This window comes from Rhyacophila brunnea, unplaced genomic scaffold (genome assembly GCF_057557595.1).
Source record: "Rhyacophila brunnea isolate RB1 unplaced genomic scaffold, BYU_Rbru_1.0 scaffold_11, whole genome shotgun sequence".
NCBI classification, from domain to species: Eukaryota; Metazoa; Arthropoda; class Insecta; order Trichoptera; family Rhyacophilidae; genus Rhyacophila; species Rhyacophila brunnea.
Window position 1 is genome coordinate 3,956,576 of NW_028232763.1, and position 288,358 is coordinate 4,244,933.

General features: G+C 32.0%; 1 protein-coding gene across 1 annotated transcript; it reads left to right on the forward strand.

Annotated features, from left to right (window-relative positions):
• The first annotated feature begins 31,307 nt into the window (after positions 1 to 31,307).
• LOC147078292 (pyrokinin-1 receptor-like) lies at positions 31,308 to 213,232 on the forward strand. Its single transcript, XM_085958275.1, has 2 exons — positions 31,308 to 32,293; positions 212,938 to 213,232. Exons 1-2 carry the CDS (start codon positions 31,426 to 31,428, stop codon positions 213,171 to 213,173), a joined length of 1,104 nt encoding a protein of 367 aa, XP_085814401.1. The 5' UTR covers positions 31,308 to 31,425; the 3' UTR covers positions 213,174 to 213,232.
• Positions 213,233 to 288,358: the final 75,126 nt, after the last annotated feature.

Below are 288,358 nucleotides of genomic sequence, written 5' to 3' on the forward strand. Positions count from 1 at the left end.
CGCACCCGTTGTCTTGGAGGTAACTTGAGATAACTGGCGTTATTTATTTTAATCACGGTTGACTGTTGGTCGTCCTGATTTGCGACAATATCTGGGGATTTGAGGTAGGTGGGAAAAAGCGACCATAATCGGCCCAATCATTAAATTTTAATAATATACCTGACCACAAAATGATATGTAATAATTAGGGCCCGGATTTATATGCTAGTGCATGTTTTGTTAAGGTGTATGCACAGCTATGAGAGTTGCACAGAAATCTGTTTTGAAAGACACAGAATCCAAAAATAAAATTATATTGTGCATATAAATGCATATTTGAGACGTTAGAGCATATTTGAGACATTAGTGCATATTTCATAAATAAATGCATATTTTAGAGCTTTTGAATGTATAATTTTAGTTTTTTTTAATTATTTTATCGAACTGTAACTAAGTTAGGAAGGAAGATAGTTTAGATGCACTTGCATTTTTAATGCCATCTCCGAGCTGTGGATTTATCAGTGGAAAAAGTGAAGTCAACTTGGGCACTATTATTTAAAGTTTGCCCAAGTGGACGTTGAGAGGTAGTTTTCCGCATATATACAAAATACTGACAGATACCTATGCGAAAATTTTAATGCCACAGCATAATATTGAAAAAAATAATGGAATTTTTTTTCGGGCAAAAAACAGAAAATAGTATTTAGTAATAGTTAAGTGTGTCGTTTTTGTTTTTTTAGTTATGTTTGGTTTACATTGCATTTATTATTCAATTATTTATAGGTACTTGTGAAAAAACTATTTTGAAAACTGTAATTGATTAAATTTATATTCTTTTTTGTGTTTTTTGTTCTAATATCGTATTATGTTGAAAAATTATTAACTAGTTATTCGATTTTTTGTCAGTAATATTGGGTAAAGTGGGTATTTACAATTTTTTCCCACAAAAAATGACAATTTTTAACTGCATATTTCTTCGGTTTTAGTGCATATTTTATTGATTTTAAGTGCATAAGTGCATGTATATAACCATGTTTTTTGTTGCATACAAATCCGGGCCCTAGTAATAATAAGATGAGATCTTGTAACAAATTCTCATTTTGTAGCGCTTTTATAATAATTGTAAGCTTATCTTTGACTGTATTTCTTTTTCTTTTAAATGTTTAAGATATGTATTTATTAATTAAAATACTTTAAAATGTAAATTCTGAAAAAAAAATCTCAAATTGCAAGCTTAGTATTTCGTATTTTTCCGCTAGATGCCTTTTGTAGGTGGAGTATTAATTAATCACCTTTTGTCGCTTGCAGTTTGCTAAAAACTGCTAATGTATCAAATACTAATATAATGTTATACCAAAGTGAATAAACCATGAATATTCGTTTTATGAAACATATTACGAGTATATATTTTTTTCTTTGAACAATGACACGTTTTAATAATATTAACAGATTTGAATATTTAAAAAATATATTGTTTTTATGACATCTTCTTGCATACATCCGAATACACAATTATAAGTGTATTCCTTTGAGTTTTTTTAGAATTGAATTTGTTAAAGCGAAACGAAAAAAATATGTGTAACATATTCTATCTTAAAGGCAGAGAGATAAAATAAAATTCGCGACATTTTATCCAATATTTTATCGCGATTTGGCACATAGCATGACGTTTCTTTTGCAAAGCATACGGGAGCTGTACATATTATAGTGATATTTGTATCAAATTTATAGATAATTTATTACTTAATATTCATTGAAATAGAACAAAACATGTTATGTAAAAAGTTTTACTATGACATTAAAATGTCACATTTTAGATACGTTTTTCCAATATTTTTATACGGCGTAGTAGGGTAGATGTTACATTTAAAAAAATTGAAATGAAGCCAATCCAGATGTGATTATGTGGTTAAATGTTCCGCATATCAGTGGCAAAGTTTCCATACTAATTGACTGTTTAAAGCCTACCTTCGTAAGAAAAATAATTTTAGTTGCATATTGATAAAATATAAATTTAATAAATAATTTAATTTGGCAATGACATCTGTCATATATGTAGGAATGTATTATACAGATTGCAGAACAGTCTGCAAAGGTTAAAAAATATATCAGAGCGCGCCATTTGTCTTAACATAAATAAATATCAGATTATTCGTCAAGGAATGTTTATGTTTTTTCATATGGATTTTACGTCACGTGACCTCAGTCAGTCTATCGTACTGTATGAAATATGGTAGGCTGTTATCGCAGAGCCTAAAATCTTTGCGCATCATATTGTTGTCATGACTGCAGCAGCAGCTAATTAGACCATTTAAAAAATAGCCTCTATGGCATTTACCCTCATCCAATATAGATTTTTTTTAATTAATAAAATGTAACGATTTCTAGTGTGTATACATTTTTATGAAAATACGTAATTTAAACTCATCGCTCAATTTCATGTCATCTGTGAGTTTTTTTTAAATTTCATCGAATTAATGTATCGTTGTCGTTGGTGTGTACCTACTTATTCATTAGTAGCAATATCGTATCTTATTATTTCCCGTAAGCATGCCTGACAAATGTGCTCGTTTTCTTAGATCTCCACAGCCTACCTCTTTCCAAAAGTCACTCTTCGCCACTGCCGCATGTAATAACTAATAACGTTCAATGTGGATCGTGACTGAGTCACATTATTCCATAATCAAACTTCGGAATAAGTGTGTACAGAGCAGATCGGCAAATTGGGGAACTGCAATATTAAATGTTTAGTTTTTTCGACACTATGGATTCCAAGTGAAATCAATAAATTTGATCTTTATACGTCATTTTATATATTTATTGTCCTTTTTATTTTATCACCAATAGTGTATTTTTATATACCGTCATAAATCTTAAATGCATAATTAATCTACTTTTAAAGTATAATATTATTATGTACTATCAAAAATATCACAGATCTTTATAACTTACACTAAGAGAGATTTATAAACATAATTAGGAAACCGAAGTAGGTAAACTCTAGTAACTTCCTTATTATTTTGAAACTGGGCCCACCGAGCCAAAACCGATACCCATTAGAGATGTCATCGTTCCTGACGGTTGATTAACAATGTAAATTATATTATTATGATAGGTATTTTTTTACTTTTATGGTTTCGCACCTTATACATTTTGGCATAAGCCTGCTCGAATATTTTGAAAAAAATAGTGCAGTGATACTTTATTTTCAGATTATAAATTATATTAAAATTTAGTTGCATTATATTTCGACGACTAGATATGCGTAGGAGTCTTCGATATGAGGGTCGATAGTGCTGTAGATGAAAGATGATCGTGGTTATTCATGATGATGGAGGAGTGAGAGTTTATTTATGGTTAAATAAGTACAAAGGTACAATTTGTACAATAATATAAATAAACTGACAGCACATGGACTGAGATAGTAACGGAACAGGTACTTAGGTTTGAGTGAAGAGACCGATGAATTATTATTCGTTATTTATACAATCAACAAAATATCTTCCCATTTTAATTTAGGAAATAACTATACTAATCAAGTCAGCTACTTACTGTCATTTGCGTCGATGGATATACGAGTAGCTGACTATTATATAAAATGAAACGCTTAGTTTCAAAAGGCCCTAAAACGGTATTTTTTGAGTTAGATATGTATTTAGATGGATATTTTTGTTACCTATATGATGGCCAAAGATTGAGCTTTAAAAAACGCCAAAAACCATCAATATGTATGATCAAAAATCAGGGTAAATTTCAAAACCCGCTAAAATGGTTGGGTGTGCTTTTAAAATACCCCTAAAATGGATAGACAAAATACTCTTTAGAATGTAACGAATTAAAAAATAAATACATACAGTTCTCAGATTTAATAGATATGAGTTTTCTCATTTTTCTCAGAACTACCAAAAATCGTTTTCGGTGCTTTTGAAACTAGGCGCTTCAAATATAGATATCGCGGAAATAACCTAACTTGACACTACGGAAATGCATATTAAAGAATTCGTAATTGCAGTACACTATTTAATATCGCCGATCAATCTGCTTACACATGTAATGAGTTGTTTATCGCCATATAGGTAACTAGGATCTCGGAACTAACAGGGGTACTAATTTATGATTTGATAAACTTAACCCTGAATCTAACCATGAAAACCTTCAACTTGTAAAAATGATTACTTTATAATAAATTGGCATAAAACAACGAATAATATCTTAATGCTATTTGCAGGAATTACACCCAGTACGTAATAATAATTATGCACCGCATTTGAATATTCAGTGGTTTTCGGCAATTTGTGTTCTGAATATTGCAGTTGTAGAAAGATATTCTAATTTGATGCTGTAGGATGCAAGTAATAGTCTACGTTTAAGTGCAAAGTTCGTTTTAATTAAAATTTTACAACTGAAAAAAAAGCTTCTCAGGCGCTTAATTGAATAAGACCTCAAAGGCATACAACGTTACGTTGCAAGACATAAAAGGCTTTCAAAAATACCACAAAGTGAATTAATTGTTTCCGTCTCAGTTATTTTTAATTACTTGCTGTACTTACCTGTTAATAATGTTTTTTTATCGAGATTTTGTATGTTTATTTAAATGTAGGTATGTAGAGAAAAATTACATAAATTGATTGGTAACCTAAATCCGTTTTTTACAACCGAGGGCTAGATTGAGCTTCAGAAGGAAAAGCTTCTTGAGAAGAGGTCTTCATGTAGCAGTGTATTGAAACAGACTTATGCAAAATTTTTAACAGGATTGTTTGTTTTATTTTAACAAAAGTCGAAAAAATCGGAAGACAGCTAAATGCTAAGATTAATTTATCAAAGCGTTAAAACTGTTGCGAGTACCTACCAAAAATCAGTAGGATACAGGGAACTCAGATTTCTTTTCTGTGGTAGGATACCTTTTCTATGTAAAACTTAACGACAATTATTATTTTATTTTAGAATAAAATATGAATTCTTATTCCATCGAGCGGCGTATTAAGAAAAAGATTTTGTATTGTACGTATATGTACATCTGTGGTATTTTCAAATTATGTAAAAAAATTATATTAATAAACTATTTATTTTATTCAACGAATATTTTGTGGTTATAGGTTGATGTCCGGTCGGATTTCATATTTTTTTTTCGAAAAAAAGATTTTTCTAGTGGTTATGAGATGTTTTACAATTATGTATGTTATATATATATTATATAAACAGAGAAGAGAGGTGCATGTTGGGCATCACGCGAAAGGACCGTAAGAGGAACGAATGGGTAAGGAAGCAGACAAGAGTACGCGATGTAATAGACGTTGCCAAACAGCTGAAATGGAGATGGGCGGGGCACATTGATCGCCGAAAGGACGGCCGCTGGACAAATGCCGTCATCCAGTGGTACCCAAGGGGTACGAAACGGCTACAGGGTCGCCCTAAAAGCTGCTGGATTGACGAACTAGTAAAGTTCGGCGGAAATACGTGGCAGCGAACGACAAAGGACCGGGAGAATTGGAGAAAGCTAGGAGAGGCCTTCATCCAGCAGTGGATTGACCCCTGCTGATTATGATATAAACACAATGGCAACTAGCGTAACGTAGCATTGAAATATGCATGTTGGCCATAACGTGGAGAGATATAAACGTCACTATTAATGCAATAGCAATGTACTGATAACGACGTTCGGAAAGTGGACAACCGCTGATAAAAAACCGTCATATAGTGATACCCAAGAGGTGCTTTGAAATCCGTTGGATAGATAAACTCATAAAGTTTGGTAAATGTACGTGGCAGAAAAGAATTATAAGTATGGGCGGACTTTCATCGAGTAGTGATGTAAAATATGTAATATAAATACAATAATGTCAAAAAATTACGTATTTTTAATAGAGCCAAGTTATCAATATCAATATTCAGGATTCATCATGCGACAATCCAAACCATTCAAGAATCCAAATGTATTACGCACACTCTACGTCTCATTAGTGCGTAGCATTCTTGAATATGGGTCGATTATCTGGTGTCTTTATGAGGTTTCCTATAAGCTTTTTTAGAACGCGCCCAGAAGAAATTTATTCGATGTCTTTATTTTAAGACATTTAACTATTTTCCTTTCGATAATTCGTCAGATGATTATTTTCCGACTGCCTTCCTACAGGGCATGCTTACTTTTCACTATCGTGAATCTCGTCGGTCTCTTCTGCTCTTGAAACACTTTTGCCTGTTATCGGGAGGGATGGTTTCCAATCCTGGTGTCCTTATGAATTTGAATTTACATGCGCCTGTCAATTACCTACGTGGTTGCAGCCATGATTTATTTTGGATTGGAACCGTTTCCTCGTGTCAAGCCTATCAGGCACCATTAGCGATGGGTGCAAGATTAGTAAATGCGCTCCCTAAAAACATAGACATTTTCAATGATGTACTTTGCATTTTGTTTTTGAAACTGTATTTTACAACGTTTTTCTTCGGTAGTATTCTTATTTGTCCGATACAAATCTTGCAATCGATTTTAACTAACTTCCTGACTAGCTAGACATTTGAAACTTTTAGAATATATCAGAACACGATACCAATGCATTTTTTAAAATACTTTTAGCCATCTTTAAGTAGGACTGAAATAATTTTTAGGATTTTAGGATAATTTAATAGGACAGAAAATTTAAAAACGTTGTATATAAAAAGTTCTTTTTATCTTGTAATTATTTCTGTATAAAATTGTATGTTTTTTGTTTTCAAAATTTATATTTGTCTGTTAAATTGTACTTAAGTATGTTTTGATTTTAAATTTTTTTTTGTTATTATTATTGTTATTATATTTTTTTCTATATTCTCTTCTTCTCTCCTGTGAGGGTAATGTTTGACTTGTAATGTAAATCTCATGTTGTGTACGTCTTGAATTTAGATTTGTTATATCCACAATATTTTGTATTCTTAAATAAATATATAAATACCTAAACAAAAACACTGACATAAAAATATTATACCTCATACAAAATAATACATATCAGTTAAAAATGGATGGCTTCGATGATAATATTAGTCTGATAAATCGATTGGAGTTAATTAGATTACAAAATTTGCATTTCTGATGCCCGCAATTAGAATTTGATCACGTTTAAAATTCTCAGAAAATTCATTTTAATAACCGCACTGTCACAAACTTTTGAAAGCTTCAGTGTCAAAAGCTATCGTTTAAATACTTTACAATGATCATCATTAATATTATAATAATAATATTTCCAAGAAAGTCTCAAAATGAGGTTAACTTTTCGGCATTAATTATATTAAATTGTCCTAATTACTTCAAAGTAATAGTTATAAATCTATTATAATAGCCGATACGATATTCGAATCTTTGACATTCAGATTATAACAATTTTCAACGAACAAAGAAAATAATGAAATTAAATACACCCTACATCAGGGATAGCGAACCTATGGCATGCGAGATGATTTTGCATGGCACGCGAATGTTTCATTTTAAAAAGAAAAGAAATTACTGTTTTATATATTATACCTACCTGTTTAAAAAATGTTTTTTTATAAAAAAGTTTTACAAATAAATATATACTTACTTAAGTACTAAGTACTTATATATAATATTAATAAATAATGACGATATAGCCATGCATATTTTCTTCGGTTTTTCATCTTATGTTTACCAATGGATGCGCAAACGGAAACATGCATAAATGCCAAATCGCATTGTATATAAAATATCAGACAAATCCTTTTCAATATAATCATTACGTTTAATGTCATTACACAATTGCATAGGTCGGTCCTTAGAATCGAGCAATTAAAAATAAAAACATTCAATCAACAAACCCTATGAATTTAATTATCGGCAGTCATTCAAATAATTTATTTTGACTCAAACATAATAATATCTAAAAATGAAAAACCGTTCAGTGATGAAGAATATAATATGAAAGAAGAGTGGTTTAAAAGCTTCCACGATCTCTTAGAGAATTTTGAGAACAAGACAAAATTATTTAAATAATAAAAGATATGGCTTCGGCTAGAAATACGGAGAAAGATAGAATATCACGAACGTAATTGTATTTTTTAAACTTTTTAATGGAATTCTAAAAAACTGTATTTTAAGAAAACTTTTAAAAACTTTTTTTCGCCATGAAAAACTCCTTGGCACGTCAGACAGTCGAAAAATATTATTTGGGAAATTTTGGCACGCGTTAGTAAAAAGGTTCGCCATCCCTGTCCTACATAAAACATCTAAATGTATCTTATTAGACTATATGGGTGATTTAACGGAAATTTTATTTTGGAAAAATCCGTTAATTTTTTATTTTAAATTTAATTTTTATTAACATAATAAATTTTGATCACCACTTTGCATATCTAAGCACACAATATAATTATCATTTTTAATCTATTTGGTCAATTATAACTAGAAAACTTCTTGACCAAACTTGCACAGATTAAAGACTACATTGTTGATACAAATTGAGCTTGAAATGTCAAAAAATCAAAAAAAAAAATTTTATCAAAAATATTACACCAAGTATATAAGGTGGTAATACAGTAGCGGAGGTACGGTGAGGTGAGGTGTGAAGAGATGGGCGCACGCCAATGATTTGAAGATAGCTTGAGTTAAGTTGAAACAAAAACAATAAACATCGAATCACGAGTAGGTAAAGTGGTTAAATAGCAGCGGCGGAGTTGTCAAGTGCCGGTAGAAAGATGGGCGCCCAGATGCAAACGTTGTCTTCAATCTTATTTTTTAATTTTGTACATATTCCTACCTTTTATTTCCATGTTTCATGCTTCCGAAGTCGCGGAATATGGCTAGTAATTAATATGATAAGATTTGCTTGAGTAACATTCAATTCAATGCGGAATGTCTGGAACTCAGAGTTGGACTTGCTTCTAAGAATGTCACCTGTTTTTTACCACCGCCTGTATTCTGATGATTTACGTTACCGAATTGTGGCTACTCCAATGAAAGCCCAGCGCAATCGAATACTGAAAATAGATGCTCACAATGGATACAAGGTGTGTGGAGCATCATTATTTAAGAGCCTACTTCAGTGAAACGGCAAATAATTTTCAACTATAGGTGCAACGAAATTTTAGACTTGCTGGCAATCGAAGAGCAAAAGTCGAGCAGTGAACACGTCAATTTGTTTTGTGATGGCGACGGGGTAATTAATTCTTAAATCGTGTAAAGATGACTAAAAAACGTTACCTATTTACTTGAAAAAAAATATGTCAATGAATATATTATTATTATTATTAATAGAATAATAAATATAACATTAAATGGACGCATGTTGACTTTTTATGACAAAATATGTTTTGTTCTGAACGCGTCATTTGCACAATCTTCGCGTCGCGTAATCACGGTCGTTTTAGACCGTGCCCCAGCTGAAGTATAGCCTTAAAAAGAATGAATTGAAAATGAAATATATAAAATAATTAAAAAAATGTATACGCATTCCCGTGCATAGAGAACAATACATTACAATAGGACGAATCTCTGCACGGGAGAATATGAAATATGATGGCGGGCCGAGCAGCCTATTGTTATCCTAATATGCCAACTTTGATACAAGCTCAGCCACGTACTATGGACGATTCATGATAGTCTCAACCTCATCTAACTTTTCATTTATCCAACCCGATTCCGGTGCTCTATAAAATATGGTTACATGTAAGTTGTACGCATGCAGTTCATCGTATGACACTTATTCGTGCGTATCGTCTCGTTCGTATCGTATCAGATCAGATCAGCGCGATAGCTTCAACAAGCCTAGGTGCGTCGGCTGTCTTGCAGTAACTTGAGGTAACGAAATGTTATTCAATCACGGTCAACTGATGACCCGTAATTGCAGGTTGCCTGGTCTTGTGACAATAATAAGGGATTTGGAGGTAGGTGGGAAGAAAGAAATGAGGGCCACCACAATTATTGGCCCAACTAAATACATAATGCCATCATTAGGAATATGATGAAACTCGATTTATATTAATCCCATCCCATATTAAGTACCAATAATTATTCCATATTGTAACATAATTGGACTGAAAGTCCTATAATAATGTTAATATGATGAATACTTACCTACATACAAGACTAATACTCATATGTAAAGAATGTAGTTAAATGAGGGTTAATGACTTTACCTACGTCGGACTTATAACTTTGGTGGTGCTCCTGCCGACCACGCTCCCACATCCACCTGCCTTTGCAACCTTCCGGTGTAGAGCATGAGATTCTTTTTCTCAAAGGGAGTGGATCCTGCCGCTATTCAGAGCAGCTAAACCCACGCCGGGAAGCATCTCCCATGGCGTGGGTTCCCAGACTCTCATGGAGTCTGGAGTTAGGCTTGCATGCTTCATCTAACATTTAAGGTACCTCCGTCGAACATGGTGGACGCCAGCAAGCTTTTCTTTGGGAGGGAAACAGCTGCAAAAGACCATGTGTTTGATGGGAATTTAGGTTGATAATTGAAAGAAGCATACTGTTAGATCGCTGTGACGCGGCAACATTTAATGCAAGAAATTGGTCCAGCGATGATATACAAAAGTTTATAAAGAAGATAAATGGACGGAGACCCTCATATGAGTATCTCCGTCACCAGCAATGAATCCTACCCTACACAACACATGATGATAATGATGACAATGATGAATACATATTTACATGGTTCCGCCATGCGGTGGCATGACGGAGATGACAGAGTTCTCCTCGTAAGTCCTCCCTTTACCACGTCCTTGGGTACACTTTCTGGGTAATCATACCACAGGCACTTCTCACTAAAGGGCACGGGTATGCGAATATCTCCACCATTTTCATGCGTGGCGGTCCGCGCAACCGTAAATAGCAGAAAGATAACGAAACAACCGATCGGCTCGGCACCTTGCAGTGTTGCCATATTTTAAAAGTGGAATTATAGTACAGAGCCTCCAAAATTATAGTATTTGGAAATAAAATATAGTACGCGTTGTCATCTGTTGAAAATGAAAATTTTCCCAATTTTTCATAGTCGGCTCGTTTTTATTAGGAAAAATATTTCGCCGCGGGCCGCAGGTTCCCGATTTTTCGTGGTCGGCTTGTTTTTTTTGGGAAAAATTTCGCCGCGGGCCGCAGATTTCCAAATTTTCGAAGACCACTCGATTGCGAAATGGCAAATGCAGAATTATAGTACTTTTATATAAAATTATAGTACGATTTTCTAAATTATAGTATTTTGGGCGTACTATACCTATTTTATATCGTACATAGTACGCGGACCAAAATTATAGTACAAATACTATAATTATAGTACGGTTGGCAACACTGGCACCTTGCCACCGCCCCCGCGTCCCTCCCCCCTTCACCGGTCCGGCCGTCGATCCGTAAAGGCCAGTCGTGTTTCTTAGTGGCGTTGAATGTTGCCAGTTGAGAAACTAAATTTATTGGATTCTCTGTAGGTGACGAGCTTCCTCGTTACAATATAAATAATATATTACTTAAGTAGGTACTTAAAAATATGAATAGGATTATACCGCTGTATTGAGTACAGTTTTATTTTTACTAAAAAAATAAATGTTTACCAAATTATAATCCGAATTATAAATAAATATGAAATTTAATATCTAAATTTACATTTAAAATTGCTCAATAAAAATAATTAATTCGATGTCTTCTTTTTGTTTACAATATTTCACAGCTTTGTATTTTATTAAACTAGATATTCAATTTAAAAGAAAATTGTTAATTTCCACTAGAGGATTAGTTGACAATTTTGCAAGGCTAATTTTCTTGTCATCAATATTCATAGAAAAAATTATCATAGTTTCGTAATATTTTATTGGTTTGTTTTTGCAAAAAGGGGTTCCAAGCTTGTAAAAACTTAATCATAAACAATATTTTTATAAATGTAAATGTAAGAATACTTGATAACAGAGTTCATATTATTATCACTGATTGTCTACGATAATTATTTGTTATCATACATCCACATTGTTGTCTTTTTTAAAACTATCGCGTGCGCCCACTATAACGTGTGGCCGGCGAGGGTTGGCCTTATTATACTAAATGTAGGAGTCAGTCAGTGCGGTATTCATACTGTTATGTCATTTAAGGAGGAAAGCAAACGCAACAGGTAGCTTAGGTTTACAGGAACCTGATGTAGTTTGATGATGTTATCCTTCCTTCGTCTCCTTACCAATGACTGGACTTCTGTGCAACTCCTAAGTAGTATTCACAGCTGTTACGTTTAAATATCGTCGTCTTGAAGGTGATTGTCAGGTGGTTTACCTTGAAGGATGTATTTAGACTAGATGGCGAGAAGATGATCGGGAAAGAATAAGCTTTAACGAAAGATAAAATATTAAAGTTCATTCAACGAAATGCGAGTACATCTACAGCGGATAACATATTATACGCGTTACAAAGATTTTAAATTAATAGACGATAAGCGCGAGGTACGTGTCCCTTTTTAAACATTTTTAGTAATATCATTTTAATTAGTTTATGTATGATATCCGGCGTAGCTCATAGTCCAATGACCATTTGATGCGCTACACTTGTGTATTATCAAGTAAAAATATTCTGTAGGTACTGTATCATATTACATGGCTATTCTCATTAACACTTATAAACATGCAGTTTTGCAGGTATAACCTACTCTGAAACTTTGGATGTTGTAAAACAATTTGAAGGATGCAAAGAGGTCATACATATTATAACAACTTATATATTTTATTTTAGTTAGTTCTCCGTGCTCCTCTCACTTCTGGGTACTAACATTAAATAACTCAATTTAAACTCACTTCAAAACACACTTGAGAGCTTATTCTGAGACATTCTCAGACATAACACACTGCTGATGCTCATTAAAACACAGAGCTTGGCGAATCGAGATCGATTGCGATACATGTTGGGTTGGTTTGGTGGGTATATCTTCATTAGGGAATCCAATCCCGGGATCCCGAATCCCGGGATCCCGGAATCCCGAGCTATTTTCGATACCTATGAATCCCGGGATTGGTAAACATAATCCCGGGATTTCGGGATTGATTTTTGTCTTGATTGATTGATTGATTGATCAATTTTTATGGAAAATAAAATAAAAGCGAAATATAACAGAAAAAATACTTTTGATAAAAAATAACTACATTAGAAATAAACTGAGTTTGAATGAAGTTTGATCTATACCCATGTGTAGGTTGCCGATTCATTTTATTTTTTTCACATAAATTATTAAAAATGGAAAGATTGGAAAAAAACAATGCTCTGCACTTTTAACAAAGTAATTCCACCATGATATCATACGTTTTACAGCAGTTTCATATTTGGCTGACTAATTAGATTTATAAAGCGGAAAGGCCATAAGTACGCCATGATTATTTCCTTTACTATTTTAAATCTCGCTAATCCATTTATTAAGTCTTTACTATCAGAAACAGCAATCTCCTATTAAATTTACATTATTATTTATATTACAATATTATTTACTCCAATAAACTTGTGTATTTCCAAGATTGAACGTAAATAATAAATGTCTTAAATAGTATAAATTATACTAGATTTATTTTTGACCGATTTTATCAATGTTATTTGTAAATATAAAAATGTTATATTAACAATTGAAAAGATGCCAATCCCGGGACCAGTCCCGGGATCCCGGGATTGTCAAATTGTAATCCCGAAATCCCGGGATCAGAATTTTGGCTCGGGATTGGATTCCCTAATCTTCATGTGTCGCGGTCGAGATGATTTTGTATGCACAAAGCTCTATAGTATTGACACATTTTGTGTCCTAGATAGATGAAGTACCCACATCTTAGTTTGTTCTACCAAATTGCATAGCTGTATATATTTATCTTATTACAATATTTTACCTCTAAATCTTGTTAATAATACATAATTATTTGGAAACACCTCTAAAACACACTGGAAAATTTAGAAAAATATGAAGCTGGATAGGATTCAACCCTGCGCAAGTTGGATTTCAGTCAATGTACGTTACAAATTAAAGAAAAGACTACAAAATCATCATGAAATATGTTAGTTTCTTTTTTAAATTTGAGATTTACATGAATTTTTGTTTATCTATATGCTCTCATTTACCATTATTTCAAAAACAGCATATAACATGATTGAGTTAAAAAGGTGTTAAAGTTTATTTGATTCTAACAAAAAAAATCTTTCTACAAATACAATATCATAATAATTATGTTAAATTTATTGTCAATTACGCATTTTTTGGTAGATACTTCAAAAAATAATGTAATGATTATTATTTCTTTTTGAAAATAAGCACATATTGTGTATTATTACATCCAACATTTTAATTCATAATTCATACGGAAGAGATTCTATTCAGTTTTTTTACTCTCCTGCAAAGTAAGTTATTCAGTTCTGATATATTATTTTGTTTTTGTACTTCATACTTCAATTAAGTCACCTGTATCATTTATTTATCTTATTAGAATGAAATTAGCCAATAGTATGCAACTTAAGGGGGGACATCCTCAGCGTAGGTCAAAATGTAGCGTTTGTTCAATTTTCAAAGCATGATCCTGGACATACCTTAAATGTTATAGATAATCTATTTATACAATTTTAAAGCCTTATTATCCTTTATATTTATTTTAAACATTTTATGACTGCATAAAGTATTTTTATTACATAAAATAGTATTCTTTTAAACCTCTCGCTTTAATGTTTTAGAATATAGTCATATTTCAGTACATAACTCTGCAGTGGTGCTAAATTTTTTTACGCTTATTAATTTTTAAACGCATTTTTAAAACCATCAGTATAATTTATATTGACATTATTATAGTGAAATATTTACGATAAAAAATTATATTGAAAATATCTGTGATATATTGTTAAAAGATTCTTCTCACCGTCAAAAATATTTTGAAAAAAAAATATATATTACCTGTAATACTGAGAATAACAATGTTTGTGGTAAAATTGTCACACTATTTTGTGGTGAAATAAAATCATCGAATTTAATGATAAATAATGTTCCATTTATTTTATTTTATGACGCGTAAAATAATTGGTTAGTACTTCCGGCAAGTTATCTGTAACCACGTTTAAGTTTATATGATAATAAATACTATTTAAAAATAAATAATTACAAGATAAAAATAAATGCAAAATTTTTAAATTTTCTGTTGAATCATATAAACTTGACTTGAATAGCTTGAACGATCAAAAAATGAACTTGATAGAAATAATACTGAAACGTCATTTTGTCATTTATATTGATTTCCATAGTAACACACGTATAATATATTAGTGGATTGGATTACGGATTTCTTCCGAAATAACTTTTCATACAAAACAGAATTAACTGAAAATGAATGCAATTCTACTTGAATACTTTTAGATGGCTAAAAGTAATAAAAAAATGCATCGGCAATCGCGTTCTGATATATTCTAAAAGTTCCAAATGTCTAGCTAGTCGGAAGTTAGTTAAAAATTGATTGCAAGATTTGTACCGGATAAACAACCACCGGACAAATAAGAATACGATCTAATAAAAATGTTGTAGAAAATGTGTAGATTGTCAATAAATCAGGATAATACAATAATATATAATATTATATAGGGTTATCAAATATCGAGATACATTTATAATAATATACGGAACTTGTCTCTTAATAAGTTGATTCTATTATGAGTTGTATGGCATGCATCACCATCTCGTAGAAACCACATAATATGTTGTTATCGCCCCAAAACAAAATGATCAAATTTGTGCCAAAAAAAAATCTGTAATCATGTTTCTGTAACGTTCTCCATTGACAGTATCTGTATTTCAGTGTGCCAACCAAAATCGCTCGAGTGTCGGTCTCCTTCAAAGAAAGCCAATGAGAACAGAGAGTGGGGACATGTCAACCACTAGCCTCACGCGACTTTAGTGATGATTCAGACTGCTAGTCAGCAAATGGTTTTAAATGTAGTGGACAAACGAGAAAGTTTTTAATTCGATAAATCTATACCTGGATCTTCCTGTTTTGTTCTAGCTCTTCTGAATGGCTTATCTTCCTTCTTGATATTTGGTGCAATCAAATTTAGAAGAACTTGAAAGTCACTACTTTCTATTCTAAAACAGTTTTTAAAACCACATCCAGATCTGTACTCGAGATTAAATTCGTTCATATCATCCAATAGTAAATCCTTCATTAAGTCACAAGTTCCATAGTGTGCTCTACGTTAAAACGTACCCAAAACCGTCGTATGCGCCGTTTGCGTCTTTTTTCTTCACTCTCAACTATGATAACCGCAGCTGAAGCAATTAGTAAATCCTCATCCGTGAACATTTTGCGACTAAACTAAATAAATGCCAACACAGAACCTGTATTGACATCTGATGTAGACGTTTTTAGAGCCGCTGGCTTTGCCAATTTGGCTTTGTCAACTGGCATTGCCAACGGCAAACCGCGGCATAGTGTGGACGTGCCTTAAGACGATCATAATATAGACCACCACAAATTGGAGGATATTTTAACAGATTTTTGGTTTATAATAAATGTATGTTAGTCACTTGAGTAATTCCTTATCCTGCGTCCAAACATATTTTGAAAACAACACGTGAGTTTGGTTTACCGGGATTTTAATACAAAACCTGGTCTACACTTACTCTTTTTTTCTCATAATATGTTATATCAATATTTATATATTTTTTGAATGAAAAACTATAATAAACACTTCATATATTATTATAGACTTTTCTGTACTCATTGCATTGGTGCAAATGCGATGATAATGCATTCATGCCTTTATACCCAATAATAATATTTGTAATAATAATTGTTTTTCAATTTGTGTATAAGTCAGGGTATAGACCTAGTAGATTGAGCAAGTGGCTGACATCTATTTCTCGTAAAAAAAAAGTTAATACAAACCTCTACTATGTGGAGACCTATAATATGATCCTATTAGGATCTGATATGGTCGAAAAAAAATATAATATGATGTCACTGTATAGATTCAAAATAACCGAACAAGAAGTTTGGGGGATACTTGATTTTGACATGACAATGAACAAATGAGAGCAATCCTCTTATCATACCGGACCCGGAAATTTCCGGTTTTTTTTCAAGGCCGTAATTAATCTAATATTTTCAGCCATCTATTGACTTTTTCGAAAAACTTTTGATGCAGTCAAGTAAACAAAGATTCAAACCACTCTTCTGCATCGTTTGTTTAGTAGTAGTTAGTAGATACTACTATTATCGACTGGAAAACTTGCCGGTATTGATAGGATTGAGATAACAGTATTAAAATATTATAAATATTCATTAATAGGTTTTTGATATAATATCTCCAGATAGATTCCGAGTTATCTGTCTATCAAAAAAATACATTCATTTATTTCAAATTTGTATATAAGATTTTTTTCATAATACATATTCGATGGATATGTTTCCACCTACTCATATTGGGTTAAAATGTACATGTTGATTAAATCAATTTTCAAATATTTTAGAAATCTTCTTTTATTGAGTATTAAGTAGAAACAATTGTTCATTGTATACCTGTGACACCTCCACGTTTCTACTTGCATGGAGGACCCCTTTAGGGTAAATTACGAGCAAAGGTATGGATGCCACATTCATGGTTATTATAGTCCGCCATGCCAAAGTTCTTCTATCGCTGCTGTATGAATACGATGCTTTGTATTAATCAACTAGAAATGTACTAATTACCAGATACGCGAGATAGAGGCTGATCACGCAAGATTGATATGTATAACACCTAAAGAAATATTTTTTGTTTAAAAACAATACCGTAACGCGGAAGGGTAAGTTAGGTAGGTATAATATTTCGACGGCGTGGGAATTTAAATTTAAATTTTACAAAATTTGAACCATACTTAGGTAAACCTTGGGTCGTTATTAAGGCAAGAGAAAGCGGGTTATTTTTAAATAATATACCTCGGAAAGCGCAGGTGAAGAAACGCCAGGTGTAACCAAGGGGTGCAAAACTTTACAAGTGAATTGTTTTATTATGTTGCCCCCGTGGGAGGTATTGTTTTTATTTACATTTGGTTTTGATATACTTTGCAACTAACTAATAATTTAATGATTATTATATTTTACATTCTTTCCGTGAATTTTCGTTGTTGATTACCAATGTGAATTTTTATAACTTCCAATTGAAGCCGACGGCCCTTCTGTATCGATTGTAGTAATGATAACTATTATTGTAGGTATTTCAAAATTAGTAACACTGTTGGTGAAAAGTGAAATTAAATTTGTGTACCTATGTCGACAAGTATCTCGAATTATGTATCGCGGAATTTCCTTGCGAAAGTGTTCTTCTGATAAATATTTTAAAATGTAATAGGTATTATTTTTTTTTTGTTTCTAATCCGCTATATGTAAAACCTCGTGAAAGGAAGTGTGTTTGCGAAGTTTTCAGTCCAGGATTTTTTTACCCCTGCCAAATGCAAAGTTGGTAGCCGTAGGCGCATAAGCGGGTTGGGTTAACCCGCTAAAGGCACTTCTGGGAAATGCGTTGGGTGACCGTTCGTCGGACGCATGTAATCTAATTATTGTAGATAAATAGTTCCGGCTTTCGATCTTATTATCTTTTTATCGTTTTCGAATTATTAAAGCAACGTATCCAGCATATTAATTTTTTTTTTTAAATCGAATGGAGTAAGTCCCATTTCAGTGGCATACCTACAACTAGACTAAAATCGAGGAATAAAGTTTCTTCGCCTGATCTGATCAGCCAATCAGAGAGGTGCGAGACTCGCGCCTAATCCATCTAAGGATACGAGGGGTCGAAAAAAAGAGAAGAAGGCAGTAAAACCGAGGCCGTTGGGTACGATGGACAGCGCGTCCTTCACGTAGTACTCCTAGTGTTTTCGCCGATTGTCAAAAATAATTTCAGAGTTTACGTGTTACATACGTAGAAGGATTAGATCCTTAAATTTTTTAATTGCCGCAGTCCACGGCGCTCATAAGTAACAAATTTAGGAATGTTGCGAAATTATTAGTGTGTATTGATATTGTGTTGTATGTAACTTTCTGTGAACCCAAACTGTTAATAATAAAACTTTCGGCAAAGATTTGTGCTACAAACAACGTGTGTTTCCTTTTGAATGTCCACCATCATAAACTGTCAATCCTGCATCTTTACCTAACCTAACCTAACCTTACAGTGAGCGTGCTCTACCAACCAACTTCTATTGGCCGCCCTGAACCATTTAAATCACTGAGCTAGTCGAAGGGTGGAAGCTAGTCGTGTGACTCCCACGTACCGACCGACGGCACGCTACCAGGGCGTCATCGACGCCCAGTCGACCGGTGAGCTGAGTGCGGAGGTCGGATCGGGCTGTGCGGCCCCGACTCCCCTCCCTACCCGGACTTCCGGGGTGTCACCTGGAAACATCAATAACTGACATTTTAATATAATATAGTCCAGGGATGGGCATACATATTGTGGTCAACAAGAGGCACACTCTGGATTTTCATACATATAAAATGCCACGCCATAGTTACGTTCTCACGTAGTATTAAAAATACACAAATTTAAATTTAATTATATTTCTACACAATTATTATTTGCTATATAAAGTATTAACAATATATAGGTATATAGAAAATAAAAAAGTGAGAAAGGAAACACAAAATAATCAATTCGTGAATATGTTTTTATATGATGAAGTGAAAATGAGAGATTTTATAGACCTTTTCATTCAACGGTTTTATTCAAGTCGATCTTCTATTGTGTAAATATTGTGCCACAATATGTCTAACTTCTGACTGAATTTATTCGGAAATTATTTAAATTTCACGTATTATAATACTAAATATTACTATGTATCTAACTAAATAAACATTTTGTACTTTTTGTTCAAACGTTATTTTAAACACAATATTATTCCATTTAGTTTAATGATAATCAATACCGGTTTTAAAGTGATATCGTCAACTAGTATAGAATACAGAGAATAATTATACTAATTATTTTAATTAATACAATTATTTCTACCAAGAATTGACAGTTAACACCATAAAAAATGAGTGGGTTGCTCAAAGAATATCAAATTAATTAGACCTCTGGAAGTTTTTTTATTTACCACCATACCATTGCTAAGTATACACGGATCGTCGATCAGCAACGTTTCTGATTCACATGGTTAGATAGTGACATAATTACATTTATTTTTCAAATAATTAGTAAGTATTTCAATTTATCATACTCAATGGAGAATATTAATTGTCACGGCTTTGGTAAAATGGAATTGTACAGAAATTCATAGCTTGCAAGATAGAAATGGTTCGTCTACTGCATGTGGTAATTTAACTGCATAGAGGGCTTTTCAATGTCATTCATATGCGCGCATTCATAGTTATCTGAAGTGAAAATTAATATCGCAGCAGCCATGCAATGTCACTGACAACTGCCGGCCCGAGAAGAATTTTCGCAAATATCAAACTCATGTATTAATCAATTTGGCAAAATTAAAATAACATATCATTAATTTATATCTGTGTTGTTGTGTATTTGGGTATAGCAATAGTATAGTGATGATTCCCATTTTAATATGCCTAACCTCTATTAAGCGGATGTATATTATTATTATTGTGCAGAAAGTACATTTCAAAATACAGTAAAAATAACAGTTTTAGTACATAATATTATGATTTTGTTCATATACTTACCTATAATTCGCTACCTGAAAGCAACAATAATTGATAATTAATGTTTGATTAATAAGATATAATTGAAAAGTAATGTTTGTTTCATACAAACATCGTTTCTATAATATGTTAACAGTATTAAAGATAGGTTATTTCAGTTATACCATTATTGCTTTGAGTTTACAGGACACTCTTTAATAAATGCAACCTAACCGGATCGCATTAAATTTTTTTGGTCATACCATGTTTAGTTACATGGTATTTTATTTAGTTTAGTGAAATTATTTAGATCTACAATAACATTTTAAACTAATCAAAATAGATGCATTCAGAATTAATAATCATAATATTATTATCACAATAACCACACAACACACGTTCTTCGTATTATTGATTTTTATTGGTTATAATTATTAGATCGTGCATTAACAATTATTTTCAGTAAACCTGTTTAACGGTAAATATACTATTAATGTATATGATAATATTGCTACGTATTTATATTATCATTATGTAATTATTACTGAGAGTGAATAATGGAAGTTTTCAATCAATTATATTTTAATACCGAAATACTTACTGGTATTCGCTTTATAATAATTTATCGACATTCCGGTAATGCTTTTTAGGTCGTTTTGTACGGCTTAAATGACAGCTGCTAGAATATAAGTCTAGCAAAAAAATTGACTATGGTTTCAATTCGAATTTTGCCTATTGCAGTTTCTTATGTGATATGTTATATTGTCATGGAAACAGTGTTTTTCTTTTCTAAATACGGCTGTTTTTTATCATTATTTCTTTACCCATACACGGCGAGTTTGAACTGCGGGTTGAGCCTATAGGTCAGGGATGGCGAATCTATGGCACGCGAATGTTTATTTTGAAGAGAAAAGAAATATTACTATTTTATATATATTTATAAAAAAGTTTTACAAATAAATATATAAGTACTTAAGTAAGTATTTACTAATAATATTAAAAAATAATGACGACATAGCAATGCGTATTTTCTTCCGTTTTTCATAATATGTCCACGTACCAATCGATGCGCAAACGGAAACGATGAAATTCATGCATAAATAATGACAAATCGCATTGTATAAAAAATTACAGGCAAATCATTACGCTTAATTTAATGTAATCATACAATTGCATAGGTCGGTCCTTAGGATCAGTGAATTAAACATAAAAATATACAATCAACAAACCTTATGAAATTAATTATCGGCAGTCATTCAAATAAAATAACTGCTTGTTATTTTACCTCAAACATAATCTCTAAAAATGGAAAACCGCTCAGTGACGATGAATATAATATAAAGAAGAGGGGTTTAAATGCTCACTTTGAGTATTTTGAAAAGAAGGAAAAAAATATTCAATGAATAAAATGTATGCCTTCGGCTAGAAATACGGTGAATGATATAATAGCAATAACTCAAATGTATCTAATTTTTAAACCTTTTCATTAGAATTTTTAACTATTTTTTTATAAAACTTAAAAAAAAATTCGCCATAAAAAACTGCTTGGCACGTCGGACAGTTGAAAAATATTAATTGAAAATTTTTGGCACGTGTACCTAAAAAAGTTTGCCATCCCTGCTATAGGTCAACACGTAATGGCGTACGTAACATAGATGTATTTCGTAAATAAATTTGCAGCGGGTATACACGAGCAGTATTAATAATTATTAGCCTATAGTTTGACCGCCAGGCTCAGATAGGCAGCGAATCCCCACTCCTGTGTTTTTGTAAAACTTTTGGATTTTTGACAGGTTGAAAGTTTTCGGGTGACATTAGATGTGGGTGACGTTAAGTACAAGTTTTCGCAGTATAACTGTGTTGCGTGTTATAAAGTAAACCAAAAATAGTTATAATTGTATTATACAAATTAATTTATTTAAAAATATTATGCAATAGGTATGCGGATATTAGAAACATATTTTATTAATTATAACTACGAGTGTCAAACAAAGTTGCAATTGTGTATGTAAATATTATTGTTATATCTAATATATTATATCATATTATGAATTTTCTATAATAATACACTATACATATTATTGTATTAAGTAATTATATTATTATATTTTGTACCATATCGTAGAACTCTTTAAAACAAATTGTTTGATTATTAAAATCTGAAATGTTTTCTTCCATTTTGTAAAAGTTAAGTAGGTATATTCAATTCAATTTGCGTTAGTTTATCAACCTGCAAACACGACATTATCAACATAATGTATTATTATTGCATCAAAGAATGAACTTTAAGGAAACCCAATTCAACCTCTGAAAGTATTTCTATGATCCCCTAAAATTTCTACATTACCCCCGGTTTTCACATTGCCCTTAAGGGGCGGCTGAAGAGCTCCGTATTCAAATATAATTTAGTATGAAATCGACCTCGGCGTCGTACGCACGTTAATTTAAATCGATCTTTTGGCAAAAATCACTAATCATCGGAGATTTTATTTTTAAAAAAAACATTATTATTAGTATTATTACTATTGTCGACCTTCTACATTATTATTATTGTGGACAATCTTACATTATTATTTGATAAACACCACCTGCACGTGTCCGCTGATCAGAAAACAGGGCTGTCAAAATAATATAATATTTGTAAAATGTTAATTTCATCATCGTTTTTAATCAAACCTGTGCAAGTACATACTGATAACTTGGGTGGATATCGTGGCAAACATACTATTGATATATCTACGGGTATATTATTATTATAACCCAATTCAAATTGAACATAGGTTGATACTCAAATACAATTATAGTATCTTTATGATTTCGAGAAAATAATACGATGGAATATATTATATAATCCATTTTGGTTGCCAGTTTTTACTGCGATGAATCACTGTGTTCCTTACTGTCTTTTTTTATTCGTAGGTTTGTTTACTATGTACACCGAGAAATTTCCATTAATAATATCGGAAATGAGTTGGAATATAATGCAACCAAAACTGGAAAAATTCTATTATGGGTGTTTACTTTTTGAATTAGTTGACCCCAGAAAAACAGGTACATGCCACTACGTGAACCACAGTGGATATTATGCCGGGTCCAAATTGGCAACATGTTGCCGGCAACCTCGTTAAATTTTACGATAAGTATGATAATTATCGTAAAAATTTTTAAGCCATTATGATAATTATCGTAAAATTTATCGAGGTTGTCGCGCGACATTGTTTTGCGCCAGTGTGGACCCGGCATTAGATGCACAAAACTTAAATAAAATATATTATAAATTAAATTTAAAAAGTACAATATAATTAATTGCGTCGGCAGCCCTGTCAGACACTTTTTCTAGCGACAGTCATTTTTTATATGCCCGCCAGTCCGATGGATTAATAAAAAAATAATGTGTCTAGTGACTGTATGTTAATAATTATTTTTAGGCACTCTTAATATAATATATAATTTCGCCCATTGGCTTTACCTACCACTTGTTTCACTAGTATAAAAGTGAAGTTGCGCAGGCAATAAAAAGTCACTTTCTTTTTATAGGCAGACAGTAAATTCTACGTTTTAAAAAATATGCATTAGAATTAAACAATACCTATTATTTTTAATATGTAGGTCCTAAACATTACAAATAAGCACTATTCATTAGTAATGTTTTTTGGATAGCACATGAAATAAAAATGTAGGTTGATATGTATGTCAACATCCTTCGTATGTTTAGTTGTCGGACAATTTCAGGTTAAAAAGTTATTAATATATTATTAAGTTTATATCGTGGCCAACACATAATCAAAAAAGTTATCATATCCATCATATCAGTTGCAATACTTCCCACCAAAGAACTGATAAACATATTGAATTTAGTAACATTAAATGTTATTAGTAAATTTATTAGAAAATAAATTTTATTAGAAAGTACTATTTTTTGGTCACCCCATAGCTTCACTTCACAAGCTTCACTTGTAGGGAGTTTATTGAGACAAACATTAGCGGCAACCTTTTTATATTAACTAGTAGACCAGTTATTATGGACCACATGTAAAAAAATCATATTTTCAATTCTCAAGGCCGATTCTGTAGAGCGTCCTCTTAAGCGAAATATATATTTCACTTTCTTTGTCAGTACAGTTTTGTTAGCGAAGCTTACGGATATTAGGCTTTCAAAGGTTGTTTAACTTATACGAACGATTAATTTGGTTCGGTGTAGATATTAATAATGTCATTTTTCAAGTCTTTCAGAAAATTTATCAAAGACTGAAATGAAATATTTGGTGTATCTTATCATAAATTATTTAAAAATAGCGTGGGTTGATAATATGTATATTCCTCAGTGGCGAAGGGTGGAGGTAGGCTGTTAAGATTCAATATAAATAGTCCACACTAAATTTTGTCAGGCTTACGAATATGTTTTCAATAAACTAAGACAACACTTTGCAGATAGTGTTAGCTAGTTTTTAAAAATCAATTAAATTCTGCCTATATCAACCATAATAGCTTAGGTACGCTATCGTCGATCCGATAAAAATAGTGCACACTTTTTCAGTCATATTTATTTGTTTTCGTTGAATAATACTTATTACAGATATTGTAAGTTAGTATTTTAAAATTCATTAAGCCCTGCTTAAAGCAATCCATAAGAGATAAAAAATCTATCTATAAAATATCTAAAACTATGTATAATATAATGGCATAATTTTAGATATTTTATAGAGAGACTACTATCTTTTACTATTATCTAATAATAGCTTAGTTACGCAGTGTTTAATCAATTTTAAAAACTAACCAATACTATCTGCATACTGTAGTATTAATTCACTGTAAACAAATATTTTTGACTGATAAAAATGTAATGTGTAGTATTTATGTCGGATCTTCATAGCCCACCTCCACCCATAACCAGTGATACCTGGATTCTAATATTATATAAAATAAAATGAAAAATACAGTGGAATAACAATAAATACAGAGAATATCGACTACAAACAAGGAAGTTGTACTTCTTGCTGATAACCCTTGTCTGCTTCTTTATCTACTCATTCGTCTCTTTGTCCTTTTACGTTATGCCCAGCATGCACCCCTTCATACCATGTTGTGTTACTCTAAGTTTCTGGATCTCTTTTTTACTTGGGGTCCATGTTTCATTCGCATATTTTATGTGATCACGGGAAACACACACTGGTTGAACACATTGCGCTTTAGGCATAGTGCCAAATAGGCAGCCAAAAGCACTCTAGCTTAGCTTTACTCTGCGAACAATTTTATCAAATATACATCCATTTATAGACACTTGTTGTCCCAGATAGATGTAGCTTTTCACCTGTTCGAGCTGAGTGACATTGACGAGGATCTCTTTTTGGCCCGCAAAGCAGTTAAACATGACTTTCATCTTTGTTACATTTATTTTCAAACCTACTTTGTTGCTTACTTCAGCGAGCTCTTCCATTCTGCTTTGGAGGTCTTCTGAGTCTTGCGAGAAAATTACTATGTCATCGGCAAAGCGCAGATGACTCAGGTATTCTCCATTTATGGGGATCCCTTTGTCATTCCAGTCAAGTTGCCTGAATAAGTTTTCAAGGGTAGCTGTAAATAGTTTAGGTGAGATTTTATCACCTTGTCGGACTCCTTTGCTGATAAGACATCTGCGCGATGGTTTATGGAGATTGACAGAATGATGCTGTTGCGCTACTGTATATAATATTGAACATAATTATATAGCGCTCGGGGATTCCTTGTATTCTGAGTGCGTCGAGTATTGAACATTTCTTTATAGAATCGAACGCCTTCTCATAGTCTATAAAACCCATGCATAGTGGCAGTTTGTATACCTGGAACTGCTCTATGATTTCTCTGACGACTTGAATATGGTCCATAGTGCTGTATCCTCATCTAAATCCGGCCTGTTCTCTTGGTTGGTTCTCGTCTAGTACATTTTGCAGACGGTTTGAGAGAATTTTTGTGAACGTCTTGTTGAGAATACTGAATAGACTTATTGGACGATAATTTGCTAGGTCTTCTGTCACCTTTTTTTGTGAAGAATAACAATGTTGGAATTTTTTCATGCCTCTGTGACATCCTTTTCGCGTATGCAGGCTGTAAACAATTGTGAAAGCACTTCATTTCCCGCTTTTTTGAGGATATCTATCGTAAGACCGTCTTCCCCCGGGGTTTTCCCACTTTTCATGTAATTTAAAGAATGGGTTACTTCCCAGGATGTGATTTCGCGAGTATGGTCTTCCGAATTTCCATTTCTCTGAAGATCTAAGTCTATAATCGTATTGTCAGTGTCATCATTGTAGAGATCGCTGTAGAACTCTCAACTCGGCTTAACAAGTGTTACCAATTTCTGATGATAGAACCATCTTTTGCTTTTAGTGCTGTGATTTGACGTTTTCCTATCGTTCATAAAGTCCATAAGTGACAACAAATATAAAAAAAAATGTTTGATATACAACATTTAAAGGAAGGCATGGTCACTGTGTAAGCGTATGGACACGTATGAACACGTATATACATTGGATAGAAAATACACACCCGTGAGTGAGGATTGAGTATGGAGAATCAGATAATGATGAGTTGTAGTAGATATACCTGGGTTCAAAACTCTTCACAAGGAGGCTATGTCAACAAAGGAGGAGTCCGCAAAGCCTTTCTTAACGTCAATGACTAGATATGGATCTCGGAATATCAGGTTAGTTGGAAGTAGGTGAAAGAGGAAACCATGGCTCGAGTTGATCCGTAACGCCATCAGAAAAATAGGAATATATATTTTTTTAATTAATCTTATATTAAATTCATCTGGATTCTCTATTATGCACATTTCTTTCACCTGCATTCCTAGCACCTACACAAAGACTTGAAAATTCATTATACAGGTATTATTTTAAGATTTAAATATAAACGATACAACTTCATATCATATTAACTTAGTCCAGACTGAAGCAAAAAATGAGTTTTATTTTAAATTTACGATAACAATATAGTTTTAACTTATTCTAAGATCATCATTAATTCAATGTGAAAAGATTTACAGAAACTATTTACTTTATCTTTTTTTCGTTTTTTGACAACTATTCACAGCAATATTTATTATTAAACTATATAAAATACCAACAAATGTGCTTTAGTTTAATTTTACGTTTTTGGCTAGCCAGCCAGTCAAAGGGAATGCAAATTAAAATTACGCCAAAGTAAATTGAGACTGCACCCAGATTCTGAATTTAACTAACAATAATGTGATTCAGGGCAGTAACCGCATGAATTTTAAATTCGTTAGGGTTTGATTGTTAGAATCATATACGTGTTATATTTTATGAGTTAACATAATATTTACCTATAAACAGTAGCGTAGGGTAGAGGTAGGCTGTTAAGATCCGCCATAAATAGTGCACATTTAACTTTGTTAGTCATACGTATTTGTTTTTAACTAAGACTACAATTTACAGATCGTGATGGTTAGTTTTTAAAAATAAATGAAGCCCTGCGAATACCAAACCATAATAGTTTTGGTATATTTTGAGCGATACGACAAAATTGAGCACACTTTTTCATTCATACCTATTTTTTTTCGTTGGATTAAGAATATATACATATTACACAATTATACTGTTTGTTCATTTTTTTAAATTTATAAAGCCCTCCCGAAACTTAACTATAATATATAAAAAAATATTATTCTATCTATAAAATTTCCAAATTTATGTATCATTTATTGCATAATTTTAGATATTTTTTAGATAGACGAGTAATTTTTGACAATTATCTATTTAGGGTTTCGTTGGGTTTCATTGAATTTAAAAAACTAACCAACACCATCTGTAAATAATTGTAGTCTTATTTCAATGAAAGCGTATACATAATATGACTGACAGAGTTTAGTATGCACTATTTATGGCGGATCTTAACAGCCTGTCTCCACCCTTCACCACTGCCTGTAAATTCGTCGATAATTAATTCTTCTACAAAATGGGCCAAAATAAATGTCTAATTTAAACAGCTGCATATTAGGTATAAATATTTATATTATTTATTTAGTAATTACTATTTATCTCACTGGTAAAAGTGCATATTTGTCTAGTTAAGTGCTTCATAACGTTTCTTTTGCGCCACACTGATAGACAAATAATATTTGGATTTGCAGGGTTTCTGGTATAGACAGACTTCATTGTTAAGCCACATACAATAATCCTGAAGATCTGTATTAAATGTGTGTCATATTTTTTTGCAATAACGTCCCTAACGCCTTTTGGTTTAGCACTTTCGAATGAAAATACTGTAATAATTTGCATATTACCATTTTTTAGTAAAATAAAAACAAATATTATTGATGACGCCACCGACACATATTATTTCAAAGTGTATTAATTGCTTTTTAATAATAAACAAGGACATATTGAGTGCATACTTTAGACTACTTTAGTGTAGTCAAACTCAGTTTGGAATTCAATAAATCAATTATTAAGCAATTTAATGATTTGAACTGTCATTTTATTATAATTGATTGAAAACAGTATATAATTTAAGATAAAACACAATTTATAGTACCTACTTAATCCACATACCAATTTAATGATAACAATTACTAATTGGTCATGATACGAATAATATATAATAACAGTGATTGATTGCAATTTTTATGTACCTATTATAACTTGCAATAAGTGAGTTAGTACAATAGGCGTGCTATGACTTTTAAAATTAGACATGCTTTATATTATTAGTGGTTTAATCTAACAATAAAGCAATTTACATATTTACTAGTTACCTTACACTCTTTACTCGATCTCACTATACATATGCGGGATTGATGTGTTTTTTCAAAGTGAGCTTATTAACAACACAATTATGAACAAGTATTTTTTGTATTTAATAACCTTAAAGCATTCAATCCAGAAAAAAAAACAACTTCAAAACCGGTGTTAGTTATAAAAGCAAATTATTCCACTAACAAAAATATAATATGTAACATCAACAACGTAAACATTTTTTGGCGTTTGCCAAAAATTTTTTGAAGTGGAATAAGTTCTCTTTGAAAATACACCCCTTATTTAGCATTTATTATGCATTTGTCGGACCACCAGAAAAATTCTGCGGACCACCGGTTGAGAAACACTGATAAATACAACCATCAATATAAGATGACTCACTAATATCAAAAACCAGAATCATTGATACATCTAAATAAAATATATATTATTGGTTATATTATTTCCTCTTCGTTTTATTTTATAGTAAGTAATTAATGATATTGTATGAGATTTTCGTAAAATCAAATTCTCTGAAGATATCACAAATCAGCTTATGTACGTCTTATTTCTCAAATAATACTTACTGTATGTACAGTGTAACCATGGTAGCTAAATTGTGTCCCTGAGGATGTAATTTTCAATCAGTAGCGTACTGCCGACGGGTTTGGTGATAAATTTACTGTTAGGTATTTAAAAAAAAAGTTTGAAAAACTTTAGAAATAAATCTTTAAAAAATCAAACTAAACCGTATTCAACCAAACAACTTTTAGGTATTTTCCGAATGAGTCAATAATAAATAAGTACCAACGCTAAGTTTTTTTAAAATAGTGCCAAGGAATGGCTATAATTAACATGATTTTTATAGATGTAAGGAAAATCCAAATTTTAGTTTTGATATTCTTGAACTTTTTAAATTTTTAATAAAAAGAATGTTGGTAAGTACTTAATATTTTTAATATATTGTGAAGTCGTAATCTAATGTATAGTCAGTGTTGGATAAAAAATGATTGACGTACTTACCTAGTTATAACGGAAAAAAATAAATAGATATACGGACACGATTAAAAAAAAACACTAATCAAAAGCCAATTATTTCGAAATCACAGATAATTCAATTTTATTATTGTAAATATTAATCATTTTTTGTTTCATCAAAATAACGTTTGATATTAAGTTTTGGAGCGTCACAATTACAATTTTTAAAGTCAAATTCATAACATAAAAGAAAATTTATTTATTCAACGAAAAAGGTTTTTTTCTACTGGTTATAATATATTTTTTCAGAAGTCTTTTCAAAATTATATAATATGTTCAATAATTAGAATGTTATATTTTTAAATCTTGTGAATTATTCATTGAATAAAAAAAATAGTTCATGAAATTTATTTATAAACATCATATTATAGTGTTACAGATTCAAAATGTTCACAGCATAACAGGAAAAAACAAAGAATATGGTGTTAAAACAGATGAATAACAAAGACATATAAGCAATTAATGACAATTTATAAATTTAATTAAAATATTTATTTTTACTACTTATATTATCGAGTTTGCAGTCAATTAAATAATTTACACCATTGATATATATTTTTAGCTATTCTTGAATAATTCAAAAACCCTGAAATAAAAACAGAAATGGTTGTCGTAGTGTATAAGTAAATTTGCCGCTCACGATGAAATTAATTTTTGGCCCACCACTGGTTCGGAAAGTCTTTTGTAAAGAAAATCAATCGTATATATTTTAATACATCCTAAGATTATTTAAGTTGTAATATGTACTCATACTTTTTTTAGTATTAAATAAATAATTATTACATTGTTGTCGTTTTTTGTGGCTACCTTTCTTAGTAATAATTAAACAAGATATTATGAACACAAACTGGTTTTGCAATTAAATTGAAACAATTTGTATTTTAACGACAACAAGTATTATATTAATAATGTTTTTTTCTTTATTTCAGATTCAAAAACATCTCAAGGTGAAAATCAATAATCGAAGACACAGCCAAAAGTTAAGGCGAAGATGTCGAACCTGTTTAAAGTAAATCCTTGCATACCATAACACAGGAGAGTAGGGCTAATAAAGCAGTCAGTTAAGTGAATAAAAAATAAATCCAAGATGGAAGTCGAGTCAAGTAGATACGATATGATTCAAACAACAATTACGTACAGTGAAATAATGGACGATGAAAATAAAACGTTTCTAACAAACAAAATAATAGACAATTTGACGAATCCTTCGACAGGATTTATAATGGATGAACCGTTAAGAGACCCGTTATATATTGTAATACCAGTGACTATTGTGTACGCTATAATATTTTTGACAGGTGTAGTAGGAAACGTCAGCACGTGTATTGTGATATCTCGAAATAAATCAATGCATACAGCAACGAATTATTACTTATTTAGTTTGGCAATATCGGATTTGTTACTTTTAATAAGTGGACTTCCTCAAGAGATGTATTTCATCTGGTCAAGATATCCGTATGTTTTCGGTGAAGTATTTTGTGTGCTTCGTGGATTGGCAGCGGAAACTTCTGCAAATGCTACAGTGCTTACAATTACAGCATTCACTGTTGAACGTTATGTAGCTATATGTCATCCGTTTCTCTCTCATACGATGTCAAAGCTCTCTAGAGCAATTAGGTTTATATTAGTCATTTGGTTGGTTGCTCTTGGCTTGGCAATCCCTCAGGCTTTGCAATTTGGATTAGTAAAGCACCAAGACACCGTAGTTTGTATGCAGAAGATAGTATTGATCGAACACTCATTTGAAATTTCTACGTTTTTGTTTTTTATTACGCCAATGACGCTTATCACCGTTTTGTACGCATTAATTGGGTTGAGGCTAAGGAGTTCGAATATGATGAAGAGAGAACGAGCACAAAGTACTCAAAGTAACAGAACCCTCAGGACAGGAGGAATGTCTAGGGGTTCGAGAAGAGGACCAGGGCAGTCATCCAGGAGAGTTCTTAAGATGCTTGGTGAGTAATTTTTTCATTATAATTATTAACAGGTAAATTTCTTGTACTATTTTGTATTTCATTTAATGATAAATCTTTGAATCTTTATCTATTTTGATGTAGGTATACAGTAGGGGAGCTAACTAAATTATTGTCAAAAATGTAATTAAACTCTGAAACAATGAAAAAACAGTACCAGGGCACAATGTTAAGTTGCATATTTATTTACGACGATATTGCCATTGATCACTATATTATTATAATACTATAATATACGAAATAAAATACATAAAGTTATCACATATTATAAACGCAAGTGACATTAACCCGAAATCAAGTCGTCGTTAGTTTTTAAAAAAATCGAAAAGGTTCATAATATACTTATTGCTTGAAAGAATAATATCCTACTTACCTTTATTTGCAAACAATTGCTGAACTACATACCTACTTATAATGCATTATTTAATGGATTTCTAGGTATATTTTATATTGTGCTACCAGAAATCGCCCTTGTTTCTCTAATATTTTAGCTAAGATTGCTATTTCAAACAAGACCTTAATTATATAATATATTTTGCTGTTCAATAGTTTTACATTTTGTGACATAGGACTATTATATATATATATATATGTATTAATACTTTCGACCGAAGGTACTTGATGGAATTTGAATTTAAATTCTAATGGATTCAAGCTCTGTACTATTCCATTTAAGTCGTTTCTCGCGACCCGGGTTTCGCATTTCGGCATCTTCAGGCGTCGTGTACACTCACCAAAGGCAAATACACACACTGACAACGAACACTCTTAACTCTACCTTATATAGTAAATCAATACAATAAAGTAGGTAAAAACTCCATACCTACTTATCTAGTCAAAGTATCAGTAGAAAACCTAATCAGTAAAAACCCTATCTTATTAAAAACAATAAACTGGATAGCGTATTATAAAGGTATAGTTATATATAAGGTAGAGTTATTATAAAAGGTAGAGTTAAGAGTGTTAATTGTCAGTGTGTGTTTGCCTTTGGTGAGTGTACACGATGCCTGAAGATGCCGAAAGGCGAAACCCGGGTCACGAGAAACGACTTAAATGGAATAGTACATAGCTTGAATCCATTAGAATTTATATATATGTATTTAATATTTTGACCATGTCTGACCTTAATAAGATCATATGGGTCTCCACAGAGTAGATGTTTTAATTATAGAAATTTGTTATTACGAGAAATGGAAGTTAGCCACTTGTTCAACCTATTAGGTCCATACTCTGAATCCAAACCCAAATTGAAAAATAATGCACTGTGTATTTTGTTAGATTCAGGATTCAAACCTTGAACCCACGACGTTATTAGCCGACGCGTAATATTATCACTCTTCTGGAATGACAAACTAACTCTTTTAGTGATTATATTATATTGCCATTGATATCTTTTATTCAGTATCTATGTTGGATTTTCCACTTCATATATTTTATAGTAGGTACCTAATCGTTTTTACAGTTATTTTATTTTCATTTAAGTACAATATTCAACATTTAAAAAAAAATTAACCTTTACAAATTTTCAATTTTTACGTCTAATTAATTATTGAAATTTACTCACTTTACTTTAGGTATTATTATGGTTGCTCTTTCTTCGTGAATTTCAAACAATATTTACATAATATAATCCAATTCATTCTTTTTTTAGAAAATAATGAAAACCTTTACATGAAGGCTTAAATAAAATTCACACGTGGAATCCTAAAAATACTTTCTACTAAAAAATACTAAATTTCAAACAATGTTTACAAATAATCCAATTCATTCTTTTTTTAGAAAAGAATGAAAACCATTACATGAAGGTATAAAGAAAACTCACACGTGGAATCCTAAAAATACAATAAAGTACTCATATCGAAATACTGGTACCATATAATATGTAATATAACAGTGGCGAAAGGTGAATGTATGCTGTTAAGAATTTTAAGTTAAGAAAAAATGTATGTACGCAATTCAAGATAAGTGTTAAGATTGCGCAATTATTGCTATTTGTATTTTTTTATTTTTCGGGATTTCGGCCTTCGGGATTCCGGCCATTCGGGATTTCGGCCATTCGGGATTTCAGCATTCGGGATTTCGGCATTCGGGATTTCGGCCTTCGGGATTTCGGCTTTTGGGATTTTGGGATTTCGGCCATTCGGGATTTCAGCATTCGGGATTTCAACCCAAATCCGTTAAGATCTGTCATAAATATTGCGCACTAAACTTTATCAGTTATACGTATTTGTATTCATTGGACTGATACTACATATTGCAGATAGTGTTGGTTAATTTCAATAAATTAATTACTTAGACCCTGCCTCAATCAAACCACAATGGTTCATGTTCTATGATGGGCGATACGACAAAAATAGTTCACACTTTTTCAGTCACACTTATTTGTTTTCGTTGAATTAAGGATACATATTACAGATAAAGTTGGTTAGTTATTTAAAATTCATAATGCCCTGCCTAAAGCAAACCGTAATAAAAAAAATAGTCTTTTATCCATAGAATATCTATAATCATGTATGATTTAACGCATAATTTAGATATTTTATAGATATACAATATTTTTTTACTATTATCTATTAAGGCTTAGTTTAAGGTTGACGCAAGGTGTGAATTTTAAAAACTAACAAATATTATCTGCAATTTGCAGTCTTAGTTAAATGAAAACAAATACTAAATAATAAAAAAACTTAACAGAAGAAATTTGCAGAAGTTGATTTTAATTTTATAAAGTACATCGAAGTGTATAATTTTTATAATTTACTTTATACATCATTTATTTATATTACATGCGTGGGTTTTGTAAACAATTACGAGGTTACAAAGTGTTGTAAAATAAGATGTATAAAAGTAGTGTAAAAATATGTAAATTAAATCATATGTCCAATTATCAGATATACATTTTTTAAAAAAAACTCATATTATGATCGGAATGCTAGTTTATCATATGCTATTATATACACTATATTATTTAAAAAAAACATTACCTACAGGTCTACTCTGTGCCTGAAACGAGTTTTTTTATACAACCAGTTTACGAAACGCATTGTTGAGCAAGGTCATTATTTAGTAAAATTATTACTTTAACTCCATTAAGATGAACTTCGATTACAAATAATAATATTTTAAACATAAATAATTTGAAAACACCTCAGATATATATATACCCACTAGAAAAAATCGTATTTGAAAAAAATACGATACTCAACGGGATTTGAACCCGTATAACCACTGGTATCGCACCAACTGTGCATTAACCAATTATGCTACGAGTCTCCCATCTAATTACGACAGTTTAAACTAGTCGGTCATGAACAAAATGCTTATCAAATTGCGCTATTATTGACTATCGGTTTTTTCGCGCATCGTATTTTTTTTCAAATATGATTTTTTCTAGTGGGTATTTCTGAGGTGTTGTAAAGGTTTTATTAAACACAACAACTGTCATACTATTATTTATGCTCATGTCTGGAGTATGGACAATGGTGGAGACGGATACATCTGAAAGTTCGCTTATAACTCTCTTCCCCTAGACTGAGTACCAGGGCGCTCCTAAAAATGCTAAAATGTCAAGTTAAAAAGGTTTTATGTAAAACCTTACAGCTTCAATGTAATATAAAGTGTTATGTAATAAATAATGTACGACGAAATATAAGTTTTACCACAACGCCAAACAAGACGTTTATCGTTTGTTACAGATTTAAATTTGTCACACACACCCGCAAATCGAACCTTCTGCTCAAATAATAATTTATGTATCCTTAAGGCTATGCTTCAGCTGGGGCACGGTCTAAAACGATCGTGACTATTCGATGCAAAGATTGTGCAAACGACGCGTGTAGAGCAAAACATAATTTGTCATAAAAATTCAATATCCGTCCATTTAATATAATGTTTATTGTTCTATTAGTAATAATAATACTATATTCATTGACATGTTTTCTTTTTCAAGTAAATGGGTAACGATTTTAGTCATCTTTACACGATTTAAAAAATAATTCCCCCGATGCCATCACAAAATAAATTGACGTGTTCACAGCTCGACTTTCGCTCTCCGATTAGCAGCGATTCCGAAATTTCGTCGCACCTATAGTTGAAAATTATTTGCCGTTTCACTGAAGTATGCTCTTAACACCAAACATCATTTGTAGTATTTACAAGTGTAATGTATGTTGAACATATGGAATGTTACATTCTCAAAATCTTGTGAATTATTCGTTGAATAAAAGAAATGGTTTACTAATAATATTTTTAATTATATTTTAGTTTTTTGAGTTGTCTCTACAATTTTTACATTGCAACTAAATACCGGTTTTGTCCTAACGGATAATTTTAAATACAATCAGTAATGTTATAATATAATAAAATAAATGTCGATACAACTGAAAAAAACAAAATATAGGTAACTAACATATTGGAGGGTCTGTTCTTTTTAAATACAAAATATATCAAAAACGAAAAATAAAGACATGACATTTTTTTGCTGTGCCAAAAGGATGTCTAGCATTTATAAATAAATACCTATTGCCTTCGAATTTTCATTTCTTTGAATTACTGATGTCATATATCTCCAATGGTTAATGGGCCTTTAGCGTAGTCGAGCCGATGTATATTATACCTAATGCCGCGTTTCCATATGTCTTTTTTTTGTTACTTAATTTAATGTTAAATGTTGAAAAAGAAATTGAAAAGAATGTTCCCACATATCGATCTGAATTGAACTGATGGCCGTAATCAAGATGAATTTATTACTTCGTTAACATCATTTTCGTCAGACTACTTCACAGTAACTTCAAGCCGTCATATCGAAATAAATTGTTTCTGCGTGCCCAATGCATTATTGCCTCGAATGGCGAATCCTATATTATATACTATTTGTATGTATACATATTTATGATACATTTTATGTGTATATATATTTATGATAGATTTTACATTAAAGTATTTTATCACCTCGGAGCCAGTGTGTTTCAAAATCGATTTTTCCAGAAAATGAGTTTAACAGATTTTGTAAATACACAAATTTTAGAAAACTGCTATAGTTGGTTGGACTGAGTGGAATTTAAACTCACAATAATGCTGTATATATATATTATATATAATGATATTTGGAGACTCTTCATAAGTGAATCAAAATGTATTTAATCTGTAAAATCGTACATATATATTATATTAACATTAAGGTCATGAACATCTGGTTAACAAGAACAAATTAATAATCGGAGCGGAGGGGATAAAGTACCTAACCGATTTATTTTTTATTTTTTTTAAACGGTACCTACATGTTCAAACACGCGCGTCAATATCATTTTACTCCCTATTTAAATTATAGTTTGTCAATTTATGGCAACGGCCGTATGTTGTAGCTTAACCACTGGGAAATGACAAAAGAAATGGCGTATTTCAAAAACACTACCTTATTCTTAGGTCAATAATTATTATAAAGTAATTATTATTCGTAAAATGTTTATCACACTTGAATGGTCAAAGACATAACTTATAATAAGTATCTTTAGAATCATCTTCATATGTGTTAATCTTGCCGATTTTTTGAATAACAAAATGCCTAATTCTTGTCAAATTTGGGATCACAGAGATTATCAATATAATTTTTTATCGTAAACAATTTACTAAAATTATGTCGTCATAAATTATTCTTATGGTTTTATAAATGCGTTTAAAAAATAATAAATGTAAAAAATCTTAACACCACTGCACATTCATGTACTGAAATATGACTATATTCTAAAACATTAGAGCGAGAGGTTTAAAAGAATAGTATTTTATGTATCAAAAATACTTTATGCAGTCATTAAATGTTTCAAATAAATATAAAAGATAATAGGGCTTCAAAATTATATAAATAGATAATCTACAACGTTTAAGGAATGTCCAGGATCATGGTTTGAAAATGCAATAAAAACTCAATTTTGAGCTACGCTGAGCATGTGGGCCGTTAAGTACTTCAAATGAAAATCTTACAAAGCTATTAATAGAGGATCAATATTTTTTAATTCTGCCATTTTTTGTTTATTAAATTGAACAGGGTGCCAGATCTTGGGATTTCCAGTTGAAATACCCAATTACTTATTATTTTTTTTATACTTATTATTTTTTATGCATTGATATTGATTTAAAAATATTTGAGCATACCTATTTTTTTTTGCAACGTTATATTTTATTGAATTATTTACATAATATATTGTACAATTAAAAGTAAATCAGCGTAGTATAGAATTGTAGACCGGTTATTCGTAAGTAGTTAAAATACACCTGCTGCATATATCTTTAATTAAATATAATCAGTTAATCAAAGAATTTATTTCACAACAACTTAGCGTAAGAATTTTTTGAGTAGGCGTGGATATTCAATGAATGGCTCAGTTCTATCATACGATAAGTGAAAAATTTCAAGTTCAAAGTTATGTTAGCCATTATATTCGTATATCGCTCTCTTCAGTTCCACAAAATTACAACTCGAAAAAATTACCTACTAGTCCTCTTGGCAAGTCAGTTCAGGTGTGTCAAAACTTTGCTCAACCATTACTCAAAACTACTGATTCCTAGTTGTAGCACTATAACTGAGCTGTCAATATATATCATATACCATCTAAATCTAGAGGAGCTATTATATATTATATTGTATGAAAATGTTGTTAGGGATTATGCATAAATGATATCACGCTATTTTCAGTACCATATAAACCCCCCCCATTCCTCCCACACTTCGTTACAAAATATTTTACCCCCTCTCTAAATTTTAATCCGTCTCCCCAATTCATTGAACATGATAGATTTCAGACTTTGCATTCTCACTGAATATTTTATCAAGTGTAAAATTTGTATGACGATTGATATTAATAATATTATATTCTGAACAATCTAAGATTAGTTTAGAAACTCCGTTTTATTTTGCTATTTTGTAGATACGCAGAATTCCTACTCTATTATTTAATCTTTCTATAAATTATAGTAAAAAATGAAATATTCTCAATCTCTCCATGTTGTCATATGAAATTTTATAATTAGGCATGCTTCAACATGAATGTATTCATCGTGCGGTTGACCATACATTGGTTTTAGTGTAGTAACCTCTAAAATATCTTTTTTTGTTGTATTAGCGGTACAATTTGGAAAAAAAAATATATTTTTTGTGTGCTGTGGTTGGAATATTTATTTAGTGTACGCGCGTAGGTGTGCCTTAAATGGAACGTTGGTTGACATTAAACTTTGACTTATTCGGTAGTCGCTGTTTGCCAGGGTCCGTCCTCACACGGGCCCAATTGGTCATGGAGATCTGATAGCAACCGAGGCCAACTTTGCGGCATTCGAGAAATTTGCAGCGTCGTATGGGGAGCGGGATAGTCCCGACTCCTATGTAGACTCATCCATTTCAATTTGTGACACTCAGAATCCGGGTACACAGGGCGCTGAACATCAGCAGACAGCAGAGCCAATCCAAAAAACAAAACAAAAAATTCTTTCTTAACTTTCTTCTTTAAGCACTACGGTGCATGGTTGCAGCATCAGTCCCGTGCGGCTCCGTCTCGGGACGTAATGAGCACTTAAAATCACTTCTTTCAGACATGTTTAAAGCGCGATGGAAAGCGGCCATGCATATCCACGGCTGTGCATATATGACGGGTGGTGGTGGAACTTTAACGTAGTCTGTGCCTAATGCACAGAGCATCGGTTATATGTGAAACCAATTAGTTAACTATGCTGAGCATATAAGACAGTAGAATGATAGATAAGAAAAGCAGTGATTAATATGGTTACATCTCTTTTTTTATGATTTTACCGTAGCTTTGACTACGACTCGCTGTCATATCACATCGTCTCATCTAGAAGAGGATCCGCCGATCAGGTCCTCACCCCAATTCTGATAAAGCACTTTACAATTACCTACCCACCGCCAGGGCACCTTTCAATTCGTTGACATTTAAAGATATCCGCAATTCGCAGCTGTACTCTGTGTCGTTCACAGTGAGGGGATTGTACTGCTATAGGTATAATGTTCTCCAAAATATTACATTCATCGCTGAGCTGCAAATCGCTTCTCGCACCATCGCACCATGGATAAAGTATTCCGACAATAATTGATAATCAATATTAAAATGAAAACATGCTCTCTGTATTCACTCCATTGATTAAAAAGAATATTGTTTTTTTTCAAAATTCATCGACTGACAATAAACTATTGCAAATGTTTGCAAGTTATTAATTACTTTTTGGTTGGTGTAATATAGACAATCATTACTCAATACAATATTAATTCTTTGTCCGTAACTATATTTATTATTTCTTATTATTTGTGTTGACAGCGGTCAGTTTTTTTTAATTGTCACCTGAACATGCAAACCATTACACGTCAGTCAGTCATCATCATTATCGACCGAGGTTTCCTAGCTACCTCCACCCTTCTCAGTCCCTAGTTATTCGCTGCCACGTACATCCACCTAACTTAATAAGTTCGTTTGCGTTTAGCGCCCATTGGATACCACTGTATGATAGTATTTGTTTAGCAGGTTCGACATGTCCAACCCATTGCCATTTCATCTGCTTAGTGATATCTATCACATCGCGTTATTTTGTTTGCTTCATTATCCATCGGTTTATTTTGTGATCGTTTCACGTCATGCCCAATATTCACCTTTCCCATGGCATGTTGAGCTACTCGTATTTTTTGGATTCCTCTTACGTTAAAATTTTCTGAAGGTATTCATGTACATTACTCAGTCAGTACTCAGTAGTCATTGTTTATCTGAGAATCCACTGACTAGTGATTAAGCCGATGTATTAAAATATGTACTACTATGCATACGTCCCCAAGTCCTAAACAAATACCTAACACGAAAACGATATGGCCCCTTTGAGGTATATAGTTGAAAATGTATCAATGATACTGACGAATTGTCGAGACGTGAATCAAAATACAATAATATACTGAACAAAATTACGTTTGGCACAATTTAACGGGGGGTAATATTGCAAAGCAAAGTTTGTAATCTAACTTTTTGTCAGATTAGTGTTATCGAATAGGACGAATAAGTTATAATTTTATCTATTTTAATGGGAAACTTTGATAATATTCTTTACAAGAGATTTAGCGTTTACTTGACTATGATAATTTATAAAAAAAATATATATTTAACCAACAATATTATTTATAAAACTGCCTAAAATACATTCTGTTCAAAGTTTTGTTACGAGTACATAATATTCTATAAAGCATTTTTATTTTTAATTTAATTATAAATTGTATTTTTATGTACGTATTTGTATTTTATTTCATCGGTGAATGCCAATGAAATTAATATGGACGAAGCACCTGGAAAAAAAAAACACTCACTTTTTTGTCGGGTCTGCCAAATGGCATAATCTATTCTAACGCCATTACAATAAATGTGATATTGCTATAAATTCCCGATGCTTTTTGTCGCGTCTGCCGAACGGTTCGGATCGAACGGGTTTGCTCAAATGAACATTGATACTAGAAACACTGTTCTAACGCCATTACAATAAAAATGATATTGCTATAAATTATAAATGCGTGATATAGCATAATGGAAATTGCGTGACGTCTACCTATACATGTGCGAATGTCGCTATGCGCGAATTTACTTGCTAGCTACTAACTGTATTGAGTGCATTGTCCATTAATAATGCCATTGGTGAATGCACTGTCTATAATTAAATGAATAAATTTACTTCATTCCCATACTAATATACAACATTCATTTACGGTTATAAACAATACGAAACACATTATCGTTGTATAGAAGTCAACTAGGGAACTCAGTCTACACAGTACGGACATTTCTGCCTATTGGGGACAGCATTGATAAGTGTCATTGACGAAAATATGCCAGATAGGGAAAGAAAACAAGTTAGTTGGCAAAAAAAAATCAAAATTTTCATGTAATTAAAAGAAATGCGTAGAAACTAGAGCTTCAAAAAAAGTTAATAATTGATTGATTTTTAACATTGTTTTGAGAGAACAAAATAGATTGAAGAGTTTATTGTTTCGCAACTAATAAATACCAAATTTATACAGCCAAAAAAATAATCAATATTATAAAAAGCAAAATGCCAGTATGGTATTTTAAAATAAATTGATGTAATACCAGGGAACTCAGAAATAATGGCAACTGAAATACCTAACGGGTGTGGAGTAACAGGCAACCGATCTCAAGTGTGGAAGAGTATGGGATAAACTTAAATACGTATAAAAAATACGCTTGTCCTTCGGTCTGAGAACTGCTCCTGGTATATGCATTGACGCTCATTCAATATTTGAAGGTTGCAACACACACTATTGCAAGTCTATAATGTATGGTTCATTTTCGTAGGACACTCACACATTCAAAACCCTGCGTCAAAATGTAGTGTATTGGGGAATATCTTCTTTTACCCTGTATGGACCCAGCATTGGGGCATAGAGCAAGCGCAAGTTTGTGCCACTTCCTTCGATCCATCGCCAACTCTTGCACCCCCCGCCATGCCAGACCTGTAGCGTGTAGATCGCTTTAGTATCACCGCTACAGGGTGAGGGAGGGCCGGCCACCATGACGGAACCCTCGAGGCTATGCTACAAAGGTAAGGAGTGTCACACTCATAGGCGGCATCCGGAACACATATCCCAGTCACGTAAAATGTCTCTTCAAGATTATCTCAATCACATAAGGCTGCTGTGTTCAGTCCAGCCTGTCGTAATTCTGTTTATTAATCTGTTTTGTGGAGTAGGGATTCCAATCCCGGCATCCCGAACTTTTTTCGATACCTAACTTTTGGGATTAAGTTTTTTTTATCAATTTTTATGGAAAATAAAATATAAACGAAAATATAACAGAAAAAATACTTTTTATAACATACAAATACATTAGAAGTAAATTGAGTTGGAATGAAGTTTGATTTATTACCCATGTATTGCCAATTCATTTTATTTTGTCACATAAATTAATAAAAATGAGAAATATTGGAAAAAAACAATGTTTCGCACTTTTAACAAAGTGATTCCACCATGTATTTTAATGCATTTGTCATTTTTTGTATTTTAATTAAACTTGTATTTGTTATCTTTTCATAAATCAATAAAACTGTTTTACTTTCACATTATTATTTATACATATTACAATATTATTTACTCCATTAAACCTATGTATTTCCAAGTCTGAACGTACACAATATTAACAATAAATATCTTACATAGTATAAATTATACTAAATTTATTTTTGACCGATTTTATCAAGGTTATTTGTATATATAGAAATTTTATAATATTAACTATTCAAAAAAAATGCAAATCCCGGGATCGTCTAATCGTAATCCCGAAATCCCGAGATCAAGATTTTGGCTTGGGACTGGATTCACTACTGTGGAGTGAACCATAGTAATATTTCGCCAATTTTAAACAGTTTTTCATTAATTTAAAGATTACGTTAATGTATTATTTAACAAAATCTAATTTTTTTATAATGTATGTTGTCTCTATTAGTAGTTTCAATTAACGAGGAAACTAGAAATATCTGCCTATGTAACTAAATTAAGTAATAAAAATATTTAGTTGGCGTTTACTACAAAGATTGCATAAATAAACTATTTATAATTATTATACAATACATAAACTTACTAGGCACCTATACCATAAAAAGTAATGAATATTGATCATGAATAGATACTAACTAATTATTATTAAGCGGTAAAGTAAATTGGTTTAGATTATATCAGACCCAAGTATATATTATAATGACTATTATTTATTGAATATATTGCTATTGAAACATATTATCTTGATGATAAATATTGATTAAATTCAAAATTAATGTATTGGTAATAATTATAGAAAACGTATTATAAAACTTACTTATACATTAATGATTTATAACGTTGACTAAAAGTTTTATATCAATAACAATCATTGTATGTCACACATTTTTATAATATAAATATGGATTTTGATATTTTTATGGAAGTATTTATGGCCACCTCAATAATACAATGTCTACAACTTACTAGATAACTTGATTTTCACTGTTTTGGAGATAGATATTGAATATGATTCTATATTTCCTTCTATACAAAATAATAAAACAAGGTAAATCAATGAGAACTGTCTTAATTTGGCGTTTGAAAATATTAGATAACTTTAAAACCATAAGTGCGTTACATAAATAAATTAATATATATCTACAATATTTTTTCATACACTTAAATATTATTGAGTTGTTCCCAATTAGAAAAGGATACTTTTCTTATTTTCTGTTTTTATTTAAAAAAAATAAATAAAATTATAGCCTAGATTTATGTTAATCAAGCAAAGTTTAAATATCATTTTCCCAAGGGGCTCTCGTGGTGCAGTGCGTAAGGCGCTGGCCTTCTACCGGAGAGTTCTGGGTTAGATTCCCGGTGAGGACACAATATTTATGTGTTTTCCCCAAGCCTGTGTTATTATTATTGTTCAAAATTACTAACAACCACCTTGTGCGAAAAAGTAAGGACATGGTTATTAATAATATTAATATTAAGAAAAAAAATCATTTTCCCAACAATGACAAAATCAGAGTTACCTAGTTGTAGTATTGAGGTGAATTATATTATATGAGAAGAAAACCTTGAAATAATATTTTTTTGAAAAATGTTTAGTAAATAATTTTCAAACTTTTTCGTTTCACATCACTCTCGGCACATAAATATTTTTTTCACTGCGTCCTAAAAAATAACGGTTAGTAGGATGGATGATATTATTCTTTATTATACAGCTTCTCAAACGTTGAAATCAAATAAGACAAAGTTACCCTCATATTTTATTGGGTGACGTTTGAAGCTTCTTTACCCGGAGTAATATTTTCGTCTAGAAAGTGCATATTTCTTCCCCGAATTTAGCACATTCAAGCTTTCAAACATATTATCACACAAAATAAATATACTAATTTGATATAGTTTTAGCGGTTTGTCACAAATGAAGTGATTTATTGACATATATTAAGGTGAGGTAAACGAATGATTTGCAAAATAAAACTTAACTTTCTGAATCGATTGAGATATTACAAAATTTTGCAGATAAAATGGTCGTTGGTACGCATATATCGAAGCCTGTTTTACACCACGCATCTCGCAGACTTTGAGGATCCAACCGGTATAAATTAATATTTACTACCAGGTAACTTCGTTGTCTTCACATTGCAATTCTAATGTTGTAGCTTACTCTTGTTTTGAAGTACATTACCGACTGATTGGCGACCTACCCTGCTGAACGAAAAGACATAGATAAACCTCAAAATCTGCTTCGATGAAGTAATTTACTTACAAATGGTTATTATTTTCAATATATGGATGTGTAGAGTTACAGTCTTAATTCTTACGAAATAGTATATTGGCACAAGATAACCATTGATAACCACAGTAGTACAACTAACAGTATATTATATGATATTATTGTGTGTTCAGTCGCCATTATACCTTTGAAGTATTTTATTAAATAAAATTTATAAATTTAGTGAAGGATTCAGATACTTTGAAATATTTCTTTTATAGTGTTAACTATCAATTCATGGTTGAACTGCAATGTATTATTTTATTAATTATTTGTAATTAACTGTTAATAATTTTGTGGAATTTTTCCAAAGAGGAATTGAAATAATTATTTTCAAAAAAACACTTCCGGAATTCAAAACATTACAATTTTTGAATTAACCCTTTCAAATTATATTGCGGAAATTTTCAATATCGGAATTCTTTTGAATAAAAACTTCAACCTGATAAAAGCATAATCAATTAAACAATATTTGATATACCTACATACATAAAACAATACTTAATAAACAGAATAGCATTCGAATAAATAAATTGCTCAATTTTTATATTTAGAAAAGTTCTATCCAGCTGTTATTGTTTTTTCTCAGTATGAAAAAGAGTAGAGAGCAGTTTCTTAATGTGTAGGAGGTAAGTAATTTGATAAGATTGTTTTTAAGACAGATTTATCATCCCTTCACAAAACAAAATAATAGTATTGTGCCTAATCTAAATAAACATACATTTATCAACAGGCTTGAAAGTACCGACATGAGAATGCTTAGTGAGTAAAACTGAGACGGAATAAACTGGAGGTCAGTATAAGTTTCACTGCCATCTGTGTTTGAATAATCAGCTTTCAGCCAAATAGTATGCTGTATTTTGATGAATCATCTCTTTTAAGGTTCGATTTATAAAAGCGATTAGATTTTCTGTTTAGAAAATTAGTAATCGACCTAAGAAAATAAATCTTAAGAGTCTCTTGTATAATAGAAAACACGATTATTCAGATTATTGATTACCCAATTTGTACGACGATAATTAGCATTATTTAAAAAAAATAAATGGAGAAATTTATTACGTAAGTAAAATGGGTTTGTTTTCATTTTTTGACGGTTCGAATTTATCATTATGAGTACTTTCTTCCTAATTATTCCGTTAATATTCTGCCGCATATATTTAGATAAACAATCCCATATATTATCTAGTCTTAATTTATACTCTTTATTTTGTGCGTAGGCTGTATTCTGTGAGGACTAAATGTCGTTTGTTTAACGCATGCGTGCTACCTGTGCTCATGTATGGCTGTGAGACATGGAATCTTACTAAGCTTCAAGAGTCTCGGCTTTTGAGCTTTGAGAATCGATGTTTCCGCCGAATCTTAGGGGTACATTGGTACGACCGCGTTACAAACACCCGAGTTCGTGAGCAGACACAACAGCCTTCGGTGATTGAAGTTATCACGAAGAGACGATTTACGTGGCTGGGACACGTATTCCGGATGCCGCCAAAGAGTGCGGCACTTCGTACCCTTGTGGCACAGCCTCAAGTCAATCACAGCCTTAAATATTTTGTATAGAAATTACACAAGAAAAAATATTATTACACTCAGCAGTAAACGAACCTGCGCCCCCTTGGATTCGCCATTATATGCTCTGATCACTCAGCTATATGCGTCCTATCTAATTGCGGTGAAGTTAACTAAGTAATTGTTTTTACCATGTTTTTGTATATCATTGATTACTTGATTGAATTACCTGTTAAATGAAAAATAATAACCGACCATCATTTAACACTGTTATCCAAGCTATGTGGATAACAGGCACCGCTAGCTCAGGGTACTGGGTTTCCACACTATCTCTCTGATGAATTCCAATCCTGTTACGGAAAGGACCATCGAAATCAATTGGTATTCGATGGATAATGTCTACCATACCGCTGCAGGAGTCAATTGCGAGCACTGAAAACTTGACTTTATTGGACGCCAAAGCCTTTTCTATGAAAGAAAAGAACATAAAAGAACATAATATTATGGGATACAATTAAATTAAATGAAACACCGTGATAATTTTAACCTCACTGTATTTAAAGAAAATGTAATTAAAGTCAATGGGACAAAAATGGCGACATGAGGCCATAGAAAAATCACCACCGTTCACAAACGACGATGTTATAATACATAAATATTTACGTTATACAAAAGACACAATATCAGCGTCTGCAAACTAAAATTTTAACACAATAAGTTCTCAGCAACTAACTTAAACTTAAACCAAAATATCCACATGTGAGTGAGGTTAATTAAAACAAAAACTTAAAATTAATTAATACTAAAAAAATGAAATTGAAATGTATTACCAGCCGCTTGGCAAATTGCCAAGCGGGAATCGCTCCTCCCAACGTCGTCTCGTTCCCAAAGATCAACCAGAAAAGGGCGGAGATTCAAACAAAATTCGATCGCCTGACATCGATCCCCCCACCACTCATCCAACCCGGAAGCTTGAAGTGCCAACCGCAGGATTTTAGTGTTGCCCGCGAGAGAAAAACCTCTCCACTAATTATGATTGTTAATTAGCCCGTTGGTGACGTCTGCAACGTCACATACCTTAATTGCTAATTGGTATAAGGATCACTCAAAAATTTTGTTTCAACATACATACACTTGCTAATAATTTAATCAAATATTTTTTTATTCAATGAATAGTTTACAAGATTTAATAATGTAAGTTTTTTTTATTAAACATGCATAATTTGGAAATATATAATATATCAAAGACATACCTTACCATTAAGTTTAGTAGGACTGGACTCAAAATTGTATCCATTGGATTTCGAACAATGTCCTTTATCAATTCCCCTAGAAATACTAGATAATTTTCATCTTCTTCCTGTGTCATCCCCTATCTTCGTAAGCTACTATCATGGCAATCTTTGCTTTATGAAATATGTGCATATATATTTATAACTAAAATAATATGTTAACTAACAATGTAATACCAAAGTCCAACATGAAAGTTTAATATGGGAAATCCAAGCATAAGATGCATGTGTGAACACTTTGTTTGAGTGCTATCCATTAAAATTATACTAAACTATTTACAGTATTATATACATCCTCAATAATAAATCATACAGTTTCACATCAAACTTAAAAATTCTGTCTTCGTAGTATCGACCCATGAATTTACCTAATTAATAAAAATATATTATATATACTCTATAGTCTATAACTCTACAACATGCGAAGAGGCCCAATGACGGTAGTGTTAAGTGATATAGTAATGGATTTAGTAATAGAAGTTAAATAATCCCCAGCATAACACCATCCAGCAATAACACCCAGGCTTTGAGAAAAATCATAAAAATATATTCTGACCTCACCGGGAATAAAACCCAGAGCTCTCGGATGAAAGGGCAGCATCTTATGCCCTGCGCAACGAGAGCCACATACCTTATAATTATCATAAGCTGATTTAAACCTACTGATGGATAACGGCCTCTTCAACTTCTCTCCAATATTCTCGTATCTTTGTTCTTCGTTCACAAGTAATTCCTCTAAGCTTTAATATTTTTATTTTCATCAATCAAACGTAACTTGAGGCGGTCTTTTCGTCGTTTTTATCCTCCGGGTTATTGCATTACAGCGGCAATCCTGTCTGCGAGCATTGTTCCGGCCTATCTACATTTAAGAAATTTTAGGTCAAGGTCATTCAGGGGGATTAGTATGAACGATATTCTGTAGACTTTATACGAAAGATGTATATGTCATTATGATGCTTCAAACTAAAAACTAAGTAATTAATTTCATAATTAAATACGGGATTGCGACAACTGGACGCCAGGACAATTGGACACCGCACTGTCGTAGACACGTATATAGAACGTAGACGAGGAATTTTAATCAGTTTCTATCTACTACTTAGTAGTTTTAATTCATTTTACTCTTAACATAATGTTTTTTTATTGCGGATTGAGAATTACCATTCCTAAGACTTCATATAAAAAAAAACTCTTTTTTCGTTGGAACTTAAACTTGTGCACGAATAAATCATTATTTACGTGTGCATATTTAAATTCTCGCCAACTATTAAATCAAATCAATAATTTAAATATTTTTTTAAAGTACCTATAAGTACCTTACGTCTATTTAATTTAAAATTGCGTGGCGTCCAGTTGTATCGGCGTTAAATCGTCCTAGACACTTAAATACAATATAATACATCCATAAATGCATATTATTTTGCACGTCGTCGTTTGAAATTTGGTACATTGATTAGATTATTCCTTTTATAGCATCTTTTTCCAAACATAAATGCATTATATCTACATATAAGCTCAATTAAAGCAACAATATAATAGTTATTATATAATATAATAGTCTTTATAAATTAAAATTATCACTGTAATAATAATTATAATTTGTGTAACCCTATTTTAAATATATTATATTTTGATAGTAAAGTGTATTCGGTAAACTTTCTGTTTTAAATTTGTAATTAACAAGTAATTTTTAAAAAATTTCAACTTGTCATGATATATATTTTGTATCATAGTTTAAAATAATATCATCAATTCAAGACCTATTTCTTCTTATTTAAGAAATGTTAATATTACAATTGTATGAAAATATTAATTTCTATTACAAGATAAACCTTAGGAGAAGATGTTTAACTGATTTAGTTTTTCTAATTGCTGACTGAACACTGATGAAAAATAAAATTATATTTTGAAAAAATGACTCTAAGTCTTAAGACAAATAATAATATATGCAATTCATGAACTATATTTTTTAAATAAAGAAAAGCGAATAAAAATATTAATAATATAGAATGTTATTTGCGTTTCAGTATCAGTGTTAGATCACCATGTCGTAACACCCTTTAGGTTTAATAATATTGATAATAATATATTTTATAACATAATGAAATGTTAATTTGTAGGAAAGGAAAACAAGAGAAAACCAATAATATATTGTTATTTTCTACATTGTCTACATATTGTACAAACTTAGTTCTTGAAAATATCCAAAACTTCCTATATTTGAAACCCTTACAGGGCATGTGGGCCCTTGATATTATATTATATAAATAGAAAATAGAAAACTAGGAGCACATTAGTTAGTAATGTTTTGTTTTTGATGTGTAAACTTTGTAAACATTAAATACACACAAAACACTCTCTCCCACCAAGTAAATAGCGTAGTAATCTAAGAAAAATGTGACAAAACATCAAACAGAACAAATATCTATGCCACGTACTGTAGAGGCAGTGCGCGTGACCAATATATATATGAGGAGAGTATAGATAAATAATTTATTGTTTATTGGAATCATCATATGGAAACCGTGATAACTGATAAGTGATAACAATATGTCCAATCTAGTCTAGACTACGGTTTTTCTTTTCATTATTGTTTTATAATATTTACTGAGGCGTCTTAGTAAATATTGTGATGATTAATTTACCGTATATTAAATAAATCCTAAATGAATTAGTGTTTGATTCGGAGACATATTTCATAAAATGTGTATACTCTTTAGCGTCCACTCAACCATATTTGAGATGAGCTATGTCTACGTACTGTTATATAGGTATAATATACCTAACAAACTTTCAAATTATGTGGGTTAATAAACTATAACCATGTAATATGATACAGTTTCTTACATAATACTCTAAACTTGATAAACACAAATCGCACCCCTAGTTTTAAAGTATGACAAGTCAAAAAACAGCATTCTGAGATAATTGGATTCAAAGATTCAAACCCTCTCAACTAAATCTAAAAATGTATGTACCAAACTGATTTTCTTGCTCGATGTGTATCAGGGCTTATATTTTTGTATGAAATTATTATTATATTGAAAAATTATACAGAACACATATTTTTGGTAGTTTTTTTGAAATGTCATAGTCTAAAATTGGACTATTTTGATAAATTTTGAAATAACCCATCATGCACACAATACAAACTAATATGAAACAACATAAAATCTCTTCAATATATTATGCATATCAAGTAAAATAATAAACGAAATGGTTATTTGAAATTTTTATTTCAAAATAAAATAACTGGAACAGGTAAACCATCACATACCTACCGAATTTTTAAAATATATAATTGTATAAGATTATGATTACCCATTCAAGATTCTTGCACATTACGTAATGAAAATTATTATATAATTTAGAATTAATCAGAGTAATTTCCATCACTCTCTTCGTGAACCAAGTCATTTCTTGCCACTTGAGTACTTCTAGCGACTTTCAAATTATTGTAAAAATTGTGGTACGTCATCGGTATTAATTTTTTTGCCTATAGTTAAAAGATCTTGCCTTTTCTGCATGGTTATTCCTGGTGGCTCATTATAAGCTTTCTGTAAAATTATCATATTCATGTGAACCGGACGACCCGTCATGCGATGCCTTATATTAATTTCCTCGTAGGAAGAATCAATAAAATTGGTTTTAATGAAAAAACTATACGGTGATTCTCTTTTCAAATGCATGACTTTGATTGCTTGCCATGTTACCTTCGTACCTACGGTAGTTATAACATACTTTTGTTCCAGCTCATCGGACAGCAATTTCAGGTCAAATATATCATCAGTTGCCATTGCATTAACTCTATAAGGTTCACCATTCTTTTCAGCCATGGCGATAATGGGTATCTATATTGAGCTGGTATGAATACTGGAGCACTTTTAGCATTCTCTTTTTTTCTTTTTCAATGAGTGAGTGCATCGCAATCCACTGATCTTGGGTGTGACCCATCAAATATTTTTGCTTTATAGACTTTACATTTTCTGTTTCCAATGATAAATACAACGCAACTAAATATTTATTCTTATTCTGTCTAGCACAGTTATCGGACCAAAAATGCACATTCTTATTTAGATTTTTTTTCAAGTAATGGTATGTAAATACAACTACCAATTTCATTAGAACCTCTTTTAGCAGTCATTTCGTTCCAGATACAACAAAACCCTTTTTCTCAGCAATATCAAAGATGGTGAAATATGTTGCAAGTTTTCTGGTGTAATAGAAGTTTGAGACTTCACCACAGGGTTATGAGAGAACTGCTTGCAAATCGAAACATGAAACTATCATAATATTATCTGGATCAGGGATAGCTCCATTTGTCACGTCATTTTTTTCTCCTCTCGTACTTAATCTTTATTTGGGATATGATATTGAACGAAATTAATTGTTTTGCTTTTTGTGTATCATTTAAATTTGTATATTATGCTGTGCTGACCATTGATCTTTTTTGACTGAAAGCGCCCAATATTAAATTCTGTATTAAAGATCGTAGAATACTGAGATAACTTCACGAAATGTCGATCATTTTGTTGACACTTTCCTTTGTATAGCCTATAGTGTTGCTAAATTTAAAGAGCCATCAATAAATTGTCTGGTAGTTAGTCTGGTGTAAGCGTCGTGGGTCATAGGTTCAAATCCTGGGTCTGGCAAGTACACATATGGTTTTTCAATTTGTGTATGAGTCAGATTATGGACCTAATAGGTTGAGCAAGTGGCTGACATCCATATCTCGAAAAAAAAACAAAAATCTGTTAATACAAACCACACCGTGGAGGCCTATATTATAATCTTATTAGATCGGACATGGTTGAAAGTTTGAGCTCTCAGGAAGTGGGATTCTACCCTAGGAATGCAATTGATGTGATCTCTAACATATTGTTTTAATTCGGTATCAATTTTCTTATGGTTTTCATGTGTTCCTCTGAGATCCTTTTCTATGATTCCATCACTGTTTGTTTTATTTATTATTGTATTTATCAACAAACTACTGTTCAATTGTCAGAATGGCTAGTCAACAGTGTGACCACAACACAAGTTTTATTTACTTTGTCCCTTCCTGACCTATGATAATTCAAGATGTCATAGTCTTAAACTCGCTAAAATTTTGAATCCTAATTTAAGACCATAACAACTCAAAATAGCATAGTCTTTAAATATCACACAATACTATTTATAAAAATGATAGACTATTCTTTCTGTCCTGTATTTCCGTAGAATTTATTTAGACTTGTGATAGTCTTTGACCAGATAAATAATGATATTTTCAACCTTTCTGCATTATTAACTCAAAATGTCAGTTTTTTGACTTGTAATAGTTTAAAACTAGGGGTGCGAAATGTAAAGTGCGTCGGAAGTCATTCAATATTATACCCACTCCAGTTCATACGAGAGACGTCAATAAACTAATTAAAATGTTATCACTAAAAATATATAAAACGGGACATGCAACTTACGCCCTTGTCTTTTATTTTAAGGTCTTTTTAACGTGTATATTCTGTCTTCCATTTTATGTGAGTACCTAACTCACATTTCCGATTGAATAAACTTTATGTTTTAACATCCGCGAAAGCTTATTGTTTCCCGATCATTCTCGCCATCTAGTCTAAATGCATCCTTGAATTTAAATTACCCGACGATTACCTTCAAAACGACAGTCTCTAAACGTAACGTCTGTGAGGAGTTGCACAGAAGTCTAGTCTTTGGCAAGGAGACGAAGAAAAGGTAATACCATAACGCCACATAAGGTTCCTGTCAACACAAGCTACCTGTTTCCTTTGCTTTCCTCCCGACGGCCATAACCATGGCCCCCACAAGGGGGGGGGGGGGCTGACAGGGTTGTAGCCTAGGGACCCGGCGTGGCGAGTCGAACAGATAAATGAGATAAACACACATCTTAAATTGGCTCTAACGATAAAAAAGTCGCCTGCGGCGCTATTTTAATTCTTTTAAAAATCACAAAAAATACACTGAATTTTATTTGACCTCAAACACCATCTCAAAAACGCCATTGTTGTGCGATAGACTGCCTTTAACCTAAACGATGGGTAGGGGGAACCGCCAAAGATCCTGGCCTGGGGATCCGCTTCAGGATGTGGGGGCATGGATATAACAGTACGATAATCACGAGCTGAGATATTGTTTTTAATTTTGCTTCAATCAAAACTTCCTGCGGGACAATTTAGATTTTAAAATTAACTCGGGCCAAAATAATATACCTAATACAAAATATTTACTACCCAATATGAAACGACTAATGATGCGGTATAAAATTGGTGGTTGCGTTTTAAACTTCTATGCTCCCCGCAGGTATACCTCGCCGAATAAGTTCTAAATTTCCTAGAGTAGAAGAGTCGACAGGCGAGTAAAGGATTAATCACTGCCCTCAGTGGTTCATGTTAGTGGAGAATGGTTCTCTTTTTATATTTTCATTTTTATCACTTTTATTACTTTTATCTTCTTCTTTCTAATAATATTTCATGTCATGATGTGAACGTCTTAAATTTATAATGTTCACAATATGTTAAATAATAAATTGGATTGTATTGAAATTCTGCCACAGCGTATACAATTTTAAAAATAAGTAAATTTTAATTATACAATATTATTTTTAAAGGCTTAAAATTTTAAAGATGTTAAAAATACCTCCGATAATCTTTTGAATGACAGCATCCGATGAACATTTACAAAGGGAAAAAAATATTAATTATATTTAATCCGCCAAAGAGTGAAAACCACAAAGAAAAAGACACCTTGAAGTTTAAAGAGCGAGAGTCTCGTGCGAATTTTATTCAATTAATTTAAATTTAATTTAAAAGAAGAAATCTTTTATTTTATGAAAAAATCGCGCCGTAGGTATAAAATACAAAATCGTTTTAAAATTAGCGTCAAATATTTGAGTATTATTGGACTTTTTTATATCTAATAACTTTACAGTTATCAAACACATTAAGTTTTGATAAAATATTATATTAGATATCTAGTGATATTAAAAAAATATATTTTTCATTACTAGATATTATAGTATTTATGTAAATTCACTCTTTTGCCTCAAGAACATTATAACGATCATGGCTGCGTCCTGGTGAGACTAATTACATAATACATCTGATTTAAAAAAAAATCGGTGAGTGTACTTAATGTACGCGCGTTAGAAGTTATACTTCTTTGGCGAAACAAAACAAAATATTCACGCACCGCGTTATTCAAAATTCACTTTAACTAAAAATATTTAAACATTTAGAAAATAGTTTTCACATAAACCAAATAATACCGAACAAAAGTAACGTACCTATCACACTTAAAAATATAAGTAAGCTTAGTTTTGACACCTAATCACATAGAAAAAGAAGTAAAATTTACAACGCGAAACAATATTTTTCACCAAGCAAAATAATCCATACTCCTTAGTTTATGGTCACCATGGTCGGCTATGATCACATCATTACGCAAGACGTCATGTTTCAGATCTGTCAAATAAAATATGATATTAGGTTGACGTTTTAATAGCCCCGTATAGATAAAAACTAGAATTAATGAAGGTCGCTTATTGGAATGCCGCTGGTTTATTTCTACACACTTTAACTTATATATCACTAAATACATTATACAGTATAACCCCTATTTTACGTTTTTTAAGGGACTGAAGAAAAAAAACCTAATTGGAGGGAAAATGTAAAAGGGGGGTATTGAAAAAAAGAACATTTAAATTTTATGTTTCTAAAAAAATAACGTTTTATTAAAAAACAACATTCAATTAAAATTTTTATTGAAAAATCGTTTAAATGTCACGACCCAATCATTGTCAAGTGCGCGTAACTCGCATATTTTGAATATTTCCGACGTAAATCGCCGGAAAGAAAACGTAAATGCGGGTATTAAATGTACTGAAATACATCGGGACTGAAAAAAATACACGCAATTGCCAGGAAAACGTGAATTCCGGGCACGTAAAAACGAGGTTATACTGTATAATTATTTATCGTTGTTTTTATTTTATTTTGGACAACAATAATAAATTCGTTTCCTAGGCAACGGAACAATTCTACTAATAAACTTGCATTTCTATACAGCTGATTGATTCGCAGCTAACTTCATACTGTCAATTACTTTCGTATCGGCTCTCAATTTCACTCTCTACCAAACGCCCCAAAATAAGTATACCCTCAAAAAATCTCATAATCGTTATCTTGGCCTACTCCACAGATGGATGCAGACTCCTACTACCCTCCTTGGTATATAATTATTCACTCCTACGTATTATTCGTAGTAACTTTATATGATGGTAGATTCAATGAGTTTTATGACAGCCGTGTGGTTGTTTTGTTGCCCCTGGAAATAACTGCATTGGTCAAGTAGTGTTTTTTCTTCATATATCACTAATATATATAGAATTTATTTATTATTTATACATTTAAATTTGTAGACATAATTAAAAATACATAATTTTCGATTTAAATTAAATTTAGCACAGATAAATATATTCATTCAGTCTCGTTACTTGATAATAAACGTGCCCGTTTACTGTTGTTTTTCTCTGACAAAAAATCACTCTCATTGCTGGAAATATTTTTTAATGACGCTGACACTGAAGCACGTGGTGCGTCTCTCGTATCGAACCCGAAGTGACTGACTAGTGGCGCCATGTATGTACGTATGTATTTCTGGGCGGCATCCGGTGACAACATATGTATGCACCAGTGGCGTGCGGTCCATTGTAACGCATTTTTTATAAATATGTACATACATACGTATTTTTATTCTTTTAAGTTTTTTTAAACCGTGTTAAAGCAAAAAAATCAGTGTAAATAAAAAATAATATAAAATAATCGGTACTTTTTTTTAAACCGTGTTATTTCAAAACCGTGCAAAACGAGAATCGGATGTACTTATTGATTATAATAGGGATTGGAGCTTTCATACATCCATCAATGTAAGAGTATAAGTTAAAGAAAATAATAAGATATATGGAAATTTGTACACTCGGTAAGTAGATATTTTTATAAGTAGGTGTAAAAATACCACCGTGTGGCACCATTTTTAACTTCAGATTAAAAAAAAAATGGTAGGTACCTCTGGAATAAGACCACAACTTTGAAGCCACATAATATATCAGGAGAGCCACAGCCCAAATTAAATATTAAAATAAATTATATAAATACCAATGAAAACGATTAAAATTATATAAGTAAATTATTATAGAAATATAAATTTATAAATACAATGTTATATCTATTTTAATTTAATAAAATGCAATTAATAGTAATAAAAAACTGTTCTTATTTACAAACCACATACAATGACAAGAAAAATAAACAAGTTAAAAAGTTTCACAAGGCTTCATGATAATTTGTAAGCAAGTAAAGCTAAATTACTAGCATTGCATGAAAGATCAACGAGTTTATGATTAAAAAAATATTTTTATGGGGAACAGCTCATGTTAAGGGGGATGCTTATACTATCAGAGGCGAAAAGAGGCACCTAAGTGAGTAACCGTCTAGCTTTTTTGTTGGTGCTCGGAGATCAGAGATGTGTTCTGTCCACCAGGCTGGTAGTCCTGGAGGTTTGGGGTTGCAACGACCCAAAAAGGATTCTGCAGCATTAATAATGGTGTCAGATAGTCGTGAAGTGGAAGCGTGAGCATTGGGAAGAGGTTTCCTGGAAGCTCTATCTAGTTTTCTAGTGATGATACGTTCGAAATTTTCCCAGTCCCCATGTTTCGAACAAAATCGTCGTGCAAGTCCTGGGGATGCGACAGATACACCAACTGATGTAGAGCACATACTCATAGCAAGCGTAAATGTTAACAATCTGTGATCGCTAATGGAGAAGTCTTCTTCCACCCGCCAGTCACTGACTCGACTGAGGGTTCGGCCAGACACCAGCGTAATGTCAATATGAGAACTCCCTTGCCTCGTTACGAAAGTAGGCGGGCTGTTAGTGTTGTTGATGATCGAGAGATCGCGCTCTGCTATCAGTTTTTCAATATATTTGCCGCCACCCGTGGGATGGTCAACAGGTGCCTAAAATGGAGACTGCGAGTTAGCGTCGGCTCCAATTTCGACGTCTCTGTCGCTGATATCGCGGAGTATTGCATTTAGCAACATGGCCATTTCTTTCGTCGGACTGATATAGTTGAAATATATTGAGATTGCTATAACTGACCCCTAACAGAGGGTCAGCAACAAATATACAGGATTTGGACGAAGGGGAGGCACTGACGACACGACCGAAACCAACCCCCATTTTAGAGCACCAGCGATATGGCTCTTGCACAAGCGCTACATCCAGACCCTTCTTGAGCATCAAGGTCTCCAACTCCAGTGTACTGACCTTTCCCTTGCCCACATTTAGTTGAGCAAAGAAAATCATTTTAATTCATAGTCTGTCATAGCCCGTTCTCGTTTCTCCGCATACAGACGGGCTGGGCAAGAAATACTGTGAGTCGGATGATCATTTTGACGTTTATGGCGGTGGCAGGCAACACATTTTGGAGCGATCTCCTTTCCGGGACAGTTTGCGCGATTGTGACCTACCTCAGTACAGTGAGAACACGTTGGAACCTTGGCGAAACACAATTTTGCCATATGTCCGTACAAGTGGCAATTAGTACATTTTATAACCCCCAGAAAGTCTTGGACTGGGTAAGATTCCCATCCCATGAAGAGACGATCATCAGAAATTAAGGCATGCCTTACAATGGGTGGGGAAAATGCAATAAAATGGCACCTTTCCGTCCCCTTTGGACCTGCCTTATGGCTGAAGCTGATTGCCTTAACGCAGTCTGCTTCAAAAAGGCTCGATTTGTCCTTTGTGGACTTGAATATCGCTTCTTGGAGCTCTTTTTCGGTTGTCGTCGCCGGCAAGTTGAATATAATTACTCGGGTTTCTTGCGTCCGGCGATTTCAGTGCGTAGGCCAGCCTCGGCAATACCGGGCGCAGTAAGTAAGCGTTTTGCCTCATCTTCTGTCCGGGAATGGACAATAATTCCTCCATTTCGAATTTTGTGGATTCCTGTGATTTGAACGCCCAGAGCTAAGGGGGCAACAGTAGACTTTAGAAGAGTCTTAGTCGATATTGAAGTTTTATTGCCCTCCGTCGTAGGAAAGGATAGAACACCCGGACGAGCCTGGTGTTGGCTAGGTGGTGGTGGAGCTAAAGGAGGCATTGAACGTCGGCTGACTACCGTTGACCATGTCGGGATGGTTATTTCAGGCGTCAACTGATGCTTTGTGTGAAGATTTGAAGTCTTGAGGACTTCGATCTCCGCAAGCGAGGCTGTAATTGTTTTGTTTTTTTCTGTGAGCAAATCCTGCATTAATGCCATCTGAAGGCTCAGGTTTTCTAGTTCCATTTCTCGGGAGGCTGCTAGGTGTTCTGCTTTTAAAAGGCTCGTGTTCATGTCTCCGAGAGCCAGTGCCAAGGCAAGTGTAGCTTGGTATACTTGTTCGTACATTGATTTAAGAGCAGCCTTTAATTTGAGCGCCTCTTGAATGGCCTTCAAATGGGTTAATGCTGAATTATTTTCGCCTGTGTGACCTGGTAGGGGAGTGATGCAATCTAGGAGAGCTGGCTGTATAGTGGTTGAAGCACTTCGTGTTGATGGGACTAGAACATCAGAGTCTGCCGGGGAGTCTTCATCAGTCCCAGGTTTCCTGGGACGTAGGATCTTCTTTTCGGGAAGTTCTGAAGGTACGCTTTCCATACTGCCAACCACCTTTCGGGCCAAACTAGTGCTTGGCCCAGGATCAGGTGGTGTACGTTGCATCGTTGAGCGAAATATTTATTTATACTTAAGAAACAATAACTGCACAAACGATAAATATTAAAATATTAAATATTAATAATTATTATTATAATGTCAAATAACACGCACTAATATTAAAATAAACACGTAATTATTCTATTATACTGTTATGATAACGTAATTAAAGAAACTGGTTTAATTAATGGCTAATTAGACTAAGTGATTATTAACTTTTAAGCGATAACAGATACAAATAACCGTTCACGCCGAAGTATGAATAGTAACTATTTCTCAGCATTTAAAAAATTTGCGGCATTATACGGCGAGCGAGAAGGTCTTTTCTTATCGGGAATTGACCGTAATACATTATATGGAAGTATGGATCACGCACGCTCTAGTGCACGCCAACCAAGGTCTTGGGATGTTGCTCCTGGGACACTTTCGGCACAAATTTGAACAGCGCCTATCGTTCGTTTCGCCACGGTTTACGCCTGCATAACGGGTGTGGAGACGTGGCGGGTGTGGAGGGGAAAGCAAGTAAAAAAGGGACAACCCCATTCAAAACAAAACGTAGGTACCTACATATATATAATAATAATATAATAATGGTTGCCCTACTTATAAATAATCTTTTTACTCTAATGAGCAACTTTAAACCTCTCCAGCTTCAAGACAGTTTTAGTGAAAGACGTTCAATATCATTATATTTTTCATTTTCATTACAATCTTTCTTAGTAACAAACCACATGTCATGTTAGAATATTGTATGTGGTTTTACGAAATATCTCTTTTCATATTTAAAATTGTTGCAAAATTTATAAATGTATACCTTTATTGAATAAGTGGATTCCATTACCAGAATATTTTTTCCTCGCAAGTTTTATATAAAAAAACATTAAGATTTTTCTCTGGCAAAGTTGTTCTAGGAAATATCCAGAAGTGGGATTTTATCATCATACATGTAATCTCTGGAAATATACTTCATATTTTATAACAATACCTCTTATTTTTCATCATACTTCATAAATTAAAGTGTTCTGCTTAGTCTTTCGAATAATAATATGTATTTTTATAGAAACACAGATTAAAAAAGTACTCTCTTTATATACCATATTATAACAATGTGTTTTTGGAAGTTATTGATTATTGTTTATAGGTAGGTATATTATTATAATTCCATATTGTACAAAAACCGCTGAACCTATTTTGGTGTAACCCGATATGTATATGCAGTCGCGATTAGTGCACGGTTGCTTTCCATCAGTAGCGAAGGGTGGAGGTAGGCTGTTAAGATCAGCCATAAACAGTCCATATTAAACTTTGTTAGTCTTACGTATTAGTTTTTATTGATCGAAGACTACAATTTACAGATGGTATTGATTTTTTTTAATTATTAATAATTAATTTTAATAATTTTTTTAACCATAATAGTTTTGATATATTTTGGGCGATACGACAATATTGTGCACAATTTGTTCATACTTAATTGTTTTCGTTTGATTAAGAATACATATTATTACACATATTGTTGGTTCATTTTTTTTTTACTTTTAGCCCTGCCTAACCAAACTATAATAGATAAAAATATTATTCTATCCATAAAATGTCCATGTGTAAAAGTTATGTATGATTTAATTGCATAATTTTAGATGTTATACAGATATATAAGTATTTTTTTACTATTATCTATTATGGTTTGGTTTCGTAGGGTTTAGTCGAATTTTAAAAACTAACCAACACCATCTGTAAATTGTAGTCTTAGTTAAAAACAAATACGTATGACTGACAAAGTTTAGCGTCCACTATTTACGACAGATCTTAACAGCCTACCTACACCCTTCTTCACTGCCTTTCATGACAATATACATATGTCAGAATAAAAAAATTGCATGGAATTGGTGTAATAACCATGCACCTTAGTGTTTAAAGTGTTTTAAAAAAAAACCTTGACTTGCTGTTACTGTCAATTATCTTTAGTGACATGAAGTGTACTCTGTACTGTGCTGATATTCTTCTTAAGGAGTTAAGTAACGACTCTAAGAAAAGATCGGCATTATTCCATTCTCCATATTATGACGCAGAAAACTTTTCAAACGCTTCAAAGTTGGCATTAGTTGGGCCTGTGGGCAGCCGGACCCTGGCAAACAACTCCGCTCAGTCAGAGCCCATCAGCAGGCAGTGCCAGAGTTTGTGATAAGCGTCTTGATGGTCGTGCCTGAATTTGCATTCTGCCCCATGTTTAATCAAAATTAAGCCATGTAGCTTAGCTGCGAAAACACCATGGCCGGCCAGGAACTGGCTCACCAAGTGTATTGGTCAGTGGCGCACCCAGGGGGGGAGCCAAGGGGCCTTGCCCCCCCCCAAAAACATTAAAATTGAAAGCCAATAGATTAGACAAATAAAAACACGGCAAAAAAATGATTTGAAATTCTCCAGCACCCTCTAGAAAAATTTCTTAGATTTTAATTTCTAACACAAAAATTTCGAAACACTAATGTCGGGTTTTTTTAGAAACTCAATCTCTAATGGAAATGTCAAAAAATTCTCGGTGTTCACCCGAATTCCGGAGTGGTGTACACCGAGTGCAATAGACAAAAGTTCGATAAACGAGAAATTAAGCTGTGTTCTGTTGGGTAGGTTTGTGTACCTATAAGTTAAATACAATAATACTTTTTTTTCCATTTTCAATTAATATTTTGAAACTCAAAAACCCAAAATCGACGATAAAAATTCGGCGAAAAGTACGACTACACCCACCACCATGGGCTGACAGGGCTACAGCCTGGGGCCCCGGGCTTAAGAGGACCCGGCGTGGCGTCTCGTCTAATTGTGAGATACACACACCAGAAATTTGTTATATTATAAAAAAAAATCGCATGTGGCGCTATACTACTTCATCAAAATTAACATAAAAAATATGAAGTATGATGAAAATATGATATACGTAACTAACTACATGATAATAATTCACGTGTATCATTTTATATTACAATTATTTTTAGTGTTTCTAGAAAAATAAAAATGGTTATTTATCCAATATCGAAGGGTCGAATGCTACTAGGCTACCACAAGAGGGGGTCGCGACCAGTGGTTCATAGTATGATAACGATCGATAATATGATATGAGGTCCGAGGAATCAAGAATTCAAGGGAATTATTTAACAATATAGATAAATCCACGGTATACGAGTACCATTTGGGAACACTACTGTAGAACATCACACTACCCTTAACCCTGGTGATAGGTAAGGGGGCCCGCCAAACATTCATGATGTGGGGCCAAAAAGTGGGGGAATTTTTTTTCGGTGGAATTCAGCATAAATATTGTGGCTCTAGACCAGTGGTTCTTAACCGGTGCACCGCTGGCTTGTTGCAAGTGCACCGCGAAAATAATGATAAAAGCAGAAAAATCCGCGAAATAGCGAAAACCGAAAAAATCCTTCGTAAAATTATGAAAGCCGATGAAAGATCTAATGTGATTTCAATGTTGCCGAATCGATCGCACGCGTCTACCGTTGGCCTCACAGGTTTTCGTTTCATAAATGAAAACAAAATAGTGGATCAATATCTATGCTGCAAAAAACTCACCGAGCGTACGACATGACAAGATGTTTTTGATTCTATTTCTTCATATTTAGAACAATCTAAAATATCATGGAGGAATTTGTATGGATGGTGCTCCGTCAATGTTAGGCTCATTTAAAGGATTTGTTACCCTCGCAAAGACAAGAAACCCTAACATTATATCTACGCACTGTTTTATTTACACAGGGAATCTATAGTTTCGAAAACATTACCGCAGTGCTAAAACCTGTACTAGACCAATATGGGGAATTTCATCAAATCCAGACCTTTAAAAACAGGCATTTTTTTAAAAAAACTTTGCATTTCTATGGAAGCTAAGTACGAATGTTTGCTTTTTCACACTGAAGTGAGGTGGTTACAGTGGCGCACCCAGGGGGGGGGGGGGGGGGGCGGAGCCCTGACACCCCCCAACATGAAAATTATCAGAATGATTTTAACCATTGAAATTGAAAGCCAATAAACCTTTGGGCTTAGACAAATAAAAACACTCGCAATAAAATGATTTGTAATTCTCCAGCACCCTTTTTAGAACAATTTCTTAGATTTTAATTTCTAACACAAAAATTTCGAAACACTAATGTCACGTTTTTTTAGAAACCCAATCCCTAATGGAACTGTCAAAAAATTCTCGGTGTCCACCCGAATTCCGGAGTGGTGTAGGTCATGGCTGGGAAGAGCTGACAGGGCTCTAGCCTAGGGGCCCGGGCTGTGGGGGGCCCCGCGTGTCGGGTTGACAAGATAAGTGAGATAAACACACATCATAACATCATAAATTAGCTTTAATAGTAAAAAAAGTCTCCTGCGGCGCTATTATACTTCATGGCCATGAAAATTTTCAATTACTGATTATTATGTGTCGATACTCGACTTTGTAAAACGTTAATGTAGTGTTTCACACTGCTCTTAATCTTAGCGGTAGGTAGGGGGCCCGCCAAATATACTAGCCTGAGGGCCCGTTTCAGGATGTGGGGACCATGGTGTAGGTACACCGAGTGCAATAGACAACGAGAAATTAGGCTGTGAAGAAAAAAAAGAGCCTATGGGACTAATTTACATTCTCCTCCTTGGGCCCCCCCCAATATTAAATCCTGGGTTCGCCACTGGTATTGGTCTTAACCGTCTCATCTGAAGCTTGCAGAACACGTCTGGAAAAATAAATATGTTTGTCGTTCTTTGGTGGATGCCGATCACCTCAACTGTCATCTATCGAGGGACTTATATTTTCTATTGTGTAAATTTAAAAATTCTATCTGGAATCAAAGCAAAAAGCTTTTCTTGGGTCTGCTTACCGCCTAAATTAAAAAGTCTGTCCAAAATCCAGGAGAGATTTTTTGATTCCATAAAATTAGTACAATACTTGTAAAATTTCGTTAAGAATCCATTTTGAGACCCGCAATTGCCCGCAAAAAAACCGTCTGCAAAGAGATACACAACTTTTAGGCAAAATGTTTTTTTCAGATTAAAATTAATTGAAAGGACAGGAATTTTTAAATAAAGAGCTAGGGGTGCATGTTTTTGCTCTTCACTTACTTATATAACGGATTAGACTTGCCTACTTTAGATCAAGAATTTAGCACCTAAAGAATACACAAATAAATGTTAATCAAACCATTATCACGCCCGTAATGACATATCGATTAGATTACTGGGCTTAATTTCATATCACGTAGGTATTATAAAAAAGATATTTGAACGAAAGGTAGTATAATATTATTCAGAAGAATATTTGCAACCGAGAAGGTATGAACATGAATTCGATACATTATCCATTTACCCTCATGTTATCTCATACGTGAATGTGAAGCAAGTTTGTTGAGCTGGCCATGACTTAAGAATGAGTCAAATAATCACCCAAACGTTTAATCTTCAATAGATCAGAATAAAATGAGGATAAAAGACGTGAAGAGGCGGTTAGACTGTGTAGAAAAAGACATACTTGAAGGTATATTAGCGGAAGAAGCTTGCGGTAGATAGAGAAGGGTGGATACATTTTCTATAGAAAGCTAAGATACAAGGGTTATATCGCCGATAATGAATGAATTAGTTTGTTCATTGTTTTAAATTTATATCCTCACAAAGAGGCTTTCTTATCAACCTTTCAATTCCTTTTTAAAACTATGTTAAACTCCTTAATATCCCGTCTAATTATTAATAATTATTCTGTGATCCAGGAAAAATTTTATCTTTTTCAAGTTATAAGTCTATACAAATTGTATTGTTTAAATTAGATTATTGATGTTTGTAAGCATGTAATTATTCTATAACAATTATTATTAGTTCATATTCCAAGCAAATTATATTTTAGTGAAGTTCCAATCTTACTTCCAATATAATTTTACTGGTTCAAGTATTTTCCGAGAATTTTATTTTTGATTACCCACTTAAACATTTTGTTTTAATATTCTTATTTACATTTTTGCTTAGCAATAGTAGCTTTCCGAATTACATAATCTTATAATGTTAAGATAATAGTGACTTACTTATAGTAAAATTCTCTGAATTTTAGAATTTTAAATTTGCATGCCAAAGTATTCCCTAATTGACGGTTTTCTTTCAAGGAAAATATTTTTTGATATTCCAAAAAAAATTTTTCAAAGTATAAAAGTGTGTTTATTTTCATAATAATAATATCACATAACATTTTATATCTTGGGCGTATGTTCCCGCCTGTATGATAATAATGTCTAATGTACAACCCACATGACAACAATAAAAAAATAATCCTCACTCGTTAAAAATCATATACTGAAAATAGAAAATATAATATAATAAACGGAAAAGACTATCTTATAAGAAAACTTTTGAAGGATTTGAAAAATGCCCTGGATATTAATAATTAGAATATGGATAATATTATCTTAGTAATAAATGAATTTACGGTAATTCGATTTTCGGTTTACCGGTAATTATTAAGATATTAAAAACCCGTTAGAATTTTGACAGGGTGAGTAAGTGATACATAATATTATTAAACTGTCATCCATAGTGAATATTTATTTACTTACTTCATAGTTAAGTCGGTTTTGAATTTGCAGCATATTAAATTAAAAGTTCTATCTATCTAATCTGAGTGCAAGCTGCTGTTACTGAAGAGACAGCTATTTTACCACGTTTTTATTAGCTCGTATTCTTGTTTGTCCAGTACTAATTTTTTCTTGTGTGTCCGGGACATTTTTTTTCTTGTTTGTCCAAGATTTGTATTTGACGATTGAAGATTTTTAACTAACTTCCCCACTAGTTAGACATTTGAAACTTTTAGAATATATATCAGAACATGGTTACAATGCATTCTTTTAATACTTAAGCAGAATTGAATTCAGTTTCTTAATTCTGTTTTGTATGGAAAGTTATTTTTTCGGAAAAAAATTGTATTATTCATATTATTATTGGTTGCTAAGGGGGTCCTAGCAACTAAATAAAAACGTTGTATATAAAAAGTTCTTTTTATCTTGTAATTATTTTATTATTCAGTTACGCCATTATATATTTATATATATTTATTATTATTTGAAAAAATGGAGTAAACGACTATGTTTGACCATTATTTTGTAATAATATCTCATATGGACATAAAGAAGCTGTTTTTGAACGAGGTCAGAGAAATTTCTAAAAATTTCTAAGTAAACTTTTGCGATGCATCCACGAATAATTGCATTATATTCTCGAGCATGTCCGATCCTGATAGGATCATATGGACCTCCACATGGTGGAGGTTTGCATTGACAGATTTTTTGCTTTTTTTTTACGAGAAATGGATGTCAGCCACTTGCTCAACCTATAGGTCCATACCCTGACACACACAAATTGAAAAACAATATGTGTACTTGCCAGAACCAGGATTCAAACCTGAAACCTACGGTTTTATAGTCCAACGCTTAAGCCGCGCGGCCACCGTCGGTGTTTTGCATTATAATATAAGATAACAATTTCGTAATAAGTAAACTCATATTGAAAAAGAATACCGGTAATTAGAAATAAATTAAAACCGATTTAATGTAACCAAACGTAATGTCTGATCTACACCTTAATATTGTCTTTAAAATATCAAAGTTACGCTTAAAATAATCATATAATAAGTTCCGGCATATAATAATATGATTTCACTATAATATTAGGCAATAAAAATTAAAAGGATGCTTACCATATTAATATTATGTTAGGTATTTCAAATCAGGAAAAAATAATATCATGTTGGATCGCTTTCATAAAATCCTTTTTTGAACTTGGCTACAAATAAAATTTTGGCTCACGGCTAATTTTACATCCGAAAAAAGATGACCATCCAGATTCATAGCAGAGCCCCGTTTTGGGCTTTCGTCCCAAAAAAGTTTAGCATCCAAATCCATCTGAATCCGAAAATTGAGACCTTTTTCAACACTAATATTATAACTGTCATTCTGAGTATGAACTAGTAGCCCAAAACAGCTGTTAAAACTTTAAATACATAACTTAATTATCGTAAGATTAATCAAAAACTTTATTTAAAAATGTTAGAATTTTACTTTTTATTCTCCAAACTTGAAATAGTTAACTCCATTAATTACCAATACTGCCAGAATGGACGATTTTACACCTCTTGAGTGTATTATTTTTATTGTTTATAATTACTTATGATATTCTATTATTAGGTTTTGACGATTTACATAATATGCTTATCGAGTGTATTATTATTGATAAGGTAGGGGGTTTTATACAAACACTTCAACTATTCATAATTTGTTTGTTATATATTTTTGTATTGTGATCCTTGACTTAATAAGTAGGTGGTAAAGTTTTTACCTACTTTATTGTATTGATTAAATTAGAGTTAATTGTATTCATTGCAGCGCTCGGAATGGACCGGAACGCACCGGATCGCCGTTGTGGTTCGTGGAACTCCAAAATATACCGTTCCGGCTCGTGGATTCATTTAAAATTGCGTTGCGGTTCGTTAGATTGAGATAATTTTGTGTGAATGTATCTTTTAAAGTTTTTCTCAAAATTAAAAATTAACGAAGTTATGTTATGCCGGGCGTGCAAGGGTTAAAAATAAAATTTAAGACATCCCTAAATTTCTTTCAATTTTCTTTTTTTGTGTCTGTACATCCGTGTCTAAATGCATTGTCTAAACACTCCAAATAATTGCATACTTACATGAAAAAAGTAGCTACAGCTGCAAGCTACAAAAAAATTGTGCCTTTGCTGATATTGTTTGAAAACCTTTTGTAGTTAAATAACTTAAATTCAATAAAAAATAAAGTATGCACCTACATATTTGTATAATAATTTCTCAAGTATGAAACATCTCAGTACAGTCTCGCTTTTACCTTTGACTGGTATGCATTGCAAATTTACTTACCTACTAATTTATTACTTATATTTTATTGTGAGTGATAAAACTTATTTATTTTCATTGCCATCTAATCGCCGTGTTAATTTTATATCCACGTCTATTTTTGCGGGCAAAATTTTCGGTAGTAAAATTAATATGATAAAGTTTGGTAATTTAAATCGTAAAATTCCGCTAAAATATACTTATTAGTGATAATCGCTTGTTTTTTAAAAAAAAATGTGTTATTTAAATTTGTTCTCTTAAAATTTGGTTAAACATCTCAGCAGGCGATACCTTTCTATACATTACATATTTTTGTCGTTGGTATCCGTTGGTATTAAAACATTAAGAATTCACTCCGATAAGCATTTAAGATCGACAATATAGTGAAAACAGGGTTTTCTGATTCAATGTCATTTCAACAATTGACTCGTGTTAAAAAATATTTATGACGTATCGTAAACCCTTATTTTTGCAATGAATAATGAATGAATGCACCATTATCCCATTTTCCTACAAAAATGTTTTTGGTATGAAACTATTGAATAGCCTACCGTAACTAGTTTATTTTTAAGGGACGTTTCTATTGTGTTATAATTACATACGTTGTAACTTGCTTCTTTAAAATTAATAGAAATAATAGATACCTACTATGTAGAGAACTTTTAGTTAATTTTTGTTTGTAAATTTGTTTTAAAAAAAATATGAATATCCTCCAATAAAATTTTATTACTATCATAATAATAAATTATTGTTCTGTATTATCTTCATTCATCACCGTGGCAATAATAATGAGAATAGGTAAGGACAAACATCATAAATTGAATCGTTTAGTTTAAAATACACTCACAAATTAGGTAGGTACGTGTTCAGTGCGGACATCTAATAATTTTAGATTGTAGTCATAGATTTAATAAATACGGTGGTAAGTTCTTTAATCTGAGGTGGTAAATGTAGGTATATTACAATAATGGTAACCAAAACATCATCATTGTGACATATAGGTCATGGCCCCCACAATGAGGGGGAGGGGCTGAGAGGGCTCTAGCCTGGGAGCCCGTGCTCAGGAGGAGCCCGGCGAGGCAAATCGACCAGATAAGTGAGATAAACACACATCACAAATTTGCTTTAATAGTAAAAAAAAGAAGTTTCTTACAATAATATTATTCAAAGTTATGTGGTTATACGAAACAATATTTAATTGTGTATCAATACTGGACTTCTCCATAATTCGTATGGATGTAATAAAATATACAATAAAACACTAAATATACAGATTATTGGTACCGCGTACATTGTCCTTGTAATGTTGAATATAGGTAGGTACCTACTGATTAATGACAATTTAATATTATTCTATAGGAATCGTGTTAAGCAACTCGAGTTGCACCTTCCGTCATGTTTTATCTTATATAATTAATAATACTTCTTCTTCTTCTTCCACCCTGTCACGTCCCAGTATTGGGGCATAGGGCAAGCATAAGTTGGCGCCACTTCCCTCGGTCCATCGCCAACTTCTGCGCCTCCCGCCATGTCAGACCCGCAGCAAATAGGTCGCTTTTGTAGCACCGCTGCAGAGTGAGGGAGGGGCGGCCACGGTGATGGAACCCTTGAGGCTGTGCCACAAGGGTACGAAGTGCCGCACTCTTTGGCGGCATCCGGAATACGTGTCCCAGCCACGTAAATCGTCTCTTTGTGATAACTTCAATCACCGAAGGCTGTTGTGTCTGCTCACAAACTCGGGTATTTGTAACGCGGTCGTACCAATGTACCCCTAAGATTCGGCGGAGACATCGATTCTCAAAGCTCAAAAGCCGATAATTAATGATCATTCGTAATTTAAAATGATATAATTACGTTGTTTGGTGATGATGGCTTGAAACTTTTCTTAGAAGTAGGTATTGCCTTATGGCCCTTATGGCGGAAAAGGATCAAAAGAAATCTTTGAGGATCCTTTGTTTGAAGCTGTGTGGATACCATCCATGGCTTTATCCGATTGATTTATCTTAAGAATGCTTACATACTGTACTGCAGAACTAATCTGCAATTGCTGATAATGATTGGGCAGGAAATAACTGTGTTCATCTAAATCGCTTCGGATATTGGTATATTTCACCTGCGTGTGAACGAGTTTATGTGAACGATTTATAAATTCTTTGTTTTATAACTTCTTAAATAATTAAATGGCGTAGTTAGCTCTATCGGTATACAGATATGTACTTTTTAAATTTTGTATTTACTCGTGTCTGTATAGGCACTTACTATTTTTTCTAATAGTTGCTTTCTAGTTAGATATTTCTTTATTTTTTACACACTATTTTAATACTATTTCTTTGATATTTTAAAAATATTCTGTACTCGTCTTGAATCTATAATCTGTAAAATTTGCTATATGTAGATTAATTTTTAATTAGAATTATGGTAGGTATGTGGATATGTTGTTTTTGAAGTCTCATTAATTAACAAACTAAACTATCCCAAATGAAACAGTAATATAAGTTATAAGCAGTGACGAGTGGTGGTAGAAGTAACATGCCTGCTAATTATGGGTGGTAGATAATGTAAGAGTAAAGAATAATACAATTCTTGACGGTATACTTTGTTGAGACGAGGTTCTTTCGCCTGCGGCGCTGACAATCCTTGCCCACTTGCTCAATATACATCCACGTAAGAAGTTCAGAGTTTATTGTTAAAGTTATACGTCCAACGTACGTACGTATGTAACAAAAAAATTAAACATACTTTTTTTTCGGAAAATTATAGAGCGTTCCTGTTCGTGAAATTTTCCATTTTGAGCACTGATTAATTGTCAGTGTATATTTGCCTTTTGGTGAGTGTACATAGTACAAACTTAAATCCATTAGAATTTAAATTCAAAACCCATCAAGTACCTTCCATCGATAGTATTAATTTTATAATATAATAACATACCTACATAATAATTAAGTGAGTGTATAATTTGAATTTGAATTTAATCGTTGAAATGTTCGGTGCTCCTTCAAAATAAGATCGTATTTTCCAGCAAAAGTTATATAATATATTATATCTGTATCCGGCATTAATACGATAATCGGCTAATCCATTAGGATGGAATTTTATTGTATATTTTAGTCAAAAGCTGCCCTGAAAAGTAAAAATACACGGTGTATAGGAAATTTACGCAGTTTTGCAATTCAAAATGCTTTTAGCCGGTACATCAATTTCAGACAAAATTATGATAATATGGGTGGATTTGCCACTCACTGTATTTTATTTAAAAAACATGAAAATGTAATATTCATCTATCAGATTTGAGATATCTTTCATTATTGTTTGACAGTGGCGGACGAGTGTTTTGAAATTTCATTTTGAGAGAATTTGAAGCAGTGCCTCACGGGTATAATATTTTCTTTGTGATCTTCAACCGATTATATAGCAATTGATGATAATGGCTAATTTTTCTCGTGATAATATTATTTTTTTTTATGAAAAATAATAAAACTACCTACTTAAATTTACAGCTAATGTAATTAATTGAACTTAAAATTTCGAGGATCATATATTATTTATTAACAACGAGAAAAATACCAGATAGCAGTGACAGCCGTCAACATTTTTAAATGTAAATTGGTTCTGCAACATAAATTATATTGATTAAAATCACATTTCGATTTTGTTACTGCCTTGACTTTTCGGTCAATCTGCGGCAAATTAATTTTAATGTCATTCAATACTATAAATAAACTCAATATGCTAGTACTGTACTGTATGTATCTGTCAAATCATTATTAGAGTATGCTATTATTTGTTTACTTTCACGACCCGATAAAAATAAAATATTCCTTTATTTTCGTAAGTTTATTTTTCAAATTCAGAATTTGCGTTTACGTGAATTTTTTCTTTCATCTTATCTCATTTTATACATCTTTTTACTATCTTGCCCTCTCCTACATAATATATACATAATATTATGTTTCTCTCATGCATTCCAGATAAATCATGACAAATATTATAATATTAACATAATGGGTATTAGTTATTTTCTTGTTGTCCATATCAGTGTCTAGTAAATTGTATGAAAGCACTATTGTTCAAAGTAAGTCATAATTATTATTTTTAATTAAAAAAATATTAATATCCACTGAAAGTATGTACTTGATGAACTTTAATTTAAAATTAAAATTTATTTCGGTTTATACCTTTTTATTTCAATTGTTTTTTAAAACCCTGGTGACACCTATCCGCAATTATTAACATACACTCATACACACATGCAATGTACGTAATAAAAATTTACTGAAAGATAATAATAATTTATGTAAATTCGTATCATTTCTAGCACCAAATACATTTCTTGACAATTAGTGAGGCTAGACGTTAAATGTTATATTATAATAATTTACTACTGAGCGTTCGCTGGTGGATTTTTTTTTACTGACGGGCCCTTTTAATTAATTTTGTAATTAACGTGTTAATTTTTATTTGAAAAGTAATTAGCAAAAACACAATTTTGTGCGGCCCGTAAGCTATGGGTTAAAACTATGAATAATTATTAAAAAAGTCTTTTACTGCGAAAGAACTTATTATAAAACTACATTTTAATATATGCGTCCAATTATTTATAATGGATAAGCACAGAGCACTAAGATTAATGCAGCAAGCTTAATAATAGTGGAAGTCGTTTTGACAACGCAATAATTTTTTGCAAAATCGATATAAGAATTCTCATAAAAATGCTTTGTACCGTAGATAATGTATATAAATACGTACTCATTGACTAAAATAAACAGAAAGTAGATTAGATTACAATAAGCGGATATATCTACTGATTAAATCCGTTAGAGAGCTTGCAAACGATTCTAATATCATATTTTGTAAGAAGAGCGCTAAGCTTTTTGATACATAATCTGTTATGCCCAACCATTAGGTCATGGGGAAAGCACAAGGTCGCGAAACTTCATGGGTAGATCACTTTTATAGTACCGCTACAGAGAAGGTCAGCCACGGCGATGGAACCCTTGAAGATGTGTCACAAAAGTACGGAGTATTGCACTCTCTGGCAGTATACGGAACACGTGTCTCAGTCATGTGAATCGTCTTTTTTGACTATTTTAATCGCCGGCGTTGCCGTATCTGCTCACGAACTCGAAAGTTTGTGACGCAGTCGTACCAATCTATCCTTAAGATTATCAATGCTCAAAAGTTAAGATCTTTGAAGCACAATGTTACAGGAACACGTGTATCACGCATGCGTTGAAAAAAACTTACAGAATCAACCGTGACCTCCACGTGACTCTAAGGCGTAAAACCCACTTAACGCAGCGAGTGGGGCACTCGTGCAAAATTTCACAAGTGGCGTGTATATCATCGAAAATACAACGTAATCAAATACGCCAGCGCACACTGGATTTGACGACGCATTGTGCCCGCCCGCCCCATGAGTCATCGTTGTGTGGCTTCTCAGCGGCACGAATTAACGAAAATACAACGTAGTCCATTCATTGAACACGGCAAGCAAAATCACGCTTCTGGAAGCGTCGTCGATAGATGGGCGAGAAGGCATCATTTAATAACAGTGAACTCATTGTTTAGTTTTTGCGTGTCCGATATTTTGCTGGTAGAATGATGTCATCGTGAATATTAATTACAAGCCCCGAGAAATTTAATAATATTTTTATTGCTTTGTTATGAGAGACGCTGATAATAATAATTATTTTGTGCTTCTTGTGCCACTTATTACATAGGTGAAGGGTAATGCGTGGATGGGAGGGGGCCTTCTTCGTAGAGAGCGCACCGAGCGCCGCTTTGGTGGGCTTTATGCCTAAGGCGGTTGAATGCACCCTGCCACACCCGTGTGGATTCTAAGTTCACTGGAAATACCACCATCGTCGGCAATTACTGAGGCACCTAAGTAATTGAACCTGGTCACCAGCTCTACAGGTAGACCGGAAACCCGCAGAGGAGAGCCGTTGTCAATACTGTCAATACATGAAGCATGACTGGTCTTCGCCATATTCAGAGGAAGACCAAAATGGTTAGCATTTGCATGCAACCGTTCACTGTTATCTTTAACTACTGTTTATTATTTATAATAATGATATCCAGTATTCATATTATACGAATAAATTTTATAGTAGTAAATTAAAAAATATATATTTGGTACCTTTCACTTGAAAAATAAATCATCACAATCAATCACTTTTGTCCCAGCACAAAAGTGACATTTAAAAGTATGTTTGAATTTGATAGCACCAAAAATGATTATTTGAAACATCAAATCAATTCTGTTCATTTGCTTCGGACGCAATCATGGATCTTTTTCGGTTGTTATTGTAATGATATTACAAAATAATAAAGCTGTGCCTAATAATAAAGATTGATGTGTTTTCCGTTAAGGTTGGGGTGGCGAATTAAATTATCAAACTTGGGTGGAAAACGGTTCATATTTTACATATAAAGACAGACAGCTTACATGTAGCATTTTTTTTATTTTATACATCTAAGCCATTAGCCCCGGTTAGGTTAATCTTATTTGCTTTTCCCGGCACACGACGTTACCTGAAACTTGATTTCTCGGAATATGGGACCAGATAAAATGTTTGTTACACACATAAAAGCTAATTTTTGACATTTGTGATACATAAATAAAAATAAAACATAATATTAATATTTAATACAACATTTCTTTTATTTAATGAATAATTCACTAGGTCAGCGTTTCCCAACCTTTTTTGGCTCTCGTACCACTTGGTAGTACATCACGATTAATTGTACCAATTCGTAAAAATGATTTTTTTTCGACAAATTTGTTATTCTATTTGCATTATAAATTTTATAGGGTGACTATATTTCCCAGAACTCAATTTATTTAAGTTTAAAAAAAAAATATACCAAAGGTTTTATTTTTTCTGATGAAATGAGACATTTGAACTTTACATATCACAATGTTTTTTCATTTTAATAAAAAGTGCCGAAGCTCATTTCTTGTCGAAATTCAAAAGTTTTTTTTAACAACTAATTTTTATTAAAAAAAAAATACATAGAATTTTCCAAAAATTACCGATATTAATAGAAAATATATGTGTATAAAATTAATTAAAAACGGTAAATGTAAAATTTCTTCTCATGAAAACGAGACAATTTCATTTTTACAAATTTACAGCAACGCCGCAGGCAAAATTTTTATCTTAAATATAATAATAGTAATAAAATTGTATTTAAAAATATTTTTATTACCGAAATTTTCTATTTATTATCGAAAATAATAGTTATGAAAATGTTGGTTAAGATTATAATGCATTGTTATCAAGTTATAAGTCTAATTTTTAAACAAATTTTACGAAAATATAAGCAAAATAAATTTAATGAGATCATTGTGGTTGTTTCGAAGAACATAATTTTTTGAAATTTAGTTCAAAAGATGTGAGATATACCTACCCTTAAATCTACACCTGCGTCCAATTTGTTTCGATACTTATTTAAAAAAAAAAACATATGAAGAAAAAGCTCTTTCTACTAATTCTGTACGAATGGTAATAAGAATTTGAGAGCTTTTTCAGAATGTTCTTCATATTCTTTATCGATGTTTAACCAAAAATTAATTTGATTGTTTCGTTTGAATTTTACTTGCTTTACTAAGCTGTTTAGCTAAATTTTCTGCATAGAAGGGGTTTGAAATCCAATTATTATCTTTGTTTTCGGGTTTTGGAACTTTGGGTTTTATACCATAACCACCTACCAAGGCACCATAGGTTGGAAACCGCTGCACTAAATTTTGAGAATGTAACATAACATATATATTGAACATACATAACTTGAAAATACCTTAGATATATACCCACTAGAAAAAATCATATTTGAAAAAAATACGAAACTCGACGGGACTTAAACCCGTTTAACCATTGGTTTCGCGCCAATCTGTTCATTAACCAATTATGCCACGAGCCTCCTATCTAATTATAACATTGTCGTGGTTCAAATCACAAATAAAAATTACAGCCAATTCCTTGTTATTAGACACAAATAAGCTGGTTTTATCCCCAAAGGGGATCGATTTAGTGAATGTTAGTTCTTCAGAGTTTTGAATATTTTCAGTTGACAGCCACTTTATACCATCTTTACTTTCTTAATATCCACTCTTGAATAATCAAAAAAAACTGCAACGATAAAAAGAAAAAAATTACTGAAAAATATAGTAATATACTTAATCTTTTTTTTTTATCTACGGTGGTCAGTTTTTCGTGAAATTATTATTATAATTGATCTATCTATACCAGTGGCGGCCGGTGATTTTTTGGATTGTAATTTTTGAGGGTGCGCTGGAAACCTACCTTATTGAAAAATGAAATCAATTCGGCGTTATTTTTGATTTGACAAAACGTTATTGACATTTGGGAAATTACCTCTATATCTTATATTTTTAATGAAACATGTTGCGAGTTACTTAAATCTTTATTGGATTTGTTTTAAGAAACGATTGCATCTCTTATAGTAGATAAATACCTCTTTCAACGTACGCCGTCTTATTCTATATAAGTACATTATCTTTAGCAATTTGTACACTGTATGAATAATGATTATTATGAAACTGCACTTTGTGAAATAGTATTAAGATTTATAAGCTTATCACTAGATTTCATGCATTAATAATTTTCTATACCTATTATAAATAACCGACATCATTTCGCGTTCAGTCAACACACAGGATAATGAAATATTAATTTTCCAGAAATGCGGTAGGTACCAAAATTATTTTTATCTTCACTGATTTAATTTGCAGTACACATAAATCAAAATATCTTACCGACATTCTATTATATTTCTTACCCATTTTAAATTTAGAAAATAATGAATTCTATTGTATTTACTGTAACAGGAATTTTACATACGAGATTGCTAAATATGATACTAAACATAATTTGAGCGTGAAGAGAAGTCGCAGCGTCTCTAATAACAAACCATAATTCAAATATTTAATTGCTATCTACTCAGAACAATATGATGTCATTTTACACGGTCGGCGCACGATATTCTGGAACTTACGCATGGCATAAACGATTAGCACGGCTTAAGTTGTTTTATAATGGCTTTAGTTAATACTAAGTTTTAGGTTCATTTTAAGTAAACAAAATATATTGCCGGGGCGCGAACGATTTCAGTGAGGATGACGTATACGGTGCATAGTGCCTGTATTATGGGAATGTGGGCACATCGGTTTATGGTTTGCATTACAATAAGTGAGCGATAATATTAAAAACCTATGAAGAAAAAATATGATTTACGATGTTGAACGATGTTTCATAGCAATGCAGGCAGTGCAGTGCACTTGTATGATGTTAGACCAGCCGCCGCTGATCTATACTCAGTTTTCATAAAAATAGAGAGATACCTACCAGTGAAATAAACGATTAAATTAAGTATGTCATTTTTTTATAATTATGTTCTGATAGGCAACCAATCTGATCATTTGTAATGGACAACTCGCTAGTAAATCACGGTTAATTGCATGGCAAATATTGTTTTGACCTCGGAATCTGTTGCTAGCACCGAATAGCGTCTCGAAAATCGATAAATTTGGCGCCAGAAACACGACCTATCATAAATAAACATTGTTAACTTATGAACCACAACATTTTCATAACACTGATCAACTCTAATTCCTCTATGTCATGTTGACATATTTATAATACCAGGTGAACTGGGAGTAAACTAAAGGTGGGTTAGTGAGTACAGCGAAAGGAATAAGTTTAATATATTTTAAGTGGAACCCAAAGCTTTACAATCGGTGTGACACTACGTACTGGTGTGATGTGACTGTAGGAATTGCAATACCGGTATTTTAAAACCGGTATTCCGGTTTATCAATGCCGAAATACCGGTTTTAAAAATCTAAAATACCGGAATTTTTGGTATTAAAAAACCACACAGGTTTACGTTTTTGAAAACGAATTGAATGTTTTTTCTTCAATACTTTGTACTGTATTGCCTATTAAATTGAGTGTATAAGTTATGTGCTGCTACATTATAAATATATTGACTGAATCTAATAGAGGTGAAATAGTAATCAAACAAAATCCATCAAATATACTTTTTGAAAAATTGTCGCGATAATTATTAACATAATATTATTTCTAAATAGAAAACATCCTTTGAATTTTCCTGCAACCACACTTATTTGCATTTACTGAACTAGCCTTTTTGAGGTCTTAAGTTAAAATTATCAAAACCCATATTCAAATTATTTGTAAACATCACCACCAGTTCTATAATATTATGATGTATTAATAAATATATTTTTAAATGTCAATTTAATAATAGATAGCTAGGTAGGTTTTTGCTATAAATACTGTTTTATACAGATTTTAATAGCTATATTTACTGATAAGATTTTTTTATGTTTTAACGAACACCGGTAGGTATTCAATAAGAATTAATACCGAAAAACCGGTATTAATATTTTTATCGCAAACCCTAGTCATGAAGGATTTCATCCACGTTTCTCACAAATATATTACACTCTTATGTAAATATAGTATTTTTTAATAATAATTTAGTACATTATATTGACATTACAAATTGTATGCCTTCATTTATTATTTATCTGTAAGTGAGTCATTTATATTTGATTACTTATCTTTTATATTGTACAAAACACTGATTAATTTATAAAATATAACACATCGTAGAATTAGGTTGCCAATGATCGTAATTGTATATATATGTATAATGTAATTTGAATCATATTTGAATGTGCCAACATACAGAAAATTGCTTTTTCTATGGCTACCAATTCATATACTTATTATTATTCTAGAAATGTTGCGAAATTGCCATCAATATGGGTAATATTATGTTACACACAAAATCATAATATGATATACTCTAGCTGTAGTCCAAACTCTTAATAAAATAGTTTTTTCATAAAAAATAATGAGTCTAAACGAAGTCATAGATGTGTAAATATTTTTGTGTATGCCGTGAATGTTTTTAAAAATCACTGGCTGTAACCTCTCCCTTTTCAGTCATTTTTTACAACGTCCATAGGAGAACCACCTGCGTTGACTTTTTCTTTAGGGGATAATGTATTAATTATTATAAAATAGAAAAACTTCCACAACGGCCCACATGCTCAGCGTAAGTCAAAATGGAGCTTATATGCTATTTTCAAAGCATGATCCTGGACATTCCTTAAACGTTGTAGATAATCTATTTACACAGTTTTGAAGCCTTATTATCCTTTATAATTATTTTAAACATTTGATGACTGCATAAAGTATTTTTATTACATAAAATAGTATTCTTTTAAACCTCTCGCTCTAATGTTTTAGAATACAGTTATGTTTCAGTACGTCCATGTGAAGTGGTGTTAAGATTTTTTTATATTTATTAATTTCTAAAAGCATTTATAAAACCATTAGTGAAATTTATGTCGGCATTACAATAAAAAAATTATATTGATAATCTCTGTGATCCCAAATTTGACAAGAATTAGGCATTTTATTATTCAAATAATGGGCAAGATTTACACATTTAAAGATAATTTTAAAGATTTTGATTATAAGCTATGTCTTCGACCATTCAAATATGATAAACATTTTACGAATAATGTTTGCTTTATAATAATTATTGACCTAAGAATAAGGATGTATTTTTTTGAAATACACCATTTCTATTGGCATTTCCCAGTAGCTAAGCTACAACATACGGCCGTAGCCATAAATTGACAATCGATAAATGAAGTAGGGAGTAAGATAATGTTAACGCGCGTGTTTAATGTTTAAGAAATGTCTAGGATCATGCTTTGAAAATAGCATGAAAGCTCTATTTTGACGTACGCTGGGCATGTTCCCCCTAAATCTCAATAATTTATCCTTACTATTTCACGCGATTATTAGGAGCTTTCACGAGGAACAAGGAATTCATTTACGTGTTGCGGAGTGAGGATACATTGGGCGATTTTCAGAGTTTCGTTTTTTAATACCTATCGCTACAATTTAAGAAAGTATATTATTCGAATGAATATGTAGGTTAAATCCTAGTCGGAAGATTTGGACTCAATTTTATAACAAATGTTTCTGTTATATTCACCATAATTTACTTCATTTTTTAAATAAATAAATATGTACCTAATCTCTCTCAGCGCTAATATAATTCATATACGTTATCCTTCATTATCTTAACGTCCAATTTTAAATAAGATATATAGGTATGTATTAATACAAAATATCTGTGTATTCATTATAAAATATAATCCATATTCAACACATAGCCAAATTAGTGCAAAACTAAAGGAAGCTTAAGGGCGCGAGTGTTGTGGGAAGATCGAAAATTACGAATTTGGTGTATCTTTGCGAGTTATACTTGAATAATCTGTATGCTTGGGAAAATATGTATATATTGCGTATTTTTTCTTATCTTAGAATTTAATATTTCAAAAACTTATGAAATATCCTATTAAATATTAACTGTGGAAATGTATCATTGTAAAGGTTATCGTACTCGTATCACAATTGAAAATAAAGCCATATTCGGTACGTTAGATATGCATGATTATTGACACTTTTTAAAAATATTATTTTATCTATAGGTACATCTGCTTAATTTACAAACTAGCCAACTGCACTTTTGACCAAAAAAGAGTTTTCTTATAAAGCATATTTTCTATGCTAACAGAAAATTTTAATCTTTTAAAACTATAAATAAATGCGTTATTGTTCTTCACACAAACCAGCCAACTGCAGGTGCAAATTTCTAATACCTATTGTACATGGAACAACTCCGCTCTTTATATATATGTTTTTTTGTATATAAAAGGAAAACTAAAATAGTGTATTAATTCATAATATGTAGATTATATATTTAAAAAATTCAAGTGTATTTTTGGAATTGTTAAATTCCACTCGATAGTTAAATTATTATGTTTTTTCTCCATCCTGAACAATTTGCCCAAATGGAATTAGCCGGTTTGTAGATTAAGCAGTCAAATGTTATATATTCAATTTTAATATCAAATAACATAATAATACAGTAAAATACATTCAGTCACTTTCTATTACAGTTTGTAATTGGCTCGTAATTTTGAAGAAATAGCAACAATACGAGTTATGTATATGTCATGATATATATTTTTTATGGTGTTTACAAAATATTAAATTACCTCAAGGTTCGGTACTGTTCGGTTAAAGCGGATACAGCGGAAAACGCATTTTGAAAATAGCCGATAAACTGGATTATTTGTTAGGTTAACCTAACCAAACCTAATCTAACCTAACCTAACCTAACCTAATCTAACCTAACCCAACCTAACCTAACCTAAACTTACCCAAACTAACAAATAATCCAGTTTATCGGCTATTTTCAAAATGAGTTTTCCGCTGTATCCGCTTTAACCGAACAGTACCCAAGGTTTATTATTTTTTGCTCAACAATAAATGCTAAAATAAGTAGAGAAAAACATATTTTTTATTAAAAATATAATTTTATGTAAGCACATGTTTTTTAATCGGTGATCAGTTAACAATTGAATACTTTAAAACATAAAAAAGTTACATTAGTTAGCCATATTTTATAAATAAAATTTGAGAGTTTTGAGATTTGAATCTTAGAATTTTTTTCAATGGGAAAGAAGAGATTTTTACATAATAATAAATGGAGTTATCATAAAATACATTTAAGGCAAATCAGAACGCAAAATTTTCTCAGAAATTACGAGTCAATTACAAATTACATGAAAAGTTTACGAAATATAGATTGCTATAATATATTCAACAATAAAATTGAAGATATTGTTAAAATAATATTATTAAAAATAAATGCTGTACCTATGGAGGGATATAAGATGTTTAGTATTAGTATATTATTTCAGAAACTTAAAGTCATAATGGCATGTAAATATTTTCTATAAAATCAACAGTATATTAAAGCCAAGCTTGCAAATATACCCAACACGTTTTTAACCTTCACACAGCATTTTGGCCCTTAAAGCTCTGAATAAATGTCTCGTTAGAGATAGTAGTTATATTACGTTTAAGCTTCCAATTTAAACCAGAGTGTTCAAAATATGATATATTAAAAGGAAACTGTCTCACGTAATTAAATAATTCACAATGGTGACGCTAACATATTATTTCATGCAAAAGCGATATAATGTATTAAAATTCTTCTTGACAGATAAATCTTTTGTGTGAATTTTAATGATGACACCGATAATATTTCTTAACAATTCAGTGAATTTGTATATGTCGTAGGATGATCTTTTCAAAATGTTTCATAATCGAGAAACTTTTGTAAAGAACGTGTAGTCAATAAAATAATTTTTTTTGTATCAATGACGATTCACCGTGTCCTATAGGATTTTTTTTTAGAATTATTAACGAGCATGTCCTTGCTTTTTCGTACAAGGTGGTTATTAATAACTTTGAACAAGCACAAACACCCAGAGTTTGAGAAAAACATATAAATATTGTGTCCTCACGGGGAATCGAACCCATAACTCTCGGGTGGAAATCCAACGCCTTACGCACTGCACCACGAGAGCCGTCTGTCTTATAGGATTGCGTTTATTATGATAATGCGTAAATTTAAGAAACCAATGAATATGGAAACAGACAAGAGTACGCAACGTGATAGTGGTCGCTAAACAGGTGAAATCGCAATAGGCTGGACATGTAGTTCGACGAGTGGACAACCGCTGGAAAAATGCCGTCATTCAGTGATACCCAACGGTATCACCGTAGTATCGGATGTCCGAAAATCTTTGGGATAGACGAATTCATAAAGTTTGATAGATGTACGTGGCAGCAAAGAACTAGTGACCAATAAGAGTGCAGGGAGTTAAAGGAGGTCTTCATCCATCAGTGGATCGACCCCAGCTCATGATAATGATAACTTACCAATAAGTCTATATATACAGAATATCTTCTTGCATAATACTATTATATTATAATAAAATATATAACTTTTGTGCTTTGTCGACAATAATAATATGCAAAATAAATAAAAATAATAACGTATACATTTGCGATGAGAATAGAATTTTTTTAGATCACATTTTAAGTTGATCTCATTGCTTAAAAGTTTCTTACCTAACCTAGCCTGACTATAATATATTATCTTTGTAGAATATCGGCAGGGCGCCACTTACTGCTATCCACCGTACTAGGGTAGAAGTATTATTATTTTACCTTTTGTTTAACTTTTAGTACAATATCAATAATACACTTGAGAGTACAATTTCGTATGAAAATTTTAACTTTATTATGTCTACTTCATAATAATATAATTCACGTACAAACAAAGAGTGTCTATATAAAGAAAGTCTGGTAAATATATTTGACTTTGAAAACAAGCACGAAACAAAAGAAAATTAAATAATTTCTCCAATAAACGTATCCATCAATGATATTATAATAATTGAAGACAGAGAATTTTTATTTGAAACTGGCAACAGAAAATACATTTAACCTTGACATTGATGTACTTATATCATTTTTGTGATGAGCCAAACATGTATGTAAGGCAATCGGTGCTTTCGGTTTTCTTGAGGTATCCAAGAGACTGGACAAAATATTTAACGTTACTATTTTAGACCCCTTATGTAAAGATTGCAATACTGGTATTCCTAAACTGGGAACCCAATATTTATCGAAATCGAAATACCGGTTATTACAACTGATTTTACTATTATTTGTCTATTATCATTGTTAGTACAAAATTTAGATACCGGGATTTCGGGGTAACAATTTGACGATCCCGGGATTGTTTTTTTTTCGATATTAATGCATATTTTTATACATAGAAATAGGATTGATAAAATTGGTAAAAAAATGTTTAGTCTAATTTATACCTACTATTTAAGATATTTATTGTTAATATTGTGTACCTTCAATCTTGTAAATACATAGATTTAATGGAGTAAATAATTTTGTAATATAAATATTAACATGAAAGTAAATTAGTTTTATATATTTATTCAAAAAAAGATAAATACATGTTCAATGAAAATAATAAAAACCTATTGTGTTGACAATAAATACAATAAGTAAATAATAACATTCACAAACATTCCGAGATTCTTACAATTGCTATTCATTCGTAGACATTGTCTTCATTCTAAATTAATAATTAAATTCATTGGGCAAATTAAAACATACTTTCATAAAATTTGGCCTAGAAACAAATGCGTACCTGCACGTTCGTGGCATCTAACTGGATAAACGGATTTATTATTTTTATGATATTTTTACGATTACGCATGGCAGCAAAACGTGGTTATTTTATTATCCATGAGCATCCGGCAATTCCCGATGTGACATGTGATATGTGATATGTGCAGGTATATAGACATCACTAACATTCTGATTTTGTACGCATGTCGATTGATTATGATTGATAAAAAAATCAATCCTGAAAGTTTCAGGATTATGTTTACTTATCCCGGGATTGGATTCCCTAGCTGTGAGAATGGTGTCAAATTCTTGGTGGAAACATAAATATATACCAAAATATATTTTTGCATCACTTAACAAATGCAGAATATTCTTGGAAATTGTATAGTTAATAATAAAATTAGTGTTCATGCCTTTATAAATTGATTTATTTATTTGTTATAATAAAATTTATTATGGTATAAATAGCGGTAAAAAATATTATTATGTAAGAGTTGAAAATATCCATTAAACGGACAACACCGGTAATAAATTACGCAAATAGAATAGGTTATACATCATATAATGTTTCATGCTAATTATTTGATATCTACAAATATACAAATTGGTCAATTGACAAACGAAGAGCTCAAAAATTCCATAAATTTAACATGACATGCCACAGAGACAGAGTGCTTAGCGCAGAAGGCGCCTAACTGACAATAAACATGCCGAATTCCGTCCCATTAGCATCCCCAGCGATCTATAATAATTGAATTATACTTTCTACTAGTGTTTCGTTAAGCTCATTTTTCGTTTGGAAATAATGTCGAGTTGGCTTAATTTGAGGAAGCTGTAAGAGAATTTGTTTCCTTTGATACTTATTATTATAATTAAATTATCATTCATAACCGTTCATTATTACGAAATTTTTAAAAATACACGATTTTCATGAGTTAACGCCACTTTGTTGATTGTTTTACTTTTTCATTTCGATTTGTTCACACCTGTGTGAGAGTTTGTTTGATTAATTTATCGCATAAATGAAATTTACACTATTAAAAATATGGAATATTATAAATACTAACTCATACTTTTCTATGCCATTATATACCTACGTTCGTCGTTTCAGACTGTTTTTATAGTTTATTAAAAGTTTAACAACAAAGTAAAATTTAATGAACATAATAACATTATTGAGAAAACACTTCTGAGAAAATATATTATAATCAATAGAAAAAATATATATGAATTTGAGTTATACACCCCTCAGGAATCGAACCTGCATCTCTCGGGTATCGCGTCTACGCACATTGACCACAATGCTAAAGGAGTCATACTTAATTACGACACATTTTAACTAATGGCTTTTTTTATAACTCACTGAAGCGCTTTCTAAATTGAGCTACATTGGCGACCGGCTTTTGTATTTTTAAATGAAAGTAGGTATTAATTACCGACGTTACGGATCACTCCAAGATTTTTTGTTGTAACTTACTTGAACTTAATAATGTTTGATTAAATATTTTTTTATTCAACGAATAATTCACAAGGTGTAAGAATGTAACATTCTAATTATTAAACATACATTTAATATTTTTCTATCTTCTACTACATTATGTGCATCATTGCACATGAATTGATAATAATAATTGTATATTATTTTAACATTTGATATTATTTATATGATATAAAAAATTGATATGAAAGAACAAACAGTGCAATTCATTATAATGTTTAATTGGTAAAAATTGTTTCCAACAATATGTCCGATTAGTAGGTACCGATATTAAACTGATTGTGATATTAAAGAAAAATATTGGTTTTTGCCTAGTTAACCTTAAAAATGACAATATAATATTTTTAAGACAAGCAAAATACTGATTATATAATATCGATATAATAACCTTTCATCGGATTGATCATTTCTTTTTAAATTTTGTTCATATAGTTATTTAGTGTTATATTTATCTGAATATAATAAATAATATTATGTAAAACACTATTAATTATAGTCATGTTAAAATATGTATTCATTCAATTAATTTAACCGTAAATAAGAGTAACATGTATTTTCCATTGATACATAATCTTTTGACAAAAGTGGGAACTGTTTATCGTATTTATAGATTTCTGGGTGTTCATCGTGTGTACCTTCTTTTCTCATTGCAGAAACCTTTCTCGAGAGATTCTCTTGAATCGAAATGTCGAGGAAAGAAGGTAAAAGTATAGGTACATGGTGAAAACCCAGAAATCTATAAATACGATAATATAGTATGTTTTTTTTATTTATAAAATAGAAACACTTTCGGTTTTAGTATATTTTATTCAAAATTTACAGAGATTCATAAACAACAGAGATTACTTCAGACGGTATACGAAAACAGATTAACAAGATAAGATGACTCGCTCGATCAAATAACCAGATGAACTTGCGAAAGAATTAGTTCAGAATATCTAGGTATCAAATTTGACAACTAGAAACCATACTTATCGCTAGAAACGAATCTCGATAGTGTAAGGTACTTAAATTCAAAATAGAGGACTTGTATGATCAAAAGGGTCAGAGCTAATCAGACTAAGCTGACTGGCTGTAAGACTGTTAAATCGGCAACCTGACTTTAGCGCGCGGGACTCTAGCGCGCCCATGTTAGCGCGTCGGCATTAGCACTCCGGAATTAGCGCGCAATGCAACCCCGACTTCAGCGCGTGGGACCTTAACGCGCCGACAGTAGCGTACAAAATATTATTTTATATTGTTGAGTGCTCATTTAAATTTACAATGTTGACGGTAAATTGGAATTTTTAATAAGAATCGCTAATACTATTGAAATTGAAATTTGTATTTATATGTATGTGTTTTAAACTGTTTATTCTTATGTACGTTTTATTTTGATTTCAATTTTCTTATGTTTTTTTTATAATGTAATTTATAATATTTTGTGTTTTTCGGTTCGTTTTTAATGTATATAATAAAATATAACACATTTCATGAATATAATAAATTAATATATATTTAAATAATAAATTGCGCGCTAGTGTCGCCGCCGCAGTTAAATCCTCATCCGTCCACATAGCGCTTACGGCGTCCGGTTAATTGGCTGCACCATCTATGGGTCTCTTTTCAAAGCCACGCCGCTGCAATAACAAATAACCGTAAAAGCCTCAAACAGTATGGGAACTATTACTTACCATAGTGAAAATATATCATTTGACAGTAAAGGTGTCGATCATTTGTAAAAATCATCCATTTCCGATGTGAAATTCATCTTTTTCAAAGTCGTCGGCACTGTCAAATAGTCTATTTTATTGTACGAATATAATATACTCCTCTTTTAAAAAACATTTATAAAAAAATAAAAATGCGTATAACACGAAATAAAAAATATTTTTCATTTTTATTGTTGTTAGATAGGTACGTATCTATTAATTGAAATACTTTAAAATGTAAATTCTGAAAAAAAATATTTCAAATTGCAAGCTTTGTATTCTGAAACAATTGTATGAATATATTATATTTTAAGCACAGAAAAATAAAACCTTATTCCATTGATACTAGCTTCTGTCATGTTCTCTGTCGTATTATATTGTCAAGTTTCATTATGCTAAACAAAACAGATTTTACTTTGAAAATAAAATTTATAAAAAAAATCGCTAGTACTATGTAAAACTATTTTAAAATTGCAAAAATTTTTACTTCGAATGAATGAAAATGAAAAATAATAGATTAAACTTTACTTATCCAAGACATATGAGTATCAAATAATGTAATATTTTAGTTTGTTAAAATAATCTGCATATTGTAAAGTTTTTACATTGCCAGGTGTTATTGTAAAGCTTTCACGTTCTATTTATCAAATTATTATTTTTTTAAATAATACAATATAAAAGCTTTCATGAAATTCAATGTGAAAAAAAGTATTTTATAGCATTTTAAATAACGTGTGTGTTATTTACATAAATGTATTATTTAATTTATTCGTTGCGATTTCAATTTCTGACGTAAACTACGTTTTGAAAATCGATTTTGTATTACGGGAGTGTTAGTAGCGCTGGCGTGGTGTCATTAAGGTATTAGAGAATTTAAACTGCTATGTATTATTCGTTGATATAATAATTATCATTAACAAAAGTCCTGGAATCATATACCAATATTTTAGCTGTATCGTTTTTTTTTATTTTCTCTAATTTTACATATTTTTGAGTCACGTGATACCATGTATCTTTGTTTTTAGTAGTTTAGAAGGAGCCACAAATAACAAGTAGGTCATACAATACTCTATCCTACTATGTTTTCAGTTTTATTAGGTATGTTTTAGCATATGAGTTCATGTAGTGATCATCCCTGAGTAAAATCGAATGTCTAATAGTATTAGATTCGTATTATTAAATTATTAAAATGATATTAACACTAGTCTGGCATATTATATTATGTCAATAGACGACATCCTAATGTTATGTGAAAATTAATTGCCATGTCAATAAAAATATACGAATAAAGTTTTTTTATTCAACAAATAATTCATCAGATTTTATTTTAATTAACGCAATGCCAATATTCTATACATTTAGGCTTAAGACATTGAAAGAAGTCATGCACGACAGTTAAGCTGTGATTATATTGAGATGCACGTCACGTACTGTCAATGCACCAAATTTAGTTTATGGTTTCGTAATTTTGCAGAATATTTTAAGCAATCACCACCTCTATAAATTCAATGATGGAGAGTGTCAATTCTAATGTATTAGTATTTTGAATTATGATTCATTATTCATGCTAATTTCAATTAATTTTAACCATATAATATTAACCATAATAATATCCATATACAATATTTTGAACAGAACTCAACCTGCAGACCATAGATAATAGACAACATTCTTGAAGAAAATACATAGTGCCAACTGCTAAAAACAAAAAACTACGCGATTTTGACATAAATCGAAAATATGTAGATGTGAAAATAATTGAGTCATGCATGTGTCGTTGCAGTGCGATACAACGAGAAGGGACCTCATTGTTGTTCTGGTGATTTCGGCAGATTTTGCTAACTTACAATGTTCTTTTAAAGGTTCAAAACGTGTTACGGGAAGGGAGCATCAGTCTGATAACATTTTTAGCACCAAGAAAAACGCCAATACACACTTTTACCCGTAGCGGCAGCTTATTGTGACGTCACGTGATAGTACGAAACGTGCATCTCAATTTAATCATAACTTTATGCTCACAAGAATAAATATCATATTTTATTACCAACAATGAAAATTTAAATAAATAAAAATATTATCATAACCTTTTTATCTAGACGTAAAACAGATTTAAAGACCTAGTTAATTTAAGATAGCAACACTTACCGTGCTTGTTTACACTAAAATATTTTCAATTACAATTTTGTAACAGCTAAGAATTATTATCTTGATGGGTTAATTAGGCATTCTTTGGTCGTCGTTCATTAGAATAATGAGTCGTAAAATACAGTTTCATAGAAGGAATAATATAATATTACCTCAGTTTGTTGTGAAATTACTTGTTATAATGCTGAATTTGACAAATTATATTATACTGGAGCTTTATCGTCCTTATAATAAAGCTCATTAGGAAGTTTATAGCCCTCAACAATACGACATATTATGTATAATCATACTTTTTATACAATAAAATAATAATATTAATCTGGGGGTAGAAATTGGAACAAAAGACTGATATGGATAAAACTTAATACTTGTACCATTGTAATATATATTATTATTCACAACAATGAAATTGTAAAAAGGTTATTCTATAAGAGATGGAGCCAAAATATATAAAATTGAAGCAAAAAATAACCTCTGGTCTACTAATTTAGTTACAGGTAACTTCGCGTTATGGGTTTATTTGAAGATATCGTCACATTTCTAATATGATATTCCAATCTAATTTCATAATGGTTATATGTGCACATATTGCCAAAAAACCCTTTAGTACTTAAATTCTTAGAATTGAATAGTAGTATAATGTTCAAATATAGTGATATTTAATACATTTCACAAATTGTCAAATCAAAGCAGACATTTGAATTATTATTTAGCTATAAATACCTATGGAAAAATACTTCTTCACCTTTTTTATTGAGGTAATCAAAAGTAAAACATGGGCCTTAATAAATAATCACGTAAAACACCAAAAAATGCGTATGTAGATTATTTTAATAAAACAACAGACTTCAAACCAAAACATGAGCCGTCATTTTCTTTTTAAGACTTTAAATAGAAGAAGAAAATAGTATTTTATACCAATATAACTACAAGTAAATCGAATTAGAAAATCAACTAATTTCAGTGTTTATTTGCCATTTGGTGAGTGTACGCAGTGGCAGAAGATGCCGAAAGGCAAAACCCGGGTCGCAAAAAACGACTCAATAGGAATTTAGATTTTAAATTCATTAGAATTTAAATTCAAATTTTATCAAGTATCTTCGGTCGATAGTATTAATATTAATTTTACAACCTTCAAAATATAATATAAGTACCTAAATTTGATTCAATTAATATAGGTACCCAGAGTAATTAATTGAATTGATGTTGACGTAGTAGAAATCCATTATAATAGTTTAAAAAAAGAGTTTTTTTTTATTAATTTTACGTTAACTGAGTTATTTATATTTTGAGCCATTTTTGACTATGAATTCATTTACATAACGATAGTAAAATAACTAGTTTCTAATATTTAAAACTAAATTATTATAGCTACATAGCAGTAGGTGTATGATAAAATGAGAGCGTGCATCATGATAACGAAAAAAATCTCAGTGCTTTGCCCCCTGGGCCCCTCAGATGATGGTTACTTAAACCCTGACTGCTAAAATTATTAAACATGGAACATGCTTTGCCTACTGATTCTCTGAATGATGGTTGTCAAAATTCGAAAGAAAATTATTTGTCGAAGTAACCGAATCCAAAGGATTCAAACAATTTAACTTTTCTTAAAATTATATAATTAATAATAAAACTAAATAAGTAATAATAACAGACGAATAATACATCGCACAGAATGTAGGCTACTGAACGTAAAATGAAAATAATCGGCGCGCGTAAGTCATCGGGGCGGGCTGCGTATCTATAGTTATGCTACGTCTATTTTTCGTAACGCTTTTGTATCGGAGATCATGAGTAATACATGTTCCATGTTAAAAATAGAAATTTGTTCGATGTTACTTGTGAACGTTATTGTTGTACGGTCGTGAAGGTGATGTTACGATACGGTAATTTGGTACAAACAGAGATTTTATATGCGAGCATTCATACGTTTTGGAACAAGTTAATGATATGTATATAAACGTTAATCAATACCGTTGCAAAGTTCTAACTAGAAGCTTTTATTATTTAATGGGTGTATTAAGTCCTCTGAATGACTAGGTATATACTTAATACGGGTATACCCTCATAAAAATTCTTTTAACGTTAATGAACAAGAAAAGGTCATAAATATGTTAAGTGCCCTTGTAATAAATCGATACTGCAAAACTGTTACTTTCAGATCCGCCAAAAATGTGCAACGGATCTTATACTCCAGAATCCTTCACAACTTGACATAAGTATCTAAAAATAATTTGTTGAAGTGATAAGGATTTTACCTCTGTTGCTTAATTTGAAATCAAATTAGGCAACAGAGATTAGAGAAAGAGAAAGAAAATAGTGAAATTAGGCCTCAATGAGAAATGGGACCAGTCTCAGGAAATGAAAACTAGAATTGAGATCGCAAGGAGTGCCTTTCTCAAAATGAGACGCCTCCTTAGCAATAAAAATCTTAACTTAGGTCTGAGGCTGCGTATGGTACCTACGTTGTTATGTTCTCTCAATTCTTTTCTATGGTATGGAAGTATAGACGCTATACCAAGAGATGTCACGGAGACTTGAAGCTTTCGAGATGTGGCTGTATAGGCGCATCCTCAAAATTTCTTGGACTACCGGGTGACAAATTTTGAAGTTCTCAATCAAATGGGGAAGGACCAAGAAGTTCTACGTAGTATCAAAACCAGGAAACTACAGTACTTCGGTCACATTATGAGAGGACAAAAATACAGCATTCCCCAACTTGTCATTCAAAGAAAGATCAATGGGAAGCGTAGCAGAGGACGGCGCCGCATTTCGTGGCTTAAGAACCTCCGTGATTGATATGAGTGCAGCTCCACTGAACTGTTCTGGGTAGCTGACGACAAAGATAAGATCGCCTTGATGGTGGCCGACCTCCGCTAGGGGATGGCACAAGAAGAAGAAGCCTAATTTTTAATTATTGTATATGACGAAAGAGAATTTGGAAACGTTTTCAATATCTTTTCAAAGTTTGTTTCCGTTTAAAACTGTTGATATAAGATATATTTTAATCAGGAAGCAAAGCTGAATATTATCCGTTAAAAATTGATAACCAAACTAATTTCAAACGATTGTCAAAAGTGAATGAATATTCCAAGTAATATTAGATGTCTTGAGAAATGGAGTATGTGTAATCATAGTGACTGAGTGAAATTATTTTGTTACCTTGCCTCTTTATAAATAAGTTTTTCTAAAGCCTACATACTTAGCAGAAACTGAAATGTATTCATCTGTTATTAGGACCATCACTTATATATTTATTTGTAGCTAATATACATCAATGTTATATATATATATATATTTGTAAGATGTACGATCCTATGAAGATCATAATATGAGCCTGCACAGAGTGGAGGTTATATTATTATATAACATTTTTTTTTGTTTTATCGAGAAATGTATGGTAGCCACTTGCCCAATCTAATAAATCTATACTTTGGGTTCAAACACGCATTGAAAAACAACATATTATAATTTTTTGTTGAACCCATCACATTATAGGCCGATACGTTATCCGCTTGGTTATCGTGGGTAATAAATAGATTACTAAAAGGATCAATTTATCAATTTTACATTAAACATAATAAATTGAGTTCTTTTAGTAATTTATTTTTAGTAATATAGGCTGCGAATCTTTCAGCCTACCTGTGCACGTTGTATCTGTAAAATATAGTTTTTTAGTTAATTGTTATGGCTCAAAATAGGGTTACTAGATAATACCTACATATTATTTCACTTAGACTAACTAGAGTCACGGACATGTAGGATTCTAATATTTATATGATTTCTTTTACCACTCGACACGTTTCCGAAACCCTTTCGGTTGAATACCGTAACGCAATGAATAATAGGCGACCTTCAAAAATGTAGGTATTGGGAATATCCTTGGAAGAGATTCGCAATACCCTGCTTTTGAATTGTATGTACCTATCAGAATATGAAGAGATACTAGCTTATTTTTTTAATATTACTTCGAACACGTATATACGAATATAGACGTATCTCACCGTATCATACCCACCGCACATGTACTATATTCTGAGTAGTTATCGGGGAAGTGAACTGAATAAAATAAAATATCAATTATATCAAATTTAATACGCACGTAAGTAATTGATTACTTTAATGAAATGATATCCGTAAGGCTAAAGCCACATAGGCAGGTGTCTTGCTTGGTGGCTACATGCTAGGTGACATATCCTAGCGAACGGACGCACATTATACTATCGCAATGGCCACACTGCACGCTTCGCGCCTCGCTACGTGATTATTAGTCACCTAATGAGTCTCCCGGCGAACAAACGTGTTGGTTATTTTTATTGTGTCAACTAGTGATTTTGCAAGATGGCGGATGTTTTTTCAATATGACAAAGGTCAAACACCGTATATTTTGAGATAATGAATAATGACGCTTGGGATGAATTGACATTATGCACCCAACAAGTTCGAATTTGAGACTTTCTAAATTTTAAACTTAAATTCTCTGTGAGAAGTAGCTTTCTGGTTAGTTTTGAGTGACATATCGTTGTTGACTTGAGCGCTCAAAAAAGTTAAATGAATTTGTACCTAAGCACGTAGCGTGCAATGTGGCATAGTGTTTTTAGTAGACAAACATGGCACCTAGCTCAGCACTAGCGAAACACCTACCTATGTGGCCGAAGCCTAACAGAAAAACATTCAATCAACATATTTTACAACCATATTAAATTTCGCGTTTGCAGTTATGAATAAATTATTTTTTTTCATCCATCATATCAGTGACTGACTTCCTTATAGATTTACTATAAATTTACTACTATATAACGAATATTATCTACGTTATTGTATGTAATGTGCTGTTTTACTTTGCCTTCTATATATTGCACGTGTCTCGCCGCAATTCGCCGCGAGTGCATGTGGACACTTAAATGAGGTCACCTGTACCTCGACCGTACATGCCAGTCGTGGACGGCTCAATGAGGTCATATGTACTTGGAATGTGCGCGAGTCAAAACGCCATGTGGACAAGGTCAAAGTTAAACGTCTATCTTTTGTACTCACGCTCAAAAGTATAAATATGAATATGCAACGCGCTTTAAGAAGACTATTAAAGGTTTTATCTTGAGTTATTATATATATGTGAAAATGCTATAGATAATTAAATAGCTAAGTACTTACCTTCTAAAATAACCATCCATAGTTTTTATTTTTTCCTAAAGATATATGAAAGTGTTCACATTAATTTAAACCCACGATTTTTCTTAGATTTTTCCGATAAATCTCGAGATTTTATCGAAATAAAAGCCTGTGTTTTCCGAAATTTCTACTTCGGCCTCATTGCACTTAAGGCTGTCAATTTACAACCCCGAAGGATCTTGATAATAAGCTGCTGAAAGGATTAAGCCTCAGCGGTATCTAGATATAAAAAAAGTTACCCTGTGTTATAACTAAGTATCTACGTAAGTCAATGTCATGAAGTAATAATTTCTTTACAGCTGAAACTATTTTTCGTGTGTATTTTATTTTTATATCTCCACAATGGGTAATTAAAATTTAGCATCATCAGTCTGGGTCTATCTACTCCTGTATTTTTTGTTGATTGCTTATTTGAAACTAAAATTATTTACGATTTTTTGTAAAATTATAAAAAGGATAATAGATATTGGTACCTAATGTGAATAATGAGATTTTAATACTTATATGAATTATAACTTCTTTCATGTTTCAAAATATATAAATTATTTAATTTTGCAGCTTCCTTTGTGCGATAGTACCTATGTTGTAACTATCCCTGACAGAAGAAAATTAAGAATTTCGTAAAATTTTTGTCATATTTATTGATTGTATATATTTTAATATATTTGTGTAATTCGCTTCGAATATTAGGTCCATTCATTGGATCCAAATAGATAAGAAAGCTTAAAAGTTAGAGCATTTGAGAAATGTGTGGTAAACAATGTTAAAATTTAAAAAAAGATCGAGTAATGTTTCTTTCAAAACAATTTATATCTGGGCGGCTAATTTCATCTATTGTCGTATTTTTGTTGAAATTTCTTTCAAGAATTTTTTGTTTTATAAATTCTAGGCACTTCTAAATTTTGAAAATAAGTTTTATTGCTACTTACTTACTGCATATATTATAGTTTATTCGGGAGTGAAAATGGTACGGGAAACCATTGTCTATATTTAAAATAGTATGGCTTAGGTTTGGGTCTAAATCTTAAAAATCGTAAAAACGTTAAAACCCCTAAAACTAAAATAGTGCACATCGAAATCGGATTCGAGATTTTGAAATTCTGGATTTTGGTCTTCGAGATACCGTTTTTAATTTAGACATGTTTACTTGTTTAAAGTAGTTCTATTTTACACATTACCTTCATTAAATGCCCTGTCTAGTGTAGCGGCAAGTGAATAATAATTGAGACAAAAATCAACCCATATTTATTTTGAAACAATGTGTGAGGTTCTGGAACGGTGGTATGTTCCAAGTTATAAACACTGAGCAAACTCGCATGTACAAATTGCATATGATATGTGCTCGATTGGTAGGATATTGCACCGTCAAATCGCGCTCAATATTGATTTTTATCACAGTTGTCAAACAATATGATTGAAAAAATACCAAACCAACAAATAACAGCTTCGCAAATAATCAGGTACCTTATATTACGAGTATGTAAGTCCTGATTCCGTACGGAAAACGCACCGCCAAAGTAAAGTTAGCTGGTTTAACCTGGTCATAAGAAACGTTTAGCAAATTCGCGGTACCATGAGGTGAGAAAGAAGGTTTACATTGTTTACATTCAAGACAAGTAGGTCACACCACTGAGTCATCGGCGACTGTCCGGCCGCCGTGCATACAATGACAACGGACTGCTGCTATACGGCGCCGTTTAGGTTTTTAACTGTCAACTTGTCATGTCAAAAGCGCCCCTTATTTTACATTATACGGTTTTAACCGTACGGTAAAAAATCGATCGGTAAAAATCCAAAGTTCACGCTTAGTTTGTGGGTGAGTGTTATGTTGTATGTACGATTTAAAACCGTCTAATATGAAAGCGTGCAACAGAATAAACCTTTTGCGAATTCACCTTTCAAAAATTCATGCATAACTACGGCCTTTTGAAGTTTTTCCTATCACCTTTCTACGTTTTGCCACGGTATACGCTTAAAAGTGCATGAAATAGGGTGGTAGAGGAGATGTAATTAATTAATAATTCAATTTAGTTCACTTTAGCTTACAATTTAAATTTTATCTACTATAAATAATATTTAAATATGTGGGTATTAAAGATTAAAAGAACCTGCCTACCTACCTACTTAGGTTTAAGCTGAAAACGAAATGATAATATAGCAGTGGCGAAGGGTGACTTTTGGAAAGAGGTAGGCTGTGGAGTAACCACACTTGTCAGATATATTTATAGGAAATAAGAAGATAACCCAATATTACTACTGATGAATAGGTACACTAAATTGATGAAATTTCAAAAGCTCAATTAGTTTATAAATAAGCAATTAGTTTGAATTATGTATTTTCCTAAACATTTATAAACTATCATCTTTGAAAATATCCGTTGTTGTGTATAATATGTTCCATAACATTTTATAATTTAACCCGTAAAACTAGACATTTTAAAATACTTTTATATTTAAAACACATACTTTGGTATAAATAACTGATAAATAAAAATCGCGAGATAAATTATTTTATATTTTTAACAATCAATATTTATATGTGATTGAATCCCAAAGAAATTATTTTTTAAATTATCTATATTAATAATTATTTTGAATAAATGTGCCCTAACGATCTAAGCGCAAACTAAACAACTTATGATTTCGGAATAAAAAGCCAGACAGTAGTTGGCGCCATGAGACTGAAGTCATACAAAATTAATTCATGATATAGTTGAATCCAGGCGGCGCTAGTATGGGTATATGGTTATAAACCTTATTTAATAAAATAAAACTTTTAAATTATGACGATACGTGACTCAGAATTGGATGGATTTTTCTGTGTATTTATTTATTTTTTAAATTAAATTAGTTGAAGATCTATTTTTCTTAGAAGGTACGCTTTAAATAATTGCCTACTATAGAGCCTTCGCCACTGATTTGGATCCAGTGAATAATGTAGACATTTGTGAATAAACTTCAAACTTTATTAATGTTAGATGGATAACGTGTGAATTTTGTTTCTGTTTATTTTATAAAATGGGTTTTCTGAAGAGCTTTCACAGTAGTCAACATTGACGTAAATTGTGAAATTGTGGAACTAAAATTTTTGAAATTTAATAAAATAATTTGTATACTGTTTTCATAATAATAAACGAACCATAAGTGCGAGTGAGAAAGAATTCGGCATGCTTATATTCTATTCAATATACGTTATAGTACGATAGAGTTTCTACGGCTGAGTTAAATATTTTTTGTACACGTCGCCGGTAAATATTAGTTTAGTTGACTCCAGTCGTTCAAAAACCAGGAGCATGTATTGCTGAAATGTATTGTTTTTGTGTTAAATATAAAATTAGTGGTAATTATTTATAAGTTCATTTTTTAGAAAAATGGTTACTAAGTTGAGTTTAAATTTAGTAGCCGTACTGAGAAACAACATGATGCGTTATGTTTCATAGTTAAGTTAAGAATAATAAAATTAAGGTTCTACTGTGCGTTATATGCAAGAAACACGGCTTCATATAACTGAACAATTCACACTGTCTTTATATTATTACACTGAATTTTAGGAAATATTACGAAAGAGATAACGGTGGAGTTGCAATCTATACCAGCGTATTTCCACCAGCTTTGTGGGTAGCGGAGAGTCCCGCACAAGATCCATAATTCAACAAAATGCTCAGTGGCTTGGATTTATCTACAGTCCCATGAAAATAAACGGATTTAATACCCGCTTAAATTTGTAAGTAGGTACGTTTTATAATAATTAAAGTTGCAGTTTAGAAAACCATACGTACGGTTTAGTAAAAGCACTAAATTAAAAATTCATCGATGAAAATAATTGTTCAAAGTCATGTTTATTCAAAGATGGTTGAAATAGGGTTTTTTTTTATTTTTTCATTGTATTGTTGTTTGATTTAATAAAAAAGCAATAAAATATATTTTTTTCATTGATTTAAATGTATCGGGGAGTTACATTAACATTCTAAAATAATACCTTTAATAGTCTTTTATTCACATAGGTACATTATTTTGAACATGTCCGATCCTGATAGGATCATATGGGCCTCCACAGAGTGGAGGTTTGTATTGACAGATTTTTTGTTTTTTAGAGAAATGGATGTCAGCCACTTGCTCAACCTATTAGGTTCATACCCTGATACACACAAATTGAAAAATAATATGTGTACTTGCCAGACCCAGGATTCGAACCTGGGACCCACGGCTTTATAGTCCAACGCTTATGCCGCACGGCCACCGTGGGCGTCAACACTGCTATTGCTAATTAAATGGTATATTAATGAGAAATATGATTCAAAGTCAGCATGCATATGGAAGAAATTAAAAAAAGGGGTTTGTATATTTCAAAAAAAATCCCATGTATCATACAAAAATGGTTAGTAAATCACTGAGTGACACTCGTGTCGTTAGGTTCTCCATCCCTGGTGATGAACGATAGGTAACGTATCTAGTTATCAAGTAAAATATCCGGTAAAGTGTCGCGGATTGGAATTCTGTGTCTGACAACTTATGGTGTTCAATGCATGTTTGGATCAAAAGCATGGATCTTATTGTTGATGAAGTGATCAACATCTATTTCTCGTCAACGTCTACAAAAAAAATAGAATTGAAGAAATATTGAAAAAAAATGTTGTTTTTACCCCTTCCCCCCGCTCAATTATAACGGCCGTTAGCCTTTTTATACTGTCGTTATAAATTCGTAAACTAAAAGCTCGTTACGAATGTTGGAGAGTAACGAAAGACCGCGAAAAGTATAACGACCGTTACATTAATCTAAAACTCGTTTATTTGCAAAACAAAACTCTCACTCTTCTCAGTTTTGTCAAATGAAAACTTGGTCATATTTTAATCAAATTGTCGTCAGCAAATTACTAACTTACTTTCAAAATTTTCTCTTTCCAAGATATGTCGCTGTTAAATAATTTAAGCTATTTTTAGCTATATTTTAACCGAGATTAGGTAAATAGATTAGAATTGTTTTTGATCACATGATAGTTTTTAGTTATTTCATATAATTTATTGGTTTATAATAGATAAAAAAAAATATTTATTTCTTAGTAATAATGTACATGAAAAATGTTGTTTGCGGAACGTCTTAAGGGCGGACGTGCTCAGCGAGGGTCAAAATGGAGCTTTTTTCTATTTTAAAAGCATGATCCTGGACATACCTTAAACGTTGTATATAATCTATTTACATAATTTTGAAGCCTTATTATCCTTTATATTTATTTTAAACATTTGATGGCTGCATAAAGTATTTTTATTACATAAAATGGTATTCTTTAAAAATCTCGCTCTAATGTTTTAGAATATAGTCATATTTCAGTACATAAATGAGCAGTGGTGTTAAGATTTTTTACATTTATTAATTTTTAAACGCATTTATAAAACTATCAGTATAATTTATATCGACATGATTATAGTGAAATATTTACGATAAAAAAATATATTGATAATCTCTGTGATCCCAAGATTTACAAGATTCGGCAAGATTTACACATTTGAAGATAATTCTAAAGATACTTATTATAAGCTATGTCTTTGACCATTCAAGTGTGATAAACATTTTACGAATAATGATTACTTTATAATAGTTATTGACCTAAGAATGAGGTAGTGTTTTTTTGAAATACGCCATTTCTTTTGGCATTCCCTAGTGGTTAAGCTACAACATATGGCCGTTATATATTTTTCGGTTAGGTACATGTTCGAACACGCGCGTTAACATCATTTTACTCCCAACTTCAATTATAGTTTGTCAATTTATGGCTACGGCCGTATGTTGTAGCTTAACTACTGGGGAATGCCAAAAAAAATGGCTTATCACCAGATAACCTGGAGAGTTTGTTGGTTTTGAGTAACCTCCAGGAAAAGTGATACTGAATTAGGGCGTCGGCGAGCCTAAGCGAACAAGTGAAGGAAAGAAAATTATTTTTATCGTGTTATTGAGTCATTTGATACCGTTCTATTAGAAAGTATATTTCTGAATCTTAGAAACACTAAGTCAAATGAACGATTTTTCAGTACCTGAAGCATCATAATATTTTTAGAGTCAATTCAACTTTTCAATATTCATCACAGGGAACTGAAATTTTTAAAACGTGATCAAAAACGAAAGTGTTCTTTTTGTACATGCGATATATTGGCTTGGAGGTAGTCGCAATAATATAATCAGTATATAATATGTTAAATATTATAAACAAGTTTCTTGTCTCGCTGACAGCTTTTTCAAAATATGATCACACATAGAATAATAACATTGTTTCCAGTCAATGTGTGAATTTTAAATTCATATAACGTTATGCCGTAAGGGTATTGAGAGAGTTTATTTAATTACAGTTAAGCTTAAACATCAGCCTATAGCGTTTGATTTGGCAAGTACACAAGCTGACACCCATTTCTCCTAAAAACAAAAATCTGTTAATACAAACCTCCACTCTGTGGAGGCCCATAATATGATCCCATTAGGATCGGACATGGTCGAATGAAAGTAGAAAAATTATCAGCAATAGGCTTAACCATGTGGTAAAAGTCACTAAACTAATTTAACATATTTGCGTAAATTAAATTTCACGACTCGTTCGTACTGATCCGGTCATTTGAATCACGAACTAAAATCCACCCAAACCTTCCCCTAGCAAGTCGCTTTTCAATCTCCTAGTTTTTAGAATCGCGTCAATCTGAATCTCTTCTATCTTTAGATCGTTCATACAAAATGGTAACTAAAATGTACATTGAAAATATTTGAATGAATGCCGTAGTTGTTTAGTCATGACATCATGAGTCAGTCGTGATGCGTTCACTTACAAGATGCTGTGTGACTGACTTACAATAAACGTCTGAATCACATGTTTCAAGTCAGTGGTAAATGAGTTCCGCATGTCTAGATAGGTTTGTTTCAATGATAACAATCATCTCATGAATTATTGCTGTACTTTCCAGCTGGAAAGAACAATAATTCGTGTAGAGCCATTCAAAGCTGAATTACGCAAAGGATTCGTGCATTTCCGTGCACTCTATTTTATGGCCTTTCTACGCATTTTATCTCTTGATTGTATTTAATCTGTCCCCTACATCGGACGACTCACTATACATTTTTCGCTTGAGAGATTATATACTGTTCTTTGAGGAGTACTTATTACTTACAGCTTTTTCTCTTGACTAACATTATAGTAACTTGACCTGTACATATATATTATTATTTATTAAAATACTTTCTGAATATTTCATTCAAAAGTGATTGCCCAGAATCCCTGAAGTGTAAATACATGTTTGGCTAAAATATTCTTTCAGTAATATCATAGTGTATTAAACAATAACCTTCAATTCAAAAGACGTTAAAAACTAAGAATAACAACGTAGCATATAAAGATTATTTTCCATGTTTCAAATCAAATTACTACCTAAATTAAAAAAGTCAATAGTATCTCAATGATTTACTAGGTACCTATAGTTTTAAGGGATGAATTAGTTGGTAGACTTTTGACCAGATCATCCCTTATTATGTTAGACGCATTGCCAACGTCGTGAAGTGGATAAAAAATAATTTTTATTACTTAGTTTATAATTTCATTAAAGTTTTTAGGTGTATAATATTTAAAAATAATAATAATACTGTATTAAAATTGATTTCTATGTTTACCGATGGACCTGAACGGCGAGTGATTAAGGTTTTGACGAATTCGAATTTACAGTTAGTCGGTAAGTTTTTTTTTATAATTTGAATATTTAATTGGACATATGATTTGAGTGTTGCCATCGAAATGTTCACATTTACACTACGCAATCACAAGTCTCTATATCAAAATAAAGAAGCATATACAAATAATTATTACGATGTTTTTTTAAAAATTTGTATTTTAAATATGACTTTATTATTGTAAATTTCATTATAAACTATTTTTTATAGGCACAAAATTAAAATTTTGAAGAAAGGTTTATGTATTTTATAATCATATAATAATAAGACAGGTTAATGATATACTACGTAGTCTTACATAATCTTGGGATTAAACAGTTAAATTATTGTGTATACACTTTATAAATAAATAATAATATGAATTACTCGCGGAAGCTTTCAGAATATTAAGTGAGTAAGCCAAGATTTACGTCAGCCGCTTTATGGTTATGGAAGTTTTTTTCTATAAGGACCAATATAAATGAATACCTACTTCAGTCACCTACATTTTGTTCCCAACTCTAACGTCTGCTATTATTCTACTGTATATACTATCTACTATCCTTGTTTTATTATTTTAACCAACATGAGGGATGAAAAATACAAAAAATTCAGGCTCCGTGACAATAGATAGATACATAATATAATATATTAATTAAATTCAGACTTTAGTTTTATAACGTTTTTCACTCTCAGTTCGTTAATATATTATTCACAACGTTAAGTGTATATTTAAATAAAAAATCTATTCTTCACTTGGCATAATAATATGAAATTTTTATTAATTAAAATAAAATATAATAATATTATCTAGTACAGTATTGGCGCGACTTTGAAAAGAGACACATATATGACGTGGCCCATTGACTGGACGCCGTAAACGCTATGTACGCGGATTAGGATTTCTATGTTAACTCTGTAATTTTTATCTCTCGCAGTCTTACAGCCAGTCAGTTTAGTCTGATTAACCCTGACCATTTTGATATATATATCATACAAGTCCTGTCTTTTGAAACTAAGTACCATACACTATCAAGATTCGTTAATAGTGATAAGTGTGGTTTCTAGTTGTCAAATGTGATACCTATCTTAACTAAACTAATCCTTTGGCAAGTTCATCTAGTTATTTAGTCGAGTGAGTCATCTTAGATTGTTAATCTGTAATCTGTTAATCTTCGTCTACCGTTTAAAGTATTCTGTTATTGTTGATTAATTTCTGTGAACTCTGAAAAAATACTAAAACCGAAAGTATAATAAAGTATATTAAAAAAAACATACTATAGTCTTAATTCATGTAGTTTAATTAGCATAAGGGCCATTTTATTGGGGCATTGTTAATTGAAAACTGATCCACTTAATTATTACAATGTCTTTTCGAAAAAAAATGTCAATTATAACCATTAAACAAATTACGAAGTTTTTATTATTATATTATGTACATACGTAATTTATCAACGCTTCCTCTTATTAACATACTGAGAGAAAATTGTTTTCCCAATATTATTTTGTCTAACGTATATAATATTCAGATCCTATTTATAAAAAAAATGTCGCATGTATTCACTAAAAATTATTTTCATATACTTATGCGAAATAATAAATAATAATATACAAAGATTTGCGATGTACTGGAATCACGTTCGGAAAATGAGTAATGTTTAAGAAATTTCGATGTTTGATAAAAGAAGAATAATTCTCGGTAGGCCACGTCCAGGATGGATAATTTGATTGGAAAGAAAAATATTTCTCAAATAACAAAATATTTCTTGAACGTTGAATACCTACATTAAGAGTTGCCAACCTTTTCTATTCTCTGCACACTTCCGAAATATTTGTTTAATATTCGGTCCTTTCATCAAAATCATGAAAAAGTATTTTATTTTTATTTTTTGAAACCATATTATGTAACCATATCCTGTATTTACTGTATAATGCAAATTTAATGTAATATAATTGTGGAATAAGGCCAATAAAACCAATTCGAACTATAAAACACATTGATTTCTTCCCGCGGTTCTTGTAACGTAACTATCGACAGAATTATCAAGAATCGATATATGTATTGGTAAATACAGTGGTACGAAGGTGGGTCAATAAGTCCTTAGAAAAGCCGACAGGTGGCGTGACTAGTACTGTAAGCGGTTTGTTTTCATGCAGCGGCACTACCGATTCAGTATGCTGCGAAGTTTCAATCAGATTGGTCGGGTTGTTGTGTGTTTCTCGTACATTTAAAAAAAAATGCTTGTGGAAAATGGAAAAATGGAAAATGGAGAAAATTGAGGTTAGAGCTGTTATTAAACATTTAAATATAAAAGGGTTAACAGCAAAGGAAATAAAAAATGAGTTGGATTTAGTTCACGGCATATCTGCTCCTTCACTTGCAACTATTTATAACTGGTTAAATGAATTTAAACGTGGTCGTACATCAACAAAGGATGAACCACGCTCAGGACGTCCTGTAGAGGTGACTACACCAGAAATGATCAATAAAATTCACGATATGGTGTTAAGTGACCGAAGATTAAAATTGAGTGAGATAATTGAGGTTACAGGGATCTCAAAAGGTAGCGTCATTTCTATTTTACATGACAAATTGGGCATGAAAAATATTTCTGCAAGATGGGTGCCGCGTTTGCTCACAGTCGACGATAAACGCAATAGGGTGGTGGCCTCTAAAGCCCTGTTGTCGCTCATGCAACGTAATCCGGATGAATTTTTTCGTCGCTTTGTGACTGTAGATGAAACATGGATACACCACTATACTCCCGAGACGAAAGGACAGTCAAAGCAGTGGATTGCGAAGGCAAACCATGTCCAAAGAAGGCAAAAACCGTAAAATCAGCTGGTAAGGTTATGGCTACTGTATTTTGGGATGCACGTGAAATTATTTTCGTTGACTATTTGGAAAAAGGAAAAAAAATACAGGGGATTATTATGCATCTTTATTGGACCAGCTAAAAAACAAAATTGAAGAAAAACGGCCTCATTTAAACAGGAAAAAAAATCCTCTTTCATCAGGACAATGCCCGTGTTCACACATGTTTACGATCAATGGCTAAAATTGAAGAATTGAAGTTCGAATTGGTCGACCACCCACCGTATTCGCCAGATTTAGCCCCAGTGACTTTTTCCTTTTCCCAAACTTAAAAAAATGGCTAAGTGGACAACGTTTTTTTTCAAATGAAGAAGTCATCGATCGGACAAATGCTTATTTTGAGGACTTTCCGAAAACTTATTTTTTGACGGTTTAAAAAATATTGAGAAACGTCTAACCAAGTGTATTGAGCTCCAAGGAGATTATGTTGAGAAATAAAAAAAATATACAAAAATAAAAACTGTTTTAATGCTTTTTTCTAAGGAATCATTGACCCACCCTCGTACCATAGTCGATATGTGGGTGTATTGTTTGCTGCAATGTCTGTTTCTATACTAGTAAACAATATCACTATAACTGCAAAGAGCTTAAGCATGCCCATGGTGCCACTGCATACAAATGGACCTATATCCTCCTTAGTTTTAACTTTTTCACGTCCCAGCATTGAGACATAGGGCAAGCACTAGTTCGCGCCACTTCCCTCGGTCCATTTTCAGCTCTTGCGTCTTTTGCCATGCCAGATAACGCATATATAACCATAACGCATATATATACACCACTTTAGAGTGAGGCAGAACCCTCGAGGCTGTGGCACAAGTGTACAAAGTCTCGCACTCTTTAGCTGTATCTGCAACACATTTCCCAGCCACGTGAAGTGTCTCTTCGTAATTACTTCAATCACCGAGAGCTGTCGTGTCTGCTCACGAACTCCTATACCTACGTTTATTTTCATCGGATTCATATTATAATGCATATAGTTAATTATTTCTCTCGCTGAAATGCCATCTCGCACCCCAGGTTGGGAATTCCGGATACACAGAGACACTTTTGCAATATATGTATTATATTGAGTGACTGATACAATAATTTATTTATATCTAATATAAATTGTCGTTTAGTGAAAATTGTTATCGCCGTTTTCTATTATATACATACAGCTATTATAATATATATTTCAAAATATGTATACATTATAATATAATACATATTCTGTCATATCTGATTATTATTCCATTCACTTCCTGTCATGAAATTTACTGCTAGAGAAATGAAGAGAGATTAATTATTATTATAAATTTAATTCCACTGCTTGCCGAAAATTTCTCAGTGTTTTTTGAGGTTTCATAATACGAGGGTGGGTCAATAATTCCTTAGAAAAATGCATTAAAACAGGTTTTATTTTTGTATTTTTTTTTTATTTCTCAACATAATTTCCTTGGAGCTCAATACACTTGGTTAGACGTTTCTCAATTTTTTTTAAACCGTCAGAAAAATAAATTTTCGGAAGGTCCTCAAAATAAGCATTTGTCCGATCGATGACTTCTTCATTTGAAAAAAAACGTTGTCCACTTAGCCATTTTTTTAAGTTTGGGAAAAGGAAAAAGTCACTGGGGGCTAAATCTGGCGAATACGGTGGGTGGTCGGCCAATTCGAACTTCAATTCTTCAATTTTAGCCATTGATCGTAAACATGTGTGAACACGGGCATTGTCCTGATGAAAGAGGATTTTTTTCCTGTTTAAATGAGGCCGTTTTTCTTCAATTTTGTTTTTTAGCTGGTCCAATAAAGATGCATAATAATCCCCTGTTATTGTTTTTCCTTTTTCCAAATAGTCAACGAAAATAATTTCACGTGCATCCCAAAATACAGTAGCCATAACCTTACCAGCTGATTTTACGGTTTTCGCCTTCTTTGGACATGGTTTGCCTTCGCAATCCACTGCTTTGACTGTTCTTTCGTCTCGGGAGTATAGTGGTGTATCCATGTTTCATCTGCAGTCACAAAGCGACGAAAAAATTCATCCGGATTGCGTTGCATGAGCGACAACAGGGCTTTAGAGGCCACCACCCTACTGCGTTTATTGAGCAAACGCGGCACCCATCTTGCAGAAATATTTTTCATGCCCAATTTGTCATGTAAAATAGAAATGACGCTACCTTTTGAGATCCCTGTAACCTCAATTATCTCACTCAACTTTAATCTTCGGTCACTTAACACCATATCGTGGATTTTATTGATCATTTCTGGTGTAGTCACCTCTACAGGACGTCCTGAGCGTGGTTCATCCTTTGTTGATGTACGACCACGTTTAAATTCATTTAACCAGTTATAAATAGTTGCAAGTGAAGGAGCAGATATGCCGTGAACTAAATCCAACTCATTTTTAATTTCCTTTGCTGTTAACCCTTTTATATTAAAATGTTTAATAACAACTCTAAACTTAATTTTCTCCATTTTCCATTTTTCCATTTTCCACAAGCAATTTTTTTTTTAAATGTACGAGAAACACACAACAACCCGACCAATCTGATTGAAACTTCGCAGCATACTGAATCGGTAGTGCCGCTGCATAAAAACAAACCGCTTGCAGTACTAGTCGCGCCACCTGTCGGCTTTTCTAAGGACTTATTGACCCACCCTCGTAACATAATAACATAACAATACATTTTGCGGTTCTGCCTGAAATGCAAAATGTTAAACCAATATATATATTCCCTGTCATCATAATAATATATGCATGCGAAATAAAATTTAAGAGAGGCTCAGAAACTTTGAGTTAACACGACATGGTATGGCATCTGATGATAACAATATTTACCGTCTTTAGTTTGTTTTAAGAATATTTAGATATCATGTTGTAAATTGTCTTCAATTAATAATTTGTAAGATCCACAATGGAATTAAATAAATATATCTAATTAAATTGGGAAGGTGAATGACAAATATATGAAAAATATGCGATTTATTCTATTTGTTCTCTTAAAATCTTAAATGGAAATATGAAAGGCACATACCTTGATGATAAGACAATCGTTGGACAAATCTGGTGGTTCAGTGGTACTTGGGAAGTAAAAACCATAAAAAAGGATAGTCGCTGATGCAACGCAAAATAACCAACGGTATAAGTATGGAGAGCCCGTTATTTATTTATTTATTTAAGAAAACAAAACATTGTGGATATAATAAATCAAAATTCAGGATGTTTACAACGTGAGATTTACATTATAACAAATATTACCCTCACAAGAGACAGTACACTAAAATTTCAAAAACAAAATACACAGTACAATATCACTGACAATTTGTATGTCTTTGAGAAGTGCATTGACTAGTCTTGCACCCTTTGCTAATGGTACCTGTGGGTCTATTCTATGCTTATCGACCGCTAAAGTGATAAAGTGAAAAATATTATCACACTTAGGGTAGGTTTGTATCAAAATATTAGCACTTATTGTAACAATTACACGAAGCCGGTTTTTATTGTTGCAATAAGTGCTATATTTTAACAGCACCTATCTTGCTGCTGTTAAAATATCGCACTTATTGCAACAATAAAAACCGGCTTCGTGTAATTGTTACAATAAGTGCTAATATTTTGATACAAACCTACCCTAAGTTTGATACTATTTATCAATTTAGTGTTCGATAAGTATAGAATAGACCCACTGATAGGCTTTACACGAGGAAACAGTTCGGATCCAGAATAGGTCATAGCTGTTGCGACTACTATGTAATTGATGCATATAAATTCAAACTATTTAGGATGCCAGGATTGGAAACCACCCCCCGTGATAGCAAGCAAAAAGAGCAGAATTGACATATGAAATTCATTAAGACATCGAAGAAATTTATTCTGGACGCGCTCTAAATTAAGCTTGTAGGAAACTTTATAAGGGCTCCAGATAATAGACCAATATTCAAGAATACTACGAACTAACGAGTACATATGACTTATATTATGTACTTACAAAAATATTTTAAAATTTGGAATCATTTGATTTGTAACAACCAGTATTATTAAGTCATTACAATTATCCATTACATTATTTACGAGTAGGTATATATTATATTATTAAATTTATCATAAATGTCGTGTAAATATACAAGGTTATCATAAATAGTTGTTAAAATAATCCATATTTAAAAATTGAAAACCACGAATCTAAGTAAAATTGTGATAAAATTTTTATGGTGTATCGTACCTTTACGTTTTGTATGAAACGTCAAAAATAACACTTTTAACGTCGGTTCCGCTGAGTGCGTTAATTAGATAACATCTCGAGCTGTCATGTAAAGTGATGTAAGAAATAATAATGCAGTGTATAAGAGCGAGATCACACGACCTTGACCGAACACGCACGAAGGTTGAAACAATATGGATACCAACAAAGATTTTCCTTTTCGATAACCAAAGATAATCGTTGTTCACACATGTGTACACATTGAGCCTATTTCAGATCTCAGAAATATAACGAAACGGTATTATTGGGTGTTATGTAGTAACGTTGTTTGAATAGAATCTGTAGGTACATAGAATAGAATAGATCTGATCTACAACAGTCGTATTTTGCTGTTTGTTTGACGTACTTTACACGTTTTTTGTCGCCTTTTACGTGAAAGTTAAATTCGAAGCACGTCGTTTAAAAATGTTAGTACTAACATTGCGAAATTTCTTCGATCGTTTGCATAGCCATTTTCGCTTACCTTTGACATTTGATTTTGTTAAAAGTACGACAGGATAGTAAAATACAGTGACAGGACTATAGATACGGAATGCCATATTATTATGCCTACCTGTTTATACGAATATATTATCTGTATTAGTTTTTATCACTCACATAACATTTTTCTAGATACTAGTTTATATTATTGACATGTAGGCGGAGGATAGGTATTACAGATGGCAAACGGTAGTAGTTGTTCGTGATGATGGAGGAGGCGAGAATTTATTTACTGTTTCAAATAACTACAAGGGTACAATCGATGCAATATAATATATATTAAATATAATGGCAATTCAGTGGGATGTGTTTTTAACGGAAACTTGTAATCGAGTGACACGTCCAATCGATTTCGACCCGCTATTTATTGACCAGCGCATTATGGAATGATATGTTGAAATGATTATGAAATAATAATAATCCGTAATTTTTATTAACTATTTCTTTTATTCAACGATTAATTCACAAGATTTAAGAATGTACCATTCTAATTATTGAACATACATCATTTTGAAAAACATTTCTGATAAAATATAATATTATAACCAATAGAAAAAATCTTTTTGAAAAAAGTAAGACACTCGGCAGGTATCGAACCTACATTTCTTGGGTTTAAGCTCCGTCCGCGCATTGTTCACTATGCTACTAGGTGACATACTAATTACGACAAATTTTAACTATTGGCCTTTTATAATACCTGCTCATCAGCGCTTTTCCAAAATCAAGCTACTATTGGCTATCGGTTTTTGTTTATTAAACCAAAGTAGTTACTTACTATTTTAATTACTAACTGACATCACGGACATTACTCAAAATTTCTAATAATTTGTAAATAATTATTTCTTTTATTCAACGAATAATTCACAAGATTTAAGAATATACCATTCTAATTATTGAACATACAAAATTCTTCTGAGAAAATATATTATAACCAATAGAAAACAATGCGTGGATGAACCCAAGAGATGCAGGTGCGATTTCTGTCGGGTGTCTTACTTTTTTCAAAAAGATTTTTTCTATTGGTTAATATATTTTATAACTGATATTTAAACCTATACCCTCAATTTATTTTTATACGAACCGGCTCTCTTTGTCTGCACCACAGTTTCACGACCTAATTGTTTAAGTATGCAACCTAATTGAATAATGGTGGTTCCTCGGTGAAGTCATATAACTAATTAATTACCTTTACAATTCGCCGTGCGAGGGCGTGCCTGATAACGATAATGTGCGTGCTCTGTAATTGATCGCGGGTTTGAATTCCTGATAATTCGCGATAAAACGAAATTGATGACCGCAAATTATAGGATATTAACTGATAATAATGATAATGTATACTTTAACCATGGGTGAAATAAAATTATAGTAGATAACAATCGTTAAATATATATGTGTTGTTTTGGTAAAACTACGTAATGCGAAAATATAAATTGGAGAAAATATAGACTGGGAGTTTATTGCTTATACATATCCGGAAAACTATTTAGTTATCAAATGGACCGTTTAGTCAGGGATGGCAAATATGATTTGATTGGCATGCTAAAATAAGCCGATTTGTTTTAATTCGTGACGAGACGAGTGGCTTTTAAGATTTTAGTTTAAACATTTAAAAAAAACACTTGGGTACATTAGTAACTATAATATTGGTTATTGAATATATAAAAAAATGATACACATAAAGTGAAAGAAAATAAGTAAATATAAAAACACTTAATAACACACTTATTTCTGTTTGAGGTTTTTCGTTTCATGTTATTTGCAAGACTTTTTATATCAGGCTGATATGTCGTTGATTGGAAATTAAAACATACTGCTGAATCTTCTTTTGTCAACCTATTTCTAGTCTTTGAATGTACATGATTCAATATAGAACATCAACTGTACAGTGTTGACACAATATAGATATATATGGATCAACATGATTTCGCTTTGACTTCTCTGCTATAAACGTTTTGAATATAAAATAAAAATTACTAGATAAAAAGAACTTTTTATATACAACGTTTTTAAATTTTCTGTTGAACCCTATAAACTTGATTCGACTAGCTTAAACGATCAAAAAAAATTTTTACTTGATAGAAATAATACTGCATTTTGACATGTCATATTGATTTCCATAGTAACGCACGTATATATTAATAACTTAGTTGCTAGGACCCCAGACCCCTAGCAACCAATAATGGTGTCGAAATAACTTTTCATACGAAACATAATTAACTGAAAATGAATTCAATTCTACTTAAAGATGGCTAAAAGTATTAAAAAACGCATTGGCATCGTGTTCTGATGTATTCTAAAAGTTTCAAATGTCTAGCTAGTCGAAGAGTTAGTTACAAATCGATTGCAAGATTTGTACCGGACAAAGAACAACCGGACAAATAAGAATACGTGCTAAGAAAAATGTTGTAAAATAAAAGGAATTCTTTTTTTTGGCGTGCCGTCGAAAACTTTTCGCGTGCCAAGTTGGGCACGCGTGCTACGTATTTGCCATCGCGGGCTTTGTTAGTGCAGTCACAGTTATTTTAACTAAAAACAAGAACCAGCTTTAAATAATATGGAGAACTAAGGAAGTTGTTGAAAATATATACAGAACATAATACAGTGCTGCAAATGAAAAATTTAGGAACCGGAGAGCTTGTTTATTTTCTGAAAGCGTATTCGAGATTATTATTATATACTACCTACTATGTTCGGATAAATGAAAAAATATTCTTTAAAATTCTAAAATACCTACATGGATATTATATTATTATATCGAAAATTGGGCAGGCAAAGTTTGTAAGTGACGCAGGAAAATAATGTACGAAATATCCTGACGAAAATTTGTATTATTCTCTTTACTTCATTATATATACGCCATCCATTAACAGTGCCTTTTCTAAATAGTTTTACGGAAATTAACTGTTAAGCACTTGAATTTAACTGATCACTAAGTTATTTAATTTAGTAATAACATAAAATATATTCACATAGCCTGAAAATGTAAGATACCTATAAAAATAAATGTCTGTTTTTTTTTCAAAATAATTCACAAACCGTAACGCAATTTTTTTAACAGATTTAGCAACGATTTCATGAACTAAGGCTGCGTTCTGATGAGCTCGATTACATTATTTCTAGTTCTTGCTTTATAAATTGGTAAAATGACTCGTAAAATCATTATCGATTATACAGATTTTAATAATAAAATAGTGATAAATCTAGAATGTTTATATGTTATTCTCATCGTTGACATTTTATTTTAATGAATTAACAGTTATATAACTTCCATTCCGAAATTTCGAAACCAGCTTTTAGAAATTCAAAAAAATCTTTGAAAGGGGTGTAATCAGCCGAAAAGGTTTTAGAAACTTTTAAAATCTATAATAAATGTTTATTGTGTACAAAATAAGCTTTTAACATTAATAAACAGTATTTAATCTGAGTGCTGTATTGGAAAATAGAATTCCTATTACGAGAAAAAATTAAGCTTAAAATGTATCTGCAATTTGATATGAGTTGTAATTAATTTAATCATTATCATTTTATTCAACCTTAATACTCACGTTAAAAATATTTTACTTCATTATCTTTCGTTGTAATATTTTATATATTATTATAATTAACTATTTTTTTATTTAACGAATAATTTACAAGATTTAAGAATGTAACATTCTTTTTATTGAACATACAAAATCTCGAAAACACTTAAGAGAAAATAATATAACCAATAGAAAAAATCTTTTTTGAAAAAAAATATACGCTTATAAAAAAATTCCGGCTGGGTTCGTTTTTTTTTCAAAGTTGAGATGTTTTCAAAATTATGTATGTATGTTCAATAAAAAGAATGTTAAATTTTGTGAATTAATAGTTGAATAAAAAATGGTTTATTAAAATTATTAACAATAGTTCAAGTAAATAACAACAAAAAATCTTGGAGTGATCCGTGACGTCGGTTAGTAATCATAGTAATTAATACCCACTTTGATTTAAAATACAAAAGCCGATCGCCAATAGTAACTCAATTTGAAAAGCGCTTCAGAGAGTATTATAAAAGCCATTTATTAGTTAAAATTTGTCGCAATTAGATAAGTTACCTAGGCTTAACTATATTATAATTTGTATATGGAAACTTTGCTGGTTGCAATAACTTTTCACTATTCTATTTTTAAACATATTTTTGTATTCAAAATGTAACTGTTTGTTTCCTTAATAAATAAAATTTAATAAATACATATGGTATTGTGGCCAATGTTCATGGGCGCAAAACCCGAGAGGCGCAGATTCATTCCCTGCTGGGTATCGTTTTTTTTTTTTTTTTTAAAGATTTTTTCTATTGGTTAAATATTTTCTCAGAAGTATTTTCTAAATTTTATTTTATATATTATGGCATATATACATTATTAAATTTACACTATTCCACGTATAGAACAACATAATTTCACATGTTCGTTTGTTGTAAATCAATTCTGCTATTCGTGGGTATTCTGTGTGAGGACTACTGACGCATACAGTTATAGCCGACGATCTTCGATATCCGGCAAATCCCAGAGGATGCGATGAACGTAATTGAAAAAAAGATACTTACATACGTAAAGGTAAATAAAGCGAATGACATATTGATGAGAGCCAAATACGGCAACGAAAATCGCTTTTACTAGACTGAACCAGAATATCCTATAATATAAAAATGAAATTTACTTCTTGCGATTGGTTTGTCATTCGTGTTCAGCAAGTCCTGTTTATTGCATATGAATGGTGTCATGCATTTTCTTCATCTTACATCAGATGTCATCACTGGTTAAATTCAAATTCAAATTTAAATTTATTTATTTTACATAATTATATATATAATGAACATCAGTGGCGAAGGGTGAAGGTAGGCTGTTAAGATTCGATATAAATAGTGCGTACTAAACTTTATCACTCACTGATTTGTTTTCATTGAACTAAAAATGCAATTTGCAGATGGTGTTGGTTAGTTTTTCAAATTCAATTGAACCTTACTTAAACCAAACAACAATAAATCAAATTTTATTGGATTCAAGCTCTGTACGCTTTAAAGTCGTTTTTAAGCTAGAGTAAAGAGAGTTCATTGTCAGTGTGTGTTTACTTTTGGTGAGTGTATACGGCGCCTGAAGATGCTGAAAGGCGAAACCCGGGTCGGAAAAAACGACCTAAATGGAATAGTACAGAGCTTGAAACCATTAGAATTAAAATTAAAATTCCATCAAGTACCTTCAGTCGATAGTATTAATATTATTAACAATAAATTAGTTAAAGAGAGTGCATAACTTTTCAGTCATTCTTATTTTTTGTTTTAGTTGATTAAGGTTGCGTATAACAGATGGTGTTAATTGTTTTTTTTAATTCCTTAAGTCCTGCCAAATCAAACCATAATAGATATAAATTATTCTTCTATCTATAAAATACCTAAAATTATGTAAGGGTTAATGGCATTATTTTAGTTTTATAGATAAACGAATATTTTTTGACTATTGTTCAATATAGCTTGGATTAGGCAGAGTTTATTTGAATTTAAAAAATCATCAAACACTATAATACACATTGTAGTATTAATTCAATGGAAACAAATACGTTTGACTGACAAAGTTTAGTGTGCACTATTTATGTCAGATCTTAACAGCCTACCTTCACCCTTCGCCAGTGATAAACATAGCAAATTATAAATTCAAAGCATTCATGACATGACAAATTATAGTAAGTGTTCAAAATTTTCAAAAAAATACAGGGTATTGTGAGTAAACAATACAATAATAATAATAATAAGAAAAATAAAAGTAAATGGAAGCACACGGAGTGGAACTAGGTTGATAGACCTTATTTTAAAACCTTATAAAACAACGTCCATTGAATTTTCATCCTCACGTAAGTGGAATATATCAATATCCGAAACGATTTGATTAAACATGGTTATTGTCCTTCCAATTGGCATTACTAATCGCAGGGTAGTCCTGCACCTTGGGAGAACAAACAACGGATGCTCCTGATTCCTAAGTTAATTATCATAGACACACAAGCCAATACCACCAAGAATGGCAGAGTTTCCATGTACGACGCATATAAGTCGAAAAACATATGTAGCTAAATAAAGATCACTTTTAAATTTTAAGCTACAGTATGTAAGCATACCTAAGAGAAAGTCAGACGGATAGAGCCACGGATAATATCCATACAGCCGAAGGTAAAGGAGTCTCAGAAAATTCTTCTGGACCCTCTTCACCATAAGGCCTTACTTCAACTGATGCAAGGCTCGAACAATATACCCACTCTCAAGTATATGTGTCTAACTAAGGAGTTATAAAAAAAATTAGTACCGTAAAATTCGAAAAGACCCGAGAAGTACGTAAGACAAAGCCCAGTATTTTAGCGCCTTTTTACAAATGGTATCTATATGACCACTAAACGCCAGTTTACTGTCAAACTTAATGTTAAGATTCCTTTTACAGATGAGATTTGCGAGTGAACTTTGCCATCTATCGAATGCTGGAAAAACAATACTAGTGAGTAATACAACGATAAAATATTTCATCTATCAATATTAAAGTCCAGTTACGCCTGCCCCAATCTAATGTATTATTATCTATATCAAGTTGGAGCTGACGACAATCGCCCAAGGTGACAACTTCCAAGAAGAGTTTCGAGTCATCTGCGAACAACAAAAACATAGTATTTTTAATTACTAAAGCTGTCATTTATAAAAATCATGACAGCAATGGCTCCAATATTATATTTTATATATCAATATATTTCTCTTGAATAGTGAAAAACAGACATCTAGCCTTTTCAATGCATTCTAGATAATATAAAAATACTTTGCGTCTCAGTGAGAATACTCTACAGTGAAAGGAGGCTTCATAAGATATCTCGAACAGGCTTATAGCAGCAAAGCTTCCCCATGAAATGGTAGCATAACCGTTGGTCAATAAGTTCAAAACCGAAATGTAAACACTAGTCACTGTTAACAAATATGAGTAAAAACCAAAAGAATGAACTGACGTTTTAAATAACTGAAAATTCATTAATTTGTAGTGTGTAAACTTATCGCTCGTACATGTCAAAAACCATAAGCATTTCAACAAAATAATATGGAATATTAAATGACGTCTGAATTTTACATACTATTTGAATACGAATTTTTTTTGACATAATATATCTTATTTACATCATAACTACACCCAGCATTGGGGGAAGGGCAAGTATAAGGTTGCGCAACTTCCCTTGGTCTATCGTTACGTCTTGCGCAGACCAGTAGTGCGGAGATCGCTTTTGTAGCACCGCTACAGGGCGAGGGAAAGTCGACCACGGTGACGTAACCCTCGAGGTTGTGGCACAAGGTTACGGAGTGTCGCACTCTCTGGTGGCACCCGGAACACAATTTTATATACGGTGATCGTATTTTTTGGATGAATCTGAAAAACGTTCATAAGAAAAAAACACTTTGCTTAATATTTAATTTCTACATTTTTTAAATTATAAATAACCGTGTCTTTGCTTTTTCGTACATGGTGGTTGTCAGTAATTTGGAACAATCAAACACTCTTTCCATTATACTATTATTTTTGGGTATTACGGCTAATGGATTTACGGACAAAAGCGAGTTTAAAAAAATCTAAATAGCAACTTTTTAAAACAAAAGACTACCCTCTGGCTTCTATAACAAAACACGTATAGTCATCGTGACAGTAATGTTATAATGCACATTATGTACATACCTATATATGATATAATATATTAAAATATCTTTAAAAGATAGACCGCGTAAGTTATCTATACTATCGCTATCTGAAAGCAACAGTAAGATAAAGCGAAACAAGTTGTTTTTGAGATAAATAATATATAACTATAGCTAAATAGGTTCCTACTTTAGGTACAGTGGAAGGTCAATTTAGAAGACATTATTCAGGCAGCCATAAGCAATCCAGCCTAGCTTTACTCTGCGAAAAATTTCATCAAATATACATCCATCTGTAGACACTTGTTGTCCCAGATAGATGTAGCTTTTCACCTGTTCGAGCTGAGTACCATTGATAAGGATCTCTTACAAAATGAATCATTGGTATTTTTTTGCAAAAACAATAAGGAATTTCCCGTTTAAAAGAAATATACAAATCAAAACATGTCCTGTAACTTCAAAGCAACAGTGAGATATCTGAAATGACCGACTTTAATAGTTTTATATAACAAATCTTACCATTATTATAAATACTGCAGAAAAAAACAAAATAAATATATAGTTATGAAACAAGCATTAAAGTTCAATTATCTCGAAACTAGTATTTTTTCACTTACCCCACTGTTGCTTTCAGGTAGCGATATAATATAGAAACGCAGTTAAATAAAAGTGTAATTATAATTTAAAATGTTAAAACGAACCATAAAAATATTCGACTGCTCAAAATAGCATAATATACAATATTTTGTAAGTATTTATACTATGCGGAATTTAATATCGTTTTCAATTTTCGACATACTCGACCTAGACTTGTTGTATACCTAAAGCCTTTTCAATTTTCATTTTATATAACGAAACTGAAACTACAAAATAAACCTGTGTTAAAAAAGCAATCTAAACGCTTCATGTTTCCAATGGAAGGAGGCGCTGGACATCGCGATGGGCTAAGGAAACTGACGTATCCTTGTACCTTACAGACTTTCGTCTTAGTGCTGGAGCATGCTAGAATAAAGTTTGTTAGGAGTTAGATATACCCTAAAAGAGATTAGGTACCTTGAAATATATATATTTAATCCAACCTGAACAATCATTGTTTTCTATTTGGTTTATCCTACTTATCAACCCACTGAGAGTTATTTGCGTATACGGACAATTTTATTATTATTAATGGAAGAAAATAAAGTAATTTCGTTACACTATTTGAATAGAAGCCATAACAAGTTTCATGCCATTAATTAATTTCTATTATTTATTGTTAAAATATTCATGAAGCTTTTTTCACGTTATTTATTGATTTATTCAAAGATAGAGTTCTATACTTACAAGTACCTACATTATTACTAATTGACACTGATGTTTTTTTTATAATATTTAATATTAGTATTAGTTGGGCCAATTATATTGTCATTCCTTATTTCCCCACCTACCTCAAATCCTTATTTATTATTGTCACAAGACCAGGGCGACCAGCAATTACGGGTCATAAGACATAAAGAAGCGGACGCGTGCAGGCTTGTCATAGCTTTACTGTCGCTAATTGACACTCTTGTGAATTTTTCGTAGATCGCTCTGCTTAGGGTAATTCGTCCATCGAGTACCCCTTCGACGTTACAAGCAGTTACACCAAGACAGCGGGCGCGTGTAGGCTTGTTATAGCTAAGCTGTCGATAACCACAGAGTGACTCAGACAAAACACACCTGTTCGACTTTAGTTGCGCTAAATATGATACGGTTTGAGAGAACGTCGCGTCTATTATCTGTCTTGAACTTGTCATCATAGTTCATCATCCCATAATAAAAGTGAAACCATGAGAGTGACATTCCGAACCGTCTGTTTCCCAGTACGTGAGTGCGTGAATACCGAACCGGCTCCAGCGCGCGCCAGCTTTTTCAACATAAACGGTCAGTGCCTGGCTTTCTGTCTAAACGCCCCCCTCTAGATCCGTAATCAATCCACCACCATTACCATCAAATTACAGTCCACTGCTACAAGCTCCACCAGTATGATATGTATTTTAATAATTATTTTGACTATGGCACAGGTGAAACGAGTGAATATCTTTTATTGTACCTTCATAATAATAAATGATAACAATAAAAAATTCAAAATACCCCCGCGTGTCTGGCATAATAATTGATGTTATTTGAAATAAAATATTTTAATAAAATACAACATAAAAAAAATTATTGTGACGGAGTAAAAGTAATTTGAAAATTCCCCTCACAATATAGCCTATGTTTTTGCGGGTCCAAATCGGCCATTTATGTTTACATTTTACTCGTATTAATACATTCGATAGAATTGAGGCGCTATAAAAAACCAATGGAGTCCATATCGACCCCCGCCCTGTAAAAGGTTGACAGGGTAGCGGCGGCTCTTTACGACTATGACGATCGAAAACATTTTAGCCCCTATTAAACGACACTTTTCGATTATTCCTTGTGAAAAAATCAATCTCGACTGATTTGTTTTCAATGAACAGTGTAAAAACTGTAAAAAATCGCTTCTGGGAAATAGTCATTTCATTTTATTAAAAGTACAATGTCACGAGTTGAATTCCACCACTTTTTAATACTTCACACTTTTATATGTAGGAAAATTCTCCATCGGGTTAAAATTCCACCAAACTATGAAGTGAAAACAGGTGTCACTAGGGATTCCAATCCCGGGATCCAGAGCTATTTTTGATACCTATGAATCCCGGGATTGATAAACATAATCCCGAAACTTTTGGGATTGATTTTTTTTATCAATTTTTATGGAAAATAAAATAAAAACGAAAATATAGCAGAAAAATACTTTTAATAACAAATAACTACATTAGAAATAAACTGAGTTTGAATGAAGTTTGATTTATACCCATGTGTAAGTTGCCGATTCATTTTATTTTTTCACACACAATAATAAAAATGAGAAAGATTGGAAAAAACAATGCTTCGCACTATTAACAAAGTAATTCCACCATGATCTCATACGTTTTACGGCATATTCATAATATTTGGCTGACTAATTAGATTTATGAAGCGGAAAGGCCATAAGTACCTACACCATGATTTGCTTTACTATTTTAAATCTCGCTAACCCATTCATTAAGTCTTTACTATCAGAAACAGCAATCTCATTTTAAATTCACATTATTATTTATATTACAATATTATTAACTCCATTAAACTTTAACCATTAAACGTATACAATATTAACAATAAATGTCTTAAATAGGATAAATTTTACTAGATTTATTTTTGACCGAAATTTTTATATTAACAATGGAAAAAATGCCAATCCCGGTACCAGTCCCGGGATCCCGAGATTGTCAAATTGTAATCCCGAAATCCCGGGATCAGAATTTTGGCTCGGGATTGGATTCCTTAAGTGTCACATATACTATAATGTTAGAGACTTTATCTATTGTTTGTTATTGTACTTTCCACTTTCTTTCTTCTACGTTTCAGGTTCGTTGGAGAAAAACCAACTGATGATGAACCACGATCAGGCCACATGCCATATAACTCATGAAACACCAAATTTATTGCGTGTAAAAAATACGTGCCAGTGGATATATTCCATACACAAGGCGGCTATCGATTGTTATCGACGGTAGTCTATCACATTACGGTATTGAGGCGGTTAATTGTTACAATAAGTTAACCGTATAAACTGTCAAAAAGTGACAAGTTTTAACAGCCCGTGTTAGCTTTTAGAGCTAGATGGACATTTTTGACAGTGTAGACGGCTAATTTATTGTAAAAATTTTAATACCTCAATACACTACCGTAATATAAACTACTGTCGATAGCCCCCGATAGCCGCCTTGTGTATAGAATAAACTCACAGAAATTGGATAACAATTTACAGCCGAGCTTATTTTATAATGAACATTTTCAATAATTGAAGTAAGAAGCTTCATTTTAAATGAATGTTGTATTTCGAAAACGTTACATCTCACATTTAAAAAAAGAATGATATAAGTTGCAAAAATCTTCTTATTACCTAAATGCACAAATATAAGGTATTTTTTGTAGTTTTTTGAAGAAATTAGTTAACATTTGCTACATAATATACCTATTTCACATAAAAAGTTTTCACTATTTATTTTTGTATAGGTTTGTTTTTACTATTTTGACTAAAACACAATAGTGACTTGTAACGTTTTAGAAATACAGCATTCAAATAGAAATAATCAATCATATCGAGAGAAGCTTCATCTACATTGTAAATTATATTTTTTCTTTAACATTTATAAATATATTAATATTAATAACAGATAATTAATAACATATTATTACAATCAAAAGTAATAATAGAATATTTACATGAATTTATGTTTAAATACTTAATATTATCCGAGGTTTTATAATAAATAATGACCAAAACGTACCAAGCCAAGCACAGACATTATTTTATATATCGATATTGTATTGAAAGCGTTATAGGATTCAACTTTTTTCTTTGAGAAACAAAAGACAGTTGTTTAGTTTCTAGTTCTAGTGTCCGGCTAAAGGAAATCCGTAGAGGCTCAAGAAAGAAATCAAGCAACCGGCTTGTCAAGAAGTACAGAGACCCGTGTTAGCTCATTTCCCACTTGACAAAGGGTGTCTGGAAACTTGAAATAGTGTACAAAGATTATACATACGTACTTATTTTCAGCACAACGTCAATTTATCACGTCTTGTATTAGGTAAGTTGACACGGGTTATCTCTGTGTTTGTCCAGTGTTTTCTACGTCCAATCTAAACGAGCTAAATACCTAAATATAAATATGTAGGTGGATAGGTGATGCAGATGAAAGACGGTCGTGGTTGTTCGTGATGATGGAGAAGTGAGACTTTATTTACTGTTCTATGGTACAATATAATAAATACAATGATAATATTGTGCGATGTGTTTCTAGCGGAAACTTATAATCGAATTACCTTTCAATCAATTGAGATGCGCTATTTACCGACGTATTCACAATCAAAATAATATCTAAAACTTATATTTAGGAAATAACTTTACTATTATAATTGAGTCGGCTATTTTATGCGGAGTTTGCGTCATCGGATAAAGCTGACCATGTGGAAAAACAGATATGCGTAAATTATAATTGCAGTAAGCTATTTACCGAGTTTTCCATAACTGGAAACTACAGGAAATGGATATTAAAGAATTCGTAATTGCGTCAATGTATTTAATATCGCCGATCAATATGCTGACACGGATTGAGTTGTTTATCCCATTAAAGTTTATTTTAAGAAACCACATTGTACAGTATCGAAAAAATAAAATATTAAATGTTATACATACTTATACCTATAATATTATCAACATTGCTCAGCCAAAACGGCGTACGTGACAATTTGTAACATTACAGAAAAGCAATTTGAAAAAGTAAATATTATTGGTGGTGACACATCGTCAGAAAAGTATTAATAATTTCTTTAATGCGATAAAGATTCTGCGATTTTTTTCAGAAATAAATCCTTTACGGAAATGTATGATTTTATTGAACACACATAACTTGAAAACACCTCAGATATTATATACATACTAGAAAAAATTAAATTTGAAAAAAAATACGATGCCCGACGGGATTCAAACCCGTTAACCTACTGGTATCGCACCAATATGCTTTAATCAATTAAGTTACGGGCCTCCAACTCAATTACGATAATTTTAACTAGTAGGTCCTACATGAAATGCTTATCAAATTGCATTATTTTTGACTACTTATCGGTTTTTGTGTTTGAAATTAAGGTCACATTAATTGCCTTAATTACTCACCGTCTAATTAAGTTATACCTTTATAAATAATATATAATTTTATACCGATATGACGATCCTAGTATCGCGTTCGTCCAATATGCCGAATGCGCTGAGTGCAGCTTGCGACCTACGTATCTCGGGGCTGGCGTTGCCAATTTATCATTATTTTTTTGCCAAATATAGCATTTCTGAATAACCACCCAACTTGGTAAATTCGCATCTAGCGTATAGTTGTGTATTTTTCGAAACCGAAAACAGCTTAAAATAAAATTTCTTATAATAAAGCTACCATATTATACAAGTTTTTCTTGAAAATCAATATAGGTACTGGACTTTTGAACTTTATGTTTTCATATAAATAAAGTAAATACATACAAAATGATAACTAATCTTCATATTTGCGTTAATTTTATAATTTTTTTATAAGTTTTAAAACATGAAATTATTTTTACATATTTTTTATTGTAAATAATAATTAAGACATATTTTTTTATTAATAAATTTAATGTTAGTTTCTAGACAGATTTAGAATTTTGACAAAAATCTATATTTTTTTTCTGCCTTATACGTAGTGTGCTTTCTTACCTTATCTGGTATATTTTATTGGCAACACTGCTCGAGGCAGTTGTATGTACACATTCAGAAGAAAATAAACAGTGGTCATTCACATGATAATATTATCGTGTTTTGTATATAACGGCAAACAATATTATATCAAATATATACAAAAAAAACAAAACATACCATAAAAAGTGTATTTTATTTAAATCGTGGTGGTATTTCTAGTGAGCTTGGAATCCGCATGGGTGTGGCGGGCTCTGCGTTCAACCAACTTGGAGTCGCATGGAGGTCAAAGCTGTATTCTGTGAGGACCAAATCTCGTTTGTTTAACGCGTGCGTGCTACCTGTGCTCCTGTATGGCTGTGAGACATGGCATCTTACTAAGCTTCAAGAGTCTCGGCTTTTGAGCTTTGAGAATCGATGTCTCCGCCGAATCTTAGGGGTACATTGGGATGACCGCGTTACAAACACCCGAGTTCGTGAGCAGACACAACAGCCTTCAGTGATTGAAATTATCAGGAAGAGAAGATTTAAATGGCTGGGACATGTATTCCGGATGCCGCCAAAGAGTGCGGCACTTCGTACCCTTGTGGCACAGCCTTAAGGGTTCCGTCGCCGTGGCCGGCCCTCCCTCACCCTGCAGCGATGCTACAAAAGCGACCTACGTGCTACAGGTTTGACATGGCGGGAGGCGCAGGAGTTGGCGATGGACCGAGGGAAGTGGCGCCAACTTGTGCTTGCCCTATGCCCCAACGTTGGGACGTGACAGGGTTAAAGAAGAATTTAAATAAAAAAACTTTATTTATTGTTGATAACATATAATATTATATACTTACATTGTATAGTTTATGAATTAAAATAATTTTATGAGAGTGATTTTATCATATTGTCAAATTCATTCACAGGTCACGAGTCACGAAATGATTTAATTTATTTATTATGCATTGAAAAAGAAACCGAAAAACTTTTAGTTTCATGTGGAATGTTTTTCAAGTAATCGGATTGAACGACATGTGTAGAGCTTTAAGTTTCCGGACTCGAGCATCAACGAGCTTCCGCTGACAAAATTTAAGAGTTTTCTTTTCGTATTAAAAGCTAAAAACTGTACATTTAAAAATTGTATTGATTACTGGATCTGTGTAACATTATATTAATAATGTATCTTGGTAGGTATCTAGTCTAACACGTTTATGCTTTCGATACCACATTATCTACAATTAATACAAACCAATAATTTAGCCTCATATTGTATCATTTTTTTTATATGCAACATTATCTTACCAAATAATAGACATGCAAATATAAATTAATTAGTTATTTTTTTATCCAACGAATACTGCACAAGATTTAATAATGCAATATTCCAATAATACGAATAAAAAAAATAGTTAATTAAAAATTATTAGCAAGTTCAAGTAAGTTACAATAAAAAATCTTGGAGAAATCCGTGACTTCGGTTAGTATTAAAGTAATAAGTACCTACTTTGATTTAAAATACAAAAGCCGATCGCCAAATAGTAATTCAATTTGGAAAGCGCTTCAGAGAGTATTAAGAGCCATTAGTTACAATTTGTCACAATTAAGTATGACTCCATTAGCATAGTGGACTATGTGCATGGGCGCGATACCCGAGAGATGTGGGTTCGATTCCCGCTGGGTGTCTTACCTTATACAAAAAAGATTTTTTCTATTGGTTTTAATATATTTTCTCAGAAGTATTTTCAAAATTATGACGTGTATTCATTAAATTTTACTTTCTTATTAAACTTTTAACCTACTACAAAAATGGTCTGAAACGACGAACGTATATTATGATGGCATAAGTGTTTTCAAAATTATGTGTCTTCAATAAATTAATTAGTCTATCTTAGAAAAGTTTCAGAAATCGAAAATCCTTGATAAAACCTTAAACCTAGTGGAATTCAAATATACATCTTTCACTATCCATACGTAGGATTATATTTCTAAGCTGCTTACTGATATTCCTCAATAATCGCAATCTCTAAGGTGATAAAAATGTATATTTTGTTAAGACATGAAACTTTAATTTATAGTTCAGAGCTTAAAAGATTAAAACTTTAAGAGAATGAGGTGTAATACAGTGGTGAAGGGTGGGGGTAGGCTATTAAGATTCGGCATAAAGAGTGAACACTAAACTTTGGCAGTCATACTTATTTGTTTTCATTGAACTAAGAATACAATTTGCAGTTAATGCTGGTTAATTTTTTAAATTCAATAGGGTCCGGTTTAAACCAAACTATAATAGTTTTGGTATGATTATGGGTGATCCGACAAAATAATGTACACTTTTTCTGTCTTACTTATTTGTTTTCATTGAATTATAAATACGTCATTTTATTATTAAAAATGGTGGTACTTAGTTTTTTTTTTAAATTCATTAAGCCCTGTCTAAATTAAACCATAGTCTGTAAAAAATGTACTCCTTCCTACAAAATATCTAAAATTATGTATGGTTTAATGGTAAAATTTTAGATATTTTATTGACTACTTATCTACTTACTATGGTTCGAATTGAAGCAGGGTTTAGTTGAATTTAAAAACTAACAAACATTATGTATACCTTGTAGTCTTAGTTCAATGAAAACAAATACGTCTAACTCACAAAGTTTAACGTGCATTATTTATGAAGGATATTAACAGCATACCTCCACTCTTCGCCACTGTTGTACCATGTACATACTTCTTATTCATTCACCCTGTCACGTCCCAACATTGGGGCATAGGGCAAGCACAAGTTAGCGCCACTTCCCTTGGTCCATCGCCAACTCCTGCGCCTCCCGCCATGTCAGACCTGCAGCACGTAGGTCGCTTTTGTAGCACCGCTGCAAGGTGAGGGAGGGCCGGCCACGGCGACGGAACCCTTGAGGCTGTGCCACAAGGTTACGAAGTGCCGCACTCTTTGGCGGCATCCGGAATACGTGTCCCAGACATAATTGTGTAATATACATAATTGTGTATAAAACTAATTTCATATGGACTTTTCATTGGGAAAAAAACATACAACGAAACTAATTCAAATATAAAATTAAGCCATTTCAATTCTGATCACGATTGTGAAGTTTGCGAATTGCATTTTCTTCTAATTAGAAGAAGACATTGCAGTGCCAAGAAATGAGTTGAGAATTGAAAACTGTCGTGTTCGTTTAATATCCGGCGAAGAAAAACCATTTTCCTTTGTGCACTTCATTTTTTTATATTTATGTAGGTACCTATATGGAGATATAGTTGAAATATTTAAAAAGTTACCATTACTTAATGTTCCAATACTTACGAATAATGTTTGACACGACGGAGCGTCCATTTGGAAGTTTTAAAATTCAAACGCTTATAAATCAGTGACGTAACTAGAAATATTTCCCCTTAATAAATCAATGTCGAGGGATGTTTTTTTTTAAAATCTTCTCTCTAAAATTTTTTTCGATCTAATCGGCTTTTCCGCCCAATTGTTTCTGTTCAAAATCAATGAAGAGAGCGTTCTTAAGGCTTTATCCGCATACTTTTTTCAAATTTACTTGCGATTTATATATATATATATATATATATATATATTTTAAACAGTATATTAATTTTATAAAATAAAAAAAATGTTATCAACTATCAATTTTAGGCGCCGGGCACATACAATCGGGCGAGCAGGGCGCTCGCGCATATTTAATGTGAATCATCGAAAATACAATGTGATCAAATATGGCAGAGCACACTGGTTTTGACGAAGCGCTGTGCCCGCTAGCACCATGATTCACGCGTTGTTTGGCTTCTCAGCGGGATGAATTAATGAAAATACTACGTTGTTAAATATGTCAATGCCCATTGAACACGGCAAGCAAAAGGGGCGCGCGCTGTTTTATTTTATCCGCTTCTGGACGCGTTGTCGATATACGGGCGCCTCCATTATTTTAATAACAAAGATGTTATTGCTTAATTGCTAGGTATGCGATATATTGCTAGTAGAATAATATCATCGTGAATATGAATTACAAGCCGCCGAGAAATAAAATAATAATTTTATTGCTTTGTTATGAGAAGCGCTGAAAATAATAATTATTTTGTGCTTTTCGTGCCTCTTGTTACAAAGGTGAAGGGTAATGCGCGGGTGGGAGGAGTGTCGTTTCGGTTGTATTTACGCTTCACAAGTCTACGTCGCAGTGATCGCCCCGATCCGACGCTTTTGGTGGGCTTTATGGCTTAGATTTAGGGCACCTTATCCGACTGGACTTAACTTACCAAGACCTAGTACTTGCTCCAGCTCCGCTCCGGATAAAAAGTTTTAATATGTATTACAAAATGATAACATACAAATGATAAAATATAAAAATAACAATACCGCGCGAGTGATGGTGCAACCAGACCACGGAGCCATCATCAACATCATTAAATGTCAGTGTCTGGCATCCTGTTAAATTTCCCCCCCCCCCCCCAAGATTCACCATCCACCATCACTTTAAAATTGTACAGTCCACTGCTAAAAGCACCATCAAGTAGTTTTAAAATAAGGTTTATTATTCGTCATTATCATTATTAAAGTGTCTCTCCAAAGTGTCAAAAAGGGTTAGGTTATTTTATCACTCGATAGACAGTGTTTCAGATAATTCCAGTGTTGCAAAGTGTCAAATATAATATTTTCATTTGATTTTAGGATGAATATTTAATAACAATAAAAACATCCGGAGCAGTAGAGCATTACAAATTTTCGGTGCTCTGGCTCTACTCCTGCTTCGGGTGAAACCCCATTACTCCACTGCTCGGTGATTTTTCTCTGGTCCCGCTCCAACGCTCTAGTAAACATCGCTATGACGTGTCGGCCATAATAAAGTAGTCGCATTGGATAATATTTATCATTTTAATGCATATTATTTACATGGAACATAATCTAATACTCATAATCTCCAATACAAAAGCGTTACGAAAATTAGACATAGAATAACTATATTACTTACGCGCGCCGATTATTTTCATTTTACGTTCAGTAGCCTACATTATGTGCAACGTATTTTTCGTTTGTTATTATTACATCTTTAGTTTTATTATTGTAATTATATAATTTTCAGAAAAGTAAAATTGTTTGAATCTTTTGGATTCGGTTTGACAAATAAATTTTATTTCGAATTTGGGCAAACAGTATTCAGAGAACCAGTAGGTAAAGCATGTTCCATGTTTAATAGTTTTAGCCATCAGGCTTTAAGTAACCATTGTCTGAGGGGCCCAGGGGGGAAAGCCCCCCTCCCCGTGAGGCTGAAAGCACGGATTTTTTTTTTTTGATTCATCCTGAAAATAAACACACAATTCATTTTATAATATTATCATTTTTAATATCTGGAGAAAAATCAATAAAGAAAAATATAATTTAAGGCGAAAATGCTTGGATTCAACTTTCCGAAAAGTTAACAACGATTTGATTCCGCCTACACAGGCTTCTATTGTGTTTAGCATATTATTGTTCATGAAAAGCGTTTTTCTCTTGAAAATGAATGAGAAAATTCCAAGTGCTCATAACAATTGAGTTCGAACAAAATTTAAGTGCGGTGTTTCTGTATTAAGTAAAGTGTTTTTTTGTAGAATGAATTGGTATTAAATATTTTTCGTCCAATTCACATTACTGTATTCAACTCGATGACAGAATTTTATATTGTTGTATTATTCATGGAGAATAATTTATTTCATATAATATAATATAAAACTTATATGAATTGAAAAAAATATTCATAGGCATTCACATCAAAGTAAGTATTCACGGTAATGAAAAGCGTTGAAAGAAAGGAGAGTAATCGTATATTTATATTTTTTATCCAATAATCCATTACTGAGGATTTTTCGTATAACATATTTTACGAGAAATATTAGTTGAGTACTTAACTAATTGTTCAATACATTAGTTTTAGGGCACCCGATTAACCGGAAAAAAGTCCTGCCGGCCTGCGATTTTTGCGAAGGGTTAACCGGCTTAAGCTGTCAGATTTATTTTTTAATAAACCTGGCTGCAATTTTTATAGTAGACTTTACATTTGATGGAACGATTGTGATGGCTTACATGGATAGCAGGCATTGATATTTGTGTCGCTAGATTTTAAAATCAGCCAATACCATATTAGATGAACAGGAGAAAAACAGCTTTTTGTTTTCTCAAATACACAGTCACAAGGGTGAAAGTTTATATTATTTAGAGTATAGACTATTTAAAATTAATAAATTCTACATTTTGATAATGCAGAAATATAAGAAAGCAGTAGTTCTTCAGCAATTCACAAAAAAGTAAAAAATACCTTAAGGTGGACTTGGCTGATTTTGAAATGTAGCGACACATTTTATGCTGTTGAGGCTGGCTCCGTGCTCTGGTTGTCACTCCTGATCGCACTATCACTTTCGCGCGGTATTCCTTATTAGGTCACCCGGTGTGCATAGAGTTGGGTATTTCCCTAGAAAATCTCAATCTCGAGATTTGGGATTTCCCGAAATTATGAAAGATTTCGGGAAATTTAATAAAACCTGTAAAAACAGACAAATTCCAAAAAAATATGATTTTTTTTTATTTATGTAAGAAGCCAAACAAAATAGAAGTAGGAAAACAAAAATAATTCAAAACATTACTTATTAAAATGGAATTTCAAAAAACACAGACTGTCAATCGCTGCGTATGACAATCGCGTAAGCTTTTGAGACACAAAATTCCCCGATGTTACAAAAATTGCGCTCATTTTGAGTCGACGTTGGCTTAATTATTATGTTAAATGTCCTGATCAGTCTTTGAACGTTTTGTGTTTTCCGTCCACTTTTTTTCATATAAAAAATCGTTTTTTTCAAATAATATTTGATAATAAACAAATTCCGAATCCCGAGAAAAGATTCTCGAGATCCGGGATTTCCCGAAATGTTGAAAAATTCAATTCTTGAGATTCGAGATGGAAAATCTAGAAAAATTATCGAGAATTCCCGTAACCCAACTCTCGGTGTGCGGCACTTGACGTTCAATAATGGTTTAGATTATAAGTGTTTAAAAGTGCACGGTTGATGAATGACTCTGTATGCACTTTGAAAACGACGGTCTTGCAATCTAGCTGTTACAAGCCTAGTTACGCTCATATTCTTGGGGTAACTAAAAGTTTTTCAACCACGGTCGATTGATGACCCATGAATGAGTTGCGCCTGTACATGCTACAATACTGAGGATTTGAGGTAGGATAAAAATAGAGGGATGAGGGCGACCATAATTGACCCAACCAATACCTATATATATCTTCATAATTTATGCTACCATTACTAAGAAAAATAACTAAGTACTCAGTTTTAAGCACACTTAAACAACTTAATTTTTTTATGGTAATTAGGTAATTTTTAGATGTCATTTAATCCTGAAATAAATACTTACACCACGGTGCGCTACTTATGATACTTTAAATACATTAATTGTTATCTTTGCCCCATACCTGAGTATATGAGTGTATCTAGAGTCTGGTCGGTTAACCAGTTTTCGGTTATTTTAGAAACCTGCGATTACCCGGTTAACCGGTTTTAGTTTAACCCTGTTTGTATGTTCTTACCACAGAACAGATAATAAACAGAATACCGATAGGCCATATTCAATACGCCGCATGGTGAAGCAGGATTTTAAATATGTGAGTGTCCTACGAAAACGAAGCACGCATTATGTACGTGCAATGGTGTGTGTAATACACCAACATTAAATGAGCGTAAATGCATAAACCGAGAGCAGTTCTCAGTATTCGACGTAAAACGCATTATTGACACGTGTGTAAGTTTAACCCGGATTTTTCCTTACTCGAGTCGGTTACCTGCTATCGCCTTACCCGTTATGTATTTCAGTTCGCATTATTTCTGAGTTCCCTGGTTCTAAATGATATGCTCTGGTGTTGTACATGTATGTTTTCCTAACACTCATACATATGATAATCCATACCCCGCGGATTGAGGGATGGATGTGTTACCATTGACAGCCAAAACATTGATAGTATCGATAATTATAACTACCTGGGGGTGATTATCATGTTAGATGACATCCTTATATACGAATGGTAATGAGTGCAACAACATTCAACGTGATGCGAAATGTTTAGCGCTCACGGATGTATTTAGTTAAACTTATTGAATGTCGCTTTTTCGACGTTGCTTTACAGTAATGTAAACGAAACTTCACGAATACAGACAGTCGATATTAGCCGTGTAGTGGTATGGATTAACGAATAAGGAAGATATGAATAAAGTGCACCATGTAGTCTCATATTTTTTGCCGATCAGATTTCCATCTTTTAAAAGGCCGCCAATGAAAAACTATAGCTTCTATAGTAACTGACCTAACCGAAACAAATATTTTTTTTAAAACTATACATGTTCAAACACGCGCGTTATCATAATCTTACTGCCTATTTCATTAAATTTATCGTTTGTCAATTTATGGCTACGGCCGTATATTGTAGCTTAACTACTGGGAAATGCCAATAGAAATGGCGTATTTCAAAAAAACACTACCTTATTCTTAGGACAATAATTATTATAAAGCAATCATTATTCGTAAAATGTTTACCACATTTTAATGGTCAAAGATATAGCCTATAATCAGTATCTTTAAAATTATCTTCAAATGTGTTAATCATGCCCATTTTTTGAATAATAAAATGCCTAATTCTTGTCAAATTTGGGATCACAATGATTATAAAATATAATTTTGTATCGTAAATGTGTCACTATATAATGTTAACATTAATTTTACTTATGGTTTTGTAAATGCATGTAAAAATTAATAAATCTAAAAAATCTTGACACCACTGCACATGGATGTACCGAAATATAACTATATTCTAAAACATTAGAGCGAGAGATTTAAAAGAATACTATTTTATGTAATAAAAATACTTTATGCAGTCATCAAATGTTTAAAATAAATATAAAGGATAATATGGCTTCAAACTTATATAAATAGATTATCTACAACGTTTAAGGAATGTCCAGGGTTATGCTGTGAATATACCATAAAAGCTCCATTTTTGACTTACGCTGAGCATATGGGTCCCTAATTCATTTTCAGCTTCCAGACTACTAAAACGTCAAGTTTACACGTGAGCCGTAGTTTGTCGATTTCTGTAAAAAGTATAGACAACGAGAATAACATAGCATTGAAATATATAAGGAAACATACAAATACCTAGGTAGGTACCGAGAAAAAACGGTTGGAATGTTTCGTAAAGTATATTAAATCAAATCTACTACCAACATACATACAGATTTTTCTTTATAACGAAATGAGAAATGTTCTTTTTAATAAAGGTATAAAATACTTTTTTGATTTCTCTAATAATGGATATTTTTAGTTTCTCCTCGCCACACTGTAATTTTTGGGTGTCATATATTATTATTATATTAGTGGTTGCCACAGAAAAGAGTTTTCTATTTCAGATTGTTACCTATCTGCTAACCGTTTCTCGAGTGACAAAACAGTTCTCTCGATTTCTGAGTCCCTTTACTATAATATAATATCATGCTCTCTTCAATAAAATTCCAAAAATAACTGAGAATAATAATATTGAAATATCGTGGCATATCCAATTTTTCTGAGGATAGTTTTGCAATGTGCAAAATGATAACAAGGCAAGCTTTTGTTTTGGCATCTCATGCATATATTATTTTTTTTCTAGTTGAAATTTGATGAACGTGTATTCTTTTTTATCATATTGTTATCTATACAGACTGACAATGATAAATTGTTAAAATACTCTAAACAGAAATTGATATTTTTTTTTATAATATTTTTTTGTTAAGTGTTCAAATTTCTGTTACTATGATAGATTAGAAAAAATCGTCAAAAATATTGTAGGTAGCTAAATAGTTTTTGTGTGTTGTGCTTACTTACGAATAAAATGTTGGCTGTGTGCATGTCGCACCGTGAGTGTAAAACCAAGGCATCTGCAAATTTTTCAATTTCGAGATTAAATGCAAAACAACTGCAAAAGTCGTGAACTTGATAATGTAAAAGTGAAGTAACTGAAAGAACGTGCAATATAATGTAGATATAAACAAAATATTATGGTTTTTTTAGAAACTATTTCTCCTAACAAAACGAAGACTTCAAACCGTATTATATCCAAAATATGTCTTTTGCAGATGCCTAGGTTTTACACTCACGGGACGATGTATTCAATAATCAAAAATATTTTAACTTTATAAAAAAATATACGAGAAAATCCAGCTAATTGCGGGATACAGGTGCGTGGATGCCTGCAGTTAAAAATATTGAAATGAAAAAGCAAACTCTTGTTTCATTTATAGCACTATAATAAAAGCAGTGCTTATTTATTGTTATAAAAAATATGGTGATTAAATTCAGACCGAAGAAAATAAATTAGCAGTACCTACTTAAAACAAAAGTATTGGGACGAGTTTTCAAATAAACTTTAGAAAAATTAACAATGAACTGGAAATACTTATAGAAGAAACATCAAACCAATAGTTAATTAAAAGGCGCAAAAACTGCAATTTGTGGGTCCTACTGAATAATAAAATTAATAATCTGGTGACAGAGCGCCAATGGTCTCGATCAGGTGCCCTATGTTATATTGTGACATGAAGTCACCCGACGACCTGACGTAATTGTGACGTTAGCTCAATGCACGCATCGAGGCGAGCCGCGCAAACACACGGCTCACCATAGATATTATTATGCTGAAACACCTATTTGTGTATGGGGACAATGAATAACGCCAGTATTAGAGTAGCGTTAATTTCTCGAATGCTATTGACTCACTCCGGTAGTACCTCACAATGATGTCATATGACGTCATGTCGCTGGGCGATTTCAATTCGCAAGTTACAACATAAAACCCCAGGTCGGTTTCCCAACGGAAGCAACCCAGAGAGAAGCGAAGAATGAAGTGAAGTGACTTTAGGAGAGAAGGATTGTAGCAGGATGGAAGTCAGTAGAAGGTACCAAATAATATATTATCTTAATATGTAATACCGAGGATGAAGAGTTAAATTTTATATTATTTAATGGTAGTATTTTACCCATTTTGATGTATTCATGGAAAGCATGTAAAACTATAAGATAATATACAAATATACAATAAGTTAATCATCTAAACAGTCAAAACTGTCTATCTCACTCTAAATTTTATCACAGCCAAGAGATGTGCTCTTAAAATATAGCACGTATTGCAACAATTACAACTATCTTATTGTTTGTAATTGTTACAATAAGTGCTAATACTTTGATATATACCTACCCCTAAGATTGATAATATTTGTCACTTTATCACTTTAGCGGTCGATAAGTATAGAATAGACCCACTGATATAATATAATATCTACTTGTAAAAATCTTAAACAACACATTACGGGACTCGAACCCGTACTGTATTCATTGTATTAGTGACAACATGCTTTACCAAATAATAATTTAGCGTCGTATTTTTTTCAGACCTTTTCTTGTAGGTGTTTTCAAATTATGTATGTTAAGACGTGTAGGTATTTGATATTTTAACAACTTTTAAAAACGAATGAAATTAAATACACACATCACTAGCAGTTACAGCTATGGGCAGTGTACATGTCCTGTTAGGGTAGGCAGGTAATGCGCTACAATAAAGGGCGGTGAAAGCTGACGATGCGGTCGCTTCATTTAAAAGGAGATATTGAAATATTAGTTTAAATTTAAAAAAAATAATCGAGTATAAACAATCCTGACAATATACTTAACTATTATTTAATTTTCACAAGATTGCCTTCAAATCTGTCAGCGCCACAGACAGTTTTTGTCTGTTAAAAGATAACCTAAAATAAAAATAGAATAGGTAAGTAGTTACCTGGCGAATTTGAAAATTTAAAACTAAAAATGACAAGGCATGACATTTTTAAGTCTGCTTAAAGGCGGTACTTTGCCTAGTGACGTCACAAGCTAAGGGAAGTTTTTGGGTATGACCTCATCCCTTCTTTCCAAAAGAAATGTTTTAGTTCGCAGATTAAAGAAAAATGCTGGTTGTAGGGTGTCGTAAAAATCGAATAAAAAATTGATCGCGGCTTCAGTAGTGTTGCCAACTGATCGTTGACTATTCTGCCCTTCTAAGGAAGAAGGCAATAACTGACTCTCACACACTTTCGAGATAAATGACATAATGTGTTTTTTTCAATCATTAGACTTGTGAATTAATAAAAAACGGTGATATTTTTATAAGTATGATGTTAAAATACAAACAAAGTTATAAACAAGCAGTAACTGCAATGAATAGGTGCAATAACTGCCTTTTTGCTAAAAGAATTGTATTATTTTAGAAGATGTCTATTTTTTCTCTAAGGATTTAATGGTATTTTAGTGATAATACTGACTTTAAAGTGAACAGAATATATAGCTTTCAAAATTACCTAACGGATGGCATTCATAACTCAATTTCACAAATTTTGCGAGTTACTGCCTTCTTCCTTGGAAGGGCAGTATTTATGAACGTTGATACATGTCATGACTTAACAGCTTCCGATAGTTTACGGAAATTTTCCGGTCTAAATCAAGCTTATGCATATTTTATACACACTATGCAATTCAAGTTCCAAAATTAAAATAATGCATTAGAAACCGCGTATCTTTATATAAAAAATGTTTAAATTTAATATGATAGAAGAGAATTAAAAATATTGTTATCGTTTATTAATTTAAGCGTAATTTGATATTCCCTGAGAGCTGGCTATCCGAATCGGAATGGCTGGAGAAACATTCAACTCGATGCAGAATGTCTGGGACTCACGATTGTACTCGGGCAAAACCAAATGCCACCTATTCGACGCTTGCATTCTGACGGTGATGCTTTACGGTAGAGAATCATGGCACCTTATGAAGGCTAGGCAAACGAATATTGAGCTTCGAAAACAAATGTTTGCGACGGATACTGGGTGTGCGGTGGGTATGACTTTAGGAGCAACGAGGAGATAAGATAACGCAACATGCAGAGGCCTGCTGCGGATGCCAGAAGAGAACCTCAACCTGGCTTGCCTGTTCTTCAAGCCGACCGGATTACAGCGTCCTGGAAGTCTGCTAAATACTATCTACAGAATGTATACGGCCGAGCTACGGGATGCTGGCTTGACCTGGAACGAAGCAAAAAGACTGGCGAGCAACAGGGATTCTTGGAGATGGCGCGAGGTGTCCATATGCTCCAACTAAGCGGCGGATATAGCCTAAGAAAAATAAGAAGTAGTAAGGTATAATAATTTGAAAAATCATCGAATTGGCATTATTAAAAGTTCCGCTAGGCATACAAACCACAAATTCCAAAATATTATTTAATTTAATATCTCAATAAAATTAAATAAAAAAGCTTCGCCATCACTGCTCTAGTGCCAACTAATCATATTTGCAGTGATTGAGCAATATTGTAAGCCACAATTACTATATTAGCAAACAATATTAGATCTAGATAGATAATTGTACGTATTGTAAACATAATATTGTACCAACTCATATAAGTTTCCGATTACGATATAGTATTTGTATTATCAATCAGATTTCCCAGTAATATAATATATAATATTGACTCTTAGCTGGAGGCATATTGTATCTAATTTAATATTACAGCGATGTAATATTACATACAATTTAATATGAACGTATTATTCGATACTAAAAAGGAGAAACTTTATTTAAATACCAATTATAATATTATCATTTGAAAACCAATATTAAAATTTATATACTACAATTCACTTTGTTATGAAATATTATTAGGTATAAGATGTGAACCAATATAATTATTTATTGTGATACAATAAAAGTCAATAACTGATCAGATTACCACAGTAATATGTTATATTGTCAATATCGCAAGGGATGGTTTTCAATCAATAAATAAGGGATATCTAACTGACATTTTGGCCTAAAATGACTTTTTGGTGTGAAAAGGTTCCATTAACCATACTCTATCATATACGTTCATTTCTGAGTCATATATTGTCAAATATGGGAATAAGCAGCATGCCGGAGTTCCGTCTACATGTCTTTTTATATTGAAAATATGACCATTCCAAATTTCAAACGCCCATAGCTCAAAACATGGTCAAGTGCAATAAGAACCCTTTCAAAGTAAGGTAACGAATTCTCGAATGAAAAGAGTCAAGAAATCACAAACTCTACGTACCTACAATACAATCTCAAGTATTAAGGTTCTGATTAATAATCATATTTACGGTGGGATTATATTTTTTTTACGTAAAAATATAATATCAAATTCGTATTAATAATACTACCGTAAAGATGACACAAACCGACAGTAGAGAGATAAAAAATGTAGAAATATGACATATTCAGTACTAAAAACAAAAATATGTAAATCCAAAATGTGCAGTGATTTAACTTGTACGATAGTTTAATGCGATAATTGCATTGCGTGTACACGCATTGGAATGCAACTATTCATTGACTCATTTCGATTAAATTACAGTTATTGGTATCATAAATTTATTTTAATTGAAATAATCGCATTGAAGAAATAACATTGGAAACAAAACGGCTGTTTCAATTTTCGTGTTGTTAAAATGTTGGCAAGATATTATTAAAATATTTTATTTTTTTCTTATAGTAGTTATAACTTATGACAAAACTATATTTAAATGTTATTTTTATTAGTACCTATATTACCGTTTTAAAAAAAAAATCGGTTAGGTACATGTTCAAACACGCGCGTTAACATCATTTCACTCCCTACTTCAATTATAGTTTGTCAATTTATGGCTACGGCCGTATGTTGTAGATTAACCACTGGGGAATGACAAAAGAAATGGCGTATTTCAAAAAAACACTACCTTATTCTTAGGTCAATAATTATTATAAAGCAATCATTATTCATAGAATGTTAATCACACGTGAATGGTCAAAGACATAGCTTATAATTAGTATCTTTAGAATTATCTTCAAATGTGTTAATCTTGCCCATTTTTTGAATAAAAAAATGCCTAATTCTTGTCAAATTTGGGATCACAGAGATTATCAATATAAATGTTATAGTAAATATTTCACTATAATAATGTCAATATAAATTATACTGATGGTTTTATAAATGCGTTTAAAAAATAATAAATGTAAAAAATTTTAACATCACTGCACATTCATGTACCGAAATATGACTATATTATAAAACATTAGAGCGAGAGGTTTAAAAGAATACTATTTTATTTAATAAAAATACTTTATGCAGTCATCAAATGTTTAAAATAAATATAAAAGATAATAAGGCTTCAAAATTATATAAATAGATTATCTACAACGTTTAAGGAGTGTCCAGGATCATGGTTTGAAAATAAAATAAAAACTCAATTTTGACCTACGACGAGCATGTCCCCCCTTAAGTTTGCTTATAAAAACATTTTTCTATACTTATAATCAGTATTGTGACAATAGAGATGAAGAAAAATGAAAATAAAATTAAACAGAATACTATATTGACCTATTATGGGTTGAAATACTGTGAATAAAAAAAATGACAGGAAAATGGACATCTTTAAAACAATGAAAGTGACAAGGATCTAAAAAAAAAAGATATTATATATTATATCCAATGCTTCGAGCTCGAAGAAGTGATAAACGTTTGATAAAATTTAGTCATCCAGTGGTATCCAAGACGTTCAAAACGTCCGCAAGGCTAGAAGCCGCTAGATCGATAAAATTATAACGTTCTGTGAAAGTACGTGGAAATGCAACGCACAGGACCGGGAAAAGTGAAATCAGCTTGAAGAGACCTTCATCCAACAGTGAATAGATTCAGTCTGATGATGATGATGGTATCCAATGCTACATATTGATTTATTATTCAATAGTTATCTTATACCAATTTAGAGACTAAAAAGACAAAACATTAAATTTGTCTCTGATAAAGTATGTAACTCACCTAAAGGAATGGGGTGAGGTGGAGTCCCTTCCCTAATTCACTTCGGCAAATATTCAAGAATAAAACTTTAATACTGTAAAATTAAGTTTGTCTTCATCAAAAGTGAAGCGACAACACTAACACGTACAATTAATTGGGAGAAAATACTAGGTTAGTGGTTTTTATAAGAATAACTGATCGTTTAAACGGTTTAAGCCGTCTGAATTTCAAGACTATTTTGGATATACTCGTAGGTTAGATTTTAGGAAATTCCATTTGTATTAAAAAAAGGTCTATTGGTGGTCACTACGATGTTAGACTAACTCTCATTAATTAAGGTTATTTGCTAATTGTAGCGTATTAAGCAAATTTAGTAGGTAATATTTTATTTGTCGTCATGCCGAACTGTGCAGTTGTTGGTGTATCCTTTCACATACCTACTTGATTTTTTTGTTCGTAAAAGATGCTGTGTATCGTGCAATTAGCTTATTTGATGGCACCATAAAGGTTGATTTGTTTTTTATTAACTATATAATGTTTGTGGACGTATTAAATAGGCTAAATTTTTAATTGTATAAATTATCATATTTCATTAATATTTACACATGCTGTCTATTTATTATTATTTGTAATTGTCACAGTTGTATTGGAATCCTAATAGGTCCATCGACACAATTAGGTTGGATCGAGTCCACAATAGATTTCTTAGATTTCTAAGGGGGGACATGCTCGTCGAAGGTCAATAAATTAACAATGGAAAAAAATCCCAATCCCGGGACCAGTCCCGGGATCCCGGGATTGTCAAATTGTAATCCCGAAATCCCGGGATCAGAATTTTGGCTCGGGATTGGATTCCCTACTTGAAACCGATAGTCAATAATAACGCAATTTGATAAGCAGTTTAAATTGTCGCAATTAGATAGGAGGCTCGTAGCATAATTGGTTAGAGCACAGTGGCGCGATACTAGTGGTTATACGGGTTCAAACCCGCCGAGCATCGTATTTTTTTTTACAAGATTTTTTCTAGTTCTAGTGAAGTGTTTTAAAGTTATGTATGTTCAATAAGTGATTTTCGTTAAGGGGGGACATGCTCGTCGAAGGTCAAAATTGAGTTTTTATTGTATTTTCAAACCATGATCCTGGACACTCCTTAAACGTTGTAGATGATCTATTTATATAATTTTGAAGCCTTATTATTCTTTATAGTTATTTTAAACATTTGATGACTGCATGAAGTATTTTTGTTACATAAAATAGTATTCTTTTAAACCTCTCGCTCTAATGTTTTAGAATATAGTCATATTTCGGTACATAACTGTGCAGTGGTGTTAAGATTTTTTACATTTATTAATTTTTAAATGCATTTATAAAACCATTAGCATAATTTATTACGAGATAATTTTTGTAAAATATTCACGATAAAAAATTATATTGATAATCTCTGTGATCCCAAATTTGACAAGAATTAGGCATTTTATTAGTCAAAAAATCGGCAAGATTAACACATTTGAAGATGATTCTAAAGATATTTATTATAAGCTATCTCTTTGACCATTCAAGTGTGATAAAAATCTTATGAATAATGATTGCTTTATAATAGTTATTGACCTAAGAATAAGGTAGTGTTTTTTTGAAATACGCCATTTCTTTTGTCATTCCCTAGTAGTTAAGCTACAACATACGGCCGTAGCCATAAAATGACAAACTATAATTAAAGTAGGGAGTAAAATTATGTTAACGCGCGTGTTTGAACATGTACCTAACCGATTTTTTTTTAATTTTTTTTTAAACGGTACATGTTCAAACACGCGCGTCAAAATCATTTTACTCCCTATTTCAATTATAGTTTGTCAATTTATGGCTTCGGCCGTATGTTGTAGCTTAACCACTGGGGAATGACAAAAGAAATGGCGTATTTCAAAAAAACACTACCTTATTCTTAGGTCAATAATTATTATAAAGCAATCATTATTCATAAGATGTTTATCACACTTAAATAATCAAAGACATAGCTTATAATAAATATCTTTAGAATCATCTTCAAATGTGTTAATCTTGCCGATTTTTTGAATAATAAAATGCCTAATTCTTGTCAAATTTGGGATCACAGAGATTATCAATATAATTTTTTATCGTGAATATTTTACAAAAATTATCTCGTAATAAATTATGCTAATGGTTTTATAAATGCATTTAAAAATTAATAAATGTAAAAAATCTTAACACCACTGCACAGTTATGTACCGAAATATGACTATATTCTAAAACATTAGAGCGAGAGGTTTAAAAGAATACTATTTTATGTAACAAAAATACTTCATGCAGTCATCAAATGTTTAAAATAACTATAAAGGATAATAAGGCTTCAAAATTATATAAATAGATCATCTACAACGTTTAAGGAGTGTCCAGGATCATGGTTTGAAAATACAATAAAAACTCAATTTTGACCTTCGACGAGCATGTCCCCCCTTAAGTTTAAAAACGCGCGGTTACCCGGTTTACGGTTTGGTTTTAACCGGTTTGGATGCTCTAGCTAGACAACACAATATTATAAAGGTGGTTGCTTTCGAAAACTTTCAACTTACCGCGTGCCCTAAAGATTTTGGAAAACTTCCAACTGTTGCCATACTCAGCGACATAATTTGCTTATCAAGCGTATTCCTGCAAAATGTTACTCGAAGTTAGTTTAACTTTATTAACACGGAGATTTAGCGAATCTGCACATAGTTTCTATAAAATATAACCGTGAAATGTTTTCAAAACTTGAAACGTGGGTACTTAGCATACCATTTTTGTGGATAATAAAATTACTGAATATAAATTTATAAAGTATGCGTGACATATTCAACAATTTTACTGCTTTTATTAAATAAATACTACATTAAATAGCATTTTATTCCAAATACTTATTTATATAAAGTGGTGCCATTAATTTCAGAGTACCTTACCTAATTGAGGCTATACCTCAGTTGAGGCATGGTCGAAAATGATCGTGGCTAGGCGATGCGCGGATTGCGGGTCGCGGGTGCAAATGACGCATGCCAAACGAAATATAATTTGTCATATAAATCCAACTTGCGTCCATTTAATGTTCTGTTTATTGATCTATCAGTAACAATACTAATATATTCATTGACATGTTTTCTTTTTAAAGTAAATGGGTAACGTTTTTAGTCATCTTTACACGATTTAAGAATGAATACCCCCGTCGCCATCACGAAACAAATTGACGCGTTCCCAGCTCGACGTTCTCTCTCCGAATGGCAGCGAGTCCAAAATTTTGTCGCGCCTATAGTTGAAAATTATTTGCCGTTTCACTCGTATCGCGTTAAGTATTTGAATGTTTTAAACTGATTCGTAAATATTTCATCATTAAACACAATACATAATATTTCAATATTATATTTTGTTCTTGACATCGAAATAATGTAAGAATCGTTAATTTGCAGACCAAACATACTCTCAGACAACCAAATATGTATTTTAGAATAGATTTGATGAAATTTATAATAGTAGGTATATTAAAATTTTCCGTCGATTTACTCCATATGAACCTTAATCCCCTTAGAAGAACAGTAGTAATATGGTATTCTTCTTTTCTTTTACTTTGACTATGTCCGATCCTATTAGGATCATATGGGCCTCCACAGAGTGGAGGTTTGTATTGACAGATTTAATTTTTGCGAGAAATGGATGTCAGCCACTTGCTCAACCTATATTAGGTCCATACTCTGACTCATACATAAATTGAAAAACAATATGTGTACTTGTCAGACCCAGGATTCGAGCCTGGGACCCACGACACACTAGGTAAACGCTTAAGCCGCGCGGCCATCGTGGGTATTATGGTATTACCTACTACCAATACATTAGTCTTGGCACTCAAATTGAGTGAATCAACAACTGCTCTCTTGGAAAACATGTCAATTGACGGTAGTATGTATGAAGAGATTGCACGCAGATTTAAATTAGTATGGGGTGAATTTGGGCACTTGAATAGTATCTTCAGAAGTAACCTTATAGGTATTGTGTTTTAAACGTAAAGTGTTCAACCAATGATAACATTGATCCTACCCTCTATAATTTGTGCAAACTTGAAGTAATCGCAATCTGTGCAATTTCAAGTTTAAGTTGTTCCACTATGATGGAAAATCAAATTATAAAAATGATTGAAAAAATTAACGATGTAGAAGCATATAGATTATATTACGAGTGATAATATAGAGTGTGCTTATGAAAACTAATATATTTCAACATAGATGGATTGTGAATATATTCACGAAGAAATATATTAAATAAATGTTATATATAACAAAAGAAAAACCAAGTTTTTTTTCTACCTCTATTTACTATTAATGTTTATTTACTGAATTATTGTCAACGTAATTATGTTGTAAAAAAAAGTGTGTATGTAATGTAAAAAAGAACAATTAATAAAATTAAATCCGTTATACTTAAATAACTAAACATTTGAAAAATATTTAAAAATTAATTATTTTTAATAAACTATTTTTTTTATTTCGTTTTTCACTTTTTTTCATTTTTCGTATCCATAGTATGTATTACATATGATGCCATTTACAGAATTTCAAAATTCGTATTATAAGTGCGATTTTCAAGCATTGCATATTATTGTATCTCAAATTTCTTGAAATTTTTCCGACGTGAAGTATGGTAAAGTATTTAGCAACACTATACGCGGGAAACGCATGGAGATTTTGTCGCGCGGGTGTATTGTTACTGCTAATTACAATACTTTACTTCGGACGGGAGGTGACACACCGCTACCACTGTGAACTTTCGGTTATATTGTATTTTTTGTATGGTTTGGTAAATATTAAATACCAGAATGAAGAGATCTAGACAATGTCAATAAATATTGCGCAATATGCCCGCCCCTACAGGACTTTAGTGTCAAAAATACAAACATTGATAGAAAATCTATGCGTGCAGAAAAATGTGTGATTAGGCCAGATGGGACAATAATAGTACAGCGTATAATATTATAGCAACGGATAATAATAGTAAAACAACAATGGATGAAATAAATTCTACCTAGGGAAACTGTAACTTTAGGATTCAAGGTAAGACGGAAAAAACTGAAAAAAATATTGTATCTATCATTTATGGTAATTTACGTCGTGCATATTTTAGTAAAACAAATTGTATGTAGTACTTATCATATTATACGGCGACATACAATTTTAGTTGCAACATTATACGCTTGATAACTTTTATAAATTCATGTTTATTTAGTTGTTTTGCTTTTTACAGAGTCACCACTGCCTCCAGGTACTAATTAAAATATGATAATGGAACTTTTAGACGTTATTTGTGACGATGATGAGACTAGTGCCAGCGTTCCTTATACAAACAGACTACATTCTCTCGAAAAGATTAACAGTAAAAGTAATTGGATATATTATAAAATATAGAGCTATTTTTGTAAAAAATCACCTCAAGAGGTACTGTTACCATAAACTATGAGATTTATAATGCTTTATAATCATTTTGTTTTAAAAGAAACCTCAATTTTAATGGTTAAGGTTTCGGGTGATCGAAATAAAAGTAGTAATATATTGCTAAATTAGCGATAAATGAAAAGCAACGCAGAGTTTTTACTGAAACTCAGTCGTGGCAAAGTTTTACCATTAAATATCATCTGACGAAATATCAAAATGAAAATAACATGGAGCTGGTTAAGGTCCGAAAAAAAAGTTTCTAGCTACATTCTATATTTCTGACCAATTCGTATTCACAGCTTTAGACAAGGTGGATAATGAAACTGGCGTTTTAACACCTGATCAACGAAGTCGACACAAAAATAACAATGTTGTATTAGCTGATGACATGAATAACCAGTGTTTCCGACCATGTTAAGTCCATCCAACCGGTCGAATCAGATGATGTTCGACAGCGATCAAGCAAACTTTACTTAGATGGCGACCTGTATTTTACCCCTTAGTTTAAACTATATAATGAATGGTAGGAACCCATAATATATACACATAAAGCTCAAACAGAAAGGCAGTCTCAATTATTCATAAACAATGAAAAGTTTAAAATGTGTTCAAAAACTTACAAGTACGTGTAGCATCCACGGAGTAACTCCCAGTTTATGGCAAGAACCTTGCTCATTAGTTAAAATTATTTGATAAACATGATGTTCAATCATCACACGGTAAAATTGTATCTGCGAATTTTGACTTCCAAAAAGTTTTGAATGCCCTTCACGGAAATTTGAGTATATTTTATTATAAACGTAAATTATCAGTTTTCAATTTCACAGTTTTTAAATTTACACAAAAGGTGGCTACATGATCCATATGGCAGGAGGCTGAAGGCAAACGAGGTGCAAATGAGGACTCAAGTTGTTTACTTAATTTTGTAACCAAATATTGTGCTCAATGAGCAAAAGAATTCAGGTTTTGTTCTAACAATATAGGCCAGAACAGAAATCGCATTGTTTATGACGTTAACATGACTGTATGTGGTCCATAAATACAATGTTAATGTAAAACAGAAATTTTTGGAAAAGGGACATACGGGAAATGAAGAGGACTACGTTCAAGCCCTGATTGAAAGATGTTCGAAAAGCAAACAAATGTTTGCACCTCCAGAACGGTACTGTCTAGTTGTGTGGGCAAAACATGAGGAAGAACCAGAGGATGTGGTAGAGATCAATCACGTAGCCATGTTAGTTTTCAGAGCTCTATTAAAATATCATATGTGGACTAATTAATACAAATTAATATAAATCATAATGATCCGTTTAAGATTAATTGCAAGTGCGACTTGTCCAGCACTGTCTACTCGACCATGGCCGTGAAAATTAACACCTAGCACACGCTACACACAAATTGTGTAGAAAAAATACGATACCCGACGGGACTTTAACCTGTATATGCTGGATTCGCGCCAATATGCTTTTCCAATGAAGCTACGGGTATATTAGATAAATAAAACGATTTTAACTAGTAGTTGTTACATGAAACGCTTGTCTAATTGCGTTGTAATATTGGCTATTGGTTTTAGTATATTAAATTAAGGTAGGTATCAATTAATTCCTTAATAATTACTAACCGACATCGCGGACTACTCCATTATTTAGCAACATTATAAAGCAATTCGATAACCATTTAATGTAACAACTACTAGTTAAAATCGTTTTAATTAACTAAGATGCCCGTAGCTTCATTGGAAAAACATATTGCCGCGAATCCAGCAGATAAAGGTTCAAGTCCCGTCGGGTGTCGTATTTTTTCTACCAAATGACTTTTTACAGTGTGTAGCATTAGATTTTTACAAATTATGTACTTATAGATTAATTAATTATAACTTGGTGTTCTAAATAATGTGTATTATTTAATAAAAAAATGCCACATTATTAAATATTCTGTATTATTCGTTCTTCATAAATATCAATTTCCGTAAAAATAGAAAGAATAAAACCAAACCCGTGGAATAAAAACAATAATAATATAACATTGCTATGGAGTAGGTAACAATTATGCATCTGTAGTAGTTATGTGTTAGTGTTATACCGTATCAAAATATTAACAATAGAACGTATAACAACCACTTTCTAAGCAAAAATGCACATCTGTAATAATATTAATGGTTGTATACAACTCCAATTATTATACCCCAGATGCAGTTTCTTAGCTAAGATAAACGAAAACAATTCCTGTATATATGATTAATTGTTTGCACGGCAGCTGGAATAACAAGAACGTTCAAGACATTGTTTCAATGCTTTGTGTTTAGTTTCTACGAATGTAATAAAACAGAAGTTGGATATCATAACAGTTTCTTGTTCATTGTTTTCAAAGATTCCATTTCGTATGATAATTATAATGTATTATAATATTAATACTATTGAACAAAGGTACTTGATAGACTTTGAATTTAAATTATAATGGATTAAAGTTTTGTGCAATTCCATTTGAGTTATTTTTTGCGACGTGTGTTTATAAATATATATAATTACTAATTAGGTGGGTTTATTTGTGGATTTGTTATATTAAAAAAATTTTATTATACAAAATATAGTTATCATGTAAGAATATCATTGAATATTGATTAACTAATAACCTTTAAAGACTGATATCAAAGATATATCTCATTAGTTTACTCCATTAATTCCCTAATTCCCAATACGTTACCATTGTTCCCAGAATGGACGATTTTATACCTCTTGAGTGTAGTATTTTTATTGTTTATAAATTACTAAAATTATTTATTATACGCTTATCGAGAGTATTATTATTGATAAGGTGGGGGGAGGGGGGGGGGGGGGGGTTTCACTTCAACTATTCATAATTTGTTTGCAATATTTTGTTATTGTGATCCTTGACTTGATAGGTAGTTGATAAAGTTTGTACCTACTTTATTGTATTGATTTGTTATAAGCGAAACCCGGGAAATGTCCCTTTGAGGCGGACGAAACCGGTCCTAATCTATTGATTAAAAGTGGAATAAGTACTAAAAAAAATTGCGTTTTAATAAATAAATACAACAATACAATGCAGTTCCACCATGAATTGACAGTTAACAAAATAAAATAAATCAAATGGAATAGTACAAAAATATAATATTATTATTGTCAATAATATAATATTATATCGTAATTTTATCAATTTCAGTTAATACATTTTCAGGTATCCATCATCGGTGCAAAGAAGCCGTCTAAGTAAATAAATTAATAATTGCTTTAACATAACTTTGGGTTTATAACCTTTTGGGATAAACAGTATGTAACAGATTATGTCAATGTTATTCTTCTACATACATACCCTAAAATTGATATACGTGACGTTTAAAATTTCAAAATAAAGTTATAAAATTTATACAACATACATGAAATGCTATAAATATAAATAAACATAATACTATATTATGTATTAAACAATAGGGAAGTTGTGATCCTACAATATTATGATTGTTTACATTTGTTACTTTACTGTTTATTCACATTAATCACATCTGAAACATATAAATATAGGGTCGAGTAGATACTGCAGATACACATTTTCCTTATCGGGGGTAATCTTTATCCAATTAAGCCACCAACTCAAGTAAAATGCACAATATGAAATTTCGTGGGCGTACAGGCAGAAGTCACTAACTTCAACTACACAGTTCTGAGATAATCAATGTTTTGTGTTTTTTGTGTTATTAAAATGGTTGTAAAATATTTATTTTTTGATTTCTTCATTATTTTTATTTTTTTAAATGTTCAATAATCTTAAATCGTGACCTATGCCGGTCAAGCAGTATTACTTTTTCTATATAATGACATTAAAATCTCAATTTCGTCAAAACTGGAGTTAGCGACTTCTGCCTGTACGCCCACCACTTAATTAATATATCAAATATTATTATTATTATTATTTACAAATATGTGGCGATTTTGTATCGCATAATAACGTCACCATTTGTCTTAACTACTTAAACATTTTATCACACGATAGAATACTTCTAGTGAAGTAGATTGTAGTAGACTGTACTAAAATACTGTTTAGCTATGAAACTTTTTATAAACATTTTTTTTTATTCAACGAAATAATAAGATTACTTGAAAACACTTCTGAGAAATATATAACCGCCAGCAAAGTCTTTTTGATAAAAGATATGATACCCAGCAGGATTCGAACTTCCGCCCCCCGGGATTTGTGCCTATTTGCCCTGACCACTGAGTTATTATAAATACATGTTTAATCTATCGAAGTTATGTGATGGTTTTTACAATACTCTCTGAGGCGCTTTCCATGTTGCGTTATTTATTGGCAATTGATTTTTAAATTATGTGTTGAATAAAAGAATGTTCTTCTTCTGAAATTCTTAAATCTTGTGAATTATTCGTTAAATAAAAAAGTAGTTCAGTAACATTCTTTACTTAACATCATAATTTGAAGCGTTTCAGATGTACGAATACTGGTTAATTTCATCTTAAGACAGTGCAGGTGGCTCAATTGGTAAAGGACATTGACTCGATTCCAATGGATGCGGAATCGAGTCTCGTCCAGTGTCATATTATTTTTGAAAGCTTTTTCTTGTGGATAAATTTATTTGAGGTGTTTTGAAATGATGTAGGTATGTTTACTAAATACTTATTTCAGTTTTATTTTAGACGAATTTTAATATATTCTATCTTCGCCAAATAATACAATACTCATTGTTTTACGGCTTAATGTATTTAATAATTTCAAAACTAGTTTGCATAATATAAAACAGCCTAATTCCTGGAAGGCAATTATGACATAACAAAAAGACAATAATAATGAGATATATGAAGTGCTTTTGATATTTTTGATTATTTTTTACAAATAAATGTATAAGTATGCATATTGTATTTATAAAGAAAAATCATATTTTTTTTTTGATTCCAATGAAAAATGTTTTTTCAACACAATTCAGTGATTTTTAAAAGGAAACCAAAAAGCAATTTTCTCGTGTACTTTTTTGAAAGCTTCTTTACTTCTTTGAAGTAAGTTGTGCTTTTTATCGAAACAACTGATATGTACATTATTTTAATGGCATACTATGTACCTGTATCTTCATTGAGTGCATAATTTATTTCAAGGTGAATTAAAGTATGATATTTACCTGGGGTTATTGTATACAGGACCATTTAAAAGAGAATAATTAAAAAATATTATACTTAATACATTGCCAAATAAAATTGATGAAAAGCTTTTTTATAGATATGGACCTTTATTTAGAAAACTTTGAAGCTGGTAGTATTTATATAACCATAATAAAGTGAGATTACCGTGGTGAAGGGTGGAGATAGGCTGTTAAGATCTGCCATAAATGGTGGACACTAAACTTAATCAATAAATAATACGTATTTGTTTCCATTGAAATACGACTATTATTTACAAATGGTATTGGTTAGTTTTTAAAATTCAATTAACCATGCGAAAAGCAAACCATAATAGATAATAGTCAAAAAAATATGCAATTAAATCATACATAACTTTAAATATTTTATAGATAGAATAATATTTTTATCTTTTATATTTTGGACTTACTAACATTATGTGTAATAATATATTGTATTCTTAGTCCAACGAAAAAAAAATATGAATGAAAAAGTATGCACAATTTTGTCGTATAGCCCAAAATATACCAAAACTATTATGGTTTGGATGGGGCATGGTTTAATTGATTTTAAAAACTAACCAATACCAATATGTAAATCTTAGTATTAGTTCAATAAAAACAAATACGTATGACTAACAAAGTTTAATCTACACTGTTTATGCCGGATCTTAACAGCCTACCTCTACCCTCCGCAACTGGTAAAATATATAAATACGGATAAGATAAAAATATTAGTAGAAAAATATGTCAAAAAACAAAATCACAAAGTCAGTCAAATAATAAGTCACAGCGAAATCGATAAAGCATCATGTACCAGGTTCGGCTATTGTTGGATGATGGTCTGAACTTCACCGCACTATTAAAATATTTAACTCGAATCTCATCATATAAGCACATCTGGAATATCCACACCAGATGCGGTTCAGGCATACGTTATATTTACGTAATTCCCTAAAGCCACGAAACTCGTTCAGGGGATGCAAGTCGGCGGGAGATTTTCATATTCGATGCTTACCAGTAGCATCGCCAGTTCTCAATCTCATGTAATCCAGAAAGGATTCCTTGAGCAAAGACTTTTCTTTAGCAGACGTTATGTCATTTATACTGTCTCAGTTTATAACGAGAGTTTCATATTTTTAATAATCTTTATGTATTTTCTCAAGGTACTAAAAATAAAATAAATACACAATAAAAGTCAAAATAGTTTGTATTATCACCCCCGAAGGTAAGGGAGAAGAGCTTTTATAATCCTTCTTGCTGTGTTCGGGTATACAATAACATCGTCTGCTGTTTGTTACTGCTGAGTAAACGGCTAGATTTATTTACTGGAATAAAACTACAGTTGTTACATTCTGACGTTAAATTATTATAGAAATACAAGGAAAAAATTGATGGTGACAATACCGCGTAAGTCGATTCTCTGAAGCGCACTAAGGATTTAAGCTTGATTTTGGCATGCTGTCTCGTAGTCAACGAGTCTCATATTTCTATGAGTCTGCCCGATAATGATTCCGGCTTCTTTAGGGGTCCTTGGAATTTTATTCTATATTTTATAATATGGTTGACACCTTTTGTGCGGTCTTAGTATGGTATAACCAATAAATTACTGGAGTTGATATAATATTATGTTACCAATTTTAATAAGCTCTAAGTGATTTTGCATCGCAGATTTATTTGTATCAAAAATTATTAACTGTAGTCTAAAATATACATTATGTGGTAGCAATGAGATATATATTTCTTCTGTTACAATTATTATCAAACATTATTTAGATGAATATTCACATAAAATAGAAAATTATTATTATATATCTCCAAATTAATTTACGGTAACTTACCGTAACCATAACTTACCGTATTTACCGTAACTCAATTTGGAGAGCGCTTATGAGCAGGTATTAATAAGGTCAATAGTTAAAATTTGTCGCAATTGAGCATGGCAGTCATAGCATAGTGGTATTGCACAGGGCGCGCAACCCAAGAGACGCAGGTTTGATCCTGTCGAGTGTCTCACTTTTTTCAAAAAAGATTTTTTCTATTGGCTATATTTTCACATTAGTGTTTTCAGAATTATGTATGAAAAAATATGTGATGATTCCGTTTTTTTTTTTTTTAGATATTTGTGTAAAAAAGAGGGTTGTTGGTTACTAGATAATTATTATAATATAGTATATTTTTCACATTTATATTATACTAAAACCCGTATCCTTTCGCAAAATACTAAATTAACTAAATAAGCGACCGTAAGAATAGCATTAACATGACATTTATTATTTACGTTTTTTTGGATTGTTTAGAGCCCCTCGCAACAGTAAGTGAGTTCGCATGTAATTGTTAGTGCTCAGCACTCTTAAGAAAACAACACGCATCAAAGTAGACGAGTTAATTTGAGTATGACTGTAAATTAATAAGCGCAATATATCGAATTGAATAAAATTCTATAGAAACAGTAAGTCTAACATTACGATAGTCAACAATCGGAAAAACATGCAAATTTTTTACACTAAATTAGGTACTTAGATTTTATCAACACAAATAATACTCGTACAATAAGTTCTAGTAGAGTAGAGCAACGTTATATAAAACATATTGTGTGGATCAGTGGCGCACCCAGGATTTAATATTGGGGGGGGGGCAAGGAGGAGAATGTAAATTAGTCCCATAGGCTCTTTTTCTTTTTCATATACTTATTTTTACATATTTTCACAATACATGGCGATATATTTGTACAATTTCTCCTAGTTTTTATTAAATTGGAGGCATAGTGGCGGTAACCGTTGAGCGTGTCATCAGCGAATTTTGGCAGCGGATTGGAAGTGACTAACAGCGACCATGCTGGACATGTGCACCTAGTATGCTAAAACATTACTCAAATAATATCAGCTGTGCTATCCGCTTGGTCTAAAGCAGTGTTTCCCAAAGTGTGGTACGCGTACCCCTTGGGGTACGGGAAGAATTTGGTGGGGGTACGCGCTGCACCGCGCTATGGCTGCACCTGGTGAAACAAGCATTAATACAACATCCATTCTAGAAGTTTTATCGCATGCGGAAGAAAAGCAATTGTTGGAACTATTAGCTTCAGACGGATTCTTGCAAAATAAATATAAGGATTATACTTAAACATCATTTAGGTTGCAAATGCAATATGTGTATCGAGTTTTAACAGAGAAATTCCTGAAATACATTTTGCCTTTTCCAACTTCATATTTATGTGAAGTTTTTAAAGCTTTTTCAGCATTTGTGGACATTAAATGAAAAAAAAACAGAAAACAGCCTTCTGGGTGTGGAACCGCATCTGGAACAGCATAACCAGGGAACCAAATTACGATGATCTGTCGTTTCAACATAAACAATTTCATCCTTCTCATTGATTATAATGATTGTTATTTTTTATAATATAACTTTCATTTATATTTTATTATGAATGAATTTATTTTTCGTTTATTATTATTTTGTTTATGTACTACAAAAGGAAAATATAAATATATTTTGATTGTTATTAAAGTACTTATATGCATTTTTCTTTGACGAGGGGTACTCAGTGTTACGAAAATTATAGAAGGGGTCGATGATGTCGAAAGTTTGGGGAACACTGGTCTTGAGAGCTACAATATGTATGCCGAATTCCACCGAAAAAAAAATGTTCTTTTGATTTACACCACCACCGAATGTTTATTGTAGATTTTTGGTTTTTTAATATTGAGGTTCCAAAATATTAATTGAAAATGGACAAAAAAAGTATTATTGCATTTAACTTATACACAACCTAGTCAACACATAATGTACATATTATTATCGACACATAATAATCAGAAAATATATTGAACAATTATATAATTTAAAATGATCATGGTCATGAAGTACAATAGCGCGACTTTTTTTTACTATTAAAGCTAATTTATGATGTGTATTTATCTCACTTATCTGATCAACCCGACACGCCCCCCACCCCCCACAGCCCAGCAGCAGCTAAATTGGTAGACTGCTTTGAGAAAAATATCCTGAGGCGGATATACGTACCCATGAATGATGGTGGGGAGTCGAGAATTAGGTACAACTCGGAACTATACCGCTTATACCAAGATTCAAAACTCTCCACCTTCATAAAACTCTAGAAGCTAAACTGGGCAGGCCATGTCCAGCGCATACCTGAGTCACGGACACCGAAAAAAATCTTCGAAGCAAACCCAGGGGGGAAAAGGCCAGTGGGAAAGCCACGCACACGATGAGGCGACAACATTACAAAAGATGCCAACCAGCAAAATCATGAACTAGAAAAGACGTCCGGAGGACTTTTCCGGCTGGAGTACGGCGGTGGAGGAGGCCAGGGCTCGACTTGAGCTGTAGCGCCATTGAAGAAGAAGAAGACTTTGCCAAATTGACCAATAATAAGCAACAAGAGAAATGTCCATTGGATGCATGTTGGCCGACATTGTTTGAAAAATTAATCTGATTATATTATAATACTAATTAAGTCTGAATGTTATTTCAAAAACGAGTCCTTTATTCGACATTTGGATAGAAAGATAATGTTATAGTGAAAGTAGAGCTTATAGTTTTGAAAGCAAAACCTACAATTTCGGAAGATGCACAATCACTCAACCAGAATATACAATGTGATAATAATGCATAATAATATTATAGACCTAGATATTGCAAATCATTTAATTGTATCCTTTATTTCTCCACACTCGAGAATCATACCTTCTTACAACCACACCCATAAGGTAATCCACTTCACTCATTTTTGTGTTCCCTGGGTATAACATTACAGAACCCGCTATGTTTCACGGAGGGGAATAGGTATGCGGGTCGCTCTATTTAGACCGCTAGATATTTAGACTCACGTATCTTTTTCATTATCGATTAAGACCGACACGAAAAAAATATGTCGTCAATCTACTTTCCGAGATAATTAAAACAGAATTTTGCCAACTTTACTATTCATATAGGGAGCGTAGTGAGCGTCTGCTTTATACTTCACCATGCTGCAGTCCTGTAGGCTTTATGCCTTAGAATCGCTGCCTCATGTTTGGTAAAAGAATATGTACAAATACTGTTAAATATAGTGGTAGAATTGAGCAGATCGTTATGCTTTCGAATGACGTAGTTGTATGTTATAAGTTATAACAAATTAGTGTATATATTACTGAAATAATATTATTACCTCTAAAACATATTAAAACCAATAAACGTTCGACTGGAATATCACTGTACTTCAATTTGCTCTCAGTGCGTACTTTTCGCAATTTGATCATGTCTACAGGTAAACATATTATACTCAGAACCGTTTTCGCCTAGGGACAAAGTTATAATATTTATGTTTTGGAATGCTAAATTGATATTGTTGAAATATATGACATGCTTGTCTTTATCAAAGACAGCTTCACTAATAACAAAAAAAAACACTGTGACTTCAGCATTACCAATAAGCATATTATGTTTTTGATATGCATTGTGTAAAAGTTTGAAGAGATTTTCAAATAAAACTATACTATATTATTTAATGTCAAACATAAATTTACACAATAAACGTTGATTTTATAGAGTTTGTATGAATATGAATTACTCAACCAAACGTTTAATTACGAAATAGCTAAACACAAACTTTGCTGGTTGCAATAACTTTTCATCATTATATTTTAATTTTTTGTAATCAATATGTAACTGTTTGTTTCCTTAATAAAAATGCAATCCTTTGACGTTTTATTAATTCTATTTCCCCCGCAAATTACATGTTGCTACTAGAATATACAGCGCTCAAAATGGAAAAAATTACGAACCGGAGCGCTAAATAATTTTCAGAAAATATAACATAGTCATCTAATTTTATGTATATTTTATAAAAAATGGGTGTTCGATTTTTTGTTATAACTATGTCATGTCTGGCTCAGATGGTAAAATTAATTTTTCCACAAAACGGAGCGATAATTTCGGGGATTTCATGAACTGGAACAGCGCTCCGGTGCACTCCGGTCCATTTCGAGCCCTGAAAATATACCGTAATTATGGTTGAGTTCATATATATTTTTTAAAGAAATTCTGGTAATCATTTTTAATATAAATTGAAGAAAACAGTCGATGTCACTAACAGTGGCACACTATTATCAGAATTGATGCTAAAATGGGATTCACTCAAATTAAAGCTTTAGTCAAAAGCTTAACTTTACAGATAAACGATATAATCAAAATGTTCATAGGCGCCTTTTTGTAAACATTATGTACCTATTATACATATGCATATTGGGTCGAACGTGACGACAGTCAGTTATTTGCTAAGCACAATCCATAGTATGTTGCTACTTGCTCTTTTTAAACAAAATTAAAATACAATAAGCCGAAATGCTAAATAAACTAAATTAGTATCAAGCCATCATATTGTATATTGTATCAAACCATCATTCACCAAAATAACTTTCATGCTATCATTCCCTATTGTCACTAAAGTTATTATTATCCCAACACTGTGTGTAAGATTTGGAAAATATAATTTTACGTCTACTTTGAACATTTTCGCCGTCTTTTCTACCCCCTTTTAATATCCCTTGAAAGTGACCGCGTAATTATGTAATACTTTATGAAAAACCGCCCCTGCACTGATTGAAGGAGTAGGTATGTAGTTGTATAGTACCTAGTTATGTATTTTTTTAAATTTTGATACGAAGTTTGAAGAATAAATTGATAATATAATTAAATCCCAATTTTAAAGACATTTTAGAACTAAGTTAAAACACAATAAAAATATCTCGTGTTGTACGTGCCAAACATTGGCTGTCAGTGTCACGGCGTAATGTCCAATAATGCAAAGCTCGTAGAAAGTTTCTTGGGCAGAATATTTTTAAATCATTTGCCGATAAAATCCAATTTAAAATTATACTATCTGGACATATATTGCTTTAAAGAGAATTTGTATTTTTAGATTAACATATTTAATTTTATCATGACATATTTTGTTGTGAACGTTTTAAGTTTTAAGTTTTAAGTTTGTTTCATGTCAATTTAAAAAAAAATACTAGACACTGTTGCATGACAGAATATTTTAACGTTTGGTATCGTTTTAATTTTTTGAAATATGAGAAACATATGTAAACATGTGAGTAAACAGTCCATCATATAGCTATTATTATATGCGTAGTATAAACACATACTCAGGGTGGATAGGCTCGGTAGAGAATGTTTGCTAATTTGCCTTCACACACCCACTACAGTCGAATAATATTATTATTATATCACACCGCACTACCTTCTTTGTGGAACCTTTTACGACCCTTAATTATTATGCATGCATATTATAGTTTTATAAGCACGGATCATAAATCGATTGAGAACTAACTTTATTATGCCAATTGCATTGACTGGTATAGTCCACGCGTTCTACAGGAACATTGTTGTACGGTAAAATTGCTTCGCATCTGTATTGGTAATATTTGTGTGTATGCATTAAGGCCTGTAATAAAACTCTATTTAGAACCGCTTGCAATCATTACATTCTCACCCATTGGTTAGACGTGCAGTGTATGAGAGGAAAGGGCGAAGTTTCTATTGTTATTGAGAGTCACTGGTAATAAACATGTCATAAACTCATTTTTTGCAATCGTACGCGTTAAGTTTATCATAAATTCCAAAACATTGTATATTCAAAATCCCAACTAAATAAATAATAATACACGATGTTTTCATTGAATTGTAACTAGCAGTATAAGTAAATAATATATAGGTACCTAAGTATGTTCTAATATACGCATTTTATTCCATATTTTATTAAAACAATAAGTCATAAAAATATGCTTATTTACTGTAATTCTTCATGCATACCCTGTGTCAATACTACCAAAGAACACCAACACAACTGCAAATCGATTTTAGCATACAACAATGTCCCTGTAGAATGTTTTACCTATATATTTTATGATAGTGTGACTGTTATGGTAAAACCGTATGATCACATGTTCCAAGGTTTTCAACGTTCGGATTAGTTCGACTAACTCATTGATTATAAACATACCACATATTTAATAGTTTAATAGAGAGAAAGAAAATGATACAATAGGCTTCATGTAATAGCAGTCGGAAATGATATCGGTAATTTTACCCTATATGATTCGTTCGCAGTAGAAGAAATTTCAATCTGCGCAATTTCGAGGTTAAGTTGTTCCACTATAGGCTTAATTTCATGTCGATTATATTATTACGCATAGGTAATATTATTATATCTAGAGCTGTTTTAAATTGTATGTGTAATTTAATAAGTGTACCTTATATGTTGTTTTTAATTAGGCAATAATTTTAAACGGGTTTTCTGCTTGGATGTAGAAACTCAATGACAAATTAAACAAGATGGTAGCAAATAATACATTTTCCCATTGTCGACCTCTGAGTTGATGGATTTTCAGCTTAGACATATTGCAAAGTATGGTGCCAAAAACTAATTCAAATGTAAATATTATATTCTGTAAAAACCAAGATATTTCAATGATTATCGTCCGATTTTATTGATTTTCAGTTTGGACGTGTAAATTGTGATGCTGAAAACTAATTCAAAATTGAATTCTATATTTTTTAAACACCAAGATGGCCGCCTATGTTCAATTTTATGATTACCGTTTGATTTGATTGATTGACAGTTTATACATGCATTTCATGGTGGTGTACAAAGATTGCGGGCAACTATTCAATCATAATATTTCAATTCTAATGGATTTAAGTTTTAGCAGTTTAAAAAAATGCCTGAAGATGCCGAAAGGCGAAACCCGGTTCGCAAAAAACGACTCAAATAGAATAATACAAAACTTAAATCTGAAGGATGCTTAAGGAAGGCATGATACCAGAAAAGGTATCTGAATACTTATAATTACTTATGTTTTATTACACAATATGATGGCTTGATAATATTTAGTTTATTTTGCATTTGGGCTTTATGTATTTTAATTTTGTTTAAAAAGATCAAGAAGCAACATACTATGGATTGTTCTTAGCAAATAACTGACTATCATTACGTTCGACCCAAAATACACGCTTTTCATAATTTGTTTTACTTTTCTTCTTGGGGATTGCAATAACGGTATTTCAAAACAGGTTTTAAATTATTTATCGATACCGAAATACCGGTTTTAAAAATCTAAAATACCGGTATTGTCGGTATTAAGCAAGCATACACGTATATTATATTTTTAAAATATGAATTTAATGTTATTTTTTCATTACTTACTAAGTATGTACTTAATATTTATTATATATTGAATTTAGTGAATAAGTTTTATGCTGCCAAAACGCAAATTGACTGAAAACAACAAAAATTAAATAACATGAAAACAAAATTCCTCACGTCATAATATACTTATAGAATTTATTGTCGTGATGCATTTACATATCATTTCGAAAAAGAAAATATTCGTGGCAAATATTTCCAATTAGTCTATTTATTATTGATCCAACGTTGAATTGCAGAGTGGTTTTTCTGTACATGCTATTATTTTAGTTATACTTAAGATATTAAAATTAAAAACAAATGTAAACTTTAAGTGGGAAAGTACCTACATAAATAATAAAAATGACAGAAACCAGTAGCTGGAATTAACATGTTTCAACATATTTTAATTATAATGTTTTACTTTTAGATACAGCGTGCATAGTGTAAATCTAATTCTAAATTGGTACGTCTGTGCCATGCTTGCAATTGAACTATATGTGTGCAATGTAATTTTATTAAATTATTAGCAAGTGCAAGAATGTTATAATATTGAAATTAGGAGAGATCCTGACTTGAATTAATGTAATTGATAATTTGATTAAAATACAAAAGCCGACTGCCAAAATTAACGCAATTTTTGAAGCGTTCCAAATATTTGTAAAAACTACCAGTATATTTTGTCTAGATATAGATCTATTAGATAGGACGCACATAGCTTAACTCATTAAGTGCCGAAAACGCGACTGGCGCGTTTGCATTAGGTGGACATTAGATATAATTAACATGATATTTAAATGTGGTAATTAAAAATTAATTAACTGGTCAGCAGTGGATGTATTAATTGGTAGAGCACACTGGCGCAAATCCAGCGAACGCAGGTTCGTGTCCCGCTGGGCGTCGTATCAAAGAGTTTTTCTAGTAATTATATATTTACCTGAGGTGTTTTTAAACTACGTATGTTCAATAAAAAAATAGTTTATATACTTATGTAAGTATCTAAATGTGAGTTTTTTTTAAATGAACTAACGGTGTTTTTGGAAAAATAAAATTGGATTGCTTAAATTTTTATCTTGTCGGGTCTTAAAATCATTTCATCATCAGCATCTTGGGTACATCACTAAAATGGCCACTTAGTGATATTCAGACCACAAAATGGTGACTCAGTGATATTCAAACTATGCTTCGCTATCAATTTACTCAAGGTATCGCAAGTTGTAATGTGAAAAATAAAATAATACCTGACAATTTTAATAAAACTCGCCAATGAGTGACCACAATTTAAGAACTCATTGTCGCATCAATTGGTAACCTAATATTTTCTCTCAGGATATAAAATTATTTTTGCACAGAACCTACCGCCATATTACCACCGCTTGGCTATGAGCTGATGTGATGCTTGTGGGTAACAAAAAATGAAGGAATACGAATAGTATTATCTTTGACATTCGATTTCACAGTGTCAAGGTGACAAAGATTGAAAACCATTTTCTGAAATAGTGATTCAAATTCATCAAGATCACTTTAAATATTTGGTACACGTTTGTTAATATCTAAGCTTATGATTTGAGTTACCCCATCTCTACCGCTATGCAGCCTCGGTTTGTGCACGGCCGCCTTCCATGACGCCGTAAACGTGTCAGAATGAAAAGTATTTATTGCCACACTTTCTTGTCCCAAAGCGATGCTGCATGGGACTGATGTAGCAACCATGCACCTTAGTGCTTAAAGAAAGAGTTTTAGAAAATAAAAGAATTCATTTATCTTTAATGACATGAAGTGTCTTCTGTACCCGTGTACTAAAACTCTGCCGAAACAGAGGAGTCAGCTGATCCCATCAGCGGGCAGTCTCAGAAGACGTGATAGTTGTGCCCGCATGTGCATTTCAGCACATATCCTATCAAACGAAAACCATGCAGCTTAGCTGCGAAGTCACCATGGCCGGTCAGGAACTGGCTTACCCAATGTGTTGGTCTAAGTTATCTTATCTGAAGCCTGCAGGACTAAAGGTGGGAAAACTGGTCGATTTTGAAGACTAAGTATACTTACTACTAGTATAAAAAATACTTAGTATCAAAACTTGTTCCAATTTGGAATACTATGTAGAGCGGTTGGCGTACGTATGCGACATAAGTCTCATACTAAACTGGAAATAAAACTTTACTCCATATTAGTATTTGAAATATCGGCTTTAATAGAATCGCTAAAAATACACTGAGCTGGGGTTTTTGAAAATGTCCAATTTATTATAAAATTTTAAACACATTTAAAATTTATGAGTTGTTTTTATGTTACGAGTATGTTATAATACTCTTGTTAACATAAAATGAATAACAATGATTTTTTTATTGTAAACTGCGTCACCTCAGTCACCTCACCACATTTCCGAGGGAATAATATGCTGCTACGGAAAATTTATGACCTACTTGTTCATACATAAGATGATATCATTTGCATGCAGAGATTAATAAATTAAAATATAATTGTATTCAAGTGCTACCTCGTTCGCGTGCATTTAATGTCAATAGTATTGAAAAGCTACCAACTAGCTAGCGACTCGCGATGATTTTATCACAAGTTTATTGGGCCACACGTACTGAGTATGGGTAGTTTCATCCGATACTTGAGTACACAAACTGGTGACAGTATTTCCAACTCACCTCTATGCAGGAAACATCTAGAAAAAACAGATACGTTTGTCGTCCCTTGGTGGACGCCGACGACCTCGACTGCCATATATCGAGTGCTATCTTGTAGACTAACGTGCTTGTAAGGTATGTCTTCAGATCTCGGCGGAGGCATCAGATGGACGCTTTCAATAGTCGGGACTTTTCCGTACGTCTCACGAATTGAACACAGAGCATGCGTCATCGGCCCTAAAATCGGTTTGAAAATGGCCGCCATTTTGTGATGAAAGTACTAGCGCACTGCTATCCGACCGGCTTGGATTTCTGTTCAACACCCCAGCAGCTTCATATTTTTTCGGTAAGATTCGGGTGGTTCGTGCAATTGCTTGTCAATAAACATATTTATTTTAGTCTATTGGTAGTCGATGTTAAGAATAGTTGATTATAATGGATGCATATTAGTGTTGAAATATTACGATTTTTTGCAAAATGTCGACTGAAATGATGACAATGAATTTTATTGAAGAGTATAGGGCACATTGCGCATTATGGGATATAACCTATAAAGATTATACGAACAAACTGAAGCGCATGCATATTATCTGACTTCACGAATTGAAAGCTGTGATGAACGAATGAAGACACTAAAACGGATTCATCTCCTCTGCGCATGCACAAAAATTCTCGGTGTAAAACCAGAATTTAAAAGTTGAAGAGGAATTGGGTGATGAAGTGACTAAATGTGGACTTAGCTAATGGTGGTGTTGATCCCTCTCAAGAGAAGGGTGATCGATCCTTGTATTTGGACATGAAGATCGAGGGCAGCAGCACTGATTTTAGTACTTCTAACTTTGGATATTGATGTTATTCTTGGGTGCTATACGCTGGAGGCGTAACCGGAAATTCCTATAAATATTCCGCCATATGCGACCTTAAGGACCCTAGAACTAAGTCCCCAATTTTCTTCCGCCATTCTAGCCATCTTTTGATAGGCTATGTCAGCCTTCGAAGCGGCCGTCTTGGCGTGTTCGATAAAAGACAACTTATCATCAAGAATTACGCCAAGGTACTTAATTCTCTCCGAAAAACGTACCGTGGTTAGACCTATAAGAATTGTGGGTGCCCTTCGGCGAATATTAACCCTGGAGCTTCCTTTCAGAAGGAGAGCTTCAGTTGTACTAGGAGCGAATAATATCAGCTTTTTCAGTTTCCCCATTTTAGTATTCGACCCAACGCGTCCGTAACTATGCATTCGAGCCCTCCCCTGTTCGATGCACCCACAAGAAGGAGCGCACCATCAGCGTAGGCCACAATCGTGCATCCAGACGGCACATTGAAAATCGACTGGGATAATAGTCATAAATCAAAACTGAGCTCATCATGCAACGTTCTTATCTGCGTATAAGCAAGACCGTGCGAGGACAGTGACGTCACTCGGCAAGTCAAAATTAATGACGAAGATTTCGGGATTATACCTGCGCTGCATGTCGGGTGAAAGTAGTTTCGTGTGCCTCCAGATGCTTTTTTGGAACTAAAATGTTTTATTCCAGCAGTGTTCGAAGGTCCATAAGATAACGTGTGAATAACGATGACTTCACTTTGATGTATTCGACACGTTGGCTAACGATTATGAGCGTATACATACATTGATGCTTATTTTAACAAAAATTAAAAATATCGAATATTAAATAGAAGTAAAGTATTTCGCACTAAACACCCTAGGGGCTGGATAAAATATGACGAAGTGGACATTTTTCCTAGAAATCTGTCTCGAAAATTACCTGCCTAAGCAGCCAATAAGTATAAAAAACACAAGGTCCTTCACTTTATATTTTTATGTCTAGACAATAAGTATTCAGTTTTTAATTATGGATCTGAATTCTGGGCACAGAGTTGAGTGTACTGAAAAATCTGCTGGCTGCTAAAGGAAATACTATAGAAAGTATCGATTGACTGTAGATATCTTAATAGGTCTGGTTGCGCTTTTCATAGTGGACTGTAATTTTGTGACGGAATAATTCTAGTAGTGGATGTGAATGCTGGGGGGAGGGTCATGTTAGGATACCAGGCACTAACTTTATTGCTGTTGAGGCTGACTCCGTGGTTTGGTTGCACTATCACTCGCGTGGTATTGTTTCTTGGGTTACTTGGTGCGCGGCACTTGACGGTACACTATTGATGAATGAGGTTGACAAAGACCAGTATCACGGCTTGCCATATATTCAGATGTATAAGGACTTTGTCATGCAAACTAATCTACTTAATGCTAAGTCAAAGGAAATTTGTGCCGACTGAGAAAAATGCCTTATTGAAAATAATAATTTATCTACTCGCATCGGGTATTGCTAATCTGAATCCGGCCAGGGACCCAACCATGAATGAACAATTAGAAAACTGGATGTTTTTGCGAAAGATGGGGGTGCCTTTGGTTTATCACATCTCCGATGAGGAGGTTTTAAGATGAGTCAATATGCCAAGAGAACTTACATCGAAGTTAATTGGCCCATTAAACCTCACTCGCCCTGCATCACACACGGTTTTAATCGTGCATACCACGTGACCCCAAGTTTGAATTGAAGCATCATTTTTTGTGATTGGTAATGTCTCAGGAGCAGTTACCTAGACTGAACTTGCAATTAATATCAAGTGCAGGTATAAACATACCATATCTGGTATCATACGTTTGGTAGTTTTGATAGAAAGTATGACGTAGTTAGAGCGACGGCGAGCAAGAGAAAACGATGCAATAGGTTTCATGTAAGAGCAGTCGGAAATAAAAATAGTAACAGTAATTAAATTTACACTATGTAATTCGTGCGCAGTAGAAAAAATTCGGAGTCTGCGCAATTTCATGGATTTATTTCCACTATTATAGACCATGTTATTTTTCGAATTGAAAAGAATACTTACTCTAGCTCATAAAGCAGAGAAAGATACTGGGCTTCATAGTCAAATATATGAAATGATCCATTTATAGAGAGTTTTAACGTAGAAAACAATAAAAAAATGTTATTTTGAGGTAAATACATTATACCTACTCAGTAATCACGTTATGCGAGCGAAAAGTTCATGTGGCATATGATACAAAAATGTTAAATATGTACTACATAAACTATCAGCAAAGTAGATTAAGTGTACATTGATAGCAAGAAAATATTTAACTACGTCAGAGGAGTGTCAAGAGAAGGCTTAGCTCATTAAGACGATGATTATAATATAAACTAAGGGTATTAGTTGGCACGTCAGTTAGCTGCACTTATTTCGGTGTTGATAATTTTGTTAAGAATTTTGTAAAAAAAAGCAGACAGGGATGAAATATTTATTTTTCCTATGATGCTCATGTGGGAGATGCAAAGTTGGTATTATATTATCCATTCGTAAAGAAAGACAATTAGTCTTTTGAGTCACTATTAGTTTATTACGATTGAACAAACATAATATTGTAGAATTATTAGTCTGTAACAGTGGAGCAATTTAATAATAATTCGATTTATTTTCTTTAGAAATTTTCCTACTGCAGTAACAATACAAATTTGTATATAGTTTAGTTAATAATCATTACCATCACTGTCATTATCATCACCATAAATAACAATCAATAAGTCATAATTAATTTACTAAATGTTTTTTTTCCATTTAATACTGGAAACACAGATTATTAGCTTCTTTGTTATGGAGAGAGAATATTTTTGAAGTTATCAAATATTCAGGCCGATAACTTAAAGTCTAAATTACTTACCCTGATAGTGAACGATGTCAGTTCAAGTCCAAGACCTCCAAATTTTTTTCTATAATTTTTATAATAGGTACATAGGTTTCTGATATTTTTTTCAAAATTACAGAATATTTACTAAATTACCTATAACTTGAAACAATATAACGACTGTCTAAAGGGTATTCCGTTGATTCTATAATAAATTCAAATTTTATTTATTTTTAAATCTTAGTGAACATTACAAATTATTAATTTAAGACGTTCACAACATGACATTTAGAAACAAAGAAATATTATTAAAACGGTATTATATAAAAAAAAAACAGATCAATATTAAGTTATTAAACAGTAAAACATGTGTAAATACAAAAAATATAAACAGTATTATTGGTAAAAACTTCTTACTAACCAATAATTTAACACTGAATTTAGGAAGGCTCATAGGAATAAAGATTTTTATGGGTTTGCATAAAACTCAAATCTAGTAGAATTTAAATTGAACTTCCATCAAATACCCTCAATCGATAGTATAGTAATAATTAGTTTTATATTTTACGAACAAGAAAATAGATAAAAAAAATCATTTCAAAAACATTAAAAATATTCGGTTGCTAAAAATATTCAAATCTCACTTTCATGAACATATACCAGAATAATAAGTAAATAAAAAAAGTATATCGAAGTTATTCAAACGTTTCGTGAAGGACTTTCGAAAAATATTCAATATTAGTTTCCATATTCAATTGAAATTCTTTTAGTGACGCGATGCATTTTATTTATTCAATGTGCTTTCAATAACATTCCTTGAAATCGGTCCCATATGAGATTTCATCGTAAAGTTGGGTGTTATAAAATTAGTGGCATTTTTTATTAGCTATATCTCGGCAACTGTTCAGCAAATAATAAAAGCTTAGTCAAAGTGGAGGGAACGCAGTGGAAGAAATTTGTATGTAAAACTAAATATAAATAGATATTAAAAACCTTTAATAATTATCATATAATTCAATATGCAGCAGAAAACCCGTCATATGACTGATTGTACTAGTAAGTATCTATTAATTTTTAAAGGCAGTTAAAGTTGTAAATCGTTCCATGTTTATATTAACACTAGGTATTTATTATTCTTGATTCTTTATTCGAAACAAAGACTTAGTCTTTTTTATTCTTACATCAAACTACTTTAAAGTCAGCAACTGATAGAATATAGTATAATTCACTTTGACTGTGCATTTTCTAGGCAGTCTTTTTTCTATTTCAAAAGCTCTCGGAGAACTTTCCCGCAAAGTTGCTATATTTCAGGATTATGGTTTGCCCCCTAGGGCATAGAGACTGAGTGGAGACGATTAATACTGTAATACAAGACAGGTCAACGTAAGCTTGGTTTTAAAGTTTTTTTTAACTGGAAAATAAAATAATTAAGAAGTATTACAAATAAACTTTGTTATCTCTTATTATTGTAAAGCGTAACTGATTTTTTAAAGTTTTAATTGAAAATGTTAAATATTATTTATTAGTTTTAAAAATCAAGTAAGTTAAAAACATGATTGATGAAATCCATTCGAAAAGTATGAAAATAACTAGATAAGTTAAACTTTTCTAAAAATGTAATTTTTCGTTTAATTTTTTTGCTAACGTATAACTTTGTTGAAAATGTGTAAACAACTTTTTATAAATTCAATTAATTTTCTATTTTCTTTTTACTTTAAATATTTTTTTTACTTTTTATCAGAATTAGACAGAAGAAAGAGGAGAGACCTAATTATTATGTGTGAGAACTAGCGTGAAAACACTCTGGTAAATATTGTCTAAAATGTCTACGTTTCGTAACATAAAATAATAACACTTAAATAGCAGACAATAAAGCTCTCTACAATCGACAGAATTTACTTATTAAGATAAATTTTGAAAAAAATATAGACATAAAAATGTTCTACATATTCGTAGATTTTAAAACTCGTTCAACAGGATTGCATTTTTCGAAGCGATCGTAGAATAATTTGTAACTCCAAACAAATTAAGGTCATACATAGGTATGTATGTACAGTCCAGGTATGGAATGAAGCATCGTGTAATTTAACACCGTTGTCTTAATAGTATGTCTACTTAAAATCAATGGTTAATTAATATCAGTTTTATATTGTTTACTAATGTTTCTTAAACTTGAATTATGTTTACAGGCATCAATAATTATTTTACCGCTGTACGTTACGCTACAGTCAATATTTGGTGAACATTTTATAAACTCTGATTTATATCCTGAAAAATTTTACTCCCAGAGTTAGATTTAAAACCTTCTTCGAGTATTCTGACATACCAATCATTTTTTTATCTTCCAGATTCACATTAACGAAAATTTGTATAATTATAACAGGGTATTGGTTACATTATATTGCTTAAGAAGTCGATTGTGATGGTTAGGTATATTATTAATTAACCCTGGAAAATATAAAAAATAATAATAAGGAGTTTTGACTGACATATTTTTAAAATTTTATTGCTAAATTACGATAAAAAATGATTAATTATGGTTTTTAGAGTACTTCAAGTCGGTAAGGTAGCAGTGGTGAAAGGCGGAGATAGGTCGTTAAGATTCGACATAAATAGTTCATACTAAACTTTGTCAGTTATACATTAAAGTTTAATGAAAACAAATATGCTTAACTGATAAAGTTTAATGTGCACTATTAATGTCAGAAATTCTAAATATAATTTTATTAAAGCACGGTTGGCACACTGCGCGAATCTTTGACAAGTCGAATAAGCGGATTAACTTAAGTAAAAAAGAGGCAATACAGCTGCTGTTAGATGCCTTAAACGGGTTTAACTGGTGAGGTTTACCTGTTGGAGGATGTCTATTGTACCATCAGATTTGGGAATCTTTTCGAATCAGTGTTGTCTTCAGAAATCCTCTTTTTATATTATTTTATTATTCTCGAAAATAATTGAAGCTGTTAGTCTCAAAGTCGGTTTCCTCCATTTTCCACTATTTTAAATTAATAAAAATAATGTTGAAAGTTAGTAGTTTTATATTTAAAAAATAAACAACTTAATTTAATTAACAAACGGATCATAACTTGATATTGTATCTACTTAGAACTACTTACTACTAAATCTGAATCAAAAAATACATAAAAATATATGTTATCGATCCGTTAGATGGCTATATTTATTTTTTAACCAAATCATGGAATTCGTCTGTCTAAATTGGGTTGTACATATTTAAGGAATCGATATAGACCATTCACCCAGGAAACTTTCTGATGGAAAGTCGTCTGGGTGAAGGAGTTATGTGAGACCAAATTATATGCCAACTAGAAAAAATCTTTTTTTTTTTTTTTTTTAAATAATACGACACCCAACGGGAAATGAGCCTGTAACTACCGGATCATTTCTGGTGAGTATATGCATGAGATATCTTCAAGTTATGTATGTTCAATATAATAATATAGAATGTTACATTTTCAAATCTTATACATTTTATGTATTTAAAAAAAGATAATTTATTGTTATAATATTTGTACAAGATTAAAAAAAAGTACAACCGTAGATTGGAAAGCACTGTTACAATAAAAACATGTTTTTTTTTTACTTAAAACGAAATTGAGTGACTTTTATCAAATGCGATCTGTAAAAGAAAACTAAAGTGTTCATTTTATGTTGTTTTTTTTCTCTTATGAACGTGACGACTGCGTCACACGTGACACTGGTCGGGGAGTCCATTTTGATACGTGTTTCTGATATTATAACTGACATTTACTTCCTTTCTAGTTGCTATAAGCACCCAACATCCGTAACTCAACGTGTCGTTATGTTTATAGTTTTTACATTGAATTTTTAGTTACGATGATTACAATCATAATAGTCTTGGCGTGAAAACTCAAAATATTTACCCATAGGCATCCGCGTCAGTGATTTTTGTATGAATCGTTATAACCATCATCATTGTCAGATATTGAGTGAGAATGAGTTTAAATGGACTTTATTTTATATGTTTTAAAAATAGGGTATTGGTTGGGCCAATAATTGGCCCAATTATTATTATGGTCGCCTTCATTTCTATATTTTCCTCCTACCTCAAATCCCCAGTTGTTGTCGCAAGTTCAAGCGCAGCGCAGTTACGAATCATGCCGACCGTGATTGAATAACATTTAGTTACCTCAAGACAACGGGCGCGCCTAGGTTTGTTACAGCTAGAACATTGTGGAAACCATAATTCTATTCGAGTCTACATGCAAACTACGTTAATCAAACCACCCGTGTCCGTGTTACCGGTACAGAGTGTCTCCTCATTCACCATAAACCGGAATGTACCATGCGAGTGCCTACTAGGACGTAAGGGCATGCATCAGGTACCAGCTTCAGCCAGACAGCTGAATATCAATTAGGTTAGTCCTGGACTAACTCCCGTGTAATCGCCCCCCCTAGCATTCTCATTCACCATCACAATCATTACGTCACAAAGTTACAGTCCACTATGAAAATCGCAGCCAGGTATATCTGGTGGTGTGTCGGTATGTTTTTTTGTGGTTATATTACTCATATTATGTATTATTACCCTAGTTTTCACTTAAATATTGCTGACATTTATATCACCTTTGTATGTCATGGTAATTTGTTATGTTCACTTATGATAAAGAAATAAATTTTAATTTGAATTTAAGGCACTCTCGGTACACCGTTGGGTGAACGCCTACCCTTACTGTATCCTCTCTTGTCGATCATTAGTTTTTTTATTGATACGTAAATCAGCATTCAACTAATTCTCAGTGATCCAATTCATAGTTCACCTTTAAGATTCTGCCCTTTATTACTATCGCCAAAAGCCAGTTGACAAAATTTGACCTTTACAACATGTATTATATCTAATACCTGAATAATATGTTTCTTAATTAATTTATTTTATTAACTGTGATCTCTGCGCGGTATGCCTAACATATGTCTCTAAATACCACGTTAGGTTACTTTTAGTTATTTTAACTTACTTAGAATGATCTATGTACGCTCCCATTCATCAGGAAATTGAAAATTTTATTCAAACGTGCGATTGCACTCCATCCGAAGCTTTGATAGTGCTTCTATATAATTTTTTATAATCCCAATATATTCGCATGTACCTACACATTTCCTTGTAGTTTTATATATTATGCATCATAGAATCTACGGTCTGATAATCAATATTTTCGTGCTTAAAGAACGCTTGACGAATCGTAAATGAAGTTTAAAAATGATAGAATAATTAAGCTGGACAGAGACACAATAATATGTGAGTTAGAATCTCACTCAGTCAAAATTTTCTAATTGTTACTTATCTGACTTTTTTTAAAATTGTGTATAAAATAATTATTTTGTTATATACTATTTTTAATATAATTTAATATAATAAGGGGTACATTGGTACGACCGCGTTACAAACACCCGAGTTTGTGAGCAGACACAACAGCCTTCGGTGATTGAAGTTATCACGAAGAGACGATTTACGTGGCTGGGACACGTATTCCGGATGCCACCAAAGAGTGCGGCACTTCGTACCCTTGTGGCACAGCCTCAAGGGTTCCGTCACCGTGGCCGGCCCTCCCTCACCCTGCAGCGGTGCTACAAAAGCGACCTACGTGCTGCAGGTCTGACATGGCGGGAGGCACAGGAGTTGGCGATGGACCGAGGGAAGTGGCGCCAACTTGTGCTTGCCCTATGCTCCAATGTTGGGACGTGACAGGGTGGAAGAAGAAGAATTTTTAATATAAATAACCATCAGCGAAACTATTTCAATACGACGTACCCAAAGACCGTCTTTTGTCAAACCGCGTAATTAAATTATGATTCCCAATGGTATTGCTAGCTGCGTTGCTAACTTAGTTGCCTAACTCTTGCCAGATCTAGATTTTTTGAATTAGCATCTAGCTTGCAAAATTCACATCTGGTGTATGGCGTTAAATCTAACATTTTTCGTCAACGCAAACCGCTTAAAACTTTTTGTAATAAAGGTAGAATATCATACTAGATTTGCTTGAAAATCATCATTCTGGTTGTATGTAAGTATATTTTGTCTTAATAAAATGTTACACACAAAATAATGACTAAACTTCTTATATTGATTATTTTATTTTATTAGTTAAAATAAAATACTAAATTCTTTTTTAATCTTTGTTTTTATAAAAACAATGTAAAAATCTTGTAAATAGTTATGACATATTTTTTCGAAATGCTAGTGTCTAGACATTTTTTAAATATGAAAAAATCAAGCGTTTTTTTTTTTGCCATTTAGGTTTTTTGCTTACTCTATCTGACATGTTTTTGTGAATGACAGTTAGCAATACTGGTTGCTAGTTATTGATTAACTTCGAATGCAATGTTTTAACATGTTTGAAGTAAATGAAGATTTTCAAATTCATACTTCGATTATATTATTCCACGTATTGCCATTTTTTAAATATGAAATATTGATCATTTTTTAAAAACAGTTTACCGCAATGCATTTGAAGTATAACTAATAACTAGCTCTACGATCAAAATTTATAATCTCGTGCCGCGGCTGAATATTATAGTGGGCGTGTGTTAGTGTTTGTATATTTTCTTAACCAAACGAGCAGAGAATGAAGCTTCTAATAATAATGAAGATAACACCCACATCAATTCTGAGGTTTCTCGAATTCTTGAAAACCCTTAATTATTTATTATATTCTATATTTAGCCTTATCCATGTCATTATTTACTGTTTGCATACAAAACAACCTCCAGTTAAGCAGCTTAAAAATATAAACACCAAGCTTAATTTTATTATTGGCCCTGTAAGCTAAGCAACATAATTATTATCATTATATTAATCTTCTGTGTTACGAATTTTAACTTTTAAAAAACGTGACATTTTAAATTCTAAATATTTCTAATTTAAATGAAGTATCTAGGCTTTTGTACGAATGGCATTTAAACATCTGGAATTTTTCATTCTCAGTTAATTCAAATTTCTTTTCTAAGAAGCTTTTTAAATTATTATTTAAGTTTTCGGCATTTTACAGATATTTTTACAAAATACAATATTATGTGCAAGTAATTTTGTAGATAAATAATAATTCTAAGGGAAAATAATAAAATCGTTAAATAAATTATATTTTCTTATTAAATTTATTAAAAAAATATTTAGACCAATCAACAGAATAAGTCACAGAAGAATTTAAGCAGAATGTGAGATATAAAATAAAATAAAATAATAAGAGTTGGTCTCAATAACAGGCGAACTCAGAAAGCATTAATAAATCATTAATGAATACACTTATCAAAAATACATAAGAGAGAGCAATTAAAAACTATTAAAAGTAAAAAGATATATAAGTAGTAGGTACTTATAAGAGAATACCATATAAATTAGGCATTCGGAAAAATTTATTTTAATTGTGAAGCACCAAGTTTGGCTAGCTCAACTCTTGCTGGTGTTCGACAATAAGAGAAGGCATGGGAGTAGTGTGGCTGATGATGATGTCACAAATACTATAGATACCAACTTAATAAAACACAAATTAACGTTTCACTGGTTTATTCGATCGTAAACATTATTCACACGTAAGAAAAAATCAGATTATTATTTGTAAAAAAAGTTGTAAAGTAGCATAAGTTGTAGAATATTAAAGTTTATAGGTATAGTTTGTTAAGAAATATTATAAAAACACGAACACAAAGAAAAGTCACAAATCTGTATAGTAGGCAAGAGGCTGCACAATATAGCTAACTCCATTAATTCCCAATAAATTACCATTGTTCCCAGAATGGACGATTTTACACCTCTTGAGTGTAGTATTTTTATTGTTGATAATTACTAATGATCTATTATTAGGTTTTTACGATTTATTATATTATGCTTATTCATAAGGTAGGGAGTTTTTTATGAACACTTCAATTATTCATAATGTGTTTGTTATATTTTAATTGAGATCTTTGACTCAATAGGTGGGTGATAAAGCTTTTACCTACTTTATTGTATTGATTTGGACTTTATAGTATTCGTTGTCAGTATGTATTTGCCTTTTGGTGAGTGTACACAGTGCCTGAAGATGCCGAAAGGTGACACCCGGGTCGCAAAAAACGACTCAAATGGAATAGTATAAAACTTAAAACCATTAGGATAATAACTTACTTTCGCATCTTCTTTCGTATTAGTTGTTAGTAGTAATTAAGTATTTTGTATTTATATTATGAGTATTTATAATTTTATATAGTTCATAATTTTGTATTGTGATTTATTATGAATTATGGCGCATTGGCTAATATCTATAATGTCATAATACTCTATTCTAATAAATTAATAAAGTTCCTGTTTATTTTTTTTATTAATAATATAACAAAACAATCAATAATTTAATACTATCTGTGATTTAACAAAGACTAGTTTCATATTGTCGGGCATTCTCAATTATATCAATCAATTCAATCAACATTTTGTTTTTATATCACTACATTTTCATCAAGTATGTACCAACAGTGAAAAAAAAGTTTTAATTGGAAGCATCTGAATGCTACGCTATCAGTCATATTATTAATTCAGTGATGACGCACATTTTATGCTTATGTACTATAAATAATTTATATTTTACGTGATATAGTAGTCAATCCATAGAAATACAACCAGCTCATAAATAAATTATGTAGTTGGTCGTAGATAGGTACTGATGTAATGTAGAGGGCTGCTTTATCAACAATAGTATGGCAACATAATATATTACTCTTATGAGTCGCCTAGTCATAACTCACATATTCCAAAAATCTCTCTGTTTGGTTAGGTTAGGTTATTATGCATTGAATAATTTGAGTTATGACACCAACAATTAACTTTGTCAACAATTTTCACATGGTTTAAAGTGACTTTTGATTCCAACTATTTTTCTTTATGTAGATTATTGCCAGTTAATGCAAAATGTGAGTTATGACTCTAAATGACTCTTATAATTATATCAATGAGTTGTATATTTGCTTAATTGACTGGTGTATGAATGGCGTATTCAGTCGATTTATAATATTGATATGCCATAAACAGCTAATACAAAAATTCTCAATGGCTATCCGATTCAGACGAGGGTCTATTGTAAAAGTGTAAATATAAATATAAAATAGTAAATTTGTAAGAATATTTCAGTATCCGCATACAGGAAATCGCTTTACATAATAATAATATTATGTAATGATACTTATGGAGGCGTATTAATTTACGATTCCCAGTTCGTAAAAAACCCCGTTGATATCGTGGAGCACTTGTACGCACCACATTTATTCTAAAGTCGTTAATAATATTGGAATCAAATAAAGCATAATATATGCCATCAATTCGAGTTAAACAACCATTTGACAAGCAAACGAATTTAATTGTATTTCACATTTTCATTGTGTCTCTAAAAATTTCTATCAATTCCGTCCAACTGAACATCTTTGTTCTTTACAAATCGAATCTATTTCACAGAAACAAATTGTTTAACTATCAATCTACCTGTATCTATTACACTCGGTAATCAAAGAAACAGGTATCTCAGTATCGTGACGTTGGATTTTTCGCATGTGCGTAATTTATTTTTTGACGAAAACGGATGATATTTTTTCCTCATGTCATTACTCACGGATCAGCGTCTCGCCAAATTGAAAATAGCGGCATTTTATGTATGTAATCATTTTTAACCCTTAGTATATCTACAGTTATAAAATATAATATAAAAACTCAGTGACTCATTTTAAAACAGCGAAAAGTTTAGATGGAGACCAAAAATAACTTTTTAATTAATATAACAACGCAATAAATAATATTCAATGATAAGTAAGGCATTAAAAAATATTATTTTGAAAAAAAACAGAGGATGAGATTAAAACTTAGGTATTTCCCTTTCCAGATAAGTGGTCTTATCGATTGTGCTACCGAGCTACCAGTAATTTCTATTTTTAGTTATTCACAAGTATGTTTTCTGAGGTGTTTCAAATTCCACCAAAAAAAATCATTTGGGGAAGGTTTTTCAAACTACAAACTCTACTTTGTGTAGCTACTAATATTTCAAATTTCAAAATGTATTTTTATGGCTGTGATATTTTAAAAAGTAATCATTGAATGATGTCGTATATTTTATATTATTTCTTTTACATTTGAGAAACTATTAGTTGATTGTTAATATGTATTTTAAATATATACTTTATAATGTACATATTATTAATATAATGTTGTATTTACCAATATAAAATTATATACTCGTATAAATATTGGTTGTAACTACGCAACAACTTTACTGTTGTAACTACGGAAAATATAAATTTGAATACTTTTTTACCCAAGCAATACAGTATGGTTTTGTAAAAAAATACTGGAATTTTCCAATAAAATGGTAGTATTTTTTTAAGACTCGTATGAAATTCTTTAAGCGATCGTGTGAATATTTTCAATACATAAAGCAGAGACGATTTTTTGACGCAGACGTTTGACAAAATATAAGTATAATAATATATATATATATATCAGTGGCGAAGACTCCATACTAGGCGATTATTTAAAGCCTACCTTCTTAAGAAAAATATTTTTTAATTGCATATTGACATATTTATATACTTACTTAATCACTTCATTATTTTATGTTATATAAAAATAATTTATTTTGCCAACGAGAGATGTCGTATATATAGGAATGTATTACAGTATTACACAGTTTACAAAACAACTGCAAAGGTATTAAAAAATATACCACAGCGCGCCGTAAATAAATAATAAGCGCCGCGACGTCTCGACGTAAATAAATCTCCGATTATGTGTGAAATAATTCTGATTTTTTTTCGTATGGACTTTACGTCCCGTAACCTCAGCAAGTCTGCTGATTTGTACGAAATAAGGTAAGCTCCTATCGCATTGCCTAAAACATTCGCTCATAATAATGTTGTCACGACTGCGCACTTCCAAAATCATTAATAATTAGATAATTAAAAAAATAATTTCAACGGCGTTTAATCGAATGTGAATAAATAAGTAAGTATAGATTGTTTTTATAAATAAAAATAAATTTTATTTAATGATTTTTGATGGGTATACATGTTTTGAAAAATACGTAATTTAAACACATCACTCATTTTTATGTCGTCAATGAGTTTTCGAAGTTTCATTGAATTAGTGTGTACCTATTTATTAGTAGTAAATATCGTACTATTCTCGTAAGTATACCTGACAAGTGTGCTCTTTTTATCAGATCTCCACAGCCTACCTCTTTCCAAAAGTCACCCTTCGCCACTGATATATTGATTTTTATATGTATTTTCATTCTTGAGATAATATGTACTTAAACACTTTGTACGTTAGATACATACTTAATGTAAAAATATGAATATTTAATTTCATTCAACAAAAGTTATTAAAATTTAAATTGAATTAAAATAAGTTGATTGTTGGGATCTTGTAGAATTTTATTAAACTACCTTGGGTTTCTCATACAATTTATTTTTGCGCTCATTTTGGAACACAGGATATTCATACCGTCAAACACCAAAATAGGTTCAGTGGTTGTAGCATATTTTAGTACAATATGGAATAATACAATATGTAAATACTATGTCATAATAATAATTTTCTTTAACAATCTTGGCAATTCGGCCTGATATTTTATTAAAGGATAAAACCCTAAAAACCTCGGAGCAATAATATTGGTATAACTAATACGGAAATACAATAAAATATGGAGAGACAAGTGAAATTGAACAAAATGTGGCACAAAAGTTAATATAAGACCACTGGCAACTTCTGTCACTGGCATAGTTCCACATAAAAAGAAAAAACACCTGCAGAAACTGAATACCTACCTACCTTTATTAAATATTTAGGGTTAAGACTACCGATAAAACATCTTAAATCCATCGAAAACAAAATTGAATTTGAATCATAATTAAATGTATCTACGGCCCTTGAAAGATTTTTACTGAAATACAATACATATTTTATTAAAACTTTTAATTATGTTTATTTTCAAAATTAATGTTTTATGTAACTTTACATTATTGATCTATATACAAACAAAAGTTAAAGAAAAAATATTCAACAATAATAATTATTGTTGAATATTTTTTAATTTTAATTTTAATAATTTATTTATTATTGATACTAAAACAGACGATATTTTGAGAAATTTGTAGACTCAAATATAATATGATTATTATGTATTATTGTTGGCCCAACTATATTATTTGTACTAAATACCAGAGTATTGATTGACTCTAAATTTCTTAGACGGGGTATTTATTACAAATAATTAATATTTGCAGTCAATACAGTTCGATAGGTAACTAAATGGATAGCCCTCGCTAAAATAAGTGATATATTAAATTATGTTTATACTTGGTCCAAATCACAGGTTCTCAAACTTATTTCGACCACCGCCCACTTTGAAGTGTAAAACAATTTAGTACCCCCCACATTTTTTAACTGACCTTTTTACATTACCATCTGTTGCGAGATCATGTCTGAGATCAAAGAATGTTTCAATGAGAGAAAATAAAACTCATACTTAATCATATTTATAAATATTTTTATTAACATTGAAAGAAGGCTTTGAATTTGAAACTTATCTAATGTGAAGGATGAATCTGATACATTTCGACGAGTTTGTTAATATCAGGCTCGAATTCACTTTAAAACAGCCGGAAGTTCAGTAAATTGCAGCCGATATCTCTTTTTAGTTAGTTTCACATAAATACGACGGTGAGAATGCTATCAGAAATCGTTGAACAATCGACCATAACCTAGGGTAACGTTGAGAGATTCGCTTCTGCAGCCAAAAGTCTTGGTAGTCATTCTTGAATTTAATTTTTAATTCTTCGTTTGTTGTCAGTGATGACTGATGAGCAATGAGATATTGTACGAAGCACGAAGTCCGTCATCGTCTTGCTTAGAAGCTGCTGAAAAAAGTTTCGATATACTTGGCTGAACTGTGTACTTCTTTTCTAGGTCTTGAAAATAGGTCACATCTTTGTCTTTCTTATCCGAGTGCACTTTATTTAGATGTTCTTGTAGCCGTCGCCCCTCTAGATTACCTTAATGCCCCCTAACTTTCTTTGAGCCTTTTACTGCCCCCTGAAAGCCTCCAGCACCCACAAGGTGGCGTTATCGCCCACTTTGAGAAAGACTAGTCCAAATTGTGTACTTTTTTTAATGAGTATGTTTCTAACGCTATTGCGTCGGTTGATAATCTAGTGGGTCCCAGGTTCGAATCCTAGGTCTGGCAAATACACATATTGTTTTTCAATATGTGGACCTAAAAGGTTGAGCAAGTGGCTAATATCCATTTATAGTAAAAAAAAAACAAAAATCTGTTAATACAAATCTCCACTCTATGGTGATGATATTCTTAGGATCGGTCATGGTCAAAAAATGTTTATTATGTCAATCGACATGATGTATTTTCATTCGGTTCCGTACCGTTCATTAAGTGCAAATAATTGAAATGAGACAAAAACTCATTCAAATTATGTATGTATTACTGTGGGATAATATTATAGGTACATTATCTATGTAGAGAATTTTTTATTATTATTTTACCGAGGCTTTGAATGCGACTCGCTTCATATCGCCTCTTCTCTTCTAAAAAGGAATCCGACGATCAGGTTCTCACTCCAATTCTGTTAAAGAACTTTACAATTTTGCCAAGCTCTTCAATCTTACACACCGCCAGGGCACCTTTCAATTTGTTGACATTCTCAAAGATATCCGCAAATCGCAGCTGTACTGTGTGTCGTTCATATTTAGGGCATTGTACTGCTATAATGTACAATGTCTTCCAAAACTTCACATTCATCGCAGAACTGCAATTTGCTTCTTCCCATGAGGGCATCAAATCTTTTAAGAAAAACTTTAGGATTGTTTTTGAGAAAAATCTTATATCTGATACAGCATTAGTATAATGTACATATTGTTGGCGACTCAAATAGTGAAAAATGAAAAGCAGCTTTGTAATTCTCATAAATAGTATATGTTTTAATTCCATCAAATACCCACAGTCAATACTGCCTATATTTTAATATAAAATAGAGGCTCTCGTAGTGCAGTGCCTAAGGCGCCGGCCTCTCATCCGGAAGCTCTGCGTTCGAACCCGGTGGGGACACAATATATTTATCTGATTTCCTCAAAGCTTTTATAACTTAAAATCAGTCTTTAAAAAATCGTCATTATGCAGGAGAGGAATAAAAATTAATTACTGGGGCACAAAAAAATTGCTGCCTTATTTTAAATTAAATTTTGAATCTTATTTGAAAACAAAATACCTAACCGACTAAATGAATTTAAAATCAGTGGTAAAAATATCAGGACACCATGTTGAACAATACATCAATGGAAATAAATAAAAAAACTGCGCTTTGATAAAAATATGATCTGTTTGTGAAGTAAGCAACCAAACCATATGACAAACAAACTCAGAAAAATTGACTTCCGCAAACCGCCCATTATTTTTAAGGTCGGTTTTTATAAAATTTTAGCGAATGTTATGGAACTTTTAAAGAGATTCCGTGTTAGTTGATAATTTTATAAAATAATATATACAATATTTTTATTCACTGGATATAAAAATAATTTGAAAATGTACTTCATTTTGCAAATTTACCAGCTGGTCTTTTGTCATATATTATTATTATGTATGCTTGTTAATCTCGCAGCACTGATACAATTAATTGATCAAATAATAATATGTCATCGCATACATTTATGTGATTAGCGCTTACATTCACATACCTGTGGATCTATTCTATACTTATCGACCGCTAAAATGATAAAGTGATAAATATTATCAAACTTAGGGTAGGTTTGTATCAAAGTATTAGCACTTATTGTAACAATTACAATAAGTTGGTTGTAATTATTGCAATAAGTGCTATATTTTTACAGCACCTCTCTTAGCTGTGATAAATTTAGAGCGAGATAGACAGTTTTGACTGTTTAGACGGCTAACTTATTGTAACAATTATAATACCTCAGTGACGTCCCGTGGGGGTAGGCAGATTGAGCGTCACTTGGGGGCGGCAGTTACTCAAAAGGCAGCAAATTAAGGAGAATCATTAGGTATATATAGAAATAGGTATTTACCTACCTAAACTTAGTCATGACGGAAATATCTTTCCATTAAAAAAATCAGCTCACTGGTTGGAAACAAAATATATTAATTATCATAAAAGGTTTAACAGTGTATTTTTTTTGTCGGGTTCGCGATGTCTAGTTTACTTCAGTTATCCTTGGACGTCACGTCCTTCATGACCAGAAATGACACGTAGATTTGCGAATTATATTTGAATTATAGGCAGGTACAAGGCACACACTTACCTAATTAATTTATGCAAATATTTTCGCCAGTCACTCGCGAGTTTTGAAAGGGGTCAGGTGTATTTTTAAATGTATCTGTAACCGTGGACTCGCAATATTGTCTATTGAAGTAGAGATGGTATTTAAATTAGATTTAGTGGTATGTATTTTGTTGGTAATGTATCCATACAACACATTTCTTTGATATTGGAGTCATGAAAGGAAAATAAAAAAAATACTTTATAAAAAAATGGGGCGGCATTTTGGCGCTGGTGCCTAGGAGCGGCATTTTATCTTAGGACGTCACTGTAATACCTCAATACAATAGTGTAATAAATACTATCACTTTATCACTTTAGCGGTCGATAGTTGCCTTGTGTATAGAATAGACCCGCTTAAATTACATTATTGTGTATTGAAAATGACCTCAACAATTAACCTCTACCATTGAAGATCACAAAAGAAAAGAAAGGCACACGGTGACGACTCAAATACAAAAAAAAAAATATACCCTCTCAGACTCCATACTATGAAAAATAGATTAAAGAACAATATAAATTAAAATAAAAGAATATTAAAAGAAAATGGAAATATGAAAATCTTATATTATATATATATATTATTATTTTTTATCCGTTATCAATATGTTGCTACTAAATTGAGATTTAAGCAATTCACCCTCGCCTTCGGGGAGGTTGAGAATTTGAGTTATCTGAATATTTTCTTACTAATTTTTTAATATATTCCCTTTATAAAACTAAATCTAAATTGAACGAATAATAGGCAGTTTCATTAAAAAAATAATGTGCTAATTTTGTGTATTTAATCTCGTTAGTTTAAAATTAAAATATCACTAACGAAAATTTATTCCCTCATCGGCAATTAAAAATTTAATGAAATTTAAAATGAAAAAAATATACCAACAGCCTTAGCGTAGCTTTAGTTTTTAAAATATTATTAAAATTTCAGATATTTACAGTGTTAAATAATATTATGTAATAAAGGCTTTTATTTAACTAAGAATAGATATACATTATTATGTACATAAATAATATTTTTTATAGGATATAATAAGTTAAGTAATAAAATTTACCATTTTTTAGATAGTTCATTATTTTAACACAACATTCAAGTTTAACGCCACTTAATTTATTATGAAAAAATGAATATTTAATACGTGTTTTGCACAAATAAGGCTTCTTTAAAAAAAGTATACGTTTCAAAATATTATTATTATAAGTTTGGCGTTTGTATAATAATATATAAATTATTATACCCAATATTAGAAGAAGGGAGAAAGAGTAATAAAAAGGTCTAGGTATGTAATATGATATCATGAGAAAGCGCAAATTACAAAATAAATTAGAATGAGTTACAATTAATTAGACGGGGTGGGAACTTTTAATAAGACACGGGAGGGAGAAGCAATAGAAGTTTAAAAAGATTTTGGTGTATTATAATAATATTATTTTATTTATCGGAATTCTAAGTAATTAATTTTTAGGCTGTGCAGTTTTCAAATTGAGATTGATGATATATTTAAGTCACGTCTTGAAACAATCACAAACGTAACGTTGGATGGTCCCGCAAAGCTACAAGCAACACTGACTGATTCAGTGGCGGGGGGTGGAGGTAGGCTCTTAAGGTTCGACATAAATAATAGTGCACATTAAACTTTGTCAGTCATACCTCATTTGTTTTTGTTGAACTAAGAATACAATTTGCAGATGGTGCTGGTTAGTTTTTAAAATTCAATTAAACCCAGCCTAACCAAACCATAATAGTTTAGGTAAGCTATGGACGATCCGAAAAAATACATAGTAAATAAATTTTCAGTCATACTTTTATTTTTTTTCGTTGAATTAAGAATACATACATATTATTACAGATGGTGTTGGTAAGTTTTCTTTTAAATTCACTAAGCCCTGCCTAAACTAAACCATGCTCAATCAAAAATATTCTTCTTTCTATAAAATATTTAAAATTGTGTATGGTTTAATGACGTAGGTAATTTTAGATATTTTAAAGATAAACGAATAATTTTTAACTGTTATCTAATATGGCTTGGATTAGGCAGGGCTTAATTGAATTTGAAAAACTGACAAACACCATATATTATACACATTGTTTTCTTAGTTCAATGAAAACAATTATGTTTGACGGAAAATTTTAAGAATACACTATTTATGTCGGATCTTAACAGCCGACCTCCACTCTTCGCCACTGGGCCACTGACGTAAGTGAGTGACTGTTAGATACGAAATATAGCATAACAGACTAGCAACAGAAAACTTATTAAAGAGTCTGCTTATATAATTTCTGTATATTCACATATACCTACACATCTTCGGTTTTGTAATGAGAATTGTAATTTACCTTTGGGTATTATACCTTATATTGTAATATTACGGGCGGATAAGAAATACAGTAATATTAATCAGATATCTATACATTAATTACAATATAAATTATCCGGTTAACTTGTAATATTGTGAATATTCCCATTTGTTCCAGATCATCTTATTATTATTGAATCTAGATTTAGTTTCAATTCTAAATAGCACAAGAGCCATTATTACATTTAGATTACGGTTTGTAAATTAATAATACATTAGTTTATAGAGTAGTGATTGTGTTACAAGTATGTATACATTTGGTATAATCACATCATGGTGACATTACAAATTTAATAATATATGTACGAGTATAAAGGATGTTTCAATAAGAAATCGGCTGCTTAATCTACAAACCAGCCAACGGCACTTTTCTTATAAAGCATATTTTCTATGCTCACACAAAATTTCAAACTCCTAAACCTAAAAATAAATGCATTATCGTTCTTCAAACAAAACAGTCAACTGCAGGTGCCAAATTTCCAATATCGTAAATGGACTACACTTTTTATATAAATTTTCTTAATATACAAAAGCAAAGCTAAAATAGTTTATTAATTATTCACAGTGCAGCTTATTTGTGAAAAAAAAGTAAGAAAAAAAGAAGTGTATTTTTGGAATTATTAAATTTCGCTCAAAAAATAAATTATTATTTTTTTTTTGTCATTCTTAAACAATATGCCCAAATAGAGTTAGTCAGTTTGCAGATTGCAGTCGAAATGATTGTTTTGTTTTTTGAATAAAAAGTGAAGTATCACTAACCATCTCGGTTCCTCTGAGAGATGATCATTCTTTTGGGCATGTTTTCTAAGACTTTTGCGTATAGATCAGGCTCTATTTCGGCGATGAAGCGCTGGATATTATATATGAAATCAGAAATTGTTTCTGGGTTATAAACGTATACCTTTAAATTTTGAAAAAACTCCAAAGGAAAAAGTCCGCGGTGTTAAATTACACAATCTCGTGTATTATGACAGGTCATGCCATCCTGCTGAAACCATATTATGTTTTCCAAGTCTATTCCATCCAATTCGAGGAAATCATCGCAATTCCAACCACTTTTTCAAAAAACCACAGCCCGATGACGCCTACTATCTAGAAACCACACTAAGTCGTAACTTTTTAGGTTGCATTAATTTTTCATAAACCAGTTCCTCAAATTCGGCAGTTTTTCTTATTGACGTAACCTTTTATGAAAATAATAGATAATACTACGTAATAATAATACGTAAATTGATATCATTTGAATTCATCCGAAAATATCACGACAATTAAGTTTTTATTACTTCTCATGGAGCCCAGGGTTCCGTAAAACTCCGGTTGGGAATCACTGCTCTAGACTGTGTATATCAAATTTTAAATGAAAACTAAACTTGATACACCCTATATAAATAAATACCTGAGATCGAATACGAATGATGATAGCTATTTACCATACCAAGTAATAATATATTATACCTAATGACACATAATCAGCTCCCTTGAATTTATTACATAATAATGTTATGTACCTACCTTCTATTATGTAATACGAATAATAATGGGTATCTATGTACACTAAGAATATTACTAAGATATATATTATATATTTTAATAAAAAAACAGGTTATATTTTTGATCGATTTAAAGTTTATTGTTCACTCAAGTGTGATTTTTGGTTCATATAATTTTATACAGATATTATATTAGGTATATTAAAAATTTACCCAAACCTCTATATTAACGGCCCACGTGCTCGTCGAAGGTCAAAATTGAGTTTTTATTGTATTTTCAAACCATGATCCTGGACACTCCTTAAACGTTGTAGATAATCTATTTATATAATTTTGAAGCCTTATTATCCTTTAAAGTTATTTTAAACATTTGATGACTGCATAAAGTATTTTTGTTACATAAAATAGTATTCTTTTAAACCTCTCGCTCTAATGTTTTAGAATATAGTCATATTTCGGTACATAACTGTGCAATGGTGTTATCCTTGTCCCTGCTTCAATTAAAGTTTGTCAATTTATGGCTACGGCCGTATATTGTAGCTTAACCAATGGGGAATGACAAAAGAAATGGCGTATTTCAAAAAAACACTACCTTATTCTTAGGTCAATAATTATTATAAAGCAATCAATATTCATAAAATGTTTATCACACTTGAATGGTCAAATACATAGCTTATAATACGTTTCTTTGGAATCATCTTCAAATGTGTTAATCTTGCCGATTTTTTGAATAATAAAATGCCTAATTCTTGTCAAATTTGGGATCACAGAGATTATCAATATAATTTTTTATCGTGAATATTTTACAAAAATTATCTCGTAATAAATTATACTAATGGTTTTATAAATGCGTTTAAAAATTAATAAATGTAAAAAATCTTAACACCACTGCACAGTTATGTACCGAAATATGACTATATTCTAAAACATTAGAGCGAGAGGTTTAAAAGAATACTATTTTATGTAACAAAAATACTTTATGCAGTCATCAAATGTTTAAAATAACTTTAAAGGATAATAAGGCTTCAAAATTATATAAATAAATTACATATAACGTTTAAGGAGTGTCCAGGATCATGGTTTGAAAACACAATAAAAACTCAATTTTGACCTACGACGAGCATGCCCCCCCCCCCCTTAATACACGTAGAACTTACGCCAGAACATGAATACCTGTCACGGCCAATACTGCCCTTCTAAAGAAGAAGGCAGTAACTGATTCTCACACACTTTCAAGTTAAATGGCATAATGTGATTTTTCTCAAACTTTAGTACTTTGAATTAATAAAAAACGGTGGTAATTTTTATTAGTAAGATGTTAAAATACAAACAAAGTAATAATAAACAAGCAGTTACTACAATGGATAGGTGCAATTTATTGCCTTTTTGCTAAAGTTTTGCTTTGCTTAGTGATAATAGTGATTTTAAAGTGAACAGAATATATAGCTTTCAAAATGACCTAACAAATTGCATTCATAACTCAATTTTACAAATTTTGCGAGTTACTGCCTTCTCCCTTAGAAGGGCAAAATAGAACAGAATATTCAAATTAAAAAAAAAACTAGGTACCTATGTATACTTGAAATTAAATGAGATGAAATAGGTAGTTATTTAAAAATAATATATGAATGAATTTAGCATTGAAATATAATAATATGTAGTTACTTCACACCTTTTGTCACTTTATTTAGTTTTATTTACTCTTTTATTGTTTTTATTGTTTCTCTCTATATTATAATTTATTAATTATCTACTTACACAATTCGCAATGTAATAATAATATAATATGTGATTCTTTGTTTGTTTGCAATAAAAAATAATTAGACTTTTATGTAAAAAATATTTAAAAAAAGCCTTGTTTATTGGAAAAATCTGTTGGTTTTTTTTATATAATAAAAATAACTCCAATGCATTTATTTCCTCAGATTACGTCCCATTTTTAAAGAGTTTATACCAATACAATTGATATAATAATTATATACACTTTTTTCTTCGGCTATTTTCGCTCCTTAGTTGGAGCATATCAAAGTGCCTCCAAAAATATCTGTTGCTCTCCAGTCTTTTTGCATCATTCCAGATCATGCCAGCATCTTGTAGCACCGCTGAATATTTATACTCTATAGGTAGTATCCAATGGCTCTCTAGCGTCGGAATCCGATTGGCTTGAAGAACAGGCAAGCCAGATTGTAATTCTCCAAATAGTCCGCTCTCCTTTCTTCTCGTTATTCCTAAAATCACACCACCCAGTATCCATCGCAAACATCGGTTCTCAAAAATACAGTATACGATGGCACTGAGCCTTCGTAAGGTGCCATTATTCGTTACCATAAAACAGCACCATCAAAATGCAACCGACGAATAGGATATAAACTAAAATCTGTTTATTAACTCTAAACTTGTGTATTTCCCTACAGAGAATTAACTATTAAAGGTAACTGATTTGTTCACGCTAAAATCAAGGCGTAAAAACTGCTGAAAACTGTTAATTGAAGCGCCTGGTTTCAAAAGCCCCTAAAACGGTTTTTGAACATTTTTGAGTTGGATATGTATTTAGATGGATATTTTTGTTACCTATATGATGGCCAAAGATTGAACATTAAAAAACGCCAAAAATCGTCAATACGTAGGTATGATAAAAAATTAGGGTAAATTCCAAAATCCGCTAAAATGGTTTGGTGTGCTTTTCAAATACCCCTAAAATGGAAAGCAAATTACACTTTAGAATTTAACGAATTAAAAAATAAATACACAAAGTTCACAGATTTAATAGATGTGATTTTTTCTCATTTTTCTCAGAACTACGTTAAATCGTTTTAGGGGCTTTTGAAACTAGGAGCTTTAATTATATTTTTTAACTGCCTCGAACTTGTATGCGTAATGCAGTTTTATGCTACTACCTACACGATTTATGAAAAAATATAAATCACACGTGTTCATGGACGAGCTAACTCAAGTATTTCGACTTTTATTGGCGTGTGCGAAAATTCAAAAAGTCCTTATAAATATATTGCAACGTGACCTAATTTAGGGTGGGCGGTATTTACAAGGTATATTTTCAAACACAAATCAACAAATACAGAGATGAAAGTTTATTTTATAATTGCTAAGCTCAGGACATCACTGTCACTTTGTTTGTTGTTGGGGATAAAGTACTATTTATTTTCTTTACACATTGAGTTTAGGAACTTTAAATTTGGGTTGCGAATTATTCTCCTTAAAATATAGGCAAGTAAGTGCATTTGGCACAAAAGGTCACATATCTAAGTTGGTAAGATCCGTCTAGGGCTCGGGAATGACTAACTATTATGTTTTCGTGTTTAAGCCAGCGGAGCTGGAATAATCGTAATTTTCTTTTTATGCTAAAATCCGTAGAATTATTTTGTTGTAGAGTAAATTGAATATGTACCTGCTTGTCTAGCATTCTGCAATCATCTGGTTTTGAAGTAATAATTATTAATATGATAATGATTTAAATATTTTTCTCCCTATTCTTTTTCTTACAAGATTGTTGATGGAGACTTAAATTGCATTACAATGACATGGAAATGTAAATCTTGCAACGAAATCTCTGTTCACTTGAAAATGGTCAATAAAGAATAAGCTAGAACTTAATATTGACAAGTCTTAGTGTTTCTGTATTACCTTTTCTAGATCAAGAACCCCATAAATATATTATGTCAAAAAGTACATTAAAGCATTAATGTGAAACGAAAGATTTTGGGATAATTTTTGACTCTTCATTATCTTTCACTCTCATATAACTTCTACAGCTCAACGTGCAAGTAAGTTTCTCCCATTCATCATGCGACAAGTCAAACCATTCAAGAATCCAAATATCATGTCATTATAATGTAAATCTCATATTGTGAACGTCTTGAATTTAGATTTGTTATGTTTACAACGTTTTGTTTTCTTAAATAAATAAATATACGTAAAACGTTAAAAAAGTTATACTAGGTTCATTATATTATAGCTACATATAGTATACTATAGTGAACAGTCCTATAGCTATGTTAGTCTTGCTAATGACTCATTAGCAATACAATGAGTTATTTAGTGTGGTAATAGAGTGTGAAATTTCGTAATTATGATTTTGACTGCAATAGCCACTCAAAACTTTGATCTTTAGTTAAGTACACGTGTAGTTTGGTGACTTGCATGGCAGCTTCAATTATTTCAAAGTACACTAAAATTCATTGAAACCTTGAACCGTTGAAATATTAATACACATTGATATAAGCTATAAATTAAATTTAGAATTACAATTTTTATTATGGACACAAGCTCAATAAAGCAACAAATCAACGATTTAAGTTTTTGAGCTTAATACTGACATTAAAATACTGTTTCTACGTCTAAATTTCATTATTACTTGAACTGGCATTTACGTAATCGAATTAAGAGGGATTTTTATGCCAACAGAGAACCTAGTGGAATTTGATATAAATAAAAAGGATTTCAAGTTACACACATTTATATTTTTATAAAAATCGATGTTTTTGAAAATGAATATAAAAATATTAAAACGATGAATTAGTCAAAAATATATAAGAGAAAAAATAGAAAACTTAATATACTAAATTTTATTAACAAATATGACTATAAAAATAATGTAATATTGTAACGTATGACATAAATATGTAACGAATTCGAATTTTATTTTACAATTATAAGTTTATCTTTTTAATGTTTTCGTTGTAATGTTTAGGTTCTCTGTTGGCATAAGGGATCCCCATTAAAGAATCATGTTACCCACATTCAAGCATACGGTGCTAATTGAGATTTTTACAGTAAAGATATTTTTTTGAGATGGGTTACTGTGACCCAGGCAACACACAAAATCAATAAAAAAAATAGAAGCCTTTTGCATCAAACAATATTCTTAATTCAACACATATTAAACGATGTTATGGTCGGTATTATTACTTTTAGGTAGATAAAAGACATTGATTCTATCTTTATTTAATATTTGATAATATTATTACTTTTGTTTTCATTTGCTCAGAGATCAGTCCTTCGGACATAATAGTGTTCAATCAGAGATACAAAAATAAATAACTAAAGAAAATACAATATGTTTCTTATTTCTTAATATTAATAACTTATAACGTTTTAAAATTCTCGTAAATAAATTATGGTTGGGCCAAATATGGTGGCCGTCATTCCTTATTTCCCCACCTACCTCACATCTTTATTTATTAATGTCACAAGACCAGGCAACCAGCAATTACGGATCATGAGACGACCGTGATTGTGTTAGCTCACAATTAGTTAGCTCAAGATAAGGGGTGCGTGTCGGCCTGTTACCGCTAAACCACCATTTATTGATTAATTCAATTATACAGACTGATTCAAAAATTAGCTCGAGTGACATCAAGAAAGCGGTCGCGTTGCGGGCTTGTTATAGTTTTGCCGTCGTTAACCACAGAGTGACTCAAAACTCAAGACTCTTTGTTTGACATTCGTTGCGCTAAATCTGATACGGTTTGAGCGAACGTTGCGTCTATCATACATCCTGAATTCCTGATTTCATCATCATTCATCGCACAACTAAGTGAAACCGTGACAGTGACATTACGAACCATCCGTTTACCAGTGCGTGAGTGCTTGAATACCAAACCGGCCTACTGCAAAAGCTCCAACAAATGATTTCTTTACAATATTAAGGCTATACTTTAGTTGAGGCATGGTCTAAAAAGATCGTGGCTAGGCGATGCGCGCATTATGCAAAAGACGCGTGCCGAACGAAATATAATTTGTCATAAAAATCCATCATGTTTAATGTTATGTTTATTGTTATATTACTAATAATAATAGTATATTCATCGACATGTTTTCTTTTTTAAGTACATACGTAAAGTTTTTTAGTCATCTTTACATGATTTCAGAATATTTTCATCCGACGCCATGACAAAACAAATCGACGTGCAGACACCTCTACTGTCGGTCTCCGATTGGCGACAAGTGAGAAATTTCGTCGCATCTACTGTTGAAAATTATTTGCCGTTTCACTGAAGTATGGTCTTAAATAATCATTTACTTCCGAGCTATCGCCACTGGTGTCTTAAGATATAAATACTATATAATCGCTTAGTAAAGAGTATTAATAATTGCTAGTTAGAAAAATCGTGTCACGGACGACGTTTTTCATGTAAAAATTACAATTTATGTAAAAAAATTTAAAAGGATATTATGTCTTTTTGCAATTTAAACGTTTTAGAAGGAAACTAGCATAAATTTTCATTATGTTTTGAAAGCGACTCGATAGTTTTGTAAAGCTTGTGTCGAGTGGGCGTCTATTTAAGAGGCTTCTTGAAAACATAGCGTTCTCGCTTTCAAAAGTGTGGTTTTAAAAAAAGTCGTATCAAAATAATATACAATTATACGAAACTTCTTTGATAATAAAACTATTACAATATCAATAATTGAGATACAATGAAGAATCATTTATATTAAGATCTATTTAATTCATTCGTACTAAGGTAAAATAATAACAATATAAAAATAACTTTTTAAATACTACGTTTTAAAATTTTCTGTTGAATCATTTATAAACTTGACAATTCTATATTTATAAAAACTTCTTATTTTACTTGATAGAAATACTGAATAAACAGAGAATACTAAAATGTCATTTTGACATTTCATATTGATATCCATAGTAACGCACGTATATATTAATAATTTAGTTGCTAGGACCCCCTTAGCAACAGACAATAATAACTTTCCACACAAAACGGAATTAACTGAAAATTAATTCAATTCTGCTTAAAAATGGCTAAAAGCATTAAAAAATGCATTCTCGTCGTGTTCTGATATATTCTAAAAGTTTCGAATGTCTAACTAGTCGGGAAGTTAGTTAAACATCTTCAATCATCCAATGCAAATCTTGGACAAACAAGAAAAAATTTGTACTGGACACACAAGAAAAAATCTGTACCGGACAAACAATAATACGAGCTAATAAAAACGTAGTAATATAGGTAGCATGTAAGAATATTTTTGAATATTAATTGTTTAACTAATAACTTTTTAAAAACTGATATCATATATATGTCATTAGTTAACGCTATGAAATTACCAATACGTTATCATTGTTCCCAGAATGGACGATTTTATAACTAATAATCTATTATTAGGTTTTGACGATTTATACACGCTTATCGAGTGTATTATTAGTGATAAGGCAGGGTTTTTTTTACAAACACTTTAACTATTCATAATTTGTTTGTTATATTTTTTATTGTCATCTTTGACTTAATAGGTAGGTGTTAAAGTTTTTACCTACTTTATTGTATTAATTTGTTATATAAGTGAGAGTTAATTGTATTCGTTGTCAGTGTGTATTTACCTTTTGGTGAGTGCACATAGTGCCTGAAGATACCGAAAGGCGAAACCCGGGTCGCCAAAAACGACTCAAATGGAATAGTACAAAATATAAATCCATTAAAACTATAATATATACTAGACTAGATATGTTTATATTGCCAAATATATATATATATTTAAACTATTATTTTGTATTATTTATTACCACATAATAGCGTGAGTAGTTTATATAATATGAGTCATTTGGTATCAGATATATATAATATAACTATCCCATATATATATATTATTATATGTAAATTTACCTTTCATATCAGATGATTGAAATAAGGTATTATTATTTGATGTTTACTTTGGTATACCGATAAACCTGTATCATAACATTTATAGCTTATAACCAAAGCGATGTAGATATGATCGTAATATTAAATTCAAATAGTTTTACTAATATTCAGTGATATAATAATAATATAAGCCTAATTGTCCAAAATATGGTATTAAAAAATCAAATAAATCGTAATAAATTATTATTCTATTCAATGAGCTTTGTATAGTATTGATAAAACTAAAACTAAAATTAACTAAAATTGATACACGATGATGTATGTATAAATAAGTAAAACAATTTCGATTTAAACTTAGCTCTTGTTACTAGAATATATTAATATTTTAAATATTTGGTTGAACAATGTTATTAAATATTATTCTCTCAATTGGAATCATCAATGAAAAAAATATTTATATAGTTAAGAATAACAAACAACCATTGGTTCAGATGTATTATTTATAGTTATCAGCGACATATTTATAGATCACCAGGTATGTGCAATGAATTTGTTTCAAATGAAGGATAATGAAGGTAAATCTATCAACAATCGGCGTAAATGTAATGTTTGCATTATAGTATAATCAAAATATATATTTGTGTAATAATCAGTGGGCATATATTATTATGGACTTTATGATGATTAAAATTTATTGTAAACCAATATGGCCAAATTAGATTCGAAAGATTTCAAAGTACAACAGAAAAAGTCAAAGTATATTGAACGTTAAAAGTTTTCTGAATGTGTATTTTGCCAGCACGAGTTTAAATGTGACGAAAGCTACCAAAACGTGTAGGAAAGACGATTATTTTCTTTTTGAAACTTTAACAGTACATGAGGCCCAGTGATATTAGTGTATTAAGTAATATAAGAGTAACAGTAGCTACCATAAATATATTGTGACCTCACCGAGCATCGAACTCGGGGCCTTCGGATGATGAAAAACCAATCCCCTAAACATTGGACTGTCTGTCTATATTATATATTTCTGAAGATGCTAATTTCTTTAAGCATATTATGAAGAATTAAGTGGAAATATTAAAAACAAAGAAACGTTTATATTATAATAATTTATTGTGTTAAAAATCAACCAAAAGATTTAACGATAATAATAGTATCAATATTATTCAAAATTTTATCAAAAACAAACAATATCGAAAAAAATACTTTTACCGGTTTATTATCTTGGAAAATACAGTGACAGCAAGTACATTTTTTACATTTATATAAATTAATGGAAACCAACCACTAGTGCAAAAATTGGTTTCAGATCCATGAGTTTGCTGCCAAAAAATGGTATTGTTTTTCAATACCACTGGAAAATCTGACCACGCCTAAATTTAAATGCAATGTTAAAGTAATATCTACTTTGATTTAAAACGCAAAAACCGATCGCCAATAGTAACTGAATTTGGAAAGCGCTTCAGAGAGTATTAAGACCCATTAGTTAGAATTTGTCGCAATTAGCATGACGCCTATCTGATAGTGGCATATGTGCATGGGCTCGAAACCCGACAGATGCAGGTTCGATTCTTGCTGGGTGTTTAACTTAAAAAAATATATTTTTGCCATCGGTTATAATATATTTTCTCAGAAGTGTTTTCAAAATGTTTTTCCGTCCATTGTAGATGTTATTAATAAACGCTTAGTCATGAAGAGGCTAACAATTCTATCGTACGCTACTGCAACCGAAGTGTCGCGTTGTTAGTGTTACGTCATAGATTGTTATACAAGTGAAGTTATATCTATATGACATATGAATTGTAGATTGAGAGATGTTTGCTATTGATTCAAAATTGAATTTATGATTGGAACACATTATTGAAAGCATATGTTTCGCATATAACCGTACCTATGGACTGACGCATATAATAGTTACCGATACTTCTGAAAATAATATCCACTCACAAATGAAAATAAAACCTTCGTTTCGATATTTACTTCATCATATTTTTTCTATTATCGTTTCCATATCCATTGTCGAACATCGTTGAAGAGTTACGCCATATATTCCTGTTTGTCACGTATCTGAACAGATATATAGTCATATATATATTGTATCATAACAGTTTCTTAGATTTTTGATCCAATAGGTATTTATTCTTCTGCGAGGGTCTCGTTTATTGAAAATCTTCTCTTGAATGATACAACGCAGATTTTGATATCTCTCGAGATGGTCATCAATAATAACACTAAGGCGAAAAGCTGAAAAAACTCCGTAACTATATCTTGGAAAAATGTCTATATATTTAGGACAGAAGTTAGGTTAGAGCTAGGGATTCCAATCCCGGGATGCCGGAATCCCGAACTATTTTCGATACATATGAATCGCGGAATTGGTAAGCATAATCCCTAAAATTTCGGGATTGATTTGATTTTTTATCAATTTTTATGGAAAATAAAATAAAAACGAAAATATAATAGAAAACATACTTTTAATAACAAATAACTACATTAGAAATAAACTGAGTTTGAATGAAGTTTGATTTATTACCCATTTTTAAGTTGCCTATTCATTTTATTTTTTCACATTAATTAATAAAAATGAGAAATATTGAAAAAAAAACAATGCTTCGCACTTTTAATAAAGTAATTCCACCATGATCTCATACGTTTTACGGCAGTTTAATATTTGGCTGACTAATTAGATTTATGAAGCGGAAAGGTCATACACCATGATTTTAAAGCTCGCTAAACCATTCATTAAGTCTTTATTATCAGAAACAGTAATCTCCTATAATATATGTACCTAAACTCAATATTGATTTTACGAAATTTTATAAATGTAAATCGTTTTGATTTTCGACACATTAATATTTATATTACAATATTATTGACTCCATTAATGTATTTCCAAGATTGAACGTACACAATATTAACAATAAATGTCTTAAATAGTATAAATTATACTTACTAGATTTATTTTTCACTGATTTTATCATTGTTATTTGTTATGTTACTTATATTATATACTTACCTATACATAAAAATTTAATATTAAGGGGGGACATGCTCAGCGTAGGTCAAAATGGAGCTTTTGTTCTATTTTTAAAGCATGATCCTGGACATACCTTAAACGTTGTAGATAATGTATTTATATAATTTTAAAGCCTTATTATCCTATAACCTAACCGAAAAAAAAATATTTTTTTTAAACGGTACATGTTCAAACATGCGCGTTAACATCATTTTACTCCCAACTTCAATTATAGTTTGTCAATTTATGGCTACGGCCGTATGTTGTAGCTTAACCACTGGGGAATGACAAAAGAAATGGCGTATTTCAAAAAAACACTACCTTATTCATAGGTCAATAATTATTATAAAGAAATCATTATTCGTAGGATGTTTATCCCACTTGAATGGTCAAAGACATAGCTTATAATTAATATCTTTAGAATTATCTTCAAATGTGTTAATCTTGCCAATTTTTTGAATAATAAAATGCCTAATTCTTGTCAAATTTGGGATCACAGAGATTATCAATATACATTTTATCGTAAATATTTCACTATAATAATGTCAATATAAATTATACTGATGGTTTTATAAATGCGTTCAAAAATTAATAAATGTAAAAAATCTTAACACCACTGCACATTTATGTACTGAAATATGACTTTATTCTAAAAAATTAGAGCGAGAGGTTTAAAAGAATACTATTTTATGTAATAAAAATACTTTATGCAGTCATTAAATGTTTAAAATAAATATAGAGGATAATAAGGCTTCAAAATTATATAAATAGATTATCGACAACGTTTAAGGTATGTCCAGGATCATGCTTTGAAAATAAAACAAAAGCTCCATTTTTACCTACGCTGAGCATGTCCCCCCTTAAATGATAATAATTTTCTCATACATATATATATCTTCTTCCACGGCGCTACATCCCGGGGTGGGATTTGGCTTCCTCCACAACCGATCTCCACTCACTCCGGTCTCTCGCCACACTTCTCCAGTTACCGGGTCTTCCTATATGAAGCCAGTCCACTTCTACGGCGTCAGCCCATCTCCTTCTTGTTCGGCATCTGGGTCTTTTCCGTTGGGGTAGCCACTTCGGCATGATCCTTGGCGCTCTAACTTCAGGCATTCTCTCCACATCTCCCGCCAATCGTAGTCTTTGGGACTTACAGTGTCTTATGATTGTTTGTTGTTCAATCAGCTCTTCCAACTCGTGGTTCATTTTTATTTTGTAGTTCCCATTTTCCAACGTGGGTCCAAAGATTTTTCGGAGTATTTTGCGCTCGAAGACAGCTAATTTGTTTTCCTCGTTTTGAGTTAAGCACCAAGTCTCACAGCTATAAGTGACCACTGGCCTTATAATTGTTTTACATACGAATATATTGTTTATTAATTGCTTTCTTTTTTTTAACAAACATAATTTTAAAACACTCCGGGAAAATATATAATCATTAGATAAAATCATTTTGAAAAAAACTCAGGAGGATTATTAAAAGAAATTTAATAGCCACGATCTATAATTAATATAATCTTATAATTTTTCCAATATCGTATTTTATTTCTAATAAGTAGGTAAGCCATATCACATTTTAAAAGTTTTTTAATAGAATTTATATGAATTCACTTGAAGTAGGTATGTAGTTGTTATAAGAAATAATTCGTACGGATCATAGACGAATCGATAGGATGGAGCTGAAAGCATTCACCCGGAAAGTGAAAGCATCCCACTCGGCTTAATTTTTTTCCAACTATATATTAATGAAGTTTTTCAAAAAAGGCAGTGTGAGGTTCTACAGCATCGCTTAATCCGCAAAACTCAAACAAAAAAAAAGATGAATACGTAGTTACACATCACGCAGCGACATACATTGAAATGTTAACATACTATGTGATAATATATAATATTTTTTTACTATTCGTACAATAATTGAATAGTGTATGAAAATGTTAGTTTTCATCATAATTTAAAAGTAGCTGACAACCCCATGGAAATCACGCACATCATGGGTTATGAACCAATGATTTAAATTTATTACGGTGATAATCCTAGGAAACGCTGTTCTACAAGATTTGGGGTAAAATAAATAGAGATAATAAGAGAATATTGCAAAATGACTAATAAAGCAATGATGGATAGACAAAATATAAGTCAATATGTATTATTAAAAAGTCACCTTTGTCTTCTCTTCTCAACACTTAGCTGGCCGACCTACCAACCCACCCTTCCTTGTGGACCTGTGGAGGACACGTCTAGGTTATTCCTCTGTAAGCGGCCGAGCGTGGAGTAGGGTGTTGCGCGCCTGTGCGACTTCATGTCATTGTAGCTTACCTAATTCTCGTCGAGAAAATTAATGTAACAGGACCCTTTTATCTACTGCTGAGGCTTAGGGATTTTCGTTTTCTAGGCATCGTTTATTTTAATCCACGGCACGTGTTTTTACACCATTTTTTTTTTTAATATTATCCACGTACGTTACTAGATTACTTTAATCAATAAGAAAATTCGCTGTTTGGTAAAAGAACATAGTTCAATTTTGTTTAAAATATAAATAATCGTGTGTAACGGTACACTGGGAGGTAGGGAGATCATGCGCTGCATAGGGGCGGTACACTATTATGGGCGGCGAATGAAGGAACGAATACAAATTATATTACTTTTGAAAGCAGTGGCTATTTTCCATGAAGCAGACGATGCGGTTGTTTCATTAAAGATAATCGACACCTTAGTTTAAAAAATAATCGAAGCATCCTGATAGCACAACTTGTTGTATTGTAGTACCCATGGCCCCCACAAAGGGGGGGCTGACAGGGCTCTAGTCTGGGGGCCCGGTGTGGCGAGTCGACCAGATAAGTGATATAAATACACATCACAAATTCTCTCTAATAGTAAAAAAGTCGCTATTTTCCTTCAATAAAGAAATTATTTAAAATTATGTGCTTGTACGATATAATTTTTATTTGTGTATCGATACTCGACAACCCCAATACTAAAAATATACACATTAATTTCACCGCGTACACTATTTGGAAAATGCTACTGTGGAGCGTCACACTGCCTTTATCCTTAGCGATAGGTAGGGGGGGGTTCCAAAGACCTTAGCCTGGGGGCCCGCTTCAGGATGTGGGGGCCATAGTAATACACATTCTAATTAAAATACATATTATAATTGCAGTTTATCGCAAGGTTGCCACTAGGGATTCCAATCCCGGGATCCCGAAATATTTTCGATACCTATGAATCCCGGGATTGGTAAACATAATCCCGAAACTTTCGGGATTGATTTTTTTTATCAATTTTTTATGGAAAATAAAATAAAAACGAAAATATAACAGTATATACTTTTAATCACATATTACTACATTAGAAATAAACTGGGTTTGAATGAAGTTTGATTTATTATCCAAGTGTTGCCAATTCATTTTATTTTTTCACATTAATTAATAAAAATGAGAAAGATTGGAAAAAAACAATGCTTCGCACTTTTAACAAAGTGATTCCGCCATGATCTCATACGTTTTACGGCAGTTTCATATTTGGCTGACTAATTAGATTTAAGAAGCGGAAAAGCCATAAATCATGATTTAGGTACTTTACTATTTTAAATATAGAAACTATTATAAATTTAATTATAGGTAGGTACTAGATTTATTTTTGACCGATTTTATCAATGTTGTTTTGGTAAAATTTAATATTAACTATCGAAAAAATGCCAATCCCGGGATCGTCAAATTGTAATCCTACAATCCCGGGATCAAAAATTTGGCTAGGGATTGAATTCCCTAGTTGCCACCAAACCTGTCAGCGCCACCGACTCCCATGTACCTAAAACCACCACTGTTTCAGAATAGGTTTCGTGGAATTGCTATAAACTTCAATGTATCTGTATGTCAATATATTTTTCTTCGTATATTTGTCTGTTTCAGTTAGCCGAAAATAAATAATAACATTATTATGAATGTGGATAGCATTCCAAGTTTTAAAGGGCGGGGCAGCACTTTGCTTAGGGACGTCACTAACTGTGTATCTTTTTGATGGGGGAGGTAGATTGCATTGCGAGTATGGTCCCCGGATGGTTAAATCCACCCATGTGGTTCAGGAGTATTTATTGTGCCCGTGACAGTTAGATAATATAGACAGAATGTAATATCCGGTGTAATGTATGTTGTTTTGACACGAAAATATTATGCTGCCGTTCCTTGACAATCTCCTATACTTAATAAATATGATTATTTTGTTATTATTGTAGATATAGTAAATAACATTGAAGTTAATGGCCCCACTAAACCACATCCGTCCCGCACCACACCTGATATTAATCGGGCATGTCACGGGACCCTACGTTTGATTGTGAAGCATATTTTTTGTGACTGGCAATGTCTTAGAACGAGTTACTCAAGACCGAGGTCGCCATGCACTCGAATGTGCTTTGACCGAATTTACATAGCTTTATGTTAAAAGAGACGCATGGGAGAGAGGAGCACGTAGACGCAAAATTAAATATAGTAGTAAGTAACAAAAGCTAATATCAACTGCAGTATGATGCAGCAAATTTTGTAAATGCAATAAAATTGGCCTTAGTGGCGACCAGGTCGGCCGGTCCGATGGGCTCAACATCTGATTTAACCGACTTGAGCAGCTCCGTACACATTTTACGATATTCCCAGAGGATATGGTTTGAATCCTGTATTTTTCCGTCACAATGATAATATGTTGAACGGGTAACAAGACAAAACTCATTGAGCCTGCCAGTAAAGCCACCATGTTCCGTCAAGAATTGACTGGTGTAATGATCTGGATTCAAAGCAGTTGTCTCCATTTGATATTTGAAAAAAAAACATAAATATGTGTGCCTGCCTTTAGACCCCATTTTTTCTGACAGGTCATTAATAATCTGCATCCTCATGAATAGTTTTTGACTTTCAAGGTTGGGAGGCGGGGTAAGATGAAAGTCACTGACATCTGCCTTCTCGCCTTTGAGCGATATCGTGGATGCGCCGCGTACCTGTAAATGCAAATCGAGAGTTAGGACCCCAGCCAAGACACGGAGCTCAATGCTAAACTCCTAAAGTAAACAAACCTCATCTTTGGGCCCGACTGTATATATAAATTTCGTGTCAGATTTTTTCACAGCTTACCTTTGTGATGAGATTCAATCATCTAAGCTTTCTGTCGTCTATTTTGAAAGTAACATATTACGTTATATCGCACTGCTTAAATGATAGTAGTGTTATAATATGAGTGCGTTAATAATTAATTATTAGTTGCCAACTTAAGGATTTTACATAATATGTGAGCATAAAACGTGTCGAATTATAGAACCTTTATAATAATTATTCATGAATGCCAAGTGATATAAATAAAGTTTATAAAAAATATATTTTGATTTCCCACTTGAATATAAAGTATAATATATTCTACGAAGTATGTATCATTAGTTGACAACATAATATATACGGTAAAAACTTCAAATGAAAGTTCATCTTGCAGATTTTTTCAACATACCTACTTCAAATTTGTTTTTATTTGTGGTAAATTTATAGTATAATAATATTTGTGATTTTTATTGATTCACGATGCTACCTATATGTCAGAATGGGATTTGACCTCCTTCATAATCTTCTACTTCTTCTTTTACCCTGTCACGACCCAGCATTGGGGCATAGAGCAAGTACAAGTACAAGCGCCACTTCACTCGATTCACCGCCAACTCTTGCGCCTCCCGCCATTCCAGACCTGCAGCGCGTAGATAAACGTGAGATAACCCTTGAGACTGTTCCACAAGTGATTACCTCTTCGTGATTATCTCAATTACTTTCATAATAGCTGACCGCTAACTCTGTAAGCGCCATGACACACGGCGTTGCAGTCGACGCAGACGGCTAGGTGGTGGGTCAACGCTGATGTTACTTGGTTCCGAATGTATTCAACAAGAATCAAGCTTGAACCATCACAATTCGCGTCAACGTGTCTTAGCCCTTACTCGCCATTTTCCAGTTTCCAGGCTCTCACAAATGGCTTTAATAATCCTCTATTGTCTCTTATTTGGTCCACACCTCACCGTCTTCTCTGAGCAAACTTGGCACTCAGCGTTCCAGTATTCTTTATAACAGATGCAGACAAAATATATTGACTGTATTGATAACATTTTTTTTACCATGCCCACAATTTTGTTTTGCAAGAAATGTATTTTAGTCACTTGATTTACCTATTAGGTCCATTCTCTTAGCATAACTCTAAATACTCATTGAAACAGCATGCAATATATTTTTGAATAAGCGGAGATTCGAACCAAGGATCCATGATATAGATCGACAAGCTTGGCCATCTTAGTCGTCAACACATCCAGAAGAAAAGGCATTGGGACAACTGGACGCCATGAAAGTAGATGAGGAGGTTTAATAAGTTTAAATCTACTCATCTACATCTGTAAACAAGCCGTTAACATTCTAAAGGACAAATAGTATATACTTGTAGAGGCAAAGTGAAGTTTACATAGTATACAACCTGTATTATATAAATATATATATATATATATTGTTACCCAACGAAACCCCTAGCACGGGAGCGTTTCAAAAAAAAATTAGTAATCTAACCACAAATTTAAAAACATCATTAGAATATCCCTGACGAAAGTTTACCAGGCTTGCCTTACAACAAAAAAAAAATAGCGCGTGGGATAACAATATTGAATCGACCTCAAAAATAACGACAATGCGGTGACTAATCTAAGACCTCTTTAAATGTAATAAATGATGTAATATTATCAATGTTTGCCTATGCCTTAGTGTAAATAAATCTAGTTCGGCGCGGTGCTGTCAAATCAAAAACCTGTGTTAATCCTTTTTATACTATATGTGCCCCCTATGATGTCTACACTCCCCAAACATAAGTCATGCCCAATGAAGGATTTCACCAGCCTACAAGTGAGTCTTATTTCATCTTAGGTATTAATATATATGCCTACCTTAGCTTCTGTAACTCTTCTCGGTCCCTATTTATTTGATGCAATGTACATTCATCGAGTAAACATATTATTTTATTGTGTCTGTGTGAAAAAAAACTTACGAAAACTCTGTTATAAAGTCCAATTTTGCGAAAATTAGTTAATTACGTACCTAATTGATAAGGTATAATATTATCATGTCAGGCCCAATCATTCGTACTTTGAGTGTATGGATAATTTTTAAATCAACAGATGAACATTAAAGACATTTAAAATCCTAAATTGCGTTTAATCGGAATTGTTGATTTTTTAACTGTAATGGTAGTCTGACTTTTAGGTTAAGAACATTATATTACGGCACATGTGAAATTACCAATGACATTAATATGGACGAAGCATCTAGAAAATAAAATAACACTCACTTTGTGTCGGGTCTGCCGGATGGCGAAATTCATATTTTAATATGGGTATCCTACGCTCAAATGAACATTCTGCTTGCAAGCGGTCAGCTGGCGACACCGCTGGGTCTGCCCATACAAAATTCCTGACTGTCAGGTTTCGACTCCACCGTTATTATTATGTTACAAAATGCCAATGTGCCTAGTTAAAAATTGTAAAAAAATCTACTAAACACTCCAAGAAAGATGGGATATCACTTTGCATGTGTTAGTATTATTTATTATTTATAAAATGCCATTTTAAGATATTGATGTTTTTTCGAATGTTTATTCAATGCAATTGAATGACAGGAACCATTGGACAGTCAGTCGCCTGTGATTCGCTGTGCTCACTTGCGTCTAATCTCCGAGAGGTCGTAAGTAACCGAGAATCTGTTTCTAACGCATTGAGTCATGACACTAATACGCCATTACAATAAAGGTTATATTACTATAAATTCTCGAAGCTTGTATCGCATAATGGAAACGGATACGTCAATGGTCACGTGACATCTACCTATACATCTGTGAATGACTTTCATGCACAATTTCTCGTGCGCGCCGGGTATGAAGTGAGTCGTCCATTTAATATGTCATTGGAAATTACTGAAAATATTGAAATACAATACTATATTCTAGTAGTATACTATGTTCAAGTATTTCTTTAAGGTTATTCACCTTTCATATTAACACAAAATACAATACCTATGTCAGGGATGGCGAACCTATTTACGTACGCGTGCCAATATTTCCCAAATAATATTTTTCGTCTGTCTGACGTGCCAAGCAGTTTTTTATGGCGAAAAAAAAGTTTTTTTTAAAGTTTTTTTTATATATTTTAGGAATTCTATTAAAAAGGTTTCAAAATTACAATTGAGTTGTCGATATTCTATCTTTCACCGTATTTCAAGCTGAAGGCATATCTTTTATTTTTTGAATATTTTTTTCCTTGTTTTCAAATTACCTACTCAACGAGATCGAGGAAGCATTTAAACCACTCTTCTTTCAAATTATATTCTCCATCACTGAGCGGTTTTCCATTTTTAGAGATTATGTTTGAGGTAACAAGAAGGTTTTAAAATACAACATTAAATATTGAAACACGATAACTAAATAAAATGAATAACTTGCGTTAAACTTGGTTGAAAGGAAACTAAACAGTGGAAATGAAAAGGTCAGTGTTTTTAGGTACTTAACTAAAAAAAACACTTAGAATACCTATACGCTAACTTTTTACTTTTTTTCCCCTTTTCCTACACTAATATATTTGCCTGATTGCCTAACCTCGCATTAAATTAAATCAAATTCAAATTAGATTTTAAATTCGATTTTTTACATACATTACAAATTATAAATGTAAGACGTTCACAACATGACATTTAAAAACAAAGACATCGTATTTAACAGTGTAAAGAAGAAATAAATATATGCAGTTCACTCGTATTAATATATTGTAATACCAGAAGATCCTAGAAGTACCCGACCTGACGTATAGATAGATTTGTTTTGAAAGTACTAACCTTATAAAGCGTAAGTTTGAAGTTGGACGACGCTACGTTGTTCAGTAATTATTTTTCAGCCATCAACAGTGAACGCTCTCAGTGAATTTGTAAACATGGAAAAAAATCGTCATTATTATGTGATACAATACTTTCATTTGAAAGGCTTCAGTCCAACCACTATTAAAACGGCGCTAGATTCTACTCTGGGGGTGTCTGCTCCTTTGTTTACAACAGTAACATAGTGGGTGGCTGAGTTTAAACGAGGCTGTACGATCTGCCAAGACGAAAATCGCAGTGGTCGACGAAATGAGGTGACCATGCTAGAAATGGTGACGAAAATTCACAAAATGGTATTGGATGAACGTCGACTGAAATTGCGCAAGCTTGTAGATATGGTAGGCATTTCAAAAAATGCTATACATCACACATTGACTGAAGATTTGGACATGAGAAAGCTGTGCGCAAGATGGGTGCCGCGATTACTCACCATGGAACAAAAACAGCATCGTGAGGATGTTTCAATCGAGTGTTTGGCGAAGTTTCACAGCAATAAAGCAGAGTTTTTGCGACTATTCATAACCATAGATGAAATATAGGTCCATCATTTCACACCTGAGACGAAAAAAGAGTAAAAACAATCGACTGAAAGGGGAGAATCTGGTGCAAAGAAGGCGAAGACAATTATATCTGCAGGCAAGGTCATGGCGTCAGTTTTTCGGGATGTGCGTTAGGTAATTTTCATTGATTATCTTCAGAAAGGAAAATCAATTAACGGCGTGTATAATGGAAACTTATTGCAGCATTTGAGTGATGAAATCAAGAAAAAACAACCGCATTTGGCGAAAAAAAAAGTTTCGTTTCATCAGGACAATTCATCAGTTCACACATCCGTTATTGTGATGGCCAAAATCAATGAATTAAAGTTTGAATTGCTTCCTCACGCACCCTATTCATCAGATTTAACCCCCTAAAATTATTTTCTGTTTCCAAACTTCAAAAAATGGCTCGGTGGTAAAAGATTTGCCAACAATGAAGAGGTTGAGTCTGCGAATGATGGCTACTTTGAGGAGCTCCACGATTGTCACTATAAACAGGGTATCAAAGCTATTGAACATCGCTGGGAAAAGTGTATCGACCTAAAAGGAGCCTACGTAGAGAAATAAAAATATTTTTTCCAATTGTTTTTGTGTTTTCTTTGTTAGATCAGGTACTTATGGGACTACCCTCGTACATGAATAAATAAATAGATAATATACCTATGTAAAAAAATATTTTTAGAATATTATTACTAATGCCATTTTCATCCTAGAGCCGGAGTGTAAAGTTAAGAAGTGGCAACTTTACATTGTATAATATTCCGTATTTCTTATAGTGGAATAACTTAACCTTGAAATTGCGCCAATTTCGATTTCTTCTAATGCGCACGAATTACTTTGGGTAAAATTAATTTTTGTTCCTGTTATTGTTTCCTACTAACTGATCTTAGTATGAAGCCTAATACATCGTTTTTCTCACTCGGCGTCGTTCTGACTACGATGTATTAATTATTGTACGGCAAATTTATCGAATTTCATGCTTATGTGGTTTGTTTGTAATACATTTGCAATAATTGTATAGTGGTTCTTTTTCTCGCGGCTGCATAAATGACGGGTGGAGATTAGGGATTGCAATACCGCTATTTCAAAACCGGTATTCCAGTATTTCATCATCATCATCATCGTCATCAGCCTGAATCTATCCACTGCTGGATGAAGGCCTCTTCAAGTTGCTTCCACTTCTCTCTGTCCTGTGCATTGCGTTGCCACGTACTTCCGCAGAACTTTAATATTTCATCGATCCAGCGACCTCTAGGTCTACCTTGTGGACGTTTTGTACTTCTTGGATACCACTGGATGACTAGATTTGTCCAACGATTGTCTCTTCTTCGAGATATGTGTCTAGCACATCTCCATTTAAGGCTTTTAATAAACTCTATTACATCGCAAACCCTTGTCTGCTTCCTTATCCACTCATTCCTCTTTTTGTCCTTTCTCGTTATGCCCAGCATGTACCTCTCTATACCACGTTGTGCTACTCTGAGTTTCTGGATCTCTCTTTTACTTAGGGTCCATGTTTCACACGCATATGTCATCACGGGAAGCACACACTGGTTGAACACTTTGCGCTTTAGGCACAGTGGAAGGTCACTTTTGAAGATATTATTCAGGCGGCCAAAAGCACTCCAGCCTAGCTTTACTTTGCGAACAATTTCATCAAATCCAGTATTTATCAATACCGAAATACCACTTTTAATAATCCAAAATACTGGAATTTTCGGTATTAATAAAGCACACTTGTTTACGTTTTTTAATATGAATTATAGGGTATGTGATGCTAAAATCAAATATATTGAATGAATCCAACAAAGGTGAAAAAATAATAAAACAAATTTCATCAAATATATTTATACAAGTGATTGTCGCGATGAATTATCATAATATTATTTAGAAATAGAAAAGATCCGTGACAAGAATGTTCAATTATTCTATAATTATTGACGACTGTACAAGCATTGAATTTAATAAGCTTTTCCTGCAGCCGGGACTTATTTGCACTTGATGAACTTTTGAGGGCTTTAGTTAAAATTATCAATATATTCAATTTATTTGCAAAATATCACTAGTTCTACAATTATGATCAATAGGTATTTTTAAATGTCAACATAATAAACGTAGGTATGTAGGTTTTTGCTATAAAATAATATTTTTAAAAGATTTTAATAGCTATATTTTTTATTGATACCTACTTCTGTTCTTTTAATGTTTACGAAATACCGGTATTCAATAAAAAATACAGGAAAACCGGTATTGACATTTTCATTCGGTATTGTAATCCCTAGTAGAGATAAAGAAATAAAATCAGTGCTTGTTTTTATTTGTATTTACTGCATTGTCTACACTCTACAATCTACATCATATTGTGTCAGTATGTTTTATTATCGAAATTATTTAGAAATGAAAACGACTTGCTTCAACATGATTGAACGATGATTTAAAATAATAACAAAAATATTATAATATTAAATTTAAATTTAAGATTTTGTCTTCATTTAATAATAATTATATAACTAAAATTGTATCATTTGCATTACAGAAACGTGTCAGTGAAATTATTATTTTCAGAATCAACATACAATTAAAACATGTAACATGGAACATTTTTTACTCATGATCTCCGACGCAAAAGCGTTACGAAAAATAGACGTAGAATTGACGAGCAGCCCACGCCCCGCCCCGATTACTTACGCGCGCCGATTATTTTCATTGTACGTTCAGTAGCCTACATTCTGTGCGACGTATTGTTCATTTGTTATTATTACTTCTTTAGTTTTATTTTTGTAATTACTTAATTTTCAGAAAAGTAAAATTATTTTAATCCTTGTAGGTATTCGGTTACTTTGACAAATAAATTTTCTTCTGAATTTGGACAACCAGCATTCAGAGAATCTGTAGGCGAAGCATGTTCCATGTTTAATAATTTTAGCCGTCCTGGTTTAAGTAACCATCATCTGAGGGGCCAGGGGGGCGAAGACTCCCTCGAGGCGCAAATATACTATTTTATATCCATGTTTCATGACATGAAAATGAGATGTTTGCTTCGACCTGTCAATAATAAATATTACTTATAAGTATTGAATTTATAAAACTGGTTGAGAACCGATTTCATTTAGTTTTGTATTAAGTATATTTTTCTAAGCTTTATAAAAGCGTGTAATATGTTTTTTTTTTTGTAATACATTCAGTTTTTTTTATGAAAATAGTGTTTGAATATTTACAGAGGCCAGGCCAGAAACGTTACATAAAAGTATTTTTTCGCATGGGTAGGTTTTGAAATAAATTTGTCGCAAGTCGAAACGGTTAAATTATATATGTTGATTTTCTAGAATATGTCATACATTTTATTACGTTTTTGGCTGCAAATTTATTTTATAGTGGTACCTATTTAACATATTTTTTCAAAATGTTGAATCCATTTAAGGTAGTATTGGTGTACACTAGGGATTCCAATCCCGGGATCCCGAGCTTTTTTCGATACCTATGAATCCCGGGATTGATAAACATAATCCCGGGATTTCGAGAATGATTTTTTATCAATTTTTATGGAAAATAAAATAAAAGCAAAAATATAACAGAAAAAATACTTTCAATAAAAAATAACTACATTAGAAATAAACTGAGTTTGAATGAAGTTTGATTTATACCCATGTGTAGGTAGCCGATTCATTTTATTTTTTCACATACATTATTAAAAATGAGAAAAATTGGAAAAAAAACAATGCTTCGCACTTTTAACAAAGTAATTCCACCATGATATCATACGTTTTACGGCAGTTTCATATTTGGCTGACTTATTAGATTTATGAAGCGGAAAGGCCATACGTCCGCCATGATTATTTGCTTTACTATTTTAAATCTCGCTAATCCATTCATTATGTCTTTACTATCAGAAACAGCAATCTCATATTAAATTCACATTATTATTTATATTACAATATTATTTACTCCATTAAACTTGTGTATTTCCAAGATTGAACGTATACAATATTAACAATAAATGTCTTAAATAGAATAAATTATACTAGATTTATTTTTGATCGATTTTATCAATGTTCATTGTCACAAACTAAAATTATATTAAGTTTAGGTTGGGGTAGGTTAGGTTTGGTTTGGTCTCAAAAGAATGTTATAAAATTTCATGCACGCATCTGCGACACATTTAACTATGATTTTTTGAAAGAAGTCTTAAATATATAGCTGCAATATACCTACCACCAAAACTTACCGTTTTACGACATTTCAGATTTCTCAATTAAAATGTAATTTTATTACGTACTTATAAATAATATTTTCACGATTTTTTAAATTTATTTGTTATAAAACCGGTAATTAACGTAAGTTGTAAAGTTGCTATTATTGAGCGCTTATGTTCATTCATTCCGACCATGTCCGATCCTAATAGTATCATATGGGCCTCCACAGAGTAGAGGTTTGTATTAAGAGATTTTGTTTTTTTACGAGAAATGGATGTCAGCCACTTGCTCAACCTATTAGGTCCATACCCTGACTCGCACACAAATTGAAAAACAATATGTGTACTTACCAGACCCAGGATTCGAACCTGGGACCCACGGCGTTATAGTCACACGCTTAAGTCGCGCGGTCATTGTGGGCGTTGAGTGCTTATGGTAATAAATATAAAACTGGATTTGTTGAAATTAGTTATTATATTCGACTAACGATTTACTTAATAGAATTTTGTTCCATTTCAGAGGGTACAGAAGAAATTCTTCAGACTCCTTTACTTGAGGTTGTATGGATACTATCCGTGGCTTTATCCAACTGATTTTCTCTTAGGCATGCTTACATACTGCAGTTTGTAATTTAGAAGAAATCTTTATTTAGCTACGTATTTTTTTCGACTTATACGAGGTATAAATGAGAACTCTGCCATTTTGGGCAGTGTTGACCTGTGTGTCCCTGATAACTATCTTAGAAATAGAGAACATCAGTTGTTTATTCTCCCAAGGTGCAGAACCAACCTGCCACTGGTAATGCCAATTGGGAGGGCGATAACTATGTTCAACGAAATTGCTTCGGGTGTTGATATATTCCACCTACGTGAGGATGAGTATAGGTGGACGTTATTTTATAATTTTTTTAAATAGGGTCTGCTTAAATCATCCGGTGTACTTCCTTGTACATATCTAATTTATCTACGGATCTATCTCTTTTTTTATGTAATCCTGTTATATTTATATATTATCTTTGTTTCTAAATGTCATGTTGTGAACGTTTTAAACTTATAATTTGTAATGTCCACAATATGTTAAAAAAAAAATGAAAAAAAAAATAAATTGAAAAAAAAATCATTCCATAGTAATAATTTTCCGTATAGGTACCTATGTACTATAAGTTTATGATATAAATAATGCAGGTTATTAATTTTTGTTTGAATTTTCAACTTTCAAAATGTTTTTTCCATAATTTTAGTTTAAATTTATAATGGCTTCCTTCGCAGTAAATGTTATGTATGCTCTTTGACGCATGTTAAAGTTGAAACACGGACATTGCGAAGGCAAATATTTTGCCGGCCAACATAGTATTGTACATCGCCCTTTGACAATGGTATGCATCACGTGGCCACAAGTATTTGCCTGACTGGTTATTGTGAAGGCCAGCATTATGCCGGGTCCACACTGGCAACATGTCGCGCGACAACCTCGTTAAATTTTACGATAAGTATGATAATTATCATAAAATTTCTTAAGCAATTATGATAATTATCGTAAAATTTAATGTGGTTGTCGCGCGACATGTTGCCAGTGTAGACCCGGCATTAGATTTTAAAATTTCAAATAATCTTGAGAAGTTAGCCATCATGTAAGCCAGTGGTTTCCTAACTTTACGTTACTACGCCTCCCATTAAAAAAAATCTCATCTTTGCGCCTCCCCCCCCCCTTTGTTTCATCAAATACATTTTACAAAAAGTGCTTTTTTCTAATAAAAGGGCTCGATATATGGATTTCATTGCATCTAATGCAGAAAATTTCGTTTCTCATAAATATGATGTTACTAATGGTAGCAGTAGGTACCTACTTGCATTGCTTTTCTTGACAAAGTATTACATTATTCTTCAGTTCGATTCAACGAAAATTGAACAAAGGTTTTTGTTTCCATATAGCCATATTTATTAGTCAGGACATACACTACAAATACTTAAATAAATAAAATTCTATATGCGAATTATCATCAATCACACACATCACACAATCACATCAAATTGTATCACACAGACACATATAATAGAAAATGTTAATATTCTGTAACTGAAATAGCGCCGCAGGTGACTTTTTTTACTAATAGAATGAATTTGTGGTGTGTGTTTATCTTACTTAACTGGTCGTTCCGCAACGCCGGGCCCCCTCTTGTGGGGGCCATGCACAATATTATATAAATGAGGTATAATACAATTATTAGTCTCCAATCTCCATATCTTCATTCAGGTTTGCAAACAACCCAACTTTTTAGGACTGTTTTTTATGTAGTTTATAACTAGCTGCCGTTGGCCGTTTGCCGCTGCAAACCTATGGCTACAATATTGTGTTAAACTTTTCGCGCCTCCCCAGGGAGGCGCGCCCCCCAGTTTCGAAATCGCTGATCTAAGCTGTAGGGTGTGACAAGATGGTAGATAGTTGTTAATTATTAGTCATCATTAATTTTGTTTATTTTTTTTCATTTCAGTTGCTGTCGTTGTCGCCTTTTTTATATGCTGGGCACCATTCCACGCACAAAGATTGGTTGCGATCTACGGAACTAGTGACAACCACCAAGCATCCTCGCCCACCATGCACACAATATACGCCATCATGACGTATGTGTCCGGAGTGCTGTACTACATGTCTACCACCGTCAATCCTGTACTTTATCACATCATGTCCAACAAATTCAGAGAGGCTTTTAAGGTATTCCAAAATTAACATTTTAAAATTAGGTATTATTTTATTACAGACTTTGACTTATTACGACTTGCAATTTCAGAAAAAGATAACATATTATTAAGAACTGTTTGATTACTACCAACAACCATTTTTTTTTTAAATAAGAGGCATTGGAGATGCAGGAAAGGATTTTAAAATTAAAATAAATTAAATTATTATGAAATATACATAAATACAGATAATGCCAATTACGAACTACAATGAAAAGCTTACCTAAGATATTTCACTATACTTATGTAATTCCATCGCCGGATGGCTTTACTATGGCCTTGTCCACGTAGCGCGTTTTGACTCGCGCACACTCCAGGTACACGTGACCTCATTGAGCCGTCCGTACGCACTCGCACCGTAACGACAGTCGCGCGCGGTCGAGGGACAGGTAACTTCATTGAGGTGTCCACATGCACTCGTGGTGAATCGCGGCGAGACACGCGCTATGTGGACAAAGCATATATCTCCAGCACTGTCAATCCAATTGTGTACAATGTTATGAGCAATAGGCTGGTTGTTTTTATATTGTTATTTTACTAATTAATTACAGTGGCTATTATGGTATATCATATTATTTACCATGTTAGATTTGAGTACATTTAAGTTATTATGTAAGGGAAATCATACCTTTACAGAATAAGTAATACTCAAATATTATGTTTCAACCTAGCTTACTCATAAATAGCCAGAATGGACTTGGTATTAATAAATAATTGATGTATTTTAAAAAGAATAATTAAAAAATGTGCTATAACTGCATACAGCTCATGTACCAAAATAGGGCTCTCTTCTAAATTATAAAACGATTACATTAATAATGATATTTTTACTAAAATATTATTTAATATGTCATCATAAAATGTTGAATTTTAGGTAGGATAAAAGAGGGGGGGGGGTTATATATGATACTTATATAATAATATGGATGACAGGATTTTTTTTATTAAGTATAATACGCTACTAACTGACGAGGGTATTCGTGGCCTGTTGTAGTGTGAAAAAATAATACTTATATTATTTTGTGTATATAATAAAATAAATTTAATAAAAACATACACATTTCTGATATATCTACAGAGTGTTCAGGCGTTACTCTCAAAGGAACCCTAAATTCTTGATTTTCGATGCTACGTAGGACCTTGAATGATTCATAACAATATCTAAGAGGCTATTTTAAAATTATTTTTTAATTTTATCCTAAATATTATAGACTAATGGAGTCTCAAACCACATAAGTCATTAGTGTTTTTGTGAAGAGTGAATAGTGTAGACACCAGAAATTGAACAGAATGAAACCAATCAATTGTCATCTAGTAAATATTAACGGATATAAGTCATCCGGTATTACAACATTACAAATATGAGTAGAGCCTTATTTTTTAAAATAAATAAAAACATATTATTTTTCTGTATATTACATAGGTACTCGTAGCTCATTATTTTTTTAAATATATTAAAAGGTTTCCGTAATAGATACTAACTAAGATAGATGAAAAGTATAAAATAATGTAGTTTGAGAGTACCTAACTAATTGAAGGCGACCCTATAAAAAGGGTCTATATGCAAAAACAAAAATGTTCAAGAGAGAGAAAAAAAACACTTAGCGAAATAGATACAAGAATTTCAATGTTTAATGTGCATATTTCGGAAGATAAGCATTTTCTTATGTTAAAAATAATATTTTAAAATAACACGTAATAGAGCACACAATAAAAACACAAAAAAAAACAAATTTTAAATGTCAAATTGTACATTGCATATAGACCCCTCTTCCACGTTAGCGAACCTTTTCGAATGGATTTTTATAAGAAGTTTGGCAATATTATGAAAAATAATTTCCCCACGCTGTGAATACTGTTATATAGGCTCTTCAAATACAATAAAATCACTTTTGACACCAATGTATTATATAGACCCTTTTTATAGGGACGCCTTGAATTACAAAAATTTGATCAATAGCATTTTATGGTAATAATTAATCGAGGTTACCTTAGCAATACAAAGGGGTTAATTAAGTTCTTTACGTGTTTGAACGTAGCATACCTGTACCTGCATAGGTCCATGTTGACCTTTCAGCGTTCTTTAATACCCACCCGTATATTTACCGTTATTTGACACGTGTCATATCCTTGCTAGATACTTTTATTGAAGATATTTTGTCCTATTTATCGTACTCCACACCAGTTTGCGCATATAACTTTGAGACAGTTTATGGTTTCTGTACGCTGTGGCATGAGATTTAAATTAAAATAAAAATCGGCCAATTATTGGATAATTGGGTTGTAATATTTCAGAATTACACACAATCAGAACAATCAAAAGTATTCAGTTACTAAAGATTATTCACAACTTCGTCCTTATGTAATAATAAAAATATCGGTCATAAAGTTTCAGCATTTCAAGTCAAGTTTTATAAAATTGAAACAGTATCCGGAGCGCGTATAAAAACATGAATAGTTGAATAATTAATGAGAACGTTAGTTCTAGTAACAAGCTCGCCTTTTCCTTCCGAAGAAGAATTTTTCTTTTATTTAAAAAATGTTTTGAAACATCCAATAAATAGCTTCTCTACTTGTTCTTTTTATGATAGTTTAGTTTTCTATTTTCACATTATTTAAATTTTATTCAAATTAGTGTAAATTTATAATATCGTCAAATCAATTAAGTAACATTTGTAAATTGTATTCACATTTTTTTTGAAAACTTGACATTCTTTCCAGTGAAAAATTAAATGTATAATTTAACTATTATTTCTTTTTTTGGCATATCCGTTATCAGACATCGGCGATGAGTTTAAGGATATACTTCAGCTGGGGCACGGTCTAAAACGATCGTGACGACGCGACGCGAAGATTGTGCAAACGACGCGTGCAGAACAAAACATAATTTGTCATAAAAATTCAACATGCGTCCATTTAATGTTATGTGTATTGTTCTATTAGTAATAATATTAATAAATTCATTGACATGTTTTCTTTTTCAAGTAAATGGGTAACGTTTTTTAGTCATTATCACTCCATTTTGAGTGTGAATTTCTCAACTGTCACTTTTATTTTTAGTTTCTGGTTTATCGTCTGCGTTTTAGGATTTGGAGGTAGATAATTGACACACCGGAATTATGATGGAAAACGGCGAGTTTATTTACGTTAATATTATAATCGTTACATTTTTATAATTTAATTTTGCGGAGGACGCAATCGACGTGTCCGCGATTTGCCCAGCAGGAAGCTTCTCCCGCTCAAACAAAAACGGTTACCTTTCTGAGCCGTGCCAAATGCGACGTTGCCATTCGTATTTTTTTTTTTTTGGACAATGTTGCCGGTCAGATATTTATTAGTGGTATTAAACATTGTTCAATTATTTTCGCAATCAGCCGTTATTATTTGTTGGCTTCGATACCGATTCGGGCCTCTCAAGATACACAAAGACATCCCCAAATGGGGACCATACGGGGTTGTCACATCATCTTTACACGATTTAAGAATTAATTCCCCCGACGCCATCACAAAACAAATTGACGTGTTCACAGCTCGACTATCGCTGTCCGATTGGCAGCCAGTCCGAAATTTCGTCGCCCCTATAGTTGAAAATTATTTGCCGTTTCACTGAAGCATGCTCTTAATAATTTTCGCCCTGTAAATCGCTACTCGAAATAATAGGGATGGAATGCTGAGCTCAAACCAATCTCTGAGGTTCTTGAGTCAAGGGGTTCTTCTTTCACCAGAGCCTCGCTTGCTTACCGGAAATCTTCCCTTCAATGATAAGATTCAGAAGTTGATATCTCTTGGGGTGCCGTATTATTTGGCCAAAGTCCGTCAACTTTCTTGTTTTTATTTCTCTGATTATTTCTTTGGTCTTTTTCATCTTCTACGTTGCCTCGAAAAATGTCTTTCCAGCTAATATAGAGCATATTATTTATTTATTTAGAAAAAGGGTATTATGGCATTACAGCGATTGGCCAATGCGCCATAATACATAATAAATACAAATTATAAAAATGATTTAATTACAAATAACAACCAATATAACAAGAACATAGAAAAGAAAGTATGTGCTGATGTAGATAGGTATTTAAAGCAAAATGATAAATACAATTATAAATTTAACCTATTTAACACGTCCACAAACATGATAATATAGTTAATAAAAAATAAATCAATCTTTATTTTGCCATCAAATAATTTAATCGCACGATACACAGCATAATGAAATATCACATTATTCCTGTGGAGGAGTATCATAAAGACCGTAGAGTTAAGAGTGATATTGGTGCTAACATGAAAATTAATATTTCCCAGTACATATATAGTGATTGTATATGAACCCACGAAGAAGTAAAAAGAAATGCTTTATAAGAGCAATCACTCTTCGGGTGATCATGTACATCAACATTTCAAAGGCTTACACTTGACTGACTGACACACTGACTATATTGGGGATAAATAATTGTTCACAGACCTCAGCATTCATATGGATCCGTCGCCTTTGGTTTTCTTTAACCTGCCCAATTATTATTCTTCTGAGACATTTGTTTTCGAATACTTGCATAGCGTTCTATTGTTTCTCCGTAGGCTTTAAGTTTCACACCCATACATAGCGATTGGTTTCATGACCCGACACCGTACAAAAATTTGGAGAACACGAATGTTTTCACAAGTCTTATTTTAATGTTATTTAAAATTATTCGATCCTTTCATGGAGCGGTAAGCGTGTCAGCGCATTTTCCATAATTTGTGTGCGCTTTCTTATTTATGTTCAGCTTCACAACTACTTGTCATGTTCTATTAATAGTCGATCTTAGATAATGTACCAACTCGTCTACTGTTTGTATATTTCGGAGTGCACTTACTGCTGGTAACAGGTCAGCCCGATCGATAACCATTAACTCGGTCTTATTCCTATGACGTTCATTATATTTATAGCGATCAATGACCGTATACTGAGTGAGCATGAATATCGACAACGTAAAATTAATAAGTCATTTTAACTATCAATAGATTCATCTAACATCAGCGTTTTTTTATATCAAGTAATGACATCGTAATCAGCTATCTCATGCTAGCTCATCAAAATACCTCGTTATCGTTTAACATGTCGGTCAACTGGTTTCTAAATATTAACCTAGATAAACGGTGGGGTAAGCCAGTTCCTGGCCGGCTACGGTGACTTCGCAGTCTAGCTGAATGGTTTTTGTTTGATAGGACATGGGCCGGAATGCACATGCGGGCATGATCATCAAGACGCTGAACACGTCCTCTAGGACTGCCCATTGTTGGGATCCGACCAAGCGGAGCTATTTGCCAGGGTCCGTCCACACACGGGCTCAATTGACCACGCCGACTTGATGTCAACCAAGGCCAACTATGAGGCATTTCAAAAATTTGCTGCATCATATGGAGGACGGAATAATTCTGATCCCTCCTTAGATTCATCACTTTCAACTCCTGACTGACCGACAAAGTTTCAGTACACGGGTACAGAGGACACTTCATGTCATTGAAAATAAACGACGGCAGAGCAAGTCAAGATTCTTTTTATTTTCTAAAACTCTTTCTTTAAGCACTAAGGTGCACGGTTGCTACATCAGTCCCGTGCAGCATCGCTTCGAGAAAAGGAATTGTGGCACTAAAATTTTTTCATTCTGACACGTTTATACCATCATGGAAGGCAACCGTGCACAAACCGCCGTTGCATAAACATGGCGGGTGGAGATGAGGCAACTCAAATCATGGCTCGTGTAAGGTATTGATTGCTTTTATATAAATAGCGAATGCCGATTTATAACAGTCACTCTCACTATTCCACTCGAGTCCGTCACTCGACACAATCAACTCTCACTTCTCACTCGACACTCGTTATTTGAGATTCGGTTCTCGAGCACAAACTCCAGAGCGCATCCCGATCATCTTCTTACCTCACAACCAGATTGCGGCTCGCTCTGAGCACCTAACTCACCGTGATCACTTTAAACCGTTAATCTTACTCCGACTATTGTAACACTTTGTACTACTGCAACAAGACAATAAACATCTACATCCATCTCGACTATCGCTCCCTTTAGCATCTCATCACCTTCTCTCTCACAAGCTTTAAATATTATTAAAATAATTATATTTGAAAATTAACAAAAACCCCTTTAAATATACATACGTATTAAGATTACTATCGGTGTCACTTGAAGAATATAAAAATTATATGATAATGCACTTACGTATAAATAATGCTAATAGCTTTTGAAATGTACGTGGCATATTAAATATTTAAACGTACGAGTATAACACGCACGTATATAATATATAATAAATTATAATAATATGAATAATTAACTAAATTGTAATTCATAAAACTTTACTGCTATAAACATAATTATGATGTTAAAATATTCATATTTTGATGTATGCGATTTACATCAATAATCTACTATTATTTAGGTACGTACATTTTATTCCATGTTTTCATTTTACACGGTTTGTTAGGTTTGTGATACTGACAGAAATACTCGAGCATAAATAAACGATTCAGAAAGTACGAGTATAACAAAGCCTTAATTATTAAAAGTTTATACCTACCTAAATTTTTTTGTTAATATAATTGGATTGTTGTCAATTTATGCAACGATTTCCTGAAACCTAAATTTGAATTACTTATAACGAAGCTTGTGCCTAACCTTTTAAAAAATCGACGTTTTATACCAAGCTAACTTTTTTGTTATACGTCAGTATAAATACTTTATAAAAACCAAATAATGGAGTCATCCGCGACGTCGGTTAGTAATTAAGAAATCAATTATTGATACCTACCTTAATGTAATAAACGAAAACCGATAGCTAAGAGCGGAATGCAGAAACATTTGTCATAGGTAACTAAAATTTCCTTAGCCGAAAACACTATGCAGAAACATTGTCCTTAGTTAAGATCATTTCTATTGAAAATAATACCACATTTAAACATTCTCTTTCCTATAGTTTAGGTAAATTAATTTATAATTGTTAAACGATGTCAATGAATATGACAACTGCATTTTATAAATGCAATAACTATAAATACATATTAATATTTAATTATAATACTATTATGTTTCCGTTGTAAGTCATTATACGTGATTCCACAGGCACCGCAAGATATTTTTTTAACATGGTAACACTAGCGTCAAGTGTCATTCTATCACCTGGCATCTTGTATTTCTGCGGGCTGGCGTATAAAAGTAAAATAATAATCTGCAAGTACATGCCAAACGAATAATTAACACTATCAATATCCATATTGAGATACATTGTTAAATGAATTTGAGTGTATGGACTGTTTTATAGACATGCAAATTTATTTTGACAACGGCTGTCAGTGGTAAATGGTAATACAGAAGGGCGCGTGTTCATAACAAAAGTAGTCTATGGTGAAGGATTCCTTAACTCTATACTCAGGATTGTCTATAGTTAAGTCATGCTTTTCGGCGACTTATCCTTAGGATCGAAATCTTAGATTGTGCATGCCGCTCTAACATTATAACGCGATTCGATAAGCATTTCATGTAACAACTACTAGTTAAAATTGTCGTGATTCAATAAGCTTGCTTAAGACGATACTTCAGTGAAAAGGCAAATAATTTTCAACTACCTATAGGCGCGAGGAAATTTTGGACTCGCTGGCAGTCGGAGAGCGAACGTTGAGGTGTGAACACGTCAATTTGTTTCGTGATGGCGACGGGGGTATTATTTCTTAAATCGTGTAAAGATGACTAAAAACGTTACCCATTTACTTGAAAAAGAAAACATGTCAATGAATATATTATTATTGTTACTAATAGAACGATAAACAGAACATTAAATGGACGCATGTTGGATTTATATGGCAAATTATATTTCGTTCGGCATGCGTCATTTGCACCCGCAACCCGCAATCCGCGCATCGCCGAGCCACGATCTTTTTAGACCATTCCTCAATTGAGGTATAGCCTTAATTGGAAAAGCATACTGGCGCGAATCCAGCAGATACAGGTTCAAGTCCCGTCGGGTGTCGAATTTTTATCTATAAAATGATATTTTTATGTATTCAATAAAAAATTATGTATTTTGAATAAATAAGAATCTTAAAAAAAATCTTACACGTTTTTGGTAACTATCTCTAGTAAATATTATACACCATGATATAAATTGTTTACTTATTTTATTTAATGAATACCTAATTCAAAAGTTTTAAGAATTTATTTATTTTTATTTAAGACACGTAATTTGAAAATACTCGGACCCGTATACACTGGATTTGAATCTCGCTGGGTGTCGTATTTTTAAAAATAAAAATTTTGTAGGAGGTAGGTATAGGAACATAATATTAATTTTATATCTGACGTGTTATTAAATTATTTAATAAACATTTTTTTAATCAATGAAAAATTCATAAGTTTCGAGAATGTTACATTGTTTATTGAACATAGGTATGTACCTACATAATTTGAAACCACCTCCTCAGATATATATATATATATATATAATAGAAAAATCTGGGCCGGTGTCTACATTAATTAAATTTAATGTCAAATATTTTTGCTTATGTATTTATCTAGGTACCTACCTACTTTTTCTTGATTCGAAGAATTTCAAACAAATGCAAGTACTCATATTATATAAAGAATACTTAGGAATTAAAGGCGCCAATTCAAAAACACATTTCATTGTTAAAATAATTTCTGGCGCAGGTACCTATTTATAAACTTCTGACGCATTTCAATCCGTTTCGATAACTCCTGTTATGTTTACCTAACGAAAAAAAACATTTTTTTAATATTATATTTATGAAACCTTTCGAGATTTTTCACTTATGTTAAGGTAAAGTGTAGTGCAGTGGTTTTCAATAAAAAAATCCTGAAAATTTACTAGTTCAGTAACTCAAAAATATTTTAAAAGATTGTCGATGTAAGTATGAAGGCTACTACAAATTAATCTGTAAAGTGAAATGACTTTCTGTTAATCTAATCATGACTCTTATAATCAATTTTTAACTTTATAGAAAAGCTTTTAATTACCATCTTTGAGTAATGCAAGTAACGAGTGATTACAAAATATAAGGGTACAAATGGACTGTATTGGTAGGTGGGATGTAAGTAATTGCGACTACAGGAAAAGGGAAGTGAGGAGTGCAAAGTAAAGGATAAATACTGGGTTGATTGTTACGATATACACTTGAACGTATCCCCTGTTTCAGACGGGACACCGGTGACGCGCTCGTATATAATAAGGAGGCCTTTGTATTCGAATAAAAGGGCATTTGTATTATGTTTATGAACGCCCAGAGCTAATGAGTCAACGCATAATTTCGCGATATAAATTAGAACATAAAACTGGCTGCGGTCATAAAAACATGTGTATCGGCGGCTTGAAAATGTAGCGGCCGACGGAAAAGTGTACCGGATACGCTTTGACTCATTAACTCGGGGCAATCATAAACATAATACAAAGGCCCTTTTATTCGAATACAATAGCCTCTTTATTATATAAGAGCGCGACACCGGTGTCCCGTCTGAAACGGGCCTATGTTTAATGTGATACGTCGTACTATATAGGGATTTCTCTAACACTTCTTAAAAAATCTGTTTATCGCTCGAGGAGGTATACACTTATGAAAGTCTACATAACAATTATTATTGAATACTAATTTAGCAGTGGATGAAGGTAAAGGCAGGTGAGTTGATAGAGGCATCGGTGTAGATGGATGTAGATGTTTATTGTCTTGATGCAGAGTACAGATTGTTACAATGATAGGATATGTGATCGAGATCTATTTGTGTTGATGATAATAATGAACTGAGAAACTTGATTCGAGTGGAATGACGTTGACTAAGTCGACTGAAGAACTCGTGACAATAGTAGTGCGTCTCTTGACGGACTCAATGAGTTGAGTAAGGATTCATGCAATGTCCTTTTAATTTATACTTATTATGCTGTACATATATTACAAGATATATTGTCGCAATTAACAAATCAAAACAGACCTTACTGATCTAATTATGATTGATGAAATGGAGAAGATTATTATCGCTCTATTGTTTTGTTTTGACAACAAAACATAAATATTAAAGTGTGTCACTCATTTATGATTGCTACACTTATATACACACGATAAGGTGAGGTCAGAATGAGAGCGAGGTACAATAAATTTATTGACTCATATAGCGTTGTGACATAAAAAATATGTATCATTTATCTAAAGTTCCGGCTGATTTTCCTGTCTCGCAAAATGGTGTTCAGTAGCGCATGAAACTGGATTGACAATTCAATTCTTGTGACAATCCTTTCATTTTAGATTCAGGAATAAAACAGTCAATCGTATGATACAAACATAATAATAGAGAATAATATTATATAATTTAATTCTGACCTTTAAGGAATACTACATAATATCATGTCTTTGAGTAGTCTAATGTATGTTTTATATTTATTCATTAGACTAGACTTAATTTAGTTAGCTTATCTTTCAATTGACATGAATATAATTGAAAGATTCAATTAGTTTTATTAGTAAGCTGATCCTATTTCCCGAGAATCATAATGGGTAATTGGGAATCGGGCTTGAAGTCGGGTATTTATTTATGTAACTCATACTTATTGAAGGGTGAGTTTTCATTGTCCATCGAAATTTATGTGAAATCTAGCCTTGTACCATGTCAAACGTAGTGATTCTAATTTTAAACAAAACCCCTTTATTTGGCGCTCTTGTTTAAATTGCCATGTTTATTATTCAAACATTGATCCACACAATAATTTACCTGGTTCATTTAAAAGCCAAGATTTTTTATATTTGACACTTATCGAATTTCAAATGCATGTCTATTCTTTTTTCTTTTTATTCTCTTTTTCTGTTCTATCTAAGATTACTCTATAAATTTAAATAATTTTCAACACACATAATAATGATATCTAATGTTACCTTTTCGTCTATAGGTACTTATCCAATATTCTTTTTTATTTTTCATATGTAATTTCTTTCTATTTTTTGTTCTTCTTACGTTATATCTTGTTAGGCTTTTCTATATTAGGTGGGTACCGGACGAAACCCCGAAAGCCGAAATCCCGAAGGCCATTGGAAAGTTATTTCGGAAAAAAAATCGTAAAAAGTAAAACACTATTATTGGTTGCTAAGGGGGTCCTAGCAACTAAATTATTAATATATACGTGCGTTACTATGGAAATCAATATGAAATGTCAAAATGACATTTCAGTATTCTATATTTATTCAGTATTTCTATCAAGTACAAAAAAAGTATTTATTAATACATAGAATTGTCAAGTTTATATGATTCAACAGAAAATTTAAAAACGTGGTAAATAAAAAATTCTTTTTATCTTGTTATTATTTATGTATAATTATAATTAATGAAGCTGTTTGTTTTCCCTAAAAAAATAATTACATGTATAAATTATATCACTCATGGCCCGTACATCACGAAGCGGACCCCCAGGTTACGATTTTTGGCGGACCCCACAATCGATCACTATGATTAGGGCAGTGTAATGTTCTACAGTAGTGTTCTCTAAGTGCTATTTTGTGGTACTCCAGTGTTACGTGTAAAATAAAGGGTTTTCCGTGAATTTTTAGCGATTTTTGGTATTTTTAAATAAATCCACTTGAAGTGTCAGCACTCCGCATCATATTTTGAAACACTGATAGCGACCACCTTTTGTATTAGCTAAGTAACACGTGACCCTTCACCATATTGGATAAATAATCATTTTAATTAGATATTAAAATTCAACTCGTGTAATAGCGCCACAGGCAATTTTTTAACTATAAGAACATTTGTGCTGTGTATTTACCTCACTTTATTGGTTAAACTGCCACGCTGGGCCCCCAGGCTAGAGTTCTATCAGTGACCCCTCGTGTGGGCCATGCATATCACTTCACAAGTCTTGATGACTTTTTATAGCACGACTATAAAATCTTCGTGTAATTTACTTACATTGTATAACATACATGTAATTATATAATATATAACATAATTTGAATTGCTCCATCTATACCCGTCATGTATATGCAGCCTGATTTGTGTACGGCCGCCTTCCTTGACGCTATGAATGTGTCATGAACGAGTTTTTGCGTCCTCAAGAAATTAACTATATTGAGATAAAATTAATAAAACAATGCATTTACACCACAAATTGATGGTTAACACCATATAAAAATTGTTATATAACATTATGTAACTTTCAAATTAGTAAGTATTTGACCATGTAACAATATTTTAATGGGCTTTACTAAAAATATTTATAGTAATAAAATCAGTGGCGCACCCAGGAATTATTATTGGGGGGGGGGCCAAGAAGGAGAATGTAAATTAGTCCCATAGGCTCTTTTTCTTCTTCATATAAATATTTTTACATATTTTCACAATACATGGCGATATACATAGGGACATTTTCAACTAGTTGAAAATGTCCCTCTGAGGCGGACGAAACCGGTCCTAATATATTTAATAAAAGTGGAATAAGTACTAAAAAAAAATTACGTTATATTAAATTAAAACAACAATACAATATTTATTCCGAATTCCACCGAAAAAAATGTTCTTTTGATTTACACCACCACCGTAGTGTAGTGTAGTCGTTCTTTTCGCAGAATGTTGCAGATTTTTGGTATTTTAATATTTAGGTTCCAACATATTATTGTTGTTTTTATTTAATAAAACGCAATTTTTTATAGTACTTATTCCACTTTTAATTAATATATTAGGACCGGTTTCGTCCGCCTCAGTGGGACATTTTCAACTGAATACATTTTTTTTTTATTTTAAAACAATATTTATCAAACAAAATTCAAAGCGATAGAAATAATATAACAATAGGTACATAATAATTTTCCGTCCAATAATACCTTCCCAATAACAGACTAATTTAAAACTAATGAGGTTGGACATTAATATTTCATACTACGTCAGAGGCATTAAACAAATTATTTTAAATATCAACAAACCACAAAATATGAAACAATCTACACTTACAATAAAATTAATATCAACAAATAATTCTAATTAGTCAAAATTAGCAATAATTTTTTTTTTTTATATAAAAATAAAATAAAATTATCAATTGAAGTGAGATGAAATAAAAAACAAATACAACCAAAATATGAGTCAGAATTCAATAAAAATAATAAATAATGTACAATATATAAAGTTATGTTATGACAATCCCAAATATTAAATATGGTACAATAATGGAGAAGACACAAAATATAATTGATCATTTAACAAATTAGAATTTGGCAAAAATTTATACCTATTAATTTCTAGGATTTCCTGTTTATCCAATTTTATAGATTTCTCATTCAAATGCAGGATTTTAAAATTTTTACTGATATTAAAAGAGTGATTATTTAAACTTAAATGATTTCCAAAAGCTGAAGATTCATTACCATTTTTGGCACAGGCTAAATGTTCTTTGATCCTAGTATTAAAGGATCGTCCCGTTTGTCCAACATATTTGGCATCACAAGAGTCACAACTTAATAGATAAATTCCACTTTGGTTAAGTTTATCTAATCTATCTTTAGTATTCACCAGTATATCCACCATATTAATTGAAAATGGACAAAAAAAGTATTATTGCCTTTAAATTATACACAACCTACTCAATACAACACAGCCTTATATCTCGTTTATCGGTCTTTTGTCTATTGCACTCGGTGTACCTACACCATGGCCCCCACATCCTGAAACGGGCCCTCAGGCTAGGGCAGTGGTCGGCAAACTGCGGCTCTTTGGCCCTTTGAGTGCGACTTTGCCACAGATGCTCTCTGTCATATTTGACATGACTACAAAGAAGAAGCAAAGAAAATGGAAGAGGATAACCGTAAATGTAATGTTGAGTAGACCGAGACTTCGCGTTTATTCAAAACTTAAATGGCTTCCCGACCTGTATTTATGTGTCGGGAAAAATTGACGCATTCAAATTTAGAGAGACACTACAACTAAAAACTAGTAATTTTGCGCTAAATATTCTGTCGATGATGCAAAGAAGAGAGCAGCTGAGGAGAAGAGTCAAGAAAAATAAAGTTCTGTATTTAATTAGGTACTGAATAAAATCTTTCAACAATGTTAATATTGCAAGTTTTGTGGTTAGTAAAAAGATTTCCAAGAGAGGAAATCAAGAGTAAATTGAGAAATCGATTTATTGATGAGAACCTGGAATCGTGCTTAAAATTAAATCAACAACATACGAACCTGACTTACCCAAACTTTACAAGGAGATGCAAGGCCATTATTCACATTGAAATTGTCAGTCATTGTCATGATTCAATTGTATGGATACCTTACTTACAATTTAATTTTTATTAATAAATAAGATCATTATTACGTAGGATATTCAGTTTTATTCAGTGTACCTACCTATAATTTAATTAGGACTTTAACTAAACTACCTACGTATATAATTTAAGTTTAAGAAATTTGGCTCTCAAAAGAAATCTCAATCGTTGTACTGTTGATATTTGGCTCTATTGACTAATGAGTTTGCCGACCACTGGGCTAGGGTATTTGACGGGCCCCCTATCCACCGCTTAGATTAAAGGCAGTGGGAAACACTACATTAACGTTTTTCGAATTGTGTTTTAGTTCAAATTGAGGGTACTTATACAGTGAATTATTGGCGATTTTCAGTACGTCATATACTTTAATAATGGAGCTGTCGACACATAATAATCAGAAAATATATTTGACATTTATATAAATTAAAATGTTGATAGTCATGAAGTATAATAGCATAGTTGATAGTCATAGTATAAGACTTTTTTTACTATTAAAGCTAATTTATGATATGTGCTTATCTCACTTATCTGGTCAACCCGACACGCCGGGCCCCCCACAGCCCGGGCCCCCAGGCTAGACCTGTCAACCCTCCCCAGCCATGACCTATACCACTCCGGAATTCGGGTGGACACCGAGAATTTCATTAGGGAACGGGTTTCTAAAAAAACCTGACATTAGTGTTTCGAAATTTTTGTATTAGAAATTAAAATCTAAGAAATATTACTAAAAAGGGTACTGGAGAATTACAAATCATTTTTTGCCGTGTTGTTTGTCTAAGCCCAAGGTATAGTTTATTGGCTTTCGATTTCAATATGTAAAATCATTCTGATGATTTTCATATTTTGGGGGGGGCCAAGGCCCCCTGCCCCCCCCCCTGGGTGCGCTACTGAATAAAATTAAGAATCGCTGTTTTATGATTAACAAAATGAATACTACAGAATCTAGAAATTATACCATTACGTCATTATCAGGCACCTAGAGACTTAAAATCCTATGTGGGTAGACAGGCAATGTAAGCATTCTCTAAAGGAGAACATAACGCGGGTAATCCTTCCCAGTATAATAAGGGACGATTCTGTAAATATGTCTACATCTATAACACTAAAGCTCATATTACACTGGGAGATTCTACGGCGATCGGAGCTTCGAAGATCGCCGTGAGAATTTGCCTGTGTAATTTAACCTTTCAATAACACTACAGTGTTGTCTGTCATTTCGGAATAATTCGATACCACAGTTCAATAGGGTAACAACTCAAAATTTAAAGGTGTTGAGTTAATAATGCCATTTGATGTAAAATAATCTTTTCTTTATAATTCAGCAAAAAAAATACTCAAAGATTTCTTTAATGTATCATAAAATTGAATAACTCTTTTTGAGATTAATCAGTAATTCCGTTATATAAACAAATTTATTAGTTAATTCTTTATTAAAATGTCCAATTTCATTGTGCATTGATGAATTCCACTAAATTAAATATAAAAAACATACACTTTTATCGAAATCAAGGCTTTAAAATTAAAATGAGAATTACTGCAAAAAATTCAAACGCCATTATCTTGGAACAAGGTTTTATGAGTTGTTCCCTTATTGAACTGGGGGGTATCGATTTGCATTTTGTATCAATTTATGTTCAGAAACAAACAAACTCAGAAACTTTTGTACTAATAGAAACTTTAAAGACTATAATAATATGACCAATTTAACAGAATTTGAATTAAAAATCTAAAAATTGTTAGATGATACAAGATAAAACGTCTCAAAAAAAATTAACTGGAAAAATATTCGGATAGTAGAGATAGTGATGAGTTGAATGCGGGTAGAGGAGTGCCCGTTACATTCTAAAAGAACCAGAATTGCTTTATTCTGTATATTTGTTAACTTATACTTTCCGTATTTCACGCGGACAAAGTCGTAGACTTGAACTTTTGTCGTGAATTTGAATTACCTAATAAACCAAAAATTATTCGAATTCGGATCATATCCATTGGGATACAATATGACCTTTTTATTACTATTATTTTACTTCGTTTGATCCTTTGAAAGCTTTAGTTATAATTAGATTTAATTGCTAAATACATAACTATTCGTAGATATGAAGATTGTACCATATTCCAAAAATTAATAACTCAGAATTCGTGTAAAATAATGTTTTTCATCGTACGTGTGTGACCTTGCTCTCGATATCATGTTCAAGTACGTATATAATGACAGAGTAGCTTTTTCAGAAAGCTCTATTTCAGCTTTATAAATCACCAGTAATAACATAATACACTGCATTGCTTTAATTTTACTTCATTTCAAGAATGTGCAGTAACCAAATAGTCACGTCTTATAATAAATTATCATCTTATGCACTTTGCACAAGTGGATTAGATACATTAATCACCATAAACACTACTTCTACTCAAAAAGCAATACAAAAAATAATGTTATACAGGTATTGTGAATAGAATGTAGTATCGTTCAATGAATGAACGATCATAATAAATTACACCCTGTGCTTAAGATATATATTTTTTTAAATTACGATCATTTATTAATCGCAATTCTAGACAAAGAGCGATTGAGTCGCAGAACTTTGTGTAGACAACATAATCATGAAATTGACCTCCAAATACCTCGCAAAATATCAAACAACAAAACAAGACAAGAACAGTACATAATATAAAAAATATTTAATTCTGGCCATGAAGAAACATAATTAACTGCATATCAATGTCATTAAGCCTCTCAACTACCTTGTTTAAAAAAGCAAGAGCATGATTATTAATTTTAAAAAAGCCGCAATACGTAATAAAACAATGAAATAATAATATGTAAACAAGAAAACACTGATATATAATTAAAATAGTCGATTCTTTTGATTTTGATTAAAGTTTAAAAAAAATATGATAACTGGTAAAAAAAATACTGACAAAACCTTGATAAATAATTGCTAATGGTTCGGTAATAGTTTGCAAAAAGACTAATATAATTAAATAGCACACAAACCTACTCTTATTTGCTTATTATTTATAATGCTTCATTTTTATTATAAACAAAGCCAATTTTATTTTTGTTGTAAGCTTTTGAAATGTCATTGATTCTATAAATATATTATTATCCTCTAATAAGTGGATATAAAATAATATAGTAATATTCATAATAGTAATACATTTTACTGATACAAATTAACGAAATAAATGCCTTAATCTTCTTTAAATGTCTAGTAGCGTCCGAACATAATTATTCGCCACCTTATCAACACCAAAAAGTGCGTGCCTATAAAACATACCACGTAAGCGAAAAGTTCGATAATGCCAGACTAGGCCCTATGATAGGTAGAAAAAGCAAATTTGCCCTTAGAAGCAGACTTCTTCTTTATAATGCGATTATCCGTCCCATATGACATATGCTGCCCCCGTCTGGGGCTATGCTTATCCTACAAAACATTTTAAAACGCTACAGACTATACTAAATAAATCTTTTAGATATATCACAGATGGTTTGTACGCAATACCACTCTTCATAGAGACTTAACCATTCACAACCACGTTTTGAAGCTTCCTAAAAAAATTTACTGCTTCATGACAGCAGATTTCCCAAACCAGTCGATCAAAAATCTAAACAATTACAATCCAGCCATACCCAACAAATTTTTGAGACTACTAACAATATTGCTCTTAAAGTCTTCTTAGTCTATAAATAGTGACTCTACCAATTCATAGGAGAAATCTATTTTGTTCCTGTTCTTTTTCTTTTTTTTTTCCATTCAGATCTACGGCAAAAAGCCATCCGTATTATGTTTGATACTTTCACGGTTGTTTTTTATAGTAATAAATTCTGAAATACCAAAAATGAACTGTTGAAATGCTATAAGAAACCCTGAAAATATTAATTGGGATGATGGGTTACGGTGAAAAACGTTATGGCTTCCGGCACTGTCAGCAAATTCCAATATTCGATCCGGTATCTCTGGTCATAAGAGCGACGTTTGCATTCATACACCTATACTACACTTTACCACATATCTCTTGATAATGGCCTCTGCAACGAGCCCCAGACGTCAAAGAAAGAAGAAAGAAGTACATGCTGTGTAAACCCAAGAATCTATGACGATAAGAGCTGTACCCTCTTCGTTAATAGGTATACAAACGCGAATATTACAGATGACGAGAATAAAAGGCCGTTTGACCTTTGCGCTTCATATTATACCTATATATAATTGAATTAAATAATGTTCGATAGTTTTGACGGAAAATGAGACGTAGTTAGAGCGACACCGAGTGAGAGAAAACGACACAATAGGCTTCATGTAAGAGCAGTCGGAAATAATTAGGGCAACACTAACTTAAGGCTTGTTTGGACTGTTCCAGTGATTTAGTCGAGTAGCGAGTGATTTGGTAAATAAACGTGTCTGAACAGACAAATTTAGTCGAGTAGTTTAGTAATATCGTCAGTCCAGTCGATCCATTTCTCTATGTAATTGGTGCGCGGTAGAAGAAATCGCAACCTGCGCAATTTCAAGGTTCAATTGTTTTATTAGAATACCATCCGATAATAAATTTTAAATATAATATATGAAATACAGTGCACATAGTAATTTGATTATGTTTTGCCCTTAACAAACATGCTATGACATCTTGACAATTATTAAATAAACTTCCATAAGCATTATTTATGTCGTATCTTGTGTAAAGAGTAAAATATACCAAATACAATATTATAATTGACCCAAATCCGTGGTTTTAATTAAAGTTAAAACTCCTCCGTATATAACCCTCAAAATAATACTTAATTCTTATAGATTTGAGTACGCATGATGTATAACACTTTAAATAAATACCATATGCACCAATAACTTAACTGTTCTAGTATTTAACTACTGTTCATTTCAGTTATAAATCAATTTTATTACTTCTATCCATGTCATCGCCTCTGATATAAGTACTGGAAATTTTATACATTCATTTGAGTTTTTCTTGAAGAATAAATACAGAATTTAAAAAAAATCGTTTAATTCCAGATTGCTCCAAATAAAGTGTCAATCGACATACAGGGCATTTTATAACTTCGTGTTTTGATTAAAATATTTACCACATTTTCCACATCATACCAAATTGATTTTTCTAGAACGTCGAATAATGTGTACTATTTACTCAGCATTTAAATAATAAATAAATATGCACCACATTATCGTGATTTTACTAAAATGTGTTTTTCAAAGCCCGTTGAGTTTTTAAAGTCGGTTTTAGTTGGAATCGTCGAAGCGAAATTTTGAATTAAGCTTTTTAGTCCAAAATAAACAATGCAAACTTTAAAAGGTTTCGTTGTATTTAATTTTTGCATAAAAAGGCTAGAAAACTTAATTTGGCAATAGTTTTTTAACCAGTTAGTAAGGTTTCGTTAAAAAATACATTGTGTTCTAGTAAAGCGTATTTATTATTTTTTTATTTTTCAAAAGCTTTCCCTTTTAAAAGCTTTAATATAAGTTTTCTTTTAACATAATTAAGATCTATCACAAAATATATTTTATTACGAAATACACGTCTGAAGTAAATGATACTTTTTTCACTCAATTCAATTAAATTAATTTTCGTCTTATTCGTGAATTATATTCTATCGAATTGATACGTATTATATTATATTCAAGCTCAGTCAATAACAATACATTTTTTTTTATCATAATTGGCTTTATATTTAATTTTAAATTTGTCAATTGATATTATTGACTTGTAGTTGTAGTACTTGTTGAGAATTGAATTTAAATTATAATTGATTTAAGATTTGTACAAATTCATTTTGATTACTTTTTTGGAACCCAGGTATCGTCTTATTGCATCACTATGATGATGCATACATATGAATGGTAAATGTATAATACTGACTTCAGATACAGTTATTTTTTTATATAAAAAATAAAAAAAATGACATGATTACGGCATAATATATAATGAGATAGAGATAATTATGTTATTAAGTTTGCTTTACATAGATCCATTGTTGGTATGTAATAATATTTTTAATGCTTTCTAAATATATGAACATTAGTTATCCATATTTTATAATACGGTATTTCCAACAACATATCATGTTTATTCGCTTTTTTACTAAATACTTTGTACTGTAATACTTCAGTTTTGTCAATAGTCACTAACGCCAGTCTGCGAAATAAATTGGGGATATTTATTTTTATGCATTTCTATTTTTGTTTCTCTTTGCTCCATATCCTTAATGACGATTAACCGCATAAAACTATCCGGTTTTTGGTTATTTTAGAAACATGAGGTTACCCGGTTTGGATGCTCTAATAAGATGTGATAGTTTTGACAGTCTACTATTATTATACTAATATAAAGTGGCGCATGGAGATAACTAGATTGACTCCAGACCATTGGACTTCTCAGTTTTTAACCGGACACGGTGGTTTTGCCTCCAAGTTCTGTCAGCTTGGCCTAATAGAATCTCCGACTTGCTTATGTGGCGAATTGCAGGATGGCGTTCACATCCTCTGGGAGTGTCCCCATATGTCGGTTGAAAGGGAAGAGCTTCTCAAGTCGGTCCGACCCTCAGTTGGACCGGTCGGCCATTGCAACTTGGTATCTACGAGGGAAATTTTTCAGCTTTTAAAAAGTTTGCGGCATTATACGGCGAGAAGGTCTTTTCTCATCAAGAATTGACCGTAATACATTATATAGAAGTAGGGATCACGCACACTCTAGTGCACGCCAACCAAGGTCTTGAAAAGTTGCTCCTGGGACACTTTCGGCACAAATTTGAACAGCTCCTATCATTCGTTACGCCACGGTATACGCCTGAATAATAAGTGTGGAGACGTGGCGGGTGGTGGAGGGAAAAACAAGTCTACTATTATAACAGCAACCATAAAAATAATCACATTGACCCTGCCTAATTGATGTGTAATAGAATAAAGCAAAAAGCAAAACACAGGTCGCAAAAATGACTGAAATGGAATACTTAATAGGTACAAAACTTAAACCAAATATAATTATAATTATTTTCCGTGTTCATGAACTTTATTAATTTATTGAGGATATTATCTTCTTTCAAATGTTTTAGTTATGTCTCTACAGAGGTTCTTTCGTTCGCCGTCTATGATATAATTTAAAGATAATATTTAGAAATTTGTATACCATTTTTTTCCACATCGTAACTCGATATTTTTGCCAATGATAAGTCTCTCTAAATCACTGTGTTGTTTTCTGGCTATGTGGGTAAACAAAACTGGATCTCTTTAGAACCAAATTTTAGAGAGCCTAGAATTTATGTTTATTTTTTTCATCCACATGTTTTTTACTCCAGAAGATTTTTCCATTAAAAACCCCAACTGATTGTAATATCTGCCCCTCCCCTCGTTCACACCACATCACTCTTTTTCTGTTCATTGTACTGATACTAATAAACTTAAAAGATTATAAACACAAGTGTAAAATTTTAATACCTACACATAGGTACGTGATAACGCTTATTATAGTCTGAGTGAAATATATTTGGTAAAATTATTTTAATAGATGGTGAAGACCGTGACGTGATAAATCCATTTTATAATTAATTATCATACATTTAATAATACTATGCTGAATCATTTAAAAACATTAATATTACGCTAAATATTGTATAGTACTTTCACATAGCGGTGGATTACATAACTGTAATAACGGACAAAACAGAATATGGTATAACAGAACATAAAGAAACAGAACGGTGACAAAACAGAACAGCCAGGATAAAAATAAAACATTCATTTTTGTCGTAACTATTTATAATAAAATACTTATAAAACTTAAGTTTATAAACGAAATACTTACATATAAATTTTTAATAGATATATAATCACTGACATTTGGCGTAAAAACCTAAATTTATTTGCTTGATTTTGGTATTCATGCACAACTCCAAACTTATTATACTCATTATTTCGTTTAGTCATCCAAGCATTTTGAACATGAAGCGCCTAGTTTCAAAAGCCCCTAAAACGATTTTAAATAGTTCTGAGAAAAACGATTTCAGGTAGTTCATATCTCTCAAATTTGTGAAATGTATGTATTTATTTTTTAACTCGTTACATTCTACATAGTATTTTGGCTTTCCATTTTAGAGGTATTTGAAAAGCACAACCTACCATTTTAGCGGGTTTTGAAATTTACCCTGATTCATGATCATACGTATTGACGGTTTTTGGCATTTTTTAAAAATTAATTTTAGGTAACAAAAATATCTATATAAATACATAATATATAACTCAAAAATTTTCAAAAACCGTTTTAGGGGCTTTTGAAACTGGGCGCTTCACATATTAGATTGATTTAGACAAGATATACCTAGTTTGTCGAGAACACCGAGTTGAGTCCCGTTTAATTGAGGCTTTCCAGCAATTAGGAATGCAGAAATTAAATAATTTGATTTTTTTTACGGCGTATTGAAAACCTGTGTTATTCAAAATCTATGCAACATAATATAGAGATACGACAATTACAATAAGAAATGTTTTATTTTTCCTGTAAGATCATAGTTATATTTATCGCTGTTCTGTTTTGTCATGTTCTGTTTTGCACCGTTCTGTTTCTTCATGTTCTGTTTATTCATGGAACGGACTGTAATGATAATCGATGTCGGAAAGTGGATAATGTATATTTTATTAAGTCACTATATAAAATTGCATAATAATAGTTTATTGCCAACAAGAGCTAAACTGTAAGATGTAAAAAAAAAAAATGTAAGGTATTTTGACAAGTCCCAGTGCAATAATCTCTACAAAGAAAATTCAATGGAGTAGAATACGTCTTGAGTTCTCTTACACACAATGTCAACGAGGCTATGGACACAGCGACTCGCACAGAAAAAAATCTTTTATTACACACAATGGATTTGTATTGTGCTTTTTCAGATTTCAGAGAATTTCTCGCAATTTTAAAGCAAAAGTCCGCACTTACATTATGTTGGTATATAATTTTCAATTTCACCCAAGTCATTTATTTGTTGGATCACTTCTATTATACGTACGAAATTGGTTTTTAGTTCTTTGACCGCTTAATAAATAAGTCTGAGGCTGTCGACAACATAAATCCACGCAACTTGGAACAACCAACAAAAGTATAGTGTATTTAAACATTATTTTTGTACTTTAAGTATAAATCACGCCCAATATCCAGTTAAAGATTTTTTTTTAAAAAGAGAAAAAAAATTACCCGTTATAAAAAAATGAAGTTTTACCGCTGGACCAGACAATATATTATATTATTTTGTAGTGTAAAACAAAACAACAACTTCAGCCTTTTCCTTCGTTTCTTTCGGCGTCTTAAATAAAACATCTACCTTATAATCATCACTAAAACAAAGTTATACATATTATTATTATAACACACTTTATTTTTTAAATCATATTATATAGATGAAACTATTTGAAATCTTAAATATAATATTATTTATAGTTTATAATGAATTCATTTAAACTTTCTAAAGTCATGGCCAAAAATTTTAAGAACAAAATAGTACTTAAGTATAATTATACCAAAATATGCGTTTTCATATAAAACGCGGTGGTGTAAAAAGTGATTGATTTTGTGAGTGATTAATTTTATCGATTTATATTAGGTAAGTAGATACTTTTTTTTCTGAACTAATAAGAGGGATTTAATACAAACCAAATAATAATATTTTTTATTGTGTGTTACCCTTGATTCTTGAGGTCGTTTAGTTGCCTTGGGTAGATATAATAAATGTAAATTTCTAGCTGTACAACGGTTTTTCTATGAGTTTTTCCATCATGTATTTTTTTTGTAATTAAGTACATTTTTATATTATTCACTCGTCTCTCATAATAATAAAAAATAACTTTCTAACTAAATAAATACTGAATGATCTAATAAACCGTTTTTTATTCAACGATTATTCATAAAATTTAAGAATGTAACATTCTTTATGGAACGTAGATAATTTGAAAACACCCAGAGATAATATACATTTATATTATAATTATGAAGCTACATTAATTATTTTATTGAATCCTGACTATAGAATAAGATAATACAATTAAATTTTATGGAATAGTTATAGAGAAAATTGTTTTTATTTATCAATCTATAAATCTTTATATAATTTTATAAAAAAAATATTTTTTTTAGGATACACGTCATAGTTTAGTGGTTGTAATTTTTCAACCATGTCCGATCCTAATAAGATCATATGGGCCTCCACAGCGTGAAGGTTTATATTAAGAGCGTACATAAGTGAAACGGCAAATAATTTTCAAAAGTATGTGGAACGAAATTTCGGCTTCGTTGCCAGTCGGAGAGCGATAGTCGACCTGTTCGCACCTTAATTTGTTTTGTGATGGCGTCGGAGGAATATATTCTTAAATCTACTTGAAAAAGAAAACATGTCAATGAATATACTATTGTTATTACGAATATAATAATAAACATAACATTAAAAGGACGCATGTTGGATTTTTATGACAAATTATATTTCATTTCATTTGCACAATCCGCGCATCGCCTAGTCACAATCTTTTTAGACCATGCCTCAGCAGAAGTATAATAAATAGCCTTAGCATATTTTTGTTTTTACGAGAAATGGATGTCAGCCACTTGCTTAACCCATTAGGTCCATACTCTGACTCACACACAGATTGAAAAACAATATGTTTAGTTGCCAGACCCATGATTTGAATTTGGGATGCACAACGCTATAGTCCGACGCCTAAGCTGCGCGGCCATCGTGGGTACAATAATATAATATGATATATAATATAATATGTGGGTGGTTGTATACTATGTATATATTATTTCACTGAGGTAATTTAAAATTATGTACCTATATTAAATGAATACATAAATAAAAATAGGTACCAAAGAGAATGATATACAACACATAGTCTGGGAATGTCGTTATGTACTGGTCGGTTGAAGGGTTAGAGCTTATCAAATAGATTCGATCCTCGTTTGGTCATTGTATGAAGCTTATTTGAAGTAGGGATAATTTGTGATAATGAACTTTGCGGCATCTTACGGTGAGCAAAAAGGTCTCTTCTAATCATAACTTTAATGGTAATATATACCCTTATAATTAGTATTGAGACATGACGATCAGAGTAGGTAAAGGTATGCTGATATGTGGGCGAATTCAGGTACCTATTTAGAATTAGGTTTAAAAGCTCTTTAAAAGCTTTGAAGACGATTATTTTGCAACACTTGTGATTTAAAATAATATCGCACAAAGCGTAAATGCAAAATTTTATTTAATTTAAATTCAAAAGAAAAAAATGCCAATCTTTGTTGCTAACGAATTATAGATTACTATTAGAATTATATACGACTATTTACTTATTCATACAACTTTGCACTTTTTTCAAATTGTTACTTCACTGATACGCCTCTTCGAATGATTACCTTGCATTAAATTAGATCAAATGATACTCACAATAAATAAATAGGTAATATTTTTAATAAAATATATTACAGAGTACAAAGTTGTGAAGTGAAAACTCTACATTTATCATAAAAACTGTTCTAAAATGGTGTTGAAGGTGGAAATATATTTTTTAAATTATTAACCATCTCGACGAAGAGAACTTACCTTACATACCTAATAAAAACTGCTCATGCACATTATCAAGACTACAAAAATAAACGACTTGTATCTGCTTAAGTATTAAAAAAAAATATAGAACAGCTTGAAATAAGCGCTACTTTTATGACATTCATGTTTGTTACGCCTGTGCGATTTTTCGTAACGAATCCGCCCGGGAGGTCAAGGCAAAAGCATGTATCCATGCTAAAACATCTGTTGTCAACAAATTTGGAAGCACACGATGAGAATGTCACTTGTGTGCAATGCAAAGAGTCCATAGGTACCTACTATCTTAAACTAGGCAAGTCACATTTTTATAATAATAACGAAATAATTCATGGTATATTGTTACATGTCGGATTTTTTGAAGCCGGACTCTTCGATGTAATGTCATTATTAATTTATTAATAAATTATTAAAGTCAGTTGAAATTTACACTCCATTCATTGGAATTTTAGAGTAGTTAGCAATCAGCAAGTTAGAGTTCATCCATGGGCTGGAAAGCCATACTTTAGATGTTAGATTAATTGTATTATAATATCTGATAATAAATAAATGCTCAATATTCACCATATTATTTATATTATTGTTTCATCTAAAAGAAGTTTTAGCAAGACTATTTTGATATTAACAATTATCAAACGTTTGTATAATTTAGATTGAATATAATATTGTTAAAAATTGTTATTATACGAGGGTGGGTCAATAAGTCCTTAGAAAAGCCGACAGGTGGCGCGACTAGTACTGTAAGCGGTTTGTTTTCATGCAGCGGCACTACCGATTCAGTATGCTGCGAAGTTTCAATCAGATTGGTCGGGTTATTGTGTGTTTCTCGTACATTTAAAAAAAAATTTGCTTGTGGAAAATGGAAAAATGGAAAATGGAGAAAATTGAGTTTAGAGCTGTTATTAAACATTTTAATATGAAAGGGTTAACAGCAAAGGAAATAAAAAATGAGCTGGATTTAGTTCACGGCATATCTGCTCCTTCACTTGCAACTATTTATAACTGGTTAAATGAATTTAAACGTGGTCGTACATCAACAAAGGATGAACCACGCTCAGGACGTCCTGTAGAGGTGACTACACCAGAAATGATCAATAAAATCCACAATATGGTGTTAAGTGACCGAAGATTAAAGTTGAGTGAGATAATTGAGGTTACAGGGATCTCAAAAGGTAGCGTCATTTCTATTTTACATGACGAATTGGGCATGAAAAAAATTTCTGCAAGATGGGTGCCGCGTTTGCTCACAGTCGACAATAAACGCAATAGGGTGGTGGCCTCTAAAGCCCTGTTGTCGCTCATGCAACGCAATCCGGATAAATTTTTTCGTCGCTTTGTGACTGTAGATGAAACATGGATACACCACTATACTCCCGAGACGAAAGAACAGTCAAAGCAGTGGATTGCGAAAGGCGAACCATGTCCAAAGAAGGCGAAAACCGTAAAATCAGCTGGTAAGGTTATGGCCACTGTATTTTGGGATGCACGTGGAATTATTTTCGTTGACTATTTGAAAAAAGGAAAAACAATAACAGGGGATTATTATGCATCTTTATTGGACCAGCTAAAAAACAAAATTGAAGAAAAACGGCCTCATTTAAACAGGAAAAAAATCCTCTTTCATCAGGACAATGCCCGTGCTCACACATGTTTACGATCAATGGCTAAAATTGAAGAATTGAAGTTCGAATTGGTCGACCACCCACCGTATTCGCCAGATTTAGCCCCCAGTGACTTTTTCCTTTTCCCAAACTAAAAAAAATGGCTAAGTGGACAACGTTTTTTTTCAAATGAAGAAGTCATCGATCGGACAAATGCTTATTTTGAGGACCTTCCGAAAAGTTATTTTTCTGACGGTTTAAAAAAAATGAGAAACGTCTAACCAAGTGTATTGAGCTCCAAGGAGATTATGTTGAGAAATAAAAAAAAATACAAAAATAAAAACTGTTTTAATGCGTTTTTCTAAGGAATTATTGACCCACCCTCGTACTAATGTAATCAAACAGTTTTCTGAAGTAGAAGCCAGAAAAGTGAACACTTAAAATTAAAATAAGTAATATTTTGATTTATGAGTACATGCTAATGTCTTTTATGTGTTTTAAAAATATCGTCTTCATCGTCATCAGCTGGGGTAGATCCACTGCTGGATAAAGGCCTCCTTAGCTCTCTGCACTTATCTCGGTCTCTAGTTCTTTGTTGCTATATACAACAGCCACCGAAATTTATGAGCTCATCTATCCAGCGGGTTTTAGAGCGTCTTTGTGAGCGTTTAGTGCTCCTTGGATACCACTGAATGACATTTTTCTAGCTATTGTTCAATCGCTGAGCGACATTCCGGCCCATTGCCGTTTCATTTGCTTAGCGATCTCTATCACATCACGTACTCTTGTCTGCTTCCTTAACCATTGGTTTATTTTATGATCTTTACGCGTTATGCCCAACATGCACCTTTTAATGCAACGCTACGCTTCTATTTTAATATAATTGCATAAAAAATATCAATCAAATCAGAAAAAATTAACACTGTGATATCTTGCCATCTTGATATTTCACGGACTTCCAATTGCAAAATGTCATGTTTATCTTCTTAGTCGTGCACTCATGACTGAGGATTGTGACCACATTCGAATTTCGCCATCCTTTGAGCAAGCAAGACTTTCCATCCTTCTCGATCTTCCGTTTCTCTCAGGGCAGAATGGATGGTGCCCCCTGTCAGCTCTTTCACTTGGTCGCTCCAGGGCGCAGAGAGTCTTCTTCTGCTTCGCCTTCCCTAAAAGACACCCAAAACTACCAGTCTCTCCAGGTTGTCCGGTCCGTGCCTGATAATATGTCCAAAAAATGCAGAATTCTTCTCAGACATATTGTCGAGAGCCGTTCCTTTATCTTCAGTCTCTTGATGATTGACTGGTTCGTCCTGTGCTCCGTCCAAAAATACGAAGCATTCGTCGTCAACACCACATCTTAAAGGCATCAATTGCCTTCTGTTCCCTTGCCTTCAGGGTCCACGACTCGACTACGTATAGAAATATCGAGAACACTAATGTTTGCATAAGCATAATTTTTGTCGCAATCGAAATTTCCCGATCTTTCCATATAGTGGTAAGGCGTGTCATCGCATTTTTTGCAATCTGTGTGCGCCTTCTTATTTCCGCTTCGCATCCGCCTTTTCCACTCATGGTCGATCCCAGATATATACTCGTCGACTGTTTCGAGGTTTTGGAGTGTATTTGCTGTTGGTAGAAGATTAGCCCCTATCAACAACCATTCCATGGTCAACAACCATTACAACCATTGTCATGGTTAACACCATAAAAATATAGATACTTAATGAAATTCAATCATTGCAGATAGTAATTCCTAGAATATTCAAATTTTCGCCACTATGTTAATATTGTATAGGCTTTTAATAGCAAAATTTCAAATTGAACATTGAATTAATCCTGTCGACTGAGGGTACTAGATATGATTTGAAATTAAATTTGATTGAAATTTTGTAGTGTTCCATTTGAGTCGTTTTTGCGACATGGGTTTTGTCTTTCGGCAAGGCACTATGCGCGCTCATCAATGATAAATGCACAATGACAAATAATACAGTTAATTCTCGTTTATATAACAAACCAATACGTACAGTAAAAGAATGTAAAAATCGTATTATCTTATTAAGTAAAGAAGCAAGTATTAAAAATTGTCTAGGTAAGTAATTAATGTACCTATTACGGGTTTTTACAAACACTTCAAATTAAGTCGTTTTTCTGATGTTAACTTCCATTCAGAGAGGAAATGAATATTGTATTAATTAAAATAAACACAATATATAGTACTATTCCACACAGGACATTGGTGCATATTAGGATATAGATGCAACTATTGAAAATAATCAAATAAATAATTTTAAAACACAAATATAACGGATAGTGGATTGTTTTCTTCATGACGCTATAACTAGGTTTAATTATCGAGTGCGGAGAAATATGGAATAAACTTAAACATGGGTTAAACAGCAGTGGCGAGGGGCGGAAATAGGCTGTTAAGATTCGACATATATAGTGCGCACAAAACTTTGTGAGTCATACTCATTATTTGTTGTAGTTTGCTTGCCACTTATCTGGAGCATATGGACACCACATGGCGCCTCTGAGAATCTGCGTCGCTCGCCAGTCTTTTTGCATGATTCCAGGTTATACCAGTATGCAATATAGGTATATCTACACTTAATAATTATATAGTATCTACCAGCCTTCCAGGACGCCGGAATCCGGTTGGATTGGAAAACAAGTAAGCCAGGTTGAAGTTCTCTTCTGGCAACCGTAGCACGTGACCTGCTTGGTTCGTTCTCTGATCTCTTTATTACTCCAAAGTCATTGTACACTCAGTATTTGTCGCAAACATCTTTTTTCGAAGGTTGGTATGATCGCTCTAAACCTTCGTACGATACCATGATTCACTACCGTAAAGCAACATCGTCAGAATGCAAGCGTCGAATAGGCGGCGCGACTGTATTAAGTTAAAACTAAATGCCGCCTATCAGAAAACACCACAACTTATGACTTAGATCTTTAACTTTTTCGAACTATTGAAACCCCATTATGCTGTGCCATAATGCAGTCTGATCTAGATGCTATCTCGCAATGGTTTATCTTGAATAAACTTGAATTCGCTACCTCCAAATGTAATATTATTTCATTCATTCGTTCAAGGCACACCTTATTGTTCCCATACACATTGTCTGGTATAATATTGAGTATTATCTTTCTGAAAAGGATGAAATCGGTACAAAATATTAAGAAAGTGGAATTATTACTTTTATACCTATTACTTATTATTTTTAATTAATACTTCAAAATTAAATGTAAAAAATGTGAAAAAAAAATAATATTATTATATTGTTTACATTACTATAGTCACTATAATATAGTGCTATAACTGATCTTGAAAGTGCGCAGATTGCGATTTCTGTTACTGCGCACGAATTACATAGGGTAAAATTAATTATTGCTACCATTATTATTTCCGACTGCTCTTACATAAATACGTCATATTTTCTGTCAAAACTATCGAACTTCACGTATATGTGGTATGTATATACCTAATGAATGCTTAACCCATTGAGATCGCAGACGATAATATTATTCGGTATGACTTAATAAAAATCATGTTTATTTCATCGCTTTTATAATGTTAAATTGGTCGTTCGTGATATTATTTTAATTTAATAACACGAATATATTTAACATTAATCATAAATTATCCAAAATAAAACAGTACCTTCGTCATTATTTATGTTTGCCCTTTATAAATAAGGCTATTGAACTAAAGCTATTGAACTAAGGTAAATGCCATGTTTTTATACAATATTATTATGTTGGTTACAAATGTAAGTTGTACGTATGCAGTTCATCGTGGGACACTTAGGTGAAACATGAGTTCGTACATCATTTTATCGAATGACGAGTTCTTCGTTGAAAATTTCACCGTGGAAGACATTTGTACGTATCTTACAAAATGCGGCGATAGTTTGCAAATAGTACTATTCCGATTAGATTAACTCTAACCTAACCTAATCTAATCTTACCTAGTAAAGCTATCTCCATCATATTGTAACATTGAATTAATCCTATCGACCGAGGGTACTAGATATGATTTGAAATTAAATTTGATTGAAATTTGGTAGCATTCCATTTGAGTCGTTTTTTGCGACCTGGGTTTTGTCTTCCGGCAACTTAACTTAACTTTCGGTAACCTAACCTAACCTAGTAAAGACATCTCCACAGTGTATACGAACAAATGTATTCCACGGTGAAATTTTCAACGAAGAACTCGTCATTTGATTAAATGTTATACGAACTCATGTTTCACGTACTGCGGCGCACGAATAAGTGTCCTGCGGTGAACTGCTTACGTACAAATTCCCGTTTACGTATTATGTTACTTGTGTCCAAACTAATAATATCCCAGTAAGGGATTTAAACTAATATATTATTACGATTGGGAATTAGTTTGATGATTAACTTATTTAATTATTACAACTCGCTTTTCACTGCTATGTAGAAATTATGTTGTCAGAATAACAGTTTAAATAAAAGAAAGCTCATTACTTTTTCTTCTATAGAACTAAGCTGGGGTAGATCTATTTAGCTATCTATCTAGCTATTTTAAGCAGACTCTTCCACTTTGATTGGTTTTCCAACCCATATCCCAAGTTTTACTTCTAGTGCTGTAAGCTTGTAAGCTATCGAGCCACCAAAGTTATTATCCTCCAATACGCCGTTTTCCTGTGCCCTTTGTTAGTGTTTTGTTCAACCATAGTTTTTGACAAATTGGTTTTAAAATGCTTTATGAATGTCTATGTTCATTCAATATTTTATTTGATGTATAAAATGTAAGAAACCCTTATACGTGCCTATTGTATATAATTTACTATAGAACTCAAATATACAAAAAGGTATTGAGTCGCTAAAACCTTTTCCTATAGAATAGTATAAAACTTTCATTAATTTAAATTAATTATTTACATTCCAGTTTCTCTGTCGAAGCCTGTAAAAGGAATGGTTCCTTTTTTCATTAAAGTTTTGAAAATCGACAATGAGACGACAATTGGTAAAGTTTTGAGATCGATACAAATATTATTAAAAGTTCAAAGCTTTGGACCTACCACAGTTTACCGTTATGTAATTTGTTATTATTGTTATAGGTAATTAGGGCTTATTTAACAATTAATGTTTATAAGCGATAGTAATATAATCAATAATATACCTAATTATATAACGTTAGTAACTCTCTTTAATTTATAATGATTTTAGTGTTTAACTTAAAATACCAGTAGTGAAACTCGAAAGCACTCTATTATTTAACTTTTACTTTGACTTGACTTACTCTGAAAAAAATCATTTCACATTGTCATATTTTATCTAATTTAAATAATATAATATTTGTATTATTTGCAATGTATTTGATGCGTTAAAAATCTATGAAATACGGTTATAATATCAAAATAAAATATCTGTATCTAAAAAATGTAACGCCCACGATGGTCGAGCGGTTTAAACGTCGTGGATCCCAGGTTCGAATCATTAGTCTGACAAATACACAATATATTGTTTTTCAACTTGTGTTTTGAGTCAATTAATGGATCTAATAGGTTGAGCAAGTGGCTAACATCCGTTTCTCGTAGAAAGAAAAATCAGCTAATTCAAATCTTCACTCTGTGGAGGCCCATATGATCTTATTAGAATTATCAACCTTCGTACCTACACTTCTATAGATTTATATTTATTATATCTTAGTATACTATATATCTGAATATGTAAGTATTATTTAAATCAATATGGAATTACTAAAAAAATACATACCCACGTACTTGCAACGGGGACATCATAAAAATCTAAAAACTTGTTGGAAATGTATTAAATTTATAACTATATATTTGAGTTAATATGGAGAAAAACACATTAATTTTGTATAACACATGCGGTGACCGGGCTGTAACGGCGTATAGTGTCGTCTCTCCCAGACTCGAATTCCTGATCTGGAAAATGCACATGTTGTTTTTTAATGTATATTTGGAACCAGAGTGTGGTTCTAATAATATTATGTTAAGGGCGGACGCCCATAATAAATGTAAAAAATCTTAACACCACTGCACATTTATATACTGAAATATGACTATATTCTAAAACATTAGAGCGAGAGGTTTAAAAGAATACTATTTTATGTAAAATGAAAATATTTTATGCAGTCATCAAATGTTTAAAATAAATATAAAGAATATTAAGGCTTCAAAATTATATAAATTGATTATCTATAACGTTTAAGGAATGCCCAGGATCTTGCTTTGAAAATAGAAAAAAAGCTCCATTTTGACCCACGCTGAGCACGTCCGCCCTTAAGCAAGTATTTTATATCAATTTTTTCGTATAAGTACAAAAATCTGTTATTACAACCTCCTATCTGTAAAGGATCCATATGATTATTTTAGGATGTAACAAAGTGATGTAATTAATGCAATTATACATCATTTGTGTAGTAAAGATACAAACTATATTATTGTATGCTTATGTACATGATGTGAAGAAAGTCGCATACAGTTACTTATTAATATTTTTATCAGTAGTAATATTTAAAAATGTCTTTTAATTATTATGATTGTCGAGTTATTTTTCGGTTACTCACTACTCATACTTATAAAACTTTGGTAAAAAAAACTTTGACTACTTAGTTTAAAACAGTATAAATATGTATTGGTAAAATAGCGTTATACACTTGACATACATTACGTTAAATTATTGAGCCCTTGACCCTTTTATTAAAATCGCATAATCATTGGCGTGAATAGTTATTTGCGATTAGGTTCCACTGACACAGAATGCTTATAAAGAACTCTTGATTGCAATAGACGAACAATTTAAATTGTATTTTCAAACAACTTTGAACTCTTTGTCGGCACTTTTCTCAATTCCCACCTTCGTCAAGTAATGTTCAAAAAGTTGACGAACAACAATTAATCTTGAAGCTTTTCAACCACTTTCTAAAAGCTTTCTGTCAACGATCTCATGAACGGTGAATGGAAAAAAAAAATTTATTCACCTCGCAGTAATTTAATTACATCTATAATGACGTCATGATAAAATGTAGCACCAAGTAGTAATGATGAAATATTCAATTACGGAAAATAATAATAATATACATATTATTATTTTATATTATCTAAAAAAATTCAGATTTTAGATTGCTGTTAATTCCAGTTATTATAATAATTCAGAATTAATTGGACGAATATTTATAGCGGATGGTAAATCGGAATGGGGAACCACCACATAAGTTTACATTGAAAATTGCATCACCGATAATGCTATTACGTAATATTGAGCAAACAAAATCGTGTAATGAAACTGTAATGGATGTAGTCGTTATTTGCTTTGTTCCAACTACACCCGTTTTTGGTTTAATATCTGAAGGTAGCACTTGGTGTGACATGTGTTCGGTCAGTGTTGAATGATACACGAGTTGGTGTTTTATATCGTTTATATATATTTATATATAACGCATATTAACTTGTTTGTTATTGCACGGAACGGTGTTAAATTATATCGCTAAGGTTTAACATGAATCTTTTAACTTGATAATTCAGCAAAGGACTGAGCATTTTTATAACCACAACGCAGGATCGAGGTCTCTAAACAACTGTCAATTTTTTTATTTCCGCTTCGCCACTGTCCATGCCCCAAACATGAGCATATACAATGACGTGACAGTTGTAGAGTTGGGTGAAATCTCTACAAAACAAGGCTATTTATATGATATGTCTCTATTTTTATGGGGTAGTTCGCACCACCGATGACTTCCACGTTTGTGTTACTGATCATACTGCATTCTGATAATCGCAAATTGGATATTAATTCAATTATTAATATTACTAATTATAATCAACTCATGTGTCGGGTACAGAAGAAACTTCGTGTCACTATGGATAAATGATGACAGAGCAAACCAAGATAATTTTTTTTATTATATAAACTCTTTCTTTAAGCACCAAGGAGTATGGTTGCTACATCAGTCTCATGCAGCTTAGTTTTGCGACAAGGGAGCGTGGCACAAAATATTTTCATTGTGATATGTTTATAGCGTCATGGAAGGCGGCCATGTACGAATAACGGCTGCATATGCATAACGGTTACATGTTAACTGTACGTAAAACATTTCATCATGGCATAGTTCGCCGTGAGCTTTGTTATCGGAAAGAGAAGACCGTATGCTATACGGAAATTTTATTAGATTCAATATGAATATTAATTCGATTTTCATATCTGATTTTGGCAAACTTCATGAATTCGAGAATGAAAACCTAACCTAACCTAACCTAACAAATAATATAGTATATCAGCTATTTTCAACATTTATTTGCTGCTGACTTTCTGTAAAGTGTAAACCGACAAGAACCGTGTTTTAATTAGACATGAATAATTTTATGTCAGTACTATTCGACCCAAAGATTTTGGACAGTCATTACTTCAGATACAACATTTCACGATGAAGTATGATACGGCGAACTGCATACGTAAAAGTTTCCTGACAAGATCCATAACAGATGGAGATTTGGTAATTAAAACCATACCGGTTCAGTATTTAAATTATTAGTAATTTATAAAAATTATTTTAATTATTAGAAAAAAATACATAATTATTTTAATGTCAATTTTTTTTTTATTATTTTTAAATTTTCACATGTCTGCATATCAAACAAAATTATAAGTGGGTATATGAATTTGTCTATCAATCTTTTATGAATTTATCATTATTTCACTGATTTAATATTAATTGTCATTGTTTGTGAAGTGAGTCGTCCGTTGATTGTTTTGAGTTACGTGTGATTAGAGTGAGATGCTGATTTCACATTCTTACGATATTAACATAATCACCAATATAATTAAATAATTAGCATATTATAATGAAAGTATTTATTTATCTACACTTTTTTTTCGACCATGTCCGATCCTAATAGTATCATAAGGGCCTCCACAGAGTAGAGGTTTGTATTAACAGATTTTGTTTTTTACGAGAAATGGATGTCAGCCACTTACTCAACCTATTAGGTCCATACCCTGACTCACACAAAAATTGAAAAACAATATGTGTACTTGCCAGATCCAGGATTCAAACCTGAGACCCACGGCGTGATGGTCCAACGCTTAAGCCGCGCAGCCACCGTGGGTGTCACACTTGGCAAGAACATAATATAAATGTCATAAAAGCAATCATTTTTAGAGGGAACGCTAAGTGAAAGATTCCGCGCGTTCCCATGTTCCCAAACCGATGTGCCCTTTAATTGAATTTCTTGCATTAGCAATTACTATACACAAAGCACAAAAGAAGTCACCTAACGTAGCAATATAATATACCCTGAAGGTGATATTATTAGAATGTTCATACTTTTTACATGGCAACATCCAGAGTGGGGTCGCCTAATCCAGGGATGGCGAACCTTTTTACTTTCGCGTGCCAAACTTTCCCTAATAATATTTTTCGACTGTCTGACGTGCCAAGCAGTTTTTTTATGGCGAAACAATTTATAATAGGTCGTTTTAAGAATTTATTAATAAGGTTTAAACATTACAATTGAGTTATTGATATTCTATCTTTTACCGTATTTCTAGCCGAAGGCATATCTATAATTCTTTCAATATTGTTTTCCTTATTTTCAAATTACTCAAAGAGATCGTAGAAACATTTAATTAAACCACTCTTCTTTAATATTATATTCTCCATCACTGAGCGGTTTTCCATTTTTGGAGATTATGTTTGAGGTAAAATAACAAACAGTTATTATATTTGAATGACTGCCGATAAATTTCATAATTTTTGTTGATTATATATTTTTATTTTTAATTCCCCGATCTAAAGGATTTATCTATACAATCATACTATGTTTACATTAAACGTAATGATTATTCTTTAAAATGATTTGTCTGCAATTTTGTATACAATGCGATTTGTCATTATTTATGCAAAAATTTCGTCGTTTCCGTTTCCGCATCGATTGGTACCTAAACGAATGAAAAACCGAAGAAAGTACGCATGGCCATGTCGTCATTATTTTTTTTAAATATAAGTAAGTAGGTATTTAAGTATATATTTATTTGTAAATCTTTTTTATAAAAAAAAACATTTTTTTTAATATACTTATATAAAATATTGTACGACAACATCTTTTTGGCTACGTGTTAAAACTGTGAACTAACATGCTTCGCCCATTTTACCCGGAATTTCATTATAAACTAATAAGCTCCTCCCATTTAGTAGACAGCAGCGCCTAGAAGCGTAGCCAAGAAGATGTTGTCGTACAATAGTAATAGGTGTATCTTTTCTCTTCAAAAAGAAACATTCGCGTGCCATGCAAAATCATCTCGCGTGCCATAGGTTCGCCATCCCATGCCTAATCATTTATTCATTTATCCACCGGGACGGAAAACTTAAAATAGGTTGTATCCCAAAGCATTAGATTAATCATAGTGGTATGATACTAAAATACATATTGTACTTAATAAACAAGAACGCTATATGACATAGCCCGATATTAAAAATAAACGATTTTAATAAAATAAATAAATGTTATGTAACCTAAAATATACTATAAATCATATCCGAGCAAAGCCGGGTATATCAACGAGTAACAATATATATTTTGACACTGAGCCTTGTATGAATATTATTATAATATACAAATTAATTATGATTGATACAATAATATAAGTTTGAGAAGATTAAACTAAGTTTCATAAACTCTGACATTGACGATTTTAATAGTCGTCTTATTCGTAATGTCATACGAAATAATACTAATTAACTATAATATGAGGCATAATAAAATTATCTCGTATCTACTTATCAAATCTGGCACTGTAAATAATTCAGGATACATAAAAATATGATTGAAAAAGCTCACTGCGAGAATTTATTGAAATTATTAAACTATAAAATAAGATGAAAGTATTCAATTAACGCACACAAAATATTTATTTATTGTATTTAAATTGAGTAAAATGAGAAGGGTGCATTTTGATTGATTTTAAAAACTTTAAAATGTAAATAATCAGGAAAATATATAAAACTGCATTTATTATTTATAGTCAGTCGTTAGTAGCATTAAACTGGGTACTTATTAGCGAGCTGTCACTTCCAGATACTGTAACCATCTCTATACGCAAAATTAATATGCGAACTAATTAGGCGTCCATACTGGTTACTGTATCTGCAGCGGTTACAGTTAAGGCTCGCTAATGAGTACCTGGCAAAACACTCTTCTCGATGGAGATGAAAATTCACCGCAGCAGACAATAAAATTGAGTGTAGACATAAACTTAATTAAATTCAAATTCCAGAGTTTTGTAACCATTTTTTAAATATATTTTATTATTGCTACATTATTCAGTTATGGATAAAAGACAATTTTTCTGGTGTAACACTACACTTATTTAAATTTAAATTTCAAAGTGGTCAACAAACAATTATTAGTGTTATTGAATATTAATCATTTTGAAAACACTTCTGAGATAATATATTATAACCAATAGAAAAAATCTTTTTTTTTAAAGTAAGACACCCCGCAGAATCGAGCCTGCATCTCTCGGGTATCGCGCCCGCGCACATAGACCACTATGCTAAAGGACTCAAAATTAATTGCGACAAATTTTAACTAGTGGCTTTTAATACTCACAGAACCGTTTTTGGAGGTACTATTGGCGATCGGGTTTTGTATTTTCTACTGGAGATTTTTTGAAAACGATTTTTTCTATTAGTTATAATAAATATTTTCTCAGAAGTGTTTTCAAAATTATGTAAGTATGTTCAATTATTATAATATTACATTCTTAAAGCTTGTGAATTATTCGTTGAAAAAAACATAGTTAATTAAAAATAAGTGCTATGTTATTAATGTATAATAGTGATTGTATGGTCTTTATATACTATATTATACGTATGGAATTCGTGTGTGAATATATTCACGTGTGCATTTATTCACAAAAAACAATGCCATTTGCGGTAACTACTATATTATATTTTGATTTATTTTAATTAAATATGTCATTATATTCAGTAAATGAATTGGTGTTTACGTAGTAGAACTCAGTTATACCTAATGAACTGTTTTTTTTATTCAACGAATAATAATAAAGTATGAGAAGTGTTTTCAAATAAAATTATGTGTGTTCAATAAAAAGAATGTCACATTCATCTTGTGAATTGATCGTAGAATAAAAAAAATAGTAAATTGAATCAATGACAAGTTCAAGTAAGTTACAACAAAAATCTTGGAGTGATCCGTGACGACCATTCCGAAGACGGGTTTATTGCCCATAACTTATTTAAAGTAGAATTTAAAAAAAATACATTTATTTCAAAACCACTATAATTTATCATTATGTGTTACAAAATGGCGATTACAAATATTCCTGTAAATTATTTTTAATTTCAGTATTAATGAGAAATTTTATATCCTAATATTTACTTAAACTAATTCCCCACTGATGTCATGAAGAGATGGCTGTATGTTAAAGCTCTGTAAAAAAATACTTTAATACAAAATTTTATCTCACAAATGCAACGCAGTAGAGCTTTTTAAGGCTTTTCATGAGAAATATGAAATTTACCATTTGCTTATCATATCGTGTTAAAAGTGTATGTATACATCATCCAGTGATTCCCAAATGAAGTTCTTCGTAAACCCTGGTGATAGATACTTTAATACTGTATACTGTACTGCACTAATACACAAGTATTTTAATACTGAATTTGCAAAATAAAGCGGCTTAATTATTATAATCGTGTATAGCCTAAATACCCGTGTAAATAGCTAGATTCTCATTATATGTATTCAGGTACAAAAGCAAAATAACTAAACATACCTTCTCGATGCGGCTCCAAATATTCACTTACAATTTGCGTTAATACTCGAATATGATATCTCTCTTCTGGGTGTTTTCCTGATGACTAAGGATCATGGTTACCCTGGAGTGCTTATGTGTGACAAGAATTCTTAATTTCTGCATTTATCAGAGCAAAGTGAAGGCTGTAAGCTCTTTCACTTCTAAACCATCAGTATATCGAGATTATCCCGATGAACAATGTGTTCACAAATTGCACAATCTGTCTGAGACATATTTTTGACAACCGTCTCTGGATGATTGTCTGGATCAACATATTGACATGCTTTGTCCAAGAAATACGAAGCATTCGTCGCTAAAATTCTCTTCTTCTGAGCAACTATTCTCCGCACCTCTCGGTACGTAAGTAGTACGTAGTAAGCTCGTTCACTTGGTCATTCCAGCGCACTGACTCTTTTCCTTTGATTTACTTTAAACCATTAAGCTCTTAATGTTATCCGGTCCACGCAAAAACTGCAGAATGCGTCTTAGACTTACGAGCGACATGAGAACTGCAGTGGCACATCAAAAAAACATAGCATTGAGATATTGAGCTTTAAAGAAATTCATTATTTTATATTCTTAATAAAATTAAAACACGTTAATCATCTCATATATTTAATATTTATAAAGGAAATATTTAAAGAAAATCCAAAGGCATACGAGTCATACAACCATATATTTTGTCAATAACATATTGTTATTAAATTGTTTGAGTGCTATCGTAAGACATGTATGTTATTCCAGTTTAACGTTTAACATAGTGGGATTTTTTATTCAATGTTATAGTGGTATATTTCTCATACAAATAAATTTTACTATTAAGACCAAATATATCAGTACAGCACTTTTTTTTCTTTATTTGTAAGCAATTGACCTCTTCTCTGAATGGAAGGCTATTCTGCTTTACAATGGTTTACAAAAGTACACATACATTTTTTTAACTACAGGTATAAATTACCCACGCCCACGGTGGCCGCGCGGCATAAACGTTGGACTATCATGCCGTGGGTCCCAGGTTCGAATCCTGGGTCTGGCAAGTACACATATTGTTTTTCAATTTGTGTGTGAGTCAGGGATTATATTAAATCATTAAGAAGGGATGGCGGGTATGCCGATTCGATGAGTTGGAAAGGCGAAAAGGTGACCGGACATGGAGTGGCAGAAGCATTTGCTGGTCACTTCAGGTCTGTCTACGCAAGTAGTATTCCTTATTTGGATGTTGCCTCTGCGTCAAGACAGCCATCATGCGGTGCCCAGTCCATTGATATTTTTCCAGTTGATGAGAGTGATGTGTTAAAATTTATTAAAAAACTAAAAAATACTCACTCTTTGGGACCTGATAACGTCCCTACATTTTTTTTAAAGGGGTGTGTTGATTTTGTCAAAGGCCCACTTGCATATATTTATAATCTTACAATGGAGACAGGTATCTTTCCGGAAACGTGGAAGATGTCGAAGGTTACTCCAATCCATAAGAGTGGTACAGAGTCATCAGTGGAAAATTACAGGCAGGTAGCTGTTCTCTCTGCACCAGCAAAAGTTCTTGAGATGATCATGCACAACATGATTTCTCCAAAAATTGAGTCATTTATAATAAATGAACAGCATGGATTTAGAGCAGGCCGATCAACGGAAACTAACCTGATGGTATTTACCAATTATGTGTCATCGGCCCTGGATAGAGGTCACCAGGTTGACTGTTCTTACAATGACTTCTCGAAAGCATTTGACAAAGTCGATCATGATGTCCTGATGGAAAAACTCCAACTTATTGGATTGTCTGATCGATTTTTGAAGCTATTCGGGAGTTACGAGGGTGGGTCAATAAGTCCTTAGAAAAGCCGACAGGTGGCGCGACTAGTACTGTAAGCGGTTTGTTTTCATGCAGCGGCACTACCGATTCAGTATGCTGCGAAGTTTCAATCAGATTGGTCGGGTTGTTGTGTGTTTCTCGTACATTTAAAAAAAAAATTTGCTTGTGGAAAATGGAAAAATGGAAAATGGAGAAAATTGAGTTTAGAGCTGTTATTAAACATTTTAATATAAAAGGGTTAACAGCAAAGGAAATAAAAAATGAGTTAGATTTAGTTCACGGCATATCTGCTCCTTCACTTGCAACTATTTATAACTGGTTAAATAAATTTAAACGTCGTCGTACATCAACAAAGGATGAACCACGCTCAGGACGTCCTATAGAGGTGACTACACCAGAAATGATCAATAAAATCCACAATATGGTGTTAAGTGACCGAAGATTAAAGTTGAGTGAGATAATTGAGGTCACGGGGATCTCAAAAGGTAGCGTCATTTCTATTTTACATGACAAATTGGGCATGAAAAATATTTCTGCAAGATGGGTGCCGCGTTTGCTCACAGTCGACAATAAACGCAATAGGGTGGTGGCCTCTAAAGCCCTGTTGTCGCTCATGCAACGCAATCCGGATGAATTTTTTCGTCGCTTTGTGACTGTAGATGAAACATGAATACACCACTATACTCCCGAGACGAAAGAACAGTCAAAGCAGTGGATTGCGAAGGCAAACCATGTCCAAAGAAGGCGAAAACCGTAAAATCAGCTGGTAAGGTTATGGCTACTGTATTTTGGGATGCACGTGGAATTATTTTCGTTGACTATTTGGAAAAAGGAAAAACAATAACAGGGGATTATTATGCATCTTTATTGGACCAGCTAAAAAACAAAATTGAAGAAAAACGGCCTCATTTAAACAGGAAAAAAATCCTCTTTCATCAGGACAATGCCCGTGTTCACACATGTTTACGATCAATGGCTAAAATTGAAGAATTGAAGTTCGAATTGGTCGACCACCCACCGTATTCGCCAGATTTAGCCCCCAGTGACTTTTTCCTTTTCCCAAACTTAAAAAAATGGCTAAGTGGACAACGTTTTTTTTCAAATGAAGAAGTCATCGATCGGACAAATGCTTATTTTGAAGACCTTCCGAAAACTTATTTTTCTGACGGTTTAAAAAAAATTGAGAAACGTCTAACCAAGTATATTGAGCTCCAAGGAGATTATGTTGAGAAATAAAAAAAAATACAAAAATAAAAACTGTTTTAATGCTTTTTTCTAAGGAATTATTGACTCACCCTCGTATTTTAGGAACCGTCAACAATACGTATCGTACGGCCTTTATCAGTCACAGACCTTTAACACATTTTCTGGTGTCCCTCAGGGCTCAAACTTAGGGCCGTTGCTGTTCACGATTTTTATAAATGACATAGCATTGGTAATAAAAAATGCTATGTTTTTGTTGTTCGCTGATGACTTGAAACTCTTTTTGGAAGTTGTCACCTTGGACGATTGTCGTCAGCTCCAACTTGATATAGATAATATATTAGATTGGGGCAGGCGCAACAAACTAGAATTCAATATTGATAAATGCAATCTTTTGTCGTTTACCAGAGCCTCAAAAGTGTTGTTTTTCCAATACTCGATGCATGGCAGAGTTCTGTCACGAATATCATCTGTAAGGGATCTTGGCATTACGTTTGAGAGTAAACTGACATTTATTAGCCGTATAGTTACCATTTGTAACAAGGCGCTTAAAATGTTGGGCTTCGTCATGCGTACTTCCCGGGTCTTTTCGGATGTTACGGTATTAAAACTTTTATTTAATTCTTTAGTTCGAAGCAGACTTGAGAGTGGGTCTATTGTTTGGGCACCGCATCAGTTGAAGTATGGCCTTATGGTGGAGAGGGTTCAGAAGAAATTCTTGAGACTCCTTTATTTGAGGTTGTACGGATACTATCCGTGGCTTTATCCAACTGACTTTCTCTTAGGCATGCTTACATACTGCAGTTTGCAATTTAGAAGAAATCTTTATTTAGCTATGTATTTTTTTCGACTTATACGAGGTATAAATGAGAACTCTGCCATTCTGGGCAGTGTTGACCTGTGTGTCCCTGATAACTATCTTAGAAATAGAGAACATCAGTTGTTTATTCTCCCAAGGTGCAGAACCAACCTGCCACTGGTAATGCCAATTGGGAGGGCGATAACTATGTTCAACGAAATTGCTTCGGGTGTTGATATATTCCACCTACGTGAGGATGAGTATAGGTGGACGTTATTTTATAAATTTTTAAAATAGGGTCTGCTTAACTCATCCGGTGTATTTCCATGTACCTATATAATTAATATTTTTGTATGTACATATTTCTACTGTTTAATAACATATTATCTATCTCTTTTTTATGTCATGTTGTGAACGTCTTAAACTTATAATTTGTAATGTCCACAATATTTAAAAATAAATAAATTGAAATTGAAATAAAACCTGGGAAGCTAATAACTATGTGAGAAATGGTGTCGTTTAACCATGTTTCCACGCCTATAAAAATATCAATTTCATCTAGCATCACTCTAAGCTCCTCTAGTATATTAAGAATACTTCTTGTATTCCAGAAAACAATACGTATATCAGATTGAATAAATTGGTTATCTTTGTTGCTGGAATTATGCATTATGTTATTGTTCCTCTTGTCCTTTCAACGAACTAACATCTTCACTGGAAACTTTCAATTGTGGATTATTGAGTCTTTTCTTGATTCTTGTTATGCGACTTTTAATGCTGCGTTCTTTTAAATAACTGTAAATTTCCGTGAGCATGTTATTAAGAGCTTCTATATCCGTAGTTAATTCATTTGCAATCATTTCGGTATTGGAATTTTCATGTGTTTTCACAAGGAAACTGAGTAATGTTTCATAGTCCATGGGAAATCTATGACGGTTACTTTCGACATGTTCCTTGGCCGGTAGCAATAGTTCATTTGTATCCTCAGTGGATACTTTTTTCGATTTTTTGGGTGTCTGTTGGAGTGCAGGAATGTGTGTTATTGCTATCCTTTTCACTGTTTCTACGTTGCTGATATCAGTTGGACTGGTCAACGGCCTTTTTGAACCAATTGGCGTATCCTTGTTGATAATAGAGTTGTCCGACTCTATGTCTGCGGTAAGTCCATCCTCCTGGAGTGTATTTTCTCTCTCTAACGAAAAAGAGGTTAACACCTTTGGTACATTGAGAGAGTCAGGCAATTGTACAGTGTAAGGTTCATTATTTCCAGTTGTTTTACAATATTTGGCCAGATGGCCCTCTTCTTTGCATATAAAACATGTCAATTTTTCGGTGGAGAAGTAAATCCAGTACAAGGTATTATCAAAATGTATTTGCATTGACTCTGGCAGTTTTATTGTGTCTTCTGGATTTATATAAACCTCTCTCCGGAAACTTAAAATATGTGCATAACCCGGTTCGTTAATACCAGCTCTGATACTTGTGATACGTGATGTAGTTTTTATCTTTAATTCGTTGAGTTTTGATTCCAAAACGCTGTGTGGGATTATAGGCCACACGTTTGATATTATTATCTTCTTTGATTTGATGATCAGCGGCCTGATTTCTATTATGTGGTTTCCAATTTTAACTGTTTCTTGATTTTCTGTTAATTTATCTGCCTGTTCTTGACTATTCAAGTATATACATATTCTTCCCTGGGAAATCCTAGATACATATCTTATATGACATGGACCTACCTTATTCCCGATCGATAGTGTGTATTCTCGTATAGAGATGCCATCGATAGCATCTAGAACGATGGATGCTTCTTCTTCGGAAATTGCATTTTTTGTGCAACTGATGCATACGACATTGTTTGTTGGGTTTCTTTTTGGTGATCCATTGCTGGCAACGTTGTATTTTTTTTGATTTTTAATAAGCGGCCCTGTAGTCAGAGACACTTAAATGTAAACAACTTTGTAACAATAATTTATTATTACGCTGCACGCACAACTAACTGGTTATTATTTGTAAACACTCGCTATCTCGTTAGTGGAGACGTCTGACTGTTGTCGATCACACGGAACAACTGCAGTACAGCACTTAACACTATGAAAAATAATGAATTTTTTAAGCAGATAAAAGAAAGACGTTTTTTTAGATATCCCACTATAGTTCTCTGGCGATGATATTTCGAAGGCATCAATTGCCTTCTGTTTTCTTGCCATCGGGGTCTATAACTCAACAACACCGTATCAAAATATGGATAACACGAATATTTGCACTAGCATGTTTTACATTGAAGTTAATGGCCCCAACAAACTACACCCGCCTCGTACCACACCCGGTCTTAATAGGGTTTATCACGGGATCTTAGGTTTGGATGTGAAGCATCATTTTTTTATGACTGGGAATGCTTCAGGAGTGTGCTGACTGAATTTACTTGACTTTAAATTAATGTAGGTACCCATGGGAGAGATGAGCACGTAGAAGCAATATTTTACAAGGCAATTGAAATACCTCGATTCTTCCATATAGTGGTAAAACGAGACATTACATGATATCATATTCGCCGCTGGATAAACAAAAGGATTTCTTTATATTATGTGTCAGAATTGTTTGTTATTTATTGTATTTGGTTTTGGACTGTCATCGTCTGTTTTTCCTCATTTTATTCTTGACGAAAGAGCCAGTAAAGTCGAGTAAAAAAAGAGTAATAATGAATCGTGATAGTCCAAAAACCGAATACAATAACAAAAATGTACTAAATAAATTTTACTTTCCGGTTATTATAATGAATGTATTAAATAATAATAATCAACTAACCTTATACCTACTATAAATATAATTTATTTAAGAGTACCTAAGACATGATCTCTCTGACAGGGGTGTCTACAAGGCGGCAGTATTAATTTGTGGAATATGAGAAATTAAACATCGTTGTTAGATTCTTCCTGGAAAATTAAACTTTCAATTATTAATAGTCATGCGCTACGCCAAAAACGTTTAAGAGGTTTTCTTATATTATGAAAAATATAATATGGTCCCGTTACTAAATTTAATTGAAAAACGCTACGTTATATCTATATAAATTCAGATTAAAAATAAACATTGTAGAGTTTTTTTAGGAAATAAACTAAATTTAGCCTATTATTAATATTATATTCTGGCTATTCAAACTACTCCGTAATAGCTATCATATATCTACTTCAAGATTATATGGAAACAACTCAAAACTTTTGTATGAAGATGTATGTATATAGATGTAGCTATGGGTACTTGTGTATATAAATATATTAGGTAGGTTTATTTGTGAATTTGTTATATTTAAAAAATAGTATTATAAAATTAAAATAAAAAGTAGGTAACATGTAAGAATATTTTGAATATAAATTGTTTTACTAATAAATTTTAAAGACTGATATGATATATATTATATCTCATTAGTTAACTCCATTCGTTACCATTATTCCCAGAATGGACGATTTTACACCACTTCAGTATAGTATTATTATTGTTTATAATTACTAATGATCTATTAGTAGGCTTTCAGGATTTATTATAGGCTTATCGAGTGTTTTATTATTAATAAGCTAGGGGGTTTTTTACAAAAACTTCAACTATTCATAATTTGTTTGTTACATTTTTTTATTATGACCCTTGACTTAATAGGTAGGTGATAAGTTTATACCTACTTTATTGTATTGATTTGTCATATAAGTTAGAGTTAATAGTATTCGTTTTCATTGATTATTTGCCTTTTGGTAACTTTACACAGTGCCTGAAGATGCCGAAAGGCGAAACCCAGGCCAAAAAAATGACTCAAATGGAATACTGCAAAACTTAAATCTATTAAAATTTAAATTAAAATTCCATCAAGTTCCTTCGGTCGACAGTATTAATATATTAAGATACTTGTAACATGCAATGCAGATATTAATATCTATTCAATATAATTAAGTAAAAAAAACAAGTGATTTTTTCTTGAATGTGTTATAAAACCGAACAACCCTTTCTGGGATTATTCATTAATTCAGTAATGTACAATAAATATTTAAAGTTTTTTAATTGAAATTGAAAATGTGTGAAAATTTCAATGGCCATTATCAAGCTTTGATTATTTTTGGCAAGCTTATATTTTGATGGTACATTTTCTGTCAAACTTATTCAATTCGGTGACCAAGTGACTTACTGTATCTGTAGTTATTTTATATATTTATCAAATACAATCTAACGATGTTTTTTTTTCAATTTGTATACTTTAACACCACAGCAGGTTATGAGGACAGTTAGTAGTAGAGTTGCCACTTCATAACTTTGCACTCCGGTTCTAGGATGAAAATGATGTAATATATTCTAAAAATATATATTTTACTCATATCATCTATTTATTTATTTAATAAGTACCACATAATATATTTATACAAGTGGATATCATTTGATCTAATTTTATGTCAGGTAATCAGGCAAAGAAATTCAAAAAAGTGCAAAGTTATAAAACGTATACCTACTCTAGTAACGAATCACCTAAATGCACAGGCATTGAAAACATCATATTCATAATAATATTATGTTGTGTGACATCGTCAGGCGCGTATATAGAAAATTAGCATGGGGAGATCTATTTTGAAAAAAATATCCGAAATGTGATTTTAGCATTCGCAACCTCACACTTTTTCGAGTATATTTCTCATACCCAGACATTCCACGCTTTGATTCTAACGATGGATATCTGATGGAACATTCACATACTTACCATTTAAAAGTCAGTTATTTTTATCCCAACTGTGCGATCCCAGGATTACGAGATTATTAATTATTTATCAATCCATTGAAACATTTCCCATTGTATTGTGCATGGAATAATGTTGTCATATTTTGAATCAATATTGTAGTAGGTATATTGTACATTTAAAAAATGGGTAAAGTCTAGAGTATTTGCGCATTAATTTTAAAACGTATTGGCATGGGGTTTCCTTTCGTATTGTGAGTTTATTTTTCCGTACTGCCAATCCAAAATTTTCCTTTTACAATCAAGTGTGAAAGCTTTTTTTAACTTTTCCGACATTTAATATAACTTTCTTGATTGATATTCACAGCGAAGTTTTAAAATTATGCACATAATGTGACAGTTATGTACTCGTAGTATACAGTGACAGCTATGAGATTAATGCTATTTCTCAGAATTTTCAATAACTAGACATTCACTTATTTATAAAAGTAACCATTTTATATCAATTACCTTTTTAAACATACATAATTTTGAAAACTCTTCTGAGAAAATATATAACCAAAAGAAAAGATCTTTTTTTGTAAAAAATACGACATCTCATGCGACAATCAATGTGCGTGCGCGCGAACCCCGAGAGACGCAAGTTCGATTCTTGCTGGTTTGTATTGGTTACTTTTCTCAGAAGTGTTTTCAAAATTATGTATGGTCAATAAAAAGAATGTTACATTCGTTGAATAAAAAAATAAGTAGTTATTTAAAATTAGCAAGTTTAAGTTTGTCACAGCAGCAAACAAATCTTGGAGTGATCCGTGACGTCGGTTAGTAATTAAAGTAATTACTTAATACATACTTTGATTTAAAATACAAAAACCGATCGCCAGTAGTAACTCAATTTGGAAAGCGATACAGAGAGTATTATAAGAGACATTAAGTAAAATTTGTCGCAATTGTAGCATTGTGGTCAATGTGCGTGGGCGCGAAACCCGAGAGACGCAGGTTCGATCCTGCTGGGTTTTTTCAAAAAAGATTTTTTCCCATTAGTTATATATTTTCTCAGAACTGTTGTCAATTTATTTATGTTCAATTATAATGGTTTTGAAACAAAATTATTTTTGTTAATTTTAAGTGGTTATAGTCAACCATTACGAAGGCGGGTTTATTGCCCAGAACTCATTTAAAGCAGAATTAAGACGATACATCAGTGAAACGACAAATAATTTTCAACTATAGGCGCGACGAAATTTTGGACTCGCTGGCATTCGGAGAGCGAACGTCGAGGTGTGAATACGTCAATTCGTTTCGTGATGGCGATGGGGGTATTAATTCATAAATCGTGTAAAAATGACTGAAAACGTTATTCATTTACTTGTAAAAGAAAACATGCCAATGAATATATTATTATTGTTACTAATAAAACAATAAACAGAACATTACATGGACGCATGTTGGATTTATATGACAAATTATATTTCGTTCGGCATGCGTCATTTGCACCTGCGACCCGCAATCCGCGCATCGCCTAGCCACGATCTTTTTAGACCAGGGGTTCCTTACCTTTTTGTACTCTAGAGCACATTCTAAAATATCGGTAGGGTGGCGGGCATCACCTATTTTTAATCGACAAACTCCTTCCATTACTTCTCATTTTCCCATAATTTATTTTCTTATATTCATAATTTATTAATAAATAATAAACAAAAATGTTTCAAAATAATATAACTATTATTTAAATTGCATACACACAGAGAAATGTATTTACAAAACGTAAACAAAGTAAACAAAAACACAAACACAAAGAAAACATTTTGAAAAAAAATAGAATATCAATATGTCAATGTGATCTTTGGCATTGCATATCATTGGCCAGTGCCTCATAATTAGGAGAGTATGACGATAATCCTGTTAGCAAACAATCATATAGATACTCATCGGTGAGTCGAGATCTATATCTTGATTTTATTAAGTTAATATTTGAAAACAATCATTCGCATAAATATGTCGAACCGAAAAATGATTCAATTTTATATGCCGCTTTTTTCAAAAATGGGAACTTTTCTCTGTCCACTGTATTCCAAAGTGTGAAAAAAGTGCGAAAATTCTGTCTCTGTCGAATAGTGGCGGGCACATACGAATCGATCCGCGGGCGTCATGGTGCCCGCGGGCACGGGGTTGGGAACCCCTGTTTTAGACCATGCCTCAACTGAGGTATAGCCGTAACAAAAATAACTTTGTTTCAAAACCATTATAATGGTATATTATATGGCACTATGTGTTAAAATTTTCTCAGAAGTGTTTTCAAAATTATGGATGTTAAATGAAAGGAGGAATGTTACATTCTTAAATCTTGTGAATTATTCGTTGAAAAAAAAAACAGTTAATTACATTACTTATCTGACATTTTTTTATTTTTTTTATTCAAACATTTGAAGGTATCGTTAGTTTCTCATGATTGTAATTTCACTACATTACCAAAGAATTATAAATCAATTAGCATTCGTATTGATAATTGTATTATAAATATTAGAATGTGGATAGCATATTATATCATGATGAACGATTAGTATACATAGGTCTTCGCTACTGATATTGATGCAGTCATTATTTATCACTCTAAATTTAATCTAACGTACAGAAATTTACTGCCCATTGCGAAGGCGTGCCTTGTCATTTGTGTGATTAAACGCACAATTCTGTTGACTGGTTTCAGGCACGTACTTTGCCATATTGATTTTGAGACCAATGTCTGCCCACGCAAAGTTAATTACATAAAATCAAAGTTTATGTTTACTTATCATCATTGTTCATGGCGCCCGGTTGGACCTTGCTATTCTCAAGCCGTTTTACCCAATCAGGTTTATCCTCGGCAATCATCCTAGTGCCCGCTTAGATAGCTCTGAATTAAAAACCTTTCAGACTGGTCGGCCCAGGTCCATCCACCAATAGCGAAGAGTGGAGGTAGGCTGCTTAGATCCGCCATAAATGGTGCGCATAACACTTTCTTAGTTATACGTATTTGTTTTACTGAACTAATGCTACAATAATTTACAGATGGTATTGGTTAGTTTTTAAAAATCAATTAAGCCATGCCGAAGACCAAACCATAGTAGTTTTGGTATTATTTTGGTGGATACGACAAAATTGTGCACACTTTTACATTCACACTTATTTGTTTTCGTTGGATTAACAATAACACATATATTTTTGGTTAATTTTTTAAAATTTTAAGCCCTGCCTGATCCAAACTCTAATAGATAAAAAATATTATTCTATCTATAAAATATTCAAAGTTATGTATGATATTTTATAGATAGATGAGTATTTTTGACTATTATCAATTATGGCTTGGTTTTCACAGGGTATAATATAATTTTAAAAACTAACCAACACCATCTGTAAATTGTAGTCTTATTTCAATTAAAACAAATACGTATGACTGACAACGTTTAGTGTGTACCATTTATGGCGGATCTTAACAGCCTACCTCCATTTTTCGTCACTGCCATCCACTGAACACGACTAGCTCATTTTAGTCTTGAGAATTTAATGATTTGGTTTATCTTGGATTTCGAAAATTCTTCGTAGACTTCGTCATTGCGATATATGCGTCACACGTCATCTTGATTAGGAATCAGTTATAGCTGTCAAAATCTTTAATAAGGAAAAACAGAAGGCCGTTTTTAGACTTGTGGTTGACATAATGTTGTGGATGAAGAAGTCGAGATTTGGTGGTTGCTACGATGGATGGAAGAGCGAGTTTTATTTGCGGCGTAAACAGTCGGTGCAAGAGTATGTTACAGTAATTATGTTATAATACATATTATTATAATACTGTTCCGAGGTCCGAGTCACGGTAGAATGAGATGTTGTGCAGAGCGATACAAAGACTGAGATATTAACAGACCGGAAACTTATATCCGAATGACATTTCCAATGAATTCGCTATTCATTGACGTACAAAGAATCAAAATAATATCTTGAAAAGAATATTTAGTAAATAATTATTATAATTGAGTCAGCTACTCTATATTAAGTTTACGTAATTGGATATGGCTGACTGTGTGGAAAAACGGATATCGCGGAAATTATAATTGCAGTAAGCTATTTACTGAGTTTGCAATAATTTGACACTGTGGGAAATGGATATTAAGGGGGGAAATGCTCAGCGTAGGTCAAAATGGAACTTTTATTCCATTTTCAAAGCATGATCCTGGACATTCCTTAATCATTGTAGATAATCTATGTATATAATTTTGAAGCCTTATTATCTTTTATATTTATTTTAAACATGTTATGACTGCATAAAATATTTTTATTACATAAAATAGTATTCTTTTAAACCTCTCGCTCTCCATGTCCAGGATTATGCTTTGAAAATACAATAAAAGCTCCATTTTGACCTACGCTGAGCACGTCCGCCCTTAAGGAATTTGTAATTGCGGTCAGTTATTTAATATCGCCGATCAATATGCTGACACGGATGGAGTTGTTCATCCCCATAGACTCATTGCATATCATCGAATATGTGGACTGACCTCAGCAGTGTTTTGTATATCTGAATTTGTGTGTTCTGAGATAACACTTTGGTTGTCAGATGTTTACGAATTCCAAAGAAATACTTATTGGCTAGGTATATGAGTATATTAGTTTTACGACGTCTGTTTCTATATTGAAACAAACCATTTAAAGAACTCAGTTTTATCAAATGAGTCATTCCAAATCGTTATATTCCCATATGACTGCATCGAGTAAATCAATCAAAAATGAACAATAAACTAATAATTTGAATTCGCAATTTTTCTTTCTTACTAAATAATAATTAATGATATTTGAACCTGAAACTTTTCTCTCGACAAACCTACAAGAGAAACCAATTATACAGATAAAACATTAAAAATATTAACAAAAGAATCAGTGAAGCTAAAAATTAAAGACGTTTTCACAGTTTCAAAGAAAGTAGAGATGACACACTTTAAAATAGTATAAAACTTATTTATTAAGGAGAATGAAACTAAAAATCGTGAGCCAACCTTTCACACTTTATAGAATTTAATAAAATGAAACTTGTGAGTAGGTATAATAATATTATAGATGTAAAATAGTTTGTGATAAATAAGTAAAAGTGATATTTCGATGAACACTAAACGACCGTGTCTGTGAAATTTGTTAGTATACAATTGACCGTATAGTTGAGTATCGGTACAGGGGTGTCAACTATTTTACAACGTTTTTATTAGCTCGTATTCTTATTTGTCCGGTGGTTGTTTATCCAGTACAAATCTTGCAATCGATTTTTAACCAACTTTCCGACTAGCTAGACATTTTAAACTTTTAGAATATATCAGAACACGATGCCAATGCATTCTTTCAATACTTTTAGCCATCTTCAAGTAGAATTGAATTCATTTTCAGTTAATTCTGATTTATATAAAAAGTTATTTCGGAAGAAATCCGTAATCCAATCCCCTATTATTGATTGCTAAGTGGGTGGTCCTAGCAACTAAATTATTAATATATACGTGCGTTACTATGGAAATCAAAATGACATTTCAGTATTCAGTAATATTGAGAAAAACTTATATCTACTAAATCTGTGAACTTTATGTATTTATTTTTTTATTCGTTATATTCTAAAGAGTATTTTGGCTTTTCATTTTAGAGGTATTTGAAAAGCACACCCAACCATTTTAGCAGGTTTTGAAATTTACCCTAATTTTTCATCATACGTATTGGCGGTTGTGGCGTTTTTTATAGTTCAATCTTTGGCTATCATATAGATAACAAAAATATCCATCTAAATACATATATAAATAAAAAAAAAATCAAAAACTGTTTTAGGGGCTTTTGAAACTAGGCGCTTCAATTTTCGAAAGAAAATAAAGGTTGCTTGCATATTTGTACACTAATATTCAATTAACGTATGACAAAAACGTAATATGTACACGATTTTGCCAGTCTATGGTTACAAAAATAATATAAACATGGTTAAGTACTAAGTATAATTATTTTAAAATGTGTAAGGCAACAAAAAAAAGATTTTGTTGCAGAAAAAAGGCCCTCTAGACGAGAATCTTTACAAGATATGAAAAATAAAAAATAAATAAAAATTACATTTCAATCGTTGAGTAATAAGTCACCTGTGCTTTGAATTTGTGCTCACATTTAAAAATATTAATAAATACTCTACACGATATTTTTTCACTAAAAAAAAACTTAAAATACGATTTTCTCAAAACTCTATTTTTGCACAAGTCCCCTTTTGCTTTTGAAGCGACGAAATAATACCAGTTATACTGAAATTTATAACACTAAAATATAATATGTAGCTACGTAGAAGTAGGAAGATTCTTATGAAAAATGCGGTCATAACGACAACACTTTGGAATGGAATTAGTTTCATTTGAAAGTAACAATATCAACACATAAATGAATTGCCTACACTTCTAGATGAATTTGACACTATTCTGCCTACATTTAATTTATAATATTGTGTATTCCTGTGACTGGATATAACCATACGTTATATACCCACGTACTTATTATTGTTTGCAAAACACTATACACGTTTGCTGAGTCTCAACGAGATATAGGAAGAACATTTGTGAGATCTTATGAATGAAATATTTACTTGCACAGAATTATTTTAATATATTATTTAGGAAGGTATTTGTAATATTTTAGAAAGGAATTTAATAATATTTGATATTATTTTAGTACTGGATACATAGAAATATTGTAATTACGTAATATGATGTCACATAAACATTTGGAATTTCAAAGCCATCTGAATTTTACCTAAAACTATTTGTTTTTGGATGAATACATTTTGATAATATAGATTTATTATATTATTTTACCTTTCAAGGACTATTAAATAAACATTAACATTTCCTAAAAATATACAATTTATTTATATTATATTAGTATTTCAAATAGCAATATTTTTTTTGTAATTTTGAAGCAAAGTGTTAACAACAGAATATTCTAAAATAATGGAGATAATCAGATTAATTCCAGACCATTAGATAGACATGCCTCCAAGCTCTCTCAGCTTAGGCTAATAGAATCTTCGACTTGCTTATATGACAAATTGCAGGATGCCAATCACATCCGTTGAGAGTGTCTTAGATAATATGTTGGTTTAAAGCGAAAAGCTTTTCAAGTTGGTCTGACCTTCAGTTGGATCGGTCGGCCATTACGACTTAGTATCTACAAGAGAAAAAAATTTAGCGTTCTAAAAGTTTGCTGCATTTTACGGCGAGTAAAAAGGGCTTTTCTCATCGAGTATTGACCGAAGTATTTTATATGCCCACGATGGCCGAGCGGCTTAAGCACCGGCCTATAACGTCGTGGCTCCCATGTTCAAATCCAGGGTCTGGTAAATACACATTATTGCATTATTGTTTTTCAATTTGTGTTTGAGTGATGAGCAAGTGGCCAACATCCATTTTTTGTAAAAACGAAAATCTGTTTATTCAAACCTCTACTCTGTGGAGGCCCGTACGATCTTATTAGAATCGGATATGGTCGGAAAAAATACATATTATATCTGATGTTTTGTCAAATTATGTATGTTTAGTAAATATTTTTTTTTTATTTAACTAATAATTTATAAGATTCAAGGTCTTGAGAAGTTACTCCTAAGACACTCTCAGCACAATAATGAAGGGCGCCTAACGTTCGTTGCGCCACGGTATATGCCTGCATAATAGATGTGGAGACGTAGATAGTACGATATACTAAAATAAATCAAACAAGACGTCAGGATTATTCAATATTTTATTATTGACGTATTTACACTTGCTGACAACTCTTTATAATTTTTAATGAATTTTATATTATGCAAATAATAAATGAAAGGACAAAAGCTATAAATGGTTGATGTTCAAAAACTATATTTTATAATATCGTGGTGTTACTGTCAAAAGTTGGTAAGTCTCGAAAAATCGTGCTATGGAGTAATTTCAATTGGAAGTTTAACAAGGCCTCTAAAATCAGGCATACCTATATTGTTAATTGAGGCATCTAATTACAAAAAACGACATGTCCACAATTCGATATTTGCGGGAAACAACGTTTTTATGTTACAAGCTTCAATTATTTGTTTTAATGTAACATTATTTCTTCCGTTGTATTCTATGTCGAAATTAAAACCAGATGGCAATTTGTTTCAGCCGATAAACTCTTAAATGTAATAAATATAGGCAAAATAAAATTGGAAATAGCGCTATTTGTACTTCACTTTTTAATTTTGTACGCATAAAGCACATATTTCCGTGGCACTGTCATGAATTTACCGGATGCTACAGTATGGGAGACGCCATTTGTAATATTGAATGTTCCCTTATTGGTTAACTTAAACACGCGCGAAATCAACCAAGCTTTAAATAATATGAAACACGGACGTGGCGCTTTTTGTAATAAATCGAGAGTTAAAATATTTTTAAAATATTTATACATCGATACATATTGTGTAAAATTATGTGAAGAAGGCTTCCTATTTTTTGTTCATTCATAACGGTCCATGGTTTTACTTTACATCAGTAAATTTCAGTAAATAGTACGTTTTCGCCATTCGATAATTCTGACACACATTGTAACACCACTTTAATTGCTGTTAATTATTGTTGACGTTATAACATTTAATGGAAGTGTAAATAAAATTAATATTGATTGATATGGTAAATTAATAAAGAAATGCAGTTCCAATAGAATTCGGTTCAGCCAATTAATTATTTAAATCAGTTTACCGTAAAACTATTGAGATGAATTATTACCTTTGTAATAGTTCAAAGGGAGCTAGTAAATTGTATTAGCGGGTGGGGTTATTGTAATTACACGGTAAAGGACAGGGGTGAGTGTGAACCTTGCAGATTAATTGTTGGCAACCACATTTGAAGACGGCAATCGTATGGGCATTTTATTTTATTATTCGAAACAGATTTCCGATCGATGTATTAAATATTTAATAATATTCATTCATTGTCCAGATCACTTGTTTCCATGAAAATTATACAATGGTTTTATATATATATATTTTTTCACCTGACAAAAGCATTTGCACAATTTATTATGTGTTTGAAACTAAACGCATGTTTGTACTTAATATCAAAATTAAATGTAACTTGAACAGTCCACACCATATAAATAAATTTTGGTATAAAAACATGTCATAGTTATGTACAATTAATGATTGTAAATAGATTTTATATAACTTTTAAACAGTTGTATACAATATAATGTTTGAGACTTTCACGGTTCTTTTCCATCGAAATCCATAGAAATCCTGAAAATATTAATATGGATGATTGGTTACGGTTAAAAACGTCATGGCTTCCGGCACTGTCAGCAAAATCCAATATTCGATCCGGTATCTCTGGTCGTAACGATTGACACATTACTCAGAGCAACGTTTGCTCTTAGCTAATCGGATTCCTCTTGGCATTCTTACAGCGACGTTTGCTTTCATACACCCACACTATACGTCATAATAACACATATCTTTTGATAATAGTGCTTTTGCAACGATCACGAAACGTCGAGGAAAGAAGGAAGAACTACACACGGTGGAAACCTAAAAATATATTACGATAGCTGTATACAATATTTATTTCTTTACGGATATATTTACATATTTTGGTATATATTAGGCACTAGAGGTCGTATTTCATCAGGGTTTGATTTTATTATTAACAAGTGTTGCTTAGGTAGCGTTTTAGGTATTTACTATACACTAATTTAACTGCATTTTACCAGTATGCAAGAAACTATTATTTTAGTGATGCTAGGGTTAGGTTTCGTTAATGAGGATAGAATCAACTCAAAAAATATATTATCTACTGTGAATTCACTACAAAATTTCTATCATAGTTTTTAGTTATTTTTTGGATTTAATCTAATATGTGGTTAACAACGAGATTTAATCAACAAAAATAAGTAAGGACGTTAAAATTTATTATAGTGAATCCAGGAAGTTTCTTTTATACTGCTGGGTTAGTAACTATAGAAACGCTATTCTCTGTGTTGACAGTATTAAATTACAAACGGAGTCTTTGATACTGTGTTTACGTAAATATTATTTTTGAACGATCTTGGAATTCTTGAAAATAATTAATGGGAAATGTTTATTTCACAGTATATTATATTATAAAAATATCTATTATCTTTTACAATTACCGAGAAAAACTATAATGATTGAATGGGTGGAGAAAAATTCTTGTAGTCACGTAAAAATGATGTTGCTTTTAAATACTGTTATACCGAGAAAATTAATACGAAATTTTAGTGTGTTTGCTCAAGACTATTGTCGGAGAATCTTTCTTCAATATATTTTTAATTACAGTGATAGGTAATATAATTGTTAACTGATGATAGAGAATGTTCAAGAGAACTGTGTTGTATTTATAATTCATAGTTTTCAAAAGCATAAATTTTCTAAAAATATTAAATATGGATAACTTGAAATTCTATTTATTTATATCAAATCTAATATTCTTATGGTTACAATGTTAATGCTCAAAGTTTTTAGATACTCATTTATTAAATAAAAAGTGTATATTATCAGTATCACCTGTTTCAAATTAAAAGCTTTATATTTTTCTGTTAGATGGTTCTGGTAGGCTGAGCATTCGCCTTAAAATAATTTGATAGAATCCACGATATTTTGCTAAAGATTTTTAGTAACTCACTTTTTTCGATTTATAAAATACATTATTTATGTACCTATCTGCGAGCACTGCATGATATAAAAAATAACATTTCTGCAACAATGCACATAAGGGTTTTCATGCTTTTAATACATTAATGTTATTGTAATAATGGATTTATTATTTAAATAAATATGTTTATGTTGTAAATAGATTTAAAATATGATTTGGGATTGATAAAAAAGTATATAGGTACATGTGTACACTGGCTCTGAGGTACAGATATTGTATTTAAATACTCACTATAAAAGTATATTACTTTTTTTTATAATATATTCATATTGATACTCTGGGATTCCTTGCAAACATTATATTCCCTAAACAAACGTAGTAAATATCCAAAGCAGAATCGTAAAATGAACTTTATGGGGTATACACAATGTGTGCTTAGTTGCATAGCATGTTCGAAATGTGCCAGCTTTACTAAAATAATACCACACGAAGAGTGATTTTAGAAGCTAATACTCATATAAATTCACACTAGAACACATCCGTTTCATCATAGGTACCTACATATATACCAGTGGCGAAGACACGATACTAGACGATTATTGAAAGCCTACGATCTTAATAAAAATACTTTTTAATTGCCTTAATAAGTAGTACTATAATAATAAATTCAATATTTTATATTCTACAAAAAACATCGTGTGTTTCAGGTTCAAATCATGGGTTAGGCAAGTATACATATTGTTTTTCAATTTATGTATGAGTCAGAGTATTGACATAATATCTTGAGCAAGTTGCTGACACCCATTTTTCGTAAAAAAAAATCTGTCAATTAAAACCTCCACTCTGTGGAGGCCCATATGATCCTATTAGGATCGGACATGGTCGAAAGAAAGAAGAAAGTTAAGAATATTCTATCGGTGTGATTTAGACTATTGCAATGTACCTACTCAATATTATACTATTGATCAACATATCATACACACATATAATCCTTTGTGTCACTAATATTATTATTTACTTGACATGTTTACAATGCATATTCATTAAAAATATTGCGCTGGAGTGAGCAGCTTTCCTGTGAGTAAAAACTGAACTACAGTGACAGTAGAATTTTCCAGTCCGAGTTCGAACGCTTTTGGGTAATATTTTTTTATCTTTTTTGTGCTTGTTGACTTTATTCGTGAAATCTCTAGTATAAAAAAGTGAAAGATAATGTTTTTTATTCAGTAAAATACTGAAGATAAACAGAATTTAAATTTAAGTGCTGTAAATATGACTATTCTTGGACTTTATTTCAGTTACCTACCACAACCTATTTACCTTTTAACAAGCACCATTTGCCAATGTCACAAACATATTAATGTATTATTTATACCATTCTTAAATTTTATACTAGAAAGGCGCAAGATCTTACATAATATAATAATATATAATTATCCATAAATAAGTGAAAATGAAAAAAAATAAGTGGCTTTAGTTTGAAAATTTACTTACGGAACCTACGAGATTATAAGCTGACGCGTTAAACGCTCAGCAATCATGGGCATTAAGAATCCATGAAATTATTAAGTAAACTCTACTATAATAACACTAGTAATATAGAGAAAATATAAAAAAATATATAAATAAGTAAATAAGTATAATATACATATTATATTGAACATACATAATTTGGACACTTCTGAGAAATAAATTATCATTACATATTTTGTTTTTGAAAAAATACGACACCCAGTAGGATACGAACCTGCGCCTCCCGGGATTCGCGCCATATGTTCTGAACACTATACGTTATACTAGTGTTTTTTTTATAATACTCTCTGAAATGTTTTCTAAATTGCGTTACTTATTTGCACTCGGATTTTGTAATTGAAACTAAAGTATTGAATTACCTTAATTACTAACGTCAGGATCACTATCAAATTCTTTTTATAACGTACTTAATAAATCATAGGTTTGTATTCGACGAATAATTTACAAGATTTAACAAATTAAAAAAAAACAAAACACCCAGCAGAATTCGAACCAACGCCTCTTGGGATTGGCGCCTATGTGCACTGACTACTATGCTATGCGTGTATTATCTTATTGAGGTAAATTTAATGTAAGATTTTCTAGTGGTTATATATTATTTTTCTAAAGTTTTTTCAAATTATGTATGTTTAATAAAATAATACTTATTACATCCTTAATTTTTTTTTGAATTATTCGTTGAAAAAAAAATGTTTAAGTATAAGTGTAATCATATTACTTTGCAAATATTGTACTTTTTAAATTCGTGGAAAGCTGTGAAATGCGACTCTGAAAGCAACGATTTGAGAAATCCCGGAAATGCTAAAAATGCTATCGAGTTAAATTTTTAATGGAGATTTTTTTGATTGTGGCGTAGAATTTTCAGGTAAATTAAGAATTAATTTCCTAATTGCTTTAGGGAATTCACTGCATTTGACAGTTTTATTTGTGTATCCGGCGTATAAATACAATAAATACAATATAGTGTATAAATACATAAATGCAGCTGTAGTTTGCATGGAAAATTGCATGGAATTATTGATTGTGTTTAATTGTTGTTTGTTAAATTATTGAATTCAGATCCACTGAACTATAGAGATTCTTTCATGCAACATTACACACTGCCTAGGCAAATAATTAGGAAATTCCAGATAATAGTTAGAAATTGCTATCCAGCCATCGCGAGTCGTGGGTACCTGATAAAGGATTATGTGACATGATAAATAATACGTTGTTGGAGTAATTAAGGCGATACCTCTACCTACTAGACTACTAGAGGGACCTGGCGAAAAAATACGACGCTTGCAATTTGAGCTATTTTTTTGATAATCATTTACAATTTAAATCATATTATTAATTAATACATAAGTATTTGAAAACATTAAAAAGAAAAACATTTTTTTATTTCAGATCAAAGATAAACTTGTCATATATACTATTAACATAGTTTTCTATGTTTTACATAATATTATCTAAGAGATTTTATACTATTCAAACTATACACTATTCAAACAATACTATTACTATTCAAACCAATTATATACTATCTCATAATTAAAATGTATAGCTCGTAACAATGACAAATAATGTCATTGGCTCGTAATAATACACCCAAGATGACCGAGAGGCTTACGCGTTAGCTTATAATATAGTGAGTAACAGGTTAGAATTCTGGGTGTGGAAAATACACAATATTATATTGTTTTTCAATTTGTATTTGCAGCAGAATGCAGCAAATATTTGAAGCAGGGTTTTGAATGTGTGAGTGTCGTACGAAAATAAACCACGCATTATAAAAGTGCAATAGTGTGTGTAATACACCAATATTAAATGAACGTCAATACATAAACCGAGAGCTGTGTTGTCAGTATTCGACGTATAACGTGTTTAAATTTATCCCGTATTCTTCCTTACTCGAGATCAGTTGCCGGCTTCTCCTGACCCGTTAGGTATTTCAGTTCCCATTATCTCGTAATATTATGAATCATAATCAATTTATCGATTCTAAATAATTGTCAATATTCAAAAAATCATTGCTGTTGAAGGTTATCAATTTAATTATCTAAGTGAAAATTCAATAGGAAAGTGTTCCAATGTAGTTTACAATAACTACTCTGCACAAGTAGCAAGATTTGAATCCACAATGGAACTCTCAATTGCAATAATTGGATTGAGCGGAATATTTGAAATTCTATGTTGTTTGTTTGAAATTTATTAGCATTTAGATCGAGATGCATTGGATACAAGTAACGTGATTTGAATAATGTCGATGCAGTAGTAAAACTTCATAACAAATTCAGTACGTATGTAATAAAATTGTATGCGTCTTTGAGGATGCTGTATGAATAAAAACCCCATTATTTCTACTTATGGTATAACACCATGAAAGATATCTACAATCGAGTTGGTACTTACTTACTTCACCCTGTCACGCCCTGATATTATGGCATAGGGAAAGCATGAGGTTCCTTTGGCCCAACCCCATATCTTGCACTTCACCGAAACTTCGATACTTTTCTTTCGATACCGATATTTTTCGATTTTTCGGAAAAAGATCCCTCACCTCATTTGATACTTATAATAATCGATGTTTTTATAACGATATTAAATAATATCGATACACAACTTTAATAGAGAATCTACTCAAAATATCTTGTTCTAAGAATGGCGTTTGAAAACTTTGCAAAAATTTTAATTTCAATGTTAATGCCTCGATTTTTTAGGTAAATCTGTATATTTTTTTATTTAGTTTAAATGAACTTAGCAACGCACAATGAAAATTTATAGTTTAACAATTAATAATCAACCCAGACATTCCCATTTATAATTGAATTAATGATTTATGAGGCGGCGCTCTCTTGGTGCAGCACGTAAGGCTTCCTCCCGAGATTATTGGGTGCGATTCCCCGAGGATACAATATTTATGTATTTTCCCCAAAGCCTGGGTGTTAATTACTAACAACCACCTTGTACGAAAAAGCAAGGACATGTTTATTAATAATTAAAAAAAAAAAGAATTATCCCAGTGGGTCTATTCTATACACAAGGCGGCTGTCGACAAAATATTATCACTTTATCATATTTATGTATTGCGGTAATATAATAATTATTGTTATAATAAGTTGGCCGTCTAAACTGTCTATCTCACTCTTAGATTTTATTTTATTGATAAAAACCCGTAAAATAAAATTAAATGTAATAAAAACATGAATTCATTCAATGAACACACATTTATTACAGTTTGAGACATGTGCGTATTAAATATTTTAAATGAAAATTATCACTAAAATGTATTCAATGTTGGTTTTCAATTTATTTATTTTTTTAACGTATTGTGGACATTACAAATTATAAGTTTAGGACGTTCACAACATGACATTTAGAAACAAATATATATAAAACAGTATTACATAAAAAAAGAGATAGATCAGTAGATAAATTAGATAGGTACAAGAAAGTACACCGGATGAGTTCAGCAGACCCCATTTTAAGAATTTATAAAACAACGTCTACCTAAACTCATTCTCGCATAGGTAGAATATACCAACACCCGAAGCAATTTCGTTGAACATAGATATCGCCCTCCCAATTGGCATTACCAGTGGCAGGTTGGTTCTGCGCCTTGGCAGAATAAACAACTGATAGTCTCTATTTCTAAGATAGTTATCAGGGGGACACAGGTCAACACTGCCCAGAATGGCAGAGTTCTTATTTATACCTCGTATAAGTCAAACAAACTACGTAGCTAAATGAAGATTTCTTCTAAATTGCAGACTGCAGTATGTAAGCATGCCTAAGAGAAAGTCAGTTGGATAAAGCCACGGATAGTATCCATACAACCTCAAGTAAAGGAGTCTCAAGAATTTCTTCTGTACCCTCTCCACCATAAGGCCATACTTCAACTGATGCGGTACCCAAACAATAGAGCCACTGTCAAGTCTGCTTTGAACTAAAGGATTAAAATTTAATCCTTTTCCTAAACTTTTATTTAATAAAAGTTTTAATACCGTAACACCTGAAAAGACCCGGGAAGTACGCATGACGAAGCCTAACATTTTTTTTTCTAATTTCCCATGCAGAAGCATTACGATTCGAACTGAATATCTCACGATATTTCTATTACGTCCAAAGTAATATTAGGATGCCCATTTCTAAAGCGATAGATATATTTAAATCCCGTACCAAATAAACCCATATTATTATGTTGTTTTTATTTGATTGTAGGAACCCAATGGTCAGATAAACTGATGCAGGTGAAAACCTATTTATATGGGTATAGTATAATGCTAACTGTAATAGTAAGGTTTCAGAAAACCTAATTCTGGCACAAAATTATATCACTTCGAACAATATTAAACCTTTGTTTTTTTTACATTATAGGTAGATAGCCACACTATAAATAATAAGATTATTTGTAATCGTGAAATAACACCCGGATGTATTCGGGATTGAAAAGTATCATATACCGATGTTATTTTTGTACATAAATCCGAGAATTGGAAATCGGAAAAGTCCTGAATCTAATATTGTAAAAAGTATGGCTAAAGAACTGTATAAAATGTAGATCAAATGACTCCTTATGAATAAAATACATATTTTATGTGAAAATTAAGGTAAAATATACTCAATGTCTATATTATGATAATATTATATACATATATAACAATATTATTTTATGATGTACCGTAGTTATGTAACAACAATGCCAGCTTAAAGTACCATACATTATTAATTAACATATTGATCAGAATGATGGCTAAAAGTAATAGGAAAACATACTATCTTTGAGAGGAGAGTTCTAATACATCTTAAACAATAGCTTTGAAAACACTTCTGAGAAAATAATATATAACCGAAGCAAAAATACGACATCCAGCAGGAATCGAACCTGCGTCTCTCGGAATTCGCGCCCTCGCACATTGACTACAATGTTATAGATATCCTATCTAATTGCGACAAATTTTAACTAATTGCTCTTACAATACTCTCTGAAGCGCTTTCCAAAATTGTAAATTATTCGTTGAATAAAAAAATAGTTAATTAAACAGTAGCATTTGGTGGTGAAGGTATAATGAAGAGCTATACTTAATTTATCGGTGTACAACTCATGGCCTTCGTAGTCCAGTACGTAAATGCGCTGGTCTTTAATCAGCTCCGGGTTCGATTTCCGGTGAGGTCACCAGATTATTATATTTATATATTTTTTTCAAATTGTGTGAGTTTGTGATTGATTTACTTGTATTAATTACTACACTACAGTCATTGGTGCTCAAAGCCTGATATGTTAGCATAATAAGCATAATAAAGTTAGAAAACAAAACAATATAATAATTACATCGGGTAGGTCAAGAAAAGAAAAGGCGGTGGAGTTATCGTTAAAACGGGTTATGTACACAATCCTCTGATGACAAAAAGGCCTGTATGGCGATGACTAGAGTTGGGTATTTCCCGAGAAAATCTCAATATCGAGATTCGGGATTTCCCGAAATGATAAAATTTTGAATTCTCGAGATTCACGATTTCTCGAGATATCTAGAAATTTAAAAAAAAGCTGTAAAAAATCCTAAAATTAGTGTAAAAACAGACAAATTCCAAAAAAATAAGATTTTTTTTATTTATTTATTTATGTAAGAAGACAAACAAATAGTAGTAGGAAAACAAAAATTATTCAAAACATTACTTATTAAAATAGAATTTCAAAAAACACTGCCAATCGCTGCGTCTGACAATCGCGTACGTTTTTGAGACACAAAATTCCCTGACGTTGAAAAATTGCGCTCATTTCGAGTTGAAGTTGGCTTAATTGTGTTAAATGCCCCGATCAGTCTACGAACGTTTTATGTTTTCTGTCTATTTTTTTCATACTTATAAAAAAATCGTTTTTCAATTAATATTTCATAATAAAGAATTCCCATAAAAGATTCTCGAGATCCGGGATTTCCCGAAATATTAAAAATTTCAATTCTCGAGATTCGGGATTGAAAATCTCGAAAAATTCTCGAGAATTCGCGTCGGGAAATTCCCGAAACCCAACTCTAGCGATGACTGAAATGGTTTATCTGAGGTGTTTCCGAATAATTATTTAGAAAACATCTTTAGTGAGCGAAGAGAGTCTATAGATATACTATAGGCAGACTTATATAACGTGTGTAATGGTAGTTGGGAAAATTCTAAATTTTAATTGAGTTTTAAATGAGAGAATACTGTGAAGAGAGCAATTAGGGTTTTAATTAATGTTGTTGATAAATTAATGTAATAATATTGTTAATATTTATATTATTAATTTGTAGAAATTCTAATTATAAACTATTATTTTACGGTGCTGAATATTTTAGAAATATCTCAAACCATCTTGAGAATTTTTTCATATGAATTTTGTTACTATGAGATCTGAGTGTATTATTTTCACAAAGAAGTTAAATTGTTTACGTTTTTTATGTATATGAAAAATAAAACTTCAACAATAAAGTCGCATATTTCTTAATTAATTTATAATTCATCCCTTCTAGATAATATAATATAAAGGGATTTAATATCACAAGTATGAATGTTTTATATTATTATAATGTATCATACAAAAAAAAAATTCTATAGAAAGACTAGGAGAGCAGTTTTTCGTATAAACATATCATTTTGCTGTTTGTTGATGCCATGTTCTGGTTATAATCGTTAGGGTAAATTATTTTACTGGAAATGTATCATATTATTTAGTTTAGGTATATATATGTATAAATTATTGTCGTGCCTAAAGAAAAACTATTTTTGCACTATACATAAGTTTCTATATAGTATATAGATTAGCGCCGGCTAAACGTCAGTGACTTGCCTGCGTGGTATAGTTTGGTCAAACTACTTTTACAGTACTTTTCGGTTTGCATGAGCTACAGTTTCCCGTTCATACACACTGGCTTACCGATAGAAAACTGTTTGCGCAGATAAGCTTGTGATAAACCACGAGCGTCTAGCCGGAGCTTTAAGAATGTAAATATAGCATAATTAGTGCGATAATATTATATCTAAATTTTGTCCCAAATTTTTAGTAAATATTATTTTAACTGAGCCTTATATTTTTTGAATATTATTTTAAAATATACTTATTGGTTTCAAAGACGGTTAACTCCATTTTTAAATTATTTATTTTGATTTTGGTTCTCTAAGTACTTTTCTATCGTATGTATATTGTATAATTCGAAACTATATAATCTAGCTCCATGTTTGAATAAAATAGTATTATACTCGAGGCTCATTGCAATGTCGGTTATATTCAGCAGACGCCATTTTTTTATTGTTCGATCGATTTGAAACATGGTTTTTAATTATTTTAATGACGTGTATATACTTAATTTTAAAGAACTTTTTGCCACTTACGAATATGTCTGCAAAAATAAAACATTTCATTTGAAGTAGGTATTAATTAATGTGCTTTACGGTTTTCTGCGGTTATTCCAAAATGATCGAATATGCAGGTTATCGACTTTGATACTAATTGCTTCCAATGTGAATAAAATATACTAAACAAATACAGGTACAAAAATTAAACCCAATAATGCCAAATATGTATTAAAAATTTATTGATACGAGTATACTAGAAAAAACACAACACAACAAAAACATCATAAAATGGCAAAACTAAATAAACTGTTATGTTATAATCAATTGTAAAGGTTATACCTATGAGTATATTATAGAAGCTTCAGTTATGTAATGTGTACCAGTAAATATCAAATTACTTTTGTACTATTGACTATGTACATAAACCTATTTTATCAAAATATAGTGATATATTTCAATGATAATATAAAACATCCTACACTCAATATAAAAAAACCAAAATGTGTTCGATGTTAAATGTATAAATAATACAATAATTAATAGAGTATCTGAAGATAAATTATTTTGTTTATTAAAATGTAGAATTAAACTTAATTGTGAAAGGGGGGACATGCTCAGCGTAGGTCAAAATGGAGCTTTTGTTGCATTTTCAAAGCATGATCCTGGTAATTCCTTAAACGTTGTAGATAATCTATTTATATAATTTTGAAGCCTTATTATCCTTTATATTTATATTAAATATTTGATGACTGCATAAAATATTTTTATTGCATAAAATAGTATTCTTTTAAACCTCTCGCTCTAATGTTTTAGAATATAGTCATATTTCAGTACTTAAATGTGCAGTGGTGTTATGATTTTTAACATTTATTAATTTTTAAACGCATTTATAAAACTATCAGTATAATTTATGCCGACATTATTATTGTGAAATATTTACGATAAAAAATTATATTGATAATCTCAGTGATCCCAAATTTGATAAAAATTAGCATTTTATTATTCAAAAAATGGGCAAGATTAACACATTTGAAGGTAATTCTAAGAAAAAAATTTAAGGTATGTCATTGACCATTAAAGTGTGATAAACTTCTTACGAATAATGATTGCTTTATAATAATTATTGACCTAAGAATAAGGTAGTGTTTTTTTGAAATACGCCATTTATTTTGGCATTCCCCAGTGGTTAAGCTACAACATACGGCCGTAGCCATAAATTGACAAACTAAAATTGAAGTAGGGAGTAATATCATGTTAACGCGCGTGTTTGAACTTGTACCGTTTAAAAAAAAATTCGTAAATTAAGTAGTTTAAAATAATCAGTACTTTTTTAAACCGAGTAATTTCGAAACCGTGCAAAAAGAGAATCGGGTATATATTCAGTCGGTATTGCAATCCCTAAATGTACCTTTATTGGCGTTACATCGAAGGCTCGATTAATAGAAACGCAGGCTTTTCTTTTCAGGAAACGATTGCGCGGTGGTGCGGCGCGGCGGAGCGGGGAGCGGCGGGCCGTTGCTTCCGGGACTACTCGGTGCTGTCGCGGTCAACCCAACGACATACTGGAATCGGAGTCACAGGACAGGACAGCTCCGATTATTCTGGTAAGAATACTCACATCATAATAATATTTTTTAAATGTACTTAATTATTTTAAGTATATTATTTCATTGCCAACAAACAGTTATCAGGGGTAGTCAACCTGGTCCCAACCGCCCACTAGTGGGCGTTCCAGTTTTTGTGGTGGGCGTTTTAAAAACATTTTAATTATGTTTTCATAAATTTCCCCGTGACAATTTAAATTTTTGAAAATATACTATTATATTTAGTTTACGTTACGTAAGTTTATAAATTTTATAAAGTAAAGATCTACTTTAGAAATCACAATTACTGTGGAACCGGTGGGCGGTTAAATTTTTTTACTACTAACAGAGATACAACAGTGAGCGGTAGGTATAAAACCCTTATACCCCCTGAGTTGGAGGATCACATTGAGAATTAGTACATAGGTAAACGATAATGATGATAATAATTAATAAGGAAACAGATAAACAAAAAATGTATGAAAAAGTATAAAAGTGAATCATTTATATATTATAAATCAATATTGATAAAATTATTGATATCCTAGATTTCCAAAATTATATAAAATATCTCCTCCAGTCACCTGGATACCTCAAGAGTGCCTATTTAATACAGCGACTGCATTACCTCTTTAGATCTAGGTATATGCTTATTCGCTGTCTAAGGTACTCAGTTGAATGACTTCAATTCATGTTTATTGTAATTTCACCTTCAACAACACCTTCTGTTTTAAATTCGAAGGTGGAGTTAAAATGGAAAATAATGTAATTTTTCTAGTACCTAATTTTTAATCTATGTAGGTATTGTAGATATTGTTACCAAACGAAAGAATTCCTGGTCCGCGACCATTTCAAATTCCAAATCCACAATCTAATCAAAGTCCTCACTAGGAGGGCCCCGACCAAAAGTTTGGCTTCCCTGCCGTGCGAGATGGCGTTCTCGCTTGACCGATGGTTTCTAAGAAGGGCCTCTCCGGCCTATTCGCGTCCAAAATTTACAGTTTGAAGCTGCGACAAATAACCCGCCCCACACCCCTCGCATACCGCGCCTTCAGGGCGCGAAAGTACCCCTCGCCATTAACACTTTTTTAGATATTTTAGTTATATCAGTATCGAGACGACGGTGAAGTCGATATAAACGACCCCTCATCCGCCCTCGGCGCGGCGGACGCTCAAGACTTGTTTCAGTCTAGTATTCTAGTGTTAAAAATAATCAAACAAAAGTTATGCTATCTTAATATAAAAGATACCCCTTTAACGTTACAGTGTTGATAATAATCCTAATCAGCGACTCGTGTAACCTAATAAAAGTTAACCAATCCCTTAGTGAAAAAAAGTGAACCAGTGCTTAGCGCGTGGGATAACAATAATGAATCGACCCCAAAAATAACGACAGTGCGGTGACTAATCTAAGACCTCTTTAGATGTAAATGATGTAATATTATCAACGTTTGCCTATGCCCTAGTGTAAATAAATCTAGTTCCACGTGGAACTGTCAAATCAAAAAAATGTGTTTTATCATAAATTATATCCCGTGATGTCCACACCCACAACTGATGTAATGCTGACGAAGAATCCCGCCAGTCCACATGTGAGTCACCCTTCTTCCCGGTATTAATATCTACGCATTTTTTTAAACTTTTGATTGGGTAACATTTTTAGTTTTAAAAAGGGTTAAATATAATGAATATTTCAATCCAAAATTGGCAACATTTTATAAATAGCAAATCGAAAAGTTGCAAGAGTGGTGGAAAGTAGTATTTTATAGTTATAAAAATTATATTTTGTAGGTACAGTAGAACCTCGATATAACGGACTGATGTGAGGGGGTGTCCGTTAAAGCCGAACGTCCGTTATATAAAAACACAAACAAAATCTTGTTTATTCGTCTTCGGATGATATATCTAGACACATCATTTGTCGACTGACGTTAATGTTTGATGTCGACGCGCTTGCTTTCGATAATCATGTTTTGAAAAAAGAATCATGTTTCGTTTGCACTTTTGAACTCTGCTGTCATTTTATATTCAACCCTCTAAAATACGAAAATGCGTTTAACTTAATCACTGCGAACCTTTTAATTACCACATTTAAATAACACGTTAATTATATCTTAAGATATTTAGGTGCTAAAAAATGAATAATAGGTAGGTACCTAAAATATGTAGATATAATTGGAAAATATGTTATTTAAATTTCATAAATATGTGCTAAAAAAACCAAAAATAGGTACTAAAAATGTAAATAAGTAACTATTACAATACATCATCTCTATATATATAAAAATCTCGTGTCACGATGTTTGTGGTTGAACTCCTCCGAAATGGCTCGACCGATTTTTATGAATTTTTTTATGTATATTTGTTAGGTATGAGAATAGGTCAACAAGTATATTTCATATCGCTAGGTGATTAGGGTATCTCTATCCAGAAAATTTTTCTTTTATTTTTTTGACAATCTTTTTTTTGTATTTTTTTTATTATTTGGCAAAAAAAATACCTATAACCCCAAATTTTCACCCTCCTACTCCCACCCTCCCATTTTTAAATCGCGATTTTATTATTTTTGTATGAACAAATTTAACCGTATTTCAAACAGAACGAAATTATTTATGTTGTTGAATGACAGATAGCGCTACGTCCGAGAAGAATTCAAGAGAAGCGTCGCGTCATTTTGACATTTCATTCGGCATATCACAACGCAGTGCGTGCAAAATTTTGTACGATTTATTTTAATTTATCTATTTTTATGTGCGTGTATTACAGTGCACAATGCCAGCAAGAAGCAAGGGGGGCCATTTGGGCCGTCGAACGAATAAAGCAACAAACATGCAAAATAGTAGAGCAGAAAGAACAGACGAACAAATCCAACAAGATAACAAAAACGTGCGTGTAAGCATGTCGCAATTGCGTGCATCTCAATCACACGAGGCATGAGCTGAACGAAATCAACAACGACAATTGGAACGGAGCCAAGCGCGCCGGTTCGTAGTTAACACGCGCAGAGCAAATGACCGACAACGCCAACAAGTACATCGAACATTAACATCCGCTTCGTTCCTTCATCTCGCATTCGAGTACGAGCCAGATATTGAATATTCCGCTCATCCGAAAGTGCTGATTGGTGCTATGGACAAAGAATGTCCCCATTGTCATGCGCTCGAATTTAAACACGAGTCAGCCGGGATGTGTTGTGCATCAGGAAAAGTGCAACTATTAGAAATTGAGATACCACCAGAACCATTGAACGGCTTGCTCATCGGCATGGTTCCAGATTCAAACCTGTTCCTGAAGTCCATTCGCACATTCAATTCATGCTTCCAAATGACTTCGTCCGGAGCAACAGAAATAGTTCACAATACTGCGGCAAATGGTCAACAATTCCATTCTACGTTCAAAATCAAAGGCCAAGTATACCACAAAGTAGGCTCATTGCTGCCAATGCCAAACGAACCACATACATTTTTACAAATCTACTTCATGGGCGCGGCGAGGACATCAATCATGTGGATGTACGTTGCGGCTACAATAGCCGCATCGTCGGCGAACTGGACGCCCTGTTGAATGAGCACAATGAATTATTGAAATTCTTCAAAGCACACATGCACGAATTGCAAAGTGACAATCACGCTATTGTCATCAATCCTGATAAAACACCAGCTGGAGAGCACGTATGTCGATTCAATGCGACTGTTGTTGACGACATTGCTGGAATCATGGTCGGCGACCGCACATCGACGCGAGAAATCGTGATTCGAAGAAGAAACAATAATCTGGAGTTCATCGCTGACACACACCGTTCATACGACGCTCTCCAATATCCACTAATTTTCTGGAAGTCACAAGACGGATATTGCATAAACAGTAAACAACGAGATCCTGTCACAGGTAATTCATTCATTATGAACATCATTACTCATTTTGAATTGAGAAAATGAATGGTTGATATTTTTTGTTTTTATCGGCGGTCATCGTCTATAGCGCTCTATTCCTCTTTCTGTCATAGATTCAATCCCCACACACTTACGATACATTCGTTATTTTTTATTTAACAACCAAAATATTCACTAGAAATAATTTATATGGCAGAACAACGTTTGCCGAGTCAGCTAGTAATAATATATATTTCAACAGTTTAATTTATTATTTATTCACAAACAGAAAACGCTTTATTACAATAAATTATAAAATTATGCTTCAAATTTAAGAAAGTAAATCTTTGACGATTTGATCTTAGCAAATTTTTATAGGTACATGGAAAAACTTCTTCCCACTTCTACAGATGTTATTATTGCGTATGTAAATAAAACTATTTCTGAAGTAGAAAAAATTGAAACATCTGAGGAATCTCATGGATTTTTCAAAAGAGCTTCAATATTCTGCAGGGTTTGAAGTCCAGTATTTTTATTTAAAACACTATTTAATTGGTCCAGGAACATCGAAATTTTGTATTTATGTGAAAATATGTGCTTAAACCTAGAATATGTAAAAATATGTAATTATCCAAAAATAGGTGCTAACAAATAGGGCTTAAATGTGTTCAAAATTGTCTGAAACAGATAGATATTTTTGATATTTGGTTGTGGGGCCGCTCAAAAAAAAAAATTAAATACCTAAGAATCCTAAGCTTATGAGGGCTTGCGCAGACAGGGAGCGGTCAGGCGGTCTGCGTTCCGCGTTCGGAGTTCGGCGTTCTTTGTACTGTACGGACTTCATACTGTATGGGCACACAGCCGGCGGTCAGACCGCGCCGGTCAATTGGAACGCTAGCGTTCTAGAGTTCTATTCCCGCAATTACAAAGAACTTCGTACCTCTCAACCATTGGAATGTCTGGATCAGAAAAATGAATCGATATAGAGAAGATTGATACTTGATTTAAGTGACGCAAATTATATAAATCGTTTTTAATACTAACATATTATTTTTAAATCAACACTTGATTGATTTACGTGCATAAATACTTGATAATTTGGCGAGATTTATAGTTTTCATAGTTCAATAATAGAATAAATTTGACATGTGAGGTTATGGGTAAAATTAAAAGGTTAGAATCGAAATATCAAATATTATAGATATATAGCGGAACAGTCGGAATATAGCGGTCTCGCATTATGCAGCGCCTGTGTCACTACAACGTATGTATACAAATTGAACGCATATTGTTGACCGCCACCTATCTGCTGTCCCTGAACGCTAGCGGTCAACGGTCGGTTGAACGCAGAACTCCGACCGCTCTCTGTCTGCGCAAGCCCTTAACGACCAACGACT

Coding starts and splice junctions, on each gene's coding strand:
- LOC147078292 (XM_085958275.1), top strand. CDS start 31,426: ATGGAAGTCGAGTCAAGTAGATACGATATGATTCAAACAACAATTACG. Junction 32,294..212,937: donor GAGAGTTCTTAAGATGCTTG/GTGAGTAATTTT, acceptor TTTTCATTTCAG/TTGCTGTCGTTGTCGCCTTT.